At 38.6% G+C, this 243793-nt stretch overlaps 3 long non-coding RNA genes across 9 annotated transcripts in view; 2 read left to right on the top strand and 1 right to left on the bottom strand.

The window, feature by feature from the left end:
* Positions 1-1728: 1728 nt before the first annotated feature.
* LOC107000489 (uncharacterized) lies at positions 1729-155732 on the top strand. 5 transcript variants are annotated; one of them, XR_013398837.1, is made up of 6 exons: positions 1729-1991; positions 33612-33665; positions 37743-37895; positions 150926-151013; positions 152654-152779; positions 153691-155732. It is a non-coding gene; the product is annotated as an uncharacterized LOC107000489 (long non-coding RNA). The 5 variants fall into 5 exon arrangements; XR_013398839.1 differs by having other exon boundaries at positions 1730-1991; positions 152702-152779; XR_013398836.1 differs by lacking the exon at positions 150926-151013 and adding an exon at positions 124528-124693 and having other exon boundaries at positions 1730-1991; positions 153691-155731.
* A 23790-nt stretch (positions 155733-179522) lies between these two features.
* LOC144332246 (uncharacterized) lies at positions 179523-185495 on the bottom strand. Its single transcript, XR_013400147.1, has 3 exons — positions 185404-185495; positions 183196-183353; positions 179523-179782 (listed from the first exon to the last, which is right to left on the bottom strand). It is a non-coding gene; the product is annotated as an uncharacterized LOC144332246 (long non-coding RNA).
* Positions 185496-227936: 42441 nt separating this feature from the next.
* Positions 227937-243793, top strand: part of LOC114670446 (uncharacterized) — a 16690-nt gene continuing 833 nt past the window's right edge. The window contains exons 1-4 of one of the 3 annotated variants that reach the window (XR_013398834.1): positions 227937-228201; positions 232895-233035; positions 235850-235963; positions 238058-243793. The exon at positions 238058-243793 is cut by the window's right edge and continues 833 nt beyond it. This is a non-coding gene — a long non-coding RNA (uncharacterized LOC114670446). Of the gene's footprint in view, positions 228366-232894; positions 233036-235849; positions 235964-238057 lie in introns of all 3 variants that reach the window. The other 2 variants (XR_003720057.2, XR_013398833.1) reach the window with 2 other exon arrangements.

Genomic DNA, 243793 nt, shown 5'->3' with positions numbered 1-243793 from the left:
CATGTGACCTTGTAGCTTATTCCATCAGGAGATGGAATCGGCTTTCCCCTCCCCCTGCCCCTTCAATGTAGGCTGGCCTTGTGACTCTATTTGGCCAATAGAATGGAGTGGAAGGGATGGTGTGTTCAATCTGAGCCTAGGCCTCAGAGGCCTTATGGCTTCTGCTTACTCTCTTCTACCACTGCCATGTGAACATGCATGGAATATCATTTTGTAGAATATGGAACAGAAATGAACCACCCCAGCTGAGGGCATCCTATACCAGCCAGTCCCTAGCTAATCCAGTAGTTACCTTCACACACATGAGTGAATCCAGCTGGAATCAGTTAAGCCTGGCATGGCTCAGCAGAACCACTTAGGAGAGAAGAAAAAAAGAGACTTCAGACATTTAAAAAGTCACTCCTGAATTCTAGTCAACTAAATGACACTGTCTCTGGTTTATATATTTTTTCTTTAACAAAACTTGTCAAAATATAGATAGTACTGTTAGGAAAATTAAGCATCTTGGGATGCTTACCTTGTGAAAACCACCAACTCTTTCTGGGCCTCAGTTTCCCATCTCTCAATTGGGAAAGTTGGACTCTCCAATATGATTCCTAGCTCCAACCATTTATGACTCTTCTGACAGCAGTGTAGTGAAAGTAGAAACATAAGCTCCAAAGTCCAACTGCTCACTTGGAAATGTGGCCCTGATGCTTTCTATGTATATACCCTTAGACAAATTAGTTATGCCCTCTGTGCCTCAGTTTCCTTATCTAAAAATGAGGCTGCTTCATGGCAAGGTTCTGAGGATTACATGATATAATCCATGTAAATGGCTTAGAACAGTGCCTGGCACACAGAAACTGCTTAACAAGTGTTAGCTATTATTTCCTTTGGCATAGAGTCACATCTTATGCAACAGCACTTTCATGGGATTTAAATGTTGAAAGTTCAAATGGTGAACATCAACCAAGTGGATAAAACTGCAAGATGTTTTTGAAATTCACATACACACACAAGAGTATTAACCGTCCTCAAGCTCTTATATCCATAATTCTAAAGGGCTTTTTTCCTCACCTAGTTGGGTGTGGTTATCTCATAGAGTTGAAATTTACCACTTTAGCTCTGCGATTATTTTTCTCCCTCTTTTGCTGCTACTCTTTGGCTACAAGCAAGAGGAAGTTTAATGCAGTATTAAGAAAATGGGTCCTAACTATGGCTCTGCCACTTACTAACTTAATTAATTTTTTAGTTACTCTGTTCCTCCATTTTCTCATATGTAATATATGGGTAATAATCAAGGCTGCCTTATAGATTATTGTGTAAACACGATACATTTAGAAAAGTGACTGGTACACAGTAGATTCTTAATAAAACACTATGGATTGGTATATTATTATATTCTGCTCCACTGGAATTGTTTAAAGGAAGTGTTAGGCACCCAAATACTGCCCAAAGGAATATCTTTTGAGATGAAGTAAGATAGTAAGCATGGGAATGCGATTGTTGACCCACTCAGATCCCCTTGACCAGACTGGTGTTTCCATATCCACGTGCTGTTAGCATTGGCTCTTAATGGTTTACAGCTGCCCCTTTCTTTGGAGAATTGCTCTTGGCCAGATGGGAGTTGCCTAGCCTGGAATTGCCTGGGAAGTTATGCAACTCCTCTGCCCCTGGGAGTGGCCAGCAGCCAATGACTGACAGACGCAGGGGCACTAAAGGACCCTTTGCCTCAAAGAAGGGGAGGCAACTCTGTGGTGCAATCCATGCTCCAGTGCTCCCTGTGGGATCAGATTGAGATTAGGCTCCAGCTGAGACCACACCCTTAGTTTGCTTCTCTTTTTTTTTCCTTTCTCGTTTATCAGTAAATTACTTCCAAGTGAATCCTCACTTTGGGCTCTGCTTCTAGACCCTGACTGAAGAAAGAAAGGAAGGAGAAATGAACAATGAACAATTCCAGAGATTTTGAGACATGGCAATTGGACTTTCTGTCAGGGTAAACGTCACCGGTAGGTATAGTTTTGATTCCATTCAAGTTTTTGTTTGGGGAAAAGGCTGGAGGGGTTCAGTAGGAGTTGAGATGACAACAAGGCCTTAGACAATGTTGTATATGAGTCAGCCATAGTGAGCTCTGTGCTACTGAGGTCTGTGCGTCAAATAGGCATGTGTTATCTTAGTTTGAGCATGTGGTAAAATACAAATCCCACATGTAGGTTTTGATGAGCTATGTGATCATTACAAAACTTAGTACCCACTAGACTTAGAGTCTTCCAGCACCCGAGACACCCAAGACACTCTCCATACTAAATTCCATTCCATAGTCAAATCTTTTGACTATGTGGAAATCCACCTTTGTGTTATCACAACTGCCTTCCTTCCACATTCATCAAAGAAGACTGTCCCCAGGACTTTGGGGATGAATTAGGATGATAGCTATGAAATTTTATGCTTACAAAGCACTGGCCAGGCTGGAGCACGGAGCAGGTCATCCATGGCAGGATTCCTGTAATTTTGTTCCAGGAAGAGATGAAGATAAAATTATCTGATAGTGCCATAAAAAGAATAAAATCATGTTTCTCAGTAACGTGGATGGAGCTGGAGGCCATTATCTGAAGTGAAATGATTCAGAAACAGAAATTGGAAAACCACATGTTCTCACTTATAAGTGGAAGCTAAGAAATGGGTACACATTGCTGTGCAGAGTGGAATAATAGACACTGGAGACTCCAAAAGGCACGAGGGTGAGAGCGTGAGGCATGAAATACCACCTATTGGGTACAATGCGCACTATTCAGGTGATGGGTACATGAAAAGTCCAGATTTCACCGCTGTGCAATATATCCAAGTAATACTACTGCACTTTCACTCCCTTAATTTATAAACATTTAAAAAATTAAAGAAAAATTACGTGGAGGTGTAGGCTTGGGCTTGTAAGTACAGAAGAACCAGCCACCCACTTAAATTCAAAGTCCCATTCCATCCTGATGTTTCCATGGAGGAGTGCAATACAGAATCTTCCCAGAGTATTCTTTCTACTAAAAAGGGGGGCAGGGAGCAAGGGATCAGCTCTCATCCTTCTTTCATTCTCTCCCACTCTCTCTTTTCTTTTACTTCAATCTATATGTGACATCTTATAAGCATTAAATAGTATGCTCAATTTAACATACTAATTAACACTTACTAAAATGAGTTAAATAGTATGCTCAATTTAACATACTAATTAACACTTACTAAAATGAGTTATTTCTATCTGTTAACAGATCTTATGAAATTTGTCCTTTGCTTCTCAAAACCATGCAAGATTATCTATAGAATAGAACTGGGTGCAGTTTTCTTGAGCATCAACTAAAAATGATGTTATGTAATTTGTAATACTAGTTTTATATTTAAAAGGGCACAATAGGCCGGGCGCGGTGGCTCAAGCCTGTAATCCTAGCACTTTGGGAGGCCGAGACGGGAGGATCACGAGGTCAGGAGATTGAGACCATCCTGGCTAACACGGTGAAACCCCGTCTCTACTAAAAATACAAGAAAATTAGCCGGGCGAGGTGGCAGGCGCCTGTAGTCCCAGCTACTCGGGAGGCTGAGGCAGGAGAATGGCGTGAACCCGGGGGGGCGGAGCTTGCAGCGAGCCGAGATCGCGCCACTGCACTCCAGCCTGGGGCACAGAGCAAGACTCCGTCTCAAAAAAATAAATAAATAAATAAATAAATAAAAGGGCACAATAATGTAGAGGAGTAAATAAATAGTACATGAACTTTAAAGATAAACACGAGATTTCAGAGAAAAAATTGCAATTATGATGGACTGTTATGAGTTCACCCCTCAAATCTCTGGTTTAGTATAATGTTCTCTTATGCTAAAAGGAGAATTTTGGTGGAAGTGTCTGAGAAACACTTCTACGTATGATGTCCACCAGTTCAGAAGATAACATAGGCAAGGCTTCAAAATAAATGTACAACAGGAGGGAAGAAAAGATGGGAAAACTTCTAGTGCCATTTTCATTCTGAGACTGAAAATGCCAATAGTATTCCAAGTTTAGGTGACTACTGCGTAATCGGCTAAAATATAGCTCACCATATTCTTTGGAACAGTGAAGAAGTCACCTCAGGGAGACATAGATTTGCTACATCTCATGTGGGGACAGATCTGGTACATGGCCACTCAAAGCTTGCTTCTAAGAAGTGATTGAGTGGATGCCCAGGAAATAAATGGTGGCCTTTAAGATTCGTTGTCCAGGAAATAAGAGAGTTATGTTGTTTCATGAGTAAATTGGAGGCTGTTTAGTCCCGGGGACTTTTCAGGCTTAAGATGGCCTGGGAGAAACCTTCCTTCTCATGATTCTAAATGACTATTAATGTTGCAGCCACTCTACAACTGTCAGTGTGTAAACACGATTCGGACTCAGGAATTATCGCAACTCGGTGAGTGAGACTGTATCTTCTCATGTCAGAAAACCATGGCACTTTTGTCCAGCAGAAGTGGCAGCCATCGGGGCTGAACAGTGGGTTGCAGAGATGGTGCTCCTTCAGAAAAGGCAGGTAGAGAAGTCCTGCTTTTTTCTGGGCAGAGCGACTTTTATTCTGACATCTCAGCTTCCCAGGAGAGGGCCATGCAGCAAACTCAGGAAGGTAGTTTGGAGTTGGTTTTGAACCATATTATGAGCAGCCTTTTCATAAGGTGGCAAGATACAATGCATAGAAGAAAGTTTGGAAATGAGAGACCATCTCATGGTAAAATCTAGAAGATGGTATGAGAATATCAGGTCCAAGGAGAGACCTTGGAAAGATTAGGAAACCAGGCCCCACCGCTTGATATGCAATTCATTGTATCTTCTCAGCTCATGGCTCTGCTCTTGGAGATACTGTGTTTAAGTTTTTATGTACTTTTTTTTTTTTTCCTTTTTAAAATAAAACCTTGGGCAGGCAGGGCCTACTCTTGCAGGGCCTGAGGCAGAATGGAGTGGGGTGCACACTGGTTCTTTTGATCATGATTTCACTTCAAGCAGTGGGGATAGATTTCATGTTTCCTTCCTGCCCTTTCCCACGAAGCATGCAATTGAGTGGGTGGCTCAGTCAGAAATACCCAATAAATACTTGCCAATGAACATAATGGAGCAACACTGATGACAGCAAGGAGTTTGTACCATCCCTACTGTCTCTTGGAGGTGGCACCAATGTGGTCCTGACACTGGGCCTATGGGAGACTTTGTGGCACTGTGTGAGCCTGGAGGCCTGGCCATGATCCATCTTACATCATTCTGCCTACCTGAGTTCCCTATGCAGTTGCTGCCTTCCAGTTCTCCTCATTTCCCAGAAAAGGAATCACTCTCCTAACCAGTGTGCAGACAGAGGAGGGAATTAAGGAGACAAGTGAAAACCACCCAGCAAGAGTACTTGAATAGTGTGCAGGGGAGGGTGGTGAAAAGGAGGAAAGGAAAAATGTATCAAAACAATATTATGTCAGTTCTATAACTTTCCACTAATCCATATGTGGATTTGTACCAGCGTTCATGTCTTACAGTCTAACACAAGAGCCAGACAAAAATGCTTGGACTTAATAAATCTAGGAGAGAGGTTTGTTTATCAAGGTCTAGCATTGTTTGAAAACTCAACATCTGTTGAAGACTTGTAGGCCTTTGCCCCCCACACTTTGTGCAGGTGCTTCTGGTCTTATGACACCAATGCATGTATTTTAAAGAAACATTCAGTAAAAAAAGCTCAAGGTCATCTCTATACATTGCCATGGGCTCTGCTCCTAACCAGGCCTCCTCATCTCTCATTTGGACAGTTGTAGCATTTCCAAATGGGTCTCCTTACCTCCCATCATATCCACACAACCCCTCCTCACAGCAAGTTAGTCTTTCCAAAGCCCAGAATGTGAAAACTTTCTAATACACCTCTAACTTATTAATAGGGATCTTCACATTCTGAAATTTTTGTTAAGAAACAAAACTTGGCTACCATTCTTCCTTAGGTGGTCTTTTCTTACGTTTTTAAATGTAAATATTTTATACAAGTATAACGTAAGTGTAAAAAAATGTGTGTGTTGATGAATTCTTATACAATTTGCATGTGCATGAAACCAGCAGCCAGATCATGAAACAGAATACAACCAGCACCCCAAAAGCCCCTTGATGTCCCTCCTAGTCAGTATCCCCCCAGGGGTAATCCTTGTCTTGACCTCTAACCCCATGGATGAGTTTTATCCTTTTGGAACTTTAAATAGATGGAACCATGCAGTAGGTATTCTACTGTGTCAGTCAGCATGATGTTTGTTTCATCCATATCGTGCCTGTACTTGGAGCTGATTCATGCTCATTGCTGTATAATGTTCCATTGAAGGGATATTTATTTACCCATTTTACTGTTGTTGTTGTGTTTTTCTTTTTACACAGGGCCTTGCTCTGTTGCTCAGGTTGGAGTATAGTGGCATGATCAGGGCTCACTGCAGCCTCAACCTCCCAGGTTTAAGCATTCCCCTCACCTCAGCCCCCTGAGTAGCTGGGAATACAGGCATGCAACACCCTATCCAGCTAATTTTTAAATATTTTGTAGATATGGTGTCTTACTATGTTTCCAAGGCTGGTCTCAAACTCCAGGGCTCAAATGATCCTCCTGCCTTGGCTTCCCAAAGAGTTAGGATTACAGGCATGAGCCATGAGCCACTGCATCTGGCCCCATTCTACTCTTGATGGACATTTGGGTTGCATCCAGCTTTTAGGAATGATAAATAGTGTGGTTATGAAAAATTTTCCTAAACAAGGCCCCAAAAGTGCTAAGTACAAAGGAAAATGTTGATAAATTGGCTATGTTAAATTAAAATCCTTCCCCTTTCAAAAGACATCGTTGAGAGAGAAAAGCCAACACATAGAAGATAATTGCAGTATATATTATCTGGAGAAAGGATTCATTTCTTGAATATAGAGAGAGCTCTGTTAATCAATAAGAAAAGTGCAAATGGCTCAATAGTGAAATAGTCAGAGACTTGAATAGGTACTTTACAAAATAGCCCATCCGAACGCCAATGATCCTTAAATGCATGAAAAGTTGTGCAGGCAATATTTTTCAGCTTTACTAGTCTCTTCACTACTCCCAATTAAGCCATACTTTCCTATTTTTGCACAGATTTTTGAAGCTACCTGGGGTGACTTTACCTCCTTTTCCACCTCCTTATTTTTTAAGGACCAGTCAGAAAATCAGCTCCTTCCAAAGCCTTCCCTACTCCACTAGGCAGAATTAATTGTTGCTTCTGTAGGATCCCAAATTGAGATTTTTCTCGGAGTGAGATGTTTCATTAATATGTCTTCAGGTTCCCAGTATACAGCATTGCTCTTGGTGCCTGATAGGTGATCAATACATGCCTTCCTGAATGAATGTCTAACTTTCTCCTCCAACCTCCAGATAGGATCTAAAACCAATGAGGTATAGTGTAACAAAGCCTTGCTGTGTTGAACAGGGGAGTTTTTATTAGCCAATACAGAGGTTACTTCATATGGAAAAATGCTGGCCTATTTCCCAAATCATAGCTCATTTTCAATGAATAGTATCATCACAAACCTGTGAACAAAGACCTAGTACTCTATAGGTTGAAAGATATGTCCAGATATATATGTATATTATATATTAATAAGTAGGTCTGAAAAACAGCTTTGCTATCCAGAAAGGTCACTGTTGTGAGTGGTTGGAGCACCATTTTAGGTCAGGAAAGTTCCTTGTTGTATGACATAGGTAACATTTCTGACCAGAGCAAATTTTGTTTTGTCATCACCCTCATTTCCTGGTACCCTTTTCCCCCCCACCCCCAACCACTGGCTCATACTTGTACAGGGTTCTCACTTCCCCAAACCCAAAGTGTTTCGTGCCTCCAACTTGCTTGTTTCCAGCCTCATATAATTTCTTCAATCCCAACCTTTTATTCTTTTACTGTTCTATCTTAGTTTACTTTAGCCAGATGATAAGAAAAAAACTTGTTTATTAAGAGGAGAACCTGTCCTTTCTTAATACCTTTCACAGAGTGGATTCTCAAAACATGTTTATTGAATCAATGGCTTGGCAATTTCTTATCAAAGTGGGAATGGTTACTGGCCCCCTAATCTTCACATAAGCTTGACTGAATTTTCAACTTATGAGATTATAGTTGATAAGAAAATGAGTGAAAATGTTTAGGAAAGAGTATACAAAAAGATTGTGAGGCAGATAAAGCAACTTTTTCTTGGAATGTGACCCTGAGACCTTGGGTTGATTCTCTAAACACAGTGTTTTCTTTATTTTACTTTGGAAATGTATTTTCTAAATCAATAATACACCCCCTTCCCTTTTCAGAGTATGAGAATCTCTCTTTAACATTAAGACAATCTTTCATACCCAAGAGTATTAAAATTGATAAATATCAAATGATCAAGCCTTACTCTGAATTGAATGTTTTATAATAAAGTGTATTTTAGTAGCATGACGCCCATATGCATTTGTTGTTATGGGCATATATTTGTTTGAAACATATTATTAATATATGTTTACAGACAAAGCTTTGTGTGCAAATCAATCCATGAGTCCTTGTCAGTTAATCCAAGGACTCTCCAAGGACTCCTGGATCACTGTTGTAAAAGCTGCACCTTTCGTCCCCAGTGGTATTAAGAATACACAGTAGCAATTGTTTATAACACAGATTGAATGTTAACTGGGCACTGCCTAAAATTATCAGTGGGATGAATGCTGACTTTATGAACTGTTATTTATGGCTTGTCTTAGGTTGGGTTCCCTAGAAGCCTGAGACAGGGATTTGGGAAAAAGTTATTTATTGAGGGAGTGCTCTCAGGAGAAAGGGAGGGAAGGAGAGGAACAGGGCAGGAAATGAGAAGAAGCATAAAAAAGATGAGATTTTGGGTAAAGGGTAGCTTCAGCCTGATCCTGCAAGGAGTGCTGGTGTGTGAATGGCACCACCAGTTTGTTCTACCTGAGAACTGAGAGGCTGTCCTCCCTGCACCAGTCATTCATTGCCTATGGGATGGCTCAGGGGGATTGTAAACTCCTTGCAGGTGAGGTGGCTCCAGTTGCTCAATAGTAATCCTCCAGAGAATGTCACAGGCATGAGTTCAGAGCGCATGGACCACACAGCAGCTGAGGATGCACGGAACTGGTGAACAGATCTGGAAAGGGCACTAAGAGCATGTAATTGTTACATGGCTTTATTCATTCATTCACCCACTTAACAAATGTTTATTGAATCCCTAGTCTGTGCAAGTTCCTCAGATAGAGTGGTGAATAAGTTGAATAAGGCCTTATTTTCATGAAGTTTACAGTTAGTAGGAGAAGACAGAAATAAACCAGTAGGTAACTATAGCAGCAAGGTAACTTTTGAGATTGATAATTTTCTTAGAGAAAAGATAAACAGTTCAATAGGTTGTGGAATGACTGGGGCAAGGGGCAGGCCCAATGAAAGCACTTCTGGTTAAATGGTCAGGGATGGGCACTTGAGCAGAGATGAGGAGTAAGCTGTGCAAGGATGGGAGTGTGCAACATTTTGGCAGAGGGAATGGCCATCGTCAGAGCCCTAAGATGGGCCAAAGCTTAATGCATCTGAAGAACAGAATGAGGTCTGGTAAGCCTGTGGTGCACTTGGGAGAGTTGTAAGAAAAGAGTGGAAAGGTGGGCATAATGGACAAAGGAGACCAATATTGTGAGAAGTTGGGCCATCTCGTATTCCAGTTGTAGAAATGAGTTCTTGGATCTGCATTAAGATGGGGAAGATGGCAATTTGTCAGACCCTGACTTAGGTTTGCCTTAACACTGTCTATTAAAAACAAGGGTTTGCTAAGCAGATTAATGAAATAAACAAGGAAAAATTTAGGATTAAAGGACATCTCACTGTTTTCAAACTCCAGAAGCATAGCCGGCATTGATTTCAGACATTTTGTATGGTAATTATGAGAAAAATTTCTCTTTGTCAAAACATTCCCAAGATTCTAAAAGATATATAGCTGGACTCAACCTTCCTTTGTCCTTGGCAATGTGACAAAGCAGCATTTTTAGAAAAGAACATAAGTTGGACTTGACCTTGGTTATACACAGGGAGAGTTATCAAGGTCATTTTATTGGGATTTTGTTTGTATTGTAATTGCTATTAAAATGAGTCAAGAAGTAAGTATAGACCATCTCTTTTTTGTTCAACATTCTGCTCTGGGTACTGAGACTACAAGTCTTAAATGCTTATCTGTTTCTCCATTCTCAAGTAATGATGTGTTTTCCTTAATCTTCTCCAAGTGCACTGGAGAAGGTACTATGATTGCAAATGGCACTAGATCGAGATCAGGGAAAGTGCTTCCCAGACTTTATTCCTGAAGAGGATAATACTTGCAGACTATCAGCCTCCATCAAAGCTGGCGAATGAAACCCATTGAAACTGTATAAAAGAGGCCCAGGAAAACCGTGTTTTTGGTCTGATCTATCAGGTCATCATTGAAGATCAAGATCAGAGAACAGCTCTCTAAACCGAAGCAAACTTAACATCTCAAACCAGGATGAACTGGAAATATAAGCAGCATTTTTATTCTTTCTAAAAATGAATTTTTTCAAATAGTTTTGATTTATCAAGGATTCACAATCATTTTGTCATATTCTTTCCCATATTGACCCCTGCCCGCATGCCCTTCTGTGAAACCCATGTTTAATTTAGGGGGAACTTAAATCCATGTATTTCCGATTCATTTACTCAACGTTCTTTGGGAAGACCTAGCTGATGTCTGAAGAGTCTTATGATAATTTTTATAAGCCTTTAAAAATTTTCCTTTGAGACAGAAACTCATATTTTCAGGCTTAAAGTGATCCTCAAAATCAGAAAAAACTCTGGCCTATTGAAAATGGTGCTTTGAGGCAGTCTTAAACTCAGGCAGTTGTGTATGTGTGTTCCACCCTAGTTGTGAGCTGTGCAGCAGGTAGCAGATAAATAGCCCCTGAAAGGTGGGAGAAACATAGCAAAAGGGACACAAAGAGAACCCGAATAGTGTAAGGCTTCTTGGACCTGCCATGTTTTTCCATTTCTGAGGAGCAACCAGGGAAGTTCCACAACGTATAAAGTCAGATTCAATTTATGAAGTGTATTGAAAGCCAAATGATTGTCAATCAACTTTGTACAGCATCTCTGAGCAAGTCAGAGAATGCTAAGGCAGCTTTCAGATTTGTAAACAGCATAAGGCTTCATTTGTGAGTGCACTTCACTGTTGCTCAGCACTATTCAGTTACCAGTCTTCATTATGTTTTTATTTTATTACACTTCAAGGTCTGGGTTACATGTGCAGAACGTGCAGTTTTGTTACATAGGTATACACGTGTCATGGTGGTTTGCTGCACCCATCAACCCATCACCTATATTAGGTATTTCTGCTAATGTTATCCCTTCCCTTGACCGGCACCGTTTACAGGCCCTGGTGTGTGATGTTCCCCTCCCTGTGTCCATGTGTTCTCGTTGTTCAATTCCCACTTATGAGTGAGAACATGGGGTGTTTAATTTTCTGATCTTGTGATGGTTTGCTGAGAATGATGGTTTCCAGCTGCATCCATGTCCCTGCAAAGGACATGAACTCATTCTTTTTTATAGCTGCATAGTATTCCATGGCATATATATACCACATTTTCTTTATCCAGTCTATCATTGATGGGCATTTGGGTTGGTTCCAAGTCTTTGCTGTTGTGAACAGTGCTGCAATAAACATACATTTGCATGTGTCTTTTTAGTAGAATGATTTATAATCCTTTGGGCACACGCCCAGTAATGGGATCGCTGGGTCAGATGGTATTTCTAGTTCTAGATCCTTGAGGAATCACCACACTGTCTTCCAAAGTGGTTGAGCTAATTTACACTCCCACCAACAGTGTAAAAGCGTTCCTATTTTTTCCACAACCTCTCCAGCATTTGTTGTTTCCTGACTTTGTAATGATCGCCATTGTAACTGGTATGAGATGGTATCTCATTGTGGTTTTAATTTGCATTTCTCTAATGACCAGTGATGATAAGGATTTTTTCATATGTCTGTTGGCTGCATAAATGTCTTCTTTTGAGAAATGTCTGTTTATAACCTTTGCCCATTTTTTTGATGGGGTTGTTTGCTTTTTTCTTGTAAATTTGTTTAAGTTCTTTGTAGATTCTGGATATTAGTTCTTTGTCAGATGGATAGATTGCAAAAATTTTCTCCCGTTCTGTAGGTTGCCTCTTCACTCTGATGATAGTTTATTTTGCTGTGCAGAAGCTTTTTAGTTTAATTAGATCCCATTTTTCAATTTTGGGCTTTTGTTGCCATTGCTTTTGATGTTTTAGGCATGAAGTCTTTGCCCATGCCTATGTCCTGAATGGTATTGCCCAGGTTTTCTTCTAGGACTTTTATGGTCCTAGGTATTATGTTTAAGTCTTTAATCCATCTTGAGTTGATTTTTGTATAAGGTATCAAGAAGGGGTTCAGTTTCAGTTTTCTGCATATGGCTAGCCAGTTTTCCCAACATCATTTATTAAATAGGGAATCTTTTCCCCATTGCTTGTGTGTGTCAGGTTTGTCAAAGATCAGATGGCGGTAGATGTGTGGTGTTATTTCTGAGGCCTCCATTCTATTCCATTGGTCTATATATCTGTTTTGGTACCAGTACTATGCTGTTTTGGTTACCGGAGACTTGTAGTATAGTTTGAAGTCAGATAGCATGATGCCTCCAGCTTTGTTCTTCTTGCCCAGGATTGTCTTGACTATGTGGGCTCTTTTTTGGTTCCATATGAAGTTTAAAGTAGTTTTTTCCAATTCTGTGAAGAAAGTTAGTGGTAGCTTGATGGGGATAGCATTGGATATATAAATTACTTTGGGCAGTATGGCCATTTTCACAACATTGATTCTTCTTATCCATAAGCATGGAATGTGTTTCCATTTGTTTGTGTCCTCTCTTATTTCCTTGAGCAGTGGTTTGTAGCTCTCCTTGAAGAGGTCCTTCACATCCCCTGTAAATTGTATTCCTAGGTATTTTATTCTCTTATTAGCAATTGAGAATAGGAGTTCACTCATGATTTGGCTGTCTGCTTTTCTGTTTTTGGTGTAAATTTTCTTTTACATTTTCAGAATGTGCTTCAATGGCATAGGTGACATAGGCATTGGAGCCCTCATCAGCATCACTTGCAAGAACTTTAATGACTAAAGTCCCTGTAGCATCACTGGATCTGATATTCCCTTCATATTTGGTCACTCGAAATTGTGGTGCATTATCATTGTCATCTGTGAGGATGACACTAACGGTGCGGAAAGCAACTTTTCCTCCAGCATCCTTAGCCATTAAACCAACTGAGATCACTTTCTCTGCTGGGGTTTCTCGATCAAGTTTTTCCAAAGTAAATATCTGTCCTCTCTCATTTATGTAAAATCTGTCTTTGCCAAAGTCATTTACAATATGGTAAGTAACATGACCATAAATACCAGAACCCTCATCTGTAGTTTTAACCTCCATCACCAGGGTATGTAGGGGAGCGTTTTCAGCTAGTTCCACTTCATATTCATTCTGAAGAAAAGCAGGACTGTGCAAATTGCCTGCAATTACAGTCACATGAACCTCTTTTTTTTTTTGACGGAGTTTTGCTCTGTCGCCAGGCTGGAGTGTAGTGGTGAGATCTCGGCTCACTGCAATCTCTGCCTCCCAGGCTCAAGCGATTTTCTTGCCTCAGCCTCCCAAATAGCTGGGATTACAGCTGTCCGCCACCATGCCTGGCTAATTTTTGTATTTTTAGTAGAGATGGGATTTCATCATGTTGTCCGGGCTGGTCTCGAATTCCTCACCTCAGGTGATTTACCCGCTTCAGCCTCCCAAAGTGCTGGAATTACAGGCATGAGCCACTGCACCCGGCCTTCATTTTCTAAAAAGCACAATAAAGTCTAAAGATGAAAAATTGTTGATGACAGGGTTGAACAAGTTCTACTAAGAATATGAAGACTGTGGGCTCATTAGGGACACGTGAAAAATCGCTGGACAGTGTGTGCAGAAGTATAAGAATAATTTTCTTTGTCCCATTTATTTCAGCTGTGCTATGACCTAACTGTTTTTTAGCAGGCTTTGAGGGCACCTGATGTCTTTGGGAAAAGAATGATCTATAAACCACTCATTTAAGCCAAGTACTTGGCAATGCATGCACGCTCATCAGAAAACGGGTCATTTTACTGCTAAGAGCTTGGAATCTTCCTGGCTCGAGTGTCATTTTTCTACTAAGGCCAGAAACGTGCTCCACTGTCATCATCCCAAGTTTGGCCAATTTTTCCAAAGCCAGTGTTTATTCAGTCTTCCTAAAAAGTTTTCTAGCCTCACCAGGCCGCAGTGGGGTAACTTGGAAAGCAGGGATGTGATGAACCTTCATCTCAATAAATGCTGCAACTATCTATGTAGTTTTTCAAATAAAAAAAAAAAACCCAGGGACAACACTTGATTCTTTTCTTTTCATGCCTTCCAAATGCAACCTGTCAGCAAGTTCAAGAAGCCTTCCTTCTCAACTGTGGTCATCAAATCAGCAATATTAGCATCACCTGAAAATTTGTTAGACATTCAGAATTTCAGGCCCCATCCCTGACTTACAGAATTACAATCTGCTCTTTAGCAAGCTTCCCAGTGATTCTTGTGCACATTAAACTTGGAGAAGCCCCTCCATGACATACCTCTTTATTCACTGCCATCTCTTGCCTGGATTATTGCAATTATTTCCTACCTCCTGCTCTTGTCCTCCTTTAGCCTATTTTCAATTCAGTTACCAGAGTGGTCTTTAAAAAAAAAAAAAACAGAAAGAAAAAGTTACTGAAATCAATTTACACTGTTGTTTAAAACCCAAAGCTCTGCACTGCACATGAATAAAATCTGAACTTGCCATCACTTAAGAGTCCCATATGAAGTGGCTCATTTTCCCAACTCCTCTCAACCATTCTTCCTGATCTGTTCTCTAGCCAAGCTGGTCTTTATCTATTTCAGCCTGCACCAGCTTTCTCTTTGTTTGGTGTTCTTTGGCAGGACTTCTCATGGCTTTTGGTCATCAGATTTATTACAAATGTCACCTACCTAGAGAATTCTTCTTGGCTACCATCTTAGTTGGTTTGTGCTGTTATAACAAAATACCTGAAGCCAGGTAATTTACAAAGAACAAAAATGTATTTCTGCACAATTCTGAAGGCAGGGAAGTCCAAGATCAAGGCACTGACATATCTGGTGTCTGGTGAGGGCTGCTCTCTGCTTCCAAGACAGCACCTTGTTGCTGCATCCTCCACGGTGGAGGAATGCTGTGTGCTCACATGGCACAAGGACAGAAAGGCAAATGGGAGGGGCCTATGTGAGTTTCCTCCAGCCATTTAGTATGGCATTAATTCATCTATGAGTGTAGAGCTCTTATTACTTAATCACTTCCCAAGAGGCTCCATCTTTTTTTTTTTTTTTGAGATTGAATCTCACTCTGTTGCCCAGGCTGGAGTGCAGTGGCACTTACGGCTTACTGCAACCTCCGCCTCCTGGGTTCAAGTGATTCTCCTGCCTCAGCCTCCAAGTAACTGGGATTACAGGTATAAGCCACCATGCTTGGCTAATTTTTGTATTTTTAGTAGAGAAGGAGGTTCACCATGTTAGCCAGGTTGGTCTCGAACTCTTGACCTCAGGTCATCTGCCTGGTTCAGCCTCCCAAAGTGCTGGGATTACAAGCATGAGCCACAGTGCCCAGCCGGCTCCATCTCTTAGAACCACTACAATGGAGATTAAGTTTCAACACATGAATTTGGAAGGACATATAGACCACAGCAGTTACCAAATTTAAAAATATCTCCCAATTAAGCCATACCTACCATATCATTCTCTTTTACTTTTTGTTGCGTTATGAATTATCTGTAACTATCTTGCTCATTTGTTAATGGATTAATGATTGTTATCCAGAATGGACACTCTCGGAAATCTTTCCCATTTTATTTCCAGCTATATTCTCAATGCATAAAATGGTACCTGGAATAGAAAAGGTACTTGATATATATTTGTTGCATAAATTAACGAATAAATTCATATCTATATTATCTGAACAAAAATCAGTGTCTTGCCATTTATGTTCTTTCCTCTTTCTCTTCCTCTTTTATTTATTTGTTTATTTTTTGGCAAGTACTTGTTAAGCACTTAATCTATGCCAGGTATAAAGGTAATCAGGGGAGGGGACATAGATCTAGACACTGTCCATGTGGAGCATACCAGGATGTTCAGAGAATAATAACTAAAATCACAGCAATGCTGTCTCATAGGGTATATAAAAGTTTTCCCAACTTAGTTCAGGGGACCACCATGATCTGGGAGGCTGTGGGATGAATACATTCTAAACGGCGGAGGAGAGGGAAGAGAGTAGATGAGGAGAGCATTTCATTTTGTGCAGAAATAATAATGAATCCAAAGGCAATATGGCACATTGAAGAGACAGAAAGAGGTGCCCAGAGAACAAATGGAGAACTGTATTTGGTGGGGCTAGCAGGCAGATAGCCAGAGCAGTCGAACCTTCTAAGTAGGGCAACTATAAGTCCTGCTTTGCCTGAGAGATTTCTGGTCTACCTGTGTGATCTGCTGTAATTATTCGTAGCACCCCCTTTTATTCTCAGAAAGTGTTCTGATTTGGATTAGGAACTATATAGTCACTCTTACGGGCCATATCATAGGCATTTATATTCAGAGATTCACCGTAAAGCCTTGTGGTTAAGAATGATGACTCTGGACCCGGATTTTCTGGAGTCAAGTGAGTGGTTTACTATTATTTGCATTATGCATCCTTAGGCAAATTGCTGAACTTCTCAGTCTTGGCTTCTTCATCATAAAATGGGGATTCAATAATTATAGTATTTAACTTATATAATTTTAATAAGGATTAAATGAGTTAACACATGTTAATCTTGTAGCATAGTGTCTGGTAGAAATAGTAGGTAGGTACTCACCAAGTGTTAGCTCTATTATTGTTATTATTAATATTTTTTAAATTGGCTTATTTATTTTTAGAGACAGGGGTCTCTCTATGTTGCCCAGGCTGGAGTGCAGTGGCTCTTCATAGGTGTGATTATAAAGCACTGCAGCCTCAAACTCCTGGACTTAGGTGATCCTCCCATCTCAGCCTCCCCAGTAGCTGGCACCATGATGCTCGGCTTCAAATTTAAGTGTATGAATAATAATGGGAGCCTGTGAAAGATATTAGAAGGGGTTGACATCATCAGCATTGTGTTTTTCTTTTTTTTTTTTTTCTTTTTTTTTTTTTGAGGCGGAGTCTCGCTCTCTCGCCCAGGCTGGAGTGCAGTGGCGCGATCTCGGCTCACTGCAAGCTCCGCCTCCCGGGTTCCCGCCATTCTCCTGCCTCAGCCTCCCGAGTAGCTGGGACTACAGGCGCTGCCACCACGCCCGGCTAATTTTTTTTGTATTTTTTTAGTGGAGACGGGGTTTCATTGTGTTAGCCAGGATGGTCTCGATCTCCTGACCTCGTGATCCGCCCGCCTCGGCCTCCCAAAGTGCTGGGATTACAGGCTTGAGCCACCGCGCCCGGCCAGCATTGTGTTTTTCAACGGTCATTTAGGTTTTCATGTGAAATAATATTTCAGGGGAAAAAAAAAGAGAAAATGCCTATAGAGTTCTCCATAAAATGACTAGCATATAATAAATATTCAATAAATAGGCAAAATAAGTGATCATTATGATTTTAATTATCAGCATCTTGTAGTACAAATAGAAGCATTCCGAAGTAATATAGTTTGTAAATATTTTTTATTACTTTCCATTTGGTAGTATTTGGGGACAAAGCAGCTATTTGGAATTTGAGAGTCAACTCTGAATATTGTCTTAGAACCAATAGAAGTTCACAGATCAGAGCTGGAAGGACCACCCAACTGACTTATAAGTCAAGCATTTTGCTCTCCCAAAAGCAATCCATAGGATTACAAAGTCTCACTTAGAGTCTTTGGATTGCACAAGGCATTTCTATATGAATGTTCAATTTGGTATGCAATAATTTCCAGGGAAAAGTAATTCAGCAACAGCAAGAAGGGTTGGAAGACTTCAGCAAATTCCTCCCAGTGGGCCTTGACTTGAACTTTTCGGGTCTGGACTATTTCTTCCACAGCTCCCTGACACTCCTGTTACCCCAAGGGTGAGAGGAAGCGATGTGAGTGAAAAGGGGCCCCTTTCTCCTGAGGTTAGTGTGGGACACACCTCATAGTCACTTGTCACTTTGCAATTCCTCTCTCCCAGGAGTGTGGAGAAGGATTACAGAAACCTGGCAGATAATTAACATTGCCAGTGTGAACGGAAGGGATTTGTCACACAATGACTTGAGCACCATAACTTTCTCACTAAACCTGGGGAAAAGGTAAGGATTTACAGGAAAATCCCATTTAAGAATAGTTAAGGAACAGGGGACATGATGGTAAATTGTTAACTATTCAGTTAACCAGGACTCATCCTGTTACCGTATCTGGTTTTCCCAGGCTAAAGGCTTAGAATATACTGAGGTGATTTTAGAAAACTAAGTTTTCTGACCTTTCCCAAGGCCTTTATAAACCTGTGGGAATCATTTTAATGATTAGAGGCCATGGGGGAAAATTTAGCTTTTTGAATTCTTGGTGGACTGGCTTTTGGATAAAAGAGGATCCAACATATTGCATTAGATATCAGTGGTGAAAATCACATGGAACATTAGCAGGCAGGACCTGAGAAAAGAACATAACCATGTGTAGATGGGAGGCAATCTTTTAACTTCCAATGCATGACTAAAATATCCTACCTTTTTGCCATTGACAGAGCACCGAAAACTCAAAGTCCTCTTATTTTTTCAGATTTCTAATGATTGAAAAAGAGATTTATTTGAAGCCGTGCTGATTGTCATGAAGGTGCCTCAAGGAGGTGGGTTGTAAGACTGGTTTATGTAGAAGGATAGGAAAGGAGAAGAGCAGGACTTGGAATTGACACTGCAAGTAGGGGATGCAGGGATGGATGCACCAGCTAACATCCAACAACATATACAGATGCTAGTGAAGATAATGACAATATTAAGTTCTTACTATGTGTCACCATCTCATCGAGTCCTTCATAACAACATTACAGGAAAGTCATGTCATTCTTCATTTCATAGACAAAACCCTAAAGATGAGAGAATTTTAGTACCAGGCCAGACTGTGAGGAACTTGAGTCCAAGCTAAGTACTTTAGGACTCTCCTTTATGTTGGCCAATTTTGTTAACGTCAGTGGAATGCAATGTATTCTGAGCTTTTGGGAGAGTGATATCAAACTTTAGGTTCTGGCCTCATAGGCTTTTTTATGTAGTAGAAATAAAAATTAATATAAAAGCATTTTGTAGGGAGGTATAGTCTAATTTATAAATAGAAAAAACCAGTATTTAAAGGATGTGATGTGTGAGGGGAAAAAGAGAAACCCCTACCTTAAAATCTCTCTCTCATTGCTCAGTATAAGTATGTGAAGTTCCTTCTGTAAAGATGCATTTCTTGGAGCCCAAGAGTATTTTAGAATTCTCTGTAATCTTGTTTCTTTTCTTCTCTCCTTCCCTCTGTCCTTTTGTTTCTTCGTTTCTCAAACATTTATTGAGCGCCTGCTGAGGACGTGGCATATTGCTTCAGGCAGAGGATACAAAAAGGAAAAGCATGTCCCTCCTAGAAGTCATGTAGAGTCTGATGAGGAGACAATAGGGTCAGACAAGTCATTGCCATAAAACCCAACAAGGGGAGGGAGCATGGGGCAAAAGAGCCTTGAAGGAGGCTGAGACCTTCAGAAAAGATTGCATAGAAGAGGGAGTAATCTAGCAGAGGTCTGAAGGATGGATAAAATAGGGGATGGACATTCTGGACAACGGGGAGATCTATCTCAAAGGCCTTGTGGCATGAAATGATACCGTGTGAGACTGAAGAATGCTGAGCTTTTCAGTATTTTTAGGATATGAATTAGGATGGGAAGAATTGATAGGTGCAGGATTTTTGTGGGTCAATAAAGGGCCATATTATTTTAACAAAGGAGTTTAGATTTTATCCTGCAGCTGATGAGTAACTCTAGTGATCTGTATTCTTTCAGCTGAAAGTAATTGCAAAGTCATTTATAGGCACCTAGGAAGTCCAGGATTGTGTCTGACTTCAAAGATAGCTATATCGAGTTGTTTCTAAACTTAACACTGATTCTTCTGGATCAGCTGCATTCTTACACAAATATCACAACTAGAAGTCTAGGCTTATATCTGGCAATCCCTCCAAAAAAAAAAAAAAAAGGTAACTTTTTTTTGTAACATCTGCATAAAAATCCCAGGGAGAATTAAGGCTAAAAAAAAAAAAGGTAAATTTTTTTGTAACATCTGCATAAAAATCCCAGGGAGAATTATCATTGGCTCTGCTTGGATCATGTTCCTTCATCTGAACCAATCATTGAAGGCAAAGGAATGTCAACTTTGATTGACAGGTCATATGGTCATCCTTGGAACTGGTGAAGTGGGCTCCACTTAAATTCCATGGGCATTTCCCCAAGGAGATACTGGATAGCTGTGTTGGAAGCTTAGTCAATTACTCCCAGGTCCTGACACCCTCCCTGCAGTAGAAATTAAAAGAGAATAAATATTCTTTTGGTAATAATTTTGATATGGAAATTGGGTACTGCACTGTGAAACTTTGGTGATATCAGAAATATGTCTAGGAGAAGAAACTTTGGAAAATTTTGATGAAAGATGTGACATGATTGATTTGGTACTGGAAAACTTGTTTTATCTTTAAAACTATATCATTTTGCCCTAATACAAAGAACAAGTTTTTGCCAATACAAAAAAAATCAACAAACCATGACTTCTCAAATATTGAGCAAAATTAATTGTTTTGGAAGATGTTCCATGTTTCTACAATGGGTACACATACCCACTATAGCAGATGCTGTAGGTGCTCTACTCAGATCCCCTCCACTGGGCTGGTGCACTCATCCCTTGGCTAGTGCAAGTGCTGTCTACTGAAGGCTATCAGCAGCTCCCTCCTCCAAGAAGGTGGGCCAACTGCATGGTACCATTCACTCTCTGGAATTCCCTGTGTATGAGGCCGAGGCTACACTTCTGAAAGCATACCTTTGCCTGACCTTTTCTCCTGCTCCAGCTTGCTCACCTTGCTTCATTGCAAGTTATTCCTTCGAGCTCTTCCTCCGTGTATCTTTTGCACAAGAATCCCCAGCTGAGGTTGTGCTTCCAGGGAACCCACCCAATACACCCACCTACACATTTCTGTGTAGCTCAAGGGCAATGAGCCATTCTTGCCTAAAATCTTTAAAGGAGAACAGTGAGTGCCAATTCTTTTCTAGGAATGGAAGCTGAAAGAAAGAGCAGAAGGAAGAAGATCTGCTCTATACTACCTCACTGCTCTGCTGTGGGCCACGCCTGCCTGTTTTCTCTGAAGTTCTAAGTGCCTCTGTGAAATTCTGTTGCTTATTCTTTGCTGAACAAATATCTATTGCAATGCTACATTTTGGAATTTTCTTGGGAAAGTCAAGGCCTTTGATTTGTATTTTTTATAATCCATGTGACTCCGCCCTCCTGGAGCCTTGGGACATAGACAAGGAGGAGAACATAGCACTACTCTAACCTCACAGTATTCTCCTTAAACTAAAAAACAAAAAACAAAAATAAACCCCCAGACTCCAAAGAAACAGACAGTCTTAATACAATGCATGTGGTGGTATTTTAACTCAAATTGAGGCCAGCTACGCAGATCCCAAAGATATTCAGATTCTACTTCTTTTTGTTTCCAAATATGTTTCTATTATATTACAGAGATAATTGAATGGAATAATTTGCCTGGTTCTACAAGCAATTTGGATTTTTGTAATAGTTGCCTTTTGATTTTCCATAAATGACACATTTTAAATCACAGAACAGCTGCATGGGTTATTACGGAAAGTAGCAAATGGTAAACCGTAAGACTTGCTGATTTCCTAAAAGCTCCATGAGGTAGGAACATGTTTACTTTCAGTCACTTCATTTGCCTGGAGTCCTCCGATTTAGCTTCAGAGTTCCACTTCCATTTCTCTAAATGAAGAAGCTTCATTTAGAGAAAGTTCATTGAGGACAGGGTGTTGGTTCTACATCTGACCCATGTTTGGGAGTCTCAGCAAAGTTTCATCGTGCAGTGCCGGGTTTCCCCATCAACATAATGACTGAAAAGAATATTTATTATTCTGTTTTAATTTCCACTGTAGGGAGGGTGTCAGGAGCAAGGAGTTATTGGCTAAGCTTCCAACACAGCTGTGTCTACGATGGGCACGATAGTAAGTTCAAAGAACCTGAAAAGACCTACATCTTAACCGGGTACCAGGTTGATTGTTAAGAAGGGTGTGGAGCATGGGAGAAATTCCTTGGGTCTTACATAACAATGAGATCTATATATCAGCAAGTTTGCTAATAAAGGCTTCACTTTATTTCTGGGCTCCACCTAACTTTGTCCATCTGCCATTTGTGGTTACACCCTCAAGCAATTTTCCTAATGCCCCACTCCCTGTGGTACCACATTTTTTTCTTTTGACAACAATTTTTTTTCTTATTGAAACTTTATTTTTCTCTCCCCAACCCAAGGCTAGAATTTTATGCTAATTCCCATCTGAGGCTGCCATATTCTGACATGGCCTTAGTACTCTTTCTCTTAGATAATGTTTTTCTATTGCCTACCCTTTTCCCCCATCTTCCTTCCATAATATTTATCTTGCCAGGTGAGCTTTTAGGGAGCACAAAAGAGAACTGAACCAAATGTTTAGTTATTTCCCTTTGACAGGTAGCCTGAAGGCTACTAGATACTTTTCCAGAACGATGTTCTTAAGAGTTTGATTCTGCAATATTTGCTTGATTTGGCATGGGTGTCCCAGTTGTCCTTCTTAGATAAACGGGAGGAAATACAATAATGTCAGAGAATGTCAAGCAAATGATGTGATTTTATTACAATAGCCTAAGAATGATTTTAAAGCTTTTGGAAGAAAAATTACAGAGAGAAAAATTTTGCAATGAAAAATGCAGCTTAGCAAAGTAGAATCATCCTCCAAATATTGTCATGACAAGTCTAAAATTAAAAATAGCAGAAAATAAAGTAATCACATAGTAAAAAATATAGTAATCGCCTCTGACAACAAAATAACAAAACTTACCTGGAAATGATGTAAGAAGAGAGAAGTCAGGTATAGTTTAGGTAATGATAAAAGTGGTCATAGAACTGGACACATGTATACAGATAGATTTGTGTATTTAATAGATCTGATCATATTTGATAGATTATGTACATCAGAAGTTGAAACTTTTCATCAGTCTCCTTCACACAGCTTTGCACACATTGCTTTCATTCTGTTGTGTTGCCCTGGGAATTCATTGTAACTTGAAGAAAGTGGTGTCTTGATTCTTGTTTTTCCATGGTAATGCCAGCCAAAGAAGCATTTACAGTTCCCTGCTCCATACTCATTCATGCAATGAGTTATTTTCACATTTTAGAGGTGCCTGATTTCTTAGGATTTCTTTATACCTTAAGGTTCTGTTTGTCATTGAAATGGGACAGGCTGTGCTGACATTGAAAACTGGTGAGTTCATCCCAAGATAATGAAGTCATCATTGACCCCTCTCATGGACATCTTTGTGAGCTCATGCTGAGTTCTAAGTCCAATGTAAACAAATTGTGACATATCATCTAGGAATATGATTATGGAATTACATGACCACAGATATTCCCAAGGTACTGAACACATTATTGAGTGGTGTTAGAGGACTTAACCAAGGAAACATTCTGGAAACTTAAATAAAGAGGGGCTGAGAGAGAGAGATGGAGAGAGATATGTGGTTCAGATATCCCTAGAAAATGAAGGAGACTCTGAGAAGTAGAAAAAACTGCCAAAATGCATTGCCATGGACCTGACCTTTGGTAGTAACTTATTTAGCAAAAGTAGAATTTTTTTTGTTTCCATATTTCATTTCCCTCTCCTTGAAGATAGAAACATGCCCATTTGGCTGGAAACATGTCCATATTATATCCTAAATCATTTCCTTTGTAAGGAATATTTTTGCAGAAAGTCCTTGTAATAATTCCCAAGTATAGAAAAATAAATATTTTACTATAATTGCTTTCAGAGTTTCATAGTGTTTTCTTCCTCTCTCTCACCTTTAAAATTAAATTCTGTAATGCCATCTTCATGTGCTTCACATATATTTTCGTAAAATCATTAAATTCAAGGGCCCGAAAATAAACAATCTTTAACTGGCATCTTAAGATGCTCAATACAAAAGATAAATATAGCCATTTGAATTTTTTCAAAGGTTATCTTTTTAGGAAGCAAAAACTAACATCTTTGACATCAAGTTCACAAGAACTTCTCTCTCATCCTTTCCTTCCTTCCTTCCTTCCTTCCTTCCTTCCTTCCTTCCTTCCTTCCTTCCTTCCTTCCTTCCTTCCTTCCTTCCTCTTTTTTTTTTGACGGAGTTTCACACTTGTTGCACAGGCTGGAGTGCAGTGGCGATCTCGGTTCACTGCAAACCTCTGCCTCCTGGGTTCAAGCGATTCCCCTGCCTCAGCGTTCCGAATAGTTGGGACTGCAGGTGCTCACCACCACACCTGGCTAATTTTTGTATTTTTAGTAGAGACAGGATTTCACCATGTTGGGCAGACTGATCTCGAACACCTGACCTTAGGTGATCTGCCAGCCTTGGCCTCCCAAAGTGCTGGGATTACAAAGTGCTGGTGAGCCACCATGCCCGGGCTATTTCTGACTTAAAATATTATTTTTCCTTTTTTCCTTAGTGGAATAGTCTGACCAGTATATGCCTATTATAATTTTTGAAGAATACTTAAGGAATAAGGCACTAAAGTGAATAATATGAGGTTGATGATGATTAAACTTAGAAAAGATATCTGCTCCTGCTCCTAAAATGCTTGCTGTATCTGAGGATCTGGAAGTGATAATGGTTTTGTCATATTAAATTAGATTTCTCTCTTCTTAGGAACAAAGTGCACACAATAGAAACCTGATATAGCCTTACTTGCCCTTGCCCTTGAACCTGCCCTTTGTCTGTTACCTTGTCCTTAATGCTGGAAATCTAAAGAGGAGAGCACACTTTAGTGGAAAGACAATTTGAAGATATTATTTGGGTTTATGATGAGTTTATTGAATAAGTTAGGGTCAGATGGTAAAAATCTTACTTTCACCCAGAAGCTGGTGTTTATGGAGCAAGTTGCTAAAAAGTTCTTTAATTGGCTGAGGAATTAATGTATTTGCTACTAAGATCTACGGGAAATATTTTTCCAAATGTACATAGAATGATGTAAAATTTAAATATTTGCATTGATTATTTCTCTTGGATGAAAACATAGCAGTAACAGCAGCAGTGACGGGAGCAACAGTAGGAGAGTGACCATAAAATTCATTTGCACAAATTGGGATATTTTTGAAAATGAAAGTAGATGCTGCTCATGATGAAGGAAAGGGCAGCCAGTTTAAACCAGAACATTTGATAACTGTAAGTAAGAGTAGTAACAGTAGAAGTGTAGTGATAATGCATAATTCCGTAATCCAATTGGTTCAGTCCAATAAGGATGATAGTCTCTGTCTCACACACACACACACACGTGCACATGCACACACATGCATATGCATACATGGGCATGCACACTCACACAAACATACACACTCCAGTGTCTAAAAGAAATTTGGTTATTTACAACAGCCAAGACATGGAATCCACCTAAGTGTCCATCAACAGATGAATGGATAAAGAAAATGTGATATTTATAATAACATTCCATTGTGTGTATATATAGTACTCAGTCTTTAAAAAAGGAGATTTGTCATTTGTCACAACATGGATGAACCTGGAGGACATTATGCTAAGGTAAATAAATTAGGCACAGAAAGACAAATGCTCTGTGATCTCACTTAGATAATTGTCCCTCAGTATCAATGGAAGATTGGTTCCAGAATGTCCTGCAAATGCCAAAATCCATGGATGCTCAAGTCCTTTATATAAAAATGGTATAGTATTTGCACATAACCTATACATCCTCTCGTATACCTTAAGTAATCACTAGATTTCTTATAATAATTAATAGAATATAAATGTTATGTAAGTAGTTGTTTTACTGTATTGTTCAGGGACTAATACAAGACAAAAAAGTCTGAACATAGTACTGATACAGCCATCCTTTTTTCCAAATATTTTCAATTTTTGGTTGGTTGAATCCATGGATGTGGAACTCATGGGTACGGAGGGCTGACTGTATATCTAATAGAAAACAGTTGAAGTCATAGAAGCGGAGTCGAATGGTGGTTTCCAGTGGGGGTAAGATGCGGGGGTGGGGAATCAGGAGCTGCTGGTTAAAAGGTGCAGTTTCAATTGTGCAGAATGAATGAGTTCTGTGGCTCTAATGTAAAGCATGGTGAGTATGGTTAACAATACAATATTGTATACATGAAATTTACTAAGAGAGTAGACCTTGACTGTTCCCACCACACACACAAACAAAGGTAACTATGTGAAGTGATGGATGTGTTAATTAGCTTGCTTGTGGTGATCATTTCACAATGCATACATATATCAAAACATCAGGTCATACACTGTACGTGTATACAATTTTTATTTGTCAGTTGGACCTCAATAAAGCTGAAAAAACAAAAAAACTGGAAATAATCCAGTTCTTTACTTAACATTTCTTGAATTCCATGAAGAACAACAACAACAACAACAACAAAATAGTAGGAGAACATAACTTCAAATCTCCTTTTTTCTTTCCACAAACTTCAACAAATTTCCTCACATTCCAGACCAGCTCCTTTCTCCTCAGGACCTCTTATTTAAAGTTCCTAAATCTGTCTTTGCCTGTACCCTTCTTTTTGTGTTTTTCCCTCTGCTTTATTTATGTTTATTCTGCAATACATAAGCCCCAAAGGTCTAGTCTGGTTAGTCCAGACCCTTCTGGGGGAACCAGAGGAGAAGAAGAAACTAAGCTGGCAAAGTATAATCCTCTTAGCGGGCAGGTAGTGGGCAAATCTGCTACTAGTCATCTATTAGTAGTCTTGGTTGTGTGCCAGTAGCTTATATTAATAGAGAATCTTCTATATGTCCAGTGCTGTGATAAAATTAAAACCCTCACCTAAATCTCACAATGACCATTGAAATGGATGCTCTTGATAGCTCCATTTTGCAGGGGAGAAGACTGAGGCTTGCTAAGGTAGGAGAGTTGGTCCAGGGATGGAGTCAGGACATAAACCTGGCAGTTTTTTAAGGAGCTGATACTCTTAGATAGCATGTTCACAGCAAAACTTTGACCTGTTGTCAGTGGGGTTGCTTAATGGTAATAAAATCCTTACTCTAAGTGCTCTATAATAAACATGCCCAGCTTTAAGTACATGGTGATCCTAGTAAATGTTCTTTCTGACTTTGAAAATCACTCTGGTGTGAATGGGGTATCTAGAAGAGGTCTTTCTGATAAATGAGCTTAATATGAAAATAAATGCATATGAATTCAGGTTCTTTGGAATACTTATACAAAAGGGAACAGAACACACAGTGAGAATGGGCTATTTTTCATTAAGTTGGAAGGGGCTGTCATTGGCTGAGTTTAGCTGCTTTTGCCAGAAAGACATCAACCATTTTTAATATTCAGACTATTTTTTATGACTGCCTGAAGGATATCAGATGAGCTGTCTGTTGTAAATCAGTAATAATTTGCTCTGGAGTAATGAGGAACTAAAACTGTTTCTAATAAATCTCCAAATACTTAGCATACTTTAAAAACCAATCATTTCATGAGAATTAGATTTTTTTTCTCTGTCCTTAAGAAAGAGCTGAGGGTGGAGGGAGGAAGAAACACTAGCCAAACATTTTGGAACAGAGAAATGTGAAAACAGTGAATGAAGGCATATGAATTCCAAGGCTTTGTTTTGTAATCTCACCTGTTCAGAGGCACGCTCTGTGGTGCAAATTGGTACAACTTGCAGCACATCAGATGCCACTGTGCAGTTTCTTTAGAAAAGCTCATTGGCTATTTAATGTTTGATCATAGGCTTCAGTATCAACTAAGTAACTAGAATATATTGAAAATAGCTGAATTCTAGTCAAATCATAGCCTCTGCCTCCTGGCAGTGCTCTGTAATGATTGGGTAACTGGAGCATGTCTTGGAATGTGGATGGATGGATCCCACTGTCTGTCTAGTCTTTTTTTGGTATTTAGAATGCATCATGGGAAAAGAAAAATGTAAGCTCAATCCATCCATTAATTTGATACTGTTATAAGTATATTTTTCCTGGGGACTTTCTTATGAAATTGGAAGGGGAAAAGAAATCCACTGGGGAGGGGAGAAGGAAAGAAATATTTTTTTCCCTAACTGTGTCTGCGTGATTCTGAAGATATGCCAAAATTTTAAGAGTAATCTAGTGGTTAATAAACTGCTGTAGTTGCTATTCGTCAGACAAAGGAAAGCAAATGATTACTTGTAGAATCCCTGCCCCCAAATCTCAGGCTTATTTTGTGGAAGGAATGAAAATAGTAAAGAATATTGTGGCAGGACAATGGTGTCCTCTGAGCCTGGTTTCCTGTCTCTAACAGAGCTTTCCCTTTAGCGAGTTGCAGTGAATGTAAGAATTTCAGTTTCTGGGTATTCTAATGCAGAGAAAGCATTCTCCATTCTATTTTATCCCACAGTAGACAAAATGTGTTCATTTATTGGTTACTTTGTAAAATGGAGTGATTTTTGAAGGAGGAGAAAAGGCTTAATCGCAATAATATGATTCTGTATAATAAAATCAGTTAAGACTCTGTGGGAAAGATCTGACCCTATTTTTGCTCTTACTTCATCCTTGGGTTTATATTACTAGACAACAATATTTCTCTGATAGCTTGATGTGGTAATGTGCCTGAGGTCTGTGCAATGCAAGGTGTGCAAAAGTGATGGGTGGTACTTCTAGGACTGGCTTATAAAACCCTCTCATGTGCCATCTCCTTTCCCGTCTGGCTGAATCATGAGGGCCCTTAAGACCTAGGAGAGGACAGACTCACAATCGGAAGGTGCCCAAGACCCTGGATGATCACATGGAAGCCTACTCCACCAGAAAAGTCCATTACTAGCCAGTGACAGGCATGGTAATTAAAGCATTATCATGTTAAGCCCCTGAGATTTAGGGATTGCTTTTCATAGCAGCTAGTCTTACTTTATTAATACTGGATTGGTTTATGTCATGACTAGGGTGATGGCCTTGTTTGATGATGGTGATCCTGTTCTCTATGTGAGGTTGTCTAGTCAGTTTTTCAGCAGCAAAATGTAGAGTTTACACCAAAGTCTTTAAGATTAGTTAGAGTTTTTTGGATTGACAGAAATTCTGACAAACTCAAGACAAAGGAATTTGTTGTGAGGACACAGGTGGCTCATGGTATGAAAGATGCTGTTAGAGAACCAGGCTCAGAGAGGGCAAGAATTAGGGAAGATCCAGAAATCCAGGAAAGAAGAGGTACTTAAAAATCTTGTCATGGGCTGCCTCTGAGATTTATCATAAGTATTTTCTATTCTTAACTTTTGGTTAAATATTGCTATGTAAAAAAAAACTTTGTGGCTTAATACCACTACCTTTTCATAGCTCATCGTTTTGTAGGTTGAAAATTTGGGCTGGACTTAGCTGAAGTTTTCTACAGTTCTGGGCCAGACCAAACCAGGCTCACTCATGCATCTACCATCCCCTGCCAGGTCAGTGACGGCTGGTCCGTCTAAAATGGCCCATCTGGATGGTTTGTTTTTGCTCCATGTGGTCTCTCAGCTTCCATGAGGTGAGCAAGGGCTTGTTCACACAACAAGTGGGCAGGGATCCAAGAGAGGTGTAGAAGTGTGCAAGGTCTCATGAGGCCCATGCTCAGAACCTTCACAATGTTACTTCTGCTATATTCTTTCGGCAAAAGCAAAATACAAGGCCAGCCCAGATTTAAAGAGTGGGAACCCCACCTCTTGATGAGAGGAGCTGCCAGATTCATATTGCAAAGTGGAATAGATGTGGGGTTGTGGTGGAGAAGAATGGTGGCCATTTTTGCAATTCATCAAACCTTGCTTGGATCATAGGTTTACTCCTTGAGTAGGGGCGGGCTGACCAGTTTCATACTCCTCCTAAGAGTGAGCTAAATGTGGGAGAAATTAGATCCCAAAAGGAAATTAGAATGAAGGGGGAGATGTTCTGAGTGAGGTAGGTAGATCTGGTTTTGAAACCCACCATCATTATCTAGATGTGAGACCTCAGCAAAACACAGAAACTCTTAGGGCTACTTTCTCATCTCCTTGGCGGGTAAAGTAATATTTACTGACAAAGTCGTGAGAATTAGAGATTATAAAAGGAAGGGACACATACCATGTTTATATATAAGTGGCATCCACTAACTTCTCAAGTTTTCACCTCGAATTGACACAAGGAAATGAAGGGAGATGGGTCTGTTCTAGACAGTTTTTCTGAAAATAAGGCAGGATAACTTTTACACTAAGGCTCAACCTACTTTTGCTTTCACGGCATTTAGAAGCATTAGTCACTAAGATCTGTCTTTACCATTCTCAGCAATTAGGTTTGCTCCAGGGTCTTTTCAGTGGCCACATTGTATCCATAAGCTTTATCCTTCCTTATTGGTTGTGTGACAGGACTGTCATTCTGATTGACTGGAGCCCATGCTGCAATGATTGTTAAATATTGTGAATATCCCCACGGCTGTATCTAAGGAACACCCCCCAACCTTAACAGATTTTTTTTTTTCTTCTGGGAAATACTGTGGCTTTATGGAACCTGAGGTAGCATTTGTCTCCAAAGGTGTTTGACAAATGTGTGTCGAACGAACATTTGAGAGTGAATGAATAGGTAAATGAATGATTTGGTGTAATGTCTTAGTTTCCTGGTGACAGCTTTTAAAAAAAGAAATGTCTTAATTAAGTGCAGACAATAATCTATCTTGGAAAGCTGCTAGAAGAGATATTTCAGGGATAGAATTGCAGATGTAAACTATAACAAAACTGCCTGTTTGCTTTATTTCTCTTTCTTCAGCCTGTTTATCTTTTCAGTCTCAACTAACTCTTGAAATAAATAATAGTGGGGTTTGCCATCTGGGGTGGAAAGCTGAATTTTATTAATTTGTTCTAAAACTAGCTGTTTTGAGCTTTGGGGATTACATACAGGGAGTGTATCTCCTTGTCTTTAAAGCTGAGATTTGGTGTACAGATCAATGGTGGCTTTGCCAGTGGAATCCCAAAGTGCACTAGGAATATAGTTGGGGATTAAAGCAGCATAACTGAGATACTACACTCAGGGCCCCCATGGCCCCCACCCACACTCTTGCCATCGCATCCAGCGCCCCCTTGCTTTTTGAGTATCAAAAGTGAATTTTTCACCCTTTTTCCACAGTAGAGGGCTCTGGGTAATTTTAGCCAGTTTGTCCAGTTTGAGCAATGTCCTCTGCTATCCACTTGGAATCTAAAAGATCACAGGAAGAGGACAGAGAATGATTAGCAAAGGCCCTTGTGAAGCAACTGAGTTTTCATCAGGACATAGCAGATGCTGTGTGCAAAAAAGACCCCATTTGGAATACCCGGATGATAGATACACACACTACTTGACTTTCATGGGGAAACCTCTAAGGCATTAACTGGGAAGGGGCACAAAGGTAGAGTGAACATATCAACTGGATGTACTAGTTTGTCTGGGACATTCAGGTCTACATCTTTTGTCCTGTTATCTATCCAGATTAGCATTTGTCCAAGATATTTTCCCTTAAGTGAAAAATTATTATCAGTATTTGTGTTAAAATAATCTGGGATAGACTTGGAAGACCTCTGCATTGTGCTTACACGTCTCTCATGACCTTGCCTAAAAGTGAGTGAGATGCACATGGAATAAACAGAGTTTTCGTTTCAACAAGTGGCCAGATCTGAAAAGAAACAGAGATGACCCATTTTTCTCTTCCTAACTCTTTCCAGATGCATCAAAATCAACATAGCCCTTTCAAGGGCAGCATGCATAGTATAGTCAGGCAGGAGTAGCTACTGTTGGGTAACTTTTTCTGGATATGGGGGTGGGAGAGGAACTCAAGGCTCTGGCCCTATTGGACCTTCAGTTTCCAGCCAGTTATGCCGTGGTCCCGAGGCAGGCTGTATGATGCTCGCAAGGCATGCTTCAAAGAGATTAGTTAAAGTGGCTCCATTAATGGATTGAATGGTTTTTTTCTCACCTAGTTCATGGAAGTTAAGTAAAGGTTTTAGAAGTTCATTCTGACAAAGATAAACTATATTTTTATAAACGAGTTTCTTGCTCAAAATCAGTTGGGAATATTTAAATCAAAGTATTCAATGGATGAAGTGTCAAGAAGTCAGCAGTTGAAACTTTTAGGGACCTGCAATTGTTGACAACAAAGCTTCAGACAGGAAGATATTCAAATTTATGTCTACACACTATACATATTAAACAGTGAAAGCTCAAATGGCATGCACAATTTCCATTTGAAAGTCTATAATTATGCTATGGAAAAACTCAACTTGTGGTAAGAAACTGTTGATAGAGCTCCTATTTTTAACTGAATAAAATTGCCTTCCATATACTGAAATAAAATAAAATTGAGAAGGTCTGTGATTCTGTGACGTTTATGTTTAGCAAAACATTCAAAAGTATCATAAATAATTTTTTGATAAGTTTTGCTTGTAAAATATTTGCCCAATATAAGCACTCTGCGGACAGGCAAAAAGTCAGAACATGAAAAAGTATTTTGGGGCTGAAACATTTTTATATTTTAGTAAAGAATAATAGCATTGCTATGGATTGAGTTGTGTGTTCCCCAGATTTATATTTTGAAGCTCTACCCCACAGTGTCACTCTATTTAGAGACAGAACTTTTCAGAGGTAATGAAAGCTAAATGAGGTCAAAAGAGTGGAGCTCTGACCCAAAGCAAGGAAGCTTTCACTTCCTCTCTCCCTTTAGACACAGCAAGAAGCGGCTGTCTATAAACCAGAAAGAGAGCCTTCATGAGAAACTGAATCCACTAGCACCTTGATCTTGTCTCTAGAATTATAAGAAACAATACCCAATCCGTGGTATTTTGTTATACAAGGTTGGGCAGACTTGTACAATATTCATTTAGCAAAACTTACTGTGAACTTGGTAGGTATCACAGCCAACGTCAAGGGATACTTTTTCTTTAAAAAAATAGAAAAATTCACATACTTTAATCACGTGATTTTGAAAAGATCTCAGGTATTTTATAAAAATAAGAAAAATAATAAAATAATATTGAAGACATATTAAAATACCAGTAATGTGGTATGAGACCCATGTGGCTAAAAAAACCCCAATTAATATATATAAATATATACCAAGAAAAACTGTTTTGCTTATGTTTTTTTTAATGTTCATATAATGAACATTGTATTTAAAGTAATTTTAATATAGGTGGATATATTCTATGTTGATTAAAAAATATTATTTTTCAAAAATAGTTTTGACCAGAACTATTTTATAGTTCCACTAACAAATAAAAATCAGTACATTAATTAATTGTTTAAAATTTCAAAATATCATTTAGATTTATTACCACTCTTAACACCTTGTTTCTCTCTTAAAACTGTTCTAGGTTGGACCATATATTATGGGAGCACCTTTTGCAAGGATGAAATATTCAGTCTGGGTAAGGCATTTTCACTGAAGCTTATAGCTGTTTGTTTAGTTATTTAAATCAGGTTGATAGATGTAAAGTGAGCTCCTTCTACTCACCTGAAGCAGAAACAGTGCTAGGTGATACTCAGATCTCTGGGGACCCAAGAAGACTCCAAACCTCAGCATCCCTTGAAATAGGTGGCAATGTGTAACAGCATTCTAGCCAATGTCACATATTTTACATCCAGGACTGACCCCTGAAACATTCTGCATGATCCTTCCACATTCTTTTTTCCTTTTCTACTGGATGGATGGAAATAATTCAGCTTGGGATTTGGAGGCCCTAAAAGGCAGTATAGCCAATGGACAGGTGATCTCAGGTACCTGCATGAGTGGAGGCAGGTCCTTCCTGCAGACATGCATTGAACTATAACATGGGCAGTAAGTCACTCTACTTTGTGTTAAGCCACTATGATGTGGGGCTGTTTGTTAAAACCGCAAGGATTGCTGTCCTTGATTAACGCACGATGCAATATTCTCCCAGGCTCAGTTTCTCTGCTTGATTGGCTCTCTTCATGTTCAATTCCTATATAACTTGGTGACACTTTGGTTGAAAGATTTCCAAGGACTGAAGAATATGTTTATTATCAAACCAACTGATTATGAAAATAATTTGTATCTTTAAGGTATGTGAAGGAGTAGGTATACATTTGTGCTTTGGGCCAATTTTATGTCTTTATAATAAAAATACATTAAATAAGCAAGTAACATTAATAATTAATAATACCATATAGTGATCTGTACAGCATATATTGATATGTAAAACACTGTGCTAAGTACACATATATAAGCACAACCCTCATAGCAATGCTTTGAGGTGAATGCTTTATTAACTCCACTTTGAGGTGAATGCTTTATTAACTCCATTTTACGGATGAGGACACTGAGACTTAAAGAGCTTAAATAACTTACTAAAAGTTGCATCTGTGGAAATGGAATGGAGATTGGAGTGAGAGTGTACTAGGCTCCAAAACTTGGGCTCTCAATCACTTTATTAGCTATAATAGAGACATGAAGTCTCAGTCCTTAAATCTCTTAAGTCTCACTATGATTCATGCTGATAATTATGAGTGATGATTGACATTTCTGCATACTCACTCACTACTGCTCTGTGCTCTATGCTGTATGTGAGATAGCTTATTAAAAGTCTTCACAATCATCATATGTGATGGCACATTACTGTCTGTTATATGTATGCCTAGTGTATCTAGTAGTTACAGTAAGCACTCCATAAATATAAATCAATCTCCAGCTTACAGAAGAGAAAGCTGCAATTTAGAGACTAAATTACTGACCATAGCACCTGTGGGAACGTTCTTTTAAAAAAAGTGCTTTGGGTATCATAAGTCTTTCCATTTCAGTTTGCACACATTGCATCCCTTCTCTTCTAAAGAAAACAAATGGAAAAGGGAGAAAGTAGTGTGACTTCTCTAGGTTAAAGCAACCCCTAAGTTAAAGAGGAATGAAGAATTTTACATTTCCTAAGCTGAGAGTTCCCATTGAGAGCTCTGTCTCCCCACTTCCCACCTCCAACATATATACACACACCCCTTTGTATTACTTTAACACTTTGCGAATCAACAGAGGACCCAATTTTGCTAAAATTGAGGTGGCTGGCACAATTTAGTTTCCTGAGACTGGTGATAGTCAGCCTTCACATTAACTTTGAGCAGGGAGGGAGAAAGCAGCAGACACAAGGACTGAGAGATTCTAGCTACATAGTCTGGCTCCGGCTTCTTTACCATGAAAAATGATGGGAAAAAGAAAAAGAAGCAGAAAAACAAAACCCGAGACAGAAGGTAGGAGGAGACACTGGGGCAGCTCCAGCTTTCAGCAAGCCGGCTCTGTTCCACTTCCTTTTGATTGTCCAGGAAAGCTAAGAAAAGTAAAAACAAGGCTGTGTCTCCGTGGAAGCAGCCCTGTGGAAACGTTATGTTAAACAATTGGCCTGTGGGTCAATTGTGAAGGGCGTTAATGTGCGAGACCCCGATAAAGAGATTTGCACGAATGGCCACAAAGCATTTCATATTTAAATATGGATCCAAGTTTGTTCTGCACAACAGTATAAATATAACTAAGGTGGGGTGGAGAAGGAGATTTGGAAATCAGCCGATTTGAAGGAAGCCAACACAAACACTCCAACAAATGCGGCATTTCGCACAGCCTTTGTGCTCATTGCTTGTTGTTGGCATGAACTCATAAAAACAGAAAAAGGCTGTGAAGCGTAGTGGTTGAGATATTGCATGCCCTGGTGGTAATGAAATACACTGTTTATCTGAAAACAACCTTCTTGTCAGCGTGCATTGCATTTCCTGAAGGTGATAGTCTTATTTTATTTTGTTTCTTGATGGTAGTAAAAGTCTAGAAAAACATACAATTTTTCAGAAGGGCCTTAATTTATTTTCTGTGGTTATCTCATCGTGAGATAAGTACAAGGAACGTAAGTTCCCAGTCTTGAAAACTTTTAAAAAACTAGGTGTTTAATATAAGGGAATATATTTTAGCCTCTTTAGCAAATTCATACTGCATGAAAGGGTATTCCATAATAGACTAAGCAGGCCATATAAAATTAGTAAAGTTGGATGTGGTGCCTGAAAATATTTGGCAGAATTCCCTGGAAAGCCACATGTGAACATTTTTAATATATATTATGAGGCAGAAAAGAATAATTATCTTCTATTGAAGTTCCCAGTGAGAGAAATGTATTTGTACAGTCCTTTCAAAGAAAACCCTCTGTATTGCCAAATTGTTGTGTTTGGGATGGTGGCCTCTCTGCTGTGGCTTGTGGCTTGCTTCTCATAGAAAAAGCAATTACTCTGCTATTTCATGTGACTTCTACCTTGAGCAAGGTGTTTTTGCCAAGGGCTTTGGAACATTGGCTGAGAAATTTCCAGAACAAATACTTTTGAACCCTATGGGTGTGATACTGTGGAGAGGTCGGGCATCAAAACTACCTTGAGTGACTATTTCTCAACTTTATTTCTAACCTGGGTTCTTGGTTTGGGATAAATTGCACCTCTCTCCTTTCTTTACTTCCTTCTCTGGAGAGAGTCACCTTTCACTCAGGGCACTCATATGTGTCTAAAACATTGCATTTTTGAGGCCAGCCTGTGTTTTAGTGTGGGTTGCCACAAACACAGATCCTGATAATAATTTGGTGTAAGAAGATTATTTAGAAGTGGATCCCAGGAAGCATATTGAGGGAGTGGGAAAAGTGAGAGAGTAAATAGAGAAAGCCAATAAAGGGTTGCAAAGAAACACACTGACTCCTTAGGGCTCAGTCCTGCTGGACCCTTCTGGGCCACTGTGTAAAACACAACTGAAAATTATCCATTGTGGGATAGAGCAGCTCAGGCATTTAGCCACCAACTCTGGTCCCTCTTGTGTAGAGGGCTGCTCCTGAGTTGTTAACCTTCTAGCTGAGACTTTTCAACCTGACTTGGGTTGATAGAGTATCCTCCCACAGCCTGAGACCAGCCTTGGATATAGTAAGACAGAGAGAAATGGTCAATCTGAACAGGAACTCTTTGCAGGCTCTCTTGGCCATGTGAGTTTTGGTAGGAATCAGGAGACGTCACATACAACCACCTTCTCTGACAGTTAAGGCAGGCTCCTGGTCAAGGCCAAAGCCCTTATTTTTGATAAGCAGCCAATATTTTTTCATTTTTTGAAGTAATAATTATAGAATTTATCATTTATTGAGTGCTTACCCTATGTCAAATGCATTGATTTAATTAATTCTTACAGCAACCCTATGATCTAGGCATTCTTATCTGGGTTTTGCCAACAAGAAAACAGGCTCAGGAAGGTTACATTTCCCAAAGGACAGGGTCAGGATTTAAACCCAGGTTCATCTCAATTCAAAGTCCAAGATTTAACTATGAAAACTCTACATTGCCACCATCAAATTGGGATAAGCTATATCTTCCAGCTAGATACAGGAGCTTTTGGGTGGGTATAATGACTGATATGGTAGCCAGTCTCCAAGATGGTCTTCAGTGGTCCTAATCTCCTGATACTCCAATCATTGTACAATCCTTTCTTACAGTACAAGGCTGGCCTGAGTGATCAATAGAATACTGTAGAGGCAACAACATGTGGCTTCTGAGGAAGCATTGTAGCCTCTTGGTTTGCTCATGCTGTAGAAGCCAGCTGCCATGTCAAGAGGATGCTCAAGCAGTCCTGTGGAAAGGCCCGTATGGTAAGGATCTAAGGACTCCTGCCAGCCCCAGCACTAACATGCCAACAATGCAGCAAGTTACCTGTAAGTAAATTCTCCAGCTCCCAGCCAAATCTTTAGATGACTGTATTTCCAGGTAACATCTACAAAACATTGCTGAGAGAAATTAAGAAAGATCTGAACAAATGGTAATATTACCACATTTATGGTTTTAGAAGACTCAATAATGTAAAATATCTATTATACATTCCCCAAATTGTTCTGTTTTAATCAGAATACCACCAGGCTCTTTCCTAGAAATTTAAAAACTAAGATTTGGATGGAAAAGCAAAAGACCTAGAATAGCCAAAAGAATCTTGACAAGGAACAAAATTGTAGAACTTTCCCTATTGATTTCAAAATTTATGCTGAAGTTACAATAAGTGACATTGTAGTATTGTTGCAAAGGCAGGCATGCCAATCAATTGAACAGAATAGAAAGTCTAGAAATGGGCCCATGCATATACGGTCAATTGATTTTTGACAAAGTGATTACATAATTTAGTGGAGAAAGAATAAATCTTACAACAAAGTCTTCTGGAACAACTGAATATCTTCAAAGAAAAAATCTCATCTCACGACATATATAACAACTAACTCAAATTGGATTCTAGACCTAAACACAAAAGCTAAAAATGTAAAACTAAACATATAAGCTAAAAATATAAAACTTCTGCAAGGAGCTATGGGAGAAAGTCTTCACAACATTGGGATGGGCAAAGATTTCTTAGACATAACTCAAAAGCACTAATTTTAAAAGAAAAAAATGATTACATGTATGTGATCAAAACTAAAACCTCTGCTTTTCAAAATATATTATTAAGAAAATGCATCGTATACACATCTTAAGAGAAAATATTTGCAATAATATGTCTGATGAAGGACTTTTATCGAAATATATAAATAACCCTTAAATTCAATAAGAAAATGACAGACAACTCAATACAAAAATAGACACTTCAAAAAAGAGGTTATAGGAGTGGTTAACGTAATGGACTAAATATCTATGTCCTTCAAAAATGTATATGTCGAAGCCCTAACCCTCAGTGTGACTGTATTTGGAGATGGAGCTCTTAGGAGGTAATTAGGATTAGGCAAGGTCATGGTTTGATGGGACAAACCCTTATAACAGGAGGCATTAGAGAGCACTCTTTTTTCTCTCTCTCTCTGGTATGTGAAGACACAGCAAGAGAGTGGCTAACTGCACACGAGGAAGAAAACTTCACCAGATCTCAACCATGCTAGTACCCTGATCCAGACATTCAGCCTTCAGAACTGTAAAAACGTAAAATAAAATTCTGTTGTTTGAGCCATCCAGCCTATGGTATTCTCTTATGGCTGCCCAAGCTGATTAATTTAGCCAATAAGCCCATGAAAAGATGGTCAGTGTTATTAGTCATGAAGGAAACGCAAATTAAAAACATAATGAGATATCAATATATAAACATCAGAATAGCAAATTAAAAAAAATTGACAATACCGGTCGGGCGCGGTGGCTCAAGCCTGTAATCCCAGCACTTTGGGAGGCCAAGACGGGCAGATCACGAGGTCAGGAGATCGAGACCATCCTGGCTAACACGGTGAAACTCCGTCTCTACTAAAAAAAAAAAAAATACAAAAAACTAGCCGGGCGAGGTGGCGGGCGCCTGTAGTCCCAGCTACTCCGGAGGCTGAGGCAGGAGAATGGCGTGAACCCGGGAGGCGGAGCTTCCAGTGAGCTGAGATCCGGCCACTGCACTCCAGCCTGGGCGACAGAGTGAGACTCTGTCTCAAAAAAAAAAAAAAAAAAAAAAAAAAAAAAATTGACAATTCCAAGCTTCAACATGGATCTGGAGCAACTGGATGTCTCATATATTGTTGGTATGAGTGTAAAATGGTGCAACTCTTTAGGAAAACAGTTTAACGGTTTATTTTTTCTTTTATTATTTATTTTTTTTTTTTTTTTGAGACGGAGTCTCGCTCTGCCCCCAGGCTGGAGTGCAGTGGCCGGATCTCAGCTCACTGCAAGCTCCGCCTCCCGGGTTCCCGCCATTCTCCTGCCTCAGCCTCCCCAGTAGCTGGGACTACAGGCGCCCGCCACCTCGCCCGGCTAGTTTTTTGTATTTTTTTAGTAGAGACGGGGTTTCACCATGTTAGCCAGGATGGTCTCGATCTCCCGACCTCGTGATCCGCCCGTCTCGGCCTCCCAAAGTGCTGGGATTACAGGCTTGAGCCACCGCGCCCGGCCCAGTTTAACGGTTTATTATAAATTTAAATTATCCATTTAACCCATGATCTAGCAATTCTTCTCCTGGATATTCCCCAAGATAAATGAAAGCTTATGTTCACAGAAAAGACTTGTATACCCACAATGGAATACTATTCAGTCATAAAACGAATGAAATCATGTCTTTTGCAGCAACATGGATGAAACTGGAGACCATTACCTTAGGTGAAACAAGTCAGACAAAGATAAATATCCCATCCATTCATAAGTGGGAGCTAAACAATGTGTAAAGGCAGACACAGAGAGTGGAATGATAGACAGTGGAGACTTGGAAGGGTGAGGAGGTGGTAGGGGATTGGAAAATGAGAAATTACTTAGTAGGTGTAATGTATGTTATCTGGGCGATGAATACTCTAAATGCCCTGACTTGACTACTATGTAATCTGTGTATGTTAAAAATTGCGGGGCTGGGCATGGTGGCTTACACCTGTAATCCCAGCACTTTGGGAGGCTGAGGCGGGTGGATCACAAGGTCAAGAGATGGAGACCATCCTGGCTAACATGGTGAAAACCCGTCTCTACTAAAAATACAAAAAAATTTAGTTGGGGATGGTGACGCATGCCTGTAGCCCCAGCTACTCGGGAGGCTGAGGCAGGAGAATTGCTTGAACCCAGGAGGCGGAGGCTGCAGTGAGCTGAGATTGCGCCACTGCACTCTCTAGCCTGGGAAACAGAGTGAGACTCCATCTAAAAAAAAAAAAAAAAAAAAAAAAAAAAAAAATTACGCGTGTACTCCATAAATGTATACAAATGAAAAAAATTTGTTTAAATTTATGGTGGCTTTATTTGTAATAGTCAAGCACTGAAAACAAACTAAATTAATGGATATAGCAATTTCCTCTGGATGAGGGAATACAACTCAGAAATAAAAAGAGGAACTTCTGATACATGCAGTAACACAGATGGATCAGTCAGGCATTATACGAGTGAAGGAAACCATACAGAAAACAGTATGTGCTGTAGACTCCATTTAATTGAAATTCCAGTGTATGCAAAATTAATCTACAGTGATTGAAGTCAGATCTGTTTTTTCCTGGAGCCAGGAGTAGGCTGACCACAAAGGAAAATGAGATAACTTTCTGGAATGATAGAAATATTTTGTATCTTGATTGAGGTAGGCTGTTACACAGGTGTGCATACTTATCAAAAATTTAAAACGTGCATTTTATTGTATGTAATTTGCACTGCAATTAGGTGAATGAAAAACCAACAATGAGAGTGATTGGATCATGGATGTTTGTTGTATTATCCTAGTATTTTTCTGTATTTTTAAAAGAATTAATTTTTCCCTTAAAAGGTGCTGCCTGGAGTTTACTGACAGGTTTATCTCTTACCCTCATATTCCACCCTCCTTTTTTATTGCTTTAGAAAATAATCATCTTGAATTTGGATGTATGAGATTGCTTGAAAGAGCGACTTAAAAAAATCATTTGGAGCCCACTCGTTTTTGGTTATATAGTGATTTTTGGCTTGCAGAGTTCATAGATTTATATTGTTGTAAGCTATCTCAGAAGGTTTTCCAAAATGCATCTAAGAGTGAAGGATATTTGTGTGTGTGTGACGCTTGGGATATTCTTTTTTTCTCTTTCTTCTTAAGAAAGAGTTTTTGAAATGTCTAAGTTCTGGAATGAATTCTTGCTAATGCCAAACCCATGGGAAAACATGGTTGGGATAGGCAGTTTCCTCATCCAGCTACAACTCCAGGACCCAGGTTTTCCTTCTTCAAAGATGAAACAGTGGCCCTTCTTCTTCCTTTTGCATTCATCACTTGTTTTTTTTTTTTTTTTTTTTTTCTTTTTGAGATGGAGTTTCACTCTTGTTGCACAGGCTAGAGAGTACAATGGTGCAATCTTGGCTCACTGCAACCTCTGCCTCCCAGTATCAAGCAATTCTCCTGTCTCAGCCTCTTAAGTAGCTGGGATTGCAGGTGCCCACCACCACGCCTGGTGAACTTTTTTATATTTTTAGTAGAGATGGGGTTTCACCGTGTTGACCGGGGTGGCCAGGCTAGTCTCAAACCCCTGAATTCAGGCAACTCAGGTGATCCACCTGCCTTAGCCTCTGAAAGTGCTGGGATTACAGGCATGAGCCACCACACCTGGCCTCATTACTCTTAAACTCCCAGTTGAACTACTTTTTGTTTCTTGATACAAAAGTCCTTAACCCCTACTGAGAAGATCAAACCTTTCTGGGTCAAATCTTCAGTGAAAGTCAGAAAACCTCAATCATCTCATTCATGTTATGGTACCTGGAAGTAGAAATTGTTTCTTCCAGACAGGAAACTTGCCTGTCTTGTTCATTGTGGTATTCCTATTACCTAGAACCATGTTTAATAAACATACATTTTACAGATGAGGAAATAGATGCTCAGAGAGATTTAAATGAATAGCCTAAAATCACACAGCTCATGATCCAATAATTCTACTTCTGAATATATATATAAAATAATTAAGAATAGGGTCTCAGGGAGGTATTTGTACACTCATGTTCATAGCAGCATTATTCACGACAGTCAAAATGTGGAAGCAACTTAAATGCCCATCAATAGATGAATAGATTAACAAAATACAGTGTATGAAAATAATGGAATATTATGCAGCCTTAAAAAGGAAGAAAATTATGACATATGCTACAACATAGATAAAACTTGAAGACATCATGCTAAGTGAAATAAGCCAGTCACAAAAGGTCAAATACTGCATGATTCTCCTTATATGAGAAACCTATAGTAGTCAAACTCCTGGAGACAGAAAGTAGAATAATGGTTGTAAGGGGCTGGAGAGAGGAAAATAGGGGGTTGTTTAATAGATATAGAGTTTCAATTTTGTAGATAAAAACAGTTCTAGAGATGGAAGGTGGTGATGGTTGCACAAAAATGTGAATGTAATTAATACCACTGAACTGTACATTTAAAATAGTTAAGATGGTAAATTTTGGGTTATGTGTATTTTGCTGTAATTTTAAAAAGTCACACAGCTAGCACATGACAGAGTGATGAAACCTGCTATGTTCTATTTGTTTGCGTCCCTCCAAAACTAAATGTTGAAACCAATCACCAATGTGATAGTATTTGGAGGTGGGGCTTTTTGGAAGTGGTTAGGTCATGAGGGCAGAGCCCTCATAAATGAGATTAATGCCCTTTTTGTCCCTTCCACTGTGTGAGGACACAGCAAGAAAGCACCATCTATGAGTCAGAAAGTGGGCCCTCATCAGGCTGGAAATCTGCTGGCGCCTTGATCTTGGGCTTCCCAGTCTTCAGAAGTCTGAGAAATCCATCTCTGTTGTTTATAAGCTACCCAGTTTATGTTATTTCCTCGCAGTAGCCTAAACAGAGCAAGACAGAACCCAAACCCATGTCTTCTGGATTTCAAGATCAAAATTATATTTTTTACAGCCATGTACAATTTTGGATACTGTGAGGCAGGTTTCTCCCTAGCTTACTTGTTATAGAGGAAGATCATGAATTTGATTACTTAATACTATGACTTTAGAGATTGGGGGATAGCTCTGCCACTCATAAAAAGAAGCTTCTTAATTTGCTTGATGTTGCCTGATGTTTTACTAAGTTAGTGATTCTCAATATTGGCAGCACATTGGAATCACCAGAGAATATTTTAAAAATACTGATGCGTAGGTTCTGCCTCTCCCAACCCCAGGCATTCTTGTGTAATCTAACTGGGGCGTGAACTGGGCATTGGGATTCTCAAGAGCCCCATGCCCAAATGCAGCTAAGAATGGCTTCTCTATTAGGAGACAGATGTCTGGATTCCTGACAGAACAGGGTACCTCTGTGCAGCAGAACTCTAAATGTTTCTCAGATCACAAGCACTAAGCCAAACTGTGGTAGTAGGCAACTTATGCTCAGTTCCAGAAGAAAGTTTACCAGCTCCTTTCCCAAACTTTTGAGAGGGAGGAGGAGTTAACATAACATGTGTTAACATAACGTGTCTTTAAAGTAAGAACCCTGGAGTTTAGCTGCTGGGATTGGAATTCTGAGTGCATCACCTGCTATCCATGTGACTTCAGCCTAATTGCTTAACCTCTCTGAATCCCCAAATGGACATAATATGGTTTCTTGCCCACAGAATTACTTGAGAAACAGATGAGATAATTCTTCTAAAGCACAATATCCAACAGAGGCTGAAAACTTAGTTTTACTACTTACTATAAAGAACTCATATTCTTGATGTTTGGTATTTTTTTTTCACTATTTCATGATGAGACAAATTTCTCTTACATGATATTTAGGTCTACTCTGCATGGCATGTACTGCCCTGTGTTTCTGAACATCAAGGGAGAGGGAAGGATGTAGACAGACAGATTGGTAAAGGGAAGAGTGTGTGTGTGTGTGTGTGTGTGTGTGTGTGTGTGCGCGCGTGCATGTATGAAAATGCAGAAAACAGAGCAAGAGAGAATGGTCAGATTACCAAAGGTGTTTACTACAAGATGGCAACTGGAGAAAATTTTGTGACCTCTGAACTTGACAGCAGATGGAAATGGAAGCTTCAAGAAGAGACCAGGAAGCAAAGATATGAAGCATCCTTAGAAGGGAGAGGGCTGCCATCCAGGGATGGAAAGAACCTTGGCAAAAGAGATGGAGAGAAGAAGAAAGAATGAGCCTTGGAATCAACCAGGAGGAAAGAAAATTCAGAGAAACACCGTGAAGGCCAACACTTCAAAGATTTATGTTTTTATGCTGCTACATGAAAAGTTAAACTTGGAAGAAAAGCATGTTCTGAATCATTTCTGCAAAGGAAAAAGCCATCTTGGAACTGTACATAGGAGCTAAAGCAAATGGAGGCTGCGTGATGATGAATCCAAATTCACCACATCTTCTTCCAGACTTGAGGGCTGCCTGGGCCCCTGTGCCTACCACTCCCCACAACCCATGTCTAATGTCATACCCCTTGCAGCGGGGAGGAAAGACTGCCTTGACCCAGTTGCAGAGAGCTCAGAGGAGGGAGGCACCTGCCCAAGGGAATGAGCTCAGATCCTCTGATAATGGTGCAGCTGGAGGCCTGGCAGAGGTCCATGAGGGTCACCATCAAGGGCTTTTGTCCTGCTGAAGGGTGTGTTGTCCAAGCACCTCGGGTGGGTGCTGAGAATGTTCATAACTCATTCCCGATTGTGTTCATTCCATTTGCTGACTAATTATTTTGAGACTTAGTCAGAGGGAAGGGTTTTGGCTGTTCCCTTCTGTGCACAAAACATGAGCCTCCGCTCTCACTAGTTGGGAGAGTCAGCCCTTTTCTCCATCATCAGGAAAGTTTACGAATCTCTGCTGTCAGACTGGCCACCCCTCTGTCCAACCTTCCACTCCCTCAAAGTTCCTTGGTGCCCTTGCTAGAATGGGCCTGGGTGCGCAGTGTGCAGAAATCTCTAGGGATTCTTCCATTCTCTTCTCTCTCTTCTCAGCATGCCACCCCACACAGGGGTGAGAAAGGGAGTTCGGACTCCTTAATGTTCAGTTTCCATCCTATTCCATCCTATTCAACAACTTGGTGGCTCCCAGTGAGATTAGCTCAGAGATTAGCTCCTTCCAAGGAGTTCCCACAAGCCAAGGGCTGGACCCCCTCCCTGGTGCCATTGGGTCACCCAGCCTTCACTTTTCTTGAGTGTGTGTGTGTGCGTGTGTGTGTTTAATATGACAGTTCAGGCTTGAAAACCAGTACGTTTGGAAATATAAACTAGATGAAAACAAGCTATAATGAAAGTGAATAAAAAGATATCAGTTTACCGTTGATTGAAAATCAGGACCAGATGAGATTGGGAGGCTCTGGGCATTTAATTTGCTAGAGGAGGTCACCTCTTGGAGAAAACCAGGCCCAGCCTACACTGGCTTCTCATCAGCAATATTGTGTTTATTTATTTGTGCCCTTCCCTAGTTTGTGGAGGGAAATAATGAGCCAGCTGGTTTTCAGTTCTTTCTGTCTTTCTATGTCATGGTGTGTTTCATTTCATTTCATTTCATTCTGTTTGGAAAGGTGGGTGGACAGGAAAGAACATCAGTGTGACTATTAACCCAAGAGTCCAGTTTGTTCCCTAAAAGGCATAGGATGCTGGAGAGGGAAGGAGAGGTGTCAGGAAGCAGGAAGGATGCTCGAGCATCAGTGAAGCGAATTAACAAATTCATTACCTCACAGTTACCTTTTAATTTTTGCAGTAACAACATAAAATCTACTATAAAATCTACCCACTTAGCAAGTTTTCAGTGTATAATACAATATTATTAACTATATTCCTCAATGACAAAGAAATTTTGGAATGTATATGCAATGGAATATTATTAGATCTTAAGAAAGAATATCCTGCCATTTGCAACAGTATGGATGAAGCTGGCGAACATTATTTATATGTTCTTTTTTAGCATCAATGCAAAACCGCTATGTTGTAACACAATTAATATTCACTCTTTAGCATCATCAAATATGCAGTTGGTGTTCAGTTTTCCTTGATTGTCTCAAAAATGTCTTTTACAGTTGGCTTTCCAATCAGAATCCAAACAAAGTCCATATATCTTCAATTTTCTACACAGACATTTAATATTTTATTACATATCACTTGCGTATATTTAAAACCTCCCTTTTGGACATCATAATTCATAGGACTTGTGACTTGATTCTTTTCTTCTTGTTCAAGTAAAAAAGAAAAAAAAATGTGAAAACTGAGCTAAAAGTTATGAAATTATTTTGAAGGTGTCCACGGAAAACTATGCTAACTAATAACGTGTTCTAACAAGACTGAGTGATAAATATACAACGACAACCTTTTTTTTAGGTGAATTAACAAAGGTTGAATCAGCTTTATTTAGAGTAATTTACAAAGTAAAAGCAGACTAAAAATGTGTTTACTTTTAAAATCTCTAATTCTATCAGCACCTATCAAAATAATTTCAGATTCTTTTCAGCAGGACTTCAATTTAATTCATATAAAATTATGTAACAGGAATGTTTTCCTCCATTGTCACAAATATTACAGGAGTTACAATTCAATCTTTTAATGACTTACTACTCTGAAACAGCAGGTAGTTGAAAAGACATTCTGTAGGGATATGAGGAAGTGTCCATGAAATCTCAAGGTTATATATCCCACCATCATTCTAGAAATAGTATGCTTGCAGTTTATTTTTTATAAATTCAAGAAAATCTTACAAAGTTCTTATGAGACTGAGTGATTCAAAACTTCTTTTAGGCTCATGCAAAATTCGCACAGGTGATCTAAAAATGCAAATTATGATTCATGGGACAAGTAGAATCCTTCAGGTCTTGTAGTTGGCTCGAGTGCTAGCATATGGCCTATAGTATTAAGGAGAAATGGAGAAAAAAGCATGAAAAGACAAAAGACAATTTATTTGAGCCTCAGGACAAAACTTGGAAAAAACTCAGTTTCTACCTTCTTAATTCAAACAGATATTAAAAGACTAATGACTTATATAATATAGCATTAAAATATCTATGCACAAACACACACTTTTTCATTATTTTACCCATATTATGCATGTGACCTCTGTAGGTAAAATATATATAAAAAAAGGTCAGAAATAGCAAAGTTGCCAAGATCACACAGAGACTGCTATTTTAGATGATCTAAAAATTTTTAATGATCACACACATAGATCTGAGAGATGCAGAGGCACACAGCTGTAGCCTTAGAACCCAGCTTTATTTACCATCTGTCTGTTAGCACCATGAATCTTGGCTGGGAGAGCTGCTCTGCAGATCTGAGAACTCTGTCTTCTTTTCCAAGCACCCTGGGCTGGGTTTTTCAGGGGATTAATGGAACCTAGGAGAAATAATGTTCCCCCGCTCCCAAACTTGGGGCAAAACAAGGGCAGGTTATTAACCTGAAGGCAGGTTATTAACTTAGTTCTGGGGCTGTTTATATGCTTTTGCTTGTAACTGTGTGGCAGAGTAGACATTTAGTCACTTACCTTCTGTAAGAGAAGTCACTTAAAGTAGATAGATGCTCAAGGATCATCGCTGAATTTGGTGGGAGAAAAAAGGACTGTATTTTTGCTGGCTAATGCGGCATTTCTAGATGTTCATTAAGCTGTTAAAAAATGTGAAATGATGACTCACTGTGAACCCCTCCCAACCCCCTTCCCTGCTCCAATTTGCCTGCGGCTTGAAGGAATGTATACTGACTTGAGTTAAAGAAGAAACTTGTGGTTTCCATTATAGTCTGTAAACATCGATTGCTGAAAGCCTCAAGTGTGCTATCATCTCCTGCCACACACATGCTTTATATACAGTTCATCTTGGAAAACAGATTGGGAGAGCACCGTGTTTACAACTCCAGAGTAACCCAACTAATGGGGGGCTGGTCTGCCTGGGGATCTCGAGACCATCACTGTTAACAGTGGAGGTCCCCTCTGATGTCTCTTAAGCCAAAACATCAAGAGAGAAGCCAAAGACAAGTCTCACTAAAGATCCTCCTGGTACTCATAGTGGTTCTTTGCTGCTTTATCATCAGCAAAAGAGATATAAAACAATCTTTGCTTCTCTTTTAGGTTGTATCTTTAGGCCTTATTCTTGATGTCTTTGAAAATTTGGGTTGTCTATTATTTCCAAGGCCACTGGCAATGCTATTATTTTTGATTAATGATTAGTTTATGGCTGAGTAGTATTCCATGATTAAGTGAGGGTTATATTGAAAGCCCAGATTTCAGCACTCTGTAATATAGCCATGTAACAAAATTGCATTTGTGCCCCCTAAATCTATTTTTTTTAAAGTTTAATTTAATTATGCGGGAGTGGTAGCAGAATGCAAGCCATTCAGGGAATTATTCTGGTAGTGCCTGATGGATTTAAATAATACCAAGAGAAAGACTACAGAGGGTATCCTGAGATTTGCATGACATCCTGACCAGGGTTGATAAGAAGAGCTAAATGGGTAAGTTTCTTCTGGAAGGAGAAATCATGGAAGTGGTATGGGTAGAAAAAGTAAAAATGCAGCATCAGAGGATTCGAATGTGCCTTCTGACTTTGACATTTTTGACATTCAGTGGCTTTGTGACCTGGGCACCGCTTCTTAGACATTAACATGGGTACATATCACCTGGGGGGTTTGTTAAATGCAGATTCTGATTCAGTGGGTGTGGGTGGGGCCTGAGGCTGCCCACCCTGCTCATCCTGCACTGGCTGTGAGAAGCAGAGAATCTGGCAAGGCTCCTAACCCATGTAAGTCTCAGTTTCTTCTTTAATAAAACAGGGTTTAGAATGATACCAACCTTCCAGGATTATTGGGACTCACGGCACTGGTAAGAGCTCCTGGCACAAGCACTGGCATGGAGAAGACAAGTATTGGATACTGACTTTGGGATCCCAGAATGTTAGTGATTAGTGATGGAAAACATCTGAGGAAGGACCTAGTTTTAACCCCTCATTTCACAGCTAAAGAAAGCAAGGTGTGTGTACGGGCTCAGTAAGACTTGACAACTGTGCCTGCTCTTTGAGTCTAAATAGCGGTCCAGTGGACAGAGGTGTCTGGTTTGTATTTATGGTGAGTGTGACTTGAGTCTCTGGCAACATCTGATCTATGATTTGATACAAAATTAATCATTGTTGCAAATATTTCACTTCCCTGCTCTTTCTCCACCCCCTTATTTATTTATTTATTTATTTATTTATTTAAATAAACTAAGGCAGTCCTATGACAGGCCATGCTAATATCTTTTATTCCAAACAGAATGGGCTAGGAGTCAGTGATTTCATGCATGTTGAGCTAAAAGTGTTTGCTTTTCCCTGATGTCTCCCTTCTCACCCCTCTTGACTCTGAGCTCTCAGGATCCTTTCCTCAGCTCTTAAGAATGCTAGGCAGGCTAGCTGTCATCCTCAATCAAATAACATGATCAGTAAACACTATAAAATTATACCTTTCTGCTTTGCAGTAGTGGAGAAGGTACTAATGATGCAATGAAAAGGCTAATTAAAAACTCATAAATCTCACAGTCTTTTGAGTTTGGCTAACAAGAAAGGGTGGATTCCACAGCTTGCTTACTAAGAACTCAATGGTCCTTATTAGGAAGTAGCGCTCACTGTCTGCTTTTCTTTACTGAGACTTGTAAAGTTGTTGAAAGAACCTTCACATGGCTCAGCTTTGAACAGGGCCATGCTTACTAAGTTTCTCAGTTTTCAGTCTTGTATTTGCTATAACTCACTGTCAGCTGTCAGAGCCAGTTGTCTATGAGTATGATGCTAATGATATTGGAGACTTCACCCCAGGCATGTGTGTAGGATTCTATACAAGAAGACAGTTTATTCTCTAACCTAAGACTGCACTGCTCATGTTGGCCTAATTTCCTTGAACATAAAGAGGTCCAGGAGAGAGAGCAGATGGCTGGCTTGATGGACCCTGAAACCTCTGTGAGGAAGAAAGAAGACCCATGCCCTGGGAAACATGAGTCAGTTACCTCATCTTAGCTTATAAAGGTAGCCCACAGCAGTAGATGAAGGGAAATAGGGAGATGGTGTATTCTTCAAGGGATGGCAAAGGGAGACATACAGGTTCAGGGCAAGCCATAGGATTGAATAATAGAGATGGCTGGGGATAATAGGACCCCAAACCTGAGTATGAATAGTAGTATCTTCACTTCCTGGTTATTGTTTTGGGAGGGCAATTACTAACTTTATCTGGTCTGAAGTCCTACCTGACCAATATATAGATCTTAAAGCACCATCTGAGTACTTCTAGACTCTGTGGGTCCTAAGCGTATGACTGCTGGTGAGTGATAAAAATGTAGGAAGTCGGTAAATCTGACTGTAGAGGCCCCATTGGCTTCATAGAAACAATGATTAGCAACCAGCAGAGTGAATGTGGAAGATTGCAAAAATGGTCCAAATTTTTCACCCTTCCTGTTTGTTCTCCTATCTCTTGAATCTGAGCTGACCTTACGAGGTGCTTTGGCCAATGACGTCTAGTGAAAGTGACAGTGTGACACGTCTGAGCCAAGGATACAAGAAGCCTTGAACACTTCCACTTGTTCTCTGGGACTCCCGTGACCATCATGTAAACTTCCTGCAGGAAGATGAATCATGGAGAATAGCCATCCCAGTTAAGTCCTTCATAGACTACCAAGGCCCCAGTAGGTCTATCCTGCAATGGGGCAGATACGTGAACAAGCCCTGTGAATATCAGTTCAGGCCATCCAAGAACAGAGAAACCCATATATTTGTGAACGAAATAAATTCTTGCTTTTTCTTTCAACATTTCTTAATGAGAAATTTCAAACATACAGAAAAATTAAAAGAATTGTCGAGTGAACAACCATATACCTAATATTTTACTGTTTTTTTTTTTTAAATCACATATCCATCCATCCACCACCCATCCTTCTATTCATCCATCAATCCATTTCCTTTTTTCATGGTGATTATTGTTTTAAGCTACTAAATTTGGGGATGATTTGTTATGCAAGAATTATTTTTGGTAGTAGGTAACTGACACCAAGCACCAAGGATGTAATATAAAAGAAAGTTTACTTTGGGAAATAAATGAAGATTCCAAGAATGAAGTGGCTGATTTGGGCTTCTTTGCATAATGGTGTTTTCTTACTAAAAGGTACTGATCAGATCTATTCTTCTGGGAAGAAGAATTTTGACCAGAAGTTGTGAAATGACTCAGGGTTTATCTGCAAGCAGAGGATCCTTACAAGACTATATTACTTCCCCGTGCTTTGTGACTCCCCAGCAGGTAGGACTGCTCATGACTTTTTGACTGGAAGAGTAGATACTTAGAAAGCAGCTGTCCATGGGGATGAGGGGAAGAAATGTCCCTTAAGTATGCACTCACTTCCATGGCTTCTAAGTGTTTCACACAGGTATATGCCCATTTTTATATCAATCTCATGAGGAAAGTGTCTTATAGATTTGGAAATCAAATCTCAGAGAGGTTTTTCAGCTGCCCAATGGCAGTTTAAGGTCGATCTAAGACTCAAACCCAGACTTGTACATTTTACGTTCCAATGCTCTTTCCATACTAGCTCAACTCTCCTTTTTCATTGTTACACACACACACACACACACACACACACACACATACACATACACAGAGAGAGAGAGAGAGAGAAGTATGGCAAGTGAAATTCGGAATAAGAAGAAAAAAGAGAAAAGAAGCATTGGGGATACATGACATGTGATCAATTTATTCTAAACTTGCTCCTATCAAGAAATATTTATCTCAGCTCTTTCCAAATGTCTGGCACTGTGGTAGGTTTGTTGACTGGCACGAGTTGTGGAAACCAGCCTTTGTCCTGAGAAACTTGCTGTCTAAGTTGATGTGAAAAGACACAGGGCAAATGACTCTAGTATTGGCATCACAGACTCACAGCTCACCTCCGATTTCAGCCCACATGAGGGGGACAGTTCCATGAACTAAAGGCTCAACTCCAAATGTCAGCTTCTCATTTCAAGGGTATGCTATGTGGCTTTCTCTTTTCTGTCCCAGGGCTTTCTGCCAAACCATGGGAACTTGAGCTCGTTTGGCTTATAAGTGCCACTCAGAAGACCTGTGGAATCAATACCCGTAGAGGTGATGCTCAACCAGTGAGGGATGAGATCCAGTGAGTAGATGCTCCAGCTGCCTACCTTTTACTCCGACAATTCTGGGAGATATTTGCCTGCTTCTTAGTGTACCTCATAGAACTGAGCCTTGGTGTCTATAGCAGCAACCTTGATAATGTTTCTTGTGTTAGCTTTTCCTCCCTCCCTATCTCATTCTCTCTGTTCTCTGACTCCCAGTTCCAAGGCCTTTTCCCCAAAAAGCCAAGTAAGTTCACATCTTGTTTCAGGTTCTGCTTTCCCACAGCTAAGACAAAAAAGACAGAACATATACTTACAGATAAAATCATGAATAATATGGTAATATAACATTATGAGACAGTATGACATGAAAGACAGATACATGTGTATACACACCATATATAACAGATAATACAGGGATTTAAGAAACAAGAAAACGCTAAAAACATTGGGGTCGCTGGAGTCAAGCCTTTAAGTGAGAATATGATTTCAATACATTGTTAAATGGAATTCTGGGCATGGGAATCTGTGGGAGGGAATTTTTCTAGGATTCCTACAAACCTCTGTTTTTTTTATGCTTTACTAAATGTCAGCCATTAACAGTGCTGAAGTATCTAGTGGAAACTTTAATTACCAAGTGCCCACCAAGAAATAATGATTTGTTGACTGCTAATGCTATGTGAAACCCAAGTTGTTTTCATTTTTTTTCTATCTTTGATTGTGGCATAATTTTATTAGGGTTGACCCCTTATATTTTAGGGCTGATCATATAGCTCCATTCCCTGGTAGGATATTTATGAGCATATTCAATGCCAAAATTACTAAATTATATAAAGTCCTATGGACAAGTGGGATGGGAAAGCCAGGGCTGGGTTGTGATCGAACTTGTCACTCAAAGAGAAGTGCAAATGCCATGTGGCTTTTAAATCAAAACCAGATGGCAAACAGTATTTGGTGGGTCTTGATTCTTCTCCAGTTGTCTAATGCTCAGAAGTCTGAAGAAAAGTGGAGATATTTTTGCCACAGTGAAATTCTGGCATTTGTAGCCAGTTGCCTTGATTTCCATCATGAAGGGCTCCGTTTGAAGCATGACTCACAGAGGAGGCCATAAGGAAAAGCTCGAATGAGAGAAAGGTCCCCTTGGGTCAGCGATTAGGCTAGGGAAAGGGCAGGGTGGGGCGATTTGGGCTGCAGCTTCCTATATGGTGCTGTATCTTGTTTTAAGCAGACAGCCTTATTTTGTAGGACTAATTTCTCTCTTGCTCTTCATTAGCTCAGTGCTTGAAAGGCAAGGAAGTCACAGAGGAAAAGAAAGAGGAAATTCAAAAGGGAAAGAAAATATCTGCATATCACAGACAGCATAAACAAAATGTAAACCTTTAATAATAGGCACCCATAGGCAGATGAAAGCAGATGAAGTGAAATCTACTCCACAACCTCCCAAGTTACCACATCTGCACAACTATCTGTTGAAAACACTTTAAATCTCCAAACATTAACTATTTTGTTCTTTTCAAAGTTTATAACCTTTTCGCTTTTTGCTCAGCTGTGTTCTAATGACTTTTTTTTTCTGTTAAAGAGCATTGGTTTATGAGAACAGGATGTTTGTATTAAATATTATATCGTCAAGGCTTCCTTGGGCTGAAGGTCCCAGCTAGGCTTCAATTTTGATTGAAATAGACAAACCTATGCTCCTACAGAACTACAGAGAGTACAAAGAGTTTGTCAAATCTTGATAGTGGAACCCGGCATTGGGCCAAGAACAGAATAATTGGTTCAAGTCTGCATAGTTCTTTGAAGATGCAAAGTACTGTGTAATTCTAAGTAGTATTGAAAGTTGAGCCAGCCCTTGAGGGCCAATTCTAGGGGACAGCAGACTATATACCTCCCCGATGGTCTTTTGAGGAGCAAAGTTATTGTCTTGTATAGATGAACTGGACTCTTCATGGGAGCCATCTGGGTTCTAGAAGTTGGCCTCCAGCTCTGGGGTATCTACTCTCACTCCTTCTTCTTGGAGACTTAATTACACGCTCAGTGTCATCTTTGGCTTTCAGGGCTCTGCAATGTCCTGGAAGGTATCCCATATTTCACATGGAAACATTCTGGGTGTAAGAGGTAGAACTCTGAGAAAACAGTCAAATATTGTATATCTTAGGACTTTCCACCTAGTCTCTGATAATACAGACTTTAAACCAACAAAGATCAAAAAAAGACAAAGAAGGTCATTACATAATGGTAAAGGGATCAATGCAACAAGAAGAGCTAACTATCCTAAATGTATATGCACCCAATACGGGAGCACCCAGATTCATAAAGCAAGTTCTTAGAGACCTACAAAGAGACTTAGACTCTCACACAATAAGAGTGGTACACTTTAAGACAACACTGTCAATATTAGACAGATCAATAAGACAGATAATTAGCGAGGATATTCAGGACTTGAACTCAACTCTGGACCAAGTGGACCTAGTAGACGTCTACAGAACTCTCCACCCCAAATCAACAGAATATACATTCTTCTCATTACCACATTGCACTTACTGTAAAATTGACCACATAATCAGAAGTAAAACACTCCTCAGCAAATGCAAAGGAGCAGAAATTATAAGTCTCTCAGACCACAGTGCAATCCAATTAGAATTCAAGATTAAGAAACTCACTCAAAACTGCACAACTACATGGAAACTGAACAACCTGCTCCTGAATGACTACTGGTTAAATAACGAAACTAAGGCAGAAATAAATAAGTTCTTTGAAACCCATGAGAACAAATATACAACATACCAGAATCTCTGGGACACAGGTAAAGCAGGGTTTAGAGGGAAATTTTATGGCACTAAGTGCCCACACGAGAAAGTGGGAAAGATCTAAAATTACACCCTAACATCACAATTAAAAGAACTAAAGAAGCAAGAGCAAACACATTCAAAAGGTAGCAGAAAGCAAGAAATAACTAAGATCAGAGCAGAACTGAAGGAGATAGAGACACGAAAAACTCTTCAAAAATCAATAAATCCAGGAGTTGGTATTTTGAAAAGATTAACAAAATAGATAGACTGCTAGCCAGACTAATAAAGAAGAAAAGAGAGAAGAATAAAATAAACACAATAAAAAGTGATAAAGGGGATATCACCACTGATGCCACAGAAATACAAACTACCATAAAAGAATAGGATAAATACCTGTATGCAAATAAACTAGAAAACCTAGAAGAAATGAATAAATTCCTGGATACATACACCCTCCCAAGACTAAAACAGGAAGAAGATGAATTCCTGAATAGACCAATAGCAAGTTCTGAAATAGAGACAGTAATTAATAGCCTACAAACCAAGAAAAAAAAAAAAAAAAAGCCCAGGACCAGATAGCTTCACAGTCGAATTCTACCAAAGGTACAAAAAGGAGCTGGTTCCATTCCTTCTGAAACTATTCCAAACAACAGAAGTGAGGCACTTCTCCCTAACTCATTTTATGAGGTCAGCATCATCCTGATACCAAAACTTGGCAAAGACACAACACAAAAAGAAAATTTCTTTTCCAATATTCCTGATGAACATCTATGTGAAAATCCTCAATAAAATACTGGCAAACCGAATCCAGCAGCACATCAAAAAGCTTATCCACCACGATCAAGTTAGGCTTATCTCTGAAATGCAAGGCTAGTTCAACATACATAAATCAAGAGACGTAATCCTTTACATAAACAGAACCAGTGACAAAAACCACGTGATTATCTCAACAGATGCAGAAAAGGCCTTCGATAAAATTCAACACCCCCTCATACTAAAAACACTCAATAAACTAGGTACTGATGGAACATCTCTCAAAATAATTAGAGCTATTTATGACAAACCCACAGCCATTATCATATGGAATAAGCAAAAGCTGGAAGCATTCCCTTTGAAAACTGGCACAAGACAAGGATGCCCTCTCTCACAACTTCTAAGTCCTGGAGAGGGCAATCAGGGAAGAGAAAGAAATAAAGAGTATTCAAATAGGAAGAGAGGAAGTCAAATTGTCTCTGTTTGCAGATGACATGCTTGTATATTTAGAAAACCCCATCATCTCAGCCCAAAAACTCCTTAAGCAGATAAGCAGCTTAAGCAAAGTCTTAGGATACAAAATCAATGTGCAAAAATCACAAGCTTTCCTATACACCAATAATAGAGAGCCAAATCATGAGTGAACTCCTATTCACAATTGCTACAAAGAGGATAAAATACCTAGGAATACAACTTATAAGAGATGTGAAGGACCTCTTTAAGGAGAACTACAAACCACTGCTCAAGGAAATAAGAGAAGACACAAACAAATGGAAAAACATTCCATGCTTATGGATAGGAAGAATCAATATCATGAAAATGACCATACTGCCCAAAGTAATTTATAGATGCAATGCAATTCCCATCAAGCTACCACGACTTTCTTCACAGAATTAGAAAAGAGATTTTAAAGTTCATATGGAATCAAGAAAGAGCCCGTGTATCCAAGACAATCCTAAGCAAAAAGAACAAAGCTGGAAGCATCATGCTGCCTAACTTCAAACTATACTACAAGACTCCAGTAATCAAAACAGCATGGTACTGGTACCAAAACAGATATATAGACTAATGGAACAGAACAGAGACTTCAGAAATAACACCACACATCTACAACCATCTGATCTTTGATGAACCTGACAAAAACAAGCAATGGGGAAAGGATTCCCTATTTAATAAATGTATTGGGACCAGTGGCTAGTCATATGCAGAAAACTGAAACTGAACTCCTTCCTTACACCTTATACAAAAATTAACTTGAGATAAATTAAAGACTTAAACATAAGATCTAAAAACCATAAAAACCCTAGAAGAAAGCCTAGGCAATACCATTCAGGACATAGGCATGGGCAAATATTTCATCACTAAAACACCAAAAGCAATTGCAACAAAAGCCAGAATTGACAAATGGGATCTAATTAAACTAAAGAGCTTCTGCAGAGCAAAATAAACTATCGTCAGAGTGAACAGACAACCTACAGAATGGGAGAAAATTTTTGCAATCTATCCATCTAACAAAGGGCTAATATCCAGGATGTACAAGGAACTTAAATTTACGAGAAAAAAACCCAACCCCATCAAAAAATGGGCAAAGGATATGAACAGACACTTCTCAAAAGAAGACATTTATGCGGTCAACAAACATGTGAAAAAAAGCTTATCATCATTGGTCATTAGAGAAATGCAAATTTCTCTACCACAGTGAGATACAATCTCATGCCAGTTAGAATGGCGATCATTAAAAAGTCAGGAAACAACAGATGCTGGAGAGGATGTGGAGAAATAGGAACACTTTTACACTGTTTGTGGGAGTGTAAATTAGTTCAACTATTGTGGAAAAGAGTGTGGCAATTCCTCAAGGATCTAGAACTAGAAATACCATTTGACCCAGCAATTCCACTACTGGGTATATATCCAAATGATTATGAATCATTCTAGTGTAAAGACACATGTACACATATGTTTATTGCAGCACTGTTCACAATAGCAAAGACTTGGAACCAACCCAAATACCCATCAATGATAGACTGGATAAAGAAAATGTAGCGCATATACACCATGGAATACTCTGCAGCCATAAAAAAGGATGAGTTCGTGTCTTTTGCAGGGACATGGATGATGCTGGAAATCATCTTTCTCAGCAAACTAACACAGGAACAGAAAAGCAAGCACAGCATGTTCTCATTCATAAGTGGGAGTTGAACAATGAGAAACATGGACATAGGGAGGGGAACATCACACACTGGGGCCTGCCAAGGGGTGGGGGTCAAGGTGAGGGATAGAATTAGGAGAAATACCTAATGTAGATGATGAGTTGATGGGTGCAGCAAACCACCATGTCACATGTATACCTATGTAGCAAACATCCACATTCTGCACATGTATCCCGAACTTAAAGTATACACACACACACACACACGCACACACACACATATAAAAAAGAACCAAAACTAAGTAGATGCTCAGCTTGTGGCTTCTCTAAATGGTTTTATTTCTTCTCTCTTTTCACCTGTGTTGTGGAGGCAGAGGCAGGCATGGAGGTTGGGAGCTGGGTTAGTGCTGGCTAATGAGATGTTGGCAGAAGGAGCATCTTCTCCAGGGAGAAAGGCAAGGCACACTGCAGCCAGGAATATTGGCAAATGGATGGATTAGGCAGAGACCCTCCTCAGGGGACTCTGAGGCAGGCATTGTTAATAGAGCTTTTATTTCTGCAAATGATTATAACTGTCACATGGGAAATTTATAGTTAAGAGTTTGGACTACCAATCTCAAGTGTCTAACTTTCCGCCTGTTACTCCAACTGCCCTCTAGAGCCACCTACTCACTTTCTCTATCCTCTGGGTCTCCTGTCTCAGTGTCTGGCTCTTCGTAGTACCGAGACCATTTCCTCTGAGTGTTGTAGAACTTTGCTCCTTAATTTAGCTAAAACCCAGCTTCTTGTCACATGACCAGGAAAATTTAGGCATTCAGACACATTGAAGGGTGAGTAGAGAAGGACTTTATTGGGTGAAAAGGAAAAAAAGAAAAATAAAACTCAGCAAAGTCAGATAGAGTTCCTGCTAACCTACCCCCACCTCCCAGATTGATTCCGGGGTCACCACAGGAGCTGAAGATCGCAAGCTCCTCTCCTGCGTAAGGTGTAAATTCTCCGTGGCTCCACCCAATTCCCCCGGTGCGCATATCGGGCTCCAGTCCTCTGTTGGCATGCCCAGGCAAGCCCTGGGCAGATTCTCTCATCTGCACAAAAGCGTGTGATATAAACACTTGTGGAGCTAGTGGGAAATTCTCTGGAGACCCCTATTTATCTGCCTAGGCATTTGGCTGTCTCATGAGTACCGCCTAGGCCTTCAGCCATGTCTAAGTGTCTCACAGAAGTATACACTCCTAAGGGTATATACTGTATTTTTGAAGTGTTATACACACTTCTGTAACTCTTTGTAGTGTATGTATGTGTATGTATAAATTTGTCTTTGTGTATTTATTTCTACTCCTGCACGAGAAGTGGGATTATTACAAAGCTCAGTATGGGTACCTCAGGGGAACACTCATCCCAAACCCTCTCTGTCATACATCCTTCAGCAACAGGATCTTTTGGGGTCTGCTGCCTTGAGCCATGCCTAGAAACTAGACCTTAACAGTGGAATTGGTGTATAGTGTTTTAGAACTAAAGGAGACCTTTCAGAAAGAAGTGTCAAGGAATAGCCCTATCTTGGCATGAGGCTACCCAAACTTTGATCCCAAATCTGGAAGATGTGGTTGGGAGAGTTGAATCTGGTGGAGGACCCTGGTATCTAATTCCCTGGCTACTGCCATCCACAGTCAGTGAGTGGCAAGAGAATGCTATCCTGTGTCTATCAACAGATTCCAGAATTAGTTCCTTTTCACCTCTTGGCTCTCTCTTTGCCACAAAATCTACACGTTCAATAAGGCCAGTCTTTGTAAGTGTTGTGATAAACTTTCCTGACATTGACAAACAATGCACATAATTTAGGCCTTGACAATGAAATATTTGATTTGTTAATCTTTAGGATGTAGTGTGTCTTTTTCTTCTCCGAAGATAACTTTTCCTTTTTTCCCTCTTTTGGTCTGGATAAATTTCCACTCCCGGATTCAAGGGTTTGTTTCTGGCTGCCCGAGAAGTCAATTATCTCTGTAGTCTAAATCTTCAATCTCTTCATTAACCACAATTTCCTTCTTTTGTGACTTTGCCCAGATCTCTTCTCTTCCAGCTTTTTTTCCACTTCTCCTCAGTCAGCATGGGCCAGGATTCTTTCTCAGTACTCAATAAGACTATCCATTCCTTTTGGAGATAGTATCAGTTTATGCCAAAATCTAGTCAAATCCATGAGTGCCTTTGCATACAATGGTGCTTGGTTTACCCCAAAAGAACCAGGTAGCTAATCTCTAGAATTTCAAATTCTAGTTCTCTGGATTTAGAAATCAACTCAATATTATGAAATCAAATATATTGGAAGGTGAACAGAGAGGAGAAGGAAAACCAGATACATAATTTTATGTAACTGAAGAAATACCTAAATGTCTTCCACTATTGCAGTGCACCTCCTTGGAGATAACAAAAGTGAAATCTTCCATAACATCTGTTTTGGACTTTGCATCTTTTACATGTTGCTCTACCTTTCTTGATTCTAGTGAGGATGGTAAGTGGAAGTCCGAAAAACCGTGAGAGAGGCTGTGCTTGTGATATTGCCAGCCTGACTGGAAACAGGAAATACCAGAAATCTTATAATAAATGTGGAGACTTCCAGCCTAATTTCACAGTCTCAGAAGTTTGAATAGAGGTTAGACTAGGCTGCAAATCTTGGGCGTACATTTCAACAAAGCTTCCGGTCACATGGTGACCCACCCTGTGTCAGAGGAGTTGCCTGTGAAATTCAGTCTTGATTAACTAAATTCTGAGATAGCAAAATCCCAATGCTCTTCAACTTTTTGAGGAGACCATAAATAGAAGGTGAGATTTGGCAAAGCTGGACAATAAGATGGAGACAGTATCACCTTGATAATTCTTCAAAGCCAATTAGAAAACCTTTTGCTGCAGCTTAGATAAAGCTCTATTAGAAAAGGGGGAAGAATTTGGACAATTACTACTCACAGTAGCAGTATTGGCATTATCCGAGAGCTTCATGGAAATGCAGGGCCTTAGGTCCCATATCACACCTGCTGAATCAGAGTCTGTGTTTTCATAAAATATTCTAGTGATTTGTATGCACAGTGAAGTATAAAAAATGCTAACCTGGAAGACCCGTCATAGTTCTTTGAAAGTTCAGTCATTTCTACTTGGCATGTGAATGAATAGTCTCTGTAGGTAGTTAAACAGCTATGCAATACTAGCTATCTAGTGTAGATAGTATAGTTTCTACACTGCCTTCTACACCTTCCATAATCTGAAGAGTACCATAACCCTTTCCTTCAATTAATTCTCCTGAATTATCTTACAGTGTAAGGGTTTGAATGTGTGTGTATATGTGTATATATATATAGTTCTCCTGCTACTGTGTAGCAAATTATAATAAATCTAGCAGCTTAAAACAAAATACATTTATTATCTCACAGTTTCCATGGATTAGAAGTCTGGATATGAGTTAGCTAGGGCCTCTGGTCAGGGTCTCATCAGGCTGAAATGAAGATGTCAGCGGGGTCTTCTCTCTCATGTGAAACTCAAGGTCCTCTTCCAAGCTCATTGGTTGCTGGCAAAATTTATTTCCTTGTGGCTGAATGACTGAAGTCTGCTTTCTTGCTAGCTGTTGACTGTAGCTTACTCTCAGCTTCTAGACGCTGCACTTACGTGTGTGCTACACGGCCCCTTCCTCTCACACCATGGCTCTTCACTTCTGCTAGGCCCTGCAAAAGCATCTGGTGCTTGTCTCTTCTGTGAGTTCACCTGATTAGGCTCAGACCATCCAAGATAATCTCCCTTTTGATTGACTCAAAGTCGACTGATAGAAACCTTAATTCTATCTTCAAAGTCCCTTTTGTTATGTAATGTAACATAATTATGGGAGAGATGTCCCATGGTATCCTCAGGTTTTTGGTGACACTCAAGGGGAAGGAATTATATAGAGCATGTGCAGCAGGAAGTATTACAGGCAATTATAGAATGCTGTCTGCCATTATAAATACACATACACACATGCACAGACCCACACATGTGTAGATTACATATAATGTATGTATATGTAAATGACAGAATTATAGATTAAAAACTCTTTGAAATAAACTAGTGTTCCCCAAACTATAATGCTTCACTTAACATCTTCATTATTTTTACAAAACCTTGAAAAAAACCATATCATTGTTCACATATATTTTCTTTAAGTTGATTACTTTTTAAACTTAAAATATGAAGAAGAAAACTTTAGTGGCATTAACATAAATTGACAACCATTATCATTCATTATGAAACAGGTGGTAACACAAAACATAAATTCAAGAAAAATGAAGCATTATTAAATTAAATCTATCCACCATCGCCTGAACTTGAAGTCTGTGCCCAGTGATTGCTTTTCTTTGTCAAAATGGAAATGTAGCAAGTGTTTAAAGAGGGATTAAGATATCCTAAGTCCAAATCAAATCTTTCTTCTGTAACTCATTGTTGAGATAAGTGAAAACAGAATCACTTTCTCACCTTGTGATTCGATGTTCTTGATGCTGGGTAATTGCCACCTAACTAAGGTGAATCCTATACCTTGGTATTTCCTTGGTTTCTTGAAGATCTTTATTAAGAATAATATCTTTTGCCCCTAGTGGAATAGTGTGTAAAACTTGTGTGTTATTTTATCTCATTAGGCCTTTGTTGCCTCCTATATAAAATATTCTTGCTAGTATGTCAAATATTCTGACAGTACCAGAAAAAACTTCTGAGAGTTCTTCTAGCTTCAGGATCTATAATTATATCCAATTAGTGATATTAGATTAATGCATGGGATTATTTATTAGATTGGCTGGCTAGCTACCTACCAAGGAGTAGATTTCACCAAAGGATGAGGATGTAGAAAGATGAAAAGTGGAACTGTAGACTGTGTCCATCTGAAATATGGGCTGTGGCTCAAGGAAGACAAGCCTGTGTAGGGCCATGTGGGGTCTGTGGGCAGTCATGGAGGCAATAAGTGGATTGGCCATGGACTAAAAAGAGATAACCATCAAAAAGTTTAGGAGGCATCAGAGAAGAACCATTTACTTCACTTCCACATTAGGCAGAACCTGACGTTTCACAGCATACTGGGTATTTTCTATCTGCCCCTTTGGGTCCATTGCTACTATTATCTGCCTTGCTCTGATCTGGTAAATCTCCTCTGACTTCTGGTTGGCCAAGGGGAGGTGGGATGAGGAGATGGAAGTGCTGGAGGAAATGATGGGGCACTTATTCTCTCGCTTCCTCTCTGCCCCCTATTCATGGATTGGCTGATCCTGCCGTGGAATGCCATAGCTCTGTTTGGCCAGCCCTCCCCTATAGCTACCATTCAGCATTCCAGTAACTGCCCCCAACTCTTCCCCTTCATGGTTCAGGGTTTAAAAACAGGTTCCCTCTCTTGCCATTTTCTGTTGGTTTTCGGAACCCTTCCCAACCACTATAAATAGTCCCTTCCCTAAACTCAGTTTGTGTGTGCCATCATTTCCCTGCAGGATCCACTATGCAGTCCTCAGCAGATTTAAATCATGGATGCTTTAGAATACTGCAAGTCTGTAAGTAAAGGAGATGCTCTTCTGCAATGGCTCACTTTTCTACCTTTGATTGCGAAGTGAGATGTGCAACACACTCTAGGAGCACCCCTCATCCACAACTTAATCTGAGTCCTCCCTTCATTCTGCAGATCTGAACTGTATATGAAAACGTAATTGGAAGTAATCATTTATTATTGATTTTTAACTTAAAAACTGTCTTCTAAAAGTGTAAGAAAGATTTACTCTGCTAAAATATAGTTAAGACTAATTTATAGTTTTAATCTCAAAATGGCAGAAATTCTTTCGAACTCGGAATAGAGTGCAATGACTCCTTCCCCTTGTATTATACAGACTTGACTTGAAAGGAGACACTTAGGTCCATTGTAACTTCTCAGTTTTGTCGATCAAAAGGATCAAAGTCAAGGGGATAAGCCTGAGACAGGACACTGAGTGTTTCATAAAGGAAAGAGAAATGAGGCTGGGTGCCAATTATCCTAGAATTCAATGGTTTCAATTTCAAACAGGGTAGGAATCAAAAGTTCTTTTAAAAAATTGAACAATTATTATATTCTGACAAAAGATTAGGTAGGATGAACCTGAATTTGAAGATAAAAAGACATAGGTATTTCTTTAAGGGGAATAACACTAAGCTTGTCCTGTATTATTCTGGCAAGTCTTTGCAATGAAGGAAGAGCTCACGCTGTTTTTTGGTGACTCAACTTTCTTCAACTAGATTAGGCTTAGAGACTGTCAAGAGTGATATTTCAACCAGAAAATCCAATGACAGCTATTCTTTATGTATGTGACTGGGTGAAATAGTGTGACCAGATGATCATAAGCTCTTTTGTATATAAATATGAAACAGTTTAGGCTTGTAACTATAGCTTCTCTTTGAAGGATTTGTCTTCTTAATGAGAACAATAACTATTTTTCATTTATTGAGGATAAAAGTTGAATAAATATGGCTAAGAACCCCTGCTGTGGGAAATGGCTGCAGGTGATTCATAGACAACTCAATAAATAACATATTGTGCAATAGTTTCCCCTTTCAATGATCTCTCAGTCCTTCAGATTATATTAAGGAGTCAGTTTTAGTTTGTTGATACCACATTTCCTTGATTCTAGGATGCATATAATTTTACATGATACCATCACTGGAATTGGAGTGAGTCTTACAATTTGACATATCCCAAAATGTTGCCAGTCCTATGTCAGTAAGATGCGATTGGATTGTCATTGCGTGCCTGAACTTCATTTTGGTTACTCTTCATACTGTTGTTACTTTTATGTCTAAATAGGTCTAGAAGAGTCCTTTTAATAAGCACTACCTGTAGTTTCTACGTGAGAACAGAGAATTATGTTATAGTTTAATGGACAGCAGTTTCTTTTTTTCTTTGTGTAACATCATATAATAGTGCGTCTTACCTTCCGTGGCATCGTAGAGTCTATGAAATGTGCACTTTGAGGCCTGGTGACCGACGGAATGGTCTTGCCAAACTGAGGAGCAGGCTGAACTGAAGTCATACATTGGCAATCAGGGTAGAGCCAAGGAGACTTCTTCAGGACAGGGAGAGCAACTGCATCAAACCATGAGTTAGAGGACCATGTGACCTTGGTCAAACTGATCAACTTCTCTAAGCCTCAGTGACACTTTTACTAAATGGAAATAACAATGATGTCTATCTTGGTAGGTTGTAAAAATTAGATAAGAATATGTTTATAAACATGTTTTTAAGTAATTATGCCTAGAAACACTTTATGATATTACTGTTCATAAGAATATATGAGAATTTGTCCTACAGAAAGAGGATGGTTGGATTATTACATATCCACACAATGGATATTAACACAGTGCATAAACACAAAATTTGAAAGGACATTTATGATACAGGGAGATGTACAAGAAGAAATATTAACCTTTGAAAGGAGGTTACAAAAACAAACATATTAAAAAAAACAATTTTATTTTTTAAATTTTTTTACTCATCACTATACAAACGAGGAAAAAGAAGTAATTTTAATGTGTTTTGTAAGTTGTATGTGTAAAATATCACTACTAAAATACAAACAATAATAAGTTCATTTTCTATTACAGTATATAAAGCAAGTTCCCCTTCATTTTCCCATTTCATTTCCTTATTGAAACTCTAAAGTGCCAGGTGTGCTACCAGGAAATGACATCAAACTCAGAGAGTTTGATGTGAACTTAGAATGTTCACGATAGCTGCTGTCAGCTGTGTCTTCATCCATGGCAATGTATGAGTTAATGTCCAGGTCTGTGGTGAAGGGAGTGGGGCACCTGCAGGACCAGGTGTCAGAATACCTTGTGTCTCATTCTGGCCCTGGCCCTGTGGTGCTCTGTCACCTGCCACCTTGGGTTTAGACAAACCAGTCTGAGTCTGAGGCTAATCTGGCTGGAAAAGGAAGTGAAAACATCATAGGCTTTTTGAAAGTGAATCTGACACTATTCAACTTATGAATCTAGAAACTTTGTCCCCCAGTTAAAAATCTTGATTTGTTCTTTAACTCCTCCTTCTGCTTCATCTTTCACATCCATCTACTGGGCTCTTATAATGGTGTTTTTTCCCCATCGCTTTTGTCTGTATTTTCTTCTCCATTGCTATGGCCTGAGGACAAATCATCAACTCATTCACAGAAATTGACAATTCATCTTGCTCTCTTCAGACTGCAGAAGATTTTCACCACTTTTGAACTCCATTCTCACCAATTTGTTTGCTTCTCCCATGTAATTTTTTTTTCTATTACTCTAACTAGCATTTTTGAGGCTTCCATCATATTGATCCATTGCCTGACTCATCCCAATCACATGAGAACCCCCCCACCACCATAGCCTCCTTGGCAGTCCCAGTTGTTACCCTATGCATTTCCTTCCTCTGGCCCCTCTCATTTAGGATGTCTTCTCTATCTCCCACAAATTCTTCAAATTCATATCATACTCATTCTCTAAGATGTACAACAAACTTTAAAATCTCCAACCTCTCCCAGTGCCTATAATATTGAACAAACAGTTGGCTCTCTGTTAGCTCCTGCCTTTTAATCGATAATATTATGTCCGCTAATTTAGTTTTACCAGAAACAAGTCATTTTTCTCATCTGGACCCAATATCCCTTATTTGTTATAAATGGATAATAACGCTTCATGTTTCAGCTTTCACACAGTGGTGTGTTGAGAATCAAATGCTGAAATGGGAGAGAAATCCCTTAGCACAGTTAAAGCACCCAGCGTCATCTCACTTGGTATTGGCTCAGAGAAGCACAACATCATATGTAGAAGACTTTGCCAGGGTCTCGAGCAGATCCCCTTGTGTCATTATTAATGGTTCCGTGTGCTCATTCTCAGGTTCTTTGGGCTTTGACTTTTGCAACTTGTTCTTTTTAGAGTCTTGCTCCCACAGATGACTAGAAGTTTATGTCTCCTCATTGCAGGCCTTCTCTGATAACTGATGGGTAAAGGAGTATGAAAGCTCAGCTCCTGTTCCCAAAGAAGGACACACTCTGAGGTGTGATTTCTGTCCCTGAACTCACCAAGGATTTGGCTGAGGCTGGGATATCACCTGACATAATATCCTTGCTTGGTGTGTCTTTTCCCCTGCCTGTTTCTCCCACTTACTTGTCAGTTTTTTTTTGTTTGTTTGTTTGTTTTTTTTTGGAGAATTTTCTTCTTTTTTAAATTTTTATTTCTCAATTTATTCATTTATTTATTTTTTAATATAATTTCAACTTTTGTTTTAGACTTAGGGTGCACAGGTACAGGTTTGTTACATGGGCATATTGCATGATCCTGAGATTTGGGGTATGAATGTTTCCGACACCCAGGTAGTAAGCCTAGTACTCAACAGGCACTTATTCAGCCCTTACCTTCCTTCCACCCTCCCCCTTCAATCTATTGTCCTTAGTGTTATTGTTCCCATTGTTAGGTCCATGTGTACCAAATGCTTGGGGAACTTTCTTAATAGGATCACTTATGCCTTCTCCTCAAATCTTTCCTGGAGAACTCAACCTGAGACATTAGTCTTCAAAGCTTGTTCAGAGATATGATATCCACAGAACAAGACTTTCATTGACTCATTTCTCCCATATAAGTATATCTATATACTCTCAATGAGGATGGTATAAGGTGTAAGACACATCCTTCAAAATTGAAGCCACTGAGCCCCAAGCCAGATACCACATACTCTCACTGAGAGTACACGGATAGACTTACATGAGAGTGCTGTCCTAAGCACTGAGATGCAAAGGGATGGTGTAAGTTCCTCCCTTTGTGCACATAAAAACACATGATTAAAAAGTAACAGAACCAGGATTTGAATTGAGTATCTTGTCTCTAAATCCATTGTTCTTTTCTCTGCTTTCTGTCTGTGGATGTAAAGTGCTCTTATATGCCTTCCTGCAGAGTTTTGAAGGTATATGTTATTTGAATCTTCCAGTTATATCAAAGTAAAATAATATGAGCTTTTATATCCCATAAGCAAAGCTACATAAAAAAAGTCTTGTATACATTTAGTTTGCTTTTCAGCCCATTTGGTTTCCTGGGAAAAACATGGTACATGGTGAGTTTGATCAGTCAATATTGCACGTGATTCCTGAGTTGATTTTGCAATTAGACAAAAGTTTAAGAAGAGCCAGATTTAGTCTCATAGCAGCCAGAGGTCCCATTCTTCTGATAACTGAGGTCTTAGATAATGGCAAAAAGCCATCTATGGGCTTTTTGATAAACCCTTCACATCAAGGCTGATATCTCAGGAAGGGTCAGGCCAAAGGTATAAGACACATCCTTCAAAATTTAAACCACTGATGCCCAAGCCAGAAATTACATCTGCTGATATTTTGAAGTCCAAGGGAAGGGTGGAGCTGCAGATAGAGAATTAAGAAATTTATTACTTCTTCAGGAGGGCAGGCAGATAGATTGGCAACTTGTGGGGGACTCTGAGTGCCTTGTCGACAACAGAATCCAGGTTTTTAATTTCTTGATACCATAGTCAGAAAGTGGTTTAATGTCTGGGAAGTATAGGAAGAGCATGGAGGAAGCATTAAGACCTCCACATTGATCTTAAAACACTCATGCTCAGTGTAATTTATATTTGTACTGACCAGTTTAGCACTCCTCTGGGATGGATCACTTAATTAGAAAGAATAAAAAAAGCTGTTGTTTGATGTATGTGTCTTAATTATTTCCAAGTGGCAGAATTGATTCCCCCCGTTATGAATTTGCCTCCATTTGTGAGACTAATGAAACCCCATTAAAGGGAATGGAAGGTCAGAGGTCACCCTTTCTTTACATTTAATGTCCTCAAGCTGGTAGATTATTTATGAGGGTTATTATGCTTTGGATAATGTTTCCAGTTTTTCAGAAGAGTTACGTTGCTGTATAACCATGAGATACCACACATCTCTTCAATGCACTTGCACTCCAGATGTCAAGTAGAAAGTAGACTGGGAATATGATTAATTGCCATGGGTATTGGCAGTAATCAATATGACTTCCATAATCTCAGATATAGGGAATTGGCCACTATGGGCCAGCTTGTTCTTACCCAAAGTTGTAGATAGTGCTTTGTATTCTAAAGAGAAAGACAATGCTTTTTCACCAAGAGAGTTCATAGACTGCATTCTAAGATGATTTTTCTTTTGTATTTCAATCAAAATTTCAAACAAAAAATATATATTCCCCTGGAAAATGAGAACATAGGGCATAACTGTGAGAAGGGTGATAAGTTTGTGTTCCTAAAATAGACTTCTTGGATTCAAATACCAACTTATTTACTTATAATTTGGGTAGGACAGTCACTTAACATCTCCATGTTTCAGTTTCCTCCTCTGTAAACTGAGCATAAGAAACAGTGTTGAGAAATAAATGAGCAATTTCATGCAGAACTGCTTTGAATAATTTCTGCCATACCTTAAGCACTTAATAAGTGTTATTATTATGAAGATTTATAATATCTCATGGGTTAGTTTCTTCATTTCCACCCCATTTCTGCCCCAGAGCTTAACTTTTCGGCTGGTCCAGTGGCTTGACTCTTTGGTGGATTTTCTGTTTATTTCACTCTGGTTTGTCCCAGATTTCCTTCAAGTCCACACTCTGCTGGCTTCTCTCTCTGTGCCCATTGCCTCTTCTGGGGTTGATTTCTCACAAGCCAGTTCTCATCAGGACAGGAAATAGAAAGTCACTGTGCATGTTTTTGTGTAAGGGGCCATGGTAGGGTAGTGGTCAGATCACAGATTCTGGAGCCAGATGAATCAGGCACATGTTTTAAAATGTATAATGGGGGCTTCCTAGATATATAACAACTGTCAAATTATTTCCCCAGTCTGAGCCTCAAATCCCCACATATAAAATGGATATAATTCATAAAGTGGTTGTGAGAATTAAATGTAACAAAGTGCTTGGCATAATTCCTGGCTAAGGGATGTCTTTAATACATATTAGCTCTTCTATTTACATGTACATACACACAAAACACACGTTCACCAGCTAATACCAAGGTCCCCACAATATGAAGAGATTGTTACTTTTTAGGAACTTCCTGATAGATCATTTAAAATTTAGAAATCTGCAATCTAGTTTCTGATCAACACTGTTTCGAGTTGTCTTTATCAGCTTTTAAATGAGGAATCTCAGGAATCTCACTGAATTATGCGAATGCAAACTGATAAATTTTACCACTGCCAAAGTGCTAGGGGTTCAGACAGCTCTATTCTTCTTTTCCATCTTCTCTCTTATTAGAAAACCCATGGATGTACTCTCATTTGTTTAGGTGGTCAGTGAAATGGTATTCCTCATGGCCAATGAAGGGCCTGACACATTCCTCTGACAGATGGCAAGCGCTGGGCCCTCATGAATTTGTTATTGCCATAATTGAAATCACATTTGAGCCTTGTTCTTCACCACTGGAGAGAAATGGGGGGTTTTACTTGCAAAATATGGAGCTGGGGAAATCCTTCAGAAGGTGAAGGATGTGTTGAGGACAAGACTAGAACCCCCTGTCATGTGGTTAATGCCCCAGTTCAGGGATGACCCTTGATCAGGCTTGGTTGGATTCCTCACAGCTGCAAGAGATGGGGTGGAAGAGAAACAAGGAAGACCAGTTGCCCCAGTTTTGATTCTTTACATAATCTGAACCTGTGTGGAGGGCTACCATTGACCTGTATTCTATACCACAGGACCCAAGGCACGTTTTCCCCATCTCTTGAGTTCCTGGTGGCCCAGGCTTTGAGGGGCACAACAGCACATACTTTGTTAATCACTGGGTAGTTCCCGTGGTGGACTGTGGGGGATTGTGATGGAGTCACTTTGGATGGTCACTGGCTTTTTACCTAAAGTGTCCTGAGATGGGCAGAATGATTTGTGGTGACCATGGTTCAACCCCACATGACAAATTTCCACCCAGATGGCATTATTATATTATAATAATAGCTTCAATTTATCATGTGCTTAATCTGTAGCACGGCCAGCATTTTAAATTTATTATCACAATTTATCTTTACAGAAATCCGGAGAGGCAGCTGCTACCATCATTTTAATTTTACAGGTGACAAACTAAAGCCCAGAGAGAGGAAGTTTCACATAATCTGCATAGCTAGAAAAGAGGAGAGCCATCCCTAGAGTGACTTATACCTAGAGTGACCATATAGTTCATTGCCTGAGTTGCGACATTTTTCAGAGTGAAAAGGGACATTATTAATTATGACACCAGGGCCATCCACACAAACTGGGACACAAGCTCTTACCAACCACCAAACTTTGTTAACAGAGCTTTTTCTTTTTCTTCCTTCCTTCCTTTCTTCTTCTTTTTGAAACAAATCAATCCAGGGAAGTGATTGAAAGTGGATCTTCCAGGCATCTTTTGATGGGTTGGAAGATGAACATTCTGGGACAGAGAAGCCTTTGAACATTCCTTAAAGGCATGCATATTTGCTGATTCCCTGCCCCACTTTGTCTCAGTCTTCAACCCAGGGTTCAATTAAGTGCCACCTCCCTTCCCTTCCCTTCCCTTCCCTTCCGTTCCCTTCCCTTCTCTTCCTTTCCCTTCCCTTCCCTCCCTCCCTCTCTTTCTCTTTCCCTCTTTCTTTTTCTCTCTCTCTTTTCCTTTCTTCCTTTCTTTCTTCTCTTCCTCTCCTCCTTCTCTTCATTATCCTCCTTCCTCTACTTTGAATGTGCCCTGTATTCACCAGTGTTACACTTTTATTTTGACTCTCAAGGAACCTTCTCAAAATCAACATTGTGCTTCAACATACTAGGGAAGATGAGAGGCTTCAACATACTAGGGAAGATGAGAGGCTTCAACATACTAGGCAAGATGAGAGGCTTCACTTTGTACTGAATGCCAGTTAGATATTTTTGTCACCAATAATTTTGGGACAACATAAGTCAGATAAATCTCTAAAGTCTTCACAGGCAGGACTACTGTGAATTTAATTCTCAGGGAAGGAGACATGGGGAGAATCATCTGAATTTAGAATTACTTAGTAGAAAGTTTTGGGATATGAAGGCAAAGAAAATTGGAACATAAAATATTCTGATCATCTTCTTCACAAGACGTATTCCAGAACACAGGAAGATAGGATCAATCCAGTTGTGCCAAATATTGATAAGCTGTGGCTCTTAGTTAAATATTCATGAGAAGGATGTTGGCTTTTGTCCAGGGGCACAATAGGTTGCTTTGTTTGGGGTAGGTGATGCCATTCACACTTTCTCAGAATAAACACAGATGACTCCGAATTGGATCATCTGGGACTTGGATATTGCAAACTTTTGTTTGGTTGGGCAGTGCTCTTAAGGGAAAATTTAGTTGGCCTTTTTTAAAGGGCTTGTTTCTGCAAGGGGGACCATCAGAGGGACCTTTGGAGTGTGGGGGCAACTGTCTCAAAGCTTGCCAGAACATAGATATTCTGGCCTCTGAGCAAAACAAATGAGGGGTTCCTAGTTGACTCTATGTTGGTGGAACGGTCTATTTTGAAGAATGTTTTAATTAGTAGGTTGTAACCAGGACTGGCCTTAGGGAAGCCCAAATCTTTTGCTGCCTTCATTTGTAAAGGCCAGAGCTCGTAACCTGATTGCCAAAGTAAGAATGAAGCTCATGATTATGTGTGATGAAGCAAGTAATTGTGGAAAGTTGGAGCTTCATCTCTCTGGGTGACTCTGTGAGGCAGAGTAGAACATGTATCTCAGAGTTATTCTGCCCATGAGGCAAGAACTGTGGTGTTAACTCCTGACATTCATTGGGGAGGAGGTGTTCCTTTTGGTATTGGACATCCATTTTTTGTGTGTGTTTCCAGCTTACAATGTAAATGGCCAGAGTGGGCTCCAGCAGCCAGAGACAGAGTCTCCAGGCAAAGAATCTCAGGAGCTGGCTGGCTCTATTACCAGTCATGGAAATGGTAAGTGTAGACGGGATCTGAATAGAGCAAGGATAACATCTGTGACACAGTCCTTTGCAATGGGGTCGATGGCAGGTGAAGAAGACAGGAGGAAGAGAGTGGGATGAATGAGGGAGAATTTGTAAGAACTCAGGTCTAGCCTATACCCAAGACTTCACAAAGTCTCTGAAAGTTATTCCCTTGGAGTTGTGTCCCACAGTCTCTAACCTAGAGTTGTTCAATATAAATTAGGATCAGTAATGTAAAGTAACTTAAAGCCCCAAAGTTGAGCTTCTTGGTAGTCAGTGAAATCTCTGAATGCAATTGTTGGTGTGTGGATTCCTATGTTTATTTTTATAGTCCTTTTTATTCATTGAAATACAAAGACAAGAAGAGTTAAGAACTACAGTTTTAGAACTTACAGATCAAATTCAAGTGTGTTTGTTTTGTTTTAGCTTTTTGGATATTTGAAACTCCTCATTTCAGTCATTTTTTGTCATTTTAATGAATTATTTGTGTTCTCCATTTTCTTCCAATTTCTACATAGCGATTTCAACTGAATAAATTTTAAGTATTCTGGATCTGATATACAGAAACAATGCACAGATTTTCAAAATGTTGGGTTTTGTTTGTTTCTCTTTATATCAGTGGGATTTTCTCATCTAAATATCTGGAAATAAATTGGCTTCTATTATCATCTTATACATTTATAATGTCTATAACCATATAGTTCTTAAATGGCGTATAGTTATTGGGTGTAAATGATCAATTAATGAATGTTGCCTTTTTGGGTTAATAGTTAGGGATATGTGTGTATGAATTCCACTCCCCCAACTTTGTTTTTCTACTGAGTTTTAACGATAAATCAATGAGGCCGGGCGCAGTGGCTCACACCTGTAATCCCCACACTTTGGGAGGCCGAGGCGGGCAGATCACAAGGTCAAGAGATCAAGACCATCTGGCCAACAAGGTGAAACCCTATCTCTACTAAAAATACAAGTGTTAGCTGGGTATGATGGCACGAGCTTGTAGCCTGAGCTACTCGGGAGGCTGAGGCAGGAGAATCGCTTGAACCCGGGAGGCGGAGGTTGCAGTGAGCTGAGATCATGCCACTGCACTCCAGCCTGGGTGACAGAGCGAGACTCCATCTCAACAACAACAACAAAAAGATAAATCAATGATATCAATATAATTTTTATTTCCATGTGTTTACATAATCTCTCCCTCTTGTCTCCCACACATACACACACATACATGCTTTGAACATGAGTTTTTTATAGAAATTAAGAACATGCAATCAGCTTTTTGCTCATCATATTTCACATTTGGCATTTTAGAGAGTAAAGTGCATCTTCAGATCTCTGGATCTGAGTTGCTAATAGGAGGGTTGTGATGGGGAGGGTAAAGGGGACTTTGGTAGCATCTCACATAGTAACAATGGTAGCTAGTCTTAAAATAGCTGAAGAAGTTAGAAGGTAGAAGAGTCTGCATCCGAACGTTCCAGAGAGTAGTAGGGCTTTACCCCAAACCCAAACCTCTTTTAAGACAAATGTGAGATTTTTGTTCTGTTGGACAGAGAGTAGCCAAGTTGGCATTTGTTTCATTGATAAGGTAAGTCAAGTTTATCTTTTCAAGAAGAGACAAATTCTCATCCACAGAAGAGTTAAATACTAAATTTTTTCTCACAAATTCATGCTGCATCATTTTATTTCTTTGTGAAGTATTCACTGAGCACCTAATATGCTCCAAGTACCTAACATTCTAGGTGCCAGCTCTCAATAACTATTCCTACCCTCTTAATTTACCTGAAGGCAAAGGCCTTGAAGCTCTGTTTCCTGCACTTCTCTGTTCTTTGCTTACAGGTGGGCAGGCATGTGTACACTTGTTAATCATTTGCCTGGGCCTTGAACTCTTGGGAGAAGCATTCTAAGCATGGAAAGAATTCCACCAAGAATTGCCTATCGATCAACTACCCTTTAGAATTTTTGAAAGGCCAGCTTTATTTGCCCATGTAATCCTCCAAGGAACACAGATATTCTAATCTAAAGCATGAAAAACAGTAATTCATTGTTGTACTGAAGCAAGGTATAAACCACGGGAAATGATGGTGTCAAAAAATTAGGACTCCTAGGGATTTGGAGCCAAGCCCTGCCTCAATCATTTCCTGGCTCTGGAGCAAGTTCCATAATCAGAGTTAGACCACTGGGGCCTCTGCACTGTACCCTGTGCTCTAACAGGCCATGCCTGTTAGATCTGTATTTCTCCCCATTCATCTTGCTCCTCATGGGGCAAGAAGTCCACAAGGCTAGGGAACATACCCACCTAAAACCCACATTCTCCTTTTTAGAATATGCTTGGAGTAACCTTGACCAGGATCCACTGCTAAAACTGCCCTTAGTCCTTCTTAGGGCCGGCACGGGACTCTTCTCTCAGTTTGTCCTCCCGAGGGTGAATTGTACTACTGGCATACGCACTTTTTAGCCTGAGGAGTGGCGAAGGGGCAGCTCTTTACTGGGTGGTAATGTGTAGAGGAATCTTGGGTAGGTATCCTGCATTAGATAATAGATACAAAGCAATCCGACAGTCCATGTTCAGCAAACATTTGCTGTAAGTTTGATCACTGGTAAAAAATAAGTCAACATCCATAATGTCTAAGTTATTTATTTCTGCATCTGATAAAAAGAGAGGAAAAGTTTAGCATGAGATTGAGCCATGGAGACTGGGGGTATTTATTGTGTTCTAAGAGACAGACCTCCTGCATAGACATTTAGCTGTAGTTATATAGAAGGGGCATGGTTACTCAGGTTTTCCAATTTATTTTATTTAAAATTTTTCCATCCCCAGTGTGTAGAAGAGGGGCATACCTTTAGACAAAGACAGAACATAAATTGTGTGAAGGAGAAGAAGAAAATATCAAATGCACTCTGAAAGCATACAGGGAAAGATGATAAGAAAATATTTGATATATTATGCCCTTCAGAGATAGCTTATCAAAGTCTGGGTCAGCTTCATTGGTTTCACAAAATAGTCTTGTTATGGGGACATTTTCCAGGGACAACCAGTCCTGTGACAGTTGTTTGTGGAGTTTCAAGTTCAAGAGAGATTACTGTCTCCAAAGCATCATTTTAAAAGACATTTTTAAATGGCAGGGGGTAGGTAATTTAATCTATACATTGTTGTAAAAATGGGCACATGGGCTTCGGGTTGCTATAGCAATCAGGCAGCTCAAGCAACAGGAACCAGGTGAAGATTTGCTGCATACATGATGTGAGTGACAGAGGCTGAGGTGGAGAAGGAAGGGGAAATCTCATCAAGTGTATAGTCAATAGCAAATGCTTTCAAAGTGAAAATGCTCAGTGGTAAGTGACGTCAGAAGCTACAAGGTGGAGTCCGGACCAAAAAAAGCATCCACTTTAAGGCACTGGTTGCTGAAAATTTTTAGAATCAGTAATGAAGTGTTGTCTTATGTTGGGTTCCCTAGATGCAGAGTTTGAGACAACGATTTAGTGCACATGATTTATTGAAGTCCTTCGAGGAGAAAGAGAGTGAGGGAAGTAGGATGGGTCAGGAAAGATGTTGAGCAGATGCATAGGCTTAGCTGGAGTTGAGTTTCAGCTTCATCTCATGGGGAGCTCTACAGGTGATCTTACCTTGAGGTCAGAAAACGGTTTATATTTATTTATTAAATTCACTGTCAGTTAATTATTGGATATCTCTCCATAGTCCCCATCAGGAACAGGAAAGTGTAACCTTTCAGGCAAAGTGGCTCTGGTTTGGCCAAGGGCCATTATCCAAATAAGGGGGCAACTGTAAAATACCCACAGCAGCTGGAGAATGGGCAGAGTAGCCGGTTAAACAAAACTAGAGCGGGGTGCCCAGAATGTCCATTACAAGCATTGTGATATGTGATTATATGTGTGTGCAGGTATGTGTATATGCATATATTTAACTTCTAGCCTCAGGATTATGCTTACATAATCATGTTTCTGTGAATCACAAACATGGGTTTCAAATATGATTACATCTATTACATGTGGATATACTTCGTTCACTTGTGAGTATTAAAAAGACTTATGGCATAGCTGAAGTCTTTCCAGAGTGCTGAATTCCTACTCTGTACAAAACTATCTACTCTGGGACAACATTCAGCCCCAATTGTGTAAACCCTAGTACCTAATCCATGGGATTTGGCTTTACCTTCGTGCTAGGGAGTGAGTTGAAAACGAGGACTGTCTTTAGGGTAGAGAAGTGGGAGGTTTGCGTCGAACATTCGAAGATCCACTGCAGAAGAGTCCTCCACTGACTTTATTAGATTTATAAGGAAAAAGAGGGAAAATTCTTCCTCTGGCTTTTCTTTTGGTGAAATGGGCTAAGGATGCAGGCAGCTTGAATCCACTTCCCCTCCCCTTGACGTGAGTTTCAGGAGTTTAGCTCCCAAGGGTATGTAATGTTGAGACAAAGTCAACATGAGAGCTGTCCCATATTTCTGGTTTGCCATGATTTCAGTTTCCATTGCTCAAGTAATGAGGTTGTTCCCTGATTTCAGCAAACTATCTATATTCTTGCAGCTTGTCAGCTACTGCTACATTTCATATCAGCCCAAAGCAAATTAGCCACAGCATTTCCAATTAACATGACCAGCATTGTGCTGCATATAAACAAAACCGGTAAAATACACACCTTGCGTCTTAGAGTTGAAATGAGGATAGCTTACCTCCCCAGCTGTGTCGTATGCACACCTAACACAAGGAGTGAATTGTGGAGATTTTTAAAGGAGATAACGACAGTTGTATCCAGCAGGTTGCATTCTACTTAAGATCCAATAGTAAATACAGGAAAAGAAAATAGGCACCAGTTTTCTATTCCTTAGAACTACCTTAGAATTTTTAAAGAACTTTTTTATTGGTCACCTGGGCAAAAAATAAGATAAAATAAACATGTGAGCAATATTGTAGAAAACTATTATAAGCTATTTCAGTGGTGTTAAACAGTTCTCTATCACATGTATGCCTAAAAAACAGGTCAACAGGAGACACGGAGGCCACAGAACTAGAAAAAGCCATATAACTTTTACAATGCAGTTACATTAACATCCTAACTGACTTCCTTCATTGTGGGGTTCATAATTGACTGAAGTTTTTAAAACCTTTTTATTACTTAAAAAAGAGCTTAAGCTTTTGATTTTTCTATGTGTTCTATTACTTCTATTCTTGTTCAGAGTATGGGTTTGGAGGGGTGTTTTTGAGAATTGGTTCAATTTCCAAGGATCAAAGACCTAAGTAAGGTATGACTCTCTGTCTCTGCCTCCATCCCAGAATGGTCGCTTTACCATCATGCAATCGGAAGTTGTAACTGCTTTGCTGACAGCACTGCAGAACCCATACCACTCAAGTATCCTAGAACAAAGAAGTAGGGAAGATGTCTGGGCAGGGTTAATAGTCTTTTGGAACTGTCTCTGACTTGAATAAGCTGAGTGACTTTCTCTGGCTAAAGAACAATAGAAAGTATGATTCAAGCAGAGACTTGAAATGTGTTTCAGCATTGGGGCTGGGTCTTTCTTACTGCTCTTTGCACCTTGAGACCACCAAGTGAAGGAGCCTGAGCTTGTCTGCTAGAGGATGAGACACTTGGCCCAATCACCAGACATGTGAGTGAAGTTATCTCAAATAAACCAATCACCAGTTGACCACAGGCACAGGCACAGGCACCCGAGAGCCCAGTACGTCATTCAGGCTTTCCCAGACCTGATCTGCCCAGACGACCCGCAGAATAATAAGCAAAATAAATGGTTGTTGTTTTAAGCCAGTAAGATTTGGGTTGGTCTAAAGAAAACTGATGTAGCTTTGAAAACACAGTGGCCCATATTATTTTTAAAGTCATCTTATGTTCACAAACTTTTAATTATCCTTGAGTTACTGTGAAAGGTAGATTAATTTTTATCTTTTAGTCCAAAAAGTGGGTGGCTTTAGAATTCCTCATTTGCAGGTAGTTTATTCTTAGGACTAAGCAGGCCTAGCACCCCATTAGAGGCGAAAACTCTTAAGAAGTACTGGGATACCCTCTATTTACCCTTTTGTGCTCAACCAAATTTCTACTCCTCCATTCCCTCTACCCCAAGGGCATCTTAGCAGAGAAAGAAACTTCCTGACCAGTACTTTTCATACTCTACCTGTAGAATAGGGGCCACATGAAGGGTTTGTGTCAGACTCTCTCTGCTCATCAATGCCTGTCATAGAACTTACATTGGGCTGGGCTCAGCTGCTTAGTGATGTGACCTTACCAATAATGAGGGTCTTTGCAAAGCAAGGACCTGACAAGTAGAGCTGGGCTGTAGCCTGAGATTTGGTCCTGGTACAAAGGAAACAAATTACTTAACGAATGACTGCAAGTCCTTGATCCACCAAATGTGGGCCTTTACCTGCTTAACACGAGTGTTGACTTGTTAGCTAACACATTCCACCTGGAATAGTCAGCAGGGAAACCCCAAGCTGGCCTGGCTCTGACTACAAGAATTCCTGGCACATCAACTGCCGAATAATGGAGTGAAACTTGCAAACAGAGGAGATATTTTGATTCTTAAGCCACTAGTTCCGGATGTTTACTTCTGAGATTTCTTTGCAGATGCAAAGGAGTTGCAGAGTATAAAGAATATGAAGAAGAGAGTCAAGAAACCTGACTTCTTGCCAGAGCTCTGCCAACCATTTAATGGGTGAATGTGGCCAAGGCACCATCCTTTTGGGAGCCTCCATTTTGTCACTGGTAAAATGAGGAAGGTGAATATATCTTCTCTTGGGCCCTTTGAGGTCTATGTGTATGTCTTATTCAAGTGCATAAATACTCTACAAGAGAAAGGATCTTTGCATCTTAGAGAACCATATAAACTCTAATATGCATGAAGAATCAACTGGGAATCTTACAATGAACATTCTATTCAGGAAGTCTGGGTGGGGCCTGAGAATCTGAATTCTGTTAAACTCCCTGGTGATGCTGATGCTGCCAGTCCATGGACCTCACTTTGAGTAGCAAGACTCTACGGAATGCTCTTCTTATGTTAACCTCTCTCAGTTCCATGTAGAGCAGGAATATTTATTGTCAGGCAAACAGGAGCAGAAAACTTGAAAAGCACAAATCATTTGAATTTGTTGTTTTTGAGTGCTCATAGCATGAGGAACCAAGAGATAATTTTTCTTGTGGTTTTGTAAATGTTTAAGGCTAAATTTGTATCTGGAGTCCCTTCTGGTTTTGTTGAGTGCTTCCTGTGGAGACTTTCCATTTCTGCTGCTGTGATTTGGAGTGAACTTCTAGAGATGAAGGCTTTAAAAATGTCTTTGATGTGTCTTATATAGAACCACATATTTCACAGATGATATTTATTGCAGGATGACCAAAATAATGATCAAATGCAGAACAGCTAGAAACTTGTGTGGCAGTTGTGAAACATCCTGGATAATTAGAAAACTTTAAAATAAATCATCAGTGTTTGATGATAAAAAGATAAATATTTTAAAAAAGACTATCGTTGTTATGAAAGTGTACCTCAAACTTTAATTATTATGGCCTAGGTTGGGATTTTAGATAGTAAGCCAGTCTGTTGTCTTTTTTTTTCTTCTTCTAGTTGGGGAAGGCAGTTGGTGGTGGTAAAATGATCTGGGAAGCTACTCAAGCATTCTGCTTTAAAATCATCCCTGGACAGTTTTTGATCTCTGGTATAACACCAGGGGTTAGAGGGATAAAGGAAGATAATTCTTTTACATCTTTCTTGACGAAAAAACAAATGTGGGAAGATGTAATTTGGTTTTATTTACCAAGGGAAATGCCAACAATTTTTACTGTTTTCTAAATACCTAGGAGTGGTAATTTCCCCCACCCTCCTTGGCAGAGTCTACACAGGAGCTGCAAATTTAACTGTTTTCAGGGGCTAGGCCAGTAAAACAACTGAGTGAAAAGGCTGGAACAAGACTAACAAATGGTGGAGACTATTCTCAGATGGAAAATTTGTATTCTACCCTAACAGCATAGCCTTTATGCATTTCCCATTTTTTTCTAATGATGTAGAAAATCTCTTATATTTTTTAAATGTTTAAACTTAGTTTATGAAGAACAATGCACAGGCCCAACAAAACACGCCTGTAGATTAGATTTGTTTCAGAGAAGGATGACCATGATTAGAAGATTCCTGGTTTTAGTTACAGATCTAGTTTTTGGTCTAGAGATTCAGTACCTTGACCCACAATATGAAAATCCTGACATTGTTTACTTAGATCATGATGACATGTTTTGCAATTTGAAGAACTGTGATCAATATATTTATGTTCATCACATCTCATATGACAAGAGATCTTCCAGAGTCTGAAAGAGATGCTCTGTTTAAAATATATTAATGAAAATTAAATATTGAAAAAAAAGGTACTCAAACATTTCAGGAAAAATTACGTGTCCTCAGAAATAATTTTTAAAATCATAAATAGATTTTCTGGCCTTCTTATCTATGAACACTTAAATAGTTCCAAAAAGTTCAAAGGAAAAAAGGTAACTGAATATGAGATGCACATAAGTTGAACCAAATTGCTTTTTGTGTAGCACTATATAGGACACTTAAACATATTTTGTTATTAGCTATTTTCTCGTTAGCATCTTCAAGGTTGTGAGTATAGTTTTCCTATTCTAGAGATGAATTAAGTTTGATCGGCTTCTCTTTGAAATATTGAACTTTTCCTGGCTTCTATGCATGGCGCCTGTGGCCTTTTAGGCTGTTTCTCTTTTCTAAACAAGAACATCCCCTAAGAAACTTCCTAAAATCTGTTCCTTTGTGTACACTTCCTTCTTCACAAAACTCATTCTTTTTCCCATAGTTTTGACTAGAACCATATGAGTCCAATTCTCAGAATGTGTGCTTTATCCTTAATCTTACAGCAATGCCTTGCCCTTTTCCCCATTCCCACAGCGTTATCCCCAGTGGAGAACACCCATCACCTTGCCTTTGGTTGTTTTCCACTGTGGCATACCTCACTGAACACCATGAACTCTTCATAGTTTCAATCATCAGACATTACTCTTAGCCATCAGTCAATGTCAATGAACATGTCAAATGATTTCTTTGTTGTTGTTTATCCCTCCTTCTGTTAAAGTCTTTAATTATTTCCCAAGGACAAATAGTATTTATTTTAATGGTTTAAAATACATCTGAATGTTTTGGCAGTTCCAGGAAGTGAGCTCCAAATGAATGTGTGCTTATAACTCCAGGTCTGTCTTTTCCACGATTTGAAAAATAATTAAGAACATTGTGAAAATAAAGGTAATTAAACACTTAATTTTGTATGTTGATGACAGGATGTAAATAGCTCTGCTGGTCACACATTTCCGTAGGTTATTAGGTACCTTACATATGCTAATTCCATGTACTTTTCCATGTCCAGGAATCTATTGTCTCCATCACTGCCTTATAATAGTGGAAATATGCCTATAGTTTGTTTTACCTTCAGACTCTTCCCCACTTGAATCCAATCTTCAACAGGTGTATTAGCTATAGTGTAATTGGTGCATTGCATATCAACTCAAAAATACTTTCATTGATTCCTTATTTCCTATGGTTAAAGAAATCTAGAAGCTGAGATTCTTCATAAATTCATCCGAATGACTTTGGAAATGTTATCTTCCATAATATAAGACAAATGTTATCTCCAACTTCTCTAAACACATGGTGAATCTAGTTAACCTGACCCGTTTTTTGTCTAGAGAACTTACATGGGCATTCTCATTACTTCTCTCCCAGGGTGTTGTTCTCACCCGGGAGCTTCGTGCTCTACTTCTTTCCCTTATATATAAATGTGTGTGATTGTGGATGGTTAAGATATCTGATCTGTTTGCAAGTTGCAGACACAATGTCTCATTCCTAAATATTTCACTGAATAAAAGGACTTTCTCTTACATAACCATAGTATTATGCAATAATGAAAATAATAATCTTAAGACTGAAGAACTTTAAGAGTTACACTACAGATGTTATTGCAATTTCCCCAATTGTCCCACTCATTTCCCTTATAACAAAAGAGTAAGAAATCATGTCCAGGATCCAATCCAGGTCACTTGATGCATTTAGTTGCCATATCGCTTATGTCTTGTTTAATCTGGAAAGAGTCCTCAGTTTTTCTTGCCTTGCACATCTTGACATTTTTAGAGAGTACATGCCAGGCATTTTGTAGAATGTCATTCAATTTGGATTAGTCTGTGCTACCTCGTGATTATATTCAAGTTATACATTTTTTTTTTTGGCAAGCATATCACAGAAGTGATGTTAAATTCGTCTCAGGGTGTCATATCAGGAGACATTTGATTTCCATTTGTCCCATTAGTGGTGATATTATCTTTGGTCATTTGCTTAAGTAGTGATTGCTGGGCTTCTCCATTGTAAAGGTACTATTTTCCTCTTTGTAGTTAAATATCTCATAGGAGATATGTTGAGAGTAGATAAATATCTCCCCTCACTTGTTTTTGAAATAATTTTAGACTTAACAGAAAAGTTGTGAAAGTCATACCAAGTTTCAATATACCTTGTATCTAGCTTCCCCTACGTTAGCAATTCATAAAAACAAAGTGCGATGATCAAAATGAGAAAATTAACATTGGTATAATACTTTTAACAAAACTACAGACCTTACTGCAATTTCATCAGTTTTCCCCCTAGTACTTTTTTCTATTCCAGGATCCCAGATTGCTTTTTTTATGGTTGTGTCTTCTTAGTCTCCTCCAACCTGTGACTGTTATCCCTGTCATTTCTTGTCTTTCATGATGATGAGCCCTTTAATGAGTGCGGGTTATTTGTTGTGTAGACTTTCTCTCAATTAGGGTTTGTATTCTGTATTCTCTTGATTAGATTGAGGTTATGCATTTGTGGCAGGAATGCCACAGAAGTGGCATTGTGTTCTCAGTGTGTGATACTGGGGAAACATCATGCTCATATAGCTTATTGCTGGTGATGTTAACCTTGCTCATTTTGCTGAGTAGTGTCTGCTGGGTTTCTCCATTATAAAGTCACTATTTTCTCCTTTTGGAACTGATCAATATCCTAGGGGAGATACTTTGAGACTATGCAAATATATTATTTCTCCTGAAACTTTCACCATCAATTATAGCATCTATTGATGGATATTACCTGCAACAATTATTACTGTGGTCATTGATTAATGGTGATTTTGCCTGATAATACTGTTTCTCAAAAAATTTTCACTCATTATTTTTAGCATCCACTGATGATTCTTGATTCTAACAGTTATTAGTATGGTGATGGTCAAATGGTGAGTGACTAGATCTCTAATCTTGTCTCTTAATGATGAGCATGAATTTTTCAGGAGCGTAAACTAGAGTTGGTAAATTCCTATTGTCAGCTGTGAACCCATAGATTCTATTTTATGTAGTCCTAATGCTAGACTCTAATTACTAGATGAAACCAGGGTTGCTTTGGGAGAAACTATGAACTCAGAGGAATTATTAAGACAATTCTATCAGGCTATACCATATCTTTATAATTTAGGAGGTGGTTTTAACTTTAATTGGCTGCTAGATATAATAGTAGCAATTACTAACATTTGTTTAGCACCCTATAATTTTGCAAACACTTCCTTAAAACACTTTGAAATAGATTAATTGTTGTGTCCACAGGCTAGTTTGGTTTACTGCCACTTACAAATATCTTTGTATAGACCTCTTTTTTGCTCTATTTTCTAAATCTTTTTTCTTTTTTTGGTGGGAGGATTGTTGGAGTAAGTAACACTAGCTTGCTATAACAAATACTACCAATACCCTAGTCTCAGTAGCTTAAAACAATAAAAGTTTTTTTTTTTGTTGTTGTTGTTGTTGTTGTTCATGGAAAGTATAATGTAAATGTTCCCTACCAGGGGAGATCTTTGACATGGTCATTCAAAGACCCAGGCTTATTATATTGTGGCTCCCCGGCTCCTAGGACCTTGCCGGACTCTCCACATTTGGATGGCAGAAGAGTAAAGAAGGAATTTGGAGAACTGCTTGGGAGATTCTTATGGCCAGGCTGGAAATGGCAAATAGTGCCTGTGCTTCTATTCCATTGGCTAGACTCAGTCACGTGGCTATTCTTACTGCAAGGGAGGCTGGGAAATATAGTTTATCTGTATGCCCAGGAGGTAGAGGAAATGGTTTTGTTGAAACATAGCAGTTTCTGTCAGTTTTGATTTTAAGAGGTTATCATATGGCACATGAAGCCAAGTGCTTGGCTGAGAGGAGACTAATTAATGTGCTGTGTTGACTGCATCAGGTGTAGCGGGGACATTTGTGACGCTAAGCCTCAGCCTAATTTATAGAAAGAAGGCTTCCTGACTAACTCTAGTTAGCTTTGCAATAACCTTTCTAATTCCCCAATAGCCTTCTCCCTTTGATCAAACTATCTCTAAGAATTTTCCACTCTAATGAATGACTAAATCAAACTGTTCCTTTACCTAAGCATAGTACCCACATCTTCAAGAAAGAGTCATTAGACACCTTTCAATCCCGAGCTCATATAAAATAATCTGGAAGAGCCGAGGAAATCAGAAACATATCTAAGATGGACTTGCAGAACCAATATAAAGAATATATAGAGGGCTTATGGAAGCGAAGCTTCTCTCTTGCCCCATTTCTACCAGGACAAAATGCCAAAGTCAAAGCACTTTGTATCCCACCGTGTGATGGGTACAAAATGAAGTTTTAAAGTGATAATTTTTAAAGGCTTATTGCAAAGAGGAGTGAATTATTCCTCTTTAGCCAGAAGAGGAGTGCACTCTGAATGTGTGTCTTCTTCAGGTCTACCCCCACCATCCACATAACGAAGATACACTGATCACCTGTATCACATATTGAAAGATCCCCAAATCCTTGGCAGTTTGTACAATGAACATTTTCACTGGTCATTAGAGATCCTCATTAAAGAAATCTATTGAAGAGAGGGTGGAAGCATCCTGCCAGTCTGAAAGGGGTTATTAAAAAAATCCTGGTTACTCTTGATGCTTCGTTTTGACGGCGTGAGGTTGTTACTGGATATTGCATAAGATTGTACCATGAGAGCAGCTTAAGAAATTAATAAATCTAGCTCAGGATAGAGAGTTTTTTAATCAGACAAGAGTCATTCCAAATTCTGTATTGCTGGTAAAATTAGCTGTCTGTGAATCAGAAGAATGTTAAGGTAATATGACAGGGGAAATACTTTCAGTGAACATGATTCTCTATGATTGATCCTGGCTGGAAAATTTTCTGCCAACAGAAATTGACGTCTATGTGGGCGCTATTACCCTCACTTTGCTGCGCTGCCACTCCCATGCTGTGGCCAGGCAGAGAAATACTTGAACACCGTGTTCGTGGACATCAATTTATCTTTCAAGACATCACAACATTATTGTGTTATTGGAAAGAAGAAAGTGGAGTCTACTCCCTTCTTGCCTAATCTACCTCCAGTCCTGTAACTGGTGTGAAACCTGAGTTTTACAGTTGGAGGGAAACTGCCACACGACCTCCCCACTTCCACGGAGTCATGCCATCAGACTGCCCTTTCTCATTATTATTATTTATTGTTCCTTGAACTCAGCAAACAAAAGTGGCTCATACAATAACTCTGGCAGTGCCAAAACAAACAGACACAGTACTGCCCTAAGTTGCTTGGGGTTTACAGACGCAAATGATATTGTACAAAAGAGAAATGTAGAACAAATGCAGAATGGAGGAGGTGTATTTCCCCTGTGTCCCCTTTCTTTTTCTGTTTACTCCACACTCTTTGACTCAATGAAGAAAACATGCATGAAATATATACCTTCATGTCTGAATAACTTAAAAACATTGAGAAGATTTAGACGTTTCAGTAATTCTCACAAAAATGCTTAAACAATTCTACAAATTTAGAATTTTAGTTCTTGCCAGAAAACTAATTCAACTTAATTTTGTGGATGGTTCTTGAAAAAAACACTATTAAATACTATTGTTAAATACTATTAAATACTATTTTTAAATACTATTAAGTATGGGAAGGAAATGCAGAAGGAATGAGCAGGGCATTTGAGGAGAACTGAAATCACTTAATATTTCACCAGAACATTCCTTTTTAACATGTTATTAAACATTTTAACTTGAAATTGTTTATTTTATTATGTGTAAACCTTGTGTTGGAAGCATCCCCTGGAATTAGTTGAAAAGGTAAAAACAATTTATGCATAGAAGGAGTTAGGTCTTGCTAGAGACTCAAATGATTATCACATTAGTAAATAAATGAATAAATTAATTACTACTTGATTTCTTTGCCATTAAATCTCTTTTCCCATCTTTCTTTCTGTGTTCCTCCCTTCAAAAATAATTGTCAACTACTATAGCTTCTTCTCCCACCCATTTAAAAAATATTTTGTTAACCTTTGCCCATTTGGTGGACTGGACATTTGCTGTTGCTTTCTGTCCAGAATCTCTTCTCTCTTCTATTAAAAATATTGTTTCTTGAAGACCTTTCTTCCTTCACAATCAGGTCATGTGATTTGATTACAGCTGACCTGCCCCCATGTTTCAGGGTGGTTACGTAGTGGCCCAGGCTCACTAGATGAACATGTGACCCACACCTGTCCAATTACAGTGAATCTCAGTACTTTTGCTGGCAGTGTAGGAAGTATGGAAGAAAGTCAAGGATGAAGGTGGTATAAGAGGTCTTGTCTGTCCACTAGCATTGCTAAAAGGAGAAGAAATGGGTCTGGGGCTGTGGTGTGTCATCTTTTCACCTTGAGTTGTGGTGCTGAGGTGCTTTTTGAAAGGAGTTCACCAAGAAAGTCCATGATTCCAAGATGTTCTGAAGACATCATCTGAGTTTCTGGAGGTACTGGTTCCTGAAACAAGATATTGGCTGTTGAGACAATAAAAGTCCCCCCACTGCCTGCCACTTTTTAAAATGCCTGTTGAATTGGGTTTGCTGTTAATTTGCCAGAAGGGTTTAGACAAATGCATCTCCCTCAAACGCACACCCACATCTGTATTTTAGAGAAGAGCATAAATTAGAAATATAGCAGTGTTTTCTAGTATATCTTTCTTTGTTTTTACTATCAAATACTAATTTTCTTGGTGTCTTCCTTGGTATTTTCCTATAAAGTAAATGCTGCATAAATTACCCAATTAATCATTATTTTTTTTCTGTGAATAGAACACGCCTGTTATACTTTAGGTTATTAATTTATAATTGTTAGAGCCAGGGGTTAAATTGTGCATCAGTGAAGTCCCTCCCTCATTACCATGCTTTGGCTGAATCCTGTCTCCAGAGAGAGGAAATGTTTCTGTCACTCTCCCTCTTCCTGAGGAAGCATGTCTCCAGCCTTGCAAAGTCATCAAGACTGAAAACATCACCACCAGGCTGTGATAACAGGACAGATCCCTCCCATGCTGCGAATTATGCTTTCTCCCTGCTGAAGCCACTCACCTCTGTAGTGTCCTCATCACTGAGTGATTGGCTTTTCCTGAAACAAACACACCACAACATGTGCTATACATGTAGACAATCAGGAAAACCTCAGAAAAAAAAGGAAAGAGAAAAGGGAGGTGTGTTTTATGTTCTACTAGTAATAACATGATAGCTTTTATTACTTCTAACTTTATTTCTTCTTGGTTTGACTCACTTTCGGGAGGTGATGTAGTGTGCAGGCCCTGTGGTTTTATCTTGAAACCTGGCTCTTCTGTTTACCAAGGATACTATCTTGAGCAAATAACTAACTTTTTATGCTGTATTCCCCTATTTGCTGAAAAAGTATTAATACATACCTCATGGTGATGTCAGAATTAAATGAGATAATATACCTACAGCACTTAAGACAGTGTCTTGAACACGGCAAGTACTCGATTAAGGTCAGCTGATGTTTAGTGGCTGGACAGTTTCTCTCTTTCCTCCTCCCACCAACCACTCTTCCTTCTCCCAACCCAGGCTAGGTTTATCCCTTTCTTTGCTAACTATAACAGGTAGCTCCCCACAAAGTGTAATTTGAGATGCCTCAGAAAGATGTCTCTTGTACTAAAATATTTATCCTTTTGTCCTTGTTGAAATTTTCTTTTTAACTACATTCTGGAATTAATGGTGAAGGCCCCTAGTAAAATGCAAAAGTGTCAGTCATTATACACTTTGAATTTAGCAATTGATTCCTAGACATCGGATTCTGGGATATGAGGCACAGGAAGAATCAGTCAAAGAAGACAGGCTGAAACTCAGTGGTGTGTTTTGTCTCTGATTTCAGAGCTTTAGGAGAGATAAGAATGGGATGCAAAGAGAAGGAGATAACCTACCTGGCCAACCACATTGCCAGATTCAACTGGTGAATAGTAGGTGATGAATGTTAGAATGAGAGTTCCATCACATCTTTGCGGAATGCTGTGGTGGGCAGTCCAAGGTTGATGCCTAAGTTGGCTGAAATAAAGCTCCTCTAGGTATCAGTTAGGAGTCATTTAGGAGAACAGAAACTGATCTTATCTGAAACCAGAAAAATTTAAAACAGAGAGTTGAACACATAGTTGCTGGAACATCTGCGACGCCAAATAGAAGCTGCAAAAGAAACGCGAAGATTTGCAAAAGCAGGATGCCATTATCTTTCCTGAGGTTAGATGCACAAAGAAGGAGGTAGTGTCTCTGAAGCTGGGAGCTAAGCCCATCTAGTAAAAGCAGGAGCCTTACCAGCCTCTCTGACGGGAACCAGAGCTATGGAGAAGGCACAGTTGCTACCTCAGACATTGCCTATGACAGAGAAGGATGGGGGATATGCCCTGGACTCTCTTTTCTTTCTGCTTTTTAACCTCCTGCCAGCATCTCTCACTGGGTGAACCTGGGTGGAAGTCAGCTGGTACAGGAGCCTGGAGAACAGAGGCTGCAGGCCCCACCTCCATGGTGTGCAGAGCAGATTAGGAGATGGGGCCAAGAAGGTCATGAGAACAATGAAGTGATGGTCACAGGGCGGAGAGGAAGAAGGAAAACTATTACGGTCAACTAAGTAGGTGACATTGAAGAATTTGAGCTATCAAAGGTCCTCTTTATGTTTGCCATGCATGTTAAGGATTTTGGCTTGGTTTTTAGTCTGGACCTAGATGTAGACTATTAATACACCTCAGTTCCTCGGTTTTTCTCAAGGGTAGTCATGGAGTCCTGCATTAGAAACAGTTGTGCTGGTAGTTCAACATGCCAATTTCTGGGCATCACATCAGGTCTCCTGAATGCATTTTCCTTATTATGGGGTCCACTGGTTTGCTTATTTCTATGTTACCGAGATTGGTGTTTATAATTTTTTTTTCTATTTAAAATTGGGACAATCACTCTCTGAGCAAGCTTTGTTTCTTTTCTCTCTTTAAATGATGGGAGATCCTGTTCTTATGAAGTTCTAGTCTATTGGCCTGTTTAATATCCGCCCAAAGGTTCTGCCCAGGACTTAGACTACTGATGAGAAATGTCTCTTTTCCAAAGATTGATGGTTTAACTCAAGAGAAGGGCAACACATTCTCAAGCATTTTAACAGATCTCCCATCCCAGGAACAGAGTTGCACAATTCAAAAAGTTAGAAATAGAAACCAGAGGAATTCCTTGGTGCAAGAGGTCAGTGAGATAGACTTCCCAGCTGGACTGCATAGCATGCTGCTCATGGCCTTGGGAAGCCATTTCGGGCATTTGAAGCCAATTGCTTTGCATTTCCTTCAATGCTGTTGTAAACGATTTTATTTTTGTAGCTATAACTGGTGGTGTAATGAGCATAGGCCTGAGTCATAGATGCTTGGATTTAGTATTCCTTTGGTGCATAAGGTAAGGTCTGTATCCTCTCTGACCCTGTTTCTCATCTTTAAAATTAGCATACTTGCTTTGCTTCCCTTGTAGGGTAGTTGGAGAAATCATCTATATTAATTGAATAAGAATTTATTTATTGAGTTCACCTATGTACTAGGTCTCCTATTAGAAATATAAAGACAGCATTCTTGTCTTTGACATGATTGCAACTTCTTAAAGAGAATCTATATGTGAAAGCAGCCTACACTTTGCAATGCTCTGTTGGGTTGAAAATTATTACTTAAAATACTGTAATAAAGTCAGATGGGCTTTTCCTAATGGCTACACTTGCAGTTGAGGTGGGTAGATATTAGTTTTCTACTTAGGGGATCTGAGGGACGATGCAGAATGTCAACATGTTTAACCTGAGGACCTCCAGAAGGCAGTCAACTACGCTAAGCTTGCTATTGGTAGGCAAAAGTCCTCACTAAGGAGAGGAAAAAGGAAAGAGTAAGTAAGAGGAAGAGGATTAAAAGATGTGAAAATGAAAAAGACTGGAATGAAATGTAATGAGAAGTAGTGTATAGCTAGTAATGTCCACTGAAGTTACTGTTTAAGGCACCTCCTGCCAAATAATTTCGTCCCTGTAAAGGACTTTATGAAGTGTGTACAACCAGAAATTATAAAAATGTGAGTAAAAATCTGTTTTTAAAACACCTCCCAAACTTGCCTTTATTGTTCTGGAATTTGTTTCTTCTTACTTATAAATTATTGCTTACATGTATTATTTTTGTTTCGTTGTGTTTTTCTTCTGATGGAATGGTAAGCTCTCTTTTATTTTTTCGACTTGGGATGACATGTTGTACTATTTGTTAAGCACTTCTAATGTTTTACCTGATGCTTTATTTATTTTGTCATAGTTATTTTCAAGTTTTAACTGCATCAGAATTACCTGGGCAGCTTGTTAAAACACATATGACTGAGCCCCACCTCCAGAGCTTCCGATTCTGTTTCTAGTCTGTGGGATGTGGTCCAATAACCTCCTATTTGAACAAATGCTGATACTGCTGGTTCAGGAGGAACCACTTCTTTAACGTTTCAATAATATTGTTGAATATTTCCTCCCTTGGGCCTCTATTTTCCTGTGTTGGGTTGTCTCTCTTCTTACAGAATATAGTTATTACAGAACATTTTAATAGAATCTAATATGGTAAATCCGTGGGATTTTGTGCATTTCTTATGCAGGAAGTTTATATTCCAAAATATTTGTGGGACCCTTTCAATGAATGGTTCTGTTCTCATGTAGGCCATGGCCTAGGTAAACAGAGAGGAAATGCTTCCATGTTCCCAACTTCTGAGTTCTAAAATAGAAACATGAGAGTGTGGCTTGGACAGGTACACGAAATTTATCACATCAGTATTGTAAAGATCTCTGGTGCTCAAGAGTAATCCCAACAGTGTGAATATGATTTCTGTTTTGGCTTATATGAGAAGCCCTGGCAAGAGAAGGAGAAGTGGATCATTGGTTGCTGGCTTTGCACTGAGTTATGCCACTCTTCAGCTTGTGACTTTTTGGCAAAACCTAGGATTTTGTTACCTCAATTGTGAAATGGGAAAAATGACCATTTCCCAGACACATGGAGTTGCTGGGAGGTTCAAGGCTGCTAAATATGTAAATTATGATGGATTCATTGGTTGCTTCTCATTAGGTTCAGGTTTGTCTTCTTTTTCTGCTGTGTTACTCTGGACTGAGATGTTGCTGTCTCCATTTTGGAGGCAGTGACAGATGCTGTGCAATGTAGAATGGAAAATCTCCTTCCCTGGGGATCTTTACAAGGTAAGGTATTATCATGTCATAGGGACATCTCCCTTTATCCTTTGAAGCTGTATTAAGGCTGTTGATTTCATCATGTTGGTTGACATGCATGACGGGTGAGCTATCAAAATCTCCATCAAGGGCAGAAGTCTTGATTTTGGTACAGAAGCAGATTTAGGTAAAAGAAGTATAATTACATTTTTTTCTATTTCTTTGTAGGATCTTTGTTAGTAGCTTACTAGATGAATTTGAAGTTAGCAAAGGAGAATTATAGCAGATTATACTGAATCAGATGCATTCTGGTAGTAATACACAATTTAAAAAATATAAAATTTGTATTAAAATGTAACTCAGAGAAAAGACACACACAACCTAAGTATATAGCTTGATGAATTTTCAAAACTCAACGCACTCATGCAACCAACACTCAGACCAAGAAACAATATCATCACCGGGACCCCACCCCTCAGTATGCTGTCCTCCAGTCACTACTACCCCTTTCCCCCATAGGTAACCACTGTTCTGACTTCTAGTACCATAAACTAATTTTGCCTATGTTTTTTAATCTGACATAAATTAAATGGCATAGAATGTTATCTTCAGTGTCTGGCTTCATGCATTTAGCATGTTTGTAAAGTACATTCATGTCATTTTGTATTGGTTGCAATCCATTCATTGTAATAGCTTGATAGTAATTCATTGTATCAATAAACCACATTTATTTACCCATTAGAGTGTCATGGCCATTTTTGTTATACTTAGTTTTGGTTATTAGAAATAGTGCTGCTGTGAGCATTTCTGCACAAGTCTGTGGTGAATATATCCATACATTTTGTTGGAGTGTAACTGCTGCGTTTTAAGTTGTACATACATTTTTATCTTTACTGGATGCTGCCAAACGGCTTTCCAAAGTGGTCGTACCATTTACGTGCCAAGCAGCTGTAAATCAGAGTTTCAGTTTCCTCCACATTCTTGTCCAAACTTAATATTGACTGGGGTTTTATTGTAGCCATTTTGGTGGGTAAGGCAAACCAAAAATACCATTAAAATCAGCACAGAAGTCCCCTTGCCCCAGTACTGATGTTTCATTTTATATTAAGGAAACTGTTCTCTTATGGGAGTAATCACCACAGGATGGATAGTTTAGTCCATATCTATAAATGACTTAAAACAATTTAAAATGACTCACAGGGCAGCTGCATCAGGGTAAAGATTAAACATTTCACTACAGGAAGCAGTCTAGGTTTGTCATTGCTCCATATCATAAAGTTCTTTTTCAGGGCAGACTCAACCTGGAAATTCTTCTTCATCCACTGAGTTCAGAGAGTATCACTCTCTTCAACTGCCATAATGAAGAATGTGCACATGCATTTGAGAGAGAGAAAGATCCAGAGACTACAGAGGTCACAAAACAGAGTCTGTAACCTTGTAGTATCTGACATTTCCTGATACTTAGTGCTAGTAGATCAAAATTTACTGTGAGTACTGAAAAAGCAAAATCCCCAAATTACGGCATTGATTGTTTACAAGGAGCAGTAGCAAGAACCCTGGATGCTCAATCAGTGGTGTGTGTGTGTTTGTGTGAGTATATGTATATACATAAAGAATTTACTTTGAGAATTAAAAGTAGCTATTTCTCTGTAATTAGTATTAAGAACTGGATACAAGAAATTGATCACTCTAGTGGGACAGGTGTGGGAGAAACAGAACGAACAAATTAAAAAATAATGAAGAAAATGGTATTCAGGTTGTCCCAGGACAAGGATATTTGTTTTAGGTATGACTGACGAAAGCGTTCAAGAATTCTCCACTGACATAAGTTACAATTAATGCTATTTTTATCATGTTATATTACAATAAGTTTCCAATTTCCAGAATCCTCATGTGTCTTTTGGGTACTAAAGGAAAAACAACTGAATTTCACTGTCACTGTATCAGCTGTCTATTGCTACAATTATGCTGTGCAACATTCACAAAACCTCAGTCACATACAGAAATGAGCATTTACAGTTAGGTTATGAGTTTGTGGGGTTCGGCTGATCTCTGCTGGACTTGGCAGATTTTGGCTGGACTTACGTGTCTGTGGTCATATTTGGCTTAGGTAAGTCACTCTGATGCTCTTGGCTGGATTGCTCATATATCTGGAGGTTGGCTCATCTAGGATGGCCATAGCTGACATAATTGGGAGCAACTTGGCGCCACCCTAAAACTCAGTGGCATACAACAATAAGCATTTATTTACTTCATAAAGCTGTGGGTCAGCTGGGTGGTTCTTCTGATCTTGGCTGGTGTATTAATCATCTATTGCTGCATAGCAAATTACACAAACTTAGTGCCTTAAAACAATACACATTTATATCTCACACTTTCTGTGAGTTAGGAATCTGGGTAACAGCTGGGTTTTGTGCTTCTGTGTCTTAGCAGGCTCCAATCAGTACTGACTAGGCTGTGCTTTTACCTGGAGTTTCAACTGGGGAAAGGTCTGCTTCAAACTCACTCTGGTTGTTGGCAGAATTCAGTTTCCTACAGCTGTAGACCTGAGGCTCTAAGTTCCTAAAACCTTCCACATTGTTTTTCCTTCTGCCACATGGGCCTCTCCACATTTCATATGTGGCTTCTTCTTTCTTTGAGGCTAGCTGGAGCATAAGAACCACTCTAGTGAGATGGTCTTGTATAAATAATCTAACCACTTGAGTGACATCCTGTCACCTTTGCCATATTCTGGTGATTAGAAACAAGTCACAGGTCTCACCAACATTCAAGAGGAGGAAATTGCACAAACTGATGAACACCAGGAAGTAGGAATCACTGGGAGTCACCTTTGGGTCTATCTGCTTCAGCTGGGCTTGCTTACACGTCTTGAGATCAGTGAACTGACTGCATGTGTAGGAAAGCATGTTCACATGCAAACATAGAGATGGCAAGAGTGAGAGGAGAAAGGGAGAAGTGATTTTTCAGCTCTCTGCTTGCATCCCATCTGATAACATCCCATTTGCCAAACTACCTCACATGGTTCAGAGACAGAGTGGGCAAACACTGCAAGGTTACACAGTAAAGACTGCGGATAGAGGAAAGGTGAGGAATTCAGGCCATGAACACTTCAACTGCCTAATCCAAAAATTCAGCCTACCTAAATCTCATCCCCCTCTTCCTCTGGCAAGCATTTCTGGAAGAACCAAGGGCTCCATTTGGTGTCTCACACGTGCTCACAATCCTGGGTGTTTCCCCTGCTGTGGCATCCCTTCCAGGCTCTCTGCTGCCTGCAAACTCTCATATAGATAGAAACTTTCCTGAGCTCACTCTGCTACCTTTCCTGAAAACATTAATGTCTGGCAGATGTGCTTTTGCCAGGACTTTAGAAGCTAAATACCCTTTCTGTTTCCTACTGGAAGAGGGGAGAATATTGATCTTACTCCCACTGTGTCCTACTCCTCATCTCATAGAATAATGTATGAATCATTATCTGCTCATCAACTCCTCTCTTTTCATGGGTGAGGCCAAACTCATAGTATCCTCCCCACTCACCCACCGTGTATTCCAGTACCTATAGAACTAACCAAACCTGCGTTCTCTCCTCATTTAAAGAATGCTCCAGCACTTACTACAGGTCAGTGCATCTCAGTGCCAAATGCACATTAGAGTCACCCAGGGAGCTTTAAAAAATTCCTATGCCTGAGATGAATCCAAGAACAATCTCTGGGAATCAATTCCAGATACTGACATTTTAAAAACTTCCCCAGACAGTTCTGATGCACAGCCAAGATTGAGAACTCCTGTGATACACAGACATGTAGACCAGGGTGTCTTAAGTAACAATTGCACTTAGGATTTTGGAACTTAAAGGGGGTAGAAAAATTCATTTGTATTTGACTATAGTAAAAGCATTGTCCTCTTCAAGAAATTTTTCAGTGAGAAGCCTTTAGATATAGATGAGGCACATTTGCTTTGAGATATCTTCTTATCCAACACCATGGCACCACACAGAGAGAACTCAAATCCTATAGGGACTTATTCACTTGCCCAAGATCATACAACTAATTAAGGCACAACTAGGACTGGGTTCCAAATCTGTCATCATTTTCCATCTTTAACATCAATCTATTTTCAAATCATGGATTCAAAATAAAAATTTTGGTCATAAAAAGTTAAGTTCTATAATTTTCCCAATATACATGAAACAGCAGTTCTTGTTGTTGACCAAGCTTAGAAGCAGGTCCTTCAGAAATTAATGGAAAATTCCAGAAAAACAAATGGAATGAAGTTTTCTGAGGTCAAACTCCAAAAAGGCTATCTAGTGCCCTTGGCCCCAAAGCTTTCTGATCATTCTGACAACTAAGCATTAAGTTTTTAAAAATAATTTTTTAAATAGACTTTTTAAAAAAGTTTTAGAATTACAGGAAAATTTAAAATATAGTACAAAGAGTTCCCATATACCTCTTCACCCAGTTTCCTCCTCTATTGCGATATTACATTAGTGTGGTGTATTTGTTACAATTAGTGAACTATATTGATACATTCTTATTAATTAAAATGCATAGCTTCTTCATATTGCCTTAGGTTTTACGTGATGTTATTTTCCTCTTTTTGAAAAAAATAATTTCAACTCTTATTTTGGATTCAGGAGTACATGTACAGGTTTGTTACCTGGATATATTGTGTGATGCTGAGATTTGGGATACGATTGATTGTTACCCAGGCACTCAGCGTGATACTCAGGAGTTAGTTTTTCAACCCTTTCTTCCTGCCTGCCTCCCTTCTTTAGTAGTCCCTAGTGTCTACTGTTGCCATCTTTATGTCCACGAGTACGCCATATTTAACTCCCCCTTATAAGTGAGAATATATGGTATTTGGTTTTCTGTTTCTGTGTTTATTTGCTTAGGATAATAGCCTCCAGCTGCATACATATTGCTGCAAAGGACATGATTTTCTTTTTTATGGCTGTGTAGTATTCCATGGTGTACATGTACCACATTTTCATTAACCAGTGCACTCTTGATGGGTCCCTGGATTGCTTCCATGTCTTTGCTATTGTGAATAGTGCTAAGCATCAGGTTTTGAAGGGTATACTGGAATGTCTCTGTGTACTATTTATTATTGAAAAAGTTGGCTGTTTTAATTCTCATTTAGATACACAGCAGTCTGGGGGACATAAAGAAATACATAGTATTATTCGAAGTCTTCATGTGTATTTAATGTCTTTAAAGAAAGCTTCTTTAAAGTTGTTAATTCTTGAGGAAAGGAAAAATTCAGGTATGTACAAAATACATGTAGCTCCTTGTGCTATGTTACATGTGGGAAAGTAAATTTTAAAACTGTGGATCACAAGCTGTAATTAGCAATCTAGAGTGATGTACTAGCCGCATCTTTAATTTTTGGGGTTCTGATGCTTTGACATTTGGGGCCTTGCTGATCCTGGGGTCATTACCCTTCCAAGGGTTTATCAATTCCAAGGGACAGTGAACAACTTACCTGTTGCACGCCTTTCAAATGCAAACCAATCAATTCAGAGCCCCCATCCCGCCTACTTCCTTTGTCTGGTTCTCACGCTCCAGGCCACTATCCCAGGGTCAGGGTCCAAACAATTAGGGATAACTCTTCTACCCCAAATTCTGCGGGAATTATTCAATCCTAAGCCTGCGTACCCTTCCTGGCAGTTCCTTCCCATGGGAACCACAGAGAAGGCTCTCGTCCACATTTCTCCCATTTCCCTCTGCCTTCTGAGTCACTCAGATCTTTCCCATGTGGCCCTGCCCATGGTGTGGAGTGGCCCCTTCTCTTGGAAACTGTGCAGAATATACTGTCTTTTCAGTGGCAGTGGTCTCCTGATCTGTTGGCCCCACCTTACCAAAACAACAATAAAACCTGTATTAAAACAAGTGAGATATAAGAGTTTGCATTTCTAACATGTTCCTAGGTGATGCTGATGCTGCTCATCTTGGGGACACACTTTGAGTACCACTTTCCTAAAACACTTGAAAACAGCTGTGTCCATGTCTGTTAGTGGGGAAGGAGGATGAGGGACAGAATCTGATGGAGGTGTCCTCTGGGAACCTACAGAAAATAGAGATTTTTGTCAAAACTCTTTCATCCACTTAATCGTTACACTGTTGTGCTTATTAAATAATGTTACCACCTGTTTGAGTCCTCCTCTGAAAGCCTTGTTATTCTTCCATCCTCATACTAGAGTCTTTGTTGAATTACTTGTGAGAGAATTCAACAATACAGAAAGGTGGTTAAGAATATTGGTTTTAAGTTTGGCGGTGGTTCTGTCAATGAGTTGCATGACCTTGGGAAATTGTCAATGAGTTGCATGACCTTGGGAAATTCATCTCATATCTCTAGGCCTCAGTTTCCTCTTTTGTAACTTGGCAATAACAGGAATACCTATCTTAATCTATTTATGCTGCTCTAACCAAAATATCTTAAATGGGGTGGTTTACAAACACAAATTTATTTCTCACAGTTTTGGAGGCTGGGAAGTCCAAGATCAAGGTGCCAGCAGATTCTGTGTGTGGCAAGGGTCCACTTTCTCATAGCCAGCACCTGCTTGCTGTGTCTTCACATGGTGGAAGGGATGAGTTAGTTCTCTCAGGTTTCTTTTATAACGCCACTGATCTCATTCATGAGGACTCAGCCCTCATGACCTCATCACCTCCCAAAGGTTCTACCTTGGGAGCTGGAATTTCAGCATATGAATTTTGAGGAGGATGCAAAACATTCAGTCCATTGCACTACCTCATAGGGTTAATGTTAGGATTAATTGAGCTAAATGCCAAGAAAATACTTAGGAAGGCCCATGGCACATAATTCGATTTTGAAATGTTAGCTATTGTTATTGAAGTTATTTTGGGTATAAAATGCAGGATTACAATCAATTTCATTGTCTTGCCATTTATATGATATAATTTTATGCCTGGAGTTTTTAATTGAGAACAATGGTATACAATTAAAAGAATCTAAAAATAAGATCCGACTACATTTGTTATTCTACAAAACAGAAAACCAGAATCCATGGATGAAAGTCTCTGACATTGTTCTCTAAGTGATGAAACTGCAAGACCCTGGGATATGATCTTATTTCAGGATTTTATGTCAGAAGAAAGTTGTTGTTTTCCAGGATACGCCTCAGTTGCAGTCCTGCTGTTGGCAAGCCCGATGATGCAATGTTGCATGGTGTTATTTCTCCCAGGGTGGCTACGTGATCAGAGTATGGCTGCACAAAAATGGCTCATCCAGCCCAATGTGTCTTTTGTGTACCTCACTTTTGAGGCATACCGATTTCCATGTTGGACAAGTTTTACTTGTACGCACTTGGAGGTAGTCCATCAGAAGGAAGGAAAAATCACTATTTCTTCTTTTGTGCCCATCACCGACATCAGTGACAGATATGCTTGGTTACAGTATCCTATTTATTTGTGAGGACCAAAGCGGTAGGAAAAAGGTATTTAAATTTCCAGATACCCAGCTTTGTCAAGATTAAATTTAGTCAATTTTGCATTTATGTTGCATTTTTCACAATAAAATATAAGGGACATCTGATTTTCTCATGAGCTAAAAGAATTGACACTATTTAGCTCAGGGGAGAAAGATAATACATTTCAGTGGTAAAGAAAGGAAGCTGAAGAGCGTCCGAATAAAGGGGATTGAGTGTGCTGAACAAGCCATGATAGGATAACTGAGAATGGTGTCAAGGGGTTTTTACACTGAATGGGGGTTAGGGATGTGAGTATAACCAATGTCTCTCAAGGTTGAAGGCAGTGTTTTAAAAACTGTGGCTGATAACACTAATATGGGTAACAACTAGTGTTTTTTAGAAAAACAAATAGGATAGAACAAGAAATATCAGAGTGCATTACAATTTGTAAAGTGTGTGTGTGTGTGTGTGTAATCTGTAAAATAAAATCCATTTTTTTCAGTGGGTCATGGCTAAAAAAGAGTTTGAAAAGTATAGCCTTAGTTATTTCTTGAAATGATTTATTTGGGATGCTGACCCAGAGCAGAGCTAAATAACATTGAATCCCAGTTGTGAGATGCCTTTTTGATCCTTTTCCACCTCTTTCCTTTCTTCTGGTTAGACAGACAATCTCCATTTGCTGCTAATGCGTCTCCATTGCCTCCCTAACTCCTGTGAGTCTCCGTTTTAAAGGGAGAGAGCAGGCCTCAGCCTTGGAGTCTAGGGCAGGAAGAGTTTCTGATTATTTTCTGTTATGTTCTATTGGAGCTTCTCATATACTTCAGTTTCCAAATTTCGATTTCCACTTTGACCTACGAAGATTTATTGTTTTCTTTTTTGTTGACTTGATTTAAGCAAAAAGAAATTGATGTGAAGGAATATTAAAGAGTACAGCTATGGCAAACAATCCTGGAGGTGGTCTGGAACTGGCAGGGGAGGGGAGGCTGTTGGGGCAGGAGTGGGCTCAAGTGTCTTTGGGTGCATCACCTTCCTATAATTCTGGGCAGTCTGATGGCCTTGCCCTTGACAAGCACAACTGGAAGCCTCTTCTTGGAGTAGATCAGACTGATTGCCAAGGGCCTTTTCAGACTTCCCAGGTGTCGCAGGTGACAACTGCATTTTCTCTACAAAAATTAAGAAGACACAGGTGAATATATCCCAGGAAGTCCCCAGTGCTGGCCTCTTAATGCTGATATCCAGCTAATGCACTGACATTTTTTACCAGAGACAATGATTGGGCCTTGGAACTATTCATTTTTTCTTAGATTGGCCACACCATGCTGATTATATATATATATGTTTTCTTACGGTTAAGTATTGCTTCAGCAGGAATAGACCACCAACTGGATGGGAAAATCAAATGGGGTAATAATACAGATCCTGCTGGGGATAGATAACTGAGCTCACATGCCCAGGTTCAGTGGCCACCCTGAGATCTGGCTACACGGCCTTGCCAGGTCTCTACGGAAAGTTATTTAGGGCCTTTGTGTGCAGGGGAACCTGAGAAAACTGAGTGCAGTCTGAAGCCTGAAGTGTGACAGGCCCTGCTCTCCTTTGTCTGATGGAAGACCCTAAAAATAATACAGAGGCAACAAGTGTTAACTCAGGCATTAGTTGTCTTTCCTGGAACAGATAACGTCCCTTTTAACGCCAAGAGTAAGTAGCCCAGAAGGGTAAATTGAGCGTTGCTTTTCTCCTGTCTGAGACTTTTCTGTGTCAAGCCAGGACTAATTTTCTCTTTCCTCCAATTGACTTGGCATAATCATTGCTGTGATTCCCTCCCTTGACCTCCAGAGTGAGACCAGGAGAGGTGCCAACATGCCCATCTGTGTGCTTAATGAACTTGCTACTTCATCACTGGAGCCACAGTGGCTACTCGGTCCCTTCCCCTGTGGTCATGGGTAGAGTAGGAGCTGTGTTGGTCTCTTGTGTTTGAAGACTTAGCTTCCACCCCAAGCTGTGGTGTTTTCTTTCCCCAACATCCCTCCTTGAGCAACATAATTTGGGATGCAATGCTTTGATCCTGATGGAAGACAACTTTGTGAAAGCAGGTTGCAGATTTTGAGGGAAAGGCTCAAATTGCCCTGTGCATGGCTTTGCATGCACTTGCTTGCCAATTTGAGTAGGGAGGAAGTGCAGCCAGAATGAATTGCCTGGGCGATTTATGCCTTTGGCAAGTTGTTCAAGGGCTTGAGAGAAAGAGGAGAGGGGACCAAAGGCTCCCATTACAACTTAAAAATAGCCAGCCTTGGGCTCCTCCTCTTCCTGCTCCAGCCTCCTCTGCTCACAGGGAGAGCTTTGAAAGTGATTCCCCTCCCCCTGCCCCGTCTCCCCTCTCACCTCCCTCCCTTCTTCCACTCCATCCATGACGCCAGTTCATTTGAATGGCAAGATTTTTCTGAGCTGGGATAAGCGAGATACAGGAAATCACTATTGAAAGACTCCTTTATTCTTGGTGTCATCATCACCTTAGTATGAGGGACAACCAGAGGGCCCAGTGACGAAAGAGGAGGCCTGGACCAGCGAGGATGTCCAAGGACCCAGAGGTAATAGAGATGAAACTGATTATCCACAGAGGTCAGCGGTCACAGCCGAGGTGATGAACCTCACTTTCCAGGGCCACATCAATGGGACTTCACATCAACCCGGAAACTTCAGAGAGTTTTAGGCACTTTGTCATGTTGCTAATGACAGTCTTGATGGGTGGGTGTGTGTGGGGTGTGAAAACTACAGCACTCTTCCCCATTCTCCCCATAAATTCTTGATGCTTTGTTCACCTATGTAAACCAGAATTACCTGATGACCAAATAAGATTTTTTAGACTGAATATTAAGCAAGATCTCCCCTAATTTTGAGTTGATTGCACTCTGCGATTGCTGAGCTCAAACCTGAAGTGATTCTCTTTATACCAAGGCTTGTTCAAGATTTGGCTTCCAAAATGGGTAGGGAAGGCTCCTTTCCTACCTACTGGGCTGCTCCAAATGTTTATATTGCTGTGGATGGAGTATTGTCCTTTTCTGTTACTGAAACATCTATTCCACATATATTTAGATGAGTGGTTCTTAAGGTGTGCTATCCAGACCAGCAACATCAGTATCAGTGTTCACCTGGAAACCCATTTGAAATACAATGTCTAAGGTTCCAACCCACAACTTTTATTTATTCATTTATTTTTTGAGATGGAGTCACTCTGTCACCCAGGCTAGAGTGCAGTGGCTCTATCTCAGCTTACTGCAACCTCCACCTCCTGGGTTCAAGCGATTCTCATGCCTCAGCCTCCCAAATAGCTGGGATTACAGAAGTGCGCCACCACACGTGGCTAATTTTTGTATTTTTAGTAGAGATGGGGTTTCGTCATGTTGACCAGGCTGGTCTCTAACTCCTGACCTCAGGTGATCTGCCCACCTTAGCCTCCCAAAGCACTGGGATTACAGGCGTGAGCCACCACATCTGGCTCAACCCACAACTTTTGAATCAGAAACTCTGGAGGGGGGCACCAGGAATCTGTATTTTTATTTTTAAATTTTTTTTATGGAATCTGTATTTTAACAAATCCTCCAGGTGATTCTGATGCAGGCTCAAGACTGAGAACTTCTGACTTAGATAACTCAGAAAACAGACTGTGTTTCCTTATTGTAGACTTGACGGTAAAACTATAGAGACTCAAGAAATAGCTTCTATCAGGCGGCAGAAAATACTTATTCTGGAGCTTGAAACTTTTATGAAATGTCGCTAATACAGAACTGAGATGGACTTGAATACAATTATGACCAACCACATGGAACTGTGCTCATTGTCACAGAGTTACTTTAGAATGAATGCATGTGTGTATACTGCATCTTACCACCTTCAGTAACATTCATTTACAAATTGGAGAAACATTTCTAACTAGGTAAAAGAACTGGTCTCAGGAGATTAGAAAGTAGCAATTTAGAATTTAGCAATTAAGAAAAATTTCTTAAGAACCTTCTAAGAAGAAAAGTGATCATTTTCTGGGACCAGAAAATACTTGCTGTAAGTCACATTATAGACGGCATCATTTTGTGTTTTTATGTTCTGCAATACATGACAGTTAAGGTACTAGAGCACACTGAGATGGGAAAAATTCTCTTTCCGCCTTGCAAGGTTTCTCATAACCTTGAAATAACAAGCATTTTTCCCCCTTGCTCGGGCACCATTCCCCAGTGTTGCATGGCTGCTCTTAGAAAGAAATAGGGTGGATCTGAATGAAAAAAGACGGACCAGATTCTAAGTGAAGAGGTAAATTTAAGAGACATGTATTTTTGGAAATATGAGATCTAGGGCACTTATGAATTGTTTGACATAAATCTTTTTGTAACATAATCAATGTTTTGTGTGTTTTCTTAAAAAATTTGCCTAATGAACTCTCCCCAGGGGACAGTCCCAGTGTCTCTGAACAGCGATGGTAGTCCTGCATGCTTGGTCAAGTGTGGCTTATTAACCTCAAATTTCAAACCCAGAGCCAGAAGTGGCAAACTATGGAAGGCACCACGTGACAGAAAGCAAGACCCCAGAATAAAATGGGCCATAGCTTTGTACACCAAATGCTGCTCCCACGTGGGGCATCTTTGTGAAAGTAGTCATGTATTTCCAGAGCCAACATCTGCTAACATTTTCAGAGACTAATAGAAAATGATTTGGTTGGTCTTGGAAATCTCACTCTTCCCTCCCATCTCTCCTATCTCAAACAGTTTAATATCACTAGAAGTACATGTTTTCATGTGGTTTTCAATCACTGGGAAGGAAATAAAAATTATTTTTGAACTTTTTTGAAACATAAATAATGACCATTTATATCCATTATTCTCAGTGTTAGAAAGGCACAAAATATTTTAGTTGGCAATATATTTTTTTTTCTTAATAGAATTATGCTGAGGCTAGGATCTCTTTTGAAACCTGTTTATTTTCCATATTATTTATTTTGCCAGCCAAACTTTCTTAAGAGCAAAGGTCGTTACACTTGGGTTTCCTGTGTTGAGAATTCAATAGGGCTGAATAAATTTGCTGTCTCCTGATTTGCCAGTTCATATCTAGAACTTGACCTTTTTTTATCTTCCATGTTACTGAAGCAGATTTACTAATATAATCTGGAATTTGTACTTTCAGGCCTGAAAGAAATCTTAGCTCTAACGTTGTAGAAACTTGTGATTTTACAGCTGTGGAAACTAAAGTGTAAAGATGTTCACGGAAGTCAGACAGCGACTCATGGGAAAAATTACAGAAGCAGACATGGGACCCCAAATCTCTATCTTGTGCTATTCCCATTACAACCAATGCTGTAATCAGCATTTGACAATCTAGTAGCAAATAAAGTAATGTGCCATTTCCACTTTCTGGTTCATTTATTGAAGTTTTTCTGCCTACGACTATCAATGCATAAATCATGGAAGGGAGTCCTTAAGACTCCAAAACCCAAGAACACAAGTTCATCATTTTTTGAATTTGTGGATTATTTATTTGACAGTGGCTGGCCTTGAGAAAAATCCTTAGCTGAAAAGGCATTTTTACATTCCTGAGAAAATAACTTTTCCTTTGGTCTAGCATTATTTATCTTTCCTTTTTTATAATAAATTTTATTGTGTTTATTTTGAAACCTACTTTTACAAGGAGAGAGAATATTCTTTTAATCCCCCACAATCCACTTCAGATTCAACAATTACTGAGGGCTTGCAATGCTTGCTTAATCTATTCCTTTTCCTCTCTATTTTTTTCTGAATTATTTAAAAGCAAATTCCAAGTAACATTTTTTATTTCACCCCTACATTCCACATTACACATCTCTAAAGGGTTATGGACATTTTGCTGCATAAACCTAATGCTATTATCACACCTAAAAATTACAATTACAAGGTCATCCAACATCCACTCGGTCTTACGGTGTCCCCTCATTGCTTCAACAAACATTTTTAGAGTTGCCTTTTCTCCATTGTTAATATGCATGGCTATAGGTTCAGGGTTGTGTCAAACAGTGCAAACTTAAAAAGGAAAGAAAGAAAGAAGATGAAGAAGTACACTTATTTAGCGAGAAGGGTTTTCCCAAATTCTCACAGCTCTAATCTGGATACCATTCAGTGTGACAGGCTTCTCACTGGGTTCCCACAGCTGGTTAGTGTTTTGAATTCCAGCCCCATGAACTCATCTCAGGCTACATGGGCTAATGCTCAGCGGCCAACCTAGAGCTCATATCTCTGATGACAGAGGACTGGAGCCAGCATGGGCACTGTCTGCCTCTTTCTAAACGCACTGTCATCTGTGTTATTCTTCCATCTTTGCTAAGAGTGAGTGACTCTAATGCCTCTTAGATGCATTTAAGCCATTACGGAAGCAAAATTAACACCATTCAAGCATATTTTGTTGAAAGACCAATAAAATAACCTGCCGTATTGTGGCTGAGCCCCAGAATCCTCAGTCACACCTCTTTGAATTCACATTTCTGTCTCGAAGTTGAGCTTTAAGAAACACATATGAAGATAAAATGGAGAGAGAAAGTACAAATACATGTTCCATAATTAGATATGTAGTTAGTATAGGTTCTGAATTTTGATTATGACTTGCCTACCTAGCTCTTAACAGACACAGTTTCTTAGAGCAAAGGCAATCTTCTGCTTGTGGTAATGGAAACATTTGTTCTATAAGAACAAATTTGCTCTATGACTAAATCAGAGCTCCTCTATTGGAAAACATTATAGGCCCCTTGTGAGATGCCTGAGGGATAGTATTTTAGGGGCCCCACTTGACCTTGCCAAACATTTATAAGGCTAGATAGCACTTATTGAAAGATGCCTGAAATTTGAATTTAAAAAATTCCTAATGTAAATATTTTCTCTTCTCTACATTTGCATTTATTTATAACAATGTGAGTGAGACTAGGTTCTGAGAAGGGGTGGGAGAAGAAAGTATGTATGCTGAACATTTTTTTTTTTTTGAGACAGGGTCTTAATCTGGTTGTCCAAGCTGGAGTGCAGTGGTGCAATCTTGCCTCACTATAGCCTTGACCTCCCAGTCTCAGGTGGTCCTACCACCTCAGCCTCCTGAGTAGCAGGGATTACAGGCACATGCCACCATGCCCAGCTAACTTTTTGTGTTTTTAGTAGAGATGGGGTTTTCTATTTTGCCCAGGCTGGTCTTGAACTACTGGACTCAAGCAACCCACCCGCCTCGGCCTCTCAGAGTGCTGGGATTACAGGCATGAGCCACCGTGCCCGGCCTACGCTGAACGTTTTGGACATGGGAGGTGCATATATTGGAAGAGTAGGTATAAAACACTTGGTGCCTATTCTACTAGAGCTTTATATGAGGAGTATGGGCCGTAAATGTACAAACAAACTCGTGAGAAATATTATCGCTCATCTTGGAAAGCTGCTGTAAGAACAATCCTAGACAGTATCTATTGGCAGATATTTAAAGGGTGTCTGTGGTGGAAGCTATTTTACAAATGGTTTGACATCTGAACAAAAAAACCGAACAAGCTAAAGAGCAAAGCATGAGTAGGTTCCAGGAAAAGTCCTCAAGGAGGGCATAAACTGGGCCTAGCAGAGTTAGGTGAAGGTGACATTTGTGACTGGAGCTTGTATGTTGCAGCCAGGTCATGAAGGCCTTGTAGATCATAGCACAGAGCTTGATCTCAGGCCTGGATAGCATGCGTACAGCAGGTATATAAACATTTCAACATAGTAGGAATTCTCAGACTTTAGTGGGTACTGGAATCACTTGGAGAACTTGTTACAGCTCAGATTGCTGGCCCTACCCCAAAGGTTTCTAACCTAGTGAGCCAGGGTAGGGCCTCAGATTGTACCTTTCTAACATGTTCCTAGGAGGATGCCCATGCTGCTAGCCCAGGGAACTGTACTTTGAGAACTATCGCTCTAAGGAGCAGCTGGAGGTGGGTGTGGCCTTTGTCCATCCTTTGCCATTACCCCAAAGAAGAGAATTCCAGGTAGAGCAGTTTCAATGGCAGGTGTTCCAATGTGATTGCCACTTACCTATCTTTCCTAAGATGTCTTGCTTTTCTTTTTCCTTTCTTTAGAATGAACCTGAAACCTCTGTTTGACATATACTCCCCAAAAAGTAGAAAGAGAAATTCTAAAGGCTATCAAATCACCTCACAATGTCAACCTCCCTTCAGGTTCACAGACGCCCTATCCTTATGGGGGCCGTAGGCAATGGCAGCTGCAGAACAGGCTGCAAACAAGGGCTGCTCTCAACATTTTTAGCTGGAAGACGGCCTGTTTTTCCCTGCAGCCCCATCCTCCTCTTCATCTGGGGCTTTCTGAAAATGCACTTTATCTTCCCAGACATTTATACAAGAGTAAAATGAGTTAACAGAGGCCAGTAGCATCGCTGAGCTCCAACCAGGAAGCGTTCAGACGTTAGGAAACACGGGTGAGCAAATGTTTACTGACCATGTAATTAATATGATACCTTGCCCTGTCTATTGGTCCTTAGTACCACATTTCCTGTTCAAGGCAGTGGAAAGTGAAAATATTAGTTGCTGTTTGACCAAAGGAACAAGTGTCTTCCAAACGAGCACATGATCTATTAGCAGTCCTGCCGGTTCTTCCCATGGGAACAGGCATTTTACTTTGTTTTACAGCTAATTTCTTTCTTACAGCAGGTTCCCAGACACATCAAATGCCTTGCATTTGAGGCTAAAGTCAAGATTTATAGTCCAGGCCCATGTAATTCAACGTCAAACAATTCTGATAACATAAGGGCTGGAAGTCAACCATTTTCTCATGAGTCCTTATAAAAAAAAGTCATTTTAGCCAAATTGAGTTTGAAGGGTGGGTGTGTCTCTGTGAGCTAATGGATGCTACCTACCCATGTACTCCTGCAAAGAAGCTGGCTACTTTCTTTTGCTACTGTAGAAATGAAATATGAAAATGGACTAAGTGATTCCTGATTGATATTATTTTTGGCTAACCCAGTGGTGGATTTTGTTGCTTTTTTCTCTGTGGACTTCATAGGGAGAAAAGAAGCCCAAACACTTTCTCCTTTGATGGCACATTGTATCTTCCCTTTCCATCCTCTATTTCTTTTCCCTGACCTTTTATTGGCTCATCATCTCTCTGTGACTCACACATCACGAGGCTTCATTTTCCTACAGAAAAACCACCACTTGTGCCAAGAGTAGGTTGGAAAGGAGGACGTTTCCTTTGGGTTTTTTCTGTAGGTTCATGGGTTTGCAGACTCTTGGAGATTAAAGATCTTGGGGATCACTTAAAACAATACTGTATTTTACAGCTGAAGAGGAATGCGGTTGAAGTGGTTCCCCCTTAGAATGACACAGCCAGCTAAAAGAAAGAATGAGGATCTGGTGATCTCTCGCTCCACATATGATATCCTGTGTTTTTAACCAGTTGTGGTGCAGGGAGACAGAGGCAAAGTCTTGCTTCCTAACCTAGATACTTTCTAGGTTGTGATATAATTAGCTACTTCTTGACATAGGAAGCTTATTCTTCACATCCTTCAACAGAGATGATTTTCTACCAAGAATTACTCAAAACTCTTGGGGAGAGAGTTGATGGAGCTCATAATCTGTAGAGGAAAAAAGAACCTGCCTTGGGGAATTTTGAAGATGAGTAGAAAGCAAAGGAGGAGCTCAGAATTGCTTTAGGACACCATGGAAGTGGCGGAGGTGGGGTCCTTCACCTTCCACATAGGTGTTTGTTCTCTTCTCAAAATGCCCAGATGCGGGGATTAAACAGGAAACAAACTTGACAAACTATAAGAAATCCTAAGACATGGATTTAATTCTTACAGATTTAGATTTTTTCCCCTTTGGCATAAAACAAGCCAAAATGCAATAAATATGTACATGCTGTGAAGAAATTTGGATCCTAGAGGTCTTGCAGTTTAGAGTAGAACAAAGGGAAAGCAGAACTCAGGCCCTGGGGAAGCCATGTGGCCAATCATCCCATTGTGACGGACACAGTGGTGGCCTTGACACTAATGATGATGAAAACAGAGCTTGGAGTAGGGGAGGGGAGGTCAGTTGCCTCTCAGTCATGTGGACCTCGCCTGAAGTAGTAGCCATAGATGTCAGTGGCAAGACAGAAGATTCAGTCTCTAAAAAAAACAATGTGAGCATCTTTTCCACATTGTTTGTGTTGGCATAAAGCAGTACTGCTCCAAGTGTGGTCCAAGCACCAGCGGCATCAGTATCGCTTGGAGACTTGTTAGGAATGTAGATTCTCAGGACTAACTTCAGACCTACTGAATCAGAATCTCCTGGGGCTGGAGCCCAGAAATCTGTCTAAAGAAGCTCTCATTATTTCTTGCTTATCCTAAAGTTTGAGAATCATTGGCAAAAAGATCTTGTATTATGGATGCATGAACGCAAGCTCGTAAAGTGGGTGTGCATTTGTTGAAACTATATAGGAGGTCTTGTTGCTTGAGTGTTAAATTCTGTTATTTTTTTCCTTAGATACTTGGCTATGAAGATAGCTGAAATAATGGAGGGGGAATTTACTTTTCTCCTTTGTTCAGTTGGGAATTGATTGTAGGAATTGTCAGTTAATTCTAGGTAATTGGATTAAGTCCAGAAGTCATATGTATGTTTCTCAGCATAAAAGACTGACTGTTGAGGTTTTACACCATCTCTGGACTCAGAAAGTACAATGAGAGAGAGGAAGTTTAAATGTTTCCCCTTTTTGTAGATGACTTGTGGCCTCCTATAGAGAAAAGAGCACCTGCTTTTTCCGCTCCTGAATCAGCTCCTGATTTTAAAACTTGTCTCTGACACATAAAAATTGCATTTTCCTGGATAAGCCATGTATCCTCTTTCAGATTCCATGTCTTCATGTCTTCATCTGTAAAAGTGGGAGAATAATGGCAAATGCTATGTGAGGATTAATAACATCAGGTGAGATGGTGTAAACAAAATATCTAAAACCAAGCTCAGCCTGCGGTAATTCTCATATAATGAGGTATTATGATTATGGTGATGATTGCTATGATGAAAATGATATTGATTCTGTTACACAATCCTGATTAAGGTCAGAAGGTACCAGTCTTTCCCTTGATCATGTCTTTTAGAGGTATTAAGGTAAATGGGATTGAAGTATAACAAATTCAGCAAAGGATACAGATCCTAAGTGTGCAGCACCATGACTTTCACAAAGTGAGAGCAAACTTGTGGTTAAGAAACAGAATGTGGCCAGCTCCAAAGTTCGCAAGCTCAGATTACCAGAGCCGCTATTCTGACTCCTAGCACTTAAGACTAGTTACAAATCGTAATGTATGTGCTCTTTTGTGTCTGGCTTCTTTTGCTGTGTGTGTGTGTATGCGTGTGCATGCATGCGTGCACATATGTAATTCATCCATTTTGTAGCATTTTAATGTAGATTAGTCATTCTCATTGCTGGATGGTCCATTTTATTACAGGAATACACCACAGATTGTTTATTCCATTCCACAATGTTTTATCCATTGTAGGTGTTTGGGTTGTTCCCAGGTCTGGCTATTATGATTAATGCTCCATGGACATTTTTGAATATGTCTTTGGTGAGCAAGTGTGCATATATCTGCTAGTTATGTATCTAAGAGTAAAATGGTTGGGTCACAGGATAGGCACGTGCTCAGTTTTAATCAATACTGCCAGTTTTCCAGGGTGGTTGCACAGATTTACAGTCTCATCAGCAGAGGATGAAGCCTCTATTTGCTTTTATTTCTAACCAATACTTGGCATAGTCTGCTTGTTCTGGTGGCATACGTGGGATTTCATTGGAGTTTGAATTCGCATTTTCATGATGAACAGTAAAGCTGAGCACCTTTTGACTTTGCCATTTAATTTATCTTCTTTTAAGAAGTGCACATTCCTATTTTTTGTCCATTTTTTAAAAACTGTGTTATCTTTTTCTTAGTGATTTGTAAGCATTTTTTTATGTATACTGAAAATCCATCTTTTGCCAAATATATTAATTTTAAATTCCTTCTCCGACTCCATGACTTTTTTTCATCTTGGTAAAATTGTCATGGCTTTTCTTAGAGTTACCAGAAAAGTACAGGACTATCCATTACATTTGAATTTTAGCTAAACAAAAAATGGTTTTTAGTATGATTATACCTAAAATATTGTATGAGACATCTTTTGGCAAAAATCATTTATTTTATGTGAAGTTCAAATGTAACTGGGAGTTCTGTATTTTTATTTGCCAAATCTGGTAAACTTATCTATAAGGTTTTTATCCCCCCTCTTTGAGGACACAAACCTTTTCAAGAGTGGCAACACCAAGCCCTGAGGGAGAATGGGGACACTTACTTAACCAATTAGAACCTCTAAGTTTTGAAGCCCCATCTAACATACACTAAAGGATTTTGAATCTTGCTCTAATAATGTCTTAAACTATATCTTCTAATTAAACTATTTCCAAAGAGTTATTACTGGACAAATAGTCTTACAGGTGTGACTTTCTTCAATTTTGACTTTTTAATTTTTTTTATTCTGAACCATGAGTTTCAGTGTTCAGTGGACAGTGTAGGTTGAAATGGAAAGTGATTTAGTGCCTCAGCTGTCACTTCTGTTTGTTTCCCTCAGACTTCTAAACTGTTTCCTCAAAGTCAAGTTTTAAATTTCTTCTTCTTTCAACTCACTAATTTGTGTCCACTGAGGGAGTGAGTATCTTGAAAGTACAGTTAAAAACAGCTGTTGCTGTGGCTGCTGTCCATGATGTAGATGTAGATGACATAGATGTAGAAGACAAGGATGATGTAGATGTAGATGATATAGATGTAGAAGACAAGGATGATGTAGATGTAGATGATGTAGGCGATGTAGATGTAGAAGATATAGATGTCGTAGATATAGATAATGTAAATGTAGACAATGTAGATGATGTAGATATAGATAATATAGATGATGTAGATATAGATAATGTAGATGTAGATAATGTAGATGTAGATAATATAGATGTAGATGATGTAGGTGTAGATGCTATTGATGATGTAGATATAGATAATGTAGATGATGTAGATATAGATTATATAGATGATACAGATATAGATAATGTAGATAATGTAGCAGTAGATAATATAGATGTAGATGATGTAGATATAGATGATGTAGATATAGATAATGTAGATGATGTAGGTATAGATTATATAGATGATACAGATATAGATGATGTAGATGTAGATAATGTAGAAAATATAGATGTTGTAGATGTAGATGATGATGATACAGAGGATTTAGATGATCAGTAGTGATGATTCTGAGGAAGATAAATACCTGTCTGAAGTGTGAAGGACTAAGGAGGCTAAAATAGGGGACTTAAGAAAGAGGAAAGAAATAGAAGATGGTTCCATTCAATAAACATTATTTGAGCAAAGTATTTCAATTCTCTGCCAAGATTAAAAATAATCAGAGAATAAAATAAAATGTAAGTTTAAAGTGAGGAAATAAAACAGAATAGTCAGAAACTGAAAAGAATTTCACAGGTCAAATGGCAAAGGTGAAAATATCAAAGTCATGTAACAGGAGGAAAAAAGATGCAAATCCAGCTGAAAGCAGTATCAGTCATCAGAAAATGCTTTGGGAAAAACAAAAAACAAAAAAAAACTGAACTGAACCTGGAGTTCTGTCTCAATTTCTGTATAACTGTTAAGACACTGGCTCTTTAGTTAGCACCTATACCTATTCATTTTTCCCAGGTCTCATTTTCCCAAATGTGAAAGGAAGGTATTGGTCCTCACAATTCAAAGTGTGGTTCCTGGAAAAGTAGCATTGGCAGTATCAAGGAGCTTGTTAGAAGCGCAGAATCCAGGGCCTCTTTCCAGATCTGTGGAATCAGAATCTCTAGGGACAGGGCCTAGAAGTCTGTATTTTAACAAGCCCTCCAGGTGATTATGCAGCGTTCAGATGTTGGGGAAGAATTGGCCTACTCTAGTGCTTTTCAAACGTTAATGTGCATCCGAATCAGTGGGACGTTTTTACACTGAGGTGCAAAAGACAAAAGTATTTTTGTATCTATTCTATTTGAGTTTGTGTTTATGATTTTAAGACAAGGCTATTCTAGAACAAATCTATATAGAAATTGGCTTTCTGATTATTGTCTCCCCTATGGCAGAATGAGTGTAGTATTTTTTTCCCCAAATCACGAAGTTTGTGTTAGTACATTTGCCAGATACAGCCACTCTGAAGGGGTTGTTAACAGATACACACACACACACGCACACACACACACACACACACACAGAGATACACAAAGACACACACACAGAGTTTCTGAGTGAAAGCAAGGAAGAACAGATTTCTGAGCCAGTAGAGGCCACAAATGTCTTGGCCCAAGTGTAGCTCCCAGGCCTGAGGAATCCCAGACGATACCACAGTTAAATAAGGCAAACCCCAGGCCCTTAGAGTTCAGGCTACGGGAAGTGGCAAGAAGCTCCTGGCAGGCAACCCCCAGGCCTGAAGGTTGACTTGCGAATTTAAGTGCACAAACTGTCCAGAAAATTGTCAGGGTAGGGGAAGGCTGCTCTCTTTTCTGCTTGTGTTTATGTATTAAAATTAGGGGATATGTTGTACAGGGCAAAATAAAAGGGTTAGCTCGATGTTGGGTGAGAAAGATCTGTGTTCCAGGCCTTGTAATGGAGGGAGAGACATGAATGGAGAAAAGAAAATGGAGCGGAAGTTCATTTTGTCAATATTAATGATGATGATGAGGATATGTGTATTTCAAGCACTTTAAGTGACAGTCACTCTTTCAAAACATCATGTATATTACTTAGTCCTTATGGTAGTCCTTATAGTAGACTTGAGAGCTGGGCTTTATTATTAAATCAATTTTAGAAGACCACAAGTGAGTTAAGTAATTTACACAAAGTCATACACTGATGAAATGCTGAAAGCATGTAACAAGCCAGGGAATCTAACCCTAAAGCCAGCATACTCTATATGTCTTGATGCCTATTGGATCAAATATGGGTTGGAGTTTTTGTAACTTAGTGTGGGGTAGTAGAAAGAGTCTGAAAATTTGAAATAGAAATATTCTCTCCTAACTTTACCACTGATTAGATGGATGTGGTAGGTTGAATGTAAAAATGGCACCAAATCTTACTTTTTTGTAACCCATTCCTTATAATGTGACCTTGCAGCAACTCTCAGAAAGAAGAGTCTATGTCCCTGTCCCCAGAATCTGGCTTGACTTTGCGACTTGCTTTCACCGATCAAATGCAGAATAAGTGAAGTCTGGTCCTCAGGGGGTTTTGTACGCCTCTGCTGACTCTCCTGGGGTGCTAATAACATCATGAATCCTAGTTAAGACTAACTTACATGGCCTAGTCACCTCCATTGTCCAAGCCAATAGGTACCCAGCCATCACACCTAGAGTGAGGCCATTCCAGTCTCCTGCTGATCTGCCATGGATGAGCATGGCCAAGATCAAGTGAGCTTGACTCAGATGAGCAAGACTGCCTGGATAACATACAATCTTGTAAGTAATAATTTTGGTTGTCGTTTTAGGGGAATAAGTTTGGGGTACTTTGTTATATAGCAAGGGATAGCTGATACATTGCATGATTCAAGGAAACACCAGTTAAACTTTACAGGATTCTGATAGAACAGCACAGGTGAGACCACCCTCCGAATATTTCATAATTCCTCTGTTCTTGTCTTGGTAGAGTGTGATACCCTATTCAGCTTTATCAAGAACTTAGAGCCCACTTTCTTATTATTATTATGGATGTTTGTTCGGTGAATACAAGAATTAATTGTCAGGGCCCAGCATAACCTGGGACCCATCATGTGAACATGTTGGCAGCCCGCCATGATGGATCTTGTCCCTGCCACTTACCTTGGCCTCCCATTCATGGTGGGGCTTCCTTCCACCTCTCCTGCCTTGTAAAGAGTATTCAGTAACACAGCCGTGTCTGCATGTGGTTTCCCTCTGTGAAGCTTTAATTAGTGGTGTCTTGAATCTTGATTGCTTCAGGAGTGGTCAATGAGTTTGACTTTCCAAAATAGATACCCAGAGAGTGTGAAACATGCTTACTCATTAGATTCAAGAAAAGCAAAGAAGTCTTTATGTAAACAGCCTGGAAGATAGTGCATTTTTGGAAACTCACTATCACTTTTTTAGGCAGGTAAATGATTGGATGATAATACATAGGGTGCTTTCTACTGAGGGTAAACTTTCTCTAGCCATTACTAATGTTAATTTAAATTCTGGGTGTTAACTATGAGGTAGGTTCCTTTAATTGCTGTGTGAGAGGCTACGGTTTGCTCTGTCTCCTAGAAAGGGAAGAAAAAGGATCCCGGTTGTGTTGGTAACTGCTTCACTGAAGCTCTTTGAGTGTGCCACATGTGTGTGGTTTAGCTGGCGACCGTGGTGTCTGTATGTATGTGGTCATAGATTTGTTATAACCTCTTGTCTGCCAAGGCAAGACCACCAGTTCCATTTTCATTCTAAGTTAACCTCAGGCTGGAGCCAATCCATGCTGCTTGAACATAAACGCTGACACTCGATCCACTCATCCTCTTGGCCTCACAATTTGTTGTTTTTCTTTTTCTTTCTTTTTTTTTTTTTTCCAAGGGAGTTTGAACATTTGTTAGCAATCCAAAACCAACACTTCGTGTACAGGACATAGTGATTACATAATTCTTTATAGGTTCTTATACTTTCACTGTATTGAAAATCTTGCTGCTCTGTTATAAAACATCTCAAATTAAGGAGCAATTTGTAAATGACATACTTGGAGCTGGGACATTAAGTTTTACTGCAGTAATCGTTTTGATTCTTTTGAGAGATACGGAATCAATACTTTAAGTAGAATGCTCTCTTTTTAAAGAATGGTTTGAGGCAGGCTGCCGTTCACTGTGTTTTTGAAATGGGTGAAACAGACCTCCATGTCCACATCCTGGCAGTGCAAATGTAGGTGACAAGATGGTATTAAGTGAGAAAAATTGAATTAACTTTTCTTTAAAAATTTAATTTTTGATAAAAGGAAAAGAGAAAATTAGTCTGTTAAGCTTTCCAAACCTGGTAGCTAATTGGTTTCATGCCCATGGATACGAGAGGATTGTCATCCTTAATTTCTAAATCTGAATTTAAATCTCCTAATTCTTAGGCAGCCCAAACATTTGTGAACTTAACAAGAATTGGGAAATTTTTACCCTAACAATGGTTTGTGGCAAGCTCACATGGTGGCCTATGTCCATTGGTTCAATTACAAAAGTTACTTGATTTAAAGCTATTTCTATATTTGGAGTTGTAGTTGTTCTCCAAGACTGCCTGCCCTCTTTCCAGAAATTTTGTTCAGTGACTTGTTTGCAGAAGTAACCAGTTAGACACTTTGTGAAATTGCCAAGGGTGTCTCTCTTAGTTACTAACCAAGTTTCACAAACACTATATTGTCATGAGTTAAAAATAATTTCTTTTGAGCTGATTGAAGAAGAATGCTAACTGCTGAAAATATTGAGAGTGTTATGGGTGACACTAAGATAAATGCTGATGTTTTCAGCCAATCACGTCCAAATCCTTACTTGTTGAGATCTAAATCTAGTCCCTGCAGGAATCCTCTGAAACGGGAGACAGGTGAGATGTCAAAGGCATAATGGAAGAAATACTAGCATTGAACTCATCAGATGATCTGGGTAAGAGCTCCAATTCCATCAACATGCTTCCAGCATTCCAGCAGTTGGGAATATTATTTAACTCTGTCTAAGCCTCAGTTTCCTCATCTGTAAAATAGGGATAATAAATATCCATTTGATTAATGGACTGTGGTAAGGATTATATGGATAATCTATGCCCAGTGTTTCACGTGGCACCCTTGCTTGCCTCCCTCCCTCCTGTTTTCACATCCTCTGTTGCAGAATACAGTCCACACTTCCCAACATGGCATGCTGGGCCTTCCATGGTCTGCCCTTAGCCTACTTTCCAGCTAGGTCTCTTACCAAGCTCCCTACTGCACAGGCTCTAATCCCTGGCAATGCTGTACACCACCATGTCTCACGTTCCCTTTGCTAGAAATGCCCCATCCATTTCCATTCACAAGGCAATTTCCACTATTCCTTCAAGAATCACCTCAAGCATCACTTTCTCTTAGAAGCTTTTTCTCTGCTGATGCATCTCTCCTCCACCTCCTCCAGCCTTTATACTGCAAGCCAAATGTCCCTGTTTTTGCCTTAACACTCATCTACTGCATAGGAACCTACTACTACTGCTACTAGCATTATTCCTCTGACTAATTCACCTCCACATCTTTCTACTTTGCTCACTTCTTGTGATTCCCAGGCTCATTAGTTTCTTTCATTCAATCAGAATAAAAAAAAATTATGTTTGTTTACATTCAGGTTGGGCCAAGAAGACATATGCACATAGAAATCTTTGAACTTTGCTGATAAGAGGAAGCCTAGAATTCCAAGCCAACTCCTTCATTGAATAGATGAGGAAAATAAAGCCAAGAGAAAATGACAGGCTTGACAATGTCAACATAACCAAACCCAGATTGTCTGACTTCCAGCTCAGTGTCCTTCCAGAAGAGCAGGAGACATTGTGAGGAACACACATTGTGTCACAGGACTCAATGTCAGAAATCAGCACCCATTTTCCTTCTGTGGTTAACAGTTCTTTGGTTTTCTTTCGGGAAGTCATGCTTGCTCAACAATAAGTCCTCCTGGTCCCCCAGAGGGTTACTTCCCCAGCCTTAAGGGTAGACTCACAACCCGGGCTAGCTGAATTAGCATGTCTGATACCCTCGACTACAGCCAATGAGTTTGTCAAAGGCCTGAAATCCAGCTTGGCTCAGTGAGACTCAATTCCAGAACTTTTGCTTGAATTGTGGTGAAGACTCTGTGTGATCATTAGCCATAAAGATGGTGTGAACTTTGATCTGTTGGGGGTCACCATGTGGAGGTGCTTAGTTGAGAGTGAAGTTAGCACAAGGAGAGGAGAGCCCAAGAGAGAAGGAAATGGAGAGAGAGAGGGAGGAAAAGAATGAGGGCAGGGGAGGATGAGAGAGAGCATGAAATCCAGATTTGAGTCACTGGATCCAGCTGTACTTGAAGCATGCAGGAAGCCCTGGAATTTTTAGACACATGAGCCAGTAATTCTCTGCTTAAATCAATTTGATTGGGTTTTTTATTACTTGTGACTGAAAGAATTCTGAATTATACATGATCTAACTCTCTTCCTTGTTGCACACTTCCAGAGAATGTCTTAATACCTCAATTCTAGAATTTTCAAGCTCAGCTACTCAAAAGTCACTACCTCTCTGAGCCCTAGTTTCTTCAGATTTTAATTGAAAACAACTACTTTGTTTTTGGAAATTTAAAATAAGATACGCTTGGTTAAGTGCCAGCACAGACTAGGTGGTCAATTAGAGGTATTTATTATGATGATTATGAATTTCATGTATTATACTTTGAGATTCTGATGCCATTGTGATTCTCTCTGTGTGTGGGAGTTGTTTTTAATTTAACATGTAGGATTAAAATTTTAAAGTCATTTTTCAGGGGTGTTATCAAGATGTATCCATTAGAAGCATTAAACATTAATATATTTATGTAGTGCTGCCTACCTGTCAAGCACTCTTTTAAGCATTTTGTAAATATTAACTTATTTAATCCTTATAACGAATTGAGGAGGTAAGTTCTGGTATTGTTTCCATTTTATAGGTGGAGAAATGGAGGCACTCATGGATCAAGCATATTCCCATGGCCACATAGTTAATGTAGCACTCAGAAGACTGGGCATCTTTTTCAATGCCACATAGCAGCACAGCTGGGAGTTGAACCAGGCAGTCTGGTGCTACAGGCCATACATTTTGACATGTGTTTTGTTGCCTCTTGACAAAGTCCATGGACTGTGACCCTGGGACCAACAGCATCAGCGTCAACTGGGAACTTCTTAGAAATTCAAATTCTTGGGGCTACTCCCCAAATTACTGAGTCAGAAGCTCTGGGGATGGGGCCCAGCAAGCTATGTGTTAACAGACTTTTTAGATCAGGGGTCCCCCTCAACCCCCAGGCCAAGAACCAGTACCAGTCTGTGGCCTGTTAGGAACCAGGCGGCACAGCAGGAGGTGAGGGCAGGTGAGCATTACTGCCTGAGCTGTGCCTCCTGTCAGATCAGTGGTGGCATGCCATTAGATTCTCACGGGAGCAAGAACCATATTGTGAACTGCACACACAGGGGATCTAGGTTGTGTGCTCCTTGTGAGCATCTAATGCCTGATGATCTGAGCTGCAACAATTTCATCCTGAAACCATCTCCCCCTTCCCCTAACCTCGTCCATGAAAAAATTGTCTTCTGTGAAACTGGCCCCTGGTGCCAAAAAGGTTGGGGGTGGCTGTTTCAGATTATTCTTACTCAGGATAAAGTTTGAAAACACCTGCCCTAGCTCCTTAAATTTAAGCTATAATTCATAAATTGGGTTCTTAAGGTGCATTAGAATAATGCAGTGAACAGGTGATTTTTGGATGACTCCTCTGTGCTAGCTACCATTGTGCTTGTAGGTGTTATCATGCAGAACAAAAGGTAAAGTATTCCTTGGGAAATAAACAGCCAAATAAAGACATAAATAAACACAAGATCCCAGCTATCACATTTGATAATTTCCAGAAAGAAAAGAAGTGTGATACCAGAGCACATGACAAGAAGTGGGTAAGAGGTGGGGGTGGTGTCGTCAGTCTTTCATAAGTGAGTGATGACGTATGAGAAAAAGTTGATGGTTCTGGACTTTGGCTGCACATTGCAGTCTCCTGGGGAGGCCTAAAAACCTTTAGGCTACATCCCAGACCAATCAAACCAGAGAGTTGGGGTTGGGGCCCAGGAAACAGTATTTTATTTTTTAATTTTTATTTTTTTGAGATGGAGTCTCACTCTGTCACCAGGCTGGAGTGCAGTGCTGCAATCTCGGCTCACTGTAACCTCTGCCTCCCAGGTTCAAGCAATTATCTTGCCTCAGCCTCCCCAGTAGCTGGGACTACAGGTGCCTGCCACCATGCCCAGCTAATTTTTGTGTTTTTAGTATAGACAGAGTTTCACCATGTTGGCCAGGATGGTCTCAATCTCCTGACCTCGTGATCCGCCCTCCTCGGCTTCCCAAAGTGCTGAGATTATAGGCGTGAGCCGCCACGCCTGGTCAATTGATTTTTAAGTCACCTCAGGTGATATCAGTTTGCAGCCCAGATTTAAGACTCCCTGAACTTAAGGCTATAGAGGAGATATGTAGGCCTGATGGAAGAGTGCCATGCAAGAAGTTAGTGTCAGAACAAAATGTTTGATAGCACAAAAAAGACCAAGAAGACATAAGATTTGGGTATGTATAATGCCCTTGTGTAATATAATGTATTTACTATATGAATGAACAAAACAGATTAGCTTTTAATACATGCTATTAAAAGATAAGCTACTAATACATGCATTTAGAGAAGAAGACATGTTAGGAAGATACTGGTGGAAAATAGGATATGAAGAGAGGTGAGTTCCTTCCTGTAGAGGAGTTTTCCACTTATGTAAAAAAACTAATCAACATTTATGGAGTGACTACTAAGTGCTCTCTAGCAGATGCTGTGAAGACAATCCTTTTGCTCTCTTAGTAGTCTCAGGTCTGCTGAGGTAATGCTTCTAGGAGAAATGGTTTTGATTTCAATGTAAAATTGTAACTTGGTTATGGTTATATGCCCACCTGGTCCTGCTGATATCTTATTTTTAATACTATTTAAGTAACTATATAATTAGTGGAAAAAATAATATTGTCTGAGACTAAAATGTGAAATATTGATTGCATTTTTGGTCCCTATTGATAACCGTCTCTGTATCTACACTCTTGGTAATTGAGACTTTATGGCTGCTCGTTTGAAGAGATAGAATCTAATTCCCTAGTCTTGACTCTGGACTGGTCTTTTGATTCTCTTTAACCACAGAATGTGGGAGAAGTGATGATGTGCCTGTTCTAAGTCTAGGCCTCAAGAAGTCTTGCAAGATTCTGTTCCCTCTTGGTTAGCCCACTGGAGGATGAGAGACCCATGGCCCAATCACCTCCATTGCCTCAGCCAATAGCTAGTCAACTTCCAGACTCACCATTGCCTAGACTACCACAGGGACGACAGACACATAATAGTGCCCAGCCAAGACGAGAAGAAACATCCAGCTGAGTCCAGCCTAAATAGCTGATCTACAGAATTGTAAGCTAGATAAATAGTTGTTTAAAGACACTGCATTTTGGGATGGTTTGGGACATACCGCTAACTAACAGGTAAAATAAGATTTAAGAAACTTTAAAATAATTTAGAGTAAAACTTTAATACATGTTATGGGATGAGTCAGGAGACTCCTTCTGAACAATTAGCCTTGTGAGGACAATGCTAACTAAAAATACAGTTTCTGAACACAAATTATACTTTATTGCAACAGGTAGCCTCTGCTATTTTATTGTAGTATAATTAGTGTAATATTGAATTAACCTGGTTCAAACCAAGACAGAGAGGTTTCTAAGTGCCAATAAGTTGTCTAGGTAGAAATTTAAAGGAACATGTTGAGTTTATTATTGTGTGGCATGTTATTTATCAGCAGGAGTGATTTTTGACAAAGAGGCCCCAACATAAATTTTCATTCTGTTAAAAAATAATCACAAAGTCCCGCTCCCAATCCAAGGCCACAAATAATTTAATTAAAACCTATAAAACAGGACACACAAAAAAGTCGCTCTGTTTCCTTCACTCCACAACCTTGTATGTGTGGCTTACAATGCATTTACTTTATTATTAGTCTCGATAAATGCTGGGGGAGGAAGCCAGGGGTAAACCACCTAATCCTTTCCTGAAATGTCTCCAACATGACTTTGAGTGTGTGGGATCTTTTTTCAGGCCCCCATGCCTGAGTGCCTTTTGCTGATGGCCCTTCCCCATGAGTGAGGAAGCTGGGTTACTAGTTGAACACTAGGTAAAAGAGAGCATGAGAATCATGCTTGCAGCTGCTGCAGTTAGCTGGGGGGCTGGTGGAGATCACTGCTCCATGATTCTATGTTCTGAGTTCTGCCATTTAAATGATATCTGTATATGTTTTCTATCTTTGAAGATACTTGGATTTTTACACATCAGAATCCCAAGGCTGAGACATAAAAAATTTTAAAATTAAACTCTGTTTGATTTTTAAAACTAGTTATTTGCTCAGTTCATGAAATATCCATTTTCAGTCAATGAAGAGGTCTATGCATCTGGGAATCGCATTGGTTTTCTGTCTGGGGATATAGTGGTTCTCCCCCTGTCCACTTCTGCCAGCATCGTTCTCTGTTTTCCCCACAATGTAGGCTGAGAGGAACACCTGTCCTGCACTCTGGGGTCCAGGAAAATCATTGATAGACTCATGGGAAAGACCATGTCCTATGGCAGAATGGAGGCTAATTTGGAGGTTAGGAAACCTTGCTCTAATTCTTGCTCTGCCACCTTTTACTGAATGATCTTGGATAGCTCACGAATTAGCCCCTGTTTCACCTATAGAAGGAGAATGTTGGAGTTGACAACTTCTTATGTTTCTTTATAGCTACTTATTATGCAATAATTGGGCAGCATTGGAAGACATGGCCACTGTATCTACAATTTTCACTTATTTTATTTCAAGAGCTAAAATAGGCTAAAGAACCTTAGGATTGCCTCCTACCCTGGCTTGATTAGCCACCTGTAAGGCTTTGAACTCAAAAAGTCCTTAATGCCTTGGGGTTCATATCCAGGTGGTATTTGCAAATGAATATCAATCCTGAAATAATTTAGAGGTATTTCCATTTAACATGTTTAAAGTGAAAATTTTTATGCTTAAAATGGTATGCTTCAGTTATTTGGAGTTTTTTATTAGAGAGGCTTGAAATAATTCATGTGATTCACTAGTCCTTGAACTTCTTATCAAAGGATAGTAGGCCTTTTAGCAACTCCATTAGGCTATCTCTACAGAAACACATCCCCATGTGAAGGTTTAGTCAAGGGTTGTATTGTTATCCAGAGCATGCTGCCCTTTAAAGAGAAGAAAGCTTTCCTTTTTGGGAAAAGATGTCTCTGATCAATTTTGGCTAAGGCTTAAGCAATGATTTACGGGCTTCAGTTGACCCACTCGTTATTTATCTAGGCAAAATGAGTTTTCTATTGATTGGATGTCTCCCTTGATTACATTTAATCTTTGGAGTGGGATCTCAGGATGGAAGAAAGAGACATTCATGATAAATGTAGCTTTTTTTTTTTTCCCCAGGAAAGCTTGGGAGGAAGACATACTCTACCATACAGTCCTTTCCTCTTTTCGTGGATGGCAAAATGATACATCACTTCCCGAAGCTTGTGTTAGAAGATGCCCCTTCACTGGTGTGAGATGCTTAAAAGGACAATGATTTGTGCAGGGAACTAACCCCTTGTGCTACGTATCCTTTTGCTCTATTTTACTGATATGACAATTGGAGCAGGATAGTTTATGTGGCAAATTTTCCTAGCATTTATATGCACTGCTTACTACATTCACATTTTAGTTTACAAATCTTGACAAAGACAACCGAATAGGAGTTTTACATGAATGTGCTTATTTTGTATTGAAGTATGACACATATGCAGAGAAGTGACATTGTCGTAAGCAAATGGCTTGATGGCTTTTACAAACTGAACATATATGTAACCAACATTGAGATCTAGAAACAGCTCTTTTTCAGCCCCTTCTTCCTGAAACTCTCCTCTTCTTCCGCCTTGACCAAGTATAATCTCTCTCCTGACTTCTAGCAGAATAGGTTAGTTTTGCTTAATTTTATTTTTATACGAGGTGAATCTCTAGTGTCTGGCTTCTTTTTCTGAAAGCTGTGTTTATGGGATTCATCAATATCATTGTATGTGGTTATAGATTCCCATTGCTGTGTAGTAGTTCAATGGCATGAATATACACTAATCATTTATCCATTCCACTGTTGATGTGCAACTGGACAATTTCCAATTTAGAGCTATTATGAATAATGCTGCTAGAGCCATTCTAATGCATATCTTCCAATGAACACATATACACAGTTCTCTTGGGAATATGCCTAAGTGTGGAATTGCTGGGTCATAGATGTACATTTTTAAAAGTCACAGTATTAGAGTCGAGTATGCAGACTTGACTGAATTCTAAAACCAAAAGCTAATTTTTTGAAGTGTGAAGTTATCTTTGGGGAAGGTGAATAATGTGAAGAAACATAACATTTTTATTTATGGAAATAAATTTCATGTCCTCTGAGCTAACATCGCCCGTTCTTACGTCTGAATGGCAGGATGTTGAGTGTGCTGATGTGGTCATTTTCTGTGGGGCTGCTCCCAGCTTAGCATTCTTGCCACATAAACTCTTCTAGCCCAAACCTTGAAATGCTGCAGGAAGTGGCATCAGCCCTTTTGTGTTCTTTTCCTGCACCAGGTTGCTCATCTCTCCCTGTGCCCATTTGAGGTAATATACTGACAGTTGTCAAGATGAGTCATGGCTCTTTCTCAGACACACAAGTTTGTGACTAATCGACAAATCCTCTGGACACAGGCTGAGCCACCAAGAGCCACCCTAGTCCCGGCAAGTTCAGGCCTGGGCTGCAACCTCTGACAGCCAGAGGGGAAAGCAAACATTGGCAGAACAGTTCTGTTTATTTGCTTCTCTGATTTTGAAGACATGTAGCTTTCTCTCACTCTTCTCCATTTCCTCTAAAAAAATTTATTAATCTTAGCTTATTTATGGCCTTTAGCATTTGTCTGCCTGTTCATGCATGTGCTCAGAATCTGAGGAGTATGTGTGCGAATAGAGGCCTCAGGGGAGATGTGGGCTCAAGCCGAGTCCAAGTGGCCTTTGAGTGTTGCCGTCTTCCTGGCCACCTTTCACTCCCTATGACTCCTCTGACTCCTTTGCACAGATGTCATTGCATTAATATAAAGGAGGACTTGAAAACACTAAAGAGAAATAAGACGTGAACAAGAAGGATAAGATGAGTCTTTAAGTGGTAGGTGTTGATTATCTGCATAGATGTTTCAGGTCTCTTGAGATTTTTTTGGAAACCATTTTCCCAATTGTCCCAAGTTAGTTTTCAGGCATTACTCTAGAGGTGTGTGTGTATGTGTGTTAGTAAAATGTCAGCACTAGGTTTTGCAATCACATATGTGCTGCTAGTTCTGTAGTATCTCCATGGAACTAGCCTAGCAATTACAAAAACGTCCGATATTGGTTGACTACAAATAGGTATTGCCTTGTGTATGAGTGGGGTGACATTTTGAATCCCTGGAATTGTCCTCTTCACTTTGCAACATCCGCTCACTCAGAAAAATCCTTGCATCGCTTGCCTGAAGGGTGGAAGAGGTGGGAGTCTAAATTAGTTTCAAGGGACTGGACAATTTCATTCTCACCTACTGAAAGCACCATGTTTGTTGAAGAGAAACTTTCAGAGTAGGCTCAATTAAGCCCAGACAGTTTGATTTAACTTGTTTTTAATTGTAGTGGGTTATTTTTTCTGGCATGGAGCCACTCAGAATTTCATCTGTGAGTTCCCCAGATAATCTCCATCTACTTTCACAATTTTCTCAGCAATATTCAGAATTCCACGGCAGTGGGACCTTCTCCCTTCCCCTGTTTTGGTATTCTTTACATCATTCAAGGGTGTGGAGATTAGAAGGCATCCTCTTGGTGGATTGTGGTTGGGAGGAGGGTGGTTTCTGCAGGAATACTCTTCACACATCTGCAGTCTGTCTTCAGAGGCTAAACTTGTTTCTTGTAGAACTAGAAGTCTCCAACGATGGCAGGCCCCCTTCCTATATTCAGCAATTCCTTTTGTGTCTCCAAATCAGGGAGTTATTGCCTAATCTTTATTACAAAGAAGAGCCTATTACCATCTCTGATGGCAAAAGAGGAGAAATGGAGGAGTTAGTGTTAGGGAAACCAGTGCCCATTAACCTACCACAGTGGTTTGCAAAGTGTGGTCCCTGGACCAGCAACATAAGCATCACTTGAGGACCTCTTAGAGAAGCACACCTACTGAACCACAAATTCTGGGGCTGGGCTTTTAACAGGTTTTAACAAGCCTTCCAGGTAATTCTCAAACAGGCTACAGTTTGGGATCAACTTCTCTCAAATCAAAGATTGCTTTTGCCAGTCTCAAATAGTAAGACTGTAAATTTTGGAAGAAGTATCTCTGGGTTTTTCTTCTTCTTTTTTTTCATCATTTTCTTCTCTTTTTCAGTGGTGGTAACTTGTACTGAAGTAAGACAACAGGTATAAAATAAACCCATGTAAAATATTAGCTGCAACTTCCTTAAGCCTGGGCTCTCTTTTTCCCAGCAGAAGACTGATAAAAGAGCTACTGTTAAATATATTGAATGTTTATCCCCTCACCTTGTATATATTTGAGAAATGATTAAGTCTCTAATCTTAAGTTTCTAAACTGAATGCCTTCTAGACCAGGCTCTCTCTCTCTCTCTTGATTTCTCTGAATAAAGTTACTAGCTGCCATTTTTGATGTATTCTTTTGCCTGGTGGCTTCAAAATAGTATTTTGTTTTTCTTTCCTTTCCTCCTGTTTTTTGCTGGAAATTTCTCCCAAGGCATTCTTCATTATGGACCTCTGCTGAGTATATATGATAACACAAAATTCTGGTTATGGCTGGAAAGCACAGAATTCAGAAGAAGGCTTTCTTACCACTACTATACCAACAAGTCGAGATAGGTATTCCACAGTTTGTCCATTGCAGGGTAAATAGAGAATGGAATGGCTCACTTCCTGAAACCTCAGTTGATGTCTAACTTAGTGCAGGAAGGAGAAGTCATGGAGCAACAAATCACCCATTGTTCATTTCCATGCTAAATTTCTGGAAAGCTTTGATGACTACACATTTAATTATGAGATTTAAAAGTCACCTCATTAAAATATAATTTATACACAATAAAATATTAGATGTTAAATGTAGAGTTTGAGGAGTTTGATGGATGTATACAACTGTCTCACCAATTAAAATATATAACATTAATTACTATTATTATTATTTAGATACAGGTTCTCACTCTGTCACCCAGACTGGAGTACAGTGGTGTGACCACAGCTCCTTGTAACTTCAAACTCCTAGGCTCAATCCCACCTCAGCCTCCCAAAGTACTGAGATTACAGGTGTGAGCCACCATGCCCTATATCATAATATATGATATTTTTATCAGCCAGAAACTTCCCGGATGTCCCTTTGTAGCCAGCCCCCTATCCCTGCCCTATGCAGCCAGTGATTTGATTTCTATCGCTGTAGATTAACCCTCCTTGTCCTGGAACTTCATACAAGTGGAATCATACAGTATATACTTTCATGTTTATGTTGACTTCCTTCACTCAACATAGTGTAAATATCCAAACTTACGCCCCAGGCTAACATTTTCTTTTCTTTTTTAATTAACTTTGAAGTTCCAAGGTACATGTGCAGGTTTACTATGTCGGTAAACTTGTGTCATGGGGGTTTGTCGTACAGATTATTTTGTCACCCCACGGACTAAGCCTAGTACCCACTGGAAACCATAGGACCTTTGAAATTCCTTCAGGACAAAGAGGCAATTCACCTGCTGTGTTGCATATATCAGTATTTTGCTCTTTACATTACTCTGTAGTATTCTATTATATGAATATATCCAATTTTCTTTGACAGATATTTGGGTTGTTTTCAGTTTTTTGGCTTTTATAAATTAGGCTTCTATGAACATTTATGTATAAATCTCTTTATGGACATATGTTTTAATTTCTTTTGAGCAAATGCCTGAGGGTGAAATTGCTTAGCTATGTTTAACTTTGTAGGCAACTGCCAGTTGTTTTCCAGAGTTGTTGTTCACCGAAAATCTATGAGGGTTTTAGTTGTTCCACCTGTTTGCCAGCACACACAGACTGTAAGTCTTTAATTTTAGCCACTTAAGTAAGTTTAGGTGTCATCTCATTGAGAGATGGTTAATTTAAAAAAACCTCCTATCTTCTTGTGGGTTTCCTTGCTGGTAATTCTAAAAAGGGGGCCAATCAGCTTAGAATGTAATGTAGAGATGTATAAAATCTTCCGGTATGAAATTGACAGAGATCACTAGGTCATGCGCACAGCTCATTAACTATTGGCCTGTGATCACACTGGGAACTTGAGGACATTGCTTCTGCTTTCCCTCTTTTTTGGAAATTCAATCTGCCTGAACATTTTCTTTTTCAATATTCAAATTTCTTTAAAGAAGGTAACCATTAAAGGAAGGCATTGTGTTAGTTTCCTATGGCTGCTGTAACAAATTACCACATACACATGACTTAAAACAACAGAAATTCCATTTTTAATTTAATTTTCTTTTTAAAAATTATTTATTTATTTTTTTAAATTTTAGGTTTGGGAGTGCACATGCAGGTTTGTTACATAGGTAAACTTGTGTCATGGGTGTTTGTTGTATATATTAGCTTGTCACTCAGGTACTAAACCTGATACCCATTAGTTATTTTTCCTGATCCTTTCCCTCTTCTCACCCTCCATCCTCAAGCAGGCCCCAGTATCTATTGTTCCCCACTTTGCATTTATGTGTTCTCATCATTTAGCTCCCACTTATAAGTGAGAACGTGCATATTTGGTTTTCTTTTCCTGCATTAGTTTGCTAAGGACGATGGCTTCTAACTCCATTCATGTTCCTGCAAAGGACATGATTTTATTCTTTTTTATGACTGCATTGTGTTCCATGGTAAAACAACAGAAATGTATTCTGCCACAATTCTGGAGGCCAGAAGTCCAAAATCAGCTTCTTGGGGTTAAAGTCAAGGTATGTACAGGGCTGTGTTCACTCCGGAGACTCTAGGAGAGAAGCCATTCCCTGCCTTTTCCAACTTCTGGTGGCTGCTGGCATTTCTTGGATTGTGGCCGCATCCCACCAAGATGTGCCTCTGTCTTCACATTTTTCCCTCTTCTGTGTGTAGTATAAATTCACCTCTGCCTTTCTCTTATAAGAGCACTTGTACTCGTATTTAGGTGCTACCTGGAAAATCCAGGATAACCTCTCTGTGCCCAAATCCTTAATTTAATCACATCTGCAAAGACCCTTTTTCCAAATAAGGTAAGATTCATGGGCTCCATAGGTTAGGACCTGATATCTTGGGAGTGGGAATTTTTCAGCCTTCTACAGACATTCACCCTTAAAGATAGTTGTGTCTGAAGTCGAAGTTCTTGTTTCCTTTTGAGGAAGGATGTTTGGAAGAATAAAAAATTATATGAATGCACAAATTCCATGAATTATTTCTGCAGGTTCCTATAATCATCTGGAATCCATCCGTAAATAGCAGAAATAAAATGCCATGAGGAGGAGAAATAGAGGACAAACCACAGGTCCACTAAACTGTATTACTTGTTCATAATGCCGTCTTTCCTCTAGCCCTTATCATGGATTTCCTATAGGTAGAATGTTCTTTCCCCATGCTGAGTTTAGGTTTGGCAATATGACTTGCATTGGTCAGAAGAATGAATGTAAGCAGAAGTGATAGTATGCCAGTTAGCAGCTAGGGCCTGAAATGGCTTTGCAGGTTTCCATCAATCCTCTTGGAGCTCTGTTCTCCACCATGAACTACCAGATCTTGCCTCCAGTAGTCATTGTTCCTTCTGCCTGGATCCTGGAAACAAAACTTATACCTGACCCAAATTGGGAAGTCTAGTCTGACCCAGAGAAGCCCAGCTAAGTCCTTCTGAAGCAAGCTTACCTGCAGATCGATGAGCATGAATTAAATGCCTGTTGTAAGCCACTGTGATTTTTGTTTTTTTGTTAGGTAGCATTAACACAGCAAAAGCTGACTGATACATCATATATGAATCCCTTTCTATCAACTTTTCTATTCTGGCAAGCTGTATTGAGCAGTGCAGAAGGAAACCTCAGAGTGTTCATTGCTTTCCTTTCCCTAAAATCCTAGACCACCAGTTAAGCAGTCAGCTCCTCATTTGCTTTTTCATACTGCTTTTAGAAAATTAGTCAAAAGGGTTTTCTACACTGAAGGCACTCTAGTCCTAAGGAACATGCCAAATCATGATATTCTAAGTGGTTCCCAACATCAAATGGCTTATAACTCCAAAAAGGAAAATAAACAAAACAAGCAGCCTCTTCTCTCACTTAAGAGTGAACCACAATTTCACAATATCTAGGGACAAAGGGAGGGGAGGAAGTCAGCCATCTTTTTCCTGGAATCTGGGGAAACATTTGTCTTTCCTTGTTCTATTTTTCTGCTAGATGCTGATTTCAAGCCCCTTTCGAAAGGAGGTGGAGGGCAGGTAGGAAGAATTGAGGGCTCAAATCCTGGACTTGAACTTCAGTAAGATAGGCAACTACCAAACTTCCCTCATGAATTCCATAATATTGACTGCACCTCAGTTTCATCCTTAGGCAAAATGTCATTGTCTGCAATGCAAATATTTGCAAAATCTGTGTTGGGTTGTGGTTAATTATGGTAGAAACAAACCAAAACAAAACCCACAAAAATCAAACAAACATAAAACCCCTGTACACCTCCTCTCCCAATTTCACCTGTTGATCACCATTACTTAATCAATACCAGTTTTCTGCAGGCACTCTTCTTATCAAGATCATGGGTATCAAGTTATAGCCAAACAGAAATGCTTGTTATCCCTAAAATTCCATTGTGTGAGAATTTTTCCTTAAATAAGATATTTTTTGTTCAATACTAGAAGAGCAAAGATATTGGGAATTTACTGTTGTCTTAAATGAATATCTTCCCTGAGTCCAGTATTATGGTCTCACTACCCCATAAAATTAGCAAATCATACTTGGGGAAGATATAAAGAACTGTTGATATAAAGGAAGCTCCAAAATTCAGTGGTGCTGATAGCATTATAGGTAGAAAATTGGTGAGTTGGGAGGATGACATGCCTTAGAGATGACAGTTTGTATGTTCCCCTTTATGAGGTGGGTGGGGAAATAGGGTGTCTATTATGTCAAACTACCCTCACCTGCAACAGCGAAGGTCTGAACTTTGTTCAGCTGGATATATTTAACGTCATTAAAATGTAACAGATATGAAAGTGGTTCTGTCTCATCCATTTAAAGTTTCCAACATAAATTACTACTTTACATGGTACACTTAAAGCCAGGTCTGTTTTGTGTCAATGCTAAATGAAAATGGAAAAATAAAGCCAGAGAAGAGGCTAAAGTTCATTGATGCAGTAAAAAGTGAAAAGGAAAGCAAAACGACGTTCCATTTTCTGAAAGGCTACCAGCCCTGCCTTTGATGTTGAGATTGTTCAATTACCACAGAATGTGAAAGATGTTCTGTAATCATTAAATTGTCATTTCCCCCCATCCTGAATATTGTAGTGCATTTCCTGTCTGAGTGAAGCAAGATAAATTAGGTTCAGGCATTTCCCTGGAAAGGGCACTTTTCATTCCATGTGATGCTGACCTTTTTTCCTTTCTAATGAATACAGCCTTAAAGTCCTTTTTACCAACTGATGTGTCCCTGTCTCAGAATGGTATACTCTTTTTTTTTTTTTTTGAGATGGAGTCTCGCTCTGTCACCCAGGCTGGAGTGCAGTGGTGCGATCTCGGCTCACTGCAAGCTCTACCTTCCAGGTTCACGCCATTCTCCTGCCTCAGCCTCCCAAGTAGCTGGGACCACAGGTGCCCACCACCAGGTCTGGCTAAATTTTTGTATTTTTAGTAGAGATGGGGTTTAACCGCAGAGATGGGGTTTAACCGTGTTAGCCAGGATGGTCTTAATCTCCTGACCTTGTGATCCACCCGCCTCAGCCTCCCAAAGTGCTGGGATTACAGGCATGAGCCACCACCCCCAGCCAGTATGCCCATTTTTTTTTTTTTTTTTTGAGACGGAGTCTTGCTCTATGCCCCAGGCTGGAGTGCAGTGGCGCGATCTCGGCTCACTGCAAGCTCCGCCCCCCCGGGTTCACGCCATTCTCCTGCCTCAGCCTCTCGAGTAGCTGGGACTACAGGCGCCCACCACCTCGCCCGGCTAATTTTCTTGTATTTTTAGTAGAGACGGGGTTTCACCGTGTTAGCCAGGATGGTCTCGATCTCCTGACCTCGTGATCCGCCCGTCTCGGCCTCCCAAAGTGCTGGGATTACAGGCTTGAGCCACCGCGCCCGGCCCAGTATGCCCATTTTTATGCCTTGTTAGTTTTAATCCCTTCTAAGACATCATCTTCTCTTTAGTATTTAGGTATAGTTAGATGCTATTTCATGCTGCATTTAAAGTGATGGAGACTCTTCAGCAGCATAAGCTTGTTTCAGATGAGAGGAACTAATCCAAAAATTTCAGTTATTTTAAAGCACCCACTTTATTGGACGTATGATCTATAGATAGCAGAAAGAAAAGTGGACTTGGTAATGGTTATTCGTTGGCCCTCAGATTCTTCCTCTTACCTGTTAAACACATATGCCAAGAACAAGTCCCACGACTATTAGCCTTGCTCCAAACATTCCTGTGCACATGTGTTCAACACAGGCAGATGAGGCTCCACGAGGTAGCCCAGTCTGGAGGACCCAGTTCTGCAGTGTGAGGCCCACATGCTAATTCTGTTCCATCTGGTTTCGTCCATCTCTCAAAGTGTATATTACTTGATTACAAACAGTCACAGTCAAAATGTTTGTAATTATTTCCCACCGAGGTGGTGAATGTCTTGACTGACTGGATTTTCTGGCTAGATTTCTCCCTTCTCTGTGGATGGTCCCCCGCGCCCATAGGCAGGTTAAGTTCCACTCAAGAGCCAGAACTAGTCTTGTTCTTAGGGGTTTAGGACCGTGGAAGAAGTGGTGCTAACGCAACCATATTGCTCATTTCTAGAAAGTGAGCTTCTCTATTGTTTTTGAGACCCAGACTAAATCTTTGTTCCATTTTCCATGGGTTTCTCTCTCAGGCCCACTTATACTCGAGTCCTTGTCTTCACAAATGCTTAGAACCAGTGTTTAGTATGCCAGGCTGCTATCCCAGAGCCACAGTCAGGGCCTGATTCTGCACTCTTGGGCTTCACAATTGCCCAAGAGTGCTACTATTATTATTATTCAAAATAATTAATAATAATAATAGCAGCCACCTATTAATGGATGAATGCTTACTTCAGGTACCTAATACTAAGCACTTTTAATGTCACAATTCTTTCCAAAGTTGAGACAAACATTTTTATATTAAAGGTTCTGTAGTTGTTTTAATATGCATTAGAAATGTTTTTATTTTAAAAAGTTATAAATTTATTTTAATTAGACTAGAAAAAATGATATGCTTTAAGCCCATGATTTCATGGATATTACTGTTTGTAAGGCAAGGATAAAGGAGAAGAGAGAGTGAATTTAAGGTTGACACATGACTGTTTTTCTCTTGAAAATCTTGCTGTGGCAGACAGGCCCACGGCTTTCCTGAGGGCACCTCTCCTTTCTCCCCAGTTTTCAGTGGTTGATAATTTCTGAGTTTCCTCAATATCTTCTGTTGGCTTCTCCACCACCTGTTGACAAAAGTTCTGTAAGAAATTCCCTTGTTGTAAATATATAAAGTGATTTCTGTTTTCTTGCTTAGACTCTGCCTGACACAAGCTGGTATGTTGACCATATCTTTATGAAAGGGTAACAAAACTGAGTTTTGATGAAGCTTAGCAACTTGCTCAGGATCTTACAACAAACAAGTGGTGGAACTAGAATTAAAATCTAGTTCTTTTTGACTCAAGAGCCTATCTTCTTCATTCCCGCTCTTCTGCATACCTTAATTGACTTCACAGACTTGCCTGATACTAGTCGTTTGCATAAATGGCCAATATGACCTAAAATGTACCTCTCCCTGAACAACATTTCTTCACCAGCAAGCAGAGCAGCTCCCCAGGAACCTGGTCTCTGCTCAGCATGCCACACCTGGATCAACTAACCATTTCATCTGGGTGGTGGTTAGGCAATTGTTCAATTATTCAGAAGATTGCTACAATTCTAGATCTGGAGGGACCCTGTAATGATCTTGACTGCATATTGCAGAATACCAGCAGAAAAGAGATGGCAGAGTCAAATCAGGAGAATTCAAGAAGCAGGTGGCAGATTGTATTTAGCAAAGACAGCCATACTATGTCTATATCAACATCCTATGCTCCCATTATGATGTGGTTTGCATTTCCCCATCAAGAGGTAGGTTCTGTATTCTCTCCCATGAACCTGGGTGAATTAACTGCCTTGATGAATAGAATGCAGAAGTTAAGCTCCATCAATTCAGAGGTGATGCCATAAAAGGCAGTGTGACATTTCTCTCTCTCTCTCTCTCGATGTTCTCTCTCTCTCTCTCCCTCTCTCTCCCCCTCTGTCTCTCTCTTTTGGTATACATGATTGCTCTGGGGAAAGCCAGATACCACACTCAAAAAACCCCACAGAGAGATTCCTATGGAGAGAAACTGAAGCCACAATGAATAGCCAGCTCCTACTTGCCTGTGTGAGTGAGTGAACTGCCATGGAAGTGCATTCTACATCCAAATGACTGAAGCCCCAGCCAACATATACCTGCAACCACATGAGAGACCCTAACCAAAAATTTCCCAGCCAAGTATTTCCTAAATTCTTGATCATCAGGAACAGAGAGAATTAACACAAAATTATTATTTTAAGCCACTATATTTCAGGATGAGTTATTATGCTGTGATTGATAACTAAACAAAAGGTTTAATAAAGGGATTATATAAAGGGCTGACAATACCGACAAGGGGTGGTACAGTATCCTGGAGCTTCTAGTAACCAGGCTGCTATCACTCCTAGACCTTAGAAGCACAAGGCTGTGGAGACAGGTTCACCTGAGAGAAGCAGTGACCTCTGGTCAAGGGTTGCAGCCAGCCCAAGGTGGTCCCCCAGGGAAACAACTGGAAGAATAAATGCCTCAACCTCACTACCCTCTTCTTTCAGGTCTCTGGTTGAGGGACTCCACCTTGGCCATTGGCCAGATCCAACTATCAGAGGATGATTGGACTTTAATAAGTAGAGACACTGGGAGAGTTGATAGGTTTAGCAGGAAATATATGCAAGGAAGAAGCAGGCTTTCAACAAGATATGCCTTCCAATAACTCTCATTTTATCTCTAGCTTCAGTCTCACTAGACAACCCAGTGCTGTCATTCTCCTATAATCCTACCTGCACTGGCCAGCCAGGGCGCTGCCAGTAGTCACATTCAACATCTCTTTTCTGTGAACTGTCAACAAAGAGAACTATATTAGAGAACTCTAATCCATTAAAAGATGCCAGAGAGGACTTTATTAGCCAAGATGTAAAACATCCAATGAACTAGAGGATGAATTTCAGTTTATCTGTCTTCTGGTTCTATATTGACAAATCCTTCCTGTGACCTTTCATCCTTCTTCTCTAGCTACTTTTCTCATTCACTCCTTCTTCTACCAATAATCTGTATTGGTCATCCCCATTTTCTCACCATACCCTCACTCTTTAAATGCCTAGTGAACATAATGTTCCAGCAAGTCAAACTTCATGAATCACTGCACTTTTAATCCCCTGATGTATCTAAATCTATCTGAATTCCTCTCCATCTTCTTTTCACTCACTGTCTAGATAATAAATGAGAGCCATCAGTAAATTTACCAACTTGGTTCTATGTTCTTTTAAAAACATGATTAGAACGTAAGGCTTTGATTCTGAGTAAGTTGATATGGAATCTCATTAGGAGACATAATACTAAATAATGCATGGGGTTGGGCAAGCTTTTGATCTCGTAGAAACCCTCTTTCTCCTTAAATGACATTCATGATCTTTTATTCATTATTTAGTATCCCAAAGGAAATACAAAATTTAATCAATGACCAAATATCTCCCCTATTTTAAGGGTTCTTTTACTCTCCTCAGAATACATCTTATTTAGAAAAAATCTTATACATTATTAATAATGTTGGCCAAAGAGAAGCCTGTTTATATATTTGCAACAGATGTCACAGACGTTAATAGACATTCATTTGCATTTATGATACAAGAAGAAGGCTGTGGCTCAAAGATATAGGTACGTAGAATTTTAACTATGGGTATGCAACTAATCAGTGGCAGAGATGTAATGACTTTCTTGCCTCACCAGGATTTCCAGTTCAATGTTATTTCACATTAGACTGTTTTTTTTTTTTTTTTAATTCTAAAAATTGTGCGGTTTTCTAGACCAATAAAACAAACAACTGTTTTGATAAACTTAAAAATGCTTCAAAGAGAAATTGTTTTTCTATAGAGGACACAGCATTTGGCACACAGTAGGTATTCACTAGTTATTTGAAGAATGAATCAAATGACAGGAACCTTCCAGATAAATTCAATCAGTTCTGCTTCCTTTTTCTTCAAGTCTTCATTGTGCAATGTTATCCTCAATTCAACCCTAAATCTATTTTCCCAGAAGTAGTGAGTGGTTTACTACAAGTATGCTATTTCTGGGATCTTGTTTGGCTCCAGTATCTTTTTTTTTTTTTTTTTTTTAAAGAGTCTTGACTTTCCAGATTTGAGGAGCAGCTGCTTTTTTGAATGATATACAGGACTACACATGCTTTTTCTTCCTGTTTCTTTCCTCTGAACCCCGGAGGGATTGACATCAAGGATTGTGATTAATGATATTTGAGTATTTCCCTTGCCCTTCTCCACACTTTTGTACTATGCGCATCTTTCTTTAGAAACATTCATCTGCATCTATGTCTTGGTTTCTCATGTGTTTTTCTTTGCTATGGGAATCTCCTTAGAAAGCCCCCCTTTCTACTCCTTTGTCCTATTTCCTGTTATTTCATCACTGAATATGATTCCCTTCTCTTCCACCCATTTCAATACATTGATCATTATTTTTTTCCTCCTATGTAAGAAAATGAAATTTGTTGATAGTCCACTATAAGTCAAGTGGACTATCTTGTGCTGTAGGCTTTTCCATATATTATCTCATTGATTCATACAGTCTTCTGAGTTCAGCAATATTATTTCTGTTTTTCACAGGGGAAATTAGAGATGCACTATTGTCAAGTAATGCCCAGATCTACACATTGTAGCAGGCTTATCTAAGTCTTGGTTTCCTCCCACATCTATGTCTAGTGATATTGAAGGTGTGCAATGTCTTGTTTGCCACTTTGAAACTGACAGTACCATCACTGTTTTCATTCATCTAATTGGGAAGTATGTCAGTTAGAAAGTGGAGCTAGAAATGCTGAAGGGAGAAGGAGTATAGGAAAAAGAACAAAAGGTCAAATTTTTAATCGTTCCTTTAACCTCAGCAGGGCCCTCATAACAATTCTGCATAGTTAGAGTGTCTCTCAATTTCCAGTGAGTAAATTCAAAGACTTTACTACTTACTCTCTTCTTTACCCAACCCACCCCTTCTCACTCCCAGTAGGTGACCTCACCTCATATTCTCTTACCAAAATAGAGTGATATTAGGCATCTTCCCGACTCTTAGCAAAAGATTAGTGTATATTTCCCCTTCCTTGGACAAATAAGGCTCTTTGTTTATCTGGCTGTATGATCATTTCTTTTCCTTCCCAGAAAAACTACTTGCTAAAGAGCCCCAATTCCTTCTTCCTCATCTTGTGGGCACTTCTCACCACTGCCTATCCCAAGGTCTGTCTTGACTCTGCCTCTCCGCTGCTGCTAAATCTATCATAATAAAGGTTATCCCCAGTTTCTGTATGGCCCCCTTCATCTTTCTGTAGCACTTGACATTATTGAACATTCCATCTTCGTAACTCTTTAATTTCTAGGTCTCCCTGGCATTTGCAACACCTCGTTCTTCTCTCAGATTTTAGTATGGGCTTATTATCTGCACTAGACCCTTATTAGTTGATACTCTCAAAAGTTCTGGTCTTCATCCTCTTTCCCTAGTAGAACTCACTGTCATGGATCAACCACCACCTCAAAATAATAACTGACCCCTCTTTTGTACTTTGGGTTTATATATGGTAATAATTATTTGATATTTCCTCTTGAACACTCAACACATCCTTCAATAATCTGTCTTCCCCAAACCATTACAGACCTTCATTTCTTTTGGTAATCTCTTCCTCAGTTAATGGTATCACTGTTTATCCAGTTACAGAAACCAAATACCAAGGTTCTACTTGTAAATCTTTCTCCTTCTTATCATATCGATCCCATCACATCTTGTCAAATCAGTCTCCTAGTCCTCACTAGTCTGTCTTCAAATACTACTTGAACCTGCCCCGTCTACTCCATTCCACACCATTTCTCACCAGTAGCGTAACAAAAGCCATCAAGCTGATCTTTCTGCCTCCATTTCCCCTTTCTGTTATATCACTTCTTGCCAGAGTAAAGTATCTAAAAAGTAAAAAGTGGGCATGTCTCCCACTTATCATTGTTCAGTGGCTTCACCTCATAGACATCTAAAATTGCAGATGCATAGCACACTCTAAAAGGGTTCCCCTGGCCTGGCCCTGACCGCCTTTCCAGCAGCATTAACCATATGCTCTCCAAAGCCTCCTCACTCCTTCCTTTCTCACCCTTGAAGCCCTTGTGCAAACTCTTCTTTTGGTAGGAAAGCCTTTTTTTCTTTTTCTTTTTCTTTTTTCTCTCCCTTCACTTGCCTAAGTCATCTCTATTTTTGAAGAGTCAACTCAGGAGTAATTTCCTCCATGAAGTCCCTCCCATTTCCCCAGTCAAGGCTGGGAGTGTCTATCAGTATACCTGGCCCGAGGAGGAACTCAATAAATGTGTGCTGAACACTTCTCAAGCTTCTGACCACACCACACCTCTTTATTCTTACTTTAATCTCCTAATGATACAGGAGATAGAAATAAATTAGGAAGCTAGTGAGGGTAAGAGAGTTCTTGGTAAGATTTCCCTCTTAACAAAAAGCAGCCCCCAAATTATTTCTTTTCTAACAAAGAGCTGCCTGTAAAATCGAGCTACAGATACAGATAAGCAAGCTGGAACCTTGCACAGGTGAATACCGGCAGCTGTGCCAGTAACTACCTGGGGACTAGGCAGGTTCAACATAGAGGCTCCATTTTCCCTTTTCTTTGTCAACCACGTGTAGAGTAAAGGAACAGGCAATGTGGTGCCAGCCAGGTAGAGAACCCATCTACATTATAAAATATTAGGGTGGGGCTGCCAGCTTCTTCAGGCGCTATGTAAATGGCACACCTGGTTCAAACAATCTTTGGGCCCTGTGTAAATCAGACACTGCCTCCTCAAGCTCATCTATAAAACCCCATGCATTTCACCACGAGATCAGAAGATCCACGCGGGAGTCCCTCTTTCTCTGCAGGTGAGAGAGCTATTCCTTTTTCTCTTTCTTTTGCCTATGAAACCTCTGCTCTTAAAGTCACTTCTTGTGTGCCCACATCCTCGATTTCCCTGGCATGGGACGACAAACTTCAGGTATTTACCCCAAACAACGATGCTGGTATACTAATTTAAAGAGAATATGAAAATTTTAAGATAAGAATTTCTTCATCTCCCCTGACATCAATCCATTCTTTCTTCATCTGCCTACATCATCTCCTTCTTCCCTTCTGTTATACTAGAGTTACCTCAAAGAGAAACTAAATAAGATGAACAATAGTAGCAGCTGCATTAATAACCACATAAATATCAAACATTAAAAGGAGAGGGAGAGATAGGAGGCATTGTTAATGACCTGAAGTATCCTGTTTAAATTAGAGAGTTAATTGATGGCATAAAGAAATAGAATAAGCATAATTTTTAGATAGTTATGTGGGGGATCTTTAGAAGAATCAGAATTTAAAATGAAGATATACCCTTGGGGAATGGTAGGTGAGATATGAAAGGGAGATTGGATAATTTCTCTAATGGTATATTTATTCTCATTATAAGCATTACTTTGCTGCCAAGACTGTGTAATCTAAGATAGACACTTCAAAAAAGAGTAATAATAGTTATCTGTAAGGGATGTTATAATTCAATGAGTTAATAAATATCTCTAGGTGTTTTCTAATTTTTAGAGTGCAGTTCAACTTTTATTAAGTGAGAGTTTTTAATACTCTCATGTAAAATAATAATGTGAATTGCTTTCCTGGACACTAACTACTTTGGAATCAATTTCTCTTTCTAATGTTTGTCAGCATGTGAATGGCCGGGACAAATTGGTTTTGCTTAATCCATACAACATGTCATCAACAAAGTAAAATCGACTAAAAGTAATGTCATCAATTACATTCACCATTGGTGCAGAAAAGATAGTTTATTTAAAAGTTATTTGGTAGACTTTTTACAAGGTTTCTACTCTTTATAAGAGACTGTGGAGGTCTGAGGAATGCTTCAAGAAAAGAGAGAGCTTTGGCCCTGAAGGGGCTCAATACATTGACAATTGACTGTCTCTGTGTAAAACATTTGAAATGAATCCAGAGATGTGACTGCAAAATTTGGTACCCAAATATTTATTAATTAAATATTGCCTTCATATCGAGTCAGGAGATACTGATGTTACAGTATAGAATGTTATGAGATTTTTCTTTAAATTTAATTTTAATTGATTTTTATACGCGTGACTTGATGTCTCCAAAAAAGACAAGGAAATGTATTAAGTCCCCAGAACATTTTAGTTCATTATTGCATAAACGTATCTCTTTTTTCCAAGAATAGTCGGAGTCTATAAGTGTTTCTCAAGAAACCTCAGGTAAATTGGTGTTGATTGTAAATTGTCTTCATTTCTCTTCGTTTCTCTCGACCACAGAGAAATATTTTGTGATAGTTTTAATAAACCATTTCCTTATTTGGTAATGGTTTCAGTCTCATCATAGAAGTAAAATTACGTGTCTTTTTAAGCATGTCTCTTATGGTCTGATGGTCTACTCTTATTTTGTGGGGCTCTGACATTCATATCTGTTACACATGGCCCTTTAACAATGATCCTCTCTTTCTTTTTCTAGAAGTATGACAAATTCTGCACCAGTAATACTGTTTCATCATCTAATAAAATAAACAAGTTATAGGAATGTACTCTGGCTTTTTGCTTCTTAATTACTCTAATTTGGGCCCCAGCTGGGGCCCATCTCTGACAATCTTCACTCCATCAGATAAAGGGGAATTGTTTAAAACTGTGCTGCGTTTGTTATAAGCAATGGACGAACTTCTAAAAGGTTTATCTCCAAGTTGATATCTGATAAAAGCAAAATATTAAGGCTGAATCAAAATGAAAAATGTTTTGAGACTTCTCCCTGTTCAAATGGTCTTAATTCATTATCATGGTAAAGCTGAACACATCTTTTATTTAATAGCTTCATTTAGTTGTTATGGAAATTTTGTAAACGCATTTTTCCAGATATCTCTTATATTGAAGATGTACTGAGTGCCTAAAATCAGGAATTGTTGAAACAATTCAGGAGATCGGGTTAAAAAGTTCATTTCAGTGAAATAGTGAAATAAAGGGTGGTGAAGATAGAAAGAAAGATACAGATGAAGAAGAGGAGAAAAGAATGAGTACAAGATAAGTATGAAGCATAAGTAAAAGTATACCCATGGGTTTTGTGCACAAGGTTCTTCTTATTTCTCCCCATGTGATTATACCCAAGTATTCTGCTGAAAAATGCAGTTTAGAGAGGAGATGGAGGTTACAAGGACTCACTTAGGAGGCACACAGACATACACACACACATACACACACACACACACCCACAAACAGAAAGCAAAGCCTGCTCATTAGAGAAAATGTAGAAAACTTTGAAAAATAGAAAGAAGAAAAATAACTAGAGAGAAACAAAATCTGCCTGGCCTCAACAGAAATACTGTTTTCTTTCTTTTCTTTTCTTTTCTTTTTTTTGTCTATGAATGTTAACTGTTTTATTTTTTTGAACTTTGAATTCTATTGTATTTATTATTTTAAAATTTTAAAAATAACTTTAAAACTATTGATTAAAACAATTGTTAGTTTACTTGATGATATTATAGACACAGAAAAGTACATAAATTTTTAAGTGTAGAGCCTGATAAATTTCCATAAATTGAACGCTCAGTCACGACAGCAACTATTTTGTAACCATTTACGTTTTGAAAATAATTAGATGTCACTTGTTCCAGGACCTTGCCTTAGTCTTCCAGCAGAGATATTTCTTCCTCTCTTGTGACAAAATTAGCCAGGCTCCTTAATGGAATCTGAGGATAGGGAGGTGTTCAGTCACCGAAGCAGTATGGTAACCAGCCCGATACAGGTATGCATGACAGTGAAGGAGAGTGTTGAGGAAAATAATCATAAACATTTAAAGACACCTCTGGGGGATGAGAGCACCAGGTGCAGCTGAAAGAGGTGAACACTGGTAGCTTCACAAGGGCAGTGGCAATGACAGCCCCAGCACTGGCAGCCCAGTAGGAGCTTTGAGCAATAGCCCAGAGCAGAAGCAATAGCCTGAGAGTTGGATGTAGGAATGTGCACAGAGGCCTGACTATGAGGGGCATCCCAAAAAGAGGGGAAATGGGTGACCAGAGCAGAACAAACTGGCAGCAACCTCGGCAGGGGCAGGAGTGGAAATGTGACAAGCCTGAGAATGGGCTGAGAGACAAGAGAGAACCGCAGTAGGATGGAGGGTAGGGGAAGATACATTTAGGGAAATCAAAAGAGGGTTCAACAGCAGCAAGAACATGGATATCAACTACTTGGAGGAGAATAAGAGGTGATAAAAAGATAATGCAAATTAACTAAATCCTCCTTCTTTATATCTGAGCATTATGTGTGGTATGTAAAGGTAATGCATAAAGAAATAGAAAAGATTTAGAATGCAGTTAGAAATATAGAGTAGAAATAGGAATAAAGAAGAGAAATAGATGATAGGCTAGAAATAGAAATATAGATTAGAAAGTCGACATAAAAAGAAATGAAAGAATAGGAAAAACATTGAGTAGGAATAGAAATATAGAATAAAAATAGAAATAAATAGAAGAAAAAAAACCCAGAAAATTACGTACTAATATCTCTGAGGAACATAGATGCAAAAATCCTCAACAAAATATTAGCAAACTGAATCTAATGGCACATCAAAAAGAAAATTTACCATGATCAAGCGGACTTCATCCCAGGGATGCAAGGATGATTCAACATGCATAAGTCAATAAATGTGATTTGGCCAGGCGTGGTGGCTCACGCCTGTAATCCCGGCACTTTGGGAGGCCAAGGTGGGTGGATCACGAGGTCAGGAGATCAAGACCATCCTGGCTAACACGGTGAAACCCTGTCTCTGCTAAAAAAAATACAAAAAATTAGCTGGGCATGGTGGTGGGTGCCTGTAGTCCTAGTTACTCGGGAGGCGGAGGCAGGAGAATGGTGTGAACCCAGGATACGGAGCTTGCAGTGAGCCAAGATCACACCACTGCACTCCAGCCTGGGTGACAGAATGAGACTCTGTCAAAAAAAAAAAAAAAAAAAAAAAAAAAAAAAAATGATTCACCACATAAACAGATTTAAAAACAAAAACCATATGGTAATCTCAATAGATGCAGAAAAAATGTTTGATAAAATCCACAATCATTTTGTGATTTAAAAAAAATCCTCAACAAACTAGGCATAGAAGGAACATACCTCAAAATAATAAAAGCCATATATGGCAAACCCACAGCCAGTATCATACTGATGGGGAAAAGTTGACTGCATTCCTGCTAAGAACTGGAACACGACAAGTACGCTCACTTTCAACACTTCTATTCAACATAGTACTGTAAGTCCTGGCCAGAGCAATCAAGAAAAAGAAAGAAAGAAGGGGCATCCAGACTGGGAGAGAGGAAGTCAAGCTATTCCTGTTTGCTGATGATTCGATCTTATACCTAGAAAACCCTGACGTCTCCTCTAAAAGATGACACGATTTAATAAATGAATTGAGTAAAGTCTCAGGTTACAAAATCAATGTACACAAATCAGTAGCACTGCTGTACACCAATAATGACCAAGCTGAGAATCAAATTAAGAACTCAATCCCATTTACAAAATGGGAGTTTTTGCAATCCCATTTGCAAAAAATAGCATACATAGGAATAAACTTAACCAAAAAGAAGAAAGATCTCTAAAAGGAGAATTATAAACCACTGATAAAATAAATTATACCTGACATAATTGAAAAGCATCCCATGTTCATGAATTAGAAGACTCGATATTGTGGAAAATGACCGTATTGTTCAGAGCATGCTACAGAGTCAATGCAATTTTTATTAAAATACCAATGTCATTTTTTCCCCACATAATTAGAATAAACAATCCTAAAATTCATACAGAATCAATAAAATAGCCTGGATAACTAAGACAATCTTAAGCAAACAAAACAAAATGAAACAGAAAATTCTGGAGGTGTTGCCTTACCCAACATTAAATTAAACAAGGCTGTAGTAACCAAAACAGCATAGTACTGGTATAAAAGTAATTCATAGACCAATAGAACAGAAGAGAGAATCTAGAAATAAAGCCAAATACTTACCACTAACTAATTTTCAGCAAAGCAGATGAAAACATACACTGGCAGAAACGACATCCTATTCATCAAATGATGCTGGGAAAATTGGATAGCTGCATGTAGAAGAATGAAGCTTGATCCCTATCCCTCACCGCATACAAATATTAACTGAAGATGAATTAAGACCTGAAACAATAAAAATTCTAGAAGCAAACCTAGACATAGGGAAATAATTTGTGACTAAGACCCAAAAGCAAATGCAACAAAACTAAAAATAAATAAATGAGACCTAATTAAAGAATTTCTGCACAGCAAAAAAATATATATTTTATATATATAATAGAGCGAACAACCTACAGAAAGGGAGAAAATAATTTGTAAGCTATTCATCCAACAAAGGACTGATATTTAGAATCTACAAAGAACTCAAATCAGCAAGAAAAAAAACAAGTAATTTCATTAAAAAGTTGGCAAATGACATGAACAGACATTTCTCAAAAAAAGATGTAAAAATGGCCAACAAACATATGAAAGATTGTTTAACATCTCTAATCAACATGGAAATGCAGTTTAAAACCATAATGAGATACTAACTTATCCAAGCTAGAATGGCCATTATTAAAAAGTGAAAAAACAATAGATGTTGAGATGGATATGGTGAAAACGAAAAGCTTATGCATTGCTGGTGCAACTTCCATGGAAAACAGTATGGAGATTTCTCAGAGAATGAAAAGTGGATCTACCATTCAATTTAGTACCCACTACCAAAAGGAAAAAAGTCAGTATATCAAAAGGACACCCATGTTTATTGCAGCACAATTTACAATTGCAAAGATATGAAATAAACCTGAGTGCCCATCAACTCATGAGTGGATAAAAAAATATGGTGTATATATACCATGGAATACTACTCAGGCATAGAAAAATGAAATAGTGTCTTTTGCAGCAACATGAATGGAACTGGAATCCAATTATTCTAAGTGAAGTAACTAAAATCAGAAATGGAAAACCAAATATTACATTTTCTAATTTATAAGTGAGAACTAAGCTATGGGCATGCACAGGCATACAGAGTGGTATAATGGACATTGGAGACTCGGAAGGTAGGAGGATGGATGGAGGATGAGGTATGAAAAATTACCATTTGGGTACAATGTACACCAGTCAGGTGATGGGTGCACTAAAACCCCAGACTTCACCACTGTACAATTCATCCATGTAAACAAAAACAACTTGCACTCCTAAAGCTACTGAAATTAAAAAAAAAAAGGTAACATAGATGTGAAATAGAAACAATTAAATGTAAATATAATTATCTTGACTTACGTGGGGAATATTTAGAAGAATAACAAGTAATAGAAAGTACCATTTTTGGTCACTTATACATCTTTTCTTTCATGATGAATGATACGTAATTTCAGTTCTGATAACCTCTTTAATTAGAAGGCTGATTTAAAACCAATTTTAAAGTAGTTTCCTTGAAAAAGCTTATGTTTATCATAAATCTATAATTTTATTATAGTAGCCAAATAATATGTTCTGCATGAATTTTAACTTTTAGGAGTTTACTAATTTTTATTTGAAATATACAAACACCATTTTTTAATCTCAGTCTTGAGTCTTGCCTTAGCTAGATATAGAAATCTTACTGAAAATGATTTTTCCTGAATAATTTAATGACAATGCTCCATTATTTTCTAAGCAGCTATTTGAGCTGTTAAGAAGTTGAAATCAGTGTCTTTGTCATTCTTTTAAAGTTCCTTTGGGAACTTTAAGATTACTCTTTTTTTTTTTTTTTTTTTTTTTTTTTTTTTGCAATTTCATCAAACTATGTCCATATATGGATTTATTTCATTTTATTAATCCTGTTCAACACTTATTATGCTATTGTTTGTTTTTGAGACAAGGTCTCCCTCTGTCACCCAGGCTGGAATGCAGTGGGCACAATCTCGGCTCACTGCAACCTCCACCTTCCAGGTTCGAGTGATTCTCCCACCTCAGCCTCCTGAGTAGCTGGGACTACAGGCATGTGCCACCATGCCCGACTAAGTTTTGTATTTTTTTGTAGAGACAGGGTTTCACCATGTTGACCAGGTTGGTCTTGAACTCCTGACCTCAAGCGATCCGCCTGCCTCGTCCTCCAAAAGTGCTGGGATTACAGGCATGAGCCACCACACCTGGACTATTATGCTATGTTAATGTGAGGTTTCATGTAATTCTTCAGTCTGGAAATTTCTCACTGATTACCTGTTTGACTATTGACTCTGCTTTTTCCTCTCTAGGCTCCTTCTGGAACTCCTATTAGATACTGATGAAGCTACTCAATCTATCTCCTATGTATCTTTATTATTATTATTATTGAAATATAATTAACATAACATAAAACACATCCTACTGAAGTGTTTTTCTACAGTGGTTTAATTCAATTGTTTTTAGTATATTCCCAAGGTTGTCCAACCACCATCATTGTCTAATTCCAGAACATTTTCATCACCTGGAAGAAAACCTTGTACCCATTAGCCATATCATCTCACTCCCCACTTCCCGAACCCCTGGAAACCATTAATTTACTTTCTACATCTATGAATTTGTCTATTACAGACAATTCATATACGTGAAATCATACAATATGTGACATTTTGTGTATAGCATCTTTTACTTAGCATCATGTTTTCAAGGTCCATCCGTGTTGTAGCATAAATCAATAATTCATTACTTTTTATGGTTGAATAATATTCTATTGTATGGATATACCACACTTGTTTATTTGTTCATCAGTTGATGAACATTTGAGTTGTTTACACTTTTTGGCTGTTATAAATAATGCTTCCATGAACATTCACTTATAATTTTTGGGTGAACATATGATTTCAATTCTCTTGAGTACATACTTAGGAGTAGAATTGTTGGATTGTATGGAAAACTTATGTTTAACTCATTTTATTTTACTTATTTTTATTTATTTATTTATTTATTTATTTATTTACTTTTGAGACAGAGTCTCACTTTGTCACCCAGGCTGGAGTGCAGTGTCATGATCTCAGCTCACTGCAACCTCTGCCTCCCTGGTTCAAACTATTCTCCTGCCTCAGACTCCTGAGTAGCTGGGACTACTGGTGTGTGCTACCACACCCGACTAATTTTTGTATTTTTAGTAGAGACAGGGTTTCACCATGTTGGCCAGGTGGGTCTCAAACTCCTGACCTCAGGTGATTCACCTGCCTCAGCCTCCCAAAATGCTGGGATTATTTACTTGAACCACTGCACCTGGCTAAAAATTTATGTTTAACTTTTTAAGATTTTTCCAAAGTGGCCTATTTTACATTCCCACCAACAATGGATAAGGATTTCAATTTTTCTACAGCCTAGATAATTCTGGTTATTTTCTGTATCTTTCATTGTAGCTATCCTAGTAGGTATAAACATGTATCATATTGTGGTTTTGATTTGCATTCCCCTAATGACTAATGATTTTGAGAATTTTTTCATGTGCTTATTTTATATATTCATTGGAGAAATACCTATTCAAGTCTTTTGCCCATTTAAAATAGGGTTGTCTTTTATTGTTGATTTGAAATAATAACTAAACCGTACTTTACGCTGGATATTTTTATCTGGACACCGGACTTTTATCAGATATAAAATTTGAAACATTTTCTGCCGTTCTGTGAGTTTTCTTTTCACTTTGTAAATGATGTCTTTTGAAGCACAAATGTTTTTAATTTTGATGAAGTCCAATTTATTTATTTTGCTTTGGTTGCTTATGCTTTTGGTGTCATATCCAAGAAATCATTGTCTAATGCAAGGTCATAAAGACTTGCACAAATGTTTCCTTCTGAGAGTGTTATAGTTTTAGATCTTACATTTAGATTTTTGATCTAAAAAATTTTGATTTTGATTTTTGTTTTGAATAAATTTTTGTATATGGTATGTGGCAGGAGTCCAATTTCATTATTGTTGAGGTGGGTATCTAGTAGCCTCACCACCATTTGTTTGGAAAAGACTACTCCTTTCCCCTATTGAATTGTCTTGACACCTTTACTGAAAATCAGTTGACCATATATATGTATGTGGGGTGGTGGCTGTTTTTCTCAGTCAATGTTTCTTCTCCAGTGGCCTTGAATATAACCCCGACTCATACAGTGGCCCCAGCTCTTGTCTCTGGTTGTGCAAAGGGCCACATTTTCCTGCAGGAGCTGAATTTAGGCTACCAGCACCTCTGTCCGGCCCAAAGCTCAAAAGGCGACACTACCACCTCTTACTTTGTTCTCTCTGCTTTCACTTACTTTCTGTTTTAATATTAACACCTACTTTGTTAGGTGATTTTTCTTTTAAGTAATTAAAATATTATCTATCTATCTTCTACCCAATATTTTTGTGTATGTATGGGGGGTGGGGTTTTTGCGTGCTTCCTTTTATGTTTTGACAAGAAATAAATAATACTTATATTGAATTCTTAGGTTCTGTGTCAGGTATCTAACGTTATGCAATGCTATGAAACGACCACAAATTCTCAGCTGCATGTAACAATAAGCACCTAGTACTCACAGTCCAGGGATGGTTGGTTGGAAATTTCTACTGCTTTGGCTAGTATCATTTGATGGTCTGGCAGTTGGGTGGCTGTTGGCTGATCTAAACTGGCCTCAGCTGGGATAACAAGGACATACAACTTCCAGTGAGGTAGATTAGGCATTTCCTCATGGGATTGCAGAGACCAAGAAAAGGCAGAAGCATATTTCAGTTCTCTGACACTCTTGCTAATATTGCTTTGGTTAAAATAAGTTGTATGTCTCTGCTCAGAGTCAAGGAGTCAGAAGGTTATGCTGCCCATGTTGAGACAGCACTGAAAAGTGACATGGAAAAGAGCAAGGATATGTGTAGGTGTGTGAAGAATTAGAGCTGTATTTTGCAACCATTTGACTGCAAGGTTTTAAAAAATATGTATACCATTACTCCATAAGATCAAAAGACAAAGAGAGAGAGAAACATGAGGAGGATAGAAGTAACTGGTGAGAAATGAAGAAAATTAGGATTACATGATATTAATAATGGTTGAAGGCACTTAATGGGCACATTGAAATTTCAGTATCCTGTACTCTATACTTTCATGTGTTTGAAAATTTTTCACTATATAACAATAAAATGGTATATAGTCTATGTTTATTGGCTATAAAAGTGTTTATTCAGATATATTATGTCAAAGCTGCTATTTATTCAAATCTGTTATATTTCTAGTTATGTTTTTCTACTGTTTTTTTTTTAATTTTAATTTTTTAGGTAATTGTACTAAACTCTTCCACAATAATTGTGATCTCATCTTGGGATTTACCAAAAAACATTTATAGCATGCCTGAGAAGTCCAGAGGTAATATATATCTCCTCTTTGTTCCAAACTTCTTGTAACAGGGTGTGTGTTGAATCAGTCTGTCTTGAAATTTGTTGGTGTTTTAAAAAACTGAATACTATTGGTCATTTTTGTTTGGAGATATCTAAGGCAAGAAGTTTGTCTAAGTACCCTAAGCCAGCTGGGCATTGGGGGTCAGTGATAGGACTAGGAAAGAGATACTCATGTCCATTTCAAAGATTTTTGCCCTATTGAAGAGGCTTCTGTTAGCTTCTGTGACCTCTGTTGAGTTGATGCTGGTGTTAGCCACTGGGCTGTCTTGCTGATAAATTGGCTAAACCATTAGACATATTCCCAGAAGGGAGTACATGGTGAATGGCTCACATGGGCCCCAGGGAAGGTGGCAGCACCTCTGAAGGTCCTTTGCGCTAAGGGAGCAGAAAAGGACCTCGCTCCTGTGCTGGGTAAACATATTTGTCATTGTTTTCATTATTTCCCTATGTATAGTTTTTAATTTTTTATTACAAAGTCATTTATTTATAATAGTATGTATGCACTGGCAAACAATAATTTTCCCTTGGACACAGTCCTGGGGCAAGGATCCAATGTGATAACATATCAAGTTAACAGAATATTTTCAAAATATTCAAATTTGGTCTCATAAATTACTGAAAATATTCATATTCAGTACCATTGTTGTTTGAATTAGACATAGAAATAGGTGACAGTGGCCTTTTCCTATGTCCTGAAACCTTGTTTTGCCTTATTGCCACCTTTTGATACAACGCCGAACAGGTTGACCTCTGAATCTTGAAGAGCCCTTTGTTTTTCCCTCCTGATATCATGTTGGAATTTGGAAGAACAGTGGGCCTTTTGGTTCACTGCATTCCACTGGGACCCTTCCAACTCCAGCTCATTAGAAACACCCCCGAGCCTGAGGACTAACTATGATGTCATATGTCATAGCAATGAAGTAATTATGGCAGGCCAAGGCAAAGAACAATTTTATTTTTGCTGCTTTGAGAATTTTCTCATATTGCTTCAAATGTAACTCCCACCTTTCAAGTAAAAATTATTATAAGTAGATTACCAGGGTCAAAAGAACAAGTGGAAACTTGTTGTATGGGGTCAACCTGGAAACTGTTGAGATATTTGTATAAATATTCCCCTTATCTTGCTTTGGGTCAATTTTTTTTTGTGCCTTTCAGGTGTGCCTAATATTATACTCTGTCTTCTGGAAGGCTTTGAGGGAGAAGGCTGCAAGGAGTCCTGTGGGAGACCCTAGGGTCTTATTAGTTGAAGGAGACAAATCATCATACCTTTAATACTGGCTACAATTGGCCCCTTTCATGAGTAGTCTTGGGGAGAAAATTGCTAACCTGGAATAGACATACTTCTGCAAGTTTATATCAAACACATTTTTTTCCATTAAATAATATTTTCCTGTATTCCAATTTTGAGGAAAGGAAGTTAATTTAATTTAATTTTTCTTTTTCCTCTGATATACTTTTTAATGAATAGATTGAAAATTAATGTGTGCCATTTTATAAACACCATTCACTTTAGATACAATGCTTTGAAAATTAATGAGTGCCATTTTATACACACACTACTCACTTTAGACACAATGCTTTATATATCTTAACTCATCTCTCAAACAGTGATCTTGGTTGGCATTTTTCAAACTGTAATGAAGACACTTTTTATAGCCCTGTTCAGAATACAGAAGGAGACCTACTCTTCTCTGATCACAATATAAATGCTACCGACAGAGGACATGTGGAAAGGTAAAGAAAGTTCCAACATTCAGTAGGGAGAATATTGACACAAGCCTTCCCTCTTTATGTCCTTTTTAACTCTCCTTTCAGATTAGGTTTGTGAGGAGATGATTTATAAAAGGTAATTTGTTGCTCTTTTTTTCCCACAGAAAACATATACGGTTTTCATCTTAGTCTCTGCAGGGTATGTGACCCACAATATATTCAGAAACCTCCAAAAACTGTACTGCTATTTACTATTATAAATGCATAAAAATAAAAAAACTATACATAGAAAATTAATAAAAGATATGAATCCTTTCTTTCATATCTTTAAACATGACAGCACATAAGTATACAATGGAAGTGACATTTTCATTCTCAGTCACCTAGTTTTATATTTCAGAATAAATTTTGACTTCCTCCTCCTTTTTCCTTTCTTTCCTTCTTTTTTTCCTTTTTTTCTTTTTCTTTTTTTCTTTTTTTTTTTTTGACTGAGTCTTGCTCTGTTGCCCAGGCTGGAGTGCAGTCCATGATCTCTGTTCACTGCAACCTCTGCCTCCCAGGTTCAAGCAATTCTCCTGTCTCAGCCTCCCAAGCAGATGGGATTACAGGTACCTGCCACCACGCCCAGCTAATTTTTGTATTTTTAGTAGAGATTGGGTTTCACCATATTGGTCAGGCTAGTTTCGAACTCCTGACCTCAGGTGATCTGCCCGCCTCAGCCTCCCAAAGTGCTGGGATTACAGGCGTGAGCCACCGCGGCCGGCTCTTTCTCCTTTTTCTTATACTCATACTCAAGCAACTGTTATTTTCTTCCTCTTCCTAGAGGTAGTGTATTAATCTGATTTTGCTACAATAATACAGTGTCACAGGCAACCCTAGATTCTCAGTGGCTTCCATGAACAAACATCACTAACATATGTATTTCTTGCTTATAGATCTGACATGGATTAAATATAAACAAAAATGAAGCAAGAAACAAAACTGGTCTTTCAATGAAAAGCTGAAGATGCTGAAGAAGAAATGCAAAATAATTTCACAAGAAAACCAAAATCAGACCAGGATCACTTGGTATCCTATCCTGGTAAAATATATCTTCTTGGAGTTGCCCTGACAATGCTCCTCAAAAATCACTTTCTTCATCTTCTTGCGGGTTAAATACTAGGATTAAATCCTGAAATAAACATTACATCTAAAATAAAACTCAGCTCTTCACCATAGTTGACCTCTTTAACACCTTAGTGTCTACTCAATCTGTTGTTCCTTTTCACTTCACTAATGTATTTGTCACAACCAAAATTTTGGATTGTTCTTGAGCTCCTACACGATTTTCTTTCCTTTAACTCAACAATATCTAGAACTACCTGTACTGTCTTTCACACATAATTTCCTTCCCTGACCTGTTTTCAGAGCAATCAATAGTCACTTTTTCTTCCTGTGCCTAGTTCAGTTCAAAACAGGGTACTTTTCCTTTTTTTTTTTTTTAAATTCTCATTTACCACTCATTTTAGTCTCTTTCCTAGACTAATGACATTTTTCCTAATTGCTCTCTTTGTTTGTAGTCTGTCCTAACATTTACTCTGTTACATCCATGATGCAAAAGTTCCCACAGGAGTCAAATTTCTTGATTTTTATTTCAAAGTTCTTAAAACTATGGCTCCACCTGAAGTTCAGAGACATTTAATAACTGATTGGGCACAAAATTATAAATGATCTCTGTCACACACTGGGTCACAATCTAAATGGGGAACTAAACACATTTTTAAAAATTCCAAGAGAATGCAGAATGCTTGTTATGTTCTGGAGAATGTAATGGCTAAGACATGAATAGGCATCTTTTTTAAAATTTAATGTTTATATTTTTATTTTTATAGTTAAGAATTTTTTAATATGTTCAAAAATGTGACTAGCCTATCAAAGTTATGGTTGTTTAGAGAGCATGGTATAGAGAAAAGCTTAAGTAAGAAGTAATATGGAATCTCTCTTCTCCCTTCCCCCTCCAGCGGAAAAAAAAAAAAAAGAAGTAATGAGAATCAATAAAAAAATGTTAAATTAATACAGGTTGACTATCTGAAATCTTTGGGACTAAAAATGTTCCAGATTTTGAATTTTTTCAAATTTTGTAGTATTTGCAAATACATAATGAGATATGTTGGGGATGAGATTCAAGTCTAAATACAACATTTGTTTATGTTTCATATACAACTTATTCCCAGTGCCTGAAGGAAATTTTATACAATATTTTAAATACATTTGTGCATCAAACAAAGTTTTGGCTGTGACCCATCACATGAGGTCAGTGTGGAATTTTCCACTTGAGGCTAGTGTGGAATTTTCCACTTATGGTGGCATGTTGGTGCTCAAAAAGTTACAGACTTTGAAGCATTTTGAATTTTGAATTTTTGGATGAGGGATGCTCAACCTGTAATAATAGGGATAAACAAATATGAAAAAAATTGAGAAGGTTATGGGGAAAAAGATTGAAATTTGGCAATTAGTTTAATAATGGCTGTGTAGGAGAAGGAATGGAAAAACAGAAGATGTCTGTTTAGTGTTGCTATAATGAAATACCTGAGTTCGGGTAATTTATAAAGAAAAAAGGTTTATTTAGCTCACAGTTCTGCAGGTTGGGAAGTATGAAAAGCATGGTGGTGGCATCTGCTTGGCTTCCGATGAGAGTCTTGCTTGGCAACACACACAGGTCAAAACATGGCAGAGAAGGCCAAAGGGGGAAAAACATGTGTGAAGAGGCAAAACCCATGGGGCCTTCTAACTTTATAACCACCCATTCTTGCAGAAACATTCTTGAGAGAGTTAATCCAGTCTTATAAGAGCAAAACCTCACTTATTATCATAAGAATGGTGCCAAGCCACCTATGAGGGCAAAGTTACCTTATGACCCAAACACCTCCTCTTGGGCCCCATCTCTCAATACCACCACATTGGAGATCAAATTTCAACATGAGTTTTGGTGGGGACAAACAAACCATATCGAAATCATAGCAGGAGATAAATCTCGAAAAATAAATTTGGATATACTTTGGGTTGAGGTGGGGTACTTTGAAAATCAGACTGATTTTAGTCTGTTTTCATCTCAGTGGAGAGATCTCACAAGCTCAAGACCGAAGAGAATAAATGTATCAGTTAGTTTTTTGCTGCTCAACAAATAGCCCAAAATAAATGTGTGGCTTAAAACAAGAATCAATTATCAGGCTTCTGATTCTGAGGGCTAACCATTTGGACTGGGCTCTGCTGGGTGGCTTTTCTGGTCTTCTGGTTTTGGCTCAGTTTGTTCATCTATCTGGGGTCAGCTGCTAGATTGGTTGGAGGGAGGGTGGTCTAAAATGGCATCAGCTAGCAAAACTTTTCTCTATGCTCTGTAGTTTTGTGCTTTTCAGTAGGGTAGTATGGGTTATTCACTTGGAGATTTAAGGATTTCAAAAGAGAGTGGAAGTGAGCAAGGTCTTTTAATGTCCAGAGTTAGAACCCGCTCACTGACATTTTTACCACATTTATTTTTTTGGCCAAAGCAAGTCACAAGGCCAGTGAATATTCAATGGATGGCAAAAGAGACTTTCTCTCTTAATGGAGGGGCTGCAAAGTCATAATTTAAAGGATGTGGACATAAGGAACAGCAAAAGACTGTGTTCAAACACAACACACAATTAGTTTTGTGCTTTAGGATGATTCCTTTGTTACAAACCATTAAATGCTGAACAGACTATAAAATTAATTGGGATCAAGTGAGATTAAAGACTATAAGATTGATTAGAATCAAGTCACAGTTGAGACAGGATGACCATTGAAAAGGCTGATATAATAGGCCAGAGAAAAATAATGTGAGAATGAAACACAGCAGTTGGGGTATAAAGGAACTTGAGGTATTTTAAAAGGAGAACCCCAGGATGTGGCTCTGGTGGCATTTTTAAAGGGTATATGGTGTGGTGAAGGGTGAAGATAGAAGTTGTACTCCTGGGAAACCAGTGGGATGGTGGTGCCGTTAGTCAGGATGAGGGATCTAAAGAAAGCAGGCTTGGTGGGGATTGGTGGCCCGTGGAAGAGTTGTGATGTTAACTGGTCATCTATGTGGCTGTGTCTAGAAAGAAATTTGAAATTTAGGTGTAGAGCTCAGTCATGAAATAAAGAATAGAGCTGTAAATTTTGAAGTCATTCACATATTGGTAAGAACTTGCAGGCAAGAGAGTGCATATGGTGACATCTCTTATACCCTTAGTCAAACTGTGCTTTGTATGCAGCAGATGCAAAACCAATCATTTTCTAGCCAGTAGCAAAAACTGTGCAGTCTATTTACCATCTTCAACACCCAGGGTGAGGCTGTTTTATTTCTTGATGAGCTGATAGTAATATCAGAAATTATGGTAAAAGTCAACCAGGAGCAGAGGTTAATATTGGAAAAAACACTTTTTTTTGAACATCAACTACATTTGGGTTTCTGAGCTATACAGTTTTCCTGTGATAACTCATGAATCCTAACAGTAGTCCTCTGAGTTGGGTTCCTTTACCCCACCTCACAGACTCACAGACAGAGGGCCCTAGGTTTAGAGGTTATCAGTACTTCTGAGGGTTTTCCAGGTCGACATACACATGGAACATGATCCTAGTTGTCCTGACGGAGGCTACCACTGGCCTGAGGCTGTGGGTCCCAAGACCTACCAATTTGTTCTTATGGCTGGGGGCATCAGTGTATTGGCACACCTGGAACTGATATATGGCACAGTGGGCCTCAGCTCGCCGGCTGGGAAACTGGGTTAAATAAACTGCCTAGAATAACAAATCTAATAAGTAGTAAACTTTGACAAGAATTCAATTCTGCTTGATTTCAAAGTTTAGATTATTTCCACTACTTCTTGTGGTGACTCTATCTGGGTGTTAGCATATAGACCATGGGAATGGTTTATCATTGGAAAGATATACTGTCACCATAGCTAAGATATATGATACCTTTTGTTTTGTAATTCCTAAAATTGGTTCAGTAATATGGGTGGGATAAGCAAACACTGGTGATGCTTCCCTTTCTTGTAATGTAAAAAGATATTCTAAAGTGATATTAACTAAGACAACAACATAGTAAGGAAATGAGCTATTAATTTTCAAAATCCAGTATATGGATTACAGATATATTTCAACAGTCAACATATGTATTTTGATGTTTTTTGTTTGATTTCTGAAATATGCTTTCCATTTCAAAGTGTCTATTAGTTTAACTATAATAATCAAGCTTTAACTTAAAGAAAAGAAGAGACTTAAAATAACTATTACACAACTAGAGATTTTTGATAGTTCCAAACCCCTGGGTGACAGATTTTTCTGATCTCCAAGGCCAGCTTGTATTGATAAGGCTACCTTAGACACAGTCTGAGTGTGTACTGGCACAGGAAGTGAATGGCCACCCAGGAGTCACATATTTCTATCTCTTCTCTTAGCACTGGTTACATTCCATTGTGCCCTTACAGACTTGAGGAGAAGGCATACTACGTCGTTTATAAGTACTTTACTCTTCAGTAGAACATAAGAGAATGAAATTGGAAACTTTTGACATAGAGATATTGCTTTACTTTTTCTTATCTTTGTGATTTGGAGCAAGTGGTATGACTTCTCTGACTTTCATCTGTAAAATGGGAGTAAAAATATCCACCTCATAGAGTTTCTGTGAGAATTAAATAAAGGTAATGATTATACAGTATTTAACTTAGCTCTTGGCTTATAGATACACTCAAGTGGTAGCAGCGGTGATGTAGTGATGGAGGTGATAATGCCAGAGCTGGCGACAATAGTGGAGGAGGTGATAAGAGACATGAATGTGTTTCCGATGCTGGTGAATGGTTGGGTTACTAGTAGGAGTGATGATGAGGAGGTGGTACAGGAAGTAGTGGTGGAGGTAGTGGTATTGGTAGCAGAAGTGAAAGTGTTGCTGGAGTTGGTGGAGGTGATGATAGAGATAATAGGGAGGTGGTGATGATGGTGGTAGAGGTACTGGTGGTGGTAGTGAAATTGATTTTGGAGAAAATGATGGAAGTGAAAGAAGTGACTATAATGGTGGACCTCGTGGAAGTGGAGATGGTGGTAAGTGGTACTGGTTGACATAAAGGGGAGATGGAGGTGGTGATGGTGGAGGTGGTGATGACAGTGGTAGAGATGATGGTAGAAGTAAAATGGAGGTAGAGATTATGGTGGGAATAGTGGTGGAGGAGGTGCTAGAGTGACTCTTGATAATAATAGAGGTGGAAGTAAAGGTGGCGGAGGTGACGGCAGTGGTGGTGGGGGTGAAGGTAGTGGTTGGTGGTGGTTGTGGTGGTGAAGACAGAGGTGGTAGAGACAGTGGAGGTGGTGGTTGTGGACGTGGTGACAGTGAAGATGGAGGTAGTGGTGGTCGAGGAGGTGATGGAGGGGGTAGAAAAAGTGAACTTGGCAAATCAATATGACAATGTCCATAGGGAGCAGAGAAATTGGAACACATGGTAAATCTTCTACCCTAAGAATCTGAAAATGAAAGATGAAGAATGTCTGTTCTCAGGACAGATTTTATATAATCAGAGGGGCTTCAGTTGACACTGGGTTAACAGATGATATCCTTTCCCTGCACAGTCTTAAAAATTGATATAATCTGAGATTCAAATCCAAATTCCTATATGGTCCTTTTACTTCTGTGGCCTATTGCCACCCTCTCCATTCAAGTTTCCTTCCTTCAAAGACATTGTTGGTTGAATAATTTTTTGCATGTTAGTGAACTCACACTCGTAGGTCATGATGGACTCAAATCCCACTATAGACATGTGTCTGCTTCTCTGTCTCTTTGATGCATGGATTCCTGTGGTGAGATGATTGATTAACTGTGCAAATACAATCCTTTTCTGGACCTTCCATCGTCTCTCTGATGTGCCAGCTTGAGGCTGTGAAGCTGTGGAGAGTCCAATGTGTCTGTCATGAGCCTTCTCTGTATATTAGCACACGGGAAACCTTGCCTTATGACTCGAGGTCTTTGCCTCTCAGTCCTCATATTTAGTTGCTCTATTTTGTTCTTGAAACTTTTGCCTCCTTGGCTGCCTGAGGCACTGATCTCTAGGTCAGTGATAAATTCCACCCAGTTAAGCCACATGACTAATTTCCTCCACCACTTTCAAAACAGAGTTTCTGGGGCTGCGCCTCCCCACCGTGGGCTATGTTGCTGGCGTGAGAAGAGCCCACTCCTTTCTGGCATCCTACTTTCTTTACCAGTTCAGAAGGCCGTGGCCCCACAGCTTGGCACCACAGCTAGCATGAATTCCAGGGACTTGTCAGGCTTCCCATCGTTTCGTACAAGCCTGGTGTTTGTGCTTGTCTTCCCTGTTGGCAGGTCAGAGAATTTCCACCCTTTTCGATCCATCTACCATAGCCACAGAACAGACGGAGACCTGTGGTGTCTCTTTAGTATGTGGGTGATGCTGGAAAACATTCCTGGTACCAAACTGTGGTAAGTGTGCCCTGCCAGGACTTAGGACTTTTGGGAAGTGACTGTTTGTCCCAATTAAAAGTGTTTTATTGTTAACAAATGAACTTCTTGCTGAAACTCTTCTTTCAATAGCCCAACTTCGTTAAGCGAATGCTGTGTCACTCACTAATCTTCTGTCTCCGACAGTCTCCTGGCCAATGAGATTACAAGTTCAAACTATGGGAGCAAAATTCATTTTATTTATTATAATTCTGAGATGTTTTCAATAATATAGACAGCAGTGACTTTGAAAAGTGGGTGTCATGACCTTCCAGAGGCCTGGGCTAGTCAGCAGCCTGCCAATGCAAACACATGCTGTTCTCAAGCCTTCTTGAGGGCGTCCTCTGCCACGGATGGAGCCTCCTCCACCGTCATGAGGAGACAGACCAAAACACTCTAGACCAAGGCAAGCACCTGTGTGTATTAATAGTGCCTAAGATGATTTGCCTCTTCCATGCTTTGACTATTTCTGTCCTTCCCTTGGGAATAATTTTAGCAACTAAAATGTATTGAGCATTTATCATCTGCCAGGCACTCTGCAAAATGCTTTTCCCAGATAATCACATTTAGTAGTCAAACCATGGCATGAGGTAGGTACTCATCTTATTATTCTTGTTTTATAGATGAGAAACTGAGGCACAGAGAAGTTAAGTGACTTTCCCAAGGTCACACAGCTGGCAAGAAATGAATTTGGGATTTGAATTGACTTTGCCTCTACACCAGGCCATCGTCTGGGGTGGGTGATAAACCATGATAAAATGAGCAAACAATGCTAACTGCAAGTGAAGCTTTGATCATATAAATGGAAGAAGGTCTCTTGGCCTTTTAGCTAAAAACACTTTAGAGAAATGAAAAGGAGATGCCCTCTGTCTCAACTTTAAGATAGCTTGTGAAGATCGTTTTTGTCTGACATTATCACAGCTCTAGGCCTGCAGGCAGCCCCGATGACTCTCCTTTCTGCTCAAAGGCAGTGCCTTTTTGGTTGCCTGATTTTACTGTGCTCATCCTTCTCTTAAAGACGTACAGCTTGTTTCTATGAACCTTTTCTTTCTTTTTTCCTTCATGCTTTGTACGGGTAGACTTGCCCAGTTTGGAAGAGTATCGGAGAAGTCAGTTTCTTGAATCACTTTAGAGATGCCTGTTGGCTAAATCCAAGAGAAAGTAGTTATTGCTGAAATCCTGAGTTCAAGATGGCTGTATGCAAGCTGATTTGTGTGTACACACAAATGGGCGTGCATACATTAAGGAGGCAATGTCAGGAAGTTACATATTGTGTTCTCAACCAGGCGAAGGGAAGAGAAGGGAAAGTTGGTGCAAAACAGACAGGAATTTCTGCATCTAACTTTTGGCTGAATAGATTTGAAACAGAAACTTTCCATTGCTATCCAGGGAATGTATCTGAAATTGATTAGCATTTCTGGCACAACCTATGCCAAACTGAGCAACGGCATTCAGTTTGGAGATCTTTTAGATCTTGCAACAGGATACCTGGGAAACAACTGAGAGAACACTGATGCTTTTTAGAGACATTATCGGGCTCTCTCTGATGCCGAGATCACCTCTAGTATTCATGAGAAAAAGAGTGCAGCATTGTCGTTGGTCCAGATTGCCTTACAGAAGAGTATTATTCCTCCTTCCATAGGTGTCCTCAAGACACTCACACACAGAACTTCACCATTTGAACCACAGAGAAGAACTTTGAAGTTGGGTGACCTCAATAGGCTTGTGTGAACCAGGAAAAGATGGAGCTATTCTTAAGATAAGAAAAAACATCAAAAGTTTGTGAAAATCAAGATACAAAGGAGTCAACTGAGAACCAGGCTTTACAATGATTAAAAACAATAGTGTGTCTCTGTAGAAGGTGGCTAGAGAGAGTGTGCTGTTTGAAACAGCTGTTATCTCGTTTGTTTTCAAAATAGGTTAAGAGAAGGAGGGAGGGAGGAAGAGAGATAGAGAAAGAGAAAGAAAAAAGAAGGAGAAAGGAAGAGAGAAAGGAAGGAAAGAAGCAAAGAAGGAGAGAAGGAAGGAAGGAAGGAAGAAAGGAAGGAAGGAAGGAAGGAAGGAAGGAAGGAAGGAAGGAAGGAAGGAAGGAAGGAAGGAAGGAAGGAGGGGAAAGAAGGAAGGGAGGGAAGGACAACTCTCAGAATTCAGCCTGGACTGGATGTTTGTAACATGTGGCTCTGGGAGGTGGCTATAGTGTAGAAGTATCAATTTGATATAAATGAGGCGCCATTTGGATAGCTTCAGTTCTCATGATAGTGGCTGTCTTTACTTTCTTACCCTTGAAAGGCGAGGAGAGGAAGGGATTGGCTCCCATGCTGTTTCCAAAGTCTCAGAACTTTCAAGGTCATCTCTCTCATTAGGGAAATGTAAGTCTGTGATTGACAAGGACTTTAGAGTCATTTAGCTCCATCTCCTCCTTCACACAGGGACACTGGTGTTTTAAGTGAGATTTATAGAAGAGCCAAGTGGAAGCTCTAGCTGATCACCTGGCATTTCTGAACCTCTGCCACATGGATATGGAAGGCAGTTTTGCAGAGTGTTTTTTCCCCAAAGCTCATATCACACCTTCTAAATGACACCTTTGCTTATTGCCAGTCTGAGGTTGTGGCTATAATGAAATAAGAAACACTGGCTTTCTGTTTTACAATTCTCCACAGTGTCTAACATCCACTATTGCTTTTACTAGAACCTTGTGCATAGTAGATGCTCAATAAATATTGCTTGGTTGGTCATTAATTGGAGGACACAGATAATTGACCTCCTAGATTTCTGGTCATACTTTTGGGACTTTTGTGATGTTCATAGAGTCTATAAATTCAAAGGCTCCAGTAGATCGTGACATAATGTGCTGGAAAAGTAGAAATTATTTTGGTGGAAAAAAATATCCCCGAAAAAGTTTTTAGGTTTTGGAGTTGGAAGCAAAGAATGACATGGAAAAGACTTCACGAAACTTCCACGTAGAGCTCAGGTAAAGATTGACTTTTTCCTGTCTGTGACCTGCTAAAAACAATTCAGGTGAGAAAACAGGTGTCTTTATATCAGGGAAAAGGCAGTAAAGCATGTATGTCTTCAGTTCTTACTGGAGATAAGCCTTCATGCTTTGATGGAAGTGTTAGTAGATAAAATTGGCCTTTGCCCAGACCCTTGCTACTAAAAATGTCAGAGAGTGAAATTTAAATGTATTTGGTGAAAATCAAACTTGTTATCACTTACTGTTCTGACAGGCAGTAATGAAGGGGAGAGGTGATTAGATTTGACAATCTAAAGGAAAGGGGGCCCTAATGAAGGCCTATAGGATTATTTTTTCTTTCTTACAGAGATTAGTGTCATTGGTACTCATTCTTTATGCATGGAAGACTGAGCAAATGACAGAAGTGCATGAAGGGTACAGTCTTAAAAGTGAGGCTGGAGTCACCTCAGTGAGGGTGACAAGATAAGCATTGAGAGGGTATGGCAAAAAGAAAGTGCTTTTGAATTTACTATTTTTGTTTATTCCTGGAGAGGTTCATTCCCATGGGCAGCCTATAAACCTATTTCCAGTAGTTTGCAAACACTTTTCCAGTATAAATAGAAATCTGAATTGTCAAATCAAAGTTGAATACATTGCAGATCCCCTGAAATTCTGAAGAAGTTTGATTAGATCAGTCAACTTTTCCAATGAGAAGCTAAAATAGGCCCTAAATAAGCAGCCATATGGACCAAAATTGTATATCCTTCAGTCAACCATTGTTAGAAATTTTTATTTAAATCCATGATTTCTCAAGTTTATTAGCTGTCTTTAGCAGTGTTGTTTTAAAACAGTTTATTCAATTCTCTTTCAGTAGAAATAAACATTTATTCCTTAGAGTCATGATGATTATTCAACCTGTATTCCCTCGGCAGTTCCAAATTTAACTATTGTGTTATGGTTTTCCCACTGACCATAAAAATGTCCCAGATAATCTAATATTTTCTCATTCATGCTGTCTCCCATGTGTGGAAGAGTCTGAGCCTCACATCTGGAAGTAACAGGGCAGTAATTTCCCAGACCACATGTCTCATTAGGGGGCAGGAGACTGAAAGACATGGGTACCATTCTTAGACTAGGGAGGCAGGAAGAAGGTGAGTGTGTAGTGAAAAATGGAGCAAATGATAATGATAGGCTGAGCTGAAAATTTGTAAAAGCCCTAGAGCCAAAGGGCTCTTCAATCGTTATGTGTTCCCTGCTATGTGAAGCTGGAGGATGTGTGCATACAGGAGACCGGCTTCCATTCAAGACTCATTCTCAGATGCCACAGATGCAGTTTTCAAAGTAATGGGTATACCAATCACCACATTACTTAGCAAGTATTTACTGAATATCTGTTAAATAGTAGCCACTCTTCGAGGCACTTGGGGATACAAGAACAAAGCAGAAAAGCTCCCTTGTCATGGAGTTTATCTTCTGGTTGAGTGAAACACTCTATAAGTCGATTTTAGAAGTACACGCAATGTCTCATATGCTGATGAGTATAAAGAATAAACTAAATCAGAATGAAGGGCTGAAGACTGAGGGAAGAGATATTTTAGATAGGATGTTCAGGAAAGGCTTTTTCTAATGAGGTGACATTTGAGCTGAGACTTAATGTAGTGATGGAGGAAATGATGTGCATCTGTGGGAGAAGAGGAAAAGGAAGAACCAAAGATCTAAGGTGGGTATGTTGACATGTTCCAGAAACAGGAAAGACTTTACTGTGGCTGGGAGGGATTCGGAAAGGAGAAGACCATTAGAGGTTAAGATCCACCAGGTCATGGGATTCACTCATGTGGAACCTCCTAGGATTCTTTGGTAAATGTCATGGGAAGTCACTAGGCCAACGGGATGATCAGAACTAGTATTTATCAGGGAGCAGGCTCCGGGTGAAGGAATCCCAAGCTCACAACTAGACTGCATAGGTTTAAGGTGCCTATTACACATTCAACTGAAGCATTGAAGAGGCAATTTGTTATAGAAGGTTGTTTAGGGTAGAGCTATGGGCTGGAAACAAACATTTGTGAGTCAGCAATGTGAAAATAGCAACTAAAACCAAGAGATTGGATATAATTAATTAAACAATGAGGTAATTAAATAAAGATGTTTACCAGTTCTTGATAAGAGCTCTGGGCTAATAATCTATGTATGGCTTGATATAGCTTTATATCACTGGGCTCAGTCATTTAAAATGAGAACCATCACCACTCTCATACCTTGAGTAAGATCCAGCTCCCTTGATACTTTTACTACCTCCTTTCTAAGGAGGAGGAGGAGTAAAGGTGATTTTTCATATCCCCAGATATTCATTGGAATACTTGTCACTATAGGGCAGAGTCACTGTGCTTTCAAAGGCATGCACTCATAGTTCAATCCTCTCTTCCACCACTACTCTTCCAAACAGTGGATTTAGAAAAATGGTCTTACTCCTTGTACTTGACAGGCCATTTTTCTACTTCCTCTATGTTCTTTTCCCATGTGGCAGCCTGGCCTACAGAGAGTGACTTAACCTTCAGAAGGGTGGTCTAGACCAGTCTGGTGATGTTTCATTTTCCAGCATTCCACCCTGGGTGGTGCAGGCGTTCAGCTCCTTTTGTCCCACAGCTGGTTGGCTAACTGTCTTGGTGTTTCCTTTGAAAAAATAATCATTTCTGGATTTAAGGAAATGGAATAGGAACACTCATATTGGCCAAGAATCCAGACCCTTCAATTCATTTTCCCAGCAGAGAACTGTGCATCGGGCAGCACTGGCTGTATGCTCATAGCACTTTTACCCATTTTAGTAATTGTCCACGTGTGTTGCTCCCTGGGGAAACCTCAGAGAGGAGGAGAGATGAGGAACAGGCTTTAGGTGCCGCAACTTGAGCAGAATCCTTCTTCTAAAGACACTGCTAGTAAACATGTGGTTTCCTGAATATGATGAAACACCTTAAAGCAATGCAGGCTTTGTAGATGGCTTTGACTCTTCCTCCCTGACTAGACTAGTTCCTTCGGGGCAGGGATTATGTTTTGTTCACAGATGTACTCCCAGTGACTAACATGATTCTTAGTACATGGGAAGCACTCAGTAAGGCTTGTTGGATGAGGAAAGGAGATAGTGACCCTGGCATCATCTGTTTTATTGGAAAGGGGAAAATATCATATTCTTACAAGGAGCCATTTCTTTCTCCTTTTTATTATGGCAGGAGAATTCACCTGTCCACCAATGATCCTTTTATTTCTAACTCCCTGGAGGTAAAACTGGGGTTCTGAAGGTCATTTGCTGCCTCACCTAGAATTTGGAAAAATCTCATCATGCATCCTTCCAGCTGTTCTTGAAATTCTTAGATTATAGAACAGACTGTGATCTGATATTGAACGATGATTACCCTCTACTTCACTACACAAACCTCTTGCAGTCTTCAGTTTGGTCAACTCACTGTCCCAGGGACACTGGTGGATTCTGACCCCACGTGTACTTGACTGCGTGCTTCTTTGGGCTAGGTGAATTGGAGGTTCATCTCCTCTTCGATTTTACCCCTTCTCTGTGGTCTGAAATCTCTAGCTCACAACTTTCTTAGAACACCTGTGGTTGGAATCTGTCTCACTCTCTTGGCAGAAACTAATTGCCTCCTTGTATTGTTAGTATACGTAAGTGCAGAGCTTCTCAAGCTCAATGTTGACTGGAATCACCTGGAAAGTTTGTTAAACATTTTTGGGCCCCAGTCCCATAATTTTTGATACAGTAGGTATCGAAAGGAGTCTAAACATTTGCATTTTTAACATGTTCTTAAGTGATACTGATGCTGCTGATTCTGGGACCATGCTTTGAAAACCACTGGATGGCTCTCAATCCTGACAGCTCACTGGACTCACCGGAGGAATCTTTTAATGGCTGTAATGCCTGCACCTCAATGCAGACCGATTTAATCAGAAACTCTGGGTGTGGGACACAAACATTGGTAGGTGTAAAGGAAACCATCATTTTCTTCTCCTGGAATTACCACAGGTCTATAATAAAGGAACTTCTGCCTTATTGGCAGTATTAGGGACAAATACATCTCTGAGGTGATGCCTTTTTAAAAATGCCACTGGACCGTATTTCTTCAGGATCGTGGTTCTCAAAGTGTGATACCTGAACTAGCATCTTCATCATACATGGGCCTCATGCCAGACAGACCTACTGAATCAGTGACTTGGGTTTGGAGCCCAGAAATCTATTTAACAAGCTTTTCAAGTGATTCTGATGCCCACTCAATCCTGAGAATCACTACTCAATATAAAGTGGATAGATGGCTTGATAGTTAAATCAGTCATTCTCAAATATAGCTGTGTAGTAAAATCACCTGGGAAACTGTTAAATACGTACAGGCCCCCCAACCTCAGATATTCTGATTTGATTGTCCTGGGTGGGCATTTGTACTTTTCAAAGCACTGCAATTGATTTTATGGTACAGCCAGGGTTGTGCGATGACTGAGATAAATACTGTTTTGTAACCAATTAACCTAACCATTTACAATGGCTGCGGTTCTATTTCTACATGAATGAATAGATCTTCTGGCTGACCAGATTTGTTGTAAAGGAACATGTCAGTTAAAGTTAACATCACCAAGTCCTGTAGGGGACTTGGAGTAAAGTGTGTATGAAGAATACTGCTAGAAAGTATAGTGGTAAACACTATCTGTAACTGGCTACAAGTAACATGACAGAGTACTTGAGGATATGAAGTGTAGGAAAAAAGGAGGGTGAGGTAGATTAATTGAAAAAATGGCCACAGTTATTTACCTCCTTGCATCCATACTTCTTTGCAATGTGATTCTGATACTTCTTCCATGAAAAGGTTAAAATTATTTCCCAATCCTTGAATCTGGGCTGGCTATATCAGTAACATGTGGCAGAAGTAACACTGTGCCAGTTCTTGGACCAGGCTTCAAGAAACTTCATCCACGTCTAGGTTCTCTCTTGGAAACTCACTGCTGTTTTGAGAACTAGCTCAAGCTAGACTCCTGAAAGATGAGAGACCAACATGGAGGAGACCTAAGTCCCAGCTGAGGCCATTCTACATTTGCAACCCAAATCAATCCAACAGCTAACATGGGTACATGAAGGAGCCTACTTGAAACTCGAAGAACGAACCAGTTGGGTGTAGCCCAAATTGCTGACCAATAGAACCATGAGCTAAATAGATATTGTTTTAAGTCACTAAATTCTGCATAGTTCATAAGGTAGCAAAGCCTAACTGATACAGATGAAATAAAATGAATCCACGTATTCTTAACCTGAACTGGTGAAAGTTAACATAAGACTTAGTGGTTTACTAAAAACTGGATATAGGAAGAAGAGAGTGTGAGTGTACAGTGCCTGAAATTAGACAGCATTAACTCCTTTGACAATTTAACATCTCAAAATCAAAGGCTTTTTAAAAATACATGTAATCAACTAAAATTTTTCATGAAAATTATTTTTGTCAGGAAAGGAGGGAAAGTTTTGTGATTCACAAGGAGGGGGACCTGGGTCACATAGGTAACAGAAAACTTGTAGCACTGAACAGGAGAGCAGAGACCATAGCATTAATTTAGTAAATTTCAGTGCTATGTAAAAGGAGACGATAACCTGCTTAAAAGGGCTATAACATTTGTTTGGAATGAATATCAAATGAAAGAGTTGCATCAATTTGTCTGGTCTTTTAAGCTTCTCTCTGACTATAGGAAATGCCTTCCTGTGTATGATGTCAGCTATTTTCTTCATTAATAGATGGGTGGCATATTTGTATTTTTGTTTTCCTGGTGGAGAGAGCTTGTAGCTCTCTTTTGGTTCTCCAAGGGATTACGATTACCAAAAGCCAACTCTTATCCCAGGTCAAGAAGCCCTAAAAGATAAACAGAAAAATTCCAAGTGTGAATGCAGAATGATAGATATGTAGAATGTGGACAAGTGCTTTAAGGATTTAGACGTACCTCTCTTGGGCCACCGGTAGAAAAAGAGGTGTAATTTATGAGGACCCTGTGCCAGATATTTCATGTGTGCCATTTCATTTAATCCTCAAAAATGCTTTACAAGGTGATTGCTGTTATCTTCATTTATAGATAAGCACATTAAAGCTAAAGATTACCAGCTAGTCAGTCAGTTTGGGTACTTTGATCACAAATAACAGAAAGAGCAACTCCAACTGTCTTAAATAATACAAGAGACCAGTTCATGTAATTGCAAAAAGATGAATTAGGCAGAGCTTCAGTTATGGTTTGATCAGGGCTTCCAATCATTTGTTCTGAGATTGTTTTAGCTTAGTCTTTCTCATTGTTTTGGTTTTGTATTCTAGCAGCTTAGTCTGTGGTAGCTGCAGCAGGTCCAAGCTTCTGAACTGTACATATCATTTAGAATTTTAAAAATAATGTATAAAAGGCTTCAGCTTCACTAAGACCAAACAAACTTAGGTCACGTGTCCACTTCTGCATCGATTGCTGTGGCTGTAGAAAACCATACTCTAATTGGCTTAGGCCTTGGTTGTGTTCACCTTTAAACGATAGGATGGCAATGACTTTATACTGATTAGTTTTTGTTTTTGTTTTAAAGATGAGGTTGTCCTATGTTGCACAGTTTGGTCTCGAACTTCTGGACTCAAAGTATCCTCCCACCTCAGACTCCCAACTAGCCAAAAGGCGAACACCACCAAACCAGGCTATACTGGCTATACTGACTATTTTAAATGATCAAGTATATTACCTAGGTCATTCCCATCTAGAGCCCTTAGCTCCCACTCAGTAGCAGAGGAAAGGAAAAAAGACCATTAATATCCACCTTGTCTAGTAGGTGGTGAAAATAGCCTTTGACCATTTTATCTCCAACTCCACCCACATTCTTTCCCTTATGCCTACACTGTTTTCATCCAGGAAGTGAGACTTGTGCTGGACCTTCAGGGTTGGGCAAAGGGAGGTGATCGTAAAATGTTCACTAACTTGTGAGAGTTTTTGAAGTCTACAAATGAAAAGCATGATTGTACGTGAACTCAGAGAATCAACAGTAAGGATTGTCCCTTTCTCTGTTGATAGAGTTACTAGAAGACTAGCAGTCATTTGTTCTACTATCCTGACAATTCAGGGAATTTTTATAAGCAGCGATTTTTGTAAAGGAGGGGTTAAAATGACTGCTTAGACGTTGACAGTCTATCTCTAATAATGCATGTTAGGAGAAGGAAGACAAAGCTACAATTCAGCTGCTAGGTCTTGGTGATGTCATAAACACTTATGACAGCAGTAGAACTTTAAGATTGAATTACCTTCTTTGTACCCACTGAAGGAGCAGGCCTTGCTGTGTATAACACATTGTGTAAGCTAAACAGTGTTTGGCGGTTTTCACATGGCACATGAGAAGAAGGGAACTTAATCTGTGAACCCAGAAGATCATGAATCTGATAAGCCGAGAGATAATTTAACCCCGAAAATTGCTTTGGTCTCTGATATGTAATTTTCAAATTAAATAAATTAATATGTGCTGACATTTTCCTAACTTAATCTTAAGGCATCACAGTTTGATTAATCTAATGACGAGTTTCGAGTTGAGCATTTCATTATGTAACTAAAAATACCATAGTCCAGTATCATAAAGTTAGTTAATAATTTTAAGTGCATTAAAATTTATATCAAAATTCATATAGTAGGCAAGGGGGATAGAATCAAGCATGTTTCTTTTTTTCTTAGCAATGGAACATTTTGTAGGAATATTACCAGTCGAATATTCTAGGAGTAGAAAACACAGACAGTTTATTCAAGATTTGAATTAACAAGGCAAAAATACCAGCTTTGAAAATCAAGCGAGCTGTGGATGGTAAATAATTGATGTCTTCAAAGCCAAGGAGAAAATGAAGTTAACAGAACAGACTGTTGAAAATATTATTAAAATAAGTGTTTTTAATAAAATTCTTTTTATTTTTGGTCACTTTTTTGAAGTTCTCATTTTTACTTAATATGAGCTAATTTAAAAGCAAGATTTTTCTCTTATTACATTTTTTCAGGAAAAATTCAGGATGACTTAGAAAAAATGAGTCATGGATTGCCTTAATCCATGGACAGTTACTGAGAAGATACTTCAATCATCGAAACATAACAAAATCTGTTTTAATTGTAGTTTTGTATTTTTTTAATGACAGTTTTTAAAAAAGAGACTCATAAAAGCTGTTTGGCTATCTGTACTTGTTTATAGTAGAGCTGCATGTGAAATTAAATCCAAGTTGAGGACAGACCAAAGATTCATCAAGGAAACACCCAAAACTTGCTTAAGTATTGACTACTGTCAGTGTTCAAAATGCAAAAAGAAAACTCATTAACTTAAATCAAACATATAAAATATTTAATAATAAACAAGATTTTGTCCTTCCAGATTGATTTTTTTTGTGTTTCAGAGCACTGGGAATTGCTGAAGGACTTGATACTGTCAAAAATAATAATGACTTCCTCTTTTGTCAATAGTAGCAGACCTTTGATGTTGCTGGATTAATTCTTATATACTATCAATAAAATGCATTTAACATACTCAAATGTGTACTGTGATCTTATTCCTCTAAAATCATCCATACATTAAAAGAAGAAAAATGATCTGATCAATTGTTGTATTGCTTTTGAATAAATAAGTAATAGTCTAATAAATTCATTATAGAGATGATTTCATAGACCCAATGGACCCCAACTATTAAAACAATGAAAGATTCTTCTAGAATTTCTTGCTGTATTCACTTTTGTCTTTTCCAGGATACTTGTGACTTTCTTATATGTAAAACTTCCCCTTCCAAAAATTTCTCCCAAAGGTAAACTTGTGGCTTGGGATGAATTGAACTGGCTAGCCTAAGCTTGGCTGAATGACGGTGCCAACCCAGATAGCTAGAACCTGTGAATTTTTCCCTAGCCCACGAGGCCTTATCTAGTGTAAATGGAATGTAGAAGTTAATAATGATGTACTTTGAAGCCTATTGCCCTGAGGGCACTGATTCAATTCCTGCCTATACCTAAGAGGTAAGTCCTGGAAAAATGGTGTTGTGGGGGCTGCACAGAGGGCTGTGCAGTGATTTATGTGAAATGAGTTGGTGGTTTAAATCAAGAGCTCAGTTGACCAGAGTCCAATTCACAAAAACCACCAGTACAATTTATTCCCTTGTTGGCAGTATCTTCAGAGAGCAACTTAATGTTGAATGACTGAATGATCATTTTCTACTCTGGTATTTCTTGTGAAGCTTAGAGAAGAAAACATGCTATTTGGATGACTAAGGTTTCTGCTCAGAAGAAATGAAAATGATCACTTCCACAGTGTCATTTGTCAGAAAGGCTCCATTAAACCAAAGATGCTTTATAAAGCAACTCCTCTGCTTATTTCTACCAGTAGACTATACACAGAGCTGAATTTTACACAACCATATAATGCTTTGGTTTTTATAGATTATCACATATTGGGGGTGAAGTGGAGCAAATAAAACTGCAGGTTTCTGTATAAGCAGACATCTAATACTGAAGAAACAATGAGAAATAACCTTTCTTAAAAAGGGTACTTTGAATTTTAGAGTTAGAAGAATGCTTAAAATAGAAAGGAAGATATCAACATTTAATAAAAAAACTCCTATAAGGGAGTTATTATTTTATTTTACAAAAGAAGAGTTTAAGTACATTTGACTAATATCAAATAATAAACAGAATTAGGTCTAGAATTCAGTTTTTAAAATCCTCCTATTAAGCATTCTTCCTTCCCTCCTGCAACCACTCTCTTTCCCTTCTTTCCTTTCTTCCTCAATTAAAAATAAGGACAATTTTCTTAGACAAAAAGCAAAATTTTAAGCAATTAAACCATTTAGATCATAATTCATTTGGCTAAATGTTCTTGAGGATCAGCCCGAAGGTGTTTTGTTGGAAACATGATGCTATACACAGCCTGATTCTTGCCACAAGGAGCTTCCAATCAAGTCTAGAGTGAGATCAGATCAGATTTTATTCCTGAAAGTAGGACAGAGATAGAAGTTCACACTTAAACTGCTCTGTCCGGCCAAAGCAAACTGAAGCTTCTACAATCTGGAAAACTCTACCTTTCACCCCAGGCCAGGGCTGTCCCTTTGAGGGTAGATAAACTATCTGAGGTCTCAAAGAGACTCACTGAGTGTGCAGAACACCAGGGACACAGAAATGGCTGCACCAGTTGCAGACTTGGGGTGGGGAAAGCTTACATAGTATGTACGCAGTAGAGTCAACTCAGACACAGGTTGGTAACTGCTCAATACACCCACATACACACAACTTTTGATTTGTCTGCTTCTTCTATAATCCTCTTCCATCCTAAATTCCCAGTACCCCTCTGCAGCCACTCAATTCCCTAGTACCTTCTACCTAAGGCAGGAGCAATCTGTATGCTTCCTTCTTCATTGTAAATAATCAGATTTTCCCCAGGAAATATAGCACATCTATTAATACAATCAGTGGATCCTAGTGAGTTAATACACACCCCCGCCCCTCACATTTTGCCTTCTTCCCCGTAGCATTATTGCCTTAATCTAGAAGCATAATTCATATGATGTCATTAATAAAATAAAGAACCATTTAAAGACTAAGAAGAAGGATGGTCCATCACTCAGACTCCCAGTGGGAAACAGAAGACAGAACACTTAATCAAATGAACAAGAGTTTGAAGAAGTTGTATTTACAGAGGGACATTTACAAAGCTGTGGATGGGTGGAGGATAACCACCAGGTAAAGTGAAGTAACCTGGGGTTAGTGATCAGTTATTACATCATAGCTACCCTTACACTTGAAGGAATTGGGAAAAAGAGTCATTATCAGACGATCCCACAAGGAGTGGACCATATAGAAGAGGCTGTCTTGATAGGGGTATAAATCTTCATCTTAAAGAAACAGCCTACCTCAGGTGACTTTGCAGGGAGGCAGCCTGAAGACAAAATACCTTGTCTTGTGTTCCGTCTTCCTTTCCCTTTCCTCTTGGGGTTCCCACTGGGTGAACCCAGATGAAAGTTGGTGGACAAAGGACTATACTTATCACAGCATGGAGAAGGGTGGAATCTAAGTCTCTAGGGACAAACACAAGATAATTAGCACTTGGACATTTGTCAACAGGTGGAAACTTTGACAGACTCCTTTAAATAATGTAGTAGAGGCTCCTGCCTATTTCTTCTATCATGCAACTGATCCCAAAGTTTCAGATTTGGAAAGTGAAGTTGTGACTATAAAACTTTACACCATCTGATACAACCAGTAGCTGGTGGTGTCTTTTGCTGAGGAGCAGCAAATAGCAAGTGGGCAAATTTACTGAGGATGTGAAGGATCAGTTTCAGATGTTTGAGTTTGAAGTTCCATTGGGACATCCAGTGGAGACGTCCAGGTTGTTAAATAACTGGGTCTGGAGACGAGATTGGGAATATGGATTGCACAGTGGACTGCCTTTTTCATTGCTGCCCTGAATGGCTGAAATTAATGGTATCATAAGCTTGAAATATATAATGAATCTCTTGGTAATGGCAGAATCCAGGCCAATTCCCTTTCACCACAAATAGAAAGCTCTCTAGTTGCTTTTGTCAGAAGTTGTGCATAGGGGAGCCAGGGGATGTGGTGGGCAAAAAAGGGCAGATTTCCTCTCCTTGGCAAATGGGACCAGAAATGAAGTGAAGATGAAAATCTAGAAAAACATATTACCTTAAAGAATTTTAGAAATTAAGGAAACATTTTAATAAACAAGCAGACAAATACACCATGACGAATAATTGGTCTTCTTTTAAGTAAGAAAATAATATTAGCCACTATGCACCAAATATTTAATATGAGTCAGCACAAATGAGCAGTTATTACCAGAGAGAGCAGAAGCCAAAAAAGTAAATTTTGAAATTGTATTAAGGAATGTAAGTCATGGTTAAAAGCCACATTTAACTACTAAGTAAAGTTCAGAGAACTTGGCAAGCACCCAAATATTAAACGAATTGCTTTAGAAAATGCAAGATGCTGTACTATATCATAGGCAAAATTGGAGGCTGTGTTTTGAGTATCATGATATCAGCTAATATATACTGCTGATTCTGGTTACCTAGTTAGTAGTCTGCTTGTGAAATAAAGTAGTTTTAGAAGTTTTGCCATTAAAGCTGCCCAAGTTTTACAGGCTAAAGCTGTGTTTCTTTCCATTTATCTTCATCACACATTTTAATTCTAGGTGCCTTGCATTTATGACTTTATTTGACTTATTTGAATACTTATTTTGAATTAATGAGTGATCAACTTGGCATTGTAGGCTTACATTAATAGTTAAGGATGTATTAGACATAAACCAGCTAATACAAATTTTTACTAAAGAAAATCAGTTGCTTTTGTTTGCAAATATCCTTCATATTAATTCAATCGGTGCAGGCTTTTACAGCCATTATTGTCTATTGCATAAAATGTCAACTATTGTTTTGGAAGGCCTTAAATGTGTATTATTAACCTAAGAAGCTGTTATGAGCAACATTGAAATACTTCGTACTGTCTCATCAAAATTGTTTTATATAGTAAAAAAATGTGATGTACTCTCAGCTAAATGCCAGAAGTTTGTAGACATGCCAACTGGAAAATATTATTCTTTATCACCACCCCATGGGAGTGAGTGGGGGATGGGAGAACCCCTTAAGGGCTTTTGAACCTAACTGAACAAAGTGCGATTGCAATTTTCCAAATTCTATCATATCTTTTTATGGGTAACCCTATGACTAGGGCTGTCCATATGTGCAAACTAGTTTTAAGAATTATTAGTTATAAAAGAGAAAGAAAAGATTGATTTAATCCTTTAAGTGATGTTAAATACCTGGTTTAATGAAGTTTTAAGCCAGTTATTTAAGCAGCATATGAACATAATACCTGAAAAAAATACATGTTGCACACCAGTATCCACACTGACATGTTTCAAAGAAATATCCACATCTCTTCACTCTACTGAAGCTATAATCTATTAAATGTTGCCAGACTGAGATTTTAAAATCCATGTGTTATACAGAAATTTCCATTATAATGACATTCCCATAGTCCCCTTACTTTAACAATCATCCATTAAAAGTAAGTTATGTGTTTAGCATTATTTACCATAGCTCTAAGCCTGGCTAACATACACAACTGCATGATAATAATGAGTTTAGCCCCAAGAGAATAAACTATAAAAAATTTTTTAAAAACCTTAATATAAAAGAAGAAAAATGACGTAAAAGATCATGTAACTTAATGATTAAGTACAACATACACATGTTTTTTTCCTTTGGGGCCTTAACTAAATTTCTGGTTGTTAAAAACGTATATTAGTGTTTATTAGTAGATATTGATGTGCAACATGTACTTTTTCCTTTATAGCCTCCATTCAAAAGATCTTTAAAAAACTTATTTTTCTATAAAGAGTGTTGGTTACATCGCAATGCTTCTCTATCCTAAAGCACCATTAATAGACAATGACAATGGTGACAGTTAGTGTCTTTGATTTCTGAAGATGATTAATATTGATTTATGTATTTCCATTTATGCTTCCAAATGTGCCCTTTGCGTACATGTTCATGATTTTGCTGAGGTGAGCTTTTCTCTTTCCCTACACTTTCTTCTTCCAAAAATTACCACACTCTCTCAACGTCTCTTTGTCTCCTTCTCCCTTATTATCATCATTTTTTGGCGGGGAGGGGCACGGATTTGTTCCAAATCTTTATCCATGCTTGAGAACCAAACAGATGATACTCAGCTGAAAAGAAGTAAGGGAAAAGTGGCACAACTTGTTTTTGCACGTGGTAAATAATACCAATTACTTATTGCTATGTTTCCTGAAAGGAGGATGATTCCCACTTAGCGAATTGATAATTACAGATTGAGGAGAGAGGGGATGTGGCTAACACATGCACAGGCTGCTGTGACTCCATGTGGTCCCTGTGGTCCCTCAGTTGGCTGTCCAAGACTGGGGCGTCTTAGGAAATGGCTCACCTGGAGTAACTGATTCAGGTCCAGTGAGGTAACTACTTGGTTATCCATAGAAAGGGATGAAGGCTACCTGGATGGGTAACTCCCTAAGACACACTCATGAGGATAACCAACTGTCTCGAACCATAAGTTACATTCCTATAGCATCATGTAATTCACAAAACATCTTTATTTTGTTGATCATTATCATAGTCCTTTTTTTTTTTTTGGAGACTGTGTCTCTCTTTGTTGCCCAGGCTGGAGTGCAGTGGCGCGATCTCGGCTCACTGCAAGCTCTCCCTCCTGGGTTCACGCCATTCTCCTGCCTCAGCCTCCCGAGTAGCTGGGACTACAGGCACCCGCCACCACGCCTGGCTGATTTTTTGTATTTTCAGTAGAGATGGGGTTTCACTGTGTTAGCCAGGATGGTCTTGATCTCCTGACCTCATGATGCACCCGCCTCGACCTCCCAAAGTGCTGGGATTACAGGCGTGGGCCACCGCACCTGGCCTATCATAGCTTTTCAAGATAGGTATTATTACCTTCTCTATTTTACAGATGAGTGAGAGTGAGTTCCTGAGTCATTAGTTCATAGCTGTTACCAAGATCACTCAATTACATATACGTCAGCCACCCATTCCCTATCTATACTGTCAATGAATCTTTAAGAAAATAAAAACTTTCGCTTAGGCAGAAATACTTTTATCAGAGTTAAGGCCAAAAAAATAGCTGGCAACATCTAATTAAAAAACAAACAAAGAACAACCATCATATCTGCCTGGAGCATCACTTCACTGAGCTAAAAAGAAAATCGGCCACACAAAAGCTGACTTGTTCACAGGTATTGCACTACAAGAAGGCATCCATGCTTCCACCCAAGTCGCTCAGAGGAAAGAAACTGTTGTGTGTTACATTTGTGAGTAGAGAAGAGAGCACTTAAGGAAATTTTCATAAGTGAATTTTCATGCCACATGCATTCTCTGTGCATAATCCTTTGGAGTAATGTTAGGCATAGACTGGCACCCACAGTAATATTTTAATGTCTTCGGCTTGCTCAATTAATTTTCTTTCAACATATGTTGAAAATACATGTTGCACATCAATATCTACTAATAAACACTAATATAACATTAAAAATGTTCCCCTAAGCCAGACACCAGGATATTGCTGAATATCCAGATATTTAGTACACAGAGATGGACTTAAACCTATTTGGAGCCCCTCTACTCATCAATTGTGTTTGTAGTCTTGTGATACTATCTGTGACTCAATTTTAAGTATGATCTCATATGTGGAATGTAAATAAGTTCATCTCATAGAAGCAGAGAGTAGTAAAGGTAGTAGAGGCTGGGTAAAGAGGAAGAGAAGGGGTAAGGGGAGATATTGATCAAAGGGTACAAAGTTTCTGTCAGACTGGAAGAATAAGTTGTAGTGATGGATAGCGCTGCATGGGGACCACAGCTAATAACATTGTATCATATATTTCAAAATTGCTAAAAGAAGAGATTTCCAATGTCCTCACCACAAAAAAGTATGTTGGTGATGTGATGGATATGTTAATTAGCTTTAATGAATCTTTCTATAATGTATACATAGATCAAAACATCACATTGTACCAAATAGATATAAATAATTATTTGTAAATTAAAAATTAATTAATAAAAAATTAGAAAGCTGCTACTTCTCAAATATACTCACAGGTTAACTCTATCATGGGGAAAAGCAATGTCAGTTTTATCATGAACATCCTTCTAGTTGGTCAGGTAGATTATTTAACTTGAATTAATATACTTTTTTCCATGAGGCTGATAAAGATATTTTAATTTAAACTAAAGAAAAACTGCGGTTTCATTTTTCTTTTTTGTTTTCTGAATTAGTCTTTGTAGGCAAGAAGTTGTTTATTATTGACAGAGACAAAACATTCTAATGAGTGATGGAATTTTTACTCTCCATCTAAATATCATGTTAATATCTATCACAAAACATTATTGTCCTGTTTCATACAGAAACTGCAAGTTTATTTTGTTTGAAACATGGGGAAATAAACTCCTGTTTTGACCTTCTCTTTGTTGTTCTAGCTGTGTGTCATTGACACTGGCGTGACTTGCCATGGGAAGGTGTAATGAGGCAAGACTGGGATTGTAACAATTATTAACCTACAAATACGCTATGGTAAAGTCAAGGCAAGCCAGAGTGACACTTCTAAATATCTCAGGAAATAGTACTCATGTTTAAATTACTCATTTTATTAGTTTGTTTTGATGAATATGGGAGAAATTAATAACTTTTAAATATAAAGAGTAACCTAATGTCATTAATTGGGCATTTCACATGGGCTGATAGATTGCCCCTCCCCACCCCCGCCCCTTTGGTGGTAATTTATTGAGCTGGGAAAGCTTGAGTTCGGTGTAGCATCTGGTTTTCACTGATATCCTGCTGGTCTTATCCAATTTTCCAGCTGGGAGCATGAGGCACAAGGAGGTCGAATGACTTGCCTAAAGGTCACCTGGTAGCTCAACTGGGATTATAACTCAAAATCTTTCTGATTTTCCCATCCTTTGCTCACTGGACCACAAAACTCCCTTGATCCTGTCTCCTCAAGCTTGCCTGAGCAGGAAGCAAATGTTTAGACCTAGAAAAAAAAAATCCCAAATTAAATACTGGCCAAAATCATCTTTAAAAATGTGTGAAATTTCCATTGATATAACTCTTAAGAAATACCTCATTTTCATTCTAGCACCTGAGAACGTTTGTGACCATGGGAGTGTTGTCCCTTTCTAATGTTGTCCTTTTCCAATGTCACCATGGGAAAGTCCATACCTATTGCTGCTTGGATGCTGCTTTGTCCAAAACATTTTAGGAACTCCTAAATTTGACGCTTGTGGTAGAAGAGAATACAACCGCTTGAATATATAATGGACCTTGCTCATATTATACTCAAGAACAGGGCACTTGACTCCACCAAGTGCTATAAACCACCTGGCTCATCCTGTAGTAGAACTCTTAGGCTTGCTCCTCCCTCAGCCTGCAAATTCTCCCCATGATTTCCTCATGGCTGGCAACTTTTCATCATTCAGGTCTCAGCAGAAACAATACCTTCTCAGAGTGAGACTTGCTCCAACCTCCTGATGTAATGGCTTTCTTCGTCTGATGGCCCCATTTTTTTCTTCATTATATTTATCAGCACTTACAATTATCATTGATTTAATCTTAAAAATTCTGTATGTCCTAACTCTGAGCATAGGAGTCTGATCTGTCTTGTTTTCCAGCATATCCTAGACAATGTTCGATATTTAAAAGAAGCTCAATAAACACTTTTTGAAAGAATGGATAGCCATTCCTGGTAAAAGAAGGTCTCTCTTCTCCTTATTTTTATTATCATTCAAAGAGTTTCAAAAGCTATGCCCATGAGGTGGTGAGGGCGGATGGAGATGACCCTCAGTCAGCCAGCCAGATCAGGTGAATTAACCTCGAAGGTCAACAGGATGACTGATGACAGCTGTCCCTGTCACATCACCCTCTCATCCATAGCTTCAGCCTTGGAATTGCCCTCAGGCATGGCTTGTGACTGGTAGAGGAAAATCAGTCTTGTTATATTTATAGTCACACTTCATTTTTGATCTAAATTCACACTGCCCACTTTCATCGCCCATCTCATTTATACAATTGATACTTAATGATGACTGGTCACTTCCAAAAGCCAAATCCATACTCACAGACTGACTAATACACAGAATATAGAAGAAAGTGTCCCAGTACCTGAACAGGAATTTCTCAAGTTTTTGTATTAACAGACATAATATGTTGTAATCTCTCAGAGTGATGCCTTTAAATAAATCTCTTGCTAAAATATTTAAGGTTGTCAATGTTTTTAAGATGCCAGCCAGATTATTTTCCACACTTGCTTGATATATACTCACTTGTGACTTTTTAGAGGAAATAAAACTATATAGTACATAAATTCCTGCTGCTGGTGATGCTACACAAAAGCTACTCTGCATTTATAACCTGGCATCATTTTACATTATTTTACATCAGGACATCATCTTACAGATCAGGAGATAGGACTGCAGAGTGACTTTCTCAAGAGATGCTTCTGTGTTATTCTGGCATCCCAGTGAGTGCTTACTGCAGACATTATGGAAAACAGGCCCAAGCACCTGTTTACTCTGCCTTGCCATGAGAAGTCATTGTTGGCAATTTCGCCAACAATGCGCAAAACTATAGAAAGCCACTACACGATGGCCTGTGTGACTGTGTTGGAGAATTGGAGAGCAGTGATCTCAGGCAGTGAGCAGTTTCCCTTTCACATGGCAAGCAGTCCTCTGGGGACATTTTGAGGTTAATGGAGAAAGGCAGTGACACAAAGCACCTGTGGTACCTTTCTTTATGACTTTAGCTGCTCTTATAAAAACTACTGCTGCCTGCTTTCATTGATTCAACGTCAATGTTCTGACCAACTTGGTTATGAGATGTCTAGTTCAGAGATATAATCATGCAGTTATTACAATCACAAAACCTCTAACTCCTATGGCAATCTATAACTGTCTGGTTGAGTGAAGTCAAGCCCCAAATTCACGTTATTAATAAAAGAAAGCATCTAACCAACAATTAGAACTAAAATGAATATTGAAGTTAACTTTTCTCTGATCTGTATATTTCAGGACAGACACCTGAAATGTTCTTCTTAGATTCTTTTACACGGTTCCCCATATAGACTGTACCCCTTTGCTGTGAAAAGTGTGGTAAATAACTTGTTGGCTTTTTGAGTGGTCCAGTCACTATCTTGTCTTCCAACAATTATTTTGTTTTTATCATTAAGAAAGAATTAGATTGTGCTTACACTCATTCTGGAGAAGTCAGAAAGTCTCTCACTGGTAGGGCTGGTATTGAGAAAAAAGGATGTCCCATTAAGGCATTTTTTGGTTTGTTTTAAGCCAACAAAAATGTGATATTTTCTTCTTTTTTCATAACTTATATTAAAGCACCACCCAATATTCCAGGTCCCCAGAGAGTCATACAATTTCTGTCATTAAAGTGATGCTGGGAAACCAAACTGGGAATTATTTTAAAACAGAGGCATATGTCTGTATTCGGAAGATAAACCCCAGACACAGTTCACACAGGACACACCGATAAGTGTAGTATAACCTCAAAAGAGAGAAAGCATATTTCTTAAAATTGTTTTCCTGATATCATCACTTGAATTTTGCACTTTGGTTATTTCTTTTGAGAGATGACCCTGTGTTATCCTTCAATCTTTCATAGAAGTGACTTTGGAGAAGGAATTGATAACTTATTTCATATAGTTGACAATGGTCTTTTCCTTTTCATTCAGATGAATGATTCTGTAGACCCATTTCTTACTATTGATCATGTTGACATTAGAAGGACTTTAAAGATGGGAGAAAAGTTTGTGAACAGAGCTACTGAATTACAGCCAAGTCATAACATCAAGAATGTGCACTCGGTCAGTGCCTGATTGATGATGTTTTGCAACACGTTGTGTGACATCATGGGAAAATTTTCATTTTTATTGCTTTTAGGAGTAAACAACCTGATTCCTTGGGAAATACTTTGCACTATCTTTTTCTATAAAGAAGCACTTTTTCCCCCCCCTGAAACCACTGCTTTATAGTCGTTTGATTTTATGAGGAATAATCAGAGGGTATGATTGGAAAAAAATAAGAAAAATGAAATTCCTTCTACTCTGATTCTTTGTTCATTTATTCATTCATTCAACAATATTTATCAATTGCCTACTATGTTAAAGTGCAACATAGGATAGTATCTTACTTAGATAACAAGTAGTGGATGCAGACGTTGTATGATGATTCCATTCTGTTGTGGAAGTAGAACTAGCAACAATTGTGGTATAGTTATTGCTATGGTCTGAATGTATCCCCCAGATTCATATATTGAAACATAATTGCCAATGTGACAATAATAAAAGATAGGGCCTTTGGAAGGTGATTAAGTCATGACGGCAGAGCCCTTATGAATGAAATCGTGCTTTTATGAAAGAAGTGTAAGGGAGCTATTTACCTCTTCTGCCCCTTTTGCTCTTCTGCCTTTAGCCATGTGAGGACACAGTGTGTGCCCCTCTGGAGGAGGTAGCAACAAGGCAGCATCTTGGAATTGGAGACCAGAGCCCTCACAAGACACTGAGCCTGATGTTACCTTTATCTTGAACTTTACAGCCCCTAGAATTGTGAGAAATAAAGTTCTATTAGTCAAAAATCACCGAGTGTTAGGTATCTTGTTATAGCAGCACAAATGAACTGACAGTTACATCCAGGGCTTTAATTTGCAATGGTTCCCACTTCCAGTCCCAAACTTGGCATCTCATGAAATAGAATGAATGAATACCATTTCCAGGGAGGAGGAAAGCAGAGATTCTGGAGTGTCAAGATGACTATGATAATTGATACTCTTTGCCCCAGATTCCTATGTAGAAAGAGTAAAGTTGGAGATACATTGGCCACACAATTTTATCTATCTCCACAGGCAAAAAAAAAAAAAAAAAAAATGATAGAGGTCCTCCACCTTTTAAATATCTTGAAATGTCAAGAAAGAGAGAAACATCTGAAAGGCACAGAAAAAGCGGGTGGGTAGGAGAGAAACTCAAACATTAATGGGGAATAGAATTTCTCTTGCACTGTCCACAATACATATGTTTGTTAAAAAGCAAGAGGCGGGGAAGACATGCATGCCTGATGTTGAAGAAAAGCCTATTTGTGCCTTACACACTGGAGAAATTGTTCAGGAATAGTTCATCCATGTGAAAATATGACCCATGTCATTTTGCCAGAGTCATTAAGACGCTGAGCTGCTGAGTAAGGTCTGATTGGGTAAATTCAAGATCCTGGGGGTGTACATACTTCCTAGTGCCCAGTTTTTCTAAGATGCAAAAAAAAAAAAAATGTCAGTGGAAATAAGGTTATGGAGTGCCACTTGCGTGGGCGAGACAAGGTCTCGATAGGGTGGGAACCAGCCGGATCTCAGACGTGGCCCATTCTTTCAGATTCTTCACCATTTTCTTAGTGGGCAAAATGAGAAATAGAGAATAAATACTCGGCACCAGTAGCAAGAAGAGAACAGTGGTATTTACAGATGAGAAAGAGGGAAAGGTTACAAATCATTTGTGAAATGAATTTCCCATTCTCTTTTGACTATTGTCATATTCATGTTTCATAAGCTCCAAAACCGTCTGGAGATAAAATTCAGATCATTTGTTATAAAAAGAAATGGCTTTTTAGAGGAGCTTAGAGGACATGAAAGCTACATTTGAATGAATAAATACTCAAAGGCGGGCAATAAACGTTGAATAATGGACAAGCATTTCTTTAATACTGTGGAGAATTGCATGAAGTTTGAGGACCTCCTACAAGAATTCAAAATAACTAATTGAAAAACAAATAAAAAACTTATCATCTAGCAGTTATGGTTTTAACTAGGTTAGGATAAATGACCAGTTCAGTCTCAGTGTTACTTTTTTAATAGTTGAATGGACATTTGTGATGGGCAGGCTTATTGCCAGTGTCCCAGGCTCTCTCTTATGCAAGAGAGTGATAGAGTAATCATGCACTTCATTTGATGAATACAAACAAAATCTTATTAATCTACAATAAACCAGACCTTTAGTCTCTCGGGACCTCAGTTTCCTTATCTACAAATTAATGGTGTGTGACTATTTGATTTCCAAATTTTGTTCCTTGAATTATGTAACGTTTTCCACCTTCAACATTTCAGTAAAGGGGTTTTATAATTTGAATGCAGGTCTTGGAACTATTTGTATTTCTAAAAATTATATGTAAAATAGTCCCATTATAATCTTTTGGCAATACTATCTAAGTATGTGTAAGAAGAAAAATTCCTGGGTTTCTCATTAGCTGCTAACTATATTTAGAGTTTCTAGAGTTTTTAACATTTTAATGTAATGGCAGCTTACTTTTTTATCAGGAAAGGAATTGGGCAGGATGGACCTGGCATTGAACCTGAGTGGACCAGTCAGTTTTAGTGTGACAGGTTCCAAAATGTCCCCTAAATTAAAGGCAGAGGATTTATTTTAAAGGACTCCTTTGAAAGAGATATATCTTTCTGCTTTTCTGCCTTATGGGCCTGCAGGCATGCTTCAAGCTACTTAGATTAAACAGCTTGAGAACTCCTAGTTATAAAAGTTTTTTTTTTTTTTTTTTTTTTTTTGGTCAAGAACTAAGATGTGGTTTTCAAATCAAATTGGCAGATACTTACAGAACCATGGCTCTGAGCGAAGGAGTGGAAACATGAGACTCTTATAAAGATCTTACCACCATTAAGAAGTTTCTTTCGAGACGCTGGTATCAGCCCACTGATAAAATGTCATAAAATAACTGCCATCCCCGCCTTTTATAAGAGCAACCCTTGGATTAGCCAGAGCTGCTGGATTGTAATAAGGAAATGTGTGTTTAAAAGATGAATTAAAGGAAAATATGACCTTCAGGTTACTCTGGTCTGTTGATGGGGTCAGGGGAAGGAAGGTTCAAAACCTCGTAGGAGAGGGGTCAGTCTGACACTGGATGCGAAAGTTCACGAGTCTGCATTATAAATAATATAAGTAGGAAATGAGTGTTTACCCCTCTCTAATGTTAGCAAACTGGAAGGATAAGATGGCTTCCTTTTGACGCGAAAAAGATCTAAATGTGAGATGCTATTTTAAACAATGAACAGCTGTTTCATCTTGAACTAAAAAGAACAAAGAAAACACCATCAGATCTGCATAGAATATATTGTGGTTTCCCGTGTGTTTGTGTGTGTGTGTGTGTGTTCCCTTCTTCTTTTTTTACTTATGATAATTGAAATGTCATTTTATCCTGGATGTTTTCTTTTCCAACCAGAGACATGAAAAGTTAAAATATTGAAAAATTTCCTTTTCATCATTTTTAACAAAAACAACTTTTCATTGCTTTAACATGGATTGTTTTCTTTGTTAATCCAACAGAGATTAATGCTTGGAATGCTAAAGTGTGTACTTAAGGGAAAAATCATGATGGTCCATGGGTAATATATTTTAGGTGGGACTAAAGCAACAGAGTGGCATTCTATCATAGTCTAAGAGATTTTCCCCTCTGGAGAACAGCTGTAAACATAAAGGTAGCTTAAGTCACTGACTTAAGAGATTTCAATTATCCAGTTAATGCCTGGGAATACTAGCATTGCATTTACAGAGAAATTTAGGCACTAAGGTTTGATGTTAAGAAAATGAATTTCTGATTTTCAGAGCAAACATTTTGGAAATTTAACTCAAAATGCCTCTGAGATCCATATGTCTCTATAAATATGCATTAATATATAAAATTATTTGTCTTGGTTTGAATTTTGCAGTGGAAGTTGCTGAGGCTGAATGCATAGAACAAAATTTTATGTATTTAATGAGTATTAGTTTTATTTAATTTTAATTCTCCGTAGATATTTATGTTTGTCATCCCAATCTAATTTTTGGAAAAAAGTAAAAGTGAATTACATTAAACTTCATTCTTCCGGGTAAGAAAATACACATACACACGCGCACGTGTGCGCGCGCACACACACACACACACACACACGTTAGTTCATTTTACCTGGAAACATATTCCATTAAGTAAGCAAGGAAACAAACACACTCAAAAGTTTATTTACATATCTGTTCCTAAATGGCTGGCACATAAGATTGTGGCCTTTCGTGTCCTTATTTTTTTAATTTGAAGGAATTGTTTTATTTATCTCTTTTTGGTTATATAGCTGCAGAAAATATGTCTAATATTTTAGATTGTTTCTAGCTCTCTTTTTAACTCATGACACACAATTTTAGTTAACTTTTCCTGAGGCTTAAGTCTTTCTCACTTTTGTTTTTGATAGAAAAGATTAATTTATTTAAATTAGGAACAGGAAATTCTAGGCCAGAAACTGCTAGTTTTCCTCAGATATAGATCTAAGGATATTAACTTGTAAAACTTTAAAAAGAGAAGAAAGAAGAAAAAAATTGCGCATGATTTTCTTTTTTAATCCAGACTTGGTTATAGAGCACATTCATAAATTGTCCTGTCAACCTCTAGGACATGAGTTCAACTCCAATTGGTTTAATGGCCACAAATGTTTCCTTAGAAGAATTCCGGATTTCTGGATGGAGGAAAGAATGTCAGGGATTCTCAGGGCAGGTTGAAAATCAACCCCCTCCCCGCAAGGTGGTCTTGGGCGGTAATCACACCCCGCTGATAGGATTTGGCAGTTAAAATAGATGGAGGTCAGCCTGTCATTTTGTCTATTTAAATAAGTCACTTGTGATTAAGGATAAGCAGCAAGTTTTCTTTTTTTTCTCTCTCTCACTTTTGAGACCTTTACTTGCATCTATTTCTCTAGTGTTTCTCTTCTTCTTGTATATTTCTCACTTTCGTTCTCTTTGGCCTTTTATATGGAAATTGTTTGTGTTTTTTTCACCGTTTCCCCACTTGGAGATATGAAATAGGGGACAAAATATAGAGAGCAAAACGGTATTCAGACTGAGACTTTTACAATAGTACTATATATTTTCTGATATGCAGAGAGAGTCTAAATTCAGGAGTCTCTGCCATTTCTTTCCTTGTTAGGTAACTTACTAGCATCTACATTATGCAATCAAGTTCATGGTAATTTCTCTATTTGCTCGGGTCCTTTGGTAGAAAACCTTATTTTTAAATTAAATGATGTATAATTTTGTGCAAATAGCCATGAGGGCTGTATTTGCTTTTAGGATTTTTCTTGACCACAAAAGATCTCCATGTGATCATGTACTTTTTCAAAAATAGATTGGCTGTTACACAAAGTGGAATCAATGATACATAAGTCTTTGCCTCTGCCAATCACTTTGCTGAAATTGTTTGCCAAATGTCACCCTGAAATCCTGTTTCTCTTTCTCAGAGGTTTGGCATTCAGTGCTCTTCTACCTCTTGACTCTTCCTGCTACCTGGGCCATATGGAAGGGAGGGCTTTCAAAAAGGCAACAACACCTTGTTGAGTGAAAATGAACTTGAAGTAAGTCCAGCCACCTCTTGGGCTCTGTCTCATCCTCTGTTCACTTTTTTCACTGTTCATTTCTGAAGCGTCTGGCTTTGTACAGGTTTAATCTGATGGTGCTAACCTCAGCTGTATTCTGTAATTCTTGCTTCCTGCCTTTGGGCAATAATCTCAGGGCATTTAAAATATGCATAGCGTGGAAATGCCAAAGGGTTAGAATCACCAGAACAATGCTTAACCAGTGGCAGGCAAGAGTTAGAGCATCATTTGGGCAGATGATTCTAGAGCTTATTCTATAGGACTTTTCAACATTTCCCAATGGTGTTGAGTCCAGTTGGTCAGAGTTGTGGTCTAAATGCACTGTGAATCAGGATTTCCCAGTCTTCTGTTCCTATTCTTGGTATCATTTCCTCAATGCACAATTTGCCCAAAGCTCTAGTCTCAGACTCTGCTTTCCAGGAGAACTTGATCTAAAACAAAATGAAGAAAAATGAAACCCTAAGTGATCTTCCTTCTAATGTGATTTGCTGCCTCATATTATGGTAATGAAGTATAGATTTATCTTTCCTAAGAAAAAAGTTTGGTTCTTAACGTTGGGGACAAATATGGTCAGCCACTGCTTTATGGCACTCTCTGCTGGGACCGAGGGATACAATGTTGGAAGAGAAGAGGCCACTGCTGTCTAGTGTTTATCCTCTTTGGATATTTCATTATAGAAGCTCAACAAATTGTTTTCAAAAGCAGCCAAATGATATATCTTAAATTCACATATAATTCCTTCAGTTAAAGATGTTATACCTGTGTTTGCCACAGGACACTATAAATAACCTTTTATAGAAAGCAATTTGGTGCTGCGGGTCTCAAAAAGGAAGCCAAAAGTTAAAGCCCACCAGGGCAGGGTTTCTCCAGATGTTTTGAATGAGATTTAACATGAAGCAAAAGGCCTGGACTGACAGAGGAAAAAGAGAAAGGCATTGCATGGACAGAGAATGGGGAGAGAGAAGGCTTTCAGTTCTAGACTGTGGATACCTAAGTACGGATGTATAGAGACACTCTTCCCTGACTCAGGTCCTACAGAAAGTGGCATCCTATGAATGGTTGACAAAGGATAATTGTTCCACAAAAAATAAACTTTTGGAATAAAATAAATTTGAGAAAAGTTGCATATTACATTCAGAATTCAGAGATTCTCAGCACACATTGCCACATTAAATATCCCTGAGAAGTACTGCCATGAAAAAAATAAATCCCCGGAAAACTAAGTCTTTGGAAGTGAGCATTTTCAAAACTATTGTGACTATGACATCTTTTGCATTGGGATGTTGTTCAATCATCTTGAGGCACATTGGTATTCTAGAAAGTGGATTTTAGAAAATTCTGGAAGACAACAAGCAGTCCTGCAAAATTTAGCAAGGACTGGGGATGGGGCATGGGAATGGGGGAGAACTTCACATACTACATAGATGCATTTGGGTTTGACATGTCAAGCAATTAGATGCTACTATGTCACTCCAGGAGAAGGCACAGAGAAACCCCTATTTCTTGTAAGAGAATTTAGCAAGCCAAAATCACTCTTCCAAGTTTATACTGGCATTTTCATAGCACTGTTAGATTTATCATGTCCATTGTTGAAAAAGCAGCGTAAAGGGGGATTTTGTAGACTGATGCCTGTGTTTAAATCTTAATTTCCTTGCTTCCTTACGACCTTGGTTTCTTAACGTCTCCATGCTTCTGTTTCATCACTTAACAATTATAGGCATGGTGATAATGGCACCTAACTCACAGAGCTGTTGGAAGAATTAGACAAGATGAAATAACTAAAGCACTTAGTAGAATGTCTAACACAGAGCCTGTGACTGAGAAAACAGAACACATTTATTTTTAGAGGAATAGTATTGTGTGACGGCAAAGGCACAAACTTAGGGACAGTCAGTCCCAAATTTAAATTCCTGTCACTGTACTTTATTGGGCTTACTAAATTCTGTACATCAGTGTTACTACTATAAAAACTGAATAATAATATATATCTTACAGAGTTATTGTACACATCAAAGATAATGATAAAATGTCAAGGACAGGGAAACTGTTCAAGAAATAGTTGCTGGTATAATTATTGTTACTCTACAGTACTCCTCCACTTCTTATTAGTAACAGAATATTGCTCTGAAATCTTTCTTAATCTTCTTCTGAAATTGTATGAATTTGCTAAATAAATGCATGAGTTAATAGTCTTCTAACTGGGGATGTCAGACAGTGAGACACCAAAGAAGATGTAACTGACAGTGAGATCATATTCTGTCCCATGAAAATAAAAATCAGTATATTTTATCCTTGTTGTATAGACAGAGAAATTAAAAGAGAAAATAGACTCATCTCTGCATTTTGTTTTAGACCCAAATGCAATGTTTCTTATGTTAATTACTTTTTAACAGACATATAGGGTGGGAATCCAGTAATAAACTTTCCTGTTTTAAATCTGAATCATCTCTTAGGGATTTTGTTGAGAGGCAGATTTAACTTTTCCTTTGTATAATATATTGTAATAAAATTTTTTATTCTAAAATATTTCTTACGAGAAATCTTAAATTTACAAAATAAGGACTCTGTCTCCCATATCAATGTCAAACAACAAAGACAGAATTCCATAACCTTTTTTTTTCTTCTTTTTTTGCATTAATGCCTTGTCAGGCTTTAACATAGACCAGGCTTGGAAACACCGTTTTGCCAGGAGACATGCAAGTTGTGATCTTGATGTGTGTTATATGATTTTTCATATGAAGACTTATTTGGAGAATGTTTTTAAAAGAAACACAAAATTTATATTGTAGTCCATGCAACCTGAATTGTGCCTCATAGGCATGTACGACCATGTAATCACTGAGTACCTTTCTTGAAGGGACATCCTCTCTTGGGATGAATATTTTATAAAAAGGACACAGAGCCTCATGATTATTTTGGTCCATTGAAACATATTCCTCCAAGAGTCCAAGAATGAATTAGACAACTTCAGGAACAAACACATTCTTATTTCAAAATTTGGCCATCAGTATGTCTTTATGTTTAAATACTCTTTGTCAATGTACTGTAATTTATAATTCTTATAACACTGAAGGGACAAAAAGTAACTCCTTCTATTTGTGAGTTGTTTTAGAGTTTATGAAGCATTTTCATTCACTTGACCTTTGTTAAGGTGTTTGGTGAATTACTTTCACATTTTAGGGAATATGATATTTAGCTTAAAAACATAAAATGCAATAACCAAAAAAGTCAACACAAGTGTTTCACATAAACCACAGTGATGCCTAATTCCCCACTTTCACAGTTGTTTCCGTAATGTCCTCCAACCCTTCCTTCATCCTTTCCAACAGAGAGAATGTCACTTCTAGACATTTGGAGTTAGGTTTGACGAGAGAAATTTAAGGTTGCAATGTAATGTAGCATGGGTTTAGGGCGAGATCTATTTCCTTGCCATTTTCCTGTTTGAATATAGACTAATTTCTAAAAAACAAACAAACACAAAAATCTAATTGATTAAGCTATGACATAACTCTTAAAATTTTGCTCTCTTTTAATTTCCTATATGTAGTAGGCACACAAAAGAAGAAATGCTGGATTTTAACTTTAACTATTTGCAAAAATTTCTAAGTGTTTTAGTCTACATTGTTCTTTAAATACATACACAAATATATAAACACACAAGCGCAGCAAGAAAGGGAAAAAAAAAAACCTGACAATTTCTTATGATGAAGAACAGATTAAAGCTAGCCAATTTGTGATGTTATTATACTTGGGAATTTTCAAAGGAAAGAGCCAAGGTCTCTAAAGACTGAAATTGGAGCATCTTTTTGATATTAAATGCATCTCTTATTACACATTTGTATGCTAAAATAAGAAAAATCTGTCTAGGGCAAGGAATGGAAGTTCTAAACAAGTTGCTTTACATGTGCAAAACTTAATTTTTCAATTGAAATTTCAAAAGTATTTTAACAGGCAAATTTACTATTCTTCAACTTAATGGTAGCCACACGGCTGAAATCCTTTTGAAAATGGGTATCATGCTTGATATTTATCTAACATATTATATGACTTAGAGCTCTTTGACAAATACATTGAATCTTATTGTCCCAGCTGATTTGCTGGGAGAAAAAGAAAAGTGGAAGAGATTGGTATCAGGAGAGAAAGTCTAGTATTCAATGACAGAATTGGTCTCCAATCTGACAGAACAACAACATCATTAAAATTTGAGAAGGCACTTTAGGCCTTACAATAATCCGCAACCCAAAGGCAGAAGAAGGCTAAAAATAGGGACATATAATTAACAGTCTAAAAATAGACTTGGCTAGTCATATGGAAGTCATTATAGTCTAGAGGTTAAAGGGGCTGAGGAGGATAAAAAGCAAATCAAATATTATTGCGTATTAAACACACTACCTATAAACATAGTCAGTAAATGCTTTACAGAGTTCGGCTCAATCCAGTACAATTTTATATAAGAAAAATATTAAAGCGCAAATTTTCATTTCCTAATGATCAAAGAAGTTTTCTTGGAAAGGTATATTTGGCTTTCATCCAAAAGGCTTCCTTTGGTTTAAGATATGCCTGTCATGCTGTTGATATGATGGGGATTCTTTCTTTCACAAAAGAAAAATAGAGTGATTTTTAGATCACTTTTTCTATTTAGGATAAAGATGAGTTATTTCAACATAAATAACATTTCCCAAGAACAAGTAATTATGCAAAAAATATTATTACCAACAAAGATGTACCTAGTTCATGGAACCAACAGGCTACAAAGGGTTCCCCAATTTTTTTGTAAGATGAAAGCAATCAATGTGTGTGTGATTTCCTTCATTTTTATTGTTAATGTGAGAAGATGTAGGAAATATTATTACTATTACTGTCAGTGGGAATTACTCTCGTGGTTACAGAGTTTCCATGCCTTTCATATGTTTGCAGGGTCTTACACTCATTAACAACATTTCCTAGAAGGCTATGAGAAAACCTTAAACTGACTCCCTTTACTTTGAAACATCTATCTGGGTTAAAAAAAAAAAAAAAAGTAGATGTGTGAAGGAGTGATTAGATGTTGCTTAAAATGGAAAGCAGCATACTAATGTGGAAGGAACACAAGTGTCCTCTCTAAGGCTGAGACTGGGATTGGGAAACAGACTGTGCCTTGTATCAGGTTTACGGTTTTAGCAAGAGATTGATTTACCTGTCAGAGTCTCTTTCTTAGAGTTCATCTGCAAAGCGGAAATAATGGTTTGTGGTATTTACATTGGGTATTGTAAATATCTTATGAGAAAATGTACATAGTATCTTTAGGAACACTTGGTCTTGGTACATGACATTGCCTAATAGTTGATAGTAGATGCTATTATTGCTATTTATCAATTTCATCTAGTTAAACATAAACTCTTATGTGTTCATAAGACAGATAAGACAAAGTTGCATTAAAAAAGCTTGAAACTTCATGGATAAGAACAATTATGTTCTTTCCAATTTCCATCCCTTCCGTTCAAATTTCAAGAATATTTCTCAGCTCTCCCTATTGGTTTTAAATAATTTTTACTTTCTTAAATAAGGTCATTCCATCAAAATTTAATTTTTTTGTTCCTGTAATATCAGAGGTACCCTTTATGCCAAATAATAACTCTCATCTGTGTATTGATTTTATTTGCCAAACTCATATGCATATGATTGGCTCTGATTTGTAAATAAAATAAATAATAGAATCTTAAAAATTATAAAAAAGAATATAAAAATAAATTCTTCATAATTTTTTAAAACCATGTTTCTTAAATTTCTTAAATTTTTTCCCTAAGTAACTTGCATTTCTATTGTTGTTTTCCATAGGATTTTTCCATTGTATTTCCTATATGGTTGTTATTTATGAATATGGAAGTATCATGTTCCAAATAACAAGTAATTGTCTTACTCAATTAAATTTTCTGTTGAATTGTTGGGGAATCTTTCAAATGTCACAATATTTGATAATTGTGATAACTTTCTCTCCCTTTTCTCTGAATTTTTATACTGCTCATTTTTCTCTTGTCTAATTATATTGACTAGTACCTCTAGTAGAATGTTAACTCTAGTGGTAATAGCAGACATCACTGTATTTTTTTCTGGCATTTTTGGGAATGTCCCCAGTGATACTGTATTAAGCATAATGCTGAGATAATATATTTTATTAGGTTAGAAAAGCATCAACCTATTGCTATCTTGTTGAATGCATTTATCAGAAGAGATTTTAAGTTGTGTTGATTTTTAATGTGGTATTTTTTATTTTTAGAACTATTAGTATGGTGAATTATATTCATTATACTTTTATTAAAATTAGTGACTTCTTTTTAAAAGTTGGAATGTAATTATATATAATATTAACTCACAGTATTTGACTTTTGAAAACTTGCCTGTGCTTGACAAAATCTGTACCAAGTCATTTTGGATTACACTTTTATTAAGTTGTAGCAAAATCATTTTTTTGAGTGAATATTTTATCAACAGAAACATCAACTATATTATTTACTATATAAAAATAATGTAGCTTTATAAAATATTGTTGCTTCTTTCCTTTTCTTTTTTTGTATTATTTTTAGTACATTTATAAGATTCAAAAATTTAAAAAATTAAAGATACATAATGAAAGTCTCATTTCCTCCTCTCCCCTGTCTTTTCAGAGCTCACTCTTGGCCTTTTCACAGGTACCACTGCTTTCAGTTTTTGTATAACCTTCCCATGTGTATACACGTGTACAGACAAATATGAATAAAGATTCTCCCTTTTACACGACAGATAGAAGAGTATGCAAATTTCCTGCACCGTGCTTTCTCATTAGCAATATAGCCTCAAGAACATTCCACCTCAGTAGATATAAATATTCGTCATTCTTTTTTATAGTTATATATCATTCCATTATATGATATATTACCATTTTTACCATTTTCATATTAGTGAACATTTAGAATGCCTCCAACATTTCTAAATTACAATGTGGAAATGAATAGTCTCCAAAAATCAAAATGTGTATTGATAAAACTGATAAGCACCATTTTTTTTTTTTTTTTGCCTTGAAAGAGGAATTGTAAATTGTTGTATGGAGATACATTTGGCAATAGATATCCAAATTACAAATGCTGGTTCTCCTTAACCCAAGAAATCCACTTCTGGGTAGAGATTCTCTTTTCCCTACAGGCTTCAATGATGTTTGGGTTAAAAATCGGAAAGAGGCCATCTTGCTCCTAACTAAAGAGCTTCTGCACAGCAAAAGAAACTACCATCAGAGTGAACAGGCAACCTACAGAATGGGAGAAAATTTTTGCAATCTACTCATCTGACAAAGGGCTAATATCCAGAACCTACAAGGAACTCAAACAAATTTACAAGAAAAAAACAAACAACCCCATCAAAAAGTGGGCAAGGGATATGAACAGACATTTCTTAAAAGAAGACATGCATACAGCCAACAGATACATGAAAAAATGCTCGTCATCACTGGCCATCAGAGAAATGCAAATCAAAACCACAATGAGATACCATCTCACACCAGTTAGAATGGCAATCATAAAAAGTCAGGAAACAACAGGTGCTGGAGAGGATGTGGAGAAATAGGAACACTTTTACTCTGTTGGTGGGATTGTAAACTAGTTCAACCATTATGGAAAACAGTATGGCGATTCCTCAAGGATCTAGAACTAGAAGTACCATATGACCCAGCCATCCCATTACTGGGGATATACCCAAAGGATTATAAATCATGCTGCTATAAAGACACATGCACACATATGTTTATTGCAGCACTATTCACAATAGCAAAGACTTGGAATCAACCCAAATGTCCATCAGTGACAGACTGGATTAAGAAAATGTGGCACATATACACCGTGGAATACTATGCAGCCATAAAAAAGGATGAGTTTGTGTCCTTTGTAGGGACATGGGTGCAGCTGGAAACCATCATTCTCAGCAAACTATCGCAAGAACAGAAAACCAAATACCGCATGTTCTCACTCATAGGTGGGAACTGAACAATGAGATCACTTGGACTCGGGAAGGGGAACATCACACACCAGGGCCTATTATGGGGAGTAGGGAGGGGGGAGGGATTGCATTGGGAGTTATACCTGATGTAAATGATGAGTTGATGGGTGCTGACAAGTTGATGGGTGCAGTACACCAACATGGCACAAGCATACATATGTAACAAACCTGCACATTATGCACGTGTACCCTAGAACTTAAAGTATAATAGTAAAAAAAAAAAAAAAGAAAATGAAGTTACTCACTACTATAATATTCAGGAAATTTTCTAATATGATTCTAGAAAACTTTCTTGCTATGAGAATATTTCTGAGTATGAAATCTGTTTTTTAAAAAATTTCCTGTACCTTAAGTTCTAAGAGCAATAATATTAATCTTTGCTGGAAATTATTTTTATTTTATTTGGAATCATTTTTTCAATATATATTCTCTTTTTGCTTTCTATCAAATAAATCTACTACCTGACAGTTTGGTACATTTCAAGTTGAGGCTTGGAACTGAGATTAACTTCTCTTAAGAAGCCTTTGGCTCCTCTGCCACCACCCAATTTTGTTGATCTAATAAATGATTAAAAAAAAAAATCGGAAAGAGGGCCGAGTGCGGTGGCTCACGCATCTAATCCCAGCACTTTGGGAGGCCGAGGTGGGCGGATCATGAGGTCAGGAGATCGAGACCATCCTGGCTAACACGGTGAAACTACATCTCTACCAAAAAAATACAAAAATTAGCCGGGCGAGGTGGCGGGCGCCTGTAGTCCCAGCTACTCTGGAGGCTGAGGCAGGAGAATGACATGAACCTGGGAGGTGGAGCTTGCAGTGAACCGAGATCGCACCACTGCACTCCAGGCTGGGCAACAGAGCTAGACTCTGTCAAAAAAAAAAAAAAAAAATCGGAAAAAGATTCCTACTTTAATTCTTGCACTCTATTTATATGAGGAAATATAATCTGAAGACTTAAAAGAACACGATAAATGCTTATTAGGATGTCTATGTAGTAATATGCCAACCTTTTGAGACCCCTCTAAGCATCATGTTTTGAGTTTTTAAATCCTATGCTATCATCGGGAATATATTTCTATCTTTAACCAAATAATTTTAGATTTACAAACCTTGTAATTTCCAGTGCTTTCTCTCAGATTCATATTTAGGTAATTCTCATTATATTTTTCCCTTCCATCACCTCATTCCTTGGCCTCACTTTAATTTTTTTCCCTTGGCAGAAAAGGTCATTCTGTTGACAAAAAATTATCACATCTTCTTATATATCTTTCCTTCACTCTCTTCCCACATAATCCCTTATGCCTCTAGCTGAATGGTTATTTTTCTCTCTTTGGAGTTCTTTCCTTCATCCTTCCTCATTCCTTAATTTAAAACTGTTATTAGAATTAATTTATAATTAATTTTAACATATTTCATAGTGATAAGCAAGTAGGAGACTTCATCATGAAAATAAATGGCTCCCACCCCCACAATGAGCTCTACTAGTTCCATTCCCTTACAGACTATCTCTTTTAAGATTTCTGTTCAAGGGTTTCTGGTGGTTACCTCCATAATTTTAAATAATATTGTCATACTACTTTTTTGTATGAAAGATGAGGGATAACTCCTATATAACACCTGACTCTTGCCACCCCACTTATTCCCAATTTTAATAGATTTTTAATTTTTATTTTATTCTATTGAATTACTGCATATATCTTTAATTTATATTTTTAAAGTTCTTTCTTTTAATCATTTGACTATTTCTTTGATTCTCTCTATGTATATTATGTTACCTTTCGTCCTTACTCTTTCTGACACCTCTTTTCCTCATTTCTACTGTCTATCTCCTGGGTGATAGTTGTCAACTTTGATAACATTTATATTCTGTTCTCTTTACTATAGTCAAATCTTTCCTGCCCTTTCTGTAAGTTGAGTCTCACAGGTGAAAACTAATTACACATGATTATAATGTAATTATTGTTCATTGTAGAGTCAAGTAGTGAGTTATAATTACAGTTGTTTTCTACTGGTACAAGGTCTTAAACTCATTTGGAATTGCTATTTGGAGAAAGTGTCTAGTGCCAAGAGCAAATACAATTTCCCTTTTAATTCTAAATTGAGGGCTGTGTAGCCTGTGCCGTCCCATGAAAAACATTTGGTTTGCTTTCCTGTTTAGATAAATATTTTCTTTTTCTCCTGTAGTTATTACTTGCCTTTGATTTTTCTCATTGAGAGAATTATACACCCTATCACCCAATCTTCTTGAAGACTAAAATTAAAACCTATTTTATCCATGGAAGATGCACACTGTGACTCCACTGAGGCCATTTATTCTGGTACAAACTAACTGTCTCTGTGGTTAGTATTATAAATTTGTATATTGATTATGATAACACTAGATACTTTTATTTTTCAAAATTATATTTCACATTTCCTCAGGTAGTTGCTGTAACGGATACTCTTGAGAAACTTTTTTTTTTTTTGCCTTTTGTGCTACCAGTCCTTTCTTCCACTCTAAGGTTTACAACAGTTCTAAGTTTGCTATGAGTGTTAATTTGCATCAGTTGATAATGCAGCTTCTAAATGAGATCTACATTTTGATTATTATTTAGTTATCTTGATTCCATATGCAGGGAAATGGCCCACTAAAAGGGTCAATGAAAATCACTGGTTCAAGGTCTCTAAGTGTAATTCCTGGGGCAATCACAGCTATGTAATCTTACCCATTTCCTTTAACATCTTTTGGACTCCTTTTTTATGTCTTTTGTGTATTTTGGGAGTATTCATTCCTTTCCACTCCCAATACCACTTTGTTCAAGTCCTCATCTCCTCTTTAGAGCTAGAGTTAGGTCAGCTCCCAACAGACTTCCCTGCTTTCAGAAGTCTCGCTGAAACCCACCAAGGCACAACTTTCTCTGGCTCTAAGATATTCAATGACTCTCTAAGACCTTACGACTAAACTTTAAACTCCTAATTCTAGTACTTAAGTTCCTCCATGATCTAAGCAAATGCGCCTAGTGAAAAATAAGGCTAAACTTAACTAGATAACTTTAAACTTATCAGCTTAAGGAACTGATCTTAAAAAGTGCTAGGAGGAAACATGAGAAGGGAGATACAACTTCTGTTTTGAGGCATAAAAACACTCCATGGAGATCATTAAACTTGAAGAAGTCTTTGAAAATAAGGAGAACTTCATGAGGCAGGTACTGGGAATGGGCATTTCAAGAAGGGGGAGTTGCATAAGCCAGATTGGAAAGGGGAAGAGGCAATGTGCATTTAAAGAGTTTAAAGTTAAACTACCATCAGAGTGAACAGACAACCTACAGAATGGGAGAAAATTTTTGCAATCTACTCATCGAATAAGGGCTAATATCCAGAACCTACAAAGAACTCAAACAAATTTACAAGAAAAAAAACAAACAACCCCATCAAAAAGTGGGCAAAGGATATGGACAGACATTTCTCAAAAGAAGACATTCATACAGCCAACAGACACATGAAAAAATGCTCATCATCACTGGCCATCAGAGAAATGCAAATCAAAACCACAATGAGATACTATCTCACACCAGTTAGAATGGCGATCATTAAAAAGTCAGGAAACAACAGGTGCTGGAGAGGATGTGGAGAAATAGGAACGCTTTTACACTGTTGGTGGGATTGTAAACTAGTTCAACCATTATGGAAAACAGTATGGCGATTCCTCAAGGATCTAGAACTAGATGTACCATATGACCCAGCCATCCCATTACTGGGGATATACCCAAAGGATTATAAATCATGCTGCTATAAAGACACATGCACACATATGTTTATTGCAGCACTATTCACAATAGCAAAGACTTGGAATCAACCCAAATGTCCATCAGTGACAGACTGGATTAAGAAAATGTGGCACATATACACCATGGAATACTATGCAGCCATAAAAAAGGATGAGTTTGTGTCCTTTGTAGGGACATGGATGCAGCTGGAAACCATCATTCTTAGCAAACTATCACAAGAACAGAAAACCAAACACCACATGTTCTCACTCATAGGTGGGAACTGAACAATGAGATCACTTGGACTCAGGAAGGGGAACATCACACACCGGGGCCTATCATGGGGAGTAGGGAGGGGGGAGGGATTGCATTGGGAGTTATACCTGATGTAAATGACGAGTTGATGGGTGCAGCACACCAACATGGCACAAGTATACATATGTAACAAACCTGCACGTTATGCACATGTACCCTACAACTTAAAGTATAATAATAATAAATAAATTAAAAAAAAAAAAAAAAAAGATCAGTTCCACCGGGCGTGGTCGCTCATGCCTGTAATCCCAGCATTTTGGGAGGCCAAGGCGGGCGGATCACGAGTTCAGGAGATCGAGACCATCCTGGTCAACACGGTGAAACCCCGTCTCTACTAAAAATACAAAAAATTAGCCGGGCTTGGTGGCATGAGACTGTAGTCCCAGCTACTTGGGAGTCTGAGGCAGGAGAATGGCGTGAACCCGGGAGGCGGAGGTTGCAGTGAGCCGAGATCGCGCCACTGCACTCCAGCCTGGGCGACAGAGTGTGAGACACTGTCAAAAAAGGAAAAAAAAGGGGCGGGCGCGGTGGCTCAAGCCTGTAATCCCAGCACTTTGGGAGGCCGAGACGGGCGGATCATGAGGTCAGGAGATTGAGACCTTCCTGGCTAACATGGTGAAACCCCGTCTCTACTAAAAATACAAAAAAAATCTAGCCGGGCGAGGTGGCGGGCGACTGTAGTCCCAGCTGCTCGGGAGGCTGAGGCAGGAGAGTGGCGTTAACCCGGGAGGCGGAGCTTGCAGTGAGCTGAGATCTGGCCACTGCACTCCAGCCTGGGCGACAGAGCGAGACTCCGTCTCAAAAAAAAAAAAAAAAAAAAAAAAAAAAAGTAAGATCAGTTCCTTTTTAACAGAGCCACTCGCATCGCATTCATTTCTATGTGAGTGTTAGGTCCCAAACTGGATGCATCTGCCTTGAGAAAAGGGGGTTTCTATCAAGATTATAGGTTTCTCAGTGAGCCCATCATTGTAGGATCTCCAAAATTATGTTGACTACAAGACTGAAGCTATAAAACGACATTAGTTATTCTTACCCTTGCTTACCTCACAGGGACATGGGTATGCGTTATTTGGAGGCAGGATTACATAAATTTATGGAGCTATTCTGGGATGCCATTTAGTTTTATTTTTTCCTGAGCAGATGAATGACTAGGCACATAGTGTTCAGGGCACATTTGAAAAAAGAGATAGATGAAGCTGCAGCCAGCTTGAACTTCCCAATTTTTTAATGGAACATGATGCGAGATGTTTCATTCATGTGCCTGAAGAAATAAAGACAAATGAAAGGGCTGAGTTAATAAAAAGTCAAAATATATTTTATAGTCACATATAAATTCGAACATGAAAGCATTTAGTCATTCATATTACAGGCTGAAAAGCCCTCCTGGCCTAGCATTAGAAGAAAAAATTGTAGGTCTTAATTATCTTGTGGACCTTATTAAAGTTGCAAGCTTGTTCCTCTTTGCTGTGTGTACTGAAAACCACTTCTCACAGCTCAATAAATAATAATAGCATCATAATTGAGAGATGGACACTTAGAAGTTTCAGGAGAAAATATCCCCTGGGAGGGGGTATTTATACATGAGAATAGGAATTTTCCCTTACCTGCCAACAAACTTGGCTACATGAGCAGACAGTATTTTATATCTTTCAGCAGGTGTGGAAAGTTCAAATGTTGGCATTGCAGTTGTATGCCTGCAATGATGAAAATTAGATTAGGAATATCTGTAACTGTTTTATAAACTGTTGGAAGGTAGAAAAAAAACACAAATGTGTTTAAAGAAACGGACTGATGGTACAGGGAAGGTAGGAATTGGGGAATGATTTCATGGTAGTCTTAGTTTCAAATTAGCATAGATTTAAGATTAGTTTATCAAATAAGGGTCATCTAGCCCAACTTCCTTGTTTTGTAGACAGGAGAATGGAAGTGTGATGAAAAAAGTAAGTCATTACTTGTACTATTTTGTCACCTAATCTACAATTTATAATTGTGAAAAATAGGCTTTCTATGTCAGATAACACCTTTCTTTGAATCACAGAAGGGTTCTATTGATTGATCATTTAGTCGTGTTTTTTTTCATGCTTAATATCTTTCTTAAACAAATAAGTAGTTTTGCCCTTTCTTTCAATCCCAGGGATGGTAAGAATGAAATGACACCATAAACAATTATGCATTTAATATCTTTTAGAAGCCAGTATGAAATCAGGGGCCTTTAACCTAGCAACAACTGCCTCACTCTCCCAACCCTGCTTCCCAGTGCCCACCTTCCCAGAATCTATGAATAGAATTCAGGGGATCTGTGGATTAAGATGGGAAAAAATTACACTTTTATTCTGCCAAAAGACAAAATTATAACGAATTTAGTTTAAAGATTTCAATTGTTTTCTATTTCTGATTCTAGAATCAAGCAACACCTTTTTCTATAAAATACAAGGAGTATTTCTATGAGTTAAACAGAGGAGGCTGGCTTTGTACAGGAAAGCAGAAACAGAGAACAAAAAGTGGATTGGTCATTTCAAAATTACATTCCTTGTGCAGGTTAAAGCAGACAGGACTTCATTATTATGCCTGCTAAAGCTGGCCTATTGGGGGACTTGGCAATGATCTTTCTTTCTCCTGATTTTTTTTTTGTAAGGACAGATAAACAACATTGTTTTGGTTGGGTGGGGTGGAACTTTAGCATAGTAGCTCCATTTTGGTTTGGTCTGGTGTGCTTAGCAGCTCCGTCCAAACCAATGCCCTCTTATAAATTTTATTTCACAATGTTCATCCCAAACAGAACGTTTCTTTCAGTGATGAAAGTGAGCACAAACCGCAGTGCCAGGACAGAGGTATCTCCATATTGAATGACAGTTGTTGCGATAGCATGGTAGTTAACAGATTCACTTAAACTTATTAGGTACTCATTAATTTACCAATATAAGATATTCTTTTTACTACATCACACAAATATGTTTTTCAAAATTGCATTTAAAGAATGGACCTTCTTAGAATTCCTATGTATTTTATCTTATGCTTGAGAAAATATTATTTTCGTGAAGGGTCTTAGGCTTCAACAGTTTGCCAAAAGACTTATGGCATAAAAAAGGACACAGATTTCTCCACTAAATAATACCTTAAGATGTTTGACTTTTGTTTATGGCTATTTAAAAAAATTCTTTCCAACTATACACCTTTGAAACTAGTTTTGACAGTGTTTTCTTCTTAATTCAAGCTATTATTCTCATTGACATTGGTTTTCTCTAGCAGCCTCCATTAGAAAGAGAGCTTATTTTTTTGTAGACATTTTTATTACCACTTCTAAAATAATAGAATGTTGTTTTTGTCCAGGCATGGTGGCTTATGCCTGTAATCCCAGTGCTTTGGAAGGCTGAGTTGGGAGAATAGCCTGAGCTTAGGAGTTCAAGACTAGCCTGGGCAATATATGAGACCTTCTCTCTACTAAAAATCAAAACAATTTGCTAGGCATGGTAGCATGTGCTTGTAGTCCTAGCTGCTAACAAAGCTGAGGCAAGAGGATCTCTAGAACCTGGGAGACTGAGGCTGCAGTGAGCTATAATCACACCACTGCATTCTAGCCCTGCCACAGAGTGAGACGCTGTCTCAAAAAAAAAAAAAAAAAAAAAAAAAAAAAGTTGTTTTCTCCAATGGAAAGGAAAAGTCATTATTTTTTAAAAAATAAATTTAATATTTTTTCAAAATGTACTTTAAAATTCTAAAGCTTTTCCTAATTTAATGCTGGAATTATTCCCAAACGTCATCAATTATTGGTCAAGATTTGCTGATGCAAAGAGATTACTCTTAAATCTGGAAGAAAATATACGAAGATGTACTTTTTTTTTTACTTTATTCTTACATAAATTAATTTGTTGTTGTTTGTGAATTATGCATAATATCCATATATATATAACAAGGTACCTTAAAACTATATGTTATTGTTTGGACATAGAATATTTCTTTTCTTTATTTGAACAAATAAATGAGTCTAAGGAATTGCTGCTGCCATGAATTAAGATTTGATCATGGCAAATAATATCTAGGACACTATGAATTAAGCATGTAAATGGTTTAAAAATTAAGAATAATCTCTCAGATATCAATTCTGCATCAGGTTGAATTTTTAACAGCTTGCATAGTTTTATCTATATCTTTCTAGAGATCGAATATCAGGGAGTGGGAAATAAGGGTCAGATGACACAAGCCAAATTAAAATGTGCAAATCAAGCAACACTTCACACAGTACTCACTTTTTATTCCTGATGAGAATGCAGGCTGGGAGTCTTATAAAATTTTTCCCAAGGCAGTCCTCTGGAAAAGCAAGGTGTAGCTGCCTTTACATTTCAGTTTGCAAATAACCCACTAGTGCTTTTTTCTTCTATGGTCACTGCTGGTCTTCTAAACATGTGGTAGCTGTGACACAGTAGTGGCTAAGTGATCACACATCATTACATCGTGCATACGTGATTATTTATGCCTTCTCAACCACAGTGTAAGTTACAAGCAATTATTTTTCTGTCTCCTCAGTGTAATTACAGTGTAATCTACAGGGACATGTAATTGCATAGACGGGTTCTGTACTGAATTACGCAGCTCTCGGGGGCTATGTGAGACCCTGGGAGCCTTTTACCAGCTAGCAGCTGGGCGGTCTCTTTGTGTAAACCTGGTGGCCCGAATATGGGTTATGCTGGAGGGAGATTTGCATCCCAGATGTGATCTTGGGCCACCAAGTAAACTGCCTAAGGTTTAGAAAGCCTGTCTGTTTGATATCCTGACCTCATCAAATGACCCCTTTACTTCTCATCCTCAGATTATGAAATGTCTTTGAAAAAAAAGGAAGCTCCTACGGAAGCAAAATTTTCATTGGTGGAAAATTTCTTTACCATTTAGAAATCTTTAATTTGTCATTGTCAGATTCCATATACCTGGTAAGTACAGAACGCTTTAAAATGTGCAAACCCTTATACTTACATCCGTGCCCAAAGAAAACAATGAATTGGTTTACAATGACAAAATGCTAAATAAATATTACATGTTTTCCTTTTTTTTTTTTTAACAAGGCACAATCAAACATAACCTGTTAAATGTTAAATGCATAACCTGATGATGTGGTAATTTATTACTCTTCCTAGTGTGTTAATCTGGAAAGGAGCAATCTTTAACTGTGAAGTTATTTATCAAGTGCTTTCTAAGGTAGTCACTGAGGTGCCAGAGTTTGTCCAAATGAGAGTCAGAGAAACTCCCACAGAGACCGTTTTAAAGCTTGGATGATCTAATTTTCTGAAAGGAAAGCAAGAATGACATAGGTAAAAATCATTTATTCTTTGTCTCACTGGCTGATGCTCTCCTAGGAGAGTTTATGTTTTCATTGGCATTCACTACTTGGCTTAATGATCTATTCAGGTTCATGGACAGTGTGGGCAAATGCATGTTTTTCATGCTTCTTTTGGGTATGTATATGTATTCCACTGCATGCCAGAATTCTTGTAAATTCCAAAAAATTTGTTTGGAACAAGAAGGTCTTCACTTAGGAAGAAGGTTTTTAGGAGCAGTCTGAGGAATTAGAACCAAAGCGATGATATGTGATTGAATCCTGGAAACAAAATTGTAAAATCCTTGCTTCAGCCTTTGATGGGAACTTTCAAGTAAGTGTGTAGTTATATAATTCACTACCAGAACTTTCACATAGATCTTTAAATTTCTGGAGCTATTTTTCCAAAAGCGTTTTTAATAAAAGGAGTATATGATCAATTTAAAAAATAGTCTTCTCCCAAATAAGGCTCTTTTGAATATTTGTCTCTCAAATGGGCCTTTATTCAACAAATGGGACATTTTTTTTTGTTTTTACTAACATATATTATTATTTTTCCTTTACTATTCATTTGCCTTCTAGTTTATTTTTATGATTTATTTCTTTGGGAATAAACATTCATAGGTAGATAAAATGGATGGATAGATAGATACATACATAAATATAGTGAAATACCTTTGTTGAGTTTTATTATAATACATTTATAGGAGCAATGTTTCTAAATTGGCCACCCCTTTCACATATCATATTATCTTAGTTCATTTTCTCTTGTTTATAACATAATATCTTCAACTGGGTAATGTAGTTTTAAAGAGGAATTTATTTCTTACAGTTATGGAGGCTGAGAAGTCTGAAACTGAGGGACTGCATTTGATTAGGTCCTTCTTGCTGGTGGGGACTTGCTGCAGAAGTCTGAAGTGGTACAGGGCATCACATGGTAAGGCGATGGAGTGTGTTAGCTCAGGTCTCTCTTTGTCTTCTTACAAAGCTACCTGTCCTACCCCTGGGATATCCCATTAATCCATTAACCCATTAATTCATGAATGGATTAACCCATTCTATAAAGCAGAGGCCTCATGATGCAATCCGCCCTTAAAGGGCACACTTCTCAGTACTGCCACATTGGGGATTAAGTTTCAACATGAGCTTCAGAGGGGACAAATATTTAAACCATAGCAAATATCAATCACATGTCTTTGGTTCAGACTCTTTCCCCTATCAGAAAGGTCTCTGAAATAATTGAAGATTTTAATGTATGTCCTAATATTTAGTTACTTTGATGGTTTGCCATCACACATAGTTCTAAACGTGTGGTTGACTTTACTTTGTAAGCCTTTAATTTCTTGTTGTGTAATGGTTTCCTTAACCCTAAATCACTCACTAATAAGTCATATGTTTTTGATTATTGCAAACTTCACTTGTCTCACTTCAAGCCATGGTTCCTCACACTTGTAGAATGCAGGCTGTACTCACATTTTTTTATCGTGGAAATGTGGCGCTATCCACCTCTAACCTGGATGTTCAGCCTTATTTAGATTGTCATGGATTTGGGGTTTGGTGAAATACTTTGAGACTTTAAATCTTTTGTTTGATGGCACCAGCAAATTTAGGACCTTCCAGTGACATAAATTAGAGATTCAGATGAATCTGATTTTGGTTTTCTGTGGTACATAAAAGTCAACTCTCCACCGTCCATGGAGGAATTCAAGTATGCTCTAATTACATAAAAGGCAAATATCTCCCTATTTGTATAGACATTAAGGACTGAGACAAATGTAAGTTACACTCCCCCTATCATGTTGTTCTATGACTATGTCTCTTTTATAACTTGTGTAATTTATTGAACTGTCAACAGAAACAGGTTTTTTAATATTAGCCTATTAACTGATGTCAAAAATCGTATCTTCACAACTTTCATACAAGAATAAGTTTATTTGCTTGCTAATCAGAGGTTCATTCCCAGTTTTACAAAACTCTTTCAACTGGAGAAAGTTGAATTCAATTTGCCTTATATTCTTTTTGTATATGTGTGAGTTGTTTCCATTTGTTCGATTGTTTTGTCCTTTTTTTCCTAGAGTTGGACTTTACGTTACTTTCCAATGACTTTAATCCATATCTGTAATTTGGGCTTGTTTCATTAGCCCAAATCAAAGTAATATTAAAGCAAAATCAGAGGCATCTCAAACAGGTAGCAAAAGGCAGAGGCATGTCTTGGTGACACTGTCTAGTGGGAGGAAGTATGGCCTTATGAGAAGAGAACATATAATCTATGGCTGTGCTGCCCATGATGGGAGCCACTAGCCACACCTGGCTATAGGACACTTGAACTGTGGCAAGTCCAAATTGAGATATGCTATAAGTGTCAAATATGCACTGATTTTGAAGATTTGGTATGAAAAAAAAAAGACTATCTCAATAATGAATAATTTTTAAAAATTCTTACTCATTGCAATAATCTTTCTGATATATTGGTTTTCAGGCATATTATTAATAAGCATTCACCTGTTTATTATTATTATTATATATCTACTGGAAAATCACATATGTTGTTAATGTCATATTTGTATTGGACAGTGCTGGTTCTAAAGGTGAAATAAATGGACTTTATTGGAAGTCCTTGATTTTCTTGCCAGCACAGTTTGGCTATGAATGAGACATATAATTATGAAAGTCCTCAGTTTCTTCATCTGTGAAATGGGGATAATAACACTTCCCACTTATTGACATAATAGGGAAATAGCTATAAGGATTAACAACCCAAAGCTTGTAAAATGTTGAGTTCTTTGGATCTTCTACAGTGAAACTAACTTTTTTTTTTTTTTTTTTAATTTCCCTGGGGACCGGACTATGTGAATAAACAAATAGAGTGCATGGGAAAACACCCACACACTCACATAACTTTGGCCCAGTTTTCCCTTTAGTGCATTTATAGTGGCTACAAAGAGCAGGAAAAAAAGTCATAAGCTAAAAAATACCAAACAAGTTTCTGTCAGGCTTGGCTAAGCTATGTATGGCCTAACTATCTACAATTCACACTGGGCTGGTAATTGTTGAGGCTGTGAAGACATAGAGCGTGGTGGTTCATTTTACATTTATTTGGTATATTTGAAATGTTTGCAGTAAAAATGTGTAAGTAAATAATTATTATTCTACCCTATCAAATCCCTATCTTTATTTTTTTAGAATTTCTTTTGTGCTTTATTGTTATATGCTGACGAACTCCTTCAAAGTAAACTGAACACAAAGCCATTCTGTTAAACCAATGTTTTAGCCCTGAATTCAAGGTTAGAATAAGGCTTTCTTTTCCCCATGATTTGAGAGCAAAAGGATCCCAAAACATGAATGAGTAAATGAACGAGGAAGAGTAAATAAACCCAGATGAGTAAATGAACCAGGAAGAGTAAATAAACCAGGATCAATAAATGAAACACCTTAATTCCTGCTCCCTAACTTTTAATGTTTTAATAGTCAGGATTTAATTTTCTTGATATCTCTTTTTCCTATTCGAATCCAAGGATTTTGTCTTTTCCCCAGTCTCAGAACTGATGATGTGGATATGAGACATGCTTGTTTTTAAGCACCACAGAGCTTTATGCTGCCAAGATGGATCCAGGTTCTTCCTGAAACACAGGAAGCACAGAGTATTTTCATCCTCTGAAGAAGCAGCCTCCTGACCCGCTGGAGCCAGTGCAGTCATGCTGAGTGGTCTATGTTTTCCTCTTCCTTTGCTTTGTACAACGGGGAAGTCTTGTTTGATGTCTAAATATGAGGATGCTCTAACTCTGGCATGCCTGCCAAGGCCTGAATTTATATCCGTAATTGTCACATCCTTTATTAGGAGCTATGTACTTGCACCATTGTGATAGGTTTTTTTGGGGAATAAATCGATGTCAGCAATTATATTCATGCATCTATCTTAGGCATTTAGCCGAAATATCCTTCAAAGAATGGCAGCACTAGTTAAGAATGGGAATTAGACAAGGGAAGTCTATCTTCTCTTGAATTAGTCAATAGAAGATTGCATGTGTGTGATATAACACTAGAATAATAGCTTGAAGCTATACAGTTAAGTGATGATAATCATATACCTTAGCCAAGAGTTCTAAGAAAATTCAAGAGACAATCTAATTGTGTCCATTGTCTTCTAGTAAGCAGGTAACTATTCTCATTTTACAAATGAATCCCAAGGTTTGGAGAAGTTAAGTGACTTGACTGAGCCACACAGGTTATTGGGGGTGAAGGTGGGGTGGGGGCAATACTGAATTTATCTTTGTGAGAAAGTATGTCATTTAAGGACATTAAGGAGAGTAGTGATTGTAAACAAAGAAGAGTAGCTATTGAACAAACACAGCCCTTGTCTAACTCTTAGAACAAATGAGAATGTGTTAGAGAAATTAAAGCTGAGCAACTGTTTTGCCAAATGGGAAGAACTTATGGGGCTTAAGCAATCCCCTGTCTTGGTGCTGTGGCATCCTGTATGTCCATTGAGTGAGGAAGATGCTTTGGGGACCAGGCATGGGTACCAGCCAGGACTGCTCTGCCTGGCAAGCAATGTGAAAGAGCACTAAGCCTGGCAGTGCAGCTGTGCCTGTAGGGGTAGACTTGGGTCAATGTCAGTGTCAGCGGAACCCACAGTGCCCAGGACACACAGTGACATCAAGGTCCCCACCATACCACATCGGATGAGTGGCAGAGGAGCCAAGGGGAACAGAAATGGGCAAGCATGTGTGATATTCTACATGGTCAGCTTTGTAGGGGGCTGGATAAGAGGCCTGAGAATGCATGTGATAACCAACACTTGTGTCTGTTTGTAGTGACTGATTAAGTTAAGACATACACAAAGTTGGGATGGTAGCAAAAAGTCCCCCAAAATACCTCAGTCTATTTGCGGGGATGGAAGGAGGGAATTTGAAGGTCCCAGGGATAGTTTTACAGAAAAAGGCAATTCAATTTCTCAGTTTGTTTTCTACTGAAAGCAGAACCAAGGAAAGGATTTGAGTGCAAGTTGATTTATTTGGCAGTAGGTCCCAAATATTAATGACTGCAGGTAAGACAGGGAAGAGAAAAAGACAATGTAAATGTGTCTTGTCTAGGTTTCCTCTGTAGGCAGCGAGACTTGATTCCACCAGGACTTCCTGAGAAATGGACATAATTCCTTCCAGAACTGTTCACATGAAAGACAGAAAACTGGAGTGCTTTCCACTTGCTGCCATCCCCATTGTTGGAGAGTTTCCTCTAGGGGCTGTGCATACACCTGAAAGCCAGCAGTAGGGAATATCCTGGGGCAGAGAGATAAAAGACACGTGCTTGCATGCTTGAGATTGGACCACATGGGGAATAGGTAGGTCTGAATTCACTGGGAAATCTCCAATGCATATTCAGCTGCCCTGGGCGTTGAGCCACGGGTAGGGGCAGAAGCACCAGAAGCATTTGCTGTAGAGGGTGGTAAATCCTGTGTCTGTTGGTAGGCAAAAGATTGAAATGGACACAGAGAAGAGCATTTACAAAGTCTCAATGACATGAAAGAGCAAGGGTGACTTTATACATTTAAGCAAGTCCCCGATGTTGGAGCACAGGATGGGTAAACTGGCGAGTCCAGACAAAGGTGTATATCATAAGCAGAAGACAAATCGTGAATAGCCTCAGAGTCATTCTATGGAGTTTAAGTTTTATTTTTCTGGAACTCAGAGTCTAAGTCAATGTTATCCTAAGCAGAATTTCTTAAATATCTATTTTTGATCTTAAAAGGAAAGAAACTGAGTCTGACAACTATGTAATATATGGCTGAACTACAGCACTTTTCTTCAGTTGAGGCACCCCAGAATTAGGTGCCACATATGACTAACAGGGAGCTTGTGGAAAGGGTGGGAGAATCCCAGGGTGACGTGGCCACGAGAAACACCCTCCATATTCACCCACAGAGCCTATTTTGATGTGTTGTTGGTTAAGTGCACTTGGTTAGGTGGAAACTTTGATTTAATTATTATGTTTCATTGAACTTCTTCTCACAAATTGGACAAATGCTTTGAAAAGGATTTCTGCAAAGAACCATGATCATGAAGAGAATACCAATGAAGCAATGATGAGAAAACAGCAGTGCCAGTACACTGACTTTAATCCTACTCTTAGGGTAATTTCTTCATTAATCATATCATGATGTTATAAACAATGAAATTAATAAGTATGACAAGAAGTAGGTCCAAAAAAGCAGAAAATTAGAAATGCTCAAGAAGACTATGTGATACATATGTATGATATACTAGTATTTGTATATAATTTATAAACAAACACATACACATATACATAGACAGGTCTACACATACACACATATACTTTTTTTTTTATACTTTGAGAGGTGATTTCAGGAAGGACATATGAGAGAGTGAGGAAGTGAGACAGGGAAGAGGGAAATGCCCACAAAGAGTGTGGGCACAGTGGGCAAGAAGTGCTTGATCCTATTGGAGACTATTGAAAGAACCATGTAGAATGCATCCCAGAATTGCTCACTAAGCGCTAGTAAACCGTTGGGTTACTTTGCACTGACTCACTTCCCTTCTTGGTTTGCCCATGAAGAATTTAATCACTGGGTAATCCCTGGCTTTTCCAAGCTTCTGCTGCGTGAGGCTTTTCAAGATTCCTCTACCCAGTGGAAAGAGAGACTTGGGGAAAGCCTTCAGGCAGCAAGTAGAGGACACAGTGCCTGCAGAGAGAAGAGGTGTCAGCTTGTTGTGGGTACTCTCCCACACTCAGATAAAAACAGAGATGGATCAGATGGATGTGGGGTAGAGCATCAATAGCATCAACTATGAGCTTCATCAGTATTCTAAGTGAAGGAGGTATCTTAGAAGAGACATATGGTAGGTTGAGGTGTGACCCACTGCACCCGGTCCCAGCAGACCCAAGCTATCTTGTAAACTTAGCACTTTGGGAGGCCAAGGCAGGAGGACAACTTGAGCTGAGGAGTTCAAGGCCAGCCTGGGCAACATAATGAGACTCCCGTCTGTGCAAAAAATTTAAAAGTTAGCCAGGCATGGTGACTCATGCCTGTAGTCTCAGCTATGAAGGAGGCTTAGATGGGAGGATAACTTGAGCACAGGAATTCAAGGTTGCAGTGAGACATAATGGCATGACTTCACTCCAGCCAGTGACAGAGCAAGACTTTTCTCTAAAGAGGAAGAAGAGGGAGGAGGAGGAGGAGGAGAAGAAGGAGGAGGAGGAGGAGGAGGAGGAGGAGAAAGGGAAGGGGAAGAGGAAGAGGAAGAAAAGAAGAAGGAGGAGGAGGAGAGGAAAGGTGAAAGGTTTGGACAGTAGTGTGATAATGGTGTTTTGGAGGAATAAGAGGCTGGAGACTGGCAGACCTCTTAGGAAGAGGTTGTGATAATCCACGTGAACAGTGGAAATGTATCAAAGGGACAAAATCTACAGATATGTATGGGCTGCAGTATAATGGAGCTGGAAGCTGATTTGGTTGCTAGAGGGTGAAACTGAAGGATGAGCCTCCTATTTTGACTTGAGTGACCTGGTTTATAATGGCACCAAAGGGCAGAAGAAAGGCGAGGTGGGACCGTATGATGAGCTCAGGGTAAGAGGTTTGGTGTGACCTGTCAGAGGCTATCTAGGAACATATTGCTACTAGAGGGTTGAATAGAGGTATCAGGAATCCAATAAAGAGTTCCCACATTAAAAAAATGAGGAATCTGGGCTGGCTCATGCCTGCAATTCCAACACTTTGGGAGGCCAAGGCAGGTGGATCACCTGAGACCAGGAATTCAAAACCAGACTACCCAACATGGTGAAACGCTGTCTCTACTAAAAATACAAAAATTAGCTGGGAGTGGTGGCGGGCACCTGTAATCCCAGCTACTTGGGAGGCTGAGGCATGAGAATCACTTGAACCCAGGAGGCAGAGGTTACAGTGAGCTGAGATCGTGCCACTACACTCCAGGCTGGGTGACAGAGTGAGACTCTATCTCAAAAAAAAAAAAAAAAAAAAAAAAAAAAAAAAAAAAAAAAGAGGAATCTGGATTTGTACGACTGTTAAGATCCTTTTATTATTAAGTTTAATAATTAATATCCTAACTCCAAATTACCATAAATGCCTTTCATTATAGATTCAGTCAATTCGGGAGTTAGACCTGGGAAAAGCACTCATCAAAATGATTAATATCACTTTAAAATGAAAATATTTTCTCTATATATTTCAACATAATTAAAAAGATGGTTCAATCTGCTGAATTGAAACATAGCAGCTTCAGCTACAGCATGTCAAAGATAATTGCATCCTTATTCAATTATTGGAATCCAATACAAATAAAAAAAATCTTGTCTTTGTTTAAATTTTGTTAATTTGTCCACAAACAGATGATTTAATTCTGTTAACCTTGATGGTGCTATGTATTATAAATCCTTCTCAAACTTTTATATGTGCACAATTATTGTTCTCATGGGGAGTCTTATTAAAATCTAGGTCTAATTCAGTGGGTCTGGAGTGAGGCCAGAGATTCTGCATTTATAACAAGCTCCCAGGTGATGGTGATATTCCTGATTCAGAGGTTTATAGGATATAAAATAAACAAAATGAGATGTTCGTGCAGTTAGATTTTCTTTTGAAAAAAGCCAATTGGCTGATTTTTCAGCAATTTATCTATCTGAATCCATTTTCTCTTGCTGTGAAATGAGGTAATCCTCACCGGCTGCCATGGACCTTATTGTAAACCCTGTGGCCATGTGAACCTGGGAGATCAGAGAGAAATTCACAGAGTATGTATGTAACAGAGTAATAAAAGAAGAGAAAAATTGAAAACTCTAAGGTAAGAAGTAGAAATGGATGAATAGTGCATGGAAGAAAATGAGCAAAGATGCAACTTTATTTATTATTTACTATTTTTGGAAAACCATTGTGAGTTTATTTCCTGTGAGTTGATAGGGAAAGGAGAAAGGATGGAAGAATCAGCAAGCAAGAGAACAGCAACTGCCCAAGAAAGACAATTCCAGGTATGCTGCCTATTGATTCCCTAAAGGTAGTTTTTAACTGGCATTGAAGTATATGAGATTTACTGGTCCCGTTTACTACAAGAAAGATCCTTTTTCTTTGTCTTTAGAGATTCTCAATCCAGCTCACAGCAGTGGGCCACGTCATGGTCTAATGCATTTTAAATTAGTACCTTAAATATGTGTTGATTTGGAGCATAGTTTGAGAAGCGCTGCTAAGGCCACAGGAGAAAGGGAATACATTGCCAAATATTTGAAGCCAGGAAGACATACTGGAATCAGCAAAAAATCACTTTGGGAAATACAATTTTAAAAGGGCTTCCAGAAAAAAAAAAAAAAGATGTAGGCACTATTACTGGGTTAGCACAAGAGACCAGCACAAGCTGATGCTGCAGCAAGGATTTAAATAATGAGATGAAAGAAATTTGTTAAGCACTAAAAGTCTGGCCATTTAAAATTTTCTTGGAGGAAATAAAATAATGCTGGCTGATATTTACACTCATATCATTAAACAGACAATAATGAGACATATTTGTTTATCAATTTACCATGGAACAGTTGCTAAGAATGACAAGAGACAAGGCTAAAGAGTGACTTAATGATCAAAGTCAGTGCAGATGGTCTTGGAGTGTAGACAGGGCAATATGTGTGTAGCCAATGCCAGATAAAGGGAGGTGGGGGTAATTTTTGACAAATTAGCAGTTATTGAAAATCACTAGATTGAACACAGCCTCCAGGCCTTCCCCTCTGGCAATCCCTTTTTCTGGTTTAGCTGCCATAGATCAATAAAATATGGGTGTGATGGGGGCAAGGAGCAAACACAAATCTCTAGTGTTTCCCAGCTAACATGGATAGAAAGGGGATCCTGAGGTCTGTAGAGTCATAAGAGAGTTAACAGAGAACAAAGTTCCTCACAGAATCAACGGAACTCTTATTCAATTTCTTGCTTGGGAAACAAGAAGCCCATGGAAAGACTTGGTTTTCTATAGGTGAATGTCTTAAGAGATACTGATTGTCTTAGTTCATTGGTGTTGCTATAAAGGGGTACCTGAAGCTGGGAAATTTATACAGAAAAGAAGATTATTTGGCTCATGGTTCTGCAAACTATGCAAAAAGCATGGCAACCCGCACTCACATCTGATGAGAACCTCAAGCTGCTTGCACTCATGGCGGAAGGTAAAGGGGAGCCCATGTGTGTGCAGAGATAACATGACAAAAGAGAAAGCAAGAGAAAGGGGGAGATGCCAGGCTCTTGTTTACAACCAACTCTCTTAGGAACAAATAGAGTGAGAACTCACTCAATATCCAGAGGACAGCAACAAGCCATTCATGAGGCATCCTCCCCCATGACCCAAATCCTCCCAAGCCTCATGTAAGCCTCACTTCCAACAATGGAGATCAAATTTAAACGTGAGGTTTAGGGGAACAAACATCCAAACTATGACAATCCCTCAAAGAAGTGAAAGTGAGAGAATTCAGTTTTCTTGCTTGCTTATTTGGTCTTTTTGAGAGTCTAGCCAAATAAACATGCAGAGGTGGGTGAGTCTGGGATAGACAGTGGGTGCAGTCAGTAAAAACAACTAGGACCATTAAGAAAAGATAATCAATAAACAGAACTGAAGAAAAAAATACAATGGAGAGAAAGACAACACTAAAAAAAATTAAACAGCTGTATAGACCAATGGAACAGAACAGAGGCCTCAGAAATAATGCCACACATCTACAACCATAAGATCTTTGACAAACCTGACAAAAACAAGCAAAGGGGAAAGGATTCCCTATTTAATAAATGGTTTTGGGAAAACTGGCTAGCTGTATGCAGAAAACTGAAACTGAACCCCTTCGTTACACCTTTTACAAAAATTAACTCAAAATGGGTTAAAGATTTAAACCTAAGACCTAAAACCATAAAAACCCTAGAAGAAAACCTAGGCAATACCATTCAGGACATAGGCATGGGTGAAGACTTTATGACTAAAGCAATGGCAACAAAAGCCAAAATTGACAAATGGATTCTAATTAAACGAAAGAGCTTCTGCACAGCAAAAGAAACTATCATCAGAATGAACAGGCAACCTACAGAATGGGAGAAAATTTTTGCAATCTATCCATCTGACAAAGGGCTAATATCCAGAATCTACAAGGAACTTTAACAAATTTACAAGAAAAAAACAGCCCCATCAAAAAGTGGGTGAATGATAAGAACAGACACTTCTCAGAGGAAGACATTTATGCGGCCAATGAACATATGAATAAAAGCTCATCATCACTGATCATTAGAGAAATGCAAATCAAAACCACAATGAGATACCATCTCATGCCAGTTAGAATGGCGATCATTAAAGAGTCAGAAAACAACAAATGCTGGAGAGGATGTGGAGAAATAGGTATGCTTTTACACTGTTGGTGGGAGTATAAATTAGTCCAACCATTGTGAAAGACAGTGTGGTAATTCCTCAAGGATCTAGAACTAGAAATACCATTTGACCCTGCCATCCCATCACTAGGTATATATCAAAAGGATTATAAATCATTCTGCTATAAAGACACATACACACGTATGTTTATTGCAGCACTATTCACAATAGCAAAGACTTGGAACCAACCCAAATGCCCATCAATGATAGACTGGATAAAGAAAATGTGGCACATATACACCATGGAATACTATGCAGCCATAAAAAGGATGAGTTCATGTCCTTTGCAGGGATAAGGATGATGCTGGAAACCATCATTCTCAGCAAACTAACACAGGAACAGAAAACCAAACACCACATGTTCTCATTCATAACTGGGAGTTGAACAATGAGAATACATGGACACAGGGAGAGGAACATCACACACTGGGGCCTGTTTGTGGGTGAGGGGATAGGAGAGGGATAGCATTAGGAGAAATAACTAATGTAGATGATGGGTTGATGGGTGCAGCAAACTACCACGGCACGTATATACCTATGTAACAAACCTGCACGTTCTTCACATGTATCCCAGAACTTAAAATATAAATAAAAAAATTTAAAAGCAAACATAAAATTAGGGTTATGGCATCTAAATGATTCATGGATCCACAAAAATGTAAAAGCAATCAGGAAATAAACTTCAGTTACTGCATGCTGGAATAGAACTAAGAAAAGTCAGTTTTGTTCAATAAGTTCATTAAGCTTGTGAAAATAGAAGCAAGTATTAAGAACAGGAACAGCAGTATTCTCCATCTATATCTAGGTAACCACAGCAAGATATTTTGTACAGTGTGAGAAGTCAGTGTGGAACTCCCTACCCAAAACATTTGAATTAAAAATTGAAGATGTCACCGTATTTTAAAAAGTGAGTAGCTATGACCATATGTCATTTGTCAGAGTATAACTATCCTTTGCTGGTTGTCTGATGGGTTCTTTTCAAATCCTTATTTTGAAATTAGGAATGTGTTTCCCTGATAATAGAAGTAGCCCAAAATTTCCCAACTAAATTAACTTCTTCTAAACATGTTGGTATGAAAATATTTTCTCACTTATCTATGCTGATATCTTTCTGAAATCTTGTAAATAATGAATGCCAAAGAACAAATGCTACAAATTGAATCCTAACCGAAATGAAAATAGCTTTAAATGTGAGCTTTTGAATCAACATTTTTGTCTAATAATAAAGTTTTTTTTTAAAAAAAACACAATAAACTCAAAAATATTTGGAAAAAAGTGATAGTTTACAAGAATACTCCTCTAACCAAATTTTGGAAACAGCTTTTGTCTGCATTTTAAAAGACAATCATTCATTTCTATATCTGCAGTAAAACTTCAAATGTTGTTTTACTGTTTTCCCAGAAACTTTGTCATTTTTTTCAATATAATAGTTTTAATTAACTTCTCTTATTAATAAGTGTCATGTATTTTAAACTGACACTTCCAGAAAGTTTTTTAAAATTTAGACAGATCAGTTATGAAGAAATTTGAGATTTTAAAATTATTATTATTTTATATACTTCTGTGGAACCATTAAATATGTTTCAATTCCTTCAAGGTTAGGATGTTTGAAACAACTTTTTGAACATTTTGTAAAATTAAATAGAATTGCTCTTCTAGAAAATTGTATCAGATTAATTTCTTTTCCAAAATGTGTAATGTATCTGAGTTATAAGTATCTCTTAACTTTACCCTCCTACTTTCTCATTTTGGCCTGTTAGAAATTAATATTGATGTGAATTTAATAGTGTGAATATGGTAACAAATTAAGAGGAAAAGATTGTCTCATTCTCATCTCATATGAATTCATTAAATACCTTCTTATGGGCATTGCTGTGCCAGGTACATTGCAAAATGACTTAATCAGTCATGGCCTGATGATCAGATCCTATAATCAGTTTACAAAAATGTGTTTTGTAGCACAGCAACAGGGTAAGTCTGAAAACAGTTCTGCCCTAAACATTGGATCTAAGCAATGTATTCTTACCACTACTGCCTTGGTGCTTTTGGCCCATTGATTTATTCCATAAACATTGGCATGTCCTTGAGTCAACCCTGTGCTAGGCTCTTGTATATGAAATAGTGCTGGGATGAGTTCATATTTTAAGGGGATTGATCAACAACAAAAAATTAGACTTAAATGCATTGAATGTTATTGTAAGTTATCTATAAAGTGCTGGGAAAAGTTAGAGAAACCAAACTTCATCTGGCAGGATCCCTCTCAATGGGACTGTCATGTAAGCAGAGTTTGAAGGGTAAATAAAAAATGTATTAGGCAGAGAAGGGGGAAAAATAAGCTATCCAAAGGAACAGAGATATAATACCATATCAATTGTCAAATTTTGGAGGAAAGCTAGTGTGGGTATAGCATAAAGATTGGGAATTGAAAGTGATAAAAGCTAAGGCTATGTAATAATCAGGGCTTAGATCCCAGAAGGAATTCTATACCAGGTATATAAGTGAGAGTTTTGAGGTGTATACAACACAATTCAAAATCAGTGCCATGGAAACCCAGGGAAGAGAGAGTGTCAAAAAGGAGGGGGTAGAAAAGTATGACAAATTATGCTGAGAGAATAAATAAAATGAAAATTGGAATTGGACCACAGGATTTATCAGTGACTAAAGCTCTGTTACAATAGTGATAGAATATTCTGTAAGACAGTGATTTTCAAAGTGTGACACACGTCAACATCGTCCAGAAGCCCGTTAAAAATGCAGAATCTTAAGCCCATTGCAGACTTACCGTGTCAGAAATTCAGGAATTGGGGCCCAAGATCTGTCGTAGAAACCCTCCTGGAGATTGTTATGCAAGCTAATATTTAAGAACCACTTCTGTGACAGAGCGAGACCCCGTCTCAAAAAAAAAAAAAAAAAAAAAAAAAAAAAGAACCACTTCTTGAGTGTGACTAAGAAGAAAGAAGGCTTTTCTGAGGCTTGGGTTTGAAAGAAGTAAGGTCAAAAAGAGTAGCTTGCCCTTTCAGAAAGTTTGTCAGAATAAAAAAAAGTACAAAATGATAGTTTGGGGAGGGGGTGGTATTAAGGAAGCATAGGAACCCATCACCTATTTTATTTATTGATGGTCTTTAATTTTTCTAATGGTGTTTTTAAAAAAATTCACTAAAGTTTTAATTCTTTCAACGTCATGTCTTTTGAGTTTTTGCGGTTATTTTTCATTGCAATCTTATTCACATGTATTTCCGTATTTCTATTCCTTTGACTTTTTTTCTTTATTTCTTTTATATATTTAAAAAAATACATCTGGAGTTTATTTTATGCAACACTGGAAAGTGTGGCTCTAAAGTGATATATTCTTCCACTAAAAGCTAGTTTCCTCAAGATTGTTTATTGACTATTCTATCCCTTACTCAATGTTATGAGCCATTTCCTGTATCAGATTTTAAGTTCTTACATACATTGGATGTCTTTTACTGTGGTAGACAACTCCATTATTTTTGTCTTCTCCTGAGCAGAGATGCTGCAGTATTACCTCCTGCTAAGTTTGTGATCAGTTAAATTCCCATGTTGTTTCTAAATTAATTATTTCAATTATTCAGTTCTTATGTGGATACCAGTATAGATACAATTTTTCATTTCTTATATTCAATTCTTATATGGATATCATTACAGGTAATATGTATAAAATATTTGAACCTGATTTAAACCTGGGGATAAATTTCAACTCTAGGTCAGTGATTCTTTTTTTTGTTTTGTTTTTTTGAGACGGAGTCTTGCTCTGTCACCCAGCTGGAGTGCAGTGGCCGTATTTCAGCTCACTGCAAGCTCCGCCTCCCGGGTTCACGCCATTCTCCTGCCTCAGCCTCCCGAGTAGCTGGGACTACAGGTGCCCTCCACCTCGCCCGGCTAGTTTTTTGTATTTTTTTAGTAGAGACGGGGTTTCACCGGGTTAGCCAGGATGGTCTCGATCTCCTGACCTCGTGATCCTCCTGTCTCGGCCTCCCAAAGTGCTGGGATTACAGGCTTGAGCCACCGCGCCCGGCCTTGGTCAGTGATTCTTAAAGACCTAGGCTTCATCTCATTTCAGAGACCCTGGTTCTCTGTCTTCTGTATTAGCTCTTGAGGTAATTCTGTTATTCTTGGAAGTTGGAGAACCACTGCTCTGGGTGCTTTCAGATTTTCATTTTTTTTCTTTTTTTTTTTTTTTTTTTTTGCTATTGTGAATACTTGAATGTAGTTGGAGCAGTGAAGTCTTACTGAGCCCCAGACCTACTTACACAGAGACGACCATATTTGCCTCAGTTCTTGAATATATATTTTTTAAAAAGTGGTTCTTAGACTGAATTATCCAGAGAGAGCATCAATTCTTTATTTTCCTATGACAATAGCTGCCTTGAGTAATTCTAATGACTTTTCTAATTTGAAATAATTAACAATCATAATCAGATCAACATTTTGGAGTAATTGGTGTATAAATGCTTCTGACAATTAGGGGTTGAGAGATGGATAAGATTTAGACATGGACTGTATTTTTAAAATCTGTGAAATTAAAATTGCCTCAAAGGTAGGATTTGAATTCTAGCCATATTGATACACAGTGAGTAGTGTGGTGCTTATCTCTTGATTTATGTCTCTTAAACCTGGGTTCAACATGGATGTCTACCAGTTTTTACTGTACAATGTAGATATAGTATGTTTGATTAAAACTTATATTTTTAATTTTAAAACATAAAAAGCTGTAAAATATTAGCATTTTCTGTAGTTTCTTTTAAAAATTATTTTCCATGGTGGAAGGAGGGGGTAATTATCTGGTATGGAAAGACATCGGGTTTTCAAATATTTATCAAATATACATCTTTTAGCAAAACGTAAACCTATTTGAACAAATAGGTTATTTTTTCCTAGAGTATTTTAAACCATATATATTTGAAGGCAAAATTAATCCATCTGCTTCTGATTTCTTTACACTAAACTGAAGATTGCCATTTTAAAGATCAATTTAACAGTTGTGAAATCCTTTGAGAATTTTTTTATGTGTGTGAGAAAGTTAAAAAGACCTTTGAACCAGAGATTGATAGTAAATAAAGCATAAATATTAAGGTCTGTAGTTTGGATTTGGGAAACAAAGGTACTGTTAATATCTAAATATGGGGCAGAGTCATGGGGGAGGAGTTGGGAAAACCCCTTTATCCAACTTCCTGAGAACGCCTAAGCATTGTTTCATCTTTGTACAAGGTATCGACAGTAGATATTTTAAAATAGAGCTCTGCTCAGTCACAACATTAAGTTTCTTATCTTTAGTTTTCAAAGGAAGCATTTCTTTTTCTTCTCCACCTTTTTTTGGACAAATGCCACCATAGGATCTTCTGGGAAGTCATCTCTCCTCCCTCTCCTCCCCACACCTCCAGGGCCTCTTATCCCAAAGCCTAACCTACCACCAAGAGACAGCTATAAAGGGTTTGGGTTGAGTATTGGAAAGTGCCTGAAAAGGAAAATCCAGAACTGTGAATGTACAGTATTATTAAGGCAAAGGATTTTTAAAAACCTGTGAAGTATCTTATTTTTCTAAAGTACTATAGATTTCCAAAGTGCTTGCCAATAAACTTTCTCATTATAGTGGCTCTAATAATGAGTACTGACATGTGACTTAACTGGTAGAGTGCTTTAATGGCAATTGAAAGAATGTTTAGTACTTGGCCCATCTTTACACTGTATTACATTTGGCACTGTGTCACCAGCTATAAAGTCTAGGATAATCATATTGTTACATCAAATTGAAAATCCAATGTGCCTTCAACAACAAAGCACTGTTAGATGTCTATGTCCTCTTTGTAGGGGTCTTAGAAATCTATGCCTTAAGTACAATGACGTTGTGTTGAAAAGCATTGATTAATGGTTCAGGGACTTATACAACCCACTCTATATAAAATTCTCTTATCATTTCTGAATCACAAAGTCAAAAGTTTATCCATTTTTAACAAACGTTTCATGGATGACTGCTACCTTTTTAAACTGACAATTTGCTATGAATTATAACCGAATTGAATATAACATCTCAGACATTAGCACTTTCCATATTACACTGACAAAATTCCTGATATGTGCTGTGATGTGTTTTTAGCAAAGAATATATTTCTATTTGTTAGACTGAAATCCTTTCTTAAAGTCCTCTGGAACTGTCAACTCTCCCAGGCTCACTAAGTATCTGTGACATGTGAATAGTTCAATCTGTGGTATGGTCATTTCCCTATTCTAAAGGTCACCTTGTAAATAAAACCATTTAGTTGAAAAAGGCCATTGAAAATACACATAACTCTCTCATAATGCTAGGAAAACACTAAACAGCAAAAGGATATGGCCCACATAATAGAGTAAATGTCATGAGTTCAGTATTTAAAATGCGCTCTATTTCTAATGTATTACACTTTCAGGAAGTGTTTGATGTACTGATATATTTACTTCGTGGTTTTCTTCTGAGTATAAAGATAAGTTATTCCTTTTTTAACAAAAAGTTCCCAATGATGTGAATTCAGTCAAAGAGGGAGAAAGTTGTGGGTAAAATTACAACCTTCACTTTATAGATGTGTTGTTTTCATAAAGTCATGGTCAGTAACCCAACTATCTAGTTCTTGCAAAAGCATATTTTTCTTTCTGCAGCTAGTCTTATGCAAACATGAAATATTCAACAACCTTGATGTCATAAACATAAGGTTAAACATAAACCTTTGCTGCCATTATTAGTAAGCACAAGTTTTACAGAATTATATTTTACTAATGATAAGCCTTTTAATAACAGGAATAGACTATAAAATGGTGTTTTTAAATTAAACCTTTCAGTTTTGGATATTTGCTATCTACACATTTCTGAAAATCAATTTATTTTTGTGAGAATTTTTTGCAGTTTTTCTTTAATAGAACAAGGGAAGTCTTCATGACAGTACAAGTCTTCATCTCTCTCCAAATATTTCAAGTTTAATTCAAGAATAGATTAAAGACATATACTTCAAATTATATTATAAGATTTTGGTATTTAAAACACTTTATAGTAGAATAATGAGTCTTATTTTTTCATTTCACTTATAAACTTGTGTTATCATTCAAAGTTGATGGTATAGGGACTTTACATAAAAGTAGAGGATGTCGCCATTGCTTAAAACAATCTTGGCTTCCTTTTATGAAATCATATTTTGTCTCAGGTGTGATTATTTATCTCAGCCTAAACGTGATTATTTGTCTCAGCCTAAACTTGACACAAATCATCTTCTGGGAGGCAGATTTGACCTTTGAAAAATAGATAGATGATTGAATGTGAAGTCTGGTCCCTAATGTAGGTTATCAAATTGAGTAAGGCTAATTTTCTTTAAAAAAGAGGTAAGTGCCTGTGTGTTTCTTCCATGGCTCACAACTTGGGTGCTTCACAAACTAATTTAGATTGATTAGGTGTTCAATCAATAGTTGAGCAAAAAAAGTTGGCTTTTACTCTGAGTGAACTGGGAATGAATGAATGAATGAATTCAACCAATACTGGTTGAGTGCCTAATATGTGACAGGCACACTTCTAGATGTTGAGCACAAAAATGTTCTGTACAAAATCTTTGCATGTTCCATGTTTACATCCTAGAAGGAAAGAGGAAAACAGATAAATAGAATAAATAAATGCCATAAAAGAATAGATTAGGAGAAAATGTGAAGAGAGGATAGATCACATTACAGAAGTATTGCAATTTTAGATACTGTGGTCAAGAAAGGTCACAGAGAGAAGAGTGAACCAGGTATTTGAGTCAAGGCATGAAGAAGTGAGGGAGAGGCCATGCAGATTTCTGGGACAAGATTTTCATGTGAAAGCAGCTGGCATATGCAAGAACTCCCACAATCTGGGCAGAGTGAAAGAAGGTGAGAAGAGTAGGAGGCAGGGAGGGGGATCACATAGGGCCTTATGGGCCTACATGATCAGAAAGGACTTTGGTCTTTAATCTGAGTATATTAGGAAGCCTTTAGCTTTTGGAAGAGTTTTAATAAGCAAGTGTTGTGATCACATTGATGTTGTGTTGTGTTATGTTATATGTGATTTATTTATTTTTAAAGATGTAGGGGATACAAGTGCAGTGTTTTTTTACATGGATATATAGCATCGCAGGGAAGTCTGGGTTTTTAGTGTACTCATCACTCAAATAGTGAACATTGTACCCTACAGGTAATTTTTCAACTCTTACCTCTCACATTTTTTAGTCTCCAGTATCCATTATTCCCTTTTCTAAGTCCACGTGTACCCATTGTTTAGCTTCCACTTATAAGCGAGAGTATGAGGTATTTGACTTTCTGCTTCTGATTCATTTCACTTAGGATAATGGCCTCCAGCTCCATCTATGTTGCTGCTAAAGACATGATTTCATTCATTTTTATGACTGAGTAATATTCCACACAAATATATATATATCACATTTTCTTTATCCACTCCTCTGTTGGTAGACACTTAGATTCCATGACTTTGCTATTTTGAATACTGCTACAGAAAAGTCGACAAAAATATACACAGGGGAAAGCACTGTGGGCAGGAAAGTAAAACCAGTATCCTGAATATATGTCTATATGAGTATAGTATATTTTGAGGCTGTTATCTCTTTCCTCAATGTAGTCAACTGCCACCAGATGGCTGACCGGGGTTGGCAGGAAATTGTACAATCTGGGATTATCAGCATTTGCTTCTGTTGTTGGCTGCATACAGCAATAGTAGTAGCCAGGTCAGCCTTGATGAGAGAAAAACTATGCTGTTGATTCACAGCCTCCATATCCAATTTGTATATGGACCTACTAGCAATCTAAATGCAGCATTCCAAATAGAAAATAATTATCAGCAAAGGAGAGTATATCCTGCCAAATCCTAGACATCTGTAGATGATTTTCTACTTGGGGTATGCCAGACAAGCCATTCAGCAGTCCTGCCTACCACAGAGAAATCAATCATTATTGATTCTTCTGTGTCATAGACACAGAAGCTTATACCAAAACCTCTACTACTATAGAATATGTTTTGTACTCTGAGTCCCATTCAAAACTGGCAGTCTTAGGGTTATCAAATATATGGTACAGAGCAACACACCCAAATGTGTTATGTATTGTTTCCAAAACCCGAAGAGATCTCCTAAATTTGAGTCTCTTTGAGATGAGTGGTGTAAGTTGCATAAATCAAACTCACTTTGTTCTTTATTTTTTAACAGGAGAAAAAACATGCAAATTTATTTAATGTGTATGCACAGGAGCCTTCAGATTGAAGACCCAACTTTCCAGTGGGACTCTCATTTTAGAAGGAGTAGCCTGGCATAAGCCACACTGCTGGGTCCCCATAAGCCCCAGTGTGGCTGGCTGTTGAACTTCTGCACAGTCTCTCTCTCACAATCTGGAATGCATATAGCTTACTAAGGTATCTAAGGAACATTATATTTCATACTTACCAAGTCCATTGTCATCAATGAATTAGACTAACATTATGTTCTATGGAATTTCAAGTTGATTATGTTCCCTATTATGATAGACAACAGTAGGGTTGACTTGTCCCTGAGAAAAAGGTTTTCTTTCTTAATTGTAAAGGGAAGGAAATATTTATCAGGTCAATAGCTGCACACCAGGTGATAGAGTTTGTGTTGACTTTATGTAGTGGAGACTGACTATTCTTTAACTGTATACCTTAGAATTAAGTTTCTGGTAATCTACTGTCATTCTGCATGAGTCAACTTTTGTTATTATTGTTTTCACATGACAAAAAGGAGTAAATTAAAAAGTATGTACCATAAATGATTATTCTTGTATTTCTCAAAGCTTTAGTGGGGGCATACTTACTATTTCCTGGGACAGTTTCCCTTTGTCACCCAGGCTAGAGTGCAGTGGCAGGATCTTGGCTCATTGCAACCTCCTTTCCCCAGGTTCAAGCAATTCTCATGTCTCAGCCTCCAAAGTAACTGGGATTACAGGTGCGTGCCACCATGCCCAGCTACTTTTTTTTTTTTTTTTTTGGATTTTTAGTAGAGACACCCACTGTGTTGGCCAGGCTTGTCTCGAATTCCTGGTCATAAGTGATCTGCCTGCCTTGTCCTCACAAAATGCTGGGATTACAGGTGTGAGCCAACATGCCCAGGCTAATGGGGACATACTTCTATAATTTGTTCAGAAATATGGTAAATATTTTGGCCTATTATTTTGCCTTTATTGGAAAGAAAATCCAGTGGAATTTAGAATTTCAAGAGTCTTAGCCTTATCTATATCTACTCGAATATCCCCATATCCTATCTCAGGGTTTCAATTATCTTCCAATATTGCTCTTACTTTAGCATAGGATGCCTGGTTGGGCTGAATATTTGAAAAGCACTGCAAAAAAACTTTAAATCCTAAACCATATCTGTTTTGTGACTACAGAAGATAAGGGACTCTTTCAAATCTGCTGTAAAGATCTTCTGATTCTCCATGTTTCCTTAATTTTATGTACATAATTTAAAATTTTTATTTTCCTTGTGTTTATTTTCTAGGGTCATAATAATAAGAAAGGTGACTTCACAGTCCTTACAATCGCTAATGTTGCCATGATTACATAGTAGCACAGTCACTTGATGTCCCAGTGCCTTGCTTGTACTTGCCCTGTATCCTGTGCTGAGCGGAGTAATCATGTTGCCACTGTGTGCTTGAGATATCTCTTGTCCCATTTCTCTGTTTGATATATGTGCAACCCAATCATAGCATTTCACTTGGAGAGTCAGGTTCTTGAGGTTACTTTCAGTAGCAATTTCTCTTATTCGTGTTCTCAATCAGGAAGCAAGTATCATATTCAAATCAGCATAATTTAAACAAGCTTTATGTACAAAATGACTATTTACAAAGATGTAGATCAAGTACAGAGGAACTATAAGGGATTTCTAATCACCTCTAGGCCAGAGGGACAGTGAGTCATATTTCCTAGAATCCAGAAGAAGGAAGTTGCATTAAGCAGGCTGACTTGAGAGGACTAGGAAGTTTCAACAGAGACATGCCAGTATAAAGGGGACTGTGGGGACTATGTGATGGGAGCAAGGAATATAACTCCTCTGATTTAACTCTCTCCATTCCCTTAATGGGAGAGCTTCTCATGGTTGAACCTAACTGAAAGATAGTCAGGAAGGGATTGGATTTGGAGATCACCACGAGGAAGGGTGGAGGACTAGTGGAAGATATCTGAATCTGTGGCAGCTATAGACATGACGGTAACTATTCCGTTTTTCTCTCTCTCTCTTTCTCTCTCTCTCTCTCTCAAAACAGGGGCTGGCCTAGACTGGAGTGAGGTGGACTATCATGGCTCACTGTAGCCTCAACCTCCCAGGCTCAGGCGATCCTGCTACCTCAGCCTCTCAAGTAGCTCGCACTACAGGTAAATACAGGCACGTACCATCACACCTGGCTTTTTTTTTTTTTTTTTTTTTTTTTCTGTAGAGACAGGATTTCACCATGTTGCCCAGGCTGAACTCGAAATGCTGGACTCAAGCCATCCACCCTCTTCAGCCCCGCAAAGTGCTAGGATTACAGGCATGAGCTACCACACTCAGCCCAGTTTCTCTTAATCTGAAGGAAGAGCAGATATAATTGGCCAATAGGTTAAATATGGAGTATGAAGAGAAGGATGTAGAAACAGAGAAGTCAAGAATGACTGCAGGTTTTTTTTTGTTTTTGTTGTTGTGTTTTTAATCTGAACAACTGAAAAGGTGTAATGGACATTTACTGAAAATGGAGAAGAATGTGAAAAAGGAAAGTTTGGGTGGAGCAAAATATAGATGTTTAATTTTAGGATATATTAAATTATAATGCCTATTTGGCACCCAGTTGAGAAGTTTAGTAGGATGTTGGATGTATGAGCCTAGAGTTCTTGGGAGAGGTCCAGACTTATAAATACTTAAAGCTATGAGACTTAAAGAGATCATCAAAAAAGTGAGTGTAATAGAGAAAAACCCTAAATGCTGAGCCCAAACACTGCAATAGAGTTTAAGAAGACTAGGAGGAACTGGGAAATCTGACTGAAGAAACTATGGGGTGGAAGAAAACCAGGTAAATTTGATGTCCTGCAAGTCAACTGTAGAAGGTGTTTCAAAAAGGAAAATATTTAAATCTTTTAATCCATTTTGAGTTAATTTTGTATATGGTGAAAGATACTGGTCCAGTTTTATTCTTCTGTGCACATATCTAACTTGCTATCCCAGCACCACTTATTGAATAGAGAGTCTTTTCCCCCTTGCCTGTTTTTGTTGACTTTGTTGAAGATCAGACTATTGTAAGTTTGCAGCTTTATTTATGGGTTCTCTATTCTGTTCCATTAGTCTATGTGCCTGCTGTTGTTTCAGTACCATGCTGTTTTGGTCACTATAGCCTTACAGTATAGTTTGAAGTCTGGTAATGTGATGCTTCCAGCTTTGTTCTTTTTGCTTAGGATTGCTTTGGTTATTTGGGCTCTTTTTTTTTTTTTTTTTTTTGGTTTTATATAAAGTATAGAAGTTTTTCTAGTTCTGTGAAAAATGACATTGGTAGTTTGATAGGAATAGTGTTGCTTCTATAGATTGTTTTGGGCAGTATGACCATTTTAATGATACTGATTCTTCCAATCTGTGAGCATGTAATGTTTTTCCATTTGTTTGTGTCATCTGTAATTTATTTCAGCAGTATTTTGTAATTCTCCTCGTAGAGATCTTTCAACTCCTTGTTTAGATATATTCCTAAGTAATTTTTTGTGGCTATTGTAAATGGGTTGCATTCTTGATTGGGCTCTCAGCTTGAATGTTATTGGTGTATAGAAATGCTACTGATTTTTAAATATTGGTTTTGTAGCCTGAAGCTTTGAATCCTGGAAGAAAACCTAGAAAACACAGTACTGGACATCTGTCTTGAGAAATAATTTATGACTAAGCTTTCAAAAGCAATTGCAACAAAAGCAAACGTTGACAAGTAGGACCTAATTTAACTAAAGAGCTACTGAACAGCAAAAGAAACTATCAACAGAATAAACAGACAACATATAGAATGGGAGAAAGTATTCATACATCCAACTATGGTCTAATATCCAGAATCTATGAGGAAATTAAATAATTGAACAAGCAAGGCTGGGCGCGGTGGCTCATGCCTGTAATCCCAGCACTTTGGGAGGCCGAGGTGGGTGGATCACCTGAGGTCAGGAGTTGGAGACCAGCTTGGCCAACATGGCAAAACCCCGTCTCTACTAAAAAAATACAAAAATTAGCCAGGCATGGTGGTGCACATCTGTAATCCCAGCTACTCTGGATGCTGAGGCAGGAGAATTGCTTGAACCCAGGAGGCGGAGGTTGCAGTGAGACGAGATCGTGCCACTGCAATCCAGCCTGGGTGACAGAGTGAGACTCCATCACAAAAAAAAAAAAAAAAAAAAAAGAATTGAAAAAGCAAAGAACAAATAACTCCACTAAAAAATGGGCAAAACACGAACAGACGCTTCTCACAAGAAGACATACAGGCAGCCAACAAACATATGAAAAAATGTTCGACATCACTAATTATCAGAGAAATATAGATCAAAACCACAATGATACACTATCTCACATGAGTCAGAATGGCTGCTATTAAAAAGTCAAAAAATAACAGATACTGGTGAGACTGAGGAGAAAAATGAACACTTATATGCTGTTGGTGGGAATGTAAATTAGTTCAGCCACTGTGGAAAGCAGTGTGAAAATGTTTCAAAAAACTTAAGACAGAACTACCATTTGACCCAGCAATTTCATTACTGGGTATATTTCCAAAAGATAATAAGTTGTACTACAAGAAAGACACATGCACTCACAGGTTAATTGTATTACTATTCACAAAAACAAAGACATCTAATCAACCTAGGTGCCCATCAAAGGTGGATTGGATAAAGAAAATGTAGTGCGTGTGTATATATATATACACACACACACATATACATACACACACCATGAAATACTATGCAGCCATTAGTCATTAAAAAAAAAGGAAATTGGCCAGGTGTGGTGCAGTGGCTCACTCCTGTAATCCCAGCAATTTGGGAGGCAGAGGCAGGCGTATCACTTGAGGTCATGAGTTCAAGACCAGCCTGGCCAATGTGGCGAAACCCCATCTCTACTAAAAATACAAAAAATTAGCCAGCTGTGGTGGCATGAATCTGTAGTCCCAGCCACTCGGGAGACTGAGACAAGAGAATTGCTTGAACCTGGAAGGCAGGGGTTGCAGTGAGCCAAGATCGCACCACTGCACTCCAGTCTGGATGACAGAGTGAGACTCCTTAAAAATAAACAAACAAAAATTTAAAAGGTTAAAGAAAAATTGCATGTTCTCACATATAAGTGGGAGCTAAACATGGGTTACTTATGGATATAAAGATGGCAGCAATAGAAACTAGGGAATACTAGAAGAGGGAAAGAGTTGAAAAACTAACTAATGAGTACTATGCTCAGTACCTGGTTGATGGAATCAATTGTAACCCAAACCTCAGCATCACGCAGTATACCCAGGTAACAAACCTGCACATGTAGCCCTATGAATCTAAAATTAAAATTATATAAAAAGAAAATAATTTAGTGCTGCTGACTGAATTAGGCAAGAATTAACTATTTTGTTTATCAAAATTGAGGTCACTAATAACCTTCACTCTGAGTAGAGTAGTAGGAACAAAAACCTGAATGGAGTAGGTTAAGGATAGAAATTTAAAAATGGACAGTAGGTATATAGATATCTCTTTCTAGAAGATTTGCTGTGAGAAGGAAGGAAAAAATGGGGTATTTTCTGGGAAGTGAAAGTAGTATTAATAGACAGCTTTGTTTTATGATGATGAGAGGTATTAAGAGTCTGAAAATATCATGATAGAAATAGTTCAAAAAGAACAAAGGAACCACTGATGATACAGAAGAAAGGGATGAATTGCTGGAGAATATCCTGTAGTAAGTGAGAATGGAAGAGTTCACCCTCGATAGACACCTGGCAGCTCATTGTAGCACCAGGAGAGAAGATAGATTATATGGGCTCATGGGCAGATAGAACAGTATATAATGTGATGACAACTTGTGAGGTCTGATCTGATTGCTTCTGTCATCTCCATGAAGCAGGAGCAAGGTTATCAGCTAACCGGGAAGATGGCAGGAAGTGCCAGATATTTGAGGAGAATGGAGGAGGGATCAGACAGTCCTCCTAAGAGTGAGAGATTCAATGAACCAAGAAAATGCAATGTGGTTTGGGGCAGCTCTGACACACCCCATAAGGTTATTCATCATTAAAGTAAGAACAGTCAGCATAGGCTTGTAGTTTTCTCCAGCCACATCCAGTTGTGTAGGTGAGGGCATGGGAGTAGACTGATAATTGGATTTAATGAAGATTGCAGTTTAGCCAGCAAGTTGGAGAACTTTAGAGATCAAATGTCCCCTTGTGGTTATACTTGAGTGACAAGAAACAAATTTGTTCTGTTTCTAATACTATTCCCAAAGGTAATTATTAAACCATAAACTTCAATATGAAATATAGCCTTTATTTTAAGATTAATTTATTAAATTTAATTAGCATTTTATATGCTAATACAATTAAGAAACCAAAAGACTATATTAAGGCACATTTTATTATATAATGATAAAAAAGGAAAATTTATTACTTTTATTTTTGCTTCGATTCTATATTAGTTATACTGGAATCTTTAGCTGTATTTCTAAATTAGAGAAAGATTATGCTTAGGAAAAGGCTATCTATTCTGGTTTTCCATTAGGTTTTTATGTTAGTTTCTATTTTTAAAATGAGATGTCAGTTCAACTTTATACAAGTGGAATTGATGGATGGATGTCTGGCCTCCAGGGGAGTTTTAGGGGCATGCAGTTCTTCCTTTACTCTAAGCAATCATCCAGGTGCTTAAATTTCCCACCATCATTTTGTTTTTAGAATTGAGGCACAGCCTCATGGAAGACATTTAAGATGACACCTGGAGGAACCCGTAGATCCCAGTCATCATTCTTATTTGGTTTGTTTTATTAGATTAGTACAAAAGAAAGTGGAGCACTTAGTCTACGGCACACATGTCCGGTGAGTATTGATCAAAGGTAGGAAGTCAAGAATGAGCTTGCCTCTGCAGTAGGCCATGTCTAGGTCCGTTCCCATAACCCCAAGGGCATGGTTACCTGGGTTGCATCTCTCAAACAAGAAAAGGGTTATGTTTAAAGGACACTTGAAGATGAACTGAAGATACTCCCCACGTGCTTTATAATGTTTCTAAAACCTGGCTCTAAGCTCCAGCATCTTATCTAAAATTGTTAGTTTTTTGAAAAGTAAGTTTACCTTTTCTATCAGAATAGCTAATAATCGTATAATACTTATTTTTGGCTTACTGTGTTTTGAGCAGTGTGTGAAGGCTAATGTCTATGTTTTGGTTTCTTTAAGCCTAAGAAAAAACATTGAGGTTATTGCTTTATACATGAGGAAACTAAAGTTCAGAGCTTTATTTATTTATTTATTTATTTATTTATTTATTTATTTATAGAGACAGGGTCTTGCTCTGTTATCGAGGCTGGAGAGCAGAAGCACGATCACACTCACTGTAGCCTCAGACTCCTGAGTTGAAGGGATCCTCCTGCCTCAGCCTCCTGAGTAACTAGGACTACAAGTGCAACACCACACCTGGCTAATTTTAATTTTTGTAGAAAAGGAGGTCTCACTATGTTGCTGACATCGGTCTTGAACTCCTGGCCTCAAGTGATCCTCCTGGCTAGAACGTTTAAATAAGTTATTCAAAGCCCTAAAGCTAGTGGAGAGTCTAGATGGAAACTCGCAAAAGATCTACCTGCCTTCTTATAATAAAAAATCTATGAGAGCAGGCATCATGCATCATCCTCGTATCTCTGTATCCTTTAAAGGTCCTTGGGTGCAGATTGCCACTGATAACTGTTAACTCAATTGAGTGAACAGGACTTCTCTACATTGGACTGTGAGTTATCCCACGAATGGAAAGTGAGTTAAACATCATGGTGCTTTGCACAGATAATGAACACTAGCATTAACTAACACGAAACCAAAACCCCATCAAGTTTTCTTTAAATTAGTCTGATAGTTGAGGTCAAAATGCATTCTGACATGAAATAGCACGGATTGCTTTTAGATCTCTCATAATGCATATCTTTTAGTTGTATGGTTCCTAATAAACATGCAGGTATATTTTTGTTGTTGAGATCACTTAAGTTTTGCCTAGTAAATGTCCTAATCTTCGTATTCTCCAAGGCATCCGTGTGAAACCCAGGGCCATCCTAAGCAATATGAGATATCTGGCTACATTCTGATAGCTTTATTTTCCACCGTAACTAATTCCAATTTACTTGCCAACAACTTCAGACATCAGCTGGAGGGGAAAAGAGGATTTAGGGGTGGAGATGCATTTTAAATAATATTTAATAAGATTTGTTTTTGTAATTGGAAAATAAAGAGCATTGCTCTGGGGATATGCCTATGTTGCAGAAGAACTGGCTCAGGACACATTTTGTAAATGGCTCTCCTTTCTATGGCCATTCAATTCAAAGCTTTCGGGGTAAAATCTATGGAAGGAAATTCATGCAGGAAAGAGGGTGGAGATGGAAAAAAAAAGTTCATGCTTAAGTCACAGTCTATGGATAAGAAAGAATTTGAATATTAATGCATAACCTTCAGAATTAAATGCTCTGTCCAGCAACCTTACAAGCTGACAGCTGGCTGGGGGCTGATAAGGAACACTGGGTGGGGGGTAGGTTCTGGGAGGGACTAGTTCCCAGAGCAGGCTCTCATCCCTGGCTGGCATTAGAAAGAATTACAAAGCATGATTCAGAATCTAATTTTGTCAGCTGGTGATTGGCTCCCACGAGGCTCTGGCCTCACAATGTGTTCTATTAAGTAATGGGAATTGGGTTGTGCTCTTGTTCTCTGCTTCATGCCTGCCACCCCATTCTCCTTCAGAGTGCTTCCCATGTCTCTGGCATATACTTAGGTGTGCTTGCTTGCATCCATATTCCAAAAGGCATTTCTAAATATCTTCACGATACACAGATGTTAACCACACAGAAGGATGCCAACACCACGTTGTTTCTTTTTATTTAAATTTATTTAAATTTATTTTAGTCTTGGGATATATTGAACAAATCAACATCACCTTGTTAGGATGGGCAAAACCCAGATGAGAAAAGAGACAGTTTAAATTAAACCCCTCCATTTGCCAACCCCTATTTAGTGGCTCAGTGCAAGAGTAGCTTGTAGCATGGGTAAAAGAGTCAACCTCCATGGAAAATATGTCAAATAAACACGTGGTGTGGTGTGAGACATCGTTGGGTTTCTGTCCACTTCAAAGAAACAGAATTGAAGGAAAATTGACTCTACAACTTGTCTTTCTTTTGTAGCCAAATGGCTGATACCTGTCAAAACATCTGTTTATCCTTTACGATATGACTTATATCACCAGTGGTGAAACTTATTTTAAAGGTAGTAATTTGTACAATTACAAAAGGTGGCATTATGTGTTCAGAGGATATATAATATGGGTTTTGTTATTCTTTTATGTAACTGGACAGGAGTTAGTTTATCAAAGAGTTACATAACAGGATCATTTTCCATTCATTTTAAGACTTCAAGAACTATGTTACTCTCTCTGGGTTCCAGAACATAAAAAATAATAATAATAATAATTAATGAGCAAAGGTAATATGTTCAGTGGACAGAATGTTTTAAGTTTATAAAACATTTCTAAGAATTCTTTTTCCTCAAAATTAAATCACAGGATTCTTTCCCTCATTCTGAAACAATTTTCCTAAAATAAATTTGAGACCCCCTGCTAATGAAAAGTTGAACGATTTTAGTTTCATGTTGTCCTTTTCTTATCTTCAGGCTACGCTTGTTTCAGACAGAACAGCCAGCCCCTTGCTGAGGAAAAAGGGCCTGTGCAGGATATCAGCAGACCTTCATTCTCCTTTTGCTCTGGCATGAGCTAGCCATGGCAATGTAAGTCACTTTCTGGACCAATTTCCTCGTTCGTAAGGTTGAGGGAATTGACTAGGTCAGAAGACAAGCACTCTTGGCTGGCAGGCAGCTTCCAGATGTGTTTCTTATGCAAGTTGAGTTTCTTTAAAATCTATATTTAAGGCTGGGCATGGTGGCTCATGCCTGGAATTCCAACACTTTGGGAAGCCGAGGCGGGTGGATCACCTGAGGTCAGGAGTTTGAGACCAACCTGACCAATATGGTGAAACCCCATCCCTACTAAAAATACGAAAATTAGCCAGGTATGGTGGTGTGTGCCTGTAGTCACAGCTACTCTGGGGGCTGAGGCAGGAAAATCGCTTGAACCCAAGAGGTGGAGGTTGCAGTGAGCTGAGATCACGCCACTGCACCCCAGCCTGAGCAACAGAGCAAGACTCCTTCTCAAAACAAACAAAAACTATATTTAAATTATTTTAAATAGGCATGTGTTTTTCAGTTTGTCACAGCCCTCACCACTCCTTATTGCCTTGTTTATATGAATGTATGCATGCACTTGTGTATGTTGGCTTTTTCCATGTAACACATAACTGCAAAACATAGTGTCTTACATTTATACGGATTAAGCTAGGCTTAATGGCTACAGCACAGCTATTTACTTAGCTCAACATTCTAGGGTTAGTAATTTGATGGGTTTAGTTAGGCAATTCTGTTGGTCTTGCCTGGTCTCATTTACTCATCTTGGATCAACTGCCATTTAGTAAGATGGCTCTGCTTGTGGGTATTGATTGCCTGTCCCCCTGGGACAGTAGATATTTCTGAGCCAAATCATTCAGCAAGCTAACTTGAACTTCACATGGCTGCTTCTGGGTTGCAAGGGCACAGGAACACAAGTTGCAAGGCCTTTGGGTCCTAGGCTTGGCACTGATCCAGCGTCATTTCTGTTGTATTCTATTATTCAAAGCAAGTGACAGGGATAAACTCAAATTCAAGCAGTGGAGGAAAAGACTCCGTCTCTTGAAGAGAAAAGCTGCAAAGTATTTTGGCTATTTTTACAATCGCTGCAACCTGTTTGCAAGCATTTCATCTTGCAAACTGTGGATTACATGGCCTTCAATTTATTCCCGGTCTAAAAACAAGGAAAATCACAAGCAAAACAAGCAAAATGGACACTCTTTTCTATACCAGGAGCATATTCATAGTGCTCAGCAAGTTGCTTTAAAATAGAATCATTTTAGAACAGTACTGACAAGTACATATCCCATTAAACCACAAGTCCCCAGATGTTTGGGGATTTCTGCCCTTAGTGACCAGACATTTGTGCCACAAACTATTGGCAGCTTCTGAACTTGGGTTATGCCCTTGTCATAATATGGATCCGCTGCTTAGTGATGGTCAACACTGGAGATGGGAATCCTCACTGAGCCAATGTAAGCCTTCAACTCTGTCCCTGTATGTCCCTGAAGACGAACGTAATCTGAATCCCTTTTTTTGAGGTTTAGAGTTCAGTTTCCAGACTCCCTGCATTGACTTTTTCCCAGAATACCCTTAGTTTGAAATGATCATTTGGGGGAAATTTCTTTTAGTCTGGAGAGCTGACTAACCACCTTTCATGAACAGTGTGGTATGAAGGAAAGGCTGTCAAATTATAAAATACAAATATAATAAACCCCATTTTATAAAACATAGACTTGGCATACTATAGGTTCTGTTGTAACCTCTATGTTGCAGACCTCTAACTTCTCTAACCTCTGTAACCCTTAAAGCTATAGACATAGATTTATAATGCTGCATGTATCCCTTAGTTGAGCATGCACTAAGTCCAGAATTCTGCTCTAGATGCTTTAATGACTGGAAATACACATGAGAAAATGTTCCTCCTTTCAAAGTGCTTTCAGGCCACCATAATCAACAGTAGTCACTCTTCAAATTGCGAGCCCCATTTCCCAGAATGACTTGAGAACCAATAATAGGTGTTTTCCTGTCTTAAATATTTCAACTGCATGTAATCAGTAGGAAAATGACTTATTGCATTACTTTATTTTACATCTGAGATGGAAGATCTACATATAGATCTTGGATTAATGTTTTTGTTTCTTTGTTTCTTTGTTTGTTTAGTGAAACACTAAGACAAGACACATGGGGAAAGATACTTCAGCTACAATGTTTAATTAAGAAGGTCAAATTTCCAGTTTGAAATGAAGCATGTCCATTATGCATCTACATTTTCATCATCACTTGCATTAGCAGGAAGAAAGAGAGACAATTAAGCCCCTTCAAATGTTTGAGCACATGAAGAGACCAGGGAAATGGCTGATGCTCTGCCAAAGATAATTTCAGGAAAAAGAAATTTAACAGAAAACAAATAGACAAAGGGTGTGAGAAACAACATACAGAAAAATGAATCCAAATGACCAACAAATGCTTGAAATTTTTCACACTTAGTCAATGCAAGTACAATAAGATATTACTTTATATCCTGTGCACTGTCAATAATAAAGTAACATTATCACTGAAGACAGGTATTCACACAAAAAATCTCCAGAGGTGAAATTCAGGAAACTGTGTTTTAACAAACTTTCCAGATGATTCCAACATACACAAAACTTTGAGAACCACTGCTGTCGTATAGGCCTATAGATTGCTTCAGGCCTTTTGGAAAGCAAATTGACAAAACCTAATGCATTTTTAAATGTTATAAAAGGCTGGGTGCGGTGGCTCATGCCCATAATCCCAGCACTTTGGGAGGCCGAGGCAGGAGGATCACGAGGTCAGGAGTTTGAGACCAGCCTGGTTAACATGGTGAAACCCTGTCTTTACAAAAATACAAAAATTAGCTGGGCATGATGACAGGTGCCAGTAATCTCAGCTACTCGGGAGGCTGAGGCAGGAGAATCACTTGAACCTGGGAGGCGGAGGTTGCAGTGAGTCGAGATTCTGCCACTGCACTCCAGTCTGGATGACAGAGCGAGACTGTCTCAAAAAAAAAAAAAAAGTTATAAAAATAAGAATTAGTATATCCAGCATTTCTTATTCTGAGGATTTCCTTCACAGAAAGAACTAGGAAATAAATAAATAACTCCAGTCTGGACGACAGAGCAAGACTCTGTCTCAAAAAAAAAAAAAAAAAAAGTTATAAAAATAAGAATTAGTATATCCAGCATTTCTTATTCTAAGGATTTTCTTCACAGAAAGAACTAGGAAATAAATAAATATGGACAAGGGTGTTTATTCTAGCTTTGTTATAAAGGCGAAAACAGATAAAGGAAAAACAGAATTGTTGAATGTATCTATTCAATATCAGTAGCAAACACTATGAATTAGTTGTACACTAGGAAAATTTTCAACAATTATTTTCCCATGGAGAATAGCAAGACATACAGAATCTGTCAGTATGATCTAACTTTGGTAAAACAATAATAAAAACTTTAACTTCATGATATGTAAGCAGGAGAGAGAGAAGAGAAAAGACAAAGAGAATAGAAAACAGTTAAGAAGACTGCCTAACATAAAAACAAACAAATAAATAAAATAACAGGAAAAACACTGAGCACAAATGGGTGACCTGTCCAACATCATGCAGTTGTTCAGTGACAAAGCTGGAATGTGATGACAAATTCTCTTATTCCAAACCCATCTCTGTTGCCGTGACACCACATTATGTCTTGTCCAAATGCTGAAAGAGGGGTTCAGTTCTTATCCAATTTCATACTCATTTATAGCACCTGGTTCTTAGTAGTTACTAAGTAAACATTTGTTTAATGTTTAATGAATGGAGAGAAGACTAAGCAATTTGAGTATATTTCAGAAGAGCAGGCCCTCCATACTGTGTTCATTTTATTCACTGGTTAGGATATTTCCAAAGGTTCTTATCTGTTGCCTCAGTCCAATTCAGACAACTGTGCTTGACATTAAAAAATGCTCAAAGAGGCCAGGCTCAGTGGCTCACACCTATAAACCCAGCACTTTGTGAGGCCCAGGCAGGAGGATCACTTGAGCCCAGGACCTTGAAACCAGCCTAGGCAACATACTGAGATCCCATTTCCAAAAAAAAAAAAAAAAAAAAAAAATTGGCTGGGCATGGTGATGTATTCCTGTGATGCCAGCTATGTGGAAGGCTGAGGTGGGAGGACTGCTTGAGCTTTAGAGTTTGAGGCTGTAGTGAGTTATAAACATGCCACTGTGCTCCAGCATGGGCAACAGAGAGAAACCTGTCTCTAAAATACAACAAAGATAAAAATAAAATTGTTCAAAAGCTGAGGCTGATCAATGGGTACGTATATACAGTTAGATAGAAGAAATAAGACCTACTATTTGATAGATCATTATGATGACTACAGTTAAGAATAATCTATTGTACATGTCAAAATAGCTAGAAGAAAATATTTTGAATGCTTCTAGTGCAATGAAAAAATATTTGACGTGAGTGTACCCTGATTATCCTGATTTAATACTTGTGTATTAAATGAATGCATCAACATATTACGTGTGCCCCCAAATATGTACATAAATATGTACATCTATTGCATATTAACTTAAAAAGGCTCAAAAGTTAACATCAATTTTTCAGCCCATATTTATTTTCTCTCCTTTTTTCACATGTTAACCCCAGTCCAGCTATTTCTGGTCTCACTAAAGCACACTTCTTAGCAACCCCTCTAAGCCTTTCACTGAGAACTTCTTTCCCTTCCCTTCTTTGCTCCACCGCATCTGTCTTTCAAGGCCTAGGTTCTTTCCCATCTCTCCCACAACATTTTCTCTGAACCATTCTTAGTCACATTTTCATACATTCATGTTATACTCTTACCTACATTATTAAGCCCCTATGGTCAGGAATTATACCCTAAGGTGCTTTGCCCACCCCGCAGGACCTTTTCCAATCCTTTGCACATACTAGGAGTTTAATAAATGTCTATGATTCAAGTTTTTGTTGTATGTCATCAAGGATATTTGCCACTTGTCAATGGCAGCCTTCACACTGCTTGTTTTGGTAGTATTTGAAGCCCAGATGTCCAGAATGGAATTAATTACAGTTTCTCCATGATCCTATTTCTCTTCCTACATTTTCTGTCCCAGTTACTGACACTACTATTAATTCAACTGTCCAAACCGAAAACCTCCCATATTTGATCCCTGGTTATTTTTGCCTCCTACATTTAATTGGCTGCTCCGTTTAATTGATTTTTCCACTGCCACACACTGCCAATTAATGTATTCCTTTTCTTCTGTTCCCACTGCCAATGTCCTGGTTCATGTCCTCGTGCTCCCTGTTGCTAGTGAAGCAGCTTTCTCACTGATACCTCTAGGTTCTAACTCTCTAATCCTTCCTTCAAAGGGTTACTGGAGTTAACCTTGCCAAGTCTCATTTTTCTTTCCCCAAGACATTAAGAATAAAAAAATAAGTGTCATTGTGTGGCATTGTAAACCTTCTTCCATTGGCTCCCTTTCTAAAATTTTTGCCTTATCTTTTCCCAACCCTCCAGACACACAGTATTAGGAGCTTGGATACATCCTTGACTTTTCTCATGGTATTCTCCCAATTTGAAGTGCTTCCCCTTCCTCTCCTCTAAACTCTCTAGTTCCTGTCACATAGGAAACATGATGATGTATTAGATATCATTGCTATAATTACTAAAGGCTGAATTCAAATGCTTATTTTGTCTGTGAAGTTTGTGTCAGTTTTTCCTGTGAATATCAATAGGTCATTTCTCTATTCTCTGTACTTATTTGCAATTTTTCATTATAAAACTTGAATTTCTTATATTGTAGTTTGCTATTTATCTTTCTTTGTCTTCCTACTCAATTATGAGCTCTTTGAGCAGAGAAACTATGACAAACTCATCTGCATATTCTCACAGCATCTAGCCTATACATGGTACATAGTAATTACTTCTTAATTGTTTACTGAATGCATGAAAGAATGAATGTTTTCTCTCCTCTAATTATGCTGAGGAATTGTTATATTATACTAAATGCTTTACATTGTCCCATTTATTCCCTTCCATTAGCAATACCAACCAAGCATATGTGTGTGTTTAACATATTATTTATTTTTTATAATTCATATTTTTATTAGAGCTATATATGTACACAGATGAAAACATTTAAAATGGTAAATAAAGAAAAACACCAGTTTTTCATTCCTTAGTCACATTGCCATTTTCAAGTCTTTGAATAGTTTCTTCTGCTTTTGAAATTCTGTAGTTCTAAATAATATGTGTATGCTGAAGTTTATTCGTTTAACAACTGTAGACATTATTAATCGGTTTGAAATTACACCTGGTAGATTAGTATTTAGCTCTGCTCAGTAGAAAGGACCATGAAGCCAACTAACAGGGATTTGACTACACAGAACCAGTTGACTCTCAAAGGAATGGAGCCTGACTCACCCTGTGTTAGCTCCTGACTCTGAACAACTCAGCTAACTAACCTCTTAGCTTCATCATCATGACCAGTGGCCCAGGACTTGAGATTTACTATAGAATCCATCAGAGTACTATCAGAGTACTTCATTTTTCTATCAAGCTTTCAGTTGATGTCTGTATTAAAACATTGGCCTAAGATTTCCCTCCCCTCCCCTCCCTTCCCCTCCCATCCCCTCTCCTCCCTTCCCTTCCCTTCCCTTCCCTTCTCCTTTCTCTTCCCCTTCCCCTTTTCCTTCCCCTTCCCCTTTTCCTTCCTTCCTTCCTTCCTTCCTTCCTTCCTTCCTTCCTTCCTTCCTTCCTTCCTTCCTTCCTTCCTTCCTTCCTTCTTTTTTTATGGAGTTTCACTCTGTTGCCCAGACTGGAGTGCAGTGGAGTGATCTCAGCTCACTGCAACTTCCACCTCCTCGGTTCAAGCGACTCTTCTGCCTCAGCCTCCCGAGTAGCTGAGATTATAGGCATGCGTCACCACACCCAGCCAATTTTTGTATTTTTAGTAGAGACAGGGTTTCATCATGTTGGCCAGGGTGTTTGCATTTCTTAAGTGCAATAATTTGCATTAAAACCTTGCAAACACTATAATAGTCACTGTGTAACTCCATGCCAGTGAATACTGGTATGGAGTTTTGGAAAATACCAGTGCTGTTCTTAGTTCAAACATACATGGAAATACAAAAAAAGTTGACACAAAGTCTGTAGAGCACAGTTCTTCTTTTGAAACTTCTCACCAAGCAGTTTAGCAATATAATTATCAGGCACAATTAAACAGAAACTCCACAACAATTTAGTACATCTTCAAGAGAAGGCGTGTGAAGGTTAGTTTATATTTATCTTTCATCATCGGGGTACATCTTCATGCCTCAAGGAGAAATGGTGTCAAACATAACCTGTGTTTGTCCTAGACATGTTAATTTAGTCAGAAGAGGTCAATCAAAGGCTATAAGATGTCCAAAAAGATTTGTCCTATATGTTGGCCAAGGATGAACGACAAAGATAGAGATAAGAGAGAAAGCAACAGCATGCATAGTCTAATCCTAGATGGTCTATGCTTAAGAAAAACCAAACAAGTTTTAATTGTTAACACACAGAGCCAGGTAATGCTTCATATCACCATGTAAACAGATTAACAGTGGTGTTGTCATCAGCAGCATCATTGTTGTGTCTGAGCCATGTATGTGAAGCCTGTGTGTGACTCAGAGTGATATCATCAGTGTGGGCCAGGGGGTACTGGCAAGGACAAAGGCTGAATCCAGTAAGGGATCTGCCAAAGAAAGTTGGCTTTTGAGTCAACATGAATCTCTTCAGGATCTGAACTGGGAAAAGCCCAGAGTGTCTCCATGGCCAAAACCAAACAAATCAATTTTTGAAGGCCATGAGGTCTTTATTAAATAAGGGAACTTGGTATACAAATTTTGAATGGGGGGAAAAAGCA

The sequence above is a fragment of the Macaca mulatta genome, chromosome 10 (genome assembly GCF_049350105.2).
Source record: "Macaca mulatta isolate MMU2019108-1 chromosome 10, T2T-MMU8v2.0, whole genome shotgun sequence".
NCBI lineage: Eukaryota > Metazoa > Chordata > Mammalia > Primates > Cercopithecidae > Macaca > Macaca mulatta.
This window is presented reverse-complemented; position numbering and strand designations above follow the sequence as displayed.